General features: G+C 40.6%; 4 protein-coding genes across 6 annotated transcripts; 3 read left to right on the forward strand and 1 right to left on the reverse strand.

Moving 5' to 3' along the window:
• The first annotated feature begins 21,244 nt into the window (after window positions 1–21,244).
• Window positions 21,245–30,301, forward strand: LOC131571167 (ketosamine-3-kinase-like). The gene is made up of 6 exons (XM_058823771.1): window positions 21,245–21,461; window positions 24,631–24,782; window positions 26,148–26,239; window positions 26,664–26,746; window positions 27,150–27,272; window positions 27,966–30,301. The coding sequence occupies exons 1-6, from the start codon at window positions 21,321–21,323 to the stop codon at window positions 28,302–28,304; spliced, it is 930 nt and encodes a 309-aa protein (XP_058679754.1). The 5' UTR covers window positions 21,245–21,320; the 3' UTR covers window positions 28,305–30,301.
• A 26,549-nt stretch (window positions 30,302–56,850) lies between these two features.
• Window positions 56,851–180,060, forward strand: FBN2 (fibrillin 2). 3 transcript variants are annotated; one of them, XM_058823253.1, is made up of 66 exons: window positions 56,851–57,101; window positions 57,880–57,962; window positions 61,267–61,365; window positions 61,846–61,941; window positions 64,249–64,344; window positions 79,646–79,843; window positions 84,957–85,082; window positions 89,925–90,050; window positions 92,525–92,677; window positions 93,909–94,145; window positions 94,969–95,106; window positions 100,766–100,885; window positions 101,443–101,568; window positions 102,206–102,328; window positions 103,442–103,564; window positions 108,941–109,093; window positions 110,014–110,067; window positions 113,617–113,742; window positions 116,490–116,615; window positions 121,735–121,854; window positions 125,252–125,389; window positions 126,716–126,766; window positions 127,924–128,049; window positions 131,028–131,255; window positions 134,307–134,432; window positions 136,242–136,370; window positions 137,504–137,629; window positions 138,326–138,451; window positions 139,254–139,376; window positions 139,499–139,624; window positions 140,201–140,326; window positions 141,276–141,398; window positions 142,603–142,725; window positions 144,281–144,406; window positions 146,995–147,117; window positions 147,342–147,464; window positions 147,746–147,907; window positions 148,849–148,917; window positions 149,578–149,703; window positions 150,395–150,520; window positions 151,034–151,186; window positions 155,253–155,321; window positions 155,855–155,980; window positions 156,748–156,873; window positions 157,212–157,337; window positions 158,645–158,761; window positions 160,228–160,353; window positions 160,655–160,774; window positions 163,928–164,053; window positions 164,613–164,765; window positions 165,075–165,140; window positions 165,391–165,516; window positions 165,606–165,725; window positions 166,293–166,415; window positions 166,812–166,943; window positions 168,439–168,564; window positions 170,966–171,172; window positions 171,856–171,981; window positions 172,600–172,722; window positions 172,868–172,984; window positions 173,627–173,755; window positions 175,860–175,979; window positions 177,452–177,683; window positions 178,286–178,431; window positions 179,253–179,278; window positions 179,698–180,060. In XM_058823253.1, exons 1-66 carry the CDS (start codon window positions 56,851–56,853, stop codon window positions 180,058–180,060), a joined length of 8,724 nt encoding a protein of 2,907 aa, XP_058679236.1. The 3 variants fall into 3 exon arrangements, with proteins under 3 accessions (XP_058679236.1, XP_058679235.1, XP_058679237.1); XM_058823252.1 differs by lacking the exon at window positions 179,253–179,278 and having other exon boundaries at window positions 178,286–178,442; window positions 179,695–180,060; XM_058823254.1 differs by lacking the exons at window positions 56,851–57,101; window positions 57,880–57,962; window positions 179,253–179,278 and having other exon boundaries at window positions 61,299–61,365; window positions 178,286–178,442; window positions 179,680–180,060.
• A 14,951-nt stretch (window positions 180,061–195,011) lies between these two features.
• SLC12A2 (solute carrier family 12 member 2) lies at window positions 195,012–250,135 on the reverse strand. The gene is made up of 27 exons (XM_058823881.1): window positions 249,635–250,135; window positions 233,526–233,645; window positions 232,382–232,457; window positions 231,754–231,849; window positions 229,993–230,132; window positions 229,129–229,239; window positions 224,068–224,176; window positions 223,533–223,660; window positions 223,361–223,445; window positions 219,260–219,414; window positions 214,404–214,511; window positions 213,680–213,803; window positions 212,347–212,448; window positions 211,098–211,253; window positions 210,251–210,350; window positions 209,335–209,446; window positions 206,988–207,128; window positions 206,684–206,790; window positions 204,865–204,944; window positions 203,416–203,553; window positions 202,674–202,721; window positions 201,066–201,188; window positions 200,758–200,869; window positions 200,142–200,228; window positions 198,188–198,323; window positions 197,429–197,496; window positions 195,012–196,681 (listed from the first exon to the last, which is right to left on the reverse strand). The coding sequence occupies exons 1-27, from the start codon at window positions 250,133–250,135 to the stop codon at window positions 196,546–196,548; spliced, it is 3,399 nt and encodes a 1,132-aa protein (XP_058679864.1). The 3' UTR covers window positions 195,012–196,545.
• Window positions 227,064–227,929, forward strand: LOC131570892 (RCC1 and BTB domain-containing protein 1-like). The gene is given in 2 exon segments (XM_058823309.1): window positions 227,064–227,676; window positions 227,679–227,929. Coding segments are annotated over 2 exon segments (864 nt in total).
• Window positions 250,136–288,358: the final 38,223 nt, after the last annotated feature.

Here is a 288,358-nt window from a genome sequence, read left to right on the forward strand (position 1 = left end):
ATGGCTTCTGTTTGCCTAAGCTACATCCTTCATCCATTTGTCTAAGGCTGTGCTATTCTGTTTTGCTGTCCTCATCAAAACTTCCAAGTCTTATCCAAGGATGGACCTCCCCAGGGCACAGACAGAGCTGTACCCAGCTGGCACCAGGCTCTTCTGCCAGGGAACAAGGAAAAGGATGAGAGAAAGTGCTGAGAAGGTTCAGTTGACTGTTTGGAAAGGTTTCTTCACCCAGAAGTGTTGTCAAACATTGGAACAGACGGCCCAAGGCTGTTGGTGAATCACCATTCCTGGGAAGATTTTAAGAGGGAGTAAATTTGGCACTTGAGAGATGGGATTTGTGGTGGGATAGGTAGTTTTGGGTAAACGTTTGGATTTGGTGAGCTGAGAGCTCTCTGCAGACCTCACTCTGTGTTCCCTTCATGTGGTGATTCAGAGCCCCATCACTTCCTCAAGAGAGATTTGTCACTGACAGGGACTCAAGGTCAAGCTCCCACTTAGTGACATTCCCCTCACACCAAACCCCAAAGCTCATTTTTTGCCCTCAGCAGGCTTGGAACAGGAGCAGCACAGGACGTGCAGTTCTGCACAAGCAGAGCCACGTGTGACACCGGGTGCCTGCGCCGCCAGCCCAGCGACAGCTTCGGACGGCTCTGGGAGTCACAGCTCTGCTGAGACACGGGCCCCGCTTGTGAGCGGCGCGTTCGGGGCGGAGCCCTCCGGCGGGCTACACCGGGCACAGCCAGAGAGCCGCACACGCCCGTAAGTTTTGCTGGCCTTTATTGGCATGGGCAGCCCCGCGCCACAGCCGCGCTCCTCGGGCCGGGCGAGGCCGAGCCCCGCGCTCGGCTCAGCGGCGGCGGCGGCGTCTGCGGCTGGAGCGGCGGCTCCGGCGGTAGCGGGAGCGGCGGGAGGCGCGGCGCCTCCTGCGCACGCCCCGGCGGCGGGAGCGGCGGCGCCGGCTGCGGCTGCGGGAGCGGCTGCGGCTGCGGCTCCCGCGGGAGCGCCGGCGGTAGCGGGCCATGCTGCCGCGGGGCGGGGGCGGCGCGCCCGCTTTTATAGCGCACCGGGGCGGCCCCGCCGTGACCTCAGCGGGGACGTCGCCTCTGCGATGCTCTGGCATCACAAAGGGCTCGGCCGCGCCGTCCGTGGGTGACTTCGATTCGCTCCAATTGAAATCAGGAATTACACAGAGCCTGCTTTACCTGACTCTCCTCTAATGGCAGCGACCATTTCAGGAAAAAGAAAAGAAAAAAAAAGCGTAATTTAGTTTTGTCATCTCTCTTATAGAGGGCAGATTACACATAAGTGCTGAGATGGTGCTTGTGCAAATGCAACGCAGCCATTTCTTACACAGGGATCTCCTCGTACTGCTGAAGTTCAGGTGCCTTCGGCTTCCAGGAGCAAACGTGTGTTTGATCACTGGAGAAACAGGAAAGTAAACGAATATTGTCTGTGGATCCAGTGCTGCAGCTGGGAAGGATGCTGGAATGGCACATCCCAGGTGGAACTGGCACTCAGGAACACCCAGCAGTGCCCAGCGCTCACAGACACCGAGATCAGCACAGTTTTGCAGTGCTCACTGCTCTGCTTTGGAGGAACTGGCCCTGCAGGTGAGGTTCCTGTGATAAAGCAGAGCCCTGGGCGTCCTGTGGACCCTCAGGAGCTCCTGGGCTCCAGGCTTCACGTCCCTTCCCTTGGCTGCCACTCTCCTTACCTGTGTGGTTCCATCACTACAGGGTGCTCAGCAGGGAGCTGACACTGCTGGGTGCCAGGTATTCAGTTAGCAGTCATGTCCTTGCTGTGCATGGCAAGAAATGGCCATTCTATTATTTTTTTCCTTATGGACTACTCAAGAAAATACAAGTTGTATTTAAACTTTTAAAAACTGTCTTTTTTGGAGAACTATCAAAATCTATACCATTCATGTTTTAATGTTTTTCTCTGTTGTCTGCACTGTGTCTCCAACTGGTGTTTAGGACACCAGGGATGACCCTTTGATATTTCCCATCATCTTTCATCAAGTGACCACAGGCCATCCGTGCATTTTGGCAAGAACAGGAGTCAAGTCGCCAGAGACTGGCAGAAGGACCTTTTATTTCTGCTTCAGCTACACACAAACCAGACCATGACTGAGCATTTTGAGAGGGGATACTGAAGAAGGGTCTGGTGGCTAAACCTGCCAGGGCTCAGCTGGCCTTGGTGCCATTGGAGTCCCTGGCAAATGCAGCTCTGCAGCCACAGGAATGAAGGACAAGCCCTGCTGGCACTGATCTCTAAAGGTTCTTGTCCAGCACCACACACAAAGCAGGGCTGAACTCAAAGCCAAACGCAGTTTCAGCGTCACCCCTGTGGGTGATGGACACAAATTTGTGTGCAGGGAAGCTCTAAATCAGGGCATGGCCATGGCTGTGGGGCAGAGGCTGCAGCTGTGCTGGACCAAACACGGGAGCTTGGGGAGAGGAGGAACACTTGTCCCTCAGCGCCTGTCCTGCCCTGCCCATCCCTCCTGAGAGCCTGGAGTGTCCACAGGGCTCTGCATTCACAGGACTGATCCCAGCAGCTTTGGCTGTCACTGCTGCCGAGGATGTCAGATCTGTGGGACTGGAACAAAGCCTGGAGCTCCTCTGGCTTCTGCCTCTGGCTGAGCACAGGCATGTAGAAACATTTCAGGCGTGGTACATTGTGGCCAACAGCTCCTGAAGCAGATTGGGGGATCGATTCCATCTTGTTTGTTCCATTGTTGGCACCCCATGCCATGTCCCGTAATTGGCAAGGCAGGTTTGACCCTTTCCCCCTTCCAAAGCTCTGTCAATGAGCCCTGCTGGCCCCTGTGCTGGAACTCTTTTTCCTCAGGGAGAAGGTGCCTCCCATCACGTGTCAGAGGATCAGGTGTTGAGTGGATCATTCTGTGCTGAACAAGCCCCAAACTTTTCCATTGACACCAACCTCAGAGCCAGGCACTGGCCTGAGGGATGTGCCTATTCCCTTGGCCATAATTTGGTGTTTTGGGAAGAACTGAGGGACTCAGCACCTGGGCTGCTGATCCCCCTGCAATGATCACAGGGCCTGACGTGTCTTTTTATTTCCCAGTGACTTTTTGGTGACCCATTTTTGAGTGGCTCATTGTGGAGCAGGGCTCTCCAGGGGCTGTTTGTGTAAATGTGGCACCTGGAACATGGCTCAGTGGGGGGATTGGCAGCTTTGGGTTAACTATTGGATTTGATGAGAGAAAAGTGCTGAGAGATGCACTGGGAAGGGTTTAGTTGGCTGTTTGGAAAGGTTTCTTCACCAAGAATTGTTGTCAAACATTGGAACAGACTGCCCAGGGCTGTGGTGGTGTCACCATGCACCTGAGACATGACAAAGTGGTGGGATTGGTAATTTTGGGTAAAGGTTTGGGTTTGACACTGACAGTGACTTGGGGCAAGCTTTCACTTGGGGACACGAATGGGCACCAAGGGACACACAGGGACAATCAGGGACATGCAGGGACCAGGCTCTTCTAGCAGGGAACAGGAAAAAGGATGAGAGAAAAGTGCTGAGAGTTGCACCTGGGAGGGTTTAGATGGCTGTTTGGAAAGGTTTCTTCACCCAGAAGTGTTGTCAAACATTGAAACAGACTGCCAGGGATCACCATTGCTGGAGGAATTGAAAGAGGGGGTAAATTTGGCACTAGGGACATGACTTAGTGGTGGGATGGGTACTTTTGGGTTAACGTTTGGATTTTGTGAGCTGAAATCTCTATAGACCTCACTCTGTGTTCCCTTCATGTGGTGATTCAGGGCCCCATCACTTCCACAAGAGCAATTTGTCACTGAGAGGGGCTCAGGGCAAGCTCCCACTTAGTGACACTGCACCCACCCTAAAGGCCCTGAAGTGTCTTTTTGTTTCCTGGTGACTTTTCCACGGCCCACTTGTGAGTGGCTCCTTGTGGAGCAGATTTCTTTGGGGACAGGTTGTGGGGCTGCCCGGGTCCCACAAGGCTGCACGGGGGAGCGGTGGAGGATGTGCATGTGCCACCTGGGGCCATGGCTCGGGGGTGGGCTGGGTAGTTTGGGTTAACCTTTGGATTTGATGACGTGAGAGCTTTGTGTTGACCTCACTCCGTGTTCCCTTCACTTGGGAAGTCAGGACCGTGCCACGTGCACGAGAGAGATTTGTCACTGACAGAGGGACTGGGGGCAGGGTCCCGCTTGGGGACGGACACTCACGGACACGCAGGGACAGCCAGGGTGTGACACCCAGGGACTCCGGGCGCATCCAGACACACGCAGGACACAGACGGGCACCCACGGACACGCAGCACAGCCAGAGAGCCGCACAGCCCCGTACACATTGCAGGCCTTTATTGGCATGGGCAGCCCCGCGCCGCAGCCCGGGCGAGGCCGAGCCCCGCGCTCGGCTCAGCGGCGGCGGCGGCGTCTGCGGCTGGAGCGGCGGCTCCGGCGGTAGCGGGAGCGGCGGGAGGCGCGGCGCCTCCTGCGCACGCCCCGGCGGCGGGAGCGGCGGCGCCGGCTGCGGCTGCGGGAGCGGCTGCGGCTGCGGCTCCCGCGGGAGCGCCGGCGGTAGCGGGCCATGCTGCCGCGGGGCGGGGGCGGCGCGCCCGCTTTTATAGCGCACCGGGGCGGCGAGGCGGCGGCGGCGGCGGCCGTGAGGTCACAATGCTCCGGGACAGCCCGTGCCGCGCCCGATCCGGGCACCGCCGGTGCCGCCAGCGAGGGCGCAGCGGGGCACGGGGGGACCCCTCGGGGTGCCGGAGCTTTGCAGGGCCGGCGTCGGCAGGGACAGCACGGCTGGCCTTTGTGGCGCCAGAGCTTCAAGGAACCGACATCCCCGGTGAGGTCACGGTGGGCCGGGATGGAATCCCTGTGCTGGCAGAGATTTGTAGGCTGCTTTCAGCAGTTCCAGCACGACCGGCCCTTTGTTAGGGCCTGCAAGAGTCTGCAAGGACCAAAATCACCGTGAGGTCGCGGTTGGCCGGGGAAGCCCCCTGTAACACCAGAGCTTCCCAGAGCTGATGAGGTCGCAGTGAGGTCCCAGGGCCACATGGACACCGCCAGGCACAGCTCCAGCATCTCCCACCCCTGGGCGGTGCCCAGCAGGGAGCAGGATGCTGTGGTGTGGCACGGGTCTGTGTTCCTCCAGGATGGCTGCCCGGCCTTGTCGCTGTGCCAGTGAAAAAACTGACGCCAAAAGAAATAAGAAAGCGAATCCTTTCCTGGGTTTGGAGCCCCACTTCTGCTGGACAGCACCAAGGGGAACATTTCACTGGGCCAGCAAGGCACGACAGTCACACAGCCCCAAAACCTGGTGCCCAGTGCCCTTGTGCCCTGACTGCAGCGGGGCTGCAGAGAGAACAAACTCGGACTTTAAAGCAAAACACTGACATGATCTTGTGCAGGGAGTGGCCTGCAATGCCTGGAGGCGATGGCCTCTCCCAGCGAGGCAGAGCAGGAGCCCCATGAGCAGAGACCAGGGACTGTCAGCTGGGAGATGTTCCTGGGCAGAGCCAGTGGGGGATGCACGGAGCAGCCTGGGCTCGGAGCAGCCCTCAGGCTGAGAGTGAGAGTGCTCTTCCCAGGGAGAAAGAGGTGCCTGAAGTGCCGATGACTCCAAATGATGGCAACAGCCCGAGGCAAAGAGGGGATTTGGGACACTTGTACTGGGATTGATGCTGGCTGGCAGTGGACAGGGAGCTGCACCCTGTGTACCCTCTGCCTCTACAGCCTGGATGTCTTGGTGCAGACCCTGCAGGGACCACCCGACCACTCTGATGCAGTGCCTGATTATTTTCTCATATTGCACTGCAACTCTGGAACTGCAAGGAGTTCACTCAGATGGAGTAGCAGACAATGAGGGTATTGCACATGTGTGTGGGAATACTTCTCTTGTCCAGCTGACTGAAAAGCAATTGCTGTAATTGAACTGGAAGTCTGCTAGGCAAAATTTATTTCAAAATATAGGTTTTATAAAGTTATATATAAATCTAAACATTGTATTTTTCCCTCAAGTGTATATTCTCATTTTTGAAACAGTGTTGCAGATTGAAGTCAAAATTTCAAGAAATTTTATTTCAATCAGCTGTGTTAAAACATTAATAAGAGGATTATTGGTCTGGCTTACCAAGTCTTTGAATGAATGATCAACAGAAAATTTGCATTCAGATATCGCAAGTATCCCAAAATCATACTTCTTTAAGTCAAATTTTCTGGATAATTCAACAAACAGGGTTTGAGTTGTGTGTTTTTTCTGTCTCTAAAAAAAGCCAAAAGCACTCACAGTTTTGCTTACTCTGTTCAAGTCAAACAGGGGACACTTGGCTGCTGCTGAGGTCACAGATCCTGGTTTCTGAGCGCTGCCTAAGTAATGTCCTTGGCTGTCAGACTTAAGACAGGAAAAATGTCATCAAACTAAAAAAGGAAATCAGCTGAACTGAGACTCTGCTTCACCCTCCATTAAACCACAAAGCTGCTCTGTACCCTTCTCATTAATACAAACACAGAAACACTGACAGCTATGGCTGCAGAGAAATGGAAAGGAAAGCTGTCCATGCCTGTCACAGCTACGACAGCAGTCAGTGCTGGCCGGGTATCTTCTGCATTTGGGTCTCCAGCCATCAGCTTCACTTGCTGAGTTCAGGTGCCACCTCTGCCTCCTGGGCAGGGCAGCCCCACACACCCTCTGAGCTGGGAGTTACTCTGACAGCTGAAGGAGCTGATGGTGCAGCAGGTTTACAGACCAAATGCAACCTTTGGAATGTACTATTTCGCTCCTTGTGAGATTAAAAAACTGTCATGAAAAAACACTTCTTAAAAATGTCCTAAAGGGTGTGAGTTATGTCTGTGTGTGTGTGTGTATGTGCTGGGCTGGGGGCAGGAGTTATGCAAGGAAAAACTCTGTGAATTTTCCATGCAAGAAAATTTGTATAAATGCAGAAGCCTACACCAATACAGTATGGGCAAAATTGGCACAAGATGATCAGCTGGTTTAGTTCTTCAGGTCTGAGTCAGGTTGTTACTGAAGATCAGTAAAATAAAACTCCTTTACACCAGTGCAGCATTAAAGAGCAGGCATCCTTTATTATCCTTTATATCCAGATGTATGGGGGATAACTCTGATGTCTAATTTGTTTGTAATTTTGCAATTCAATCAGAGATTTGTTGTGGCTTGCGGGTTAGTTGGGTTTTTTGTTTGATTGTTTTATTTTGATTTGGTTTGTCATGGACAGTTTGTGTTGTATTTTGATTTATTTCTAAATAATACTGTATTTTTGAGGGACAAAACAAGTAGTATTTTTTCCAGAAACCTCTCAAAATGGAGAAGTAATTAACAGAACTGAGAAGGAGGTGAGGATTGTGTTCCTAAACTGTCAGAAAACAGTGTGTTCACCAGAAAATGCTCTGCTGTAGCCTTGGGTGAGGGATGGCTCAGTCCTGATAACTGTGTTCTAAATAACAACATTCTCCCAGCCATAAGAACCATGTAATTTTCTGGGACATGTTTACTGAATTATTCATACTGTTAAGGAGTAGAGTTCATAGCCTTACCATAAATAAAATGTTATGTTTTGTAGATGTTTGCCACACATAGATAAGATTATCAGTCATATATTTCAATGTAGTTCTGCTGGAATTATATTCTCTTCCAAAACTGTCCCAGCATGAGGAAAATCAATTTAATTTTTTTCTCGTTTGGACAACGGGAAACAAAGACACATATTAGAACAGCTTTTCTAACCTCTGCTAGTGGTGCTCAGAGGGATTCCAGGGATTCAGGAACACAGGGAGGAAGAGCAGGAGCTCCTACTGGTATTTCCCCTCCTAGGGAAGTGCCTTGGGCCAGCATAAATTCTGCAGCTGTGACTTCACAGGTGCTGCTGGCAGTGCTGTGACAGCCTCTGCCACCAAGCAAGAGCATCTGCAAGGGTGGGATGGTGTAGAGATGCCTCTCAGAGAACAGTGAACACCTTCAAACAGCATCTGACAGAGGTAATGAAGGGGCGGTAAATCACTTTTGAAGGGTCAGATGGTAAAAATCTCTGTATGTGAAAATAAGAGACAAAATTAGTGAAGAGAGAAAGGGAGTGGGAAGGGGAAAGGGGAGAGGATGGAATCCTTGGAAATTCTACCTACAGGCCATTTTCTGACAATCTGTGTCACTACCTAAAGGTTCTGGATTTCAGAGCAGTGGAAATCTGGGTTTTTCAGGTCCTGGTCATGATGGCCACACACAATCTCAGCTCTTTTGTTTTGGAAATACATCCTGCAAATGCATCTGCTGGAAGCAGCACATGCCTGGCACATCCACAGCTGGGTGACTCAGAGACATCCATCAGTGCCCTGGAGCTGTTCCTCTTTTGACCTCTCCCACAGGGAACTTGTTCTGGATTTTAGGATTCACACAGTGGGTTGGGCCATCGAAAATCTGTGGTTTCACTGCCCACCTTTACTAGAACTCAGGGATCTGCTGGACATTTTCCCTCAGTTGCCTTCACTCACTTCCAAAATCGTCAGCATCATGTTTACATCTGCTAATTGCTTTGAGTAACACAGATCAACACCCATTTCAATTAAAACTTTAATTTATTGGAAATTGCTACAATTACACTGCTAGTATATGTAAATATCAATTTCAGTTTAAAAATTTCTTCAGGTTATTATAACAGGACTGACAAAAACCAAATATAAGAGAGGGCTGTACATGCAGACAGGTCTGTGGCCTCAGTAAAAAGTCTCTAAATTCTTAGCGTGGTGATCACTTTCTCTGGAAGAGCTGGGGAAGCCTCCTTACCTGGGAGCAATCCAGAAGCAGCTTCACTTGAGTGGTCTGGAGAAAGCCAAAAAAGGGGGAGAGTGAGTCAGTATGAGCTGTGTGCACATTTCCCTTGGCAGCAATTGTACTTCCTCTCAGGGACTATAAAATCCCAGATCCTTCCAAGCAGGCTTAGAAAGAAAACAAGGTCTCGAGCTTTCTAATAAAAAAGAACTTGTCTATTTAGCTCTCACCTCCCCCATTCCCTCCTCCTCAAAACCAGCCTACCTTACAATTCTTTGGCAGGAAAGCACTCACTGCCAGGTGCTTTCCCTTCTGCACACAAGTGACAGAAGTTTCAGCTATCCCTGCACACAACTGACCCCACATCTACACAGATCCCAGGATTTTCAAACCCTGCACCACCCAAACCCCCCATGTCCCCCCTGTGTCACCGCTCAGTTGGCTCTAGGGTGGCAGCAGCAGGGCTGAGTCCAGGTGCTGCTAGCAGTGGCTGGAAGCAGGGCTGGACACCTCCAGGCCGCCTGTCAGGTTCTCCTTGTGGTCCCTCTTCAGTCTCTTGGCGTCTGCAGGGACCTCGGGGCAGCACTCGGGGCTCTGCAGGAGGAGCTGCGGCCCCGCAGCGCTGCCGCCGTCGCCACCCAGCAGGGCCGGCCCAGGCCGGTATCACCGACCAGGGTCTGTGTACGAATCACAAACGGGACGGGGCTGCTGAGGAACTGCCTCGAGCTGTTTGATTTTCCAGCATCACTCTCATTACATGGCTATGACAATGGGAAGATGCCAGCAGCTCACATCCCAGGCAGCAGACACAGAACTCAATGTCACAACTCACTTTATAAGATTTTTGACCAATCACACAAAGCAAAAGCACATTGACAGTAGTTCTATCCAACCACTGTAAGCACACGTACCTTTGGTTAAACAATGCTTGCTTATTTCAAACACAATACCTGCTTGTGAGCCTTAAAACATAATGCACAGAGCTCCATTATTAAGCTTCAAACTTCCTAATATCTTGCTAGATAAAATTTTCTGCAGTTTAGGGAGTAATTCTATACAAGTGTTAATACACACACCACTGTTCTATTTGTCCTTGCTATTGTACTTTTAAAATAACTTTTCTGCTGACCTATTTCATGGCTGCTGCTTATCTCCAATCACAGTCCCGCTGTCTCTGATGCCTGCCTTTTGCAGCTTTCCCAAAACCCTCTGGTTTTGTGGATTCCCACAGCCGGGAGCCTGGGCAGTTCCTCCTGGCAAGGCACGCCAGGTGGAGCTCTGGGAGGCACTGCGAACGCGGAGTCAGCAGCAGCCCTCGGGCGCGTTTCCCTGGCGCAGCAACTGTGCTTCTTCCGGGGACTGCGAAAAATGGCTGGAAAAGCAGACTCTCGCTTGGGAATTTGAGGCTGCTCGCTAGAGAACAGCAATCCTTCCAGAGCTTTCCAGACTGTAAAGTTTTGAAGTATCCTCATAAAGTCACAGCACTCACAGTGCAAGTGGCACCCACGAGAGCTTCAGTCAGTCCCAGCTCACACAAAGAAGCCCAGCCCTGCTCTTTCCCCGTGCTGACAGAGCCCTCAGTCCTCACTGAAAGGGCTGATGCTGAAGGGTGCTGTGAGCTGAGTCGTGAACCAGCTCCATTCCCTGGCGCTGAGGAACTCTCTCTGCAGTGAGCCACAGCTCCCACAGCCCTGCCACCAGCTCTGGGAGGGAAAGAGCTCTCTGCTCTCTCTGCAAGGCTGCTGCAGCAGCTTTGATCTGGAGTGCAGACCCAAAGGGCTCCCTCTCTCCTCTGAGGCCTTGCTAAGCTGGGGACCTTTAGGCTTTTCCTTTAGTTATTGGATTGGAGAATTGTTTGGCCTCAGATGTTCTGCTGCTTGCTTTTCTCCTGTGTCTCAGGGAGAGGGATCAGCAGACTGGCACCAAATTTAGGTAGTGATTTGAGGCAACAAGTTTGGACTTTTGCACTGGCTTCATCATTTTGATGGGGTTTTTCCTGTTGCTGCAAGAGTCAGCCTGCTCAGTGCTGCCTCCATAGCACTGTCACCCTGCCGCACATTGATGCATGGACCTCGGGTGGCAGTGGGGACATTGGGGTTGGTGACACAGCTCCCACAGGCCAGGCTGGTGACACAGCTCCCACAGGCCAGGTTCATTCATGGCTCTGTTGCCACACGGTGTCGGTGGTGCCAGTGCAGGATTTGAGCCAAAGGCACAGGAGGCAGCAACACTGCAGACAGGGACTGAACTCTCCTGATCTCCCTTCCCGTGTGCCCAGCTCAGAGCAGCCCTTTCAGAGCTCTCTGCAGGAATGTGGGCTCTCCTCTTACCAGGCTCCTCAGAATCCAGGGGGCTGTGCCCATTGCTTGTGTTGCCAGGCATGGCTGTCTCAGCTACAGCCCTGTTCACAGGCTGCTCTCCTGAACACTCAGAGGCAATGCTGACATCCTCCTTAGAAGAGAAACAAAAACAAGTTAACCAAAGATCACTCGGTATTTTCATGGAGTCACTTCGGGCACGCAGTGACTGTTCTCCACTCCCAAGGGATGTGGGAGAGCACTGCCCTGGTGGTTCACATGACAAGTGTTTTGAACTGAAAATTAAAGTTGCCAATGAGAAGCCCATGCTGTCAAAAAATAACCTTCTAGGCAAAACATGAATTCAGAAAACCAGAATACACCAAATGAGGGTTCATGCCCTCACGCTCTGACCCTGACCTATTGCATGAGCTGTAAGTAAACAGCCACCAGAAATCCAGGTACTGTCCTTGTTCCTACCACGGCTGAGCAAGGGCAGATCCAGGGCAGAGCCAGGACGGTGTGCTGCAAACCCAAATGCAAAACACACATTCTGGCTGTGAACCTCACCCCAGCCCACCCAACTGCATGATATTTTAGCATGCTGCTTTTTGAAGCCCTCTGCTGCTGCTCCAGATGTAGTTTGCAGGCAAAAGTACCTTGAAATTGGCAATTTCCAGGAGCATATGGCAAAAATCTGTAGGCTAAAAGCACCACTGTCCATTAAAAGATGAATGTAAGAAACCTTTACTTCTCTAGCCTACAAGAAAGTCCTGATCCTAGCACTGCCATTGAACAGACTTACCTCGAGAAAGGAGGCCATTTCAACATGGAGCACTGAAAGCTTCTCCTCAAAGAATCTGCCAACCCTTCAAGAGCTGCTGAGTTCAGGCTGAGGACTGCAGGTCAGGCTGATTCCCTCAGTGCAGCAGCTGCAAAGAGCCCCCAGTGCCCTCCCAAGCCGCCATTGGCCTCAGTGCCACCACTGCCCTCAGATGCACAGTGGCATCGTTGTTCGTGTCCCCAGAGCCGTCACTGCCCTCAGACAGGCGGGGCTGCCATCGGCCTCAAGAGCCCTCACCTCTCCATTCTGCCCTCAGTGCTACCATCACACTCACGTCTCCATGCTGCCCTCAGAGCCACCACTGCCCTCACTTCTCCATGCTGCCCTCACCACCACCATCATCCTGACTTCTCCATGCTGCCCTCAGAGCCACCGTCGCCCTCACGTCTCCAGGGTGCCCTCAAACCCTCATTGCCACCATTGCTCTCCCCTCTCCATGCTGCCCTCAGTGCTACCATTGCCCTCACGTCTCCATGCTGCCCTCAGCCCCTCAGAGCCACCATCACCCTCACCTAAAGCCCCTCAGTGCCACCATTGCCTTCACCTCTCCATCCTGCCCTCAGAGCCATCATTGCCCTCACCTCCATCCCCTCAGAGCTACCACTGCCCTCACCTCTGCATCCTGCCCTCAGAGCGACCATCACTCTCATCTCTCCATGCTGCCCTCAGTCCCTCAGTGCCACCATCACCCTCACCTCTCCATGTTGCCCTCAGAGCCACCATCGCCCTCACCTCTCCAGGCTGCCCTCAGAGCTGCCATCACCCTCACCTCTCCATGCTGCTGTCAGTGCCACCATCGCCCTCACCTTCCGTGCTGCCCTCAGAGCCACCATCGCCCTCACCTCTCCAGGCTGCCCTCAGCGCTCTCATTGCTCTCTCCCCCATCCCCCTCAGTCCCACCGCCGCCCTCAGCGCCCCCAGCGCCGCCACCGCCCTCAGCCCCCAGGCCCTCGCAGCCCCCGCCATGGCTCAGTCCCCTCAGTCCCGCCGTGCCCCTCAGCTCCCCGCCAGACCCCTCAGTGCCGCCGCTCCCTCCCGGCCGCCGCAGCCCCCGCAGGTGCTCCGCAGCCTCACGGGCTCTGCACGATCTCCCCCCGCTGCCTCCGGCCCCGACGTCCCGCTCAGCCTCGGAGCCCCCGGCAGCGCCGGCCCTGCTACAGCAGCGGCCCGGCCCGGCCCGGCCCGGGAGCGGCCACAGCGGCACCTCCGGGGCACCCGGCACGGGGAGATCCCTGGGGTGTATCTGGGGGGAGAAGGGAGGAAATGAGGAGCGGGAAGGGCTGGCTGTCACTGAGGGAATGCCATAGCATCCCACAGGGAACACGGTGAGAGGAGGATGCTGAGGGAGACTGTGATTCCTGCTGATCACGCTGGCTTCAGGCGAGTCTGCTGGGACAAAGCGCAGTACGAGAGAAAAATGTCTGGAGTTGCACCTGTGAAGGTTTAAGTCGGCCATTACGAACCGTTTTGTTATGTTTGCTCAATTATCCCATCATAAAAATAACCAAACAATATTAAAAGTATTTTAATTGAACAGTTAAAATAAAAAATATAAAATTGTATACAATTTAATTTGATTAAAATAAGGGAAAATTTGGTTCTAATATTAGCGCATAAGCAAAAGATAACCCCGGGGTACAGAGTGCGGGGTTCTGGGACCCTTGCCACATCACGTACGAGCTTGCCAAGTACAGATTCCCCCCTTAGATGCCATGTGCAAATGCCATCTCCTCCATTTTCGGTTCGTCATATTTCTATCTCCGCTCTCATCACCAACTTTACCGCGCATGTGCCATCACTCATTTCGGTGGTCACACAAGTCTTTGGGAGTCTTCTGATGAAGATTTCGTAATCTTCCTCTGTGTCCTTTAATTCACCTTTGGGCTACACATGCGCACCGAGCCAGTACAGTCTAGGCCAAGACTAACGTATCACTACATCTACATATCAAGGCAATAAATCCCTTATAATTAGCATTTTTTGGGACCCAACCAGGTTTTGCTTCCTTTCTGCTCATTTTTAGCAACTGTATCTTCAGCTTCTTTCCTCCTGTCCTTGCGAACATCTGCCGGGAGGGAGGGTGGTGGAGCCCCTCCTCTCCCTCTCTTCTTTGGCATTACAACTTTTAACTATTTTATTATTCCCAAATATTAATTACTGTATCAGTATTGATTACTGTTTCAATTTTTATCAGCACAAATCATACCTATTTATCACAGTTTCTAAACCAAAAAGTGTTGTCACACATTGGAACAAGCTGCCCAGGGCAGTGTCACCATTCCTGGAGGGACTTAAAAAAGGAGTAAAGCTGTCCTGTTTGCATTCAGCATGGCTTCTGTTTGCCTAAGCTACATCCTTCATCTATTTGTCTAAGGCTGTGCTATTCTGTTTTGCTGTCCTCATCAAAACTTCCAAGTCTTATCCAAGGATGGACCTCCCCAGGGCACAGACAGAGCTGTACCCAGCTGGCACCAGGCTCTTCTGCCAGGGAGCAAGGAAAAGGATGAGAGAAAGTGCTGAGAGTTGCACCTCAGAAGGTTCAGTTGGCTGTTTGGAAAGGTTTCTTCACCCAGAAGTGTTGTCAAACATTGGAACAGACAGCCCAAGGCTGTGGGTAGTCACCATTCCTGGGAAGATTTTAACAGGGAGTAAATTTGGCACTTGAGAGGTGGGATTTTTGGTGAGATTGGCAGTTTTGGGTAAACGTTTGGATTTGGTGACCTGAGAGCTCTCTGCAGACCTCACTCTGTGTTCCCTTCACTTGGGAATTCAGTTCCCCAGTGGCACTTGGAGATATGGTTTAGTGGTAGGATTAGTAGTTTTGGGGTTAACGTTTCTATTTGATGACTTGAGAGCTCTCTGCAGACCTTGACCAGGACCCCGCCACCTGCACAAGAGAGATTTGCCACTAACAGTGACTCGGGCCAAGCTCCCATTGGGGACGCGCAAAGGTACCCAGGGACACACAGGACACACACGGGCACCCACGGCACGCAGGCATAGCCAGGGTGTGACACGCAGAGACACCGGGCACAGCCAGAGAGCCGCACACGCCCGTAAGTTTTGCTGGCCTTTATTGGCATGGGCAGCCCCGCGCCACAGCCGCGCTCCTCGGGCCGGGCGAGGCCGAGCCCCGCGCTCGGCTCAGCGGCGGCGGCGGCGTCTGCGGCTGGAGCGGCGGCTCCGGCGGTAGCGGGAGCGGCGGGAGGCGCGGCGCCTCCTGCGCACGCCCCGGCGGCGGGAGCGGCGGCGCCGGCTGCGGCTGCGGGAGCGGCTGCGGCTGCGGCTCCCGCGGGAGCGCCGGCGGTAGCGGGCCATGCTGCCGCGGGGCGGGGGCGGCGCGCCCGCTTTTATAGCGCACCGGGGCGGCCCCGCCGTGACCTCAGCGGGGACGTCGCCTCTGCGATGCTCTGGCATCACAAAGGGCTCGGCCGCGCCGTCCGTGGGTGACTTCGATTCGCTCCAATTGAAATCAGGAATTACACAGAGCCTGCTTTACCTGACTCTCCTCTAATGGCAGCGACCATTTCAGGAAAAAGAAAAGAAAAAAAAAGCGTAATTTAGTTTTGTCATCTCTCTTATAGAGGGCAGATTACACATAAGTGCTGAGATGGTGCTTGTGCAAATGCAACGCAGCCATTTCTTACACAGGGATCTCCTCGTACTGCTGAAGTTCAGGTGCCTTCGGCTTCCAGGAGCAAACGTGTGTTTGATCACTGGAGAAACAGGAAAGTAAACGAATATTGTCTGTGGATCCAGTGCTGCAGCTGGGAAGGATGCTGGAATGGCACATCCCAGGTGGAACTGGCACTCAGGAACACCCAGCAGTGCCCAGCGCTCACAGACACCGAGATCAGCACAGTTTTGCAGTGCTCACTGCTCTGCTTTGGAGGAACTGGCCCTGCAGGTGAGGTTCCTGTGATAAAGCAGAGCCCTGGGCGTCCTGTGGACCCTCAGGAGCTCCTGGGCTCCAGGCTCCACATCCCTTCCCTTGGCTGCCACTCTCCTTACCTGTGTGGTTCCATCACTACAGGGTGCTCAGCAGGGAGCTGACACTGCTGGGTGCCAGGTATTCAGTTAGTAGTGATGTCCTTGCTGTGCATGGCAAGAAATGGCCATTCTATTATATTTTCTTTATGGACTGCTCTAAAAGGAGAGAAAATACAAGTTGTATTTAAAATTTAAAACTGTCTTTTTTGGAGAACTATCAAAATCTATACCATTCATGTTTTAATGTTTTTCTCTGTTGTCTGCACTGTGTCTCCAACTGGTGTTTAGGACACCAGGGATGACCCTTTGATGTTTCCCATCATCTTTCATCAAGTGACCACAGGCCATCCGTGCATTTTGGCAAGAACAGGAGTCAAGTCGCCAGAGACTGGCAGAAGGACCTTTTATTTCTGCTTCAGCTACACACAAACCAGACCATGACTGAGCATTTTGAGAGGGGATACTGAAGAAGGGTCTGGTGGCTAAACCTGCCAGGGCTCAGCTGGCCTTGGTGCCACTGGAGTCCCTGGCAAATGCAGCTCTGCAGCCACAGGAATGGAGGACAAGCCCTGCTGGCACTGATCTCTAAAGGTTCTTGTCCAGCACCACACACAAAGCAGGGCTGAACTCAAAGCCAAACGCAGTTTCAGCGTCAACCCTGTGGGTGATGGACACAAATTTGTGTGCAGGGAAGCTCTAAATCAGGGCATGGCCATGGCTGTGGGGCAGAGGCTGCAGCTGTGCTGGACCAAACACGGGAGCTTGGGGAGAGGAGGAACACTTGTCCCTCAGCGCCTGTCCTGCCCTGCCCATCCCTCCTGAGAGCCTGGAGTGTCCACAGGGCTCTGCATTCACAGGACTGATCCCAGCAGCTTTGGCTGTCACTGCTGCCGAGGATGTCAGATCTGTGGGACTGGAACAAAGCCTGGAGCTCCTCTGGCTTCTGCCTCTGGCTGAGCACAGGCATGTAGAAACATTTCAGGCGTGGTACATTGTGGCCAACAGCTCCTGAAGCAGATTGGGGGATCGATTCCATCTTGTTTGTTCCATTGTTGGCACCCCATGCCATGTCCCGTAATTGGCAAGGCAGGTTTGACCCTTTCCCCCTTCCAAAGCTCTGTCAATGAGCCCTGCTGGCTCCTGTGCTGGAACTCTTTTTCCTCAGGGAGAAGGTGCCTCCCATCACGTGTCAGAGGATCAGGTGTTGAGTGGATCATTCTGTGCTGAACAAGCCCCAAACTTTTCCATTGACACCAACCTCAGAGCCAGGCACTGGCCTGAGGGATGTGCCTATTCCCTTGGCCATAATTTGGTGTTTTGGGAAGAACTGCGGGACTCAGCACCTGGGCTGCTGATCCCCCTGCAATGATCACAGGGCCTGACGTGTCTTTTTATTTCCCAGTGACTTTTTGGAGACCCATTTGTGAGTCACACAGGCAGAGGCACGGACACGCAGGGACACGGAGGGACACCAGGCACATCCACGGACACACACGGGCACAGCAGGACACAGACGGGCACCCACGGACACGCAGCACAGCCAGAGAGCCGCACAGCCCCGTACACATTGCAGGCCTTTATTGGCATGGGCAGCCCCGCGCCGCAGCCCGGGCGAGGCCGAGCCCCGCGCTCGGCTCAGCGGCGGCGGCGGCGTCTGCGGCTGGAGCGGCGGCTCCGGCGGTAGCGGGAGCGGCGGGAGGCGCGGCGCCTCCTGCGCACGCCCCGGCGGCGGGAGCGGCGGCGCCGGCTGCGGCTGCGGGAGCGGCTGCGGCTGCGGCTCCCGCGGGAGCGCCGGCGGTAGCGGGCCATGCTGCCGCGGGGCGGGGGCGGCGCGCCCGCTTTTATAGCGCACTGGGGCGGCGAGGCGGCGGCGGCGGCGGCCGTGAGGTCACAATGCTCCGGGACAGCCCTTGCGGTACAGGCGTGCCGTCACCGATGAGGTCACAGTGGCCGCCTGGACACGCCGTGACACTCCGCAAACCTCCGTGATTTCGGCTCGCACGTTCCACAACTTGAGTATGAGAACTCCTTAGGTCCTCATGAACGTTGAGGCATGTCGGCTGGCGTTTAATTTTTGGCTATATTGCTGTTTGTGAGAAGTGCATATTATATGGCTCTCCGCAGATATTTACAATATGTATTTTGATGTATTGATTAGTAGTGCTGTATTAACATTTTAATAATACGATAAATGTCGTCTTGTAGTTAAAAGGGAACTTTTGTAATTAAAATAAGAACTATGTTAGTGGGATTTCTTTTTCAGAATGTAATGAGGCCCTCGGAAAAGATAGCAGCCCCAGGACACCTAAATCTTTCAGAGAAAAATAATTTATTGCTCCTTATCAGGAGAAACGAACTTCTTCCCTCCTCGACGGCCCTGTTAGGATTCAGAGGAAGAAATTGACACAGACCAAGCAGAATCCTATGTTTGAATGGAATTTATGCATCATGTATGAAGTGTATGAATATGCAACAGGGTATAGTTTTTAAGGGTTAATCCTCTGTTAACGTGGGTCCTTTTTTGAGCTCGTGCTGCCCAGAAAATGGTACCTGGACATCTGTAACTCTTTGTCTTTATTGTCTCATATTGTCCTAATTCAATTTGTCCAAATTATTATTACTCTGATTGTGTTACTATTTTTATAGCCATTTTATTACTATTACACTTTGTAAATTTTAAGAACAAGTGATTGGCGTTTTTCACACTATTGTATTTGTTATTCCTTGTCGCTATGCCAGGAGACAAAAGGAAATCATGAGGAATTCCCACTGATGCTCAGACTCAAGGTGTGGTGACACTGATTTTGCAAAATGTGAAAAACGCCAATCACTTGTTTTTAAAATTTTAAAGGTTTGATAGTAATAAAATGGTTACAAAAATAGCAATATAATTAGATTAATAAAAATTTTGGAGAATTTGAGTTAGGACAGCAGGAGACAATAGAAACAAAGTGTTACGGATGTCCGGGTACCATTTTCTGGGCAGCATAAATCTGAAAACAGACACCTGTTAACAGAGGATTAACCCTTTAAAACTGTGCTTAAAAACAATATGCAACTGTTAATAACCTGTTGCACATTTGTACACTTCATACATGATGCTTATATAAATTCTACTCAAACACAGGATTCTGTCTGGTCATTGTCAACTTCTTCCTCTGAATCCTAATGGCTTTGTCCTGGCTGAGCGGGATGGAAAGAAGTTAATTTCTTCTGCTAAGAGAGCAATAAACTCCCTTTCTCTGAAAGATTCAGGTGTCCTGTGGCTGCTATCTCGGTGCGAGTCCTTTCTTTAGAAAAAAAGCATCCTACATTAGCAGAGTTTCGATTGTAACATTTTGTTATAACCTAAAACTCTATTTAACACACTACGTGAAATAATTAATACAGCATAACTTTCTAACACAACACATATAATATTCATTTTAATGCTTGCGGAAAGCCAATCATAAAATCCGCATTTTTCACAAAAACGAAGCCAAAGACTCTGTTCAGCCCTCAGACTCCACCCACTTGAGCTGTCTTTGGTGCTGCTTCAAACGGAAGAACATGAGATTCCAAACTCCCCAGAAATGTTTACATGCCTTAATCTTCTTTTTATCTTTCATTCTTAGTGTACCCCTGGCTATTGTGAAGTGAAGAATGGATGCCAGTCTGCACAACAGTGTGTTTTAAATTAAGAGACTAATACAGAAATTCTGCAACAACGAACAGAGTCCTGGCACACATCATCTGCTTCAGCCAGGGCACGTCTATCAAGTGCACTTTATTTATTTAAAACTTTAGGTTAATGCATGTAAGATTACATATGTCATTACTTAATCTTGTAGTTTATTTATTTAAGATTATGTAAACTAGCATCAAACTTTTGCATTACAGTTTGTAACTTTGTAAATTGTAACTACTTCTGTTGTCACCTATTACCATATTTGAAGCTGATTTTTTTTTCCTGTTCTTTTCCTTTCTTCAAGGCTTTATCTAATAAATTTATCGGTAGATCCTGAAGATCCAATAGCTTTACTATGCAGCTGTGCAGATTTTAAGAAAAATATTGTAGGAGAATGCACTCAGGCACATGGGATAGTGGGGATGTCATGTGCAGGGCCTCTAGCTGGACTTGATGGTCCTCGTGGGTCCCTTCCAACTATTTTGTAATTGGTGGAACAATTTTGGAATTGTTCAGCAATTAAGAGAAGAATAAAACTGAACATAAGGGGAATTGGTGTGAAAAACGCCAATCATTTGTTTTTAAAATTTTAAAAGTTTAATAGTAATAAAATGGCTATAAAAATAGTGATATAATTAGAGTAATAATAATTTGGACAAATTGAATTAGGACAATATGAGACAATAAAGACAAAGAGTTACAGATGTCCAGGTACCATTTTCTGGGCAGCACGAGCCTCAAAAAGGACCCATGTTAACAGAGGATTAACCCTTAAAAACCATAACCTGTTGCATATTCATACACTTCATACATGATGCATAAATTCTATTTAAATATAGGATTCTGTCTGGTCAGTGTCAACTTCTTCCTCTGAATCCTGATGGCGTCTTCATGGTTGAGTGAGGCGGAAATAAATTAATTTCTTCTGATAATGGGGCAATAAATTCCCTTTCTCTGAAAGAACCAGGTGTCCTGTGGCTGCTATCTTGGTGCGAGTCCTTCCTTTAGGAAAAAAGCATCCTACATAGCATAGTTTCTATTTTAACATTTTGTTATAACCTAGAACTGTATTTAACATGCTACTTAAAAGAATTAATACAGCATAACTTTCTAACACAACACATATAATATTCATTTTAATATTTATCTGGTCATTGTCAACTTCTTCCTCTTATCCTAACAGCGCCTTCAAGGCGGGAAGAAGTTCGTTTTTTTTGATAAGAAGGCAAAAAATTCTCTTTTTCTGAAAGATTTAGGTGTCCTGTGGCTGCTACCTGGTGCGAGTGCCTCATTCCTTCCTTAAAAAAAAAAATCCCACTAACATAATTCTTATTTTAACTACAAAAGTTACCTTTTAACTACAAGACGACATCATTAAAATGTTAATTTTAATGTACAGCACTACTAATCAATACATCAAAACACATAGAGCGAACATCTGCGTAGAGCCACATAATATGCACTTTTCACAATCGGCATACGAAGAACGAGGGAATCTTTTGACGGTAGTGCTCGAGTGCCTCGGGCGCCTCAGCCGGGCGCGTTAACGGCCACAACCGCCTCAGCCGCCCTTCGCCCGCCTCGTCCCTCCCCTTCTCGGCCCGTCCCTTCCCTTCCTTGCCCGCCCCTTCTCGACCCGTCCCTTCCCTCCCCTTCTCGGCCCGTCCCTCCCCTCCGTTGCCCGCCCGGTTCCGCCCCGTCCCTTCCCTCCGTTGCCCGCCCGGTCCCTTCCCCGGCAGCCGCCGCCATGGAGGACGCGCTGAAAGGAGCGCTCGGCACGACGCTGCTGCGCCCGACCGGGCACACGGGGAGCGGCTGCATCAGCCAGGGCCGCAGCTACGACACGGACCAGGGCCGGCTGTTCGTGAAGACCAACTTCCAGTCGGAGGTGAGGCGGGGTAGGGATGGGGGGGCTGCCGGGGGTGGGCAGGCAGCGTTCCAGGTCTGGGGCGGCAGCGGGAGCGGGGCAGGGCCCGTCCCTGGGCCGGCCCTGCTGAGGCCGCGCCTCGAGGGCTGCGGCACCTCCGGGCCCTCACACGGGCAATGGAGGGGCTGCGGCGTGGCCGGGGCGGGGAACGGAGCTGGGAAGGGAATGGAGCCCCAGGAGAGGCTGAGGGAGCCGGGAAGGGGCTCAGCCTGGAGCAAAGGAGGCTCAGGGGGCCCTTGTGGCTCTGCACAGCTCCTGCCAGGAGGGCACAGCCGGGGGGTGTCACCGTGATATTCTCTGAAAAATCCCCTCACCAGGATCTTTTCTCCTGAGAAGCTGGGAAGCTTCAGCCTCTATATGTTGTGCTTCTCTGGAATGTGATTTAGAGAATTGTTTATCCAGCATGTGAACTTTTTTTAATTAATGGCCAATCACAGTCAACTGTGTCAGACTCTTGAATCTGTCACAGGTTTTTATTATTCATTCTTTTCTAGCTTTCTGATGTCTCCTTTCTCTTTCTTCAGTATAGTTTTAGTATATAATTTTCTTTTAAGATAATATAACATCATTATATAATTAATCAGCCTTCTGAGACCGTGGAGTCAATTCTCATCCCTCACCTCGTCCTGGGGCCCTCACAACAGCACAAAGGGGGGGTCGGGCTGTGCTCCAGGGAACAGGGACAGCAGCAGAGTTTGGAACGGCCTCAGGCTGGGACAGGGCAGGCTCAGGGTGGACATCAGCCTTTGGACACTGCCAGGGATGCAGGGGCAGCCACAGCTGCTCTGGGCACCCTGTGCCAGGGCCTCACCACTCTTACAGTCAGGAATTTCTTCCTGATGTCTAACCTAAACCTATTCTCAGCAGGGATTTCTTCCTGGAAAAGGTTGTTAAGCATTGGAAGGGGCTGCCCAGGTAGGTAGTGTAGTCCCAGATCCTGCAGGTGCCCAAGGAACACCTGGACGAGGCACTTGGTGCTGTGCTGTGGGTGAGAAGGTGCAGGTGGGTCACAGGTTGGACTGGATGGTCTGGGAGGTGTTTTCCAGCCTGACTGATTCTGAGGCAGGACAGGGTTGTGATATCGGTCTTGCTTGTCCAGGACAAGCAATTTGTTTGCTTGTAGATTTTGTTAGAGGCGTACCCTGGCACGCTGTTGTCACCTCCAAGGGTCACAGTGTGTAACAGAGTCTGCAAGTGCTGTGACAGGGGCTAAGGCAACCCAGAATTGTCTGCTGATGGGGTGTGTGCCTTCTGTGGTTTTAACTAAAACTTTTAATTCCCTGTGCACAAGAAAGAGTAAGTGATGCTTTTCCATAATTGTTCAAGCTTTTCTGCTTTGTCCTTTCAATATCTGGAATGTGCTGTCAAAGGTGGATACATGCATTTGGTAGAGGTAAATACAATACAACTTATTTCTTTAGGATCCTTTGCAGAAACAGAGTGGAATTACTTTAAAGATACTCCATACTTGTGTTTATCACACAAATAGCTTCAGTGGCAGAACAGGAGTCAAAACTTGTATTTGCCCTTCATAGCAAGCAAATGTGTTTGAAAGTATGCATGCAACTTTATCTATTCCAAATTTCTCAACAATTTCTGATCAAGCTGGGGAGCTGAATGGGGGTGGCAACATGGGATAACACAGGAAGGTTATCCTGCTTCACAGAAGAGAGTTTGAATTGATGTAGCCCTTCCTTAGAGCTATACACCATTCTGTATTTAGCTGCACAATCCAACGAGCTACAAAATGAGGCTTTGGGGGGGGGGGGGGGAAGAGATCTGGATGGATTTTCTATTCAGCAGTTTCATTTTGTGTGCTGCTGCCTGTGTGTGGATCCTGAGCGCTGATTGAAGCAAACTTTGTGGAAAAGTTTGTAAACGCTGTGCTGTGCGAGCAGCAGCTGCTGTGCATCAGCAATTCATGGCCCGGGGTGGTGCTTTGGACAGAGACAGAGCAGTCCCTGATTTCCTGTGGATGCTCCTGGGGCTAAAGGATGGCCAGAGATGTCTCCCAGAGATGGTCAGAGGCATGGAGCACCACGAGGAAAGGCTGGGAGCGCTGGGATTGCTGAGCCTGCAGAAGAGAGGGCTCTGTGGAGACACAGTGGCACCTTCCAGTGCCAGAGGGGAGAGACTTTTTACAGAGAAACAGGAATGGCTTCAAACTGACAGAGAGTAGGGTTAGGTCAGATATGAGGAAGGAATTCCTGACTCTGAGAGGGGTGAGGTCCTGGCACAGGGTGTCCCTGGATCCCCGGCAGTGTCCAAAGGCCAGGCTGGACAGGGGTTGAAGATAGTGGGAGGTGTGTCCCTGCCCAGGGCAGGGGATGGGACAGGGTAGTGGTTTTGGATGTCTTAAGGTCCTTTGCAGCACAGATCATTCTGTGATTGCCTCTTAATTGATGTCTACTGCAAATTGTCCTGTGACTGTGTTGCATGGAACATTACTAAAGGGCTAGCATTCTCTTTGTATTTCATTCATTCTACTTCCCTGCTTTTGCTTTTGCCAGATATGTTAAATTTCCCACCTGCTCTTTCTACAGCCCCTGCCTGACTCTTGTAGACAAACATTTCTCATGTGATGAGTGTCCCTGGTCTCAGAGGAGGAACTGGGGAGAGTAGATGTTCCTTGCTGTGGGTAGCAGGTGCAGAAACTGGTCCCAAATTCAGAATATCTTCCAAGCAAATGCAGTCGGTGGTGGCTTGGGTTGTGCAAGTGTGATAAGGGGCATTTGGCTGCTACAGCTGATTGCCACCCACGCCCTTCCCCTGTGAGGTGAAAGGAAACACCATGGAAAAGCATTCTGGTGAAAGCTCTGATGGTGCACAGCTGAAGGAGCTCAAACTTTATGTCTAAGCAGTTTGCACTCCTTCAGTTCAAACAGACTTTCTGAATTATAGAGAATTCTAGAACCTAGGCCATTTTCACTCACTTGTTTTATGAAGTGAAATCCCTGTATTTGTAAAACTACCATCAAGTCTGATGGTGTGGTCCTGTCTGTATTTTGTGTGTGAATAAACATTTCCTCCAACCTTTCTATGCAAGTTTTACAAAATCAGTTGATTTTGTGGAAGTGCTTTGTGCGGCTGATGCTTGTAGACCCTAATGCTTTTCCTTAATATCTGGCAGGCCAGAAGAATGTTTGAGGGAGAAATGGCAAGCCTGGAAGCCATCCTGAAAACAAAGACAATAAAAGTGCCTCAACCCATGAAAATCTTTGACCTCACTGGGGGCATTACTGCGTTTGTGATGGAGCATTTGGACATGCGAAGCCTGAACAGGTAAAACAGTGTTGTCCTTGCCTCCTTTAACCAGAAATTTTGGCTCTTATGAGAGTTAATCACTTGTTTTCATTGGGGAACCTGGTTCAGTTTTTTTTCCAAAGTGAGTCAAGAACAGTATGGGAAATCACACAGCAGAGAGTTGTATAAAATACTTCATAATGCCTCACCTAGCAAATAGATCATACATCCCAAGCTGAGTCTGGGTTTTAGTTAGTTTTGGGTTTGTTTGCTTAGGTAATTAGTGATTTTTACAGTAAGGTTTGTTTTCACAGAGAGGAAAATGACCCCCCTCGTGACCTGTTTTGTGTACTTGCCCTCTATATAAAAACCACTACTTTATTGCTTGGCATGGTTGTGCAGAGGCACTTCCCCAGATCAATTAATCTTGATTTCAGTATTTTCAGCTCTTACCTTCATTTTGATAGTTACAAACTTTTGACCCTTCCCTTTTGACCCTGACGAACACGATGAATTGATCTGTCTGATTCCATTAGGGAGGTGATCATGACCAATTTCTCACCTCTCTCAGAACTTCTGCTGCCAGTTTAAATCTTGTCCCTCATCCTGCTTGTTGGCAGAGTTTCTAATTCATGAAGATCCCTCACTGAGTCCCAAGAGAAAGGGCAGAGATGTTGCTGGTTTGGGGTCAAAAATGGTACCTTTGGCATGCAGATTCCCTATGTTAACAGGAACAAATTGAAGAAATAACTGTGCCTTAAATGACAGTGCCTGGACAACAGGGGAAGTTGAGGAAGGTCAAAGACATAAAAGGAACATAATTTTGTTAATATGGGAGGCAACTGGTTGTAATATCTGTTTGTAATTACTACAAGACTCTTCTGAACCATGTAGAGGATAAAGTTTTATTAAAAATAGGTAATAAACTAGGCTCCTGTGACTCTGAGCATTTAGGCATGTTAGAGAAAAGCAGCTGGAAGCAGCAGTAGAAGGAAAAGGATCAGCATTTTGGTTCTGTTTCCCAAACACAGTTTACCAGAGTTAAAAAAAAAAAAAAGGCACAACATGTTGTGCATTCTTTCTTACATATATCTTACTGAGAGTCCTTACAGAAGTGATGTCACACAGAAACTAGAATTGGTAGTTTCTCATTGTTAGTAAATTTATGCTTTTCACTTTCAGTAGTGATGTCAGAAACAGCCAGGTAAGTACATTTCTTGCTAATATGCAGTGTTGATAGGCAGACAAGGTGTTTATAACTGGAATACACTGAAAAAATATTTTGTTAAGAGGTGTAGAACTGCTTTTATTTACTTGATAGATCTGTTCAAGTAACTCCTAGAATATCAAGCCCTGATTGTGTTCATGTGCTAGTGGGACTCACGTTACTTTTTTGTTTCTTAGACACTCAGCACTGCTTGGAAGTCAGCTGGCTGATCTTCACCTTACTAACCAGAAACTTGGAGAGAAGCTGAAGAAAGAAGGGAGCATAGTTGGTACAGTACACAGCTGTTTGCAAATTTAAACCAGTTGATAATATTCTACAAAGCAGTTAAAATGGCTTTTGCTACTTCAGGACAAGTTCATCTTCCCCTGAAGATAGCATGAGACTGGTTTGGATGAAACAGACCAAGGCAGGGATTCTTTTTGCTTTTGTTTGCACTCTTTGGATCTGTGTAAGCAAAACACATACTCAGTTTTGGCATAAAGAACCTCAAAATACAATTTTGAAGAGCAGAATATAGCTGCTTAACATCGAACTTTAAAAAACGACGACATTGTAACCTTAAAAAAAAATTAAAATGCAATTTTTTTTATTCTCAGTAGAAGCAGCATTTTACTCTTGTGTGGTTTTAAAGGTTCATTTGTGTTGCTCAGTATTATGTCACTGTTGCTGAATTTTTGTCTTTGGTTTGAAAGGTAAAGGTCAAGGGCAATCAGAACTCCAGTTTGTGGACCAGTTTGGCTTTCATACAGTTACCTGCTGTGGGTATCTTCCACAGGTAGGTTGTACTTTCTCAGACTGATAGAATTTTAAATTCATTTTGTTTTCCCTTCAGTGATACAGAAGGTCAAAGTTAGCATAATGGAAATAAATGAATTTTTGTGGAGCTATGAAAATAAAAAAATGTGGTTCTGCCTGCTAAGGAAGGTTGTGTTTTGGACAGCACTTAAAAGTGCTTTGGACACTGATAGCTCTTCAATTTCCTGCACTTTAATCACTGAGAGAAAATTATTCCTCTAATTAGTGTTTTAAGATAACATTTGATTAAATGATGATAGCATTTACTGTACTGGATGGTGCCACCACAAAAACTGTGTGATCCTCAAAAGTGTTATTTGAAAAAGAAGCAAATGTGCCTTTTGTGTGGTGTGGAACTGACATCTGCAGTGCTGCTCCTTCAGGTGAACGACTGGCAGAGCGACTGGGTGACCTTCTTTGCTAGACAGAGGATCCAGCCCCAGATGGACATGATTGAAAAGAAATCAGGTGACAAAGAAGCAAGAGAACTTTGGTCACAGCTTCAGGTAGGAGCAATTCCCTCAGTTCTCATTGTTGGGAGAGCTGGGTATACTCAAGTTTTATTTTCGTAAGCCAAAGTTGCTGTTTGTTGGTTTGCACCAGGTTCTGTGGGTAAGAGACTCCAGATTTTAGGGATCAAAATGCCCTACTTCTAAGGTATATTGGCATTTGCCACATCTCCCTATGCTAACATTCCAGAGTGAACTCCATAGTGCCAGATAGCGCTTTGCCTGATTGTTTGGGAAATAGTGGATGGAGTGCATATTCTCATTCCCTCTAACACGCTCTTGATGAGAAATGTACATAAACAGCTCCGTCCTGCATGCTCTCTGTTCATTCAGTGTGTGCACCTGATTGAGGGACTGCACTATTGGCTCTTTGGCTCCTACATTTTGGAAATTTGGTGAGATATCCTTGAGCTTTTTAATGATGAAGTGTTGGTGGCTGTTGTTACTAACCTTGGTCGATATCTGAGTTTTAAGACTTGTATTTTCTTGCTGAAAGAGATTTAGGTGACCATTCTGCTGCTGCCTTTCATGTGCCATAAAAGTCCTCTGGATGTACTCAGCATTTCTGCTGACCAGGTCCTGTGTATTTTAAATTATGGGTTTTAGGACACTTCAAGTATGCAGATAAACCCCTACATTTTGAAGTGAATGACTGTGTAATTTACATGTCTTTCTTTTCTCCCCGTGCAGCTGAAGATACCCAGTTTTTTCACTGGTGTGGAAATCGTTCCTGCCCTCCTGCATGGGGATCTCTGGGGAGGAAACGTAGCTGAGGATGAATCTGGTCCAATTATCTTTGATCCAGCTTCTTTCTACGGCCATTCAGAGTACGAGCTTGCAATAGCTGGCATGTTTGGTGGCTTCAGCAGTTCTTTCTATTCTGCTTATCACAGTAAAATCCCCAGAGCTGCAGGGTTTGAGAAGCGCCTGAAGCTTTACCAGCTGTTCCACTACATGAACCACTGGAACCATTTTGGGACAGGCTACAGAGGCTCTTCATTAAACATTATGAGAAACCTTGTAAAGTAAATTACTGCTCAAGCCGAATATTTCTTGTGTTGTTTGGAGAGCCCCATACTTGGTGGTGCAGCTGCAGGAGTAGTGATGTTAAAAACAACCTGTGAGACCCTTGACCTTGTTAAAGACCTAGAGCCAGTGTCTCCTGCTGAATACCAAGTGTAAAATAGTCATCCCTTTTTAGGATAGCTGGGGATAACTCCACGAGGGAAAAAGCTAAGGAGGGAGTGAATTTGCACAGTGAATTAAGGTTTCAGTGTCTAGAATGCATGTGAGACTTCTACAATTTTAGATGCCTAAAAGTTGCTCACTGCATTTTGCTGTGTCTTCCTCCGTCTTTGAGCTCTTCATGTCCAGTTGTGTGCATGAGAGCAACATTAACAACAGAGCGTGAAAGTCCAGGAGATTTTTGTAACAGGAACTGTGAGAGGGGATTTGGACTTGCTATTAATTTTCACAGAATCAGAGTGAGTGAGGCTGGGGGGGGGAATCACAGAATGCCATCTGGTCCAACCTCCCTGCCTAAGCAGATTATTTAGGATTGGGTCCAGAGGCTTTTAAAGAGCCCTCCAGAGTTCTGCTGATTGATTCCATTGGATGCAGACTGTGGATGCCTCCTGGACTTGTTGTAGGCTGTTCTGAGCTTCAATATCCACAGCAATTCTGCTTCCACCAGAACTAGTTCTCTTCCTTTTTGGGTCGTGCTTTTGTCCAATAGTGGGCATTCTGAGAGAACTTTCCAGGTAAGACACTTTGCACGTACACACCTTGTGGAGGTGTGTTCTCTAATGAAATAAAGTCAGTCAAAATGTACCTAATAATGAAACTATGTCAGTTGGCACTTTGTGTTTTCCACACCCACAAAGAAGACTATAAAAATATAACTTAAAAGGGGAAGGAGGTCAGGGGAGACTCCTGGGATGGCTCACAAGCTGTAACCCTCTGCTTCTCCACAGGAATGCCTATCAGTTAATTTTATTCTAAGGGGATACTACTGCTTGTGCTTTCTGATAATCCACAATAGTTTATGAACCTTATTCTGGCACAAGGATCAGTAAAGCACAGCATTTGTGTCACGGGGACCACAAATGTGCCCAGTGCAAGGCTGCACTGTTTGTACACCTGTGCTGGTGGGAGTTCCAATGCAGACTTGGAGTGCTGCACTGTTCACAATATTCTGTGTAAAGGCCTCAGACACGCCAGGAAGGGGAAGGTGTAGACGCCTCTGGGCTCAGTGCTTGTCTGGATAGCCTGGAAAGCAAGGGAATCTTCCTTTCCTAAACTCTGACCTGGCAGTTCCCACCAAGTGCAGGCTGTGGCTGTTGTGGTAAGAGACAAGAAACCAAAGGAAGGTGACAAGTAACTCCCAGAGCAGCTCTTGACCCTGTCAGACGCCCTTGGAGAGAGTTCCAGACTGTGGCTGTAACACTGAATTTGTGCCCTTGTGATGTAGGCTGGTAGTGTGCTGCTGTGCAAGCCTGCCAGGTAGGTGAGAGAGATGCATGGCTCTAACATGCACCTTGAGTGCTGGGGAATGGCTTGTGTTAACTAAAACTGCTTTGCACTGGGTGTTGGCAGGTTAGTGAGGGTTTTCTAGTTGCAGTTACTTACACAAAATCTCCAAGCAAGTTTGGAGAACACTGGTATTTGGAGTTACTTTCCTTAATTCTGCTACTTTTGTCACTGGCTGTTTGACTTCTGCTGAAAAAAATCTGCTTGGTAGAATAGGTTTTATTTTTACCTTGTTGCCTGAATAAAAGGTTTCTCAGTTGATTATTGTTGTCACTGTTTTCTGAATTAGAACCTTACATCTTGGTTTATTCTTGGGGAGTTACTTGCTCTGACCTGTTTAAGATCCTTGGATAAATTATGATCATCGGAGGTGTTTCTGGGAATGTGCATGGTCATGGATTGGTTTGGAGCAGTGTGTCACTGAGGAAAATTTACATGTTCATTACAGGGCAAGTCAAGATGTTAATTTTCTTAAAATACATTTAACTCTTCATTTTAGCAGGGGAAAATGAATATGAGAGTGGATTTTCTGTCGGTTGTAGTTCTGAGGTAAACTTACTGATAAACAGCAACCCTTCAGGGATGACCTTTCAGACCTAATAGAACTGAATCCAGACATTTTTGTGGTTGAAGAAAAGTTGTGTTTATGCAAGTTATGCAGGTAGAAACAATTGTGTTTAGAGTTTTAATGTAAGGATATTATGCTGAATTTTTCAAAGCTGTTTTTTGCTGTCAGCAAGATCCAAAGAGGTGTAGAGAGGCAGAGAAGTGGAATGTGACAGGAGTCTCTCCTGGATCCCTCCTGGATCCCTTGGCTCTGAGCCCCTCTCGGGCTGCAGAAACTGCCTGCAGATACAAATGTTGCACTCCAGCGCTGGTTTTCCTCCTGCTTCCCATCTTCAGTGCTCTTCCAAAATAGATCTGGTGATTAAAACTGCTGCTGGGATCTTCCAACAGAAGCCAGAGCAGGTGGGAAGTGTCACATTTGAATGTGACAAAAAGCTTTAGAGGGAAAACGTTTTTCTGGTAACTAAGCCACACCACAATCACAACAGCTTTATTATTTTTTCTTGGTAGATATTCAGTTACTTTTGGTTTTATTTGAGGTTTGGTTTATTTGGGGGTTGGTTTTGTTTAACAACTAAACAGAAAAATGATCGAGGGTTTCTTTCATTATGCAGATGTAGATTTTGCTCTATTTCCTGTCATTATTTTGTTGCCAAACCACTTTATTCCTTTCCCCACATGCTCCACTGCAACCCAGCGTATGATTCTTTCCTTTCAGCAGCTGGAGCGCCATCTAACCAAGAATCTTATCTTTACAGAGAAATTAGAAGAACAAATGTTACAGGATCTGGGTTACAATAATGTTTTAAAGGCTCAAAACTTTATACCTGAGAGTGCCAGTGCACTTTGCAAATACATCATATAGGTTGATCCTGTTTTTAAATTCAGCATCATCGCAAAAATGAATTTAAATTTTTCCTTCTTTTTAAGACCAATCCTCTGCACAACACAGTAGGACTCATTTACAGTGAAATACTGTTAAAAATTACTGTCCTGATCTTCATCAGTACCACTGATACAATGTAAATTACAGTCAACACTTGCTAGAAACACAAAACAATCTCCCAGCCAAAATCACAGGAAGGAGAATGAGGTTTATTGGTTTCCAGAAAAACACCTGGTCTGCACTGAGGAGATTTCTCCTTTATTTAAAAGATGAATTAGCATAATCCTTTCTCTAAATTTCTATACAGTTCTTTGCATTCCTTGTGTTCCACGGGAGCTTTAATAAATTGTTCCCAGAAACTGGCTGCATCCAAGCATGGCTTAATGTTCTGCATGTTCTCTTCTTGTTGTTTAGTGTAAATATTTTCTTCCCCTTTTGCACTCCCTGCCTCAAACTTTTGCTGCTTGGTCCGTTGTCACTTTATCTTCCGTTTCACCAGCTCCTACAAACAATAAATGAGAACCTTCTGAGGTGAGTTAGCACTAAGGACAGCAGGCAGTGCTTTTTCAGGACCAACATGAACATTCCTGACATTCCCCTTGACTGCAGAAATGATGGAAAACATTGTTTCCTTGTAAGAAAATAATAAAAAAGGGGAGATTCTCTGCTCTGGATGAGGTCTGCATGGAGTGCTCTGTTTGTCAGTGCTACACCCTCAGGATTCAGAGCACCTAGAGAAGTGTGGGGTTATCTGTGACACTGTCTTTTGATACTCTAAATTCTAATAAACAGCATTTTAAACCCCACTTTCTAGTTCAAGTGTGTTTCCTACAGGGATGACAAAGGACCAGCAGCTCTGGGTACAAAACACACGCCTTCCACAGAAATGTAAAAGCTCATAGTATGGTAGAACATTTCGGGTCCAGCAGCAATTTGGTTTCTGCCTATTTTTTTTTTTTTTAGCTCCTTGCTTTTTCTACAGTTAAGATTACAAAAAATATGAGTGATTTTAAACAACAACTTGAGTGTGGCTAATACAGATGGGAAGTAATCTATTTCATCAGGGTGGAGTCATACCTTGTTGGAAACATGCTGGAAGAAATTTTGCAAGTGTTTGACATGTAATCTAATATAAATTCATCAAAATCTATTGCTCAACCAGCATACTTGGTGGAAAGACTCATTGCTCTTCCCACCATCTCAAATGTGAGCAAATAGTAAGAAATGCTTCAGAGTAAGCAGATGTGCAATTTGGTATTTAGTTTTCGACCATTCCACTCTGAATTACATGAATGCATGTAAAGATCTGTACGAGTGCAGAAAGATCCTTTACTTCATTTGAAATAGCTGATTTTACAAAGTTCATGATGCTTTCTTTTCCTGGCATAGTCCGCAAGTTATGACTGCACCTATTTCCAGTACTGCCAGTGGTCACATTTGTGATTAATTTAATAATCTTTTATGTTTTAACATGTTTCCTCCACTGAGAGAAAGAAAACTGCCTAAGATAAATGCTTGCAGCAGTATCAGCTGTAAGCAGCCCCCTGTGCCATAATTGTGCATTTTTAGGTCTGTAATTATTTTCCCCTGTTACAAATAGCCTGTTGTACATATTTTTACTTTAGCTCTAACACTCAAAGGTTCAGCAGTGGGCAGAAAGATAATTTTGCTCAGCCTAAAAGCATGTAAGTGGAAGCATTGTGCAAGGTAAATTAGGGAAGAACAAAGATGTATATTTTACCTGAAAGCTCTTCTGCTGAGTGCCTTTTTATTTATTTTTGAACAGAAAATTAGGTACATACATGCCATTGACATGTTGCTGTGTATTTAAAATACCTTTAAAAAAAAAAGGAATCCAGGTGATAAAAGGCCAAATGAAACCTTGACTGAAGCATCCACACTCAATGGATTTTCAGAGGATGTGGTAATTTACAGCTGGAGTTTGGCGTGAGAAAATCTACAAGGAAGTTACCACCAAAATAGTCAAACTGGTCAGAGAAGTGGCTCAACATGTACGTATTTCTCTATAATCTTATTTTTTAATCTTTTTATGCTTGTAGGTCTGCAAAATGCTTTAACCTAAGACCAGTGTCCCACTCATATTTTGCAGTTAGAAAAATAATTAATAGTATTGAAAATGCCAGAAATTAGTCAGTGATAGTTACCATTGGAAAAAAAATATTTAGGAGACATCATCAAACACAGGAATGTGCTATTTGCAGCACGCTCACACTTTGAGCAGTTTGCAGCTCAAATGGGTATTTGTGTTTGACGGGTCTGCACTTGCTTTTCTGGGGCTTGGATTGCTTTTTGAACATTTAGAAAGCTTCATGTGCACAAAACTGGACAAGCAAGAAGTTCCATGCCTAAACTAAGGGAAAACCATGCCAGGTGTGCTTTAATTAATCCATCTGCCACAAAATTACCCCAAAATACACAAGTACAGTGGAAACAGCTTTTATTCAGGCTCCACATATCTCCTGCTTTGATGTGGGACATTATTTGCCACACAGAAATTGTGGAGGTTCTCTCCACTGCATTCCCTGCAGAGGGGGTAGCCTGCCAAGCCCTATTTTTAACTCATTTTAATCTTCAAACCTCTTCTTCCATTAAAAGTGCAGCTTCCTCTATGTCCAAATTAAATCAGAAGAGGGCAGCATTTCATTTATTTTGACAAATTTTTTCTGGGGACACTCAGAACATTCTCTCTTTAGCTTCCAGACCATGATATAATCAGTTTTACAAGTATTGGACACATTTTCCCTGTAGCTTACTGAAAATAATAACTTCACCACATCACCTCGAATTGAAAGAAAAGATAATATCCTGGAGGATTTTTACTAGGTTCTGGGGGAATTTTACAAGACCACTTTCTATCTGCACTTAAAATTGCCTGAAGTGGCATCATTTTATGCAATTGCATGGAAATATATCTCATTTACAAGACTTCCATCTTTAGGGCTGTAAAATAGGTAGGGATAAGAGAGATCAGAGTTTAATTTGTAAAAGCTGTAGTGCTGTGCTTATTTTTTTCCTCGCTGTTGTTTCATCTTTATATCCCTTTATATATATATATATATATATTTATGTATATAACTAAAAAGTTGCCTTTCAAGTCTCTCATTACTGATAATTTATCACATTTTCTGAAGGAATGTGCCTCTGGCAAAGAAAAATAAGGTAGGTACAAGAGCCTTGGAGTAACTATATCACACAGCAGGTTTAAATGGAAGGTGTAGGAGAGGTTTACCCCAAACCTGTTTTATGTCAGATTGGTTTATAAAGGGTTTTGTGAAACTGACATTTCATAGGGGAACACGTTAGTCTTGCTCCAAAAGGAGGGATTTTGACTTGCTGAGATGAAAGTATTGTTAATTAACTAAATAAGAGCCCAAAGGAACGCTTGGGTTATAAAGAGATGCTAATTTTTTAATATAATGAAACTCTTTCAGTTGGGAGAAATAGTTGAATTGCTTCGTGAATGGGACAAAGTGGCCAAGCTTTGGGAAGAGGTATCACAAATGCTGAGAGATTAATCAGCATCTTACACCAAGATTACCAGGAAATCTTTCTGTCACTTAACAAATCATTTGGGAGCATTCATCTCTACAAGGATTTTCATTAAAGTACTGATTAACGAGATCTAGGGAAATTTCATGTTGAGTATTCTGGCTTCTGATGCTGTTTTAAAGGGAAATTTAAATACTGAATTTAAATTGAAATACACAATCCTGCCCCAGGGAGGCAGGGAGGAGGTGATGCAGAGAGGAGGAGAGGCTGTGCTTTGGTAAGGTCTGAGGGCTGTTGTTTTTCTGCCCTGGTGGGTGGGGGTGAGGAGTTGAATTTTGTCATCAGATTTTCCTTTATCAAAAGAGCAGTTCTCCCCACTTGTTTGGGGTTTTTGGTGTGTTTTTTTTTTTTTTTTTTTTTTTTCTTTTCCCCTTTGATTCTGCAGTTTCTGTGTTTGTAAACAGAAATAACTCTAACATCACCCACTTTTAATTTTGCCGCTGTTGATTTCTTTCAGCATCTATTTCAGCCTAATTGTATCTGTGCTCTGAAGAAAGCACACTCAGAGAAATCAGAGGAGACTCTTTCACCTGGAGCATCATGGCAAGAAACAAACAGACAGTGAGGTAGAGCTAAAAAGGGCACAAGGAGGCACAGAGGTAATGAATTACTTCATTTCCACAGGAGAGATTCACCTGATCAGATTGCTGACCCTGTATAGCCTGCAGTAGGTGAGTCCAAAAAAAAAAAAAGTGGGATGCTTAACAACTCCTAAAAGATGCCCAGCTGTAATTTATGACAAGGTATTTTGAAGCAAAAGATCTGCAGAGAGATCTTTGTGGAGGTATAGTCTGTATCTGTACGTTGAAAATATTCTGCTTTGTGATCACTTTCAAAACACTGCAGCTGCTGTTGCATGCACAAGGTACCACACATTCAAATACAAAGGGTGTGCTTAAAGGTTTTGTGTCCAACAGTTATGTAATGGTAGTTTCTGAAAGAAAGAAACCAACACGGAAAAAACCCCCAAGAATTAGGAAGGGAAAAATTTATCTCATTTCCAGGGAGTCCAAAGTGAACAGCAACAAAGACAACACAAAACCCACAATAAAAGAATTGCAGAAATGTGTGACCCTTGCCTAGAGCACATATTCCAGATGAGCTTTTTCTGATTTAAATTTGAATTCTTTATCAATTTCTTTGTCTCAAATCAAGGCCAGTGTCTCTCACACCCCTTGTTGAGTGCTCTACAGCAAGAAAAATAATCTCCTAGATTATTAAAAATAATCTCCTAGATTATTAAAAATAATCTTCACAGCCTTTAGGGCCAATTAGCAGATGGAGTGAATCTCACTGTCTTTGAATCAAGGTGCCTAAATTCTGAAGTGTCTTTTATTGATGATTAGAGTGCTCCTAATAAACTGAGACATGGGTTTATGAAATTCTTTCAAGGTACAGCATTTTAGAAACTGGAAAAAAAAACAGGTGCTGGAGTCCCTAGGGCAAAGATTGTAAGATATAATCCTTACATAGAGAGGCATTACTGTAACTTCCCACTGGCTTGAAGACACACAGGAACTGGAATGCTCATAAACAAAGACATTTTTACAGCCCCTTCTCTGACTGTAACAATAATACAAGATCAACAGTTTAAAAGTGCACTGGGATGTTAATTTTTCACTGATGTGTAGTGTAATAACTAAAATATTCCTCATATAAATACACATGTGTAAAATAAACAGATGGACTAACAGACCCCAGCAGCATATTCCTAATTTTTATACAAGAATGTATACACATGTACATTAAGCACATTAAAACACTGTAAGAAATATCTGGGGATGAAAAAAAACAATTCTGTGGTCAGATGACTGTTTGTACTAAATGAATAAGCCAATTAAACTACTTTGTAAAAAAAAAAAAGATTTTTCACATAGTGCATTTTTTCTTGCTAATAAACTTTATTTCAAAGAGGGATTGCAGCACTGGGTTTATTGTTTGGATTTGACTAATGGTTAGTTTAAAGGGTCTAAGTTTGAACAAAATTCAGTAACTACTTTATACTGTCACCATTACAAGGCTGTTTAGCCTGATTTTCCAACGAAGTTCAGCCATGGAAGAGAAATATTTGGCTCAGTTAAGCTGTAATGAATGTAGAGATGGAGAAAGAGTAAGTACAAATACACTGGTGGCTTAGCTAATTTTGCAGGCAGATAAACCTTGGGGTGAGGCTGAAAATCACTCGAGAAAATTTTGCCTTTTCTAAATTATTTTTTTCTGCTTTCTTACTATTGCTTTCTGGTAGTAATTTTCAGTCATACTACCTACTGTGTAAGCACACACCAGGTGTGTGGGACTCCAGCTGGTAGCTCTTGTAATCACTGAAATGGAATTATCAGCACACAAATTTAGTTGCAGCAGTCCTTTTCTGCTTCATGCTTTCTTGAAAACACAGAATATGAAAAGAGGGGGGGAAAAGTGCTAGATTTGCTTCTTGCAGCAGCAGAAAAGAAATTAATTTTAAATTTTATTCCTTTTAACATTGAAATTAATCATCAGCTGATGAATTGAGTCCTGTATTAGCGTTGCCTGTTTTAAGTGGTGTTTTGAGCCTCACAGGGAGGCAGCATTTGCTCTGTATCATTTCATATTTCACCTGCTCCTGATTCAGCTGCTACTGCTTTACTTTATATTTAAGATTACTCCCATAGTCAGAAAATACTCCATTACTCAGAAAAGCACTTTATGTGTGAGAGGTTCAGTTAGAAATGAGAAAATAATAGCAGGGTTTTTTTGAGGGATAACCCTGTGATGCCAATGAATATAAACACAAATCCAGATGTTTTGGCAGGCCAATATGAAGAAAATATTTTTGGTCTTCATTTACATTTTAAAGCAAATATTTTACTAGGAGAAAGTGAAGAATGTTGACATTCCACCACTTAGACCCTAGTGAAAGCCATGTTCTCAATGCCAAAATGTCAACATTTGTTGCAGTTTTCTTCACATTAACATGCTATAAACACATCTGGCACATTTATTTCTCTTTTTCCCCCTTTTTTCCCTCCACTGTCTGTTGTAGATAGGACAGTGGGAAGGCAAGATAATTGTCATTTCTCTCAGACAGCCATCTGCATTCAGCTGTTTTGAAAGAAGAATAAAACCCAAACAAAACAGCCCAAAAAGCAGAAGGCAGCCATCTCAGGTGCACATCTTGTACACAGAGATCCATATTTATTACCTGTAATCTCTAATGCTTACATCCCTTTTAGAATATATATTTACTTATTATAATTCCCATTCTTTATTAGGGTTTTTAATTCCTAGGGCACCTATGACAGTTGCTATAGATTACAGGCAAATTAATTTTATCTGTTTTCATCTGCCTGGTGCTGTCAGCAGAGTTTATTTCACGGCTGGACTGCATCCTCCAAAGCTCTCAGGCAAACTCCTTGGTTTTGGCCCAATTCCTCTTCAACCATTCCCCTTTTCCAGACACACCCAGTAGCAAATTAAGACTTTTTTCTCCACCCACATCTCTTCTGTTTTGGAGAGCATTTGGCTTTCCTGACTTGCCCTGATTCTGCACCTTTTTTGTGAACAAAATATTTTGTCACTGATTCTTCTCCTCATCAGAAGGGGAAAAAAGAAATTTCCAGCTTCAGGAGCCATGAAGTGCAGACACAAGGCTTGGTGTCTTTGTCCAGCTTTTCATTATGAATTTATAACGAATTTCATCATTTCATTATGAATTTGTCCATATTGTCCCTTACAGTCTGACTGCCTGAAGAACCACTTAATAATATCTGTGTTCCTGATGTTTCATCCTTCCATTTGCCAACGGAAGTAAAAAAAGTCCCACAGAATCCACAGTTGTGTTTATATTAATTATTGTGAATTATTGGCTTTTGTCGTTTTCCAACTGCAGGAAATCTCCAGGAAGAAAAGGAGATCCAGCTGTGACAGTCAGACTTATTTATAACATTCTAGAAACTGAAAGTGCTGCGGGAAATATTTAAATTTTTCTCCTTCAAAATTTCATTAACACTTGTTTTGCTTTGTGTGTCTTTGCTTTTAAAAAAATTACAATATAAGCTACTCTCTCACGTGCAGGAATTTCTGTGTGAACTAACAAAAAAACCCCCAAAAGTGCACCACCAAAAAACCCAACCAAAACCAAACCAAAAACAAACAAACAAAAAAAACCACCAAAAAACAAAGCACAAAATTAAAAAACAACAACAACAAAAAACAACCAAAACCCCCCAAAACACTCAAAAAACCCCATTAAAAATAACCACACCATACCAAAGGCAGCATCCCAATTTGCATTTTCTGATTGGGCCTAGAAGACAATTGTGTCAATGACGAGTGATAAAAGCAGACAGAGGATCTCCAGTGAAAAGAATGAAATTGTTTATTTCCTTTAAATACAAACTGTCTGGATGCTGAAGGATGATGTGTCCCATCCAACAAATTCCCAGTTTACTTGGGCCACACTGCACTGAAATTGTGCAGTGGTTGGGTGTTTTCAATTGCAGGCAAATTTCCATAGAAGTTTCCATTTAATTTATGAATTTTTGTTACTTGAGGACTCCAAAACTACAACCACAGCACCTGAGAAGGTCACAGGCTCATTAAAAAAGGCCGAAATGTGAATTATCAGAAAAAGTCATGAGAGTAACTAAATTCAGTCACAAGTCCTGGAGAAAATTCTCACTGGATTCATTAAGATTTCACAAAAGAAACTGAAATTCAACTGCAATTCCTTCATTTTTTTCCCCCTCACATTCCCTTGTTTGCCATAGCTAGCAGAAGGACAAGAAATTTGGAGAGCTTTTTTAAACTTGTATTTGATATAACTATTGCTGTTTTCTTATTCCATTGGTAATGTTCACAAAGTATTTTTTATTTGCAGGATTTTATTAATGTCTTAGCAAACTGGACATTTAAAAGCTCAAGGACCTACTTCAAACCTTCAGCTCTGCTTACTTTGTCTTCTAGAAGAAAACAAAGTCAGGCTTCCCCCACTTCCCTATAATATATTTATATTTTTCAAAATTTCAAGTGTGGTTGTTTTCCAAATACAGATTGTGCCTTTAATTCCCATCTTGTAGATAAATAAAACAAAGCAAAATCACATAAAATTTCTAAGGTGTAGAATAAAACCTCTCCCACTTCTGTAACAGCAGACATCTGCATTCAAAATTTTGAAATTCATGCGCCTGCTTTTTAGTTTCAAACCAAATGCAGCATCCTGTATCTTGCACCACCAAAGAACAGGACCAATTTTGTGGTCACATTATTATTTTAAGTATTGAAACTGTAAATCTTGAAAGATACTGTTTCTGAATTCATAACTTGCTAAATGCAAGCGTAGCCCTAAAAAGAATGTAGTACGTTTTATTTTGTACTTTCTTTTTTTTTTTTTCTTGCGGAGCCTAGGCCAGATCAGGGAGACAAAAGCCTTGATCTCTGCGCGAAGATTTTTGACAGTTTTGAAAAGAATTCACAGCTTGGATGGCATTTTATTGACATCTGTCCTACAGAAGTTTCGTCGCAATTTTCTGTAATTCTTGGAGAGATATGTTAAATATATCTGTTTGGCAGAATGGCTACAGTGGCCTTTTGTTTGCAATTTTTTCCTCTCTCATGTTCCTATTTTTAGGGATGGAAGTGAAATGCAGGAAGAGCTATCCCTGCCAGCCAGGCTGGTTTGGAACCACGCACTAGAACCTCTCAGAAGTTTATTGATGAGTTTATGTGAGGAGTTTACTGATGTTTACCCAATGAAACACACACACTTTCCATGGCCCCAGACCCAGATATGGCAATGAATTCTCATCACAACTCCTTAAGGTGTCTTGGATTCTTTTAATCCATTATTCCATCCCAAAGACACCACCACTCCCACCCAGTTTTTTTTAATGTCACTTTAAGTCTTTTTGATCAATAAAGGGTTCAGTTATTTCAGTTATTTTTCCTATCCTCTCCAGACAAGAAAAAGGAAGTAGAAGAATAAGAAGGTATCTCTGGAATGGCTATCCCACTTGATCCTTTCTTTTTCCTTGGAAAAAGATGCCCAATCCTGAAGGAATGCAGAGAGCAGTAGGGTTCTCCCATTTAGCTATGAGCAAATCTGGGAAGGAACTGGATAAATCTGCAGCCTGCTCAAAAAAAAAAAAAAAAAAAAAAAAAAAAGGCAGAATTTGTACATTTGTAGTTTTCTGTATGTGTTCTATCAATTGAAATTAATGTGTCATTTTCTCTTCTGCCACCACAAAAGTCACTTGAAAAGGAGCTCTAAAAAAAAAAAGGGCAAAACAAATAACACCAGAAACACAAACCACACTTCTAGAATTTTGTTCCAAAACACAAAAAAGGGGTGTTTTTCCCCTTCTGTGAATAGAAAATTGAGAGGTCACATCATCCCGAAGGCCAACGCAGCAAACCAGACTAATTCTGACACCAGCCCTGTTGGCAACTGCTTCAGCAGCTTTGGCAGCCAAAGGTGGGGCCAGCCTGGAGCACCAGGAGATGCAGGCAGGCAGAGAGCCACAGCCCCACACATCAGTCCTGGAAAAAGCATCCCAGGGCTTGGCATCTGTGCTCTGGTGCTTGGGGAGCACAGCCCAGCACTGGCCACACGTGTGCTGGCGTCTGCAGCACAGAAACTAAAGGCAAGCAGGGAACACGCCAGAGCCCATTCCCTTCTTCTAGGAAAAAGAAGATTCTCTGAGAAGCCAAAGGTGAGGCTGCACATATTTTGTCTAAGCTACAGAAGGACTTTTACTTCTTATTTAGCTCCGGAAGTTTTGTTCTCTGTTTCTGCTCAAACTGTTTTCACCCTCTGTTATTTACAGGGCGTTATCTCACAATGCTTCTCGGTCATCCCAAGTCATTCACAAGGAGATTAGGATGAAAATCCATGCATGACAATCCACAGCATGCAGACAGCATTCCAAATCTCCCCATTCTGTGCCATTAACAGGATTCTGACTTTTTCCAATTTTTTTTGTTGTTGCTTTTTTGTTTTGTTTGTTTTGTTTTTTGGGGGGGTTTTGTTTGTTTTTTTGGGGTTTTGGTTTTTGTTTGTTTGTTTTGTTTTTTGGTGTTGTTTTGTTTTGTTTGGGGTTTTTTGCCTGTATATGGGCCAAAGATTCTTCCATTACATGATGAGCTCTTGGGAAGACAGGAATTGTTGTACTGACTCAAACTCAGGAGGGTTCCAGTGTTTGGGCTGAGGCTGGCTCTGAGCTTTCCCCTCCCAAAGGGAAGTCCACCAGATGTCCTGGGAAGACATCCTGGGCACAAATGGACAGAAATACATCCTAACACCAACTGCAATCTGATTTCCAGGTTGGCTGGGATCAGAAGCTGCACAATTGTATGGTGCAGTAGGAATTCCAAGTGTTTCAGATATCCTTAGGGAGGCTGCTCCAGCCTTGATGATCCCTTCACCCAGGGATAAACTGCAGCACTCACCCAGGGATGCAAAGGCATAATGCTGACTTAGAGAAAAACTGTCCTCACCTTTTTTGGGTTACAGCTGCTGGCTGGAGCTGTGAGAAACACCAATGTCACAGGGCTTGCAAGGGTTTTTCAGGATGAAGAGAGAGACGAGAATGTTGACCTCGTGTTCAGAAGGCTTGATTTATTATTTTATGACATATATTACATTATAACTACACTAAAAAGGAATAGAAGAGAAAGTTCTCAGAAGGCTAGCTAGCTAAGAATAGAAAAGGAATGAATAACAAAGGTCTGTGTCCAGGCAGAAAGCAAGAACAGCTCTGCCGTGAGTGGTCAGTAAATCCAAACATCCACAGGACACCAATCACAGGTGCACCTGTTGCATTCCACAGCAGCAGATAAACATTGTTCACATTTTATTGCTGAGGCCACAGCTTCTCACAAGGGGGAAAAATCCTAAAGAAAGGATTTTTATGAAAAGATGTCTGTGACACACCAACAGCAGGTGATCTTGGCAAAAGCAGCGTGATCCCAGAGAAACAGAGACGCCACACGCCTCTGGCAGCCAGCCTGTGAAATCTGCAGATGAGTTTGGTGATTTTGTGAGACCAGCCCGTGAAATCTGACCATTTCCTGGAGATGAATGTGCTGGTTTCATGAAGATTATTTCTAGCTGTTTTATTGTTTCAATAACATTCAACCATTACTTCGTTTTCATGGTGCCCTCTGTGGAACCAGTACTGGAAATTTCCAGTAAAGTACTGGAAAACCTGTAATTGCTAATTTTAGACCAGTTTCCTCATTTTCATAGACTTAGCTAATTAAAGCATGTCACTTCCATGAATGGTCAGCTGCATGCCTTGGTCAATTATTCCACTGGGGGCTACACACCAGATTGTCAGAATAGTTATTAATAATGCATTATTAATATGGAATTCCATCATTATCAAGGCTGTTTCACAGAATTTATGGACTCTGAAATCTTATTCTGTGTATTTCTCATTGCCTGAGATCCCCAAACACTGAAGATATGACATGAAATTCCCACCACAAAACCAGGACATAATTCATCCCTAATTTTATGTGTTCTACTGAACCCTTTATGCCACAAAAATTGGAGTTCTAGTCTTGAAAAGGAGCTTTCAGAAATGACAAAAAAACAAAAACAGAAGATAGATCTTTACACATTTCCAAGAAAAATTCTCAACCTGCTCAATTTCCAGAGCCTTTTTACTCACAGTGGCACTTCAAGTGGCTCTGAATTTGTTTCCTGCAAATGCAGGAATAGTGATTTTTTAAAAAAAATGTCCTTCCTGAAGCTGAATTTATAGTCTTTTAACATTGGATGTATCCTGGGATATAAAGTGGATCTCCCACCTGAAAAAACAATGCATTTTTAATTATGTAGAAGCAGCTGAAGATTTTGAAACCTTTGCTTTAGTCTGCTAAATTTTGAAACATTTAATTTTTAGAATTCATTAGTACAGAGTGCTAAGTAGAGGCTCTCAGGACCTATTATACTAAAGAAAGTTGACTCTTCTGCTAGCAGACAGGTATGAGTTATTCTGCCATTTATACTTCAAGCAAATGCTGATAAACTTTAATCAGAAATAGGTGAAGAGGAGGTCTATCCTTTCAATTGTAGTGCACTGAATTTTATACCTGGTTTACTCTGAAGCAGAAATGGCTGCATGTGAAGAACAATGCCAACAGTCCTAAATTTATGACCATTGATGACAACATTGGTGACAATTTTGTGGTTTTGTAAGTGATAAATATTTGGTGGGAGATGGTCACACGAATCCTGAAAATTGCCCCCACCTCAGCCTTGCACCACTAACACTGTCAACCTGTAAAATTTAAATTTCTCTTGACTAATAAGAGATGCCTTTTAACAAGATAACACTCACTGGCATGAGTGATCACCCTCCCAAATTATTATGCCTATTTTAATTGAAATATTTTTAATATTTGGACTGCTACATGCAATAACAAGTGTAAAATACTGTCTGTCCTCAAGAAATCATCACTTCAGGATCTCCTGTCAAATGAACTGTGAGCCAACAATTCTGGCAGATGTCTGGCACCTTTTCCCTGACTTCCCAAAAGTCAGCAGGTAGGGAAAGCCTCTGCACATATTTGAGAGCTATAAATTAATTTTACATGTGTCTATAAAAGCAAAATGTGTAAACAGAGCATGCCAGCACAAGAACCCAGTGTAAGTTGAGTGAGTGACAATTGTGGGGTACAAAATCACATTCTGATAATTTTCACAGAAGTTTTTATGGTAACAGCTGGATTTGGCAGCCAGGTTGAAGAATTGGCACCTGGAGTTTACATTAATCAAGTTTCTAGAGTGTCAATTGTGGTGAAGGTGATACCCATACAAGCTTTCTTTCCAGCCTTATAGTCACTAACAACATGCAGGAAAATCCTCATATCTAAAGCTCCCTATAGGGTAAGTTAGTATTTCATAGCTTTAACAAATGCAATGTTAAAAGACTATAAATTCAGCTTGAGGAAGGACAGTAAAAAAAAAAAAAAAAAAAAAAAAAAAATCACCATTCCTACCTTTGCAGGAAACAAATTCAGGGCCACCTAAAGAATGTACAGAACTTCCTGCAGTTTATTTCAATTCACATTTCTCTGCTTCAGCCTACTACAGCATTAGTGCACATAACTTCCACATTCAACATCCAATTATGTGCAGAGGGGATAAAGTCATGTACACAAACATCACCACTGCCCACCTGTTTGGGTCGTTTATTTTCTTCATGTTGGTCATAAACAAGGGGCTGTTTCTCCAGATTTCTGCAGCAAGATCAGTTCCCATGAAGAAAGTGAGACTCAGCCTGTGGTTTATTGGAGAATTCAGCTTAGGCTTCACTTTTTGTTGCTTTCAAATTTTGAATAATTATTCCAGCATTTTCTTGTTAGAAAGAAAGAAAGAAAATTACAGTGAATTATTATTTTTTTTTTAACAGACGAAACAGAATATTTTCAGTAGTATTAATTTAAACAACATGTTTCAGTTCTGGGCTTGCTTAGCTTACAAATTCCAGGTTCCAATCCTGGAATATTTTATCAAAAGGAATATGGATTTACAGAACTGTTGGTGATGGAATTTGTAGCTTGTGGGATAACAGAAGGAATGGGGAATGGGTAGGGCTGTGTTATGCAGTTTGATATGTTTGCTATGGTATGTCTCAACGAGGCAGATTAACTTTAAATTACGTTTTTATCAGGGGACTGATTTTTATCACAGGGGTTTAAATTCTTAAAGACACAGTATTGCATTGTAGTTTTCAAATTCTATTTTAACTTCAGAAGAATACAGGAAAGGAAACAGATAAATAAATAAATAGTGAAATAAATTGTAGGTTTATGGTAAACTCTTTTCGCTGCAAATTGAGAGCTGTGCCAGTCCTTGTCACTGTGCTGTATAAGTAATCTGAATGCCAGAAGTAATTTGCTCACAAAGACAGGCTAAATGCCATGAATAATTTGTTTATTTGCTTCTGACAAAATTATTTCCCTGCTTCCACATCCTACATGATATCAAATTCAGGTTATGTCACCCTGCTTTGTAAAAATCTTGCAGTTGTTGCTCTTGGGATGAAGAGAGTCACTGTTGCTGGCCTGTGGAACCCTCACAGATGAGGATGTGTAAAATCTTTATATATCTCTGCCTCCTTCTTTTTTCTCTTCTGGAGAGTATCTGCAAAACATCTTTTTTCCCCCCTCATCCATACAGCTCTAGAATTTCAAGTAGCTGTGCATAAAATGCACAATGAATCCACCTGCCAAGCTTACCAGCATCTCTTCTGAGCAGTCCCTGATAGACAATTCCCTCCTCTTTTATACTGATCATAATATTTTGTGATCAAGAAATTCAGTGTTCATCCCATGAAACAAGAAAACAGCCCCAATGCATGAACAAAACCCCTAGATGTCAGTACAATAACACACACAAAAAAAGAGTAGCAGCTGCAAATAGCAGCAGAATTGTTTTAAAGTTAAAATGGTCTTGAATGACATTCAAGGAACTTGATAAAGAGATTTCAATCTAGGATTTAGGGAGAAAAAGAAAATATTTTTTCTTCACATTCACATGTGTTTTCCTCTAGGTTCTGTGCCAGTGGAAGTCAGTGGAGAACATGCCTTGGTTTTAGCTGCTGCTCTGGAAAGCTCTAGCATGGAAGCCTTATTTTGTGCAGAGAACCTTCTGGACTATGTAAGAATAGCCACATTTTATGTCAGGTTTGGGTGTTTTAGTTCTCCTGGGCCAAGTCCTTTGGAAAAATATTAATGTTACATACATAAAACCATATTTGTTCACTTGCACACCTATAAAAATACAAATATATGCTCTTTTCCTAAACAAAGGAAGATGTCTAAGAGAACAAAAACATTCCTTTTCTTTGCGTTTGCATGTTGGGAAAAAACCCATCTTAATCCTAAAAGCTATTTTTTTTAAATTGTGGGGGAAATGAATATATAAAATAGATAAATAAATATACAGGTATGAAATGTACCTGAATATCTATGTATGAAATAAATATGATGCTTGAATTAGCAGAGATCTGTTTTTCTCTGCGTGCAAGACACACATGCAATCTGTGAAATGTTCTACTGTAGGCTGAAGGGGAAAGGGGTGTAACCAGCATTTCCTTTTCCGTCTGAAAATTTACAGGACTGCAGCAGGACATCTGTATGGAATTAGCATGGCTTCTGCCCCTCAAAAATTGAGATTCATGTGTCTGCAAACTGAGACTTTGCAATCTCGAGTCCCGATTTGTTTTACCTAATAAAAACATCAGGACTGACTGCACCTTAGGGTGTAATATTTAGAAAGGCTGAAATTAAGTTTTTAAGGAAGTAAAAATAAAAGCAGACAGTTTCATGTTGCTTTAAAGTCTTTGAATCTTTAGATATCTTTAGATGTGTGTAAGGGGTTGTGTGCAGCAGCCTATATATACACCAAACCCTATCCCTATATTTGCAGGCAATATTTGGGAGCTTAATTTGGGAGCTTCAAATGTACTCAAAAAATCCTTCTTTCTGGAAAGCCACGTGACAAACATTTCTGCCAGTTTTCTTATGGAATTTGCACTGGTGCATGACCTCTTATTTTTCCTTCCTATAGTCTATAGGAAGGGCATGCTGTACATAACATTTCATAATTACAACATGCTGGCCTAGAGCTGCTGAAATACATTAATGCAAACTCCGAATTGTTCTTAGTGTATGTAGTTCCATCACAGATGTTTTAAACATTCCATAATGATATTATAACATATTATACGCGAGAATTTTATACAAGACACGGAATAGATTTTATTTCTCTGCTTGAACAGTGAGATGGGACCAGCTGTGTGGTCCCTTGCCTGAACCATTCTGGGATTCCATGAACTCAGCGTTTGCACAGCCCTTACTGCCCTGGTTTAGGGCAAATTTGGGAGAGAATCTCCAAAGGGGGCCCTCCAGAAAGCAAACCCACACGGGCCCCTCCCCACAACTGGATCGGGAAGGATTCCTTGGAGAGAAGTGGAAAGAACCTGTTTATTGAACAGGCACAGCACCCCCAGCACACAAAATTAACAATACCAGGTGACACCACTCTGCCACCACTCTGAGAAAGATGACAAAATCAGAAAGTCTCTGTGGGGGTGGTTGCTCTGTTCTCTGTCCCTCCTGTGCTGGGGCAGCTGCTGCAGCCACAAGGTGCAAACTCTCTCTGTTCCCAGGCCCCAGTCCGGAGCAGGTTCAGCTTGGTCCAAAAAAGGGGAAGGAGAAACAGTCCAGGGGAAAATTTGGACTGCTTAGCTAAACTAACTAAAGGGCCGAAGCAAAAGCAAAAAGCCGAGCAAAAAGCAAAAGCAGCACCATGCACTGCCCCATCTCTGAGTCCCGCCAGCCGTGGGGGAGCAGCTGATAACAAAACCAAAACAAAACTTTCACTCTTCAGAGCCAGTCGTGAAGGCACAGAACGTCATGTCCTGCACAAGCAGAACACACAAATGGGGATACAAGCATCAGAATGTCACCCCAGGACAAGCATGAAATGAATCAAAGTCTACCTTTACTTATATTCCATGAACCTATTTTAATTTGGCAGAAAAATGAAGTTTTGTTCCAGTTTTGCAAAACCAATCATGTAATCACGGATTTGTGAAGGTTGGAAAAGGCTCTAAGATCAATGGGTTCACTGGACAGGAAAACCACAAGATGATCACCACAGAAAACTGTTACTACTTCTTTTGTTCTAGATTATTCATATAAAACATAAATAACCACATATATAGATATATCAGGATGTTACATATATAGATGTATCAGGATATTTATATTGCTTAATTCAGGGGTGATCAGAGAACATGTCATCTCAGTGAGTTTTAGGACAGCTGAATCCTATCTTTCTAAATATGTTATTTAAGAGAAGCTGAATCAGAAAATGATGCTTGGAGAAACGTATAAAATTACTGCTACATCCAGCTATAAAATTATTAATGTGTTTAAACAACTTAAAACATGTTGACTGAGTTTAATGCCTGATGAATTTTCTCCTGAGTAATTGAGCCCTTTTATCTGCTCCACCTACAGACTCCCAAGGGAAGAGCTTCCTAATAAGATACATTAAATTAATTATTAATTATAGGCATATTCTTAACCTGGGAATTACTCTTGCAGCTATGTTGGGGTTTTCTTTCCAAAAATAAAACCAGAATATCCAATAATTTCTACCGGGGTTTTTATCTTGTTTAACTTGAATAATTTTAAGATAGACACTGAAGTGTTGGAGGTCTACGTACAACCTGCTGTTTAATTTTATTTCTTATTTCTATTAATAATTTTGCAAATACAATTTGGTTACCTTTTTCTAGAAGAAAAGAGAATGCCTTCTTTTTTTAACTCTTTCAACTCCTTCATTTTGATGACAGATTTCAGACCTCAAAGTAGGATTTGTTTGGTGGTAGTTAAAATGTCTAAATTAGGAACATTTCACTTCTGTTTGCTAGCACTTAAAAAAAAAGAAAAATCAGTAGAGTGGTCCACCCTACTTCTACTATGCTAAAAAAAAAAAATCCCAAATTATAATGAGGTCTTACAGGCAGAACACACAAATCAGTTCTGGAATGATGTGCTAAAATATCTTGCCTTGTTTACATTTTTATTTGTGCCGCAAAGGTAAAGAATCAGACATTCCAAGCTGGGTAATCCTTTTGTAGATGATGCTTTGCATTGTTGAGAGATCTTTTGTTTAATTGCATGGAACAGTTCCCTCATGACGTCTTTCACCACATTTTTTTGCTTTTTTCAAATTGTCTTGTGTCTTAAGTACCTTTCTCTTCTGTTTTTTAAGCCTCACGTAATGTTTTGCTCTTTTTCAATATGCCTCAGGCAACATATACATTTTTTTCCTTCTACAGTGAAAGCATGGCTTTGAAACCACTACTAAAATATTTTTGAATTTTATAAGTTATAAAACCGAAACTGTGGAATAATTGATCTATTTGTTGCATATGCAAGGAACTTTATGTTGAATAATATATTCACTTATATAGGTATGAAAATTAATTAATACAAAAATGCGAATCAAAATTGTTTCTTAAATGGCTGTAATACCCTTCATATGCATTGAAGTTTTACAAACAAGCACACAGAGAGGGGAGATCATAACTCTTTACTTATTTCTTTTTTATTGAAAATAAACTTAGAGTGGGAGAAAATTAGTTTTAGCTCTTTTTCCTTACTAGTTTTTATTTTTTGTTTGCTGAATTATGTCATATACCAAATCAATGCCTATATTTAAAGGGTGGGAGAAAGGAAGTTAGACCAACCTCATTTCCTGGCCTGAAATAATGCTGAAAATTGAAATAATTCAAGTTTCTATGTGAAAACAAGAAAATCAAAGCTAATCAAAAGATATTCCTCTAAAGCAAGGAAGGAACAGGCAGAGAATGAAGCAGACAGGCTGAATAATAAACAAATAAAAAAGTATATTGATTACCTAATCTCAGCAATGCTTTTGAAACAGTCTCAAATTACATCTTCTAAGTAAGAAAAGCATCACAGTCTAGAGTAAAGTATTTCATTTTATATTATTTATTCTATTTCCAGATTAATGATGATCTGGAGATAGCACAATTACTTTGGAGGACAGGATTGGAAATCAAAATGATTGGTCAGATATATGGTCAGAAATACTACACAAATGGTAAAAAGAAAAGAAAGCACAGGTAAAAATCAACCAAGCAAGCAAAAAGAGGATGCAGCTCAATCCTTCTTTGTGGTGAAACCACTGTAATCTATAGCAGATCACCTACAGCTGCGCAGAATTCCTGTGCTTCAGGTACAGGCTAAATGGTCTATTTTATTTTTGCTTTAGAGCACAGAGGTTTAATCAAATGAGTTTCCAAGGTCTTTGCCAAAAATACTTTTAAAAAAGATCTATGGTAAAGATACCAGAGATATCAAACAATATTAACAAATTTGTTTGATAATATTTAAAAAAATTAATATTTGTTAATATTAATAAATATTTAACAAATGTTTAACAAATGAAGTTCAGGCCCTCACTGAACATGCAGATGTGTGAATTCAGTCCACTGGGGAAAAGGGAAAAGCTGAAAAGAAATTTTTAGTCCTGACATTGTCTTGTCACTTCTACTTTCAATATCTGTACTGGGTCTAGACATCCACCACTGGGTGTTCTTGGTGATTCAAGTAATGAAGGGCTGAGAATGCTTTTACTTGTTAAATCAATGTGGCCGTTGAGAAACATCATTTTCAGAACTGTAAGAAATTATTTACAACCACTGAGTCTAGTTTAGTTAGATCCTACATTAGCAAAATGATGGCCTATGTTTTTACTCTGTTTCAAAGTGTCAAAATAATATGATTGGCTTTACTTAAATTTATCTCTCACCCTTGTCTGGGAAGAAATTTAATCACTTGGGAAAAGTTCAGATCAAAAAATAATCCCATAAAGCATTATGAGATTTTCTCTGGAAAAAAATCATTTATGCACACTATGTACACTTGCATGCTTCCCGAATATTCACAATATGTAACATTTTGAACAATTGTTATTGGAATTGGCCAGACTTGAGGTGGAAGTTCAAGTAGAGCAAGAGAGGCATCACTCATCCTTCTGCATCAGCTACATGATGCCAATATATCATGGCATCCTCTGTGAAAGAAGCCTTTTTATTTTATAACACTCAGGGAATATAGAATTTGGATCAGCAGATCCAAATGTGTCCTAGGCTGATAAGAAGTGAGTCTTTTGGGATGCCGTGGTCAGACCACTCAGTGCCCAGATCTGAATATTGGCACCTGGTGTGGCCGCTGAAGACAGGGATACAGCTCTGAGAACGCAGGGAGTTAAAAAGCAGAGCACTCCCAGGGCAATTCTCTCTTGGTTCCATCTGTGAAAGATGTCAGCCTTCCCCTGCCCAGCTGCAGGATGGAAGGGTGGAGGAGCACTGAGAGGCACTGGGCAGCCTCTCGGGGTCTCTGCTGCTCACAGTGACCCTGAGGTATTTTCCAAAGTCTCTTCTCCCAGCCCGGCGCTTGAAGAAGGAGTCAGGGCTCGTCATTTCTCGGTCTCAATGTTGCTTATTGTTCCTTATCTATAAAATTCTCTCTCCTGTCCTGAGCAGGTCTGCTCAACAGGACAGTTCCAGGCACTCTGCCTGCCCCCAGGGTGGTGTTATGTCTTTAAACTAAAAACTTTGTATACAATATTTACAGTAACTTCCCAGTGCCTATCACCTATGTTAGACAGCGAGCTTCTACTCTAAACCAATCCAAATGTGCCAACACCACAGCAGGAGATGGAGGCCAAGAAGAAGAAGAAGGAGAAAGGCTGGACACGCCCAGATTCCTCCATCTTGCCTCCTGAACCCCCATATCAAAAACCCCAAAATCTACTTTTCCACCCCGTGATAACTTCACTATCATTCTACCTGAACTGTTGTGACTTGCAGATCTTCATCTGAGGTTGGTAATTTGCTCCATGGGTCATAACCAAACCCACAGGGGCATCTTGGGCTCGGTGCCAGGCTCTCTGAGCCCCCTGGCAGGGGTCCTGGCCGTCCTGGACAGCCAGAGGGATGTTCTGGGTTCCTACAGCACCCACCCAACTTCCCCCCGGGAGAGAGAGAGGGAGAGAGCCTGTGCTTGTGCTATCTTGAACTCTGATGTCATGTGCTGGCAGCACAGGGGGGCTGTGGTGAGAAAGTGCTCGACATTTTAAGTGTTTTCTTGGACAGTGGAAACTTCACAAAACACGAGTCCGCCTTGGTTTGAACGAGGAGAGAGACAGACACGAAACAGGAGGAAACGGGCAAGCGTGGTGAAAGCCAGAGCAGGTGAAGGATGTCAGAAGAAGGTGAGGAAGAATCCTAGGTGGAAGGAGATGACGGAGTGGCCTTTGGCTGCACTTTTTTCTTGCATAGCCATGGATTGAACCAATTTTTCCTGTAACACAGAGACTGCATTTAAGGGGGATGCAATGAGCCAAGAGAGTGACCTGCCTCAGTGACTGCCAGTGCAGGAGTGAAGTGAACAGAAAAGGCTGAGGATGGTGTGGTGGTGCCCTCTCTCTTCAGGGAAGAAGAACATCTCTGTTCTCAAGACCCTCGGCCCTAGGGAAGGTGAGAATGGGGGAACTGTTGTCCCAAAAATGAGAAACTGTTGGTTTTTGGTACTTGGCAAAGCATCCTTAAAAGGAGCCCTATAAGCAGTTTTGGTCCATAGATGGTGGTGAGAGCACTGTATATGGAAGGAGGATGTCAGGATGGCAGTGCCATGTGTGACATGGAAACACAAGAGGCTTCAGCTGTGTTTCCTGGGGAACTATGGTACAAGAGAGACTGCTGCCTCCCTTGATTAACTGAGAGTTGCTTATCTGAGGCGTGGTAACTCGACTGAGAATCTAAGATGATATTTCGTGTGGTGGTGGAAATTGGGGGGAGGAAGAGGAATGCTTTTGGAAAGCTTTCATTCTGAGTTCTGTGTGCTCCTTTTTTCATACTTTAGTAAGTTAATAAAGTGCTTCTCCTTATTCCGAAGCTGGAGCCTGTTCTGCTCTATTTTTGGTCACATCTCACAGCAGCCACTGGGGAGAACATATTTTCATGGGGCACGCTGGCATTCCGGACACATCGAACCATAACAAAATGCTTTCCAAAAGCTGTGGGAGACAGGATCAGGGCTGGGATGCCTTGGAAGAACACCTTGGTTTAATTCAGGGTGAAGAAGTGAAACATTTTCCTACAGCTCCCTGCGCCTCCACGAAATGCCGCCAACTGTTGCTCACCCTCCAGTTCTGGAAGGTTCTATGCTCCGAGTTTCCCCATTGGCTCTCCACAGAAGGCCCCTCCCTCCCTTCTCTCTGACTGGTCCAGCCTGTGTCACTCCACTCTGGCTCCTCCCCCAGACCCTTTCCCTGTTGGATTGTGGGAATCCACAGAACCAGAGGGTTTTGGGAAAGCTGCAAAGGCAGGCCCCAGAGACAGCGGGACTGTGATTGGAGATAAGCAGCAGCCATGAGATAGGTCAGCAGAAAAATGATTGAAAAAGTACAATAGCAAGGACAAATAGAACAGTGGTGTGTGTATTAACACTTGTTTAGAATAGCTCTCTAAGCTACAGAAAAGTTTATCTAGCAAGATATTAGGAAGTTTGAAGCTTAATAATGGAGCTCTGTGCGTTCTGTTTTAAGGCTCACAAGCAGGTATTGTGTTTGAAATAAGCAAGCATTGTTTAACCAAAGGTACGTGTGCTTACAGTGGTTGGATAGAACTACTGTCAATGTGCTTTTGCTTTGTGTGATTGGTCAAAAATCTTATAAAGTGAGTTGTGACATTGAGTTCTGTGTCTGCTGCCTGGGATGTGAGCTGCTGGCATCTTCCCATTGTCATAGCCATGTAATGAGAGCGATGCTGGAAAATCAAACAGCTCGAGGCAGTTCCTCAGCAGCCCCGTCCCATTTGTGATTTGTACACAGACCCCCAGCCGATGATAAAGGGGAGCCACCTGCAGCAGAGGTATAATATTTTTCCTAAAAAAATCTAGTTTCGTCCCACAAGTAGTTGTAGTCTTGGGTTCTGTTCTTTAAAACGCAGAGCTGTGTTCCTGTCTTGTCCAAGCAGCTCTTAATTGTAGTACTGATTTGATTTATCATGTTGCGCTTTTTATTCTATGCATTTTCTTCCATATTTTTAAGAGAGCTGCTGCTAGCTAAAGAACCCAAGCCTTCTGGCAGTGATTTTTCTCTCCTTTACCACAGCAGTGGCTTTTCTGGGCAGCTACTGGAAATTTACCATGCGTAGTTCTAAGATGAATGATCAGAACATAATCATTATTTTAAATCATGTCTGGTCTTTTACCCATAGAGTATTTGTGATGCCCATTCTAACAAAGACAGCTTTCTTGGGAAGCATTAATTTCTATTCATATGTACAAGACCAGACTTACCAAAAGTAAGACATCTTGCCCAGTGAATGTTTTATAATTTTGTGTGCTAGCGCCTTCTTGAGTGCAAGAAGGTCTCTTGAGTCTTACAACCACTTTACAAATCGCTGGTAGCTGCTGACTTTGCTTTTGATACTCTACACATTATTTCCAGTTTGAAATTACGTCTCTCTTGGCTTTAAATTGTAACTTTCCTATGCTCTAATTTCTAGCCCACCCTTGCTGTGTAATTGCCAAACTTTCTTGGGGTGCTGTTTCACTGTTTGGGGTTTTTTCCCCTTCAGGATTTTCTAGTGTTGTCTTTTTACAGATGTGCTGTGTTTACCTTCTGAATTCCTTTTTTATCACTGTGTTTCCTCATACCCAAGACCCTGAGCTTATCTCAAATCAGTTTTTTCCTTTTGATTTCTTGTGTCCTATCTATCTATTTATTCCATGTGTTTTCTGGAGATAGTTATTCACACGAAGTGGTATGGAATCTTCCTCTTTTCCTCAGCTGCACTTCATTCACGACAGGTTTAACAGCTTCTGCTTGAAAGAAATTCCAAATCTCACCCACAATCAGGAGGTTGCTGAGCTCTCCAAACCCAGCTGCCTTCATAAATACTTTTAGTTTCTTAAGGTCCTTTAAAGACTGAGGTTCTCTCATGCAAAATTGGTTCTGCTAAATTTAGAAATTTAAACAAAATCAGCTTCTGCTCTGTCAGTAAATGGATCAGTAAATGGAGCTTCTGTCAGAGCCACTGGTGGTCTGTCAGGACCATCAATGCAGGGCAGTAAATGGAAAAAGAGAGTTGGCTGCTTGGGTTTTATTTCAGAGATAACAAAATCTGGCTCCTGCTTCTCACCCCTAGAAGTGACAGATAAAGTGCACGTGGAGGTAAATGAAGCTGTGACATGTCCCAGTTTTGTTGCAAAAGACAAAAACTCTAAAGTTTCCAGGTTGCCACACTATAACCATGGGTTGTAGAGCATGAGGTGTTCATCCCTAGAGGCACAGCTCAAAGGGATAAAAATCTCAGACGACAAAACCAGATTGTGCCGTGTTATCGCAATGACAAGCACCCAGCACTTGGGCACTGTCAGCAGGGCCACGTTTTTGTTCTCACTTCTTTTATTTGTTCCTCACCGGCGGCTAACTATTCGGCACATCTAGCTAAATGCATGCTCTCGGCCTTAAAAAGCAAGCAGGAAAATCCTTAAGCCAGAGGCTTTCTTGGGGATGGTTATGTAGGGAGAAACAGCAAGCAGAGAACAAGCAAAAATTTTGCTCGTTCCTGAAGGGAACTGCTCCTGAAGGAAAGCGCCAGCTCTTCCAGCACCACACATCCCTGCTCTTGATGGCAGAAACGCCGTAAGACGCTCGATGCTGAGGCGATAGGAACGGGGAAGGAGCTCTCGGAGGAGCCCAGCGCTCCTGTGCCAGACCCAGCTGGCGGGGCAGGTGTGCTGGCTCATCCTTGCCACCAGAACCTTTTGGGGAGAACGGAAGGAATGCGCAGAACCCGCTTTGGGACCAGCTCTACCCTCACCGCTGGCTCTCCGAGAGCCCCGTTCCCTCCAGCAGCCGCCAGCCCTCACTCCCTCCTCCTCTCCCCTTCCCTCCTGCCATCCCCTCTTCCCGGCCCCCTCCCTCCCTTCCTCTCCCCCTCCCCAGCCCCTCACCGGCACCGGCTCCTCCTCCGGCTCTTTTCGCTGTAAATCCGCCCCTGGCGCTGGGCAGGGGCTTTTCGCTCCCCTCTCGCTCTGCCCCAGCACGTTTATTTAGCCGCGGTTAATTAGCGTCTGGTTCTTTTTTTTTCTTTCTTTTTTTTTTTTTTTTTTTTAAGGGAAAATTCAGCGCGGTTCCCTTAGATTTCCTCTTGCGGCGGAGTGGGCGGGGAGGGGGAGAGAAAATCCAACTATTCACCTCTTTTTTCCCCCTTCTCCGCAGAGGGCTGTCTGCGAGCACAGTGGAGCCCGGGCTTTGATGGCACCGGCCGGGCAGGCTGGGAAGGACGCACGGCGCATTTCCCGCGGCTGAAGTTTCTCCTCGCCCGGGGGCCGCCCCGTGCCCGCTGAGGGCGGTACGGGACCCGCGCTCCCGCCCGCGGCTGCCGGCCCGCTTCCCGCCGGAATAGCCGCAGCATGGGCCGGCGGCGGCGGCTCTGGGCACAGCGCTGGTGCTTCTTATCGCTGTGCCTGGGCTGCCTCGTGCTGTGTGCGCAGGGAGCGGCCGGGAGGCAGCAGCGACAGCCGCAGCAGCAGCATCGGCCGGCGCTCCGCGCTCCCTCAGGAGCGGGCGGCCCCTTGGCCGCTACCGCCGCGCACCGGGAGGACGGGGCCGGGGGCGCCTCCGGTCGGGTCCGCAGGCGAGGACAGCACGACGGGCTCCGAGGGTAGGGACAAGGCTGAAACCCCCTTCCCCGCCGCCTGCGTGCTCCCCGGGGCATGTCCCCAGCCAGAGCCCCTTGCCGGTGGTCCCGGTGTGTGTGCCCCCGGTGCCGCTCTCCCTCCCGCCTCTCTGAGGCTGGGGACTCGCGGTTCCATAAGCGGGAGTTTGGTGCTTGCCTGTGGAATCTGGCTTCCTAATTAGTGCGATTTAATTAAACGCTGACCTTGTGGGGAGCCTAGATTACAGCTAATGAATTGACCCCATTGGGCTCCTTGGTACAGGGTCTTCCGATATTGAGACGCTTAGACGCTCACTGTTTTGGAGGGTTTCTACAAAGAAATTATGCAGAGTCGGTTTGGTTTTCTTCTGATATTTCAGGGATTTCTTGGTATTAGTTTATCCTTATGAGAGGGCATCCCTTCTGTCTAGTGTCAGATGACAGCAAGAAGCTCGTTTTTATGGCAGTGCTTCTCAGACTTTGAATGAAAGCAGAATCAAACTCATCTCTTCCATATCCTCAGTTATTGCAAGAAGGATGAATGTTACCCACCCTTGCCTCATCTACCTCTCCTCTTTTGTATTAATCAGTTGAACTAACCCAAAAATAAAATCTCTTGGAGGAAGATTGTTTTTTCCCTTTGGGGAGTAAACAACTTCACTATGCAGTTTTTTGTGTGTTTTATGCAGCTAGATTTTTCCCGTGTCTGTATGTAAAACATTAAATTCTCTTTGGAGTGCTTCCTGTTTTCCTGTACACATTTATTGATTTGTCTGTGTTGCAGGCCAAATGTGTGTGGTTCTAGATTTCGCTCCTACTGTTGCCCTGGGTGGAGGACCCTTGCTGGAGGGAATCAGTGCATTGTTCGTAAGTGTCTGGCTGCTTCTACTGCTCAGGGCTTAATAAGGAGAGTAAATATTCTCCTACGAGTCACACTTATCCTTCAGCACAAGAAAAGCTACTTCCAGTTCTGTGCTTCACGTTATTTTTAGGCACTAATTTATTTTTTTAGGAAAAATAAACCAAGATGGAATTGCAGTTTGACGTTCCTTGTAGCTGAAACGGGCTGTATGTTGATAAGAGACATGTCTCCACCTAGTTTGTAAAGAAAAGCCGTGACAGCTCAGGAAAAAAGTCCGAAACTTTGTCAAATCAAATGCTGAACTGTAGTAACGGGGAAAAAAAAGCCAAAAGGTTTTGATATAGGCAAATCAGATCTTAAAGTTCTCTGAAGCTTAGAATTACAATCAAATAGAAAGCTCCTTTACATCTGGGATGCTTACTGTCTTGGCTGTTATTTTTAGTTGTGTTTTGATGGCTGTCAGGCATGTAGACTGGCTACTGGCTGGTACTGTGCTGACAGATGTGACTTTTGACATACATGGTATGGCAAAAAAATAAAAAAAGGAAAAAAGTTGTGTGTGAGGGGAATGTGCTCAGAACTCTGGTGGGATGATGTCTTTGGGGGTGTCTACCATGAAATAGAAAATGAAGTTGAGATTTCTCTGTGTTAGGTAACAGCTGATAGTAGACAATGCCTCCTTCAGACCTTAATTTTTTAATCTGTTGCCATTTAATTTAGCCTGTCACTGTCTGTTTTGTTAATAAGTATGCTCAACTTCAGAGTGAAGGTCTTTGTCATTCTCCACCTGATTAACTGCAGGTATGCAGGACAAAACTGGGCAAGGGAAGGGTGATAAGCCAAGGTTATTTTTTATGATTCCAGGCCTCCCTCACCTGCTCACATCTGTTGGTTTTACATGGTTAGACTTGACTGGCTAATATTGGGGATAACTGTGCCGTGTAACACTTATTTTCACCTCAAGCTGACCCAGAATTTTCCAGTGAAGGATTATGGTGCCATTCAGAGGAAGATCCTTTTATTGATGTTGCTGTGGAATAAAAGGAGTTCCTCACAATGTTCTTTTCACGTTTATCAAATCTTTCAATACTGGTTGATTTGCTTTAATGTAAAGTAGAGATTTTAAGAAGGCTTTGGGCTGCCTATTATGCTCTTGATAGGCTTTTCAGATTCAGCTGTGTGTCGGGCTCAAATGTGTTTAGGGGCTTTCAACAATCCTTACAAGATATCCTTTAAATTGTCTCTCAATGCCTCTTAAAGGCCTTGCTCTCAGGCCTGCCCACATCCAGAACAATCTGTTTTATTTTTAATTTATGTGCACAAGGGACATCTTTTAGCTCCTGCCTGCTTACTGCACTCTAATTGCAGTAAGCAATTGGAAAGAAAATTGCACTTTCTAACATGTTTATAGGGTGAATGATTTTGGCAGAGCAGTATTGTCTGTGACACTTTTCTGCTTTTGGTCGAGGTTTAAGTGTACACATTTCTATGCTGACATTTAATGTCTGTGGAGATGACATTCCCTTTAGCTAGAGTTTTTCACCTAGAAGAAAACCTCCTGCACAGGATGCTGGACAAGGTATCAAACTTCTTATTGGAGATGTGCTGGTTATAATTGATGCATACTTTAACTGGTGATTTTAAAGTGGTATTTCAGTGAGGAGAAATCTATGAGCCAGTGGTAGGTGAAAAAGAAACCATCCTGACCTGACAGCGTTTCAAGCTGGTGATGTGGTGGTGGTTGTTGGTGGTCTGTGGCACATTTATGATTAAAAGTGATCTTTTGTCTAAAAACCAAGATTTTAGACCTTGGTCTAAAAGGTCTACTTACTTTTACTCTTTTGTTATACAGAGTAAACTGTTCTGATGAAGGCATATTTAGGATATGGCCTTAAAGTCTAGGGCTTTCAGTTTGGTAAAAAAATTACTCCTTTGCGGATAATAAATTAAGAAATGGACTAAATGTAAACCTTACTCTATCAAGAGGTTGACATTGTAGTATATAAAGATGGACTGAACAGGAATATTAAAAAACAACCCCATTTCCTGTGCTCGTCAAGTGCTCTAAATCCACATCCTGGCTCATGGAATCGTATTTTAAGTCAGCCTATGGCACGTCTCTAATTCCAGTTGAACAGAAAAATCCCATAAACTCTTTGACTTCTCGTGCTTTCACATTTGGGACATTATTGTAGCATGTAGATGATGCATTTTGCGTCTTTTGGATGCCCAAAGAGTGGCGTGTGATCTTCTCAAGGTATTTGTTTGGTTGTAGCCCTTCGGTGGAGATGTGCTGCCAGATTATTTGGTTCTCACAGAACTCTAGGCCAATTTACAAAGAATTGTGATTCTTAGGGGTTTTTTGGTGGTGGTGTTTGCTTGTTTTTGAGGATTTTTTACTATACAAGCTATCTGTTGCACAATGTATGTCTTTCTGAAGTCCTCTGTTGTGCTATAGTGACTCTGACTGCTTCAGGCTCTTTTGATTCATTTGCTACTTGAGCAGATGGATTTGATGTATTAATTTGTATCTGCTTTAGAATAATTTATACTTCTAGCTCTTTTTTTTGTGGTTCTGTCACTCCTTGCTGTGCTGCATGGTGAGTGAGAAGGAAAAGCAGGAACTTGGGGTCATCATGGGGATGGCACAAGGTCAGACATGCAACATGCCAGGTGTGGGCTCAGCAGGCTTTCCTGGGCTTTTTATGCTTTTTAAATAAAAGTGTGGGAGCTGCCTGAGTGCAGGAAACCATATTTAGGGAAACACTACAAAGTTGCAAAGTCCAGCATTTGCACATTGACTTCCCGCCAAGCTTCTTTGGGCAAAGGATGGATAATCGTGGTGATAGAAAAAAAAAAAAAAAAAAGACCCTAAAATGCTTTTAAAATGGTGATTGTAAGAGTGAAGCCCATAGTGCAAATTGGCATTGGTTATATTCCTTCAAATCTTGGGTTCTTGGTAATGTTTTCTCACAGGTCTTGTGGTCTAAAAGACGTGTTTTAAATGATTTTACATTACTTGCATAATTGGCTGATACTTCTAACTGGGCAAAGAATTGATTGCCTCATTTCAGTGGTCAGGTCAGTGTTTGAATATGCCTGATTTAATTCTGATTGTCTTCAAATTTGTCAAGAGATACTAATTATGTCAAAATTCAGTTCACTTTATGTAACTTAAAATTACTTTTGCATGCGTAATTGCTGTCCCAGTGAAGTGAGTTTTCAAGAGTTGGTTTGTTGTTTGGTTTTTTTTTTTTTTAAGCCTCAGGTTTCTGTTAATCCCTGTCACCTTTCTGTGTTCTTCCTCAGCAATTTGCAGAAATAGCTGTGGTGATGGATTTTGTTCCCGTCCCAACATGTGCACTTGTGCCAGTGGGCAGATATCACCCACCTGTGGATCAAGACCTGGTAAGGACTTAAGTGTGTTTTCATCAGAGATTTCATTGAAAGTCATTCTCTTCAAGTTTCAGTGACAAAAATGCCAACTTCCTTAAAAATAAGTTCTCATTACTGCATGTGCAAGTGTAAATTATGCTTAGGTAAGACACCTGGAGTTTGTTATTCCGCACGTGCCTGTTTATTCTGTGTGACAAATCTAAACAAAATATGCTTAAAGAGAGAAGTAAGTTTAAAAATGAATGTGTGTGGTATTCACATTTCCATTGAGTCCATTCTGGTAAGAAATCAAGATTGTACAGTTCTCAATGCAGTTAAAAGTTCTGAGTTGCAACGTAATCGTAGAAAACTGTAGGAAACCCCTCCATGAGTGTGCACCTAAAACATGCAGCATAAGGTGGTGCAAAGCCCACCATTCGGGTCCCATCTCCAGGGCTGTGAAAGGCCATTCCTTGGTGGTGTTTTTGGCTGATTTTGGGTCTCTCCCAGCAGCACAGCAGTGCAGCATCAGCTGCAGGAACGGCGGGACGTGCGTGGATGAGCGGTGCCAGTGCCAGAAGGGCTTCTCTGGTGCCCACTGTGAGCAGCGTAAGTCGCAGCCGGGTTTGCTTGAGGCGCAGTGAAACCCCCGAGAGAGATGCTTGTTTTGGGGTGTGGTGTTCAGCTGGCAGTCATTTCCTGCATGAGGTGCTTTTGTGCTCTCTAAAATTCAAGTTACAGTTTGGAATCACTGAGCAATTTTGGGGAGCAGCATCACCGTGCATCCCCCTCTTCATTCCAGATGTTCGCCGGTTTTTCATTCTCCCTTAACAAAGTTTTCTCTGCCTCAGAACAATAGTCTCACTGCTGAGTTGGAGAATGTTCTCCTGTTTTCTACTTAGTCTAAGGAAAAAAAGGATTGAATATGGTTCAAGCTATTGGATACCTTTTTGGGTTGGCAGACAAACTAGAAAGTGAATTATTTGCCCAGCTTTACCTATAACAGCACAGTGTTTACAAGCTGCAGCAATTTAGCAAACAATAAAAGTCCCTAAAGGCTGCAGAGATGAAGAAAGACTCAAAAGTGTATTCTGAGGCCAGCTGACTACTAATTAGGAGATAAATTAATTCCATAAAGCAGGGCTGAAAGAACTAGAGGCAGACAGAGGGCAGCTCTGCAAAAACCAGATGGGCTGAATAGTGTGGAAGATTGTTTTTTCCAGCATTAATAAAAATGACTAGGGCAAAAAAAATTGTCTTGTTCCTGCTTTAAGTGGATAAAACTCTCTAAAATTTTAGCAAATAGTTGTAATCCTCACCTGTGACCCCAGTGAAGTTTTGTATTCAGGGTTGCTGGTCCCTTCCTGCTTTTGTTAAAATATATTAAAACATATTGTTAATATATCCAACACCTGAATGTTCTCAGACAAGGCAAGTTTCCAGTGAATAAATAAAAAGATGATTGAATTTTCAAGTGGTGACCCTGAATCAGTCCAGAAAATCTGAACAAACGCTGGAGATTGGTTTCACTGTATCATGTAGTTAAAATTTCAAGCAGGATTATGAATAGGTGTCTTCTAGACAGTCTTAAAAATGTAAATATGTTTTAATTTCTATTTAGAAAAATTTAATTGTATATAATCGAGTTAATTGTCTTGCTGAAGTGCCGTCCATTAATTCAGTAATGTAACACATGCAGCAAAATACCTTCTTTTTATGTGTGCATTTTCAGGAAAAGGTAATTCTGTTTGGTGGTTCTTGGTAAGAAGTAAGGCTTTATCACATTTCCACCCAACAGTTATGCTCTCCACTATGATACAGGAGCCATGTGTACCTTTTTTTCAGTTTGAAATTATTACCTTCTCTAGGTTTCTGAGGTTCTTTTGCCCTGGATACTCAAATGTGTTACAAATACCACATCCAAACTGAGGAGACACATTTAGGAAGGCAGCCTACTGACTTTGAGACCAAAAATGGAAAAGTTGAAAAATATTATGATTGTCCTGTAAGCTGAAATATTTTGATTTGGAAACGTTTCATGTGCTAATTTTGGACAATTTTGAAGCCAAGACCTGAAGCGATGAGTCAGAAAGTAGCTAAAGTGATGGTTAGTTAAGGCACTCTTTTAATGGCATTTTTCAGCCTCTCTGAAGGACTCTTCCTCTTCTTCTCCTCCTTTTGAACTGAGAAAATTCAGTGGTCTGGCAGGAAGCTTTGTTCTTGATTTAGACCATTGGTAAAGAGTATGAGTGGGTGCTCTGAAGTTCCATGACAGTAAAATATCTTTTTCATCTAAATGTTCTGTGGATTTATAACCCTTTCACCCCACCCTGCTTCCTCCTTCACCACAAAAAAATTATTTTTTTCGGGATCTTTTAAGAAACACAGGGGCTTTTTAGGTAAAAAGTGATGAGTTAAACAGGTAATTCTTTACCTTTGCTTTTAAACATCACTCCTCCTTCCAGCAGCATTGACTCTGAGAGATGCTTATCTCTCTCTTGGACTCCTTTCTCTTCTCAAAAGGTTCGTTGCTGTTGTGACTGAACAACACAATCTGCCCAAAAAATGCTTGAGGTTTGATAGGTAGGTAACTTCGGTGAGGGATAATAAGTTCTTACATAGTTCTTACGAGTGACTAGAGCTGCGCAGCTGATTGAAACACACTGAAGTTGGACATGTGCTGCTAGTCTGTGCTGGGCAGCTGTTTGCAGTTGATACCAGCAGGTGCTGATGGAATTTGGTGTGCACAGTCATTGCTGGTGGAGGTGGCAGGAGGGAGATCAGCTCCATCCTCAGGCCTAGAGAGGCTTAGAGCAGCGGGAGAGAAATGAGAATTTTTTAAATGACGCATGTGTTGCTCTGTCAATGCCATTGCCGTGGCATAATTAACCTTTCTGTCTGTTTTGTTAATTGAAGCTGTCTGTGAGAGTGGCTGTCAGAACGGAGGGAGGTGTGTCGGGCCCAACCGCTGCGCCTGCATCTACGGCTTCACTGGCCCTCAGTGCCAAAGAGGTAAAGGGAATTTAAGGAAGGAAACTGTGAGTAGTTTTATACAAAAAAAATTGCTGTGTGTGCATGTCTATTTGTAATTTTAGAAAGTGTCTTCTTTTTTTTTTTTTTTTTAATTTTTTTAGTTTGGCAGACACATTGAGCATTGACACGTACAAAGCCTAATTGGTAGGAATTTCAGCTCATTTAGGCTGCGTATTTTGTCACACAATAGTTAAAAGATTAGATGCCTTTTGCTCTCTGCTACATAAAATAACAATCCAGCAGAATTGGTGGTGGTGTTGGGATTGTGTAAGTCTAGATAATTGAACATTTTTTTTCCCTGTGTAACATCTCTTTCATAAGAGGAACTTTGGAAGTAATTTGCTCTGGTTAGTTGAGAAGAAGTCAGAGAAGGACTGAAAAAAATAACCAATTACCATAGTACAGGGTTCAGTTCCTAAACCCATTCTTATTCTAGAATGCATCTCAGAGGTGTCTTCAGAAGGGAGTCCTGTGGAAATCCCTTTTTCAAATTCAGCTGTGAAATGCTCAGTGCTGTGTATAAATTTGGAGAAATACCTTGAAAATATGTCTTGCACCTTTTTATGTTTTTAATTTTTTTTTTAGCATTTGTTTACTGTGAAATGGGAATAAATTCCATGGAGGTAAAGGAACTAGAAAGCCACACACTGAAAAAGCAGGAGTTTCTATTTGCTATTCCAGGCTGGTTTATAGACCCACTAGGTATCACAGGAGAAAGAGGAATCAGTTTGTTTGTCTCTAGCTTGTTGTTGTTTGCATTCTTAAACCTGATTTGCAGTTTTCTATTTATCCCATTTCCTGTAGTTATTTCTTCTGAAGCAGGCACAAGGACCCAAATCTTGCATAGTTTGGTTAGTGGAGAAATAGGAAATAGTATTTTGTTAAAAATGTATTAATACTTACAGCTGTTTTGTAGCCATTCAGAGGTATGTCTGTGCACAGTGTATACTTGTGTAAAATAAGAAGTTACCAAGTCTTTCTGTTTGGAATGGATTTTCAAGGGGTTGGACAAGGTTAGGGTAATTTGTAGTTTGGGCCTTGCTTCTAATGGATCTTAACACTGCAAATTCTGCAGTCTGGGCTAAGTGTCTAAGGTGGATTATACTTCTGGCTGAACTATGGCATGATAGAATTGCAATATTCAAAATAGTTCCTTTTTAATGTAGTTGATTGCACTCAGAAATGCTTTTTATATATTGCCAGACAACTTGGTAAGCTTGCTTTTTATCCTAGAAAAAAGAAACCATTCCTAGTTAAGATTTGCTTCTGTTCCCCGACTACATTCAGGGCTGTGGAATCATATTGATGCATATGACAGACTCCAGCTGTGATGATGGCTCAGAGTTTTTAGTAATGATTTTTATACTTTAAATTGTTTGACCTTCAAAGCTTAAAAGATTCTGCTTCACTTGGGTGTTGCAGCCTAACGTTTGTGATGTTGAAAGGGTTCAGGTTTGCCTTCTTGCCATTCATTGTGAAATCTTTAGCTGCAGAATTCAAGCCCTGTACAGGAATTTAAACATCAGTGTTTTGGCATCCATATTTCCCAGCTCTCCTTGAAAGTCCTAGGTTTTCAATTTTGTGTGGAGTGCTCTTGTTCTGCGAGAGTTCATCTGCCTTATGTGGGTATTTGAAAATTGAGTTATTTCAATTCAAGGTTTGCATTTTATTGCTTGAAATTGGAGGTAGTAACCCAAATTTCCTTCTGTTACTGTCAATAAAATATAGCATATATAATTGCATATATAATAACTGTCTAATCTAATATCTAATATAGCATGCTTTTACAGCTTTGATAGGGCTAAGTACAATTTGCCTAACCTTGGTATTGCATAGACCTTCTCATACTCAAGTAAAGAAGTTACTAATTTATTTTACTGTTATTCAGTTAAAGAAAGATGACTCCTATAGTATATCCTGATAATAACTATAAAATTATCTAAGTGGTCATTTTGTTTATGCATTACATGAGATGGAGTATGTGAAAGTATTGTAAAAGATGCCTTAGATGCCTATTTATTTCAACAGAAATTTGTAATTTATGCTTTTAATGTAATAGTTTATGCTTTCCAATAAATAGCAGAATGCAGTGGTTTCTTCATCTGTGGGTTGCCATAGTTGCCTGAAATATTTTACAGCAAGAAGTATCTCAGTGGTTTATTTTTAAACTGAATTTAGCAGCAGTTCATAACTCTGAGTAAAATTTTATAGTTTAAGGATATGTGAACTTCCCTTGCAAATCACCTCAAAGTTATAAGAGACGTTGTTTTGTAGGTTTTATTTACATCAGTGTGTTTTAAACGCACGCTTTTTATGGTTCTGTAAATTAAGTTCTTTAAAATTAGGTATTTTCTTCCTAACACAGAACATGTGTGTGTTTCCTTCAGCTTGGCCTCCCAGCCTAAGCTGTAGATAGAATGTGGTTGGTTTTTCAGCTATCTGGGCTCTGAGCAGACTAATTTCCGGGCTGGAGACAGGAGGCTGAGCAGTCACTGATGACTGGCATGATCAGAGTATTCAACTTGAGGCTTTCTGCTGGGTTAGAAAGAGAGAAGAACCTGTTTGGGAGGTCCTGCTTTTGCTGATGTGTGTGCTGACCTCTTATGTTTCCTGTCAAATCTGGTCTCTGGTCAGCAAGCGCCCAAGATCCAAGTTTTTTGTGTGGTGTCTTTAAAGAGGGGAAAAAAAAAAAAAAGAAAGTGTTGAAATTTCTGCAGTTGAGTTTTCCCAGAGAAAAGAATAGAAAAGAAGAAAGAGCAACAGAAAAGGAGGCCTCATTCTCAGTTGTTCATGTAAGGACAATTTTTTTCCTAGCATCACCAATTCTCTGGTTTCTCAACACTGTAAATGAGAGTAGTGTCACTGCTCATGGTTTGTGTGCATTTTTTAAAATTGATAATATTCAGAGATAGGAAGCTGTGGAAAAGCAAGCATGTTTTCTTCCTTCTTTATCATGGGATAAAGGAAAGAAGTAGGGAGAAAAGCAAATCTTGTCACTGATGTAACTTTGCCTCCATCCCATACAGGGGGAGGAAGAGCAGTTCTTGTTTACCCCATATTAAGTGGCTCATAATGGGAAGCAAAAGGGTTTGGAATGAGTAGAAATGCACAGCTTAGGAAGAGCATCCTTTTGAAGAGGGAGGAGAATTTCACATAAAGCTATCCAACTTTGACAGGTAAGAAATGGGGAAAAATAAGGAAGTGTACAGTATTTGAATAGCAACTTTCCAGTAGCTAAAGGGAGCCTAAAACAGATCTGGAGAGGAATTTTTTACAGGGACAGGTAGGGTTGGGACAAGGGTGATGGCTTTCAACTGCCAGAGGGCAGGGCTGGCCGGGATCTTGGCAATGAGGAATTGTGCCCTGGCAGGGTGGGCAGGCCCCGGCACAGGGTGCCCAGAGCAGCTGGGGCTGCCCCTGCACCCCTGGCACTGCCCGAGGCCAGGCTGGACACTGGGACAGTGGGAGGTGTCCCTGCCATGGCAGGGTGACACTGGATGGGGTTTAGGGTCCCTTCCCACCCAAACCATTCCAGGAGACTAAAATTCTGTTAATACAACATGAGATAAAGAGTTTTTCTTTAAGCTGGGCAGTGGATAAAAAAGCTGTCAACAGCACAGAGAAGCAAGTAGGACAAAGCAAAAAGCATCCTCAGCTAAAGTGTTGTTAGTAATTGAGGCAGAAGGGTAAAGAATAATACAGAACTGAACTGGACACACACTGAGGCAGCTGATGGGCACAGGGCTTATAGAGATGTTTGGGCATAATGCATGTGTTCAAAATTAAGCTAGTGTAGCAAACTGACACACATTTGTATAGTAGTCAACACTTCTCAAATACAATTTTATTATAAAGAAGAAATAAAATGTATATTTAATCTGTAGTGGTGCTGAAGATCTATGTGCTTTAGTGACAGTCTAAATGAAGCAACAGAAAATGTAGTTCCTTAAGTAATGTCTTCTTCTGACAAGTATTTAGAAGACCTCTTAACTTGACACAGCTTTTCCTGGTTGATGCTAGCAGTACCATGAGGTGCTCAACAGCAAAAATGTTTTTTGATCAGCAAGCTCTTCTCTTTTTGTGGGAGTCTTGGGAAGATAGTTTTTTAATTTTGCTGTGAGGTTGTTGGGGTTTTTTTTTTTTTCCCCTTTATTAATGGCTGCTATCATCCTGAGCCAGAGTAGAGGTTTTTTTTATGGTCTTCCTGCTTCTTTTCTTTCAGTGTACAATAAATGAAAGAGTGACCTGCTAAACATCAGTTTAATTCATCTTCAGTCTAATTTTAGCTTTTGGGAAGTGCAGCATGTGGTCCTGGGTTATTTTGTACAGGTTCATAAAGAAGTTGTGCAAGGCCTGTTGAGTGAAGAAAAAAGTAATTAGTTTACTGTAGCATGCTTAAAACTACATGGCCCAGTTCACAGGGGGTGTTCCTGCTCACTGAGGGAAATACAAGTGTTAAATCATCAACTTGAAGCCTAATTTAACTAAAATAAATTAAGTTCTGTTTAATAAAATTAGCTAAAAATAAGTCAGCAGAATGTGAAAATCTTCACTACAGAGTGTGAAAATCTTCCTACAATTTGCAACTTTCACTATTCTTCCCTTTTATCTTAAATTTTTTTAAGAAAGCATTTCTGTCAGCTTTTTCAATGCTTAGCTGAAGGCTGATTGCAAGCAAAATGCTGCAATGGCCATGTTTTGTTACAGCAAAAGAAGCTTCAGTTTAGACTAAAAAAAACCCAATGCTTCTATTTCTGTTGGAAATAGTAGAGATAAGAATTGCAAATACCTGCGGCAGTAAGAGGCAAAGCTTCATCTGTCAGGTGAGTACCTGAGGCAAGACCTATAGTGAGATATGGGGGAATAAATAAGTACAAGTATTTGAATAGGTTCTTCTATGTTGGAAGGACTTGTTAGATATTTTGGAGGGCTTTTTTGAGGCTAGAGGTGCTGCCAGGTGTTAGTAACACACACGTTTAAGTGCAGTCCCTGCTCACCAAGCTCCTTTTTGTGCCGCACATTCTGGCGTGTAGATATTCGGCCCACATCATCCCCTGATGGACCACAGCAGGGCAGGTGCAAAAAGCTGCTTTCCTGCCCTCAGATGTCAGTGCCTAGTGATGTTACAGGCCTCTGGCAATGCATTCCCTGCTTTTGTTGTCCATCATTATCCCCAGAAACAAGGTTTTCAAAGGGAAACGTCCAGAAAAAGCTGCACAGAGTGTGTGTTTGCTTGTTGTTAGCTGGCACTGGAAAATGTCTCCCTTCTAGGTCTGCAGAAGATACAACATTTAGCAGTTTTAAAAATGACACAGGTAATGCTGACATGCTGATTGCAGTAGTGATGAAGGAAGGACTGTGATTCCAGTCAGTGTCTCTCCCTTACTCCCTTCTTTTAGTTTTTAATTAAATCCCAGTATTTGAATGACTCTTTGTTTGGCACCAACAAAAGAAAAAGGTAAAAACCCTTAAATGCAGCAGTTTTTCTGCTTTTGAAGCGCTTGAAATCTTCAAAACTTCTCAGTTTGTTCAAGCATCGGACAGGAAAGTGTGATAGATGTGGGGTTGTTGCACTTTGTATTAGGATTAAAAGCTGAGGTTTTATGCCTTTAAAGTAGGTCTACAACAGTAAAATAAAAATATGGATTAAAATCACTTCTTCCAAAGGCTTGAGAGTTTTCACCAGAGTGCAGCAGCTCAGGCACAGGGAATGTTTCACTGGTTTAAAGAATTTAAAAGGGAAGCTCTGTAGCTGTGCTGCCCTAAACTGTGAAAAGAGAGAAAGAAAGAACTGCCAGAACTGTTACACCTTATACTTAGAGCCAATATTTGTATTTTTTTCATATATCTACTTTTTAAAAAAAATCTGCACTTGAAAAGTAATTTTTTTCCTCTTACCTATAAGAGGAACAAGTCTAGGACAGCATAAAAAATTGTGTTTTTTATGTGTTAGGTAGGACTTATACCAGCTTATGCTCTACATCTAAGGATTGTTCACTGAAAAGTGAAACGAGGGTCTGATAATAGGGAGCAGTGAAGCAAAGTCATGAGTGAGAAACGTTGCAGAGGAGAGGGAAGATGATGCCTTTGAAAAATTCTGTCTGGTCTTATCTTTTCCCTTCCACAGTGAAAATTTTGCTGTTGGTCAGTAGCACTAAAATGTCATCTTCTTTTTTTGTTTTACTTGGGGAGAGAGAAAATACAAGAGCTGAGCAAGGCCATGATGGCTTTGTTAGAGTTTCAGAAGAAAAGATTATTTCTTCTGAAAACTAAAAAAAAAAAAAATTAATCTTATTGAGCTAATTAATTGGTAAGATATCCAGGAAAAAAAAAAATCTTGATCTATTTTCAGGATATCTAGGAAAGTTAGAGATCAGAAGAAATTGAGACACTTTTGCCCACAGGGAGTGTCTTTAACAAAGAAAATGCAAAAACGTCTGAAATACTCATGTAAATAGTAAAACTTTCTGTCAAATTCAGCAAGTACTAGTGTAATGTATTGCTTATATGGGTGTTCTAGGCAAAATTGGAAAAAGCAGAAATAAGCTGAAGGACCCAGTTTTGAAGTTCTGGAAAGAGGAAGAAATAATCAAATTTTTCACTTTTTTTGACTGTAAAATATATTAGAATAAGTTAGACAAGTTTCCTCTTAAGTTTACAGGTATTGTGTAGAGGAGGCTTGAGAGATTATCTGGGAAACTTAGGAACCTTGGAAGCTTATTTCTGTAATGATTATGAATGCCTGAAATTGTTTTTTTTTTCCTTGATTACATGTTCTGTGTACACAAAGGCTCCATATTAGATCTGAGAGAGAGAGTGAAAGAAGGGTTTTGGATATTTCTTTGAATATTGCAGTGTTGGAGCAAGAAATAGGAGAGGGAAAGTGCATATTATTCAATAGCACCTCCACAGTTGTTTGTGAAACACTGAGTTTGAAAAATAAGAAGTGGGAAGATTTTGTTGTTGTTGTTGTTGTTGTTTTGCTTGCTTTTCTCTCAAAGGGCATTTTCATTCACCTTAGGCTTGTTTTGATTAATAAGAAAGGAGTTTGATAAAACTGTCTCAATGTTGAGCCAGGAGGATGAGTGTGGAGACCCCAAAACTCTGTGTGGCTTTGGTTGAGGGTTAGAAAGATGACAGATATTTGGAAGGAATTTTCTTTTCTGTATTTTCTCCCCTGATATTTTTCATTATGTCTGTTATGCTTTGAGCTCCCTTACAGTGAATTAAATGGTAAGGCCTAAAGTTATGTAAAGTGGATCTTCTTTAAATTTTCAATCATATCTGTCTTCATAAGCATTAATCATTTATTATGCAGTATCTTAAAAGCTGTAGTTGCTATAGTAAAATATGTATGGAAAAGAGTAATCCAGGTATTATCAGGAGTAGTTTACTGAAGCCAGTCAAGAGCACATTGCATCCAGGGTTGCAAAATCATGGAGTGCCAAAAGTAAACTGGTTTACTTCACCTCAGACTAATAGCTTGCTATATGAGAAACATGATTAAATTACTTCTGTATTGAGAGGATGTATAAATGATCTTCCTTCCTATATTTTGGTTGTGAAAAGATACTCAGCTTTATAATGTCTCCCTGAAAATCCTGTATGAGCTCAAGAGGTAAATTTCTAAAGCCCTTTGGTTTTGCTGGACACACCCAAAAGATCTGAAGAACAGAGGCTGTGTTTCTGCCTCTACACAGACAGATCTCTAGTAAATAGTAGCAGGCTGGGGTTTTAGCTTATTCTGAACTTAAATTATCACATCAGTCTAGACAGTCATCTGAGGAAATGTTTATTGCAGTTTAAATAGACATATATATGTTTAATTTTTTCTCTAAGGGTAATGTGTGAAACAGTTATTTTTCCTACTTAGGTTAATAATTAAGAAGATTGTTTTCAGCTCCAGTGTCTGTGGTTTTATTAGGGTTTCTGGTCCGCTGAGAATGCCTTGTGCCTTTTTCCATGCCTTTGTAATTTACACAGAAGATGGTTATGAAATATTTTCCCTCCTCACTCTGCATTCTGCAAGCCTTGGCTTTTGCTGTGGGGAATGACACTGAGCTCCAGAATGGGAGGGGAGGGTGGAATGTGCTCTTTTTCAGGAATACTCTTGAAAAGGGTATCCTGTCTTAAAGTGTAAGTCCTCCTCTTTGCTGATTCTGTTCCTTTGAGGTTGAGCTGGGTAGCACTGGCTTCATGGAGCAAGGAGCCAAAAGCCTGTGGACAGTGGAATTCAAGTTTGCATCTTAAAAAGTCAAAGAAATTAGCATATTTTTGCATGCACAGATTGAACTATTGGCATCTTAATTCCTGGGATGCGAAAGGATTAATTAAGAGTTTAATGTGCATCTACCTGGCTTTCCAGCATCCAAGCTTTGATGAGTAAGGTATTTTTGGAGGAGAAGCATGACAGGAAGGAGCAGCAGGCAGCATGAAGGAGTTCCTTCACTTTAGATACTGTAAAACAAACATGTACAAACATCATATTAGGGTAGTTGGCATAAACTGCTGAATCTTAGAAAAACCCAAAAGAGATTATTTTTCTCTTTTTTGTCTGTTATTTGCCCAGGGGTGATTCAGCCTGTAACTTCCTGCAATGACTGATGATTATTATTCCATTGTGTGTCAGGCTGTGTGCTAGGTGCTGGGATTTCATTAATCCCACCTCAGGACATCTTTATATAGTAGCAGGCCCTGTGGAAGCATAAGGAAATATGTAAATTTACAAGGAGCTCCAACCAGACCAAACTTGGACATCTTGCTGAAACCAAAATTCAGGAGTACTTCTCTCTCCCAGCTTTTATTCTGTGCTTGAAATTTTCTGTCAGTCAGTGTATGATACTTCAGTTACACGTGGAAACGTTTTGTTCCAAGAAGTTTTTAAGTGTTTTAAGTTTTTAACTGTTTCTGTGCTTTTTTTTTGTGTGTGTGTGTGTGTGTGTGTGTGTGTGTGTGTACTTTTCAAAATGTTTTGTGTCGTGAAGTAATAGGAGCATTTTCTTCACTGTTCAGATCATTTAGACAAAATTGCATTTTATTTCAGAAATACTGTTGTTTATCTGCTACTTTGCCATTCCCCCCCCCCCCACCCCCATGTGCTTAGGTGTGCAAGAACGAATTACTTTTTAATTAATAAGAGTATTAAGATACGAAGTTATTACTACACTAAGACTTTATCTGCTTAAAACTGTCATAATGCCAATTATATCAAACTGTCTTGTGTGAACCATGGAGTTGTTGCTTTTGGAAAAGAGCTGCTGCTGCTTCTGTTCCAGCCAGAGGAAAATGAGAATATGCTTAGAATGCACATGACAGAAATATTGGTGGAACCTGGAATTTTGCTAAAAGCTGCTAAGGTCGCACAGATTCCTGCATTGAACCTGTGGCTTTTCCTTCTTTCATTTACAGGTGCCCTCCACTTCCTTTTCAGCTGTCAAGTGTGTGTTTTTACAGGAGTTTGTGTGATGGGAAGTTTAGCATCGCAGGAGCTGGTCAGAAAAGGCCATGTGGGACCACTAGAACAGTAATAAAATTTCAGGCTGAAAATGAAAGCTGTCAGCTGTATTAAAATGTCCAAACCTTCATGATGTGTTTAACATCAGTTTTCCACTAAGCTGCTCTTCTTCTCTGTTACATGTGAGAATAAACTTTATAGACCCCTTCAGGTAATGACTAAAGAACCAGCTGGGGATGTGTCCCAGCTTCGTGTTAGCGGCAATTTTAAATGTTTGAAAGGCTATTGTGATCATTATTTATGTTAACAATAAATGTGATGCTATTAGATACTTAATTGAGACATTTACATACAAGTTTCTTAGGAAAAGTCCAGAAATGGAGGCTTTGATTTTTACTATTCAGGTTTGCAAGAAAACCTCAGTCTAAATAGCAGTGCTGCCCGCAGATTATTTTTTCCAAGAAAATTAATAGCATTGCCAACTCCCTTTCATATTCTAGGAGACTCATTGTTCATTTCCAGCCAGCAGTCTCTTTTACCATAACTTTTTGGATGTCACCTTTGAAAAAATTCTTTTCGTTTATATCAAGTACAATTCACCTACCTTCTTGTTACCTTTGAAATGTCCCTTACTGTGTACTCTGTGCTGGAAGCTAAGCATTTGCTGTGAAAATGCCCCCCAAATTTCCATATAAAGTTGATCAAAACATTAAAGGAGGATAAATTTTAGATAACATTTAATAAACATACGCGCTTTAAAATGTTTAAATAGCTTTTTGCATTACTGTGACTTATGATCTGCAGATGTTGGAGTTGAGTAAGAAGAATAATATTTACATATGCATAAATTTCAGATTTCTGCTCTGAACCCAGGGACGGTAGTGAGTATTGCCAGCCCTTTCATACTCACATGAAAAGTTTGTCAAGGAAAGCCCTGATTTCCTTTTCTTTGGAAGGTTTGGGCAATGCTGTAATTTATCCAGAATCAGTGGGATAACTGGGCATGCCTTTTGCTCTTCCAGTCCTGATGGTCCCTTTGTAGGAATCTGTGGAATACCATGGAATTTCCCCTTGCAGGAAGATGAAACTTGACTAGACTTGCATTTATCAAAACATGAAGATTGCACATTGCAAAGGGGAAAACTGTGAGAGTTCCATTGAAAAAAATCTCTTCAGTACTCAACTAGCAGGTACTGCAGCGAGCAGCCAAAAAGAATTTCAGATGTCTGGAGACCTCTGAGTGTTAGCAGAAGCTGTGGGGAAATTTGCCACCTATCAGAGTTGTAATAAAGACAGTTGTTTCTCCATCTTGCCTCCTGTTGGAACAACTTTTAGCAAGGTGAATTCAGCCTCAGGTCTTTGCCAGGACAGACTTAATGTGTCCACCCTGAAGGTTCCCTGACATAGAGTGCAGTCTCTTGGGCTTTCACTCACTGTGCTGGTTTTTCTTTCAGGAGAAAGTGAAGTTCCTGGTAATGCTGGCAGCATTTATTTCCTTCCAGCATTCAGGTCCCATGATTTAGATTATTAATTTAATAATGCTGCTGTATGAAATGGATTTTTCAGATAACAACAACAACAGTAATAATAATAATAATATGTTTGCTGACCTTGAGTCTGCAAATGAGGTGATGGAAGTTGAACTTACTTATTTTCTCAACTATTCCGTAATATTTCCTAAACCTTGCTTAGGAGAGTGAGGTTCTGTAAAAAGTCCAGTGAAAGGCAAATTTGCTTTGTAAGGGTATGAAACACATTAATTATTAGGTCTTGTTCTTTAGTTGACAGGGGCTGTGAAGGCCTATCTCAGACACCTTCCTTTACTCACTCCTGATGTGATTTTGATGAACATGCTTAATGTTTTCAGAATTTGTTTTTAGTAATAGAAAGATCAATCTTCTAAGTAGCTTCTAGTTTAAAAATGCTTGTTTCCAGATGCACTTCCTTACGAGGATATGGTTGTGTGGTTTTTTTTTAAGTAAAAAAGATGGAAGATACTTCACTGTTCCTTCCTGCTAAATCTTCCTAGTGCTCACAAACATGAAATACAGTATTTGAGGTAATGTACTTTTCCCTTCTGCAGGCTGGGTGCAGGAGACTGGCCCTGCACCCCTGCTGGATTTCTCGTAGGAACTGTATTTTGGCATTGGGAGCTTTCATTTAAAATTTCAGTCTCTGCTTTCCCATGAAAGAAAACTCAACTTTTAATATCCTTCTGGATAGCTTGCAGTGGACATTCCAACATTCTTTACGCCTTGCTTTTTCTCTTTCATATTGCCTGGGAAGAGGTGAAAATTTTAAGGGCAGGAGTTGTGACAAAATTCAGTTAGAAATTGGATCCTTACATGTGTACCACAATATTTCAATGTTTTGTCCTGAGTGACAGTAGGTGGTATTTGGGATGTTGAACACTGTGTTTCAGGTTTTTAGCTAGTGGGTGTTAGACACAGAGGACACGTGGCAGACAGGCTATCTATTCCATATCTGCTTACAGTGGTTTTTTACACCTTCATCTGAATCGTTTGTTTGGCCGGAGGAACAGGAAGAAAACAAAAATAGATGGATACTGAACCAAGATTAGAAATCTCAATGTTGCAGCTCCTTGTCTCAGGCTCCTGTGAACTAGACTTCTTAAATTACAGGTAGAATTAGAATTTTGGGAAAGAACTAGTGGAAAAAAAAATCCAAGAACTGAAATTTGAGTAGTTGAATGGTTCCATTTGAGAATACAAAATATACATAGAAATGTTGCAGCATAGTTAAATACTCAAATCCATGGTGTGTTTTTTTTTTTTTCTTGATGCCAGGAAAAAAATATTCCTCATTAAATTTAATTATATTAACAACGTGAATTCTTGATAAAGGTTGTCGTTCTTCAGGTCACTGTGCATATTGAATATAATTTTTGAAGTTAAAAAATAAAACTGTATAACACATGTGCTGAAGATCGCCTCATTTCACCAAAGCAATTACCCTTTCTGGAGTAACAAATTATTTATAACTTATGTTCAACATATGTTCTTTCTGGCAAAATTATTCTGTCAGCAGTGCTGGCAAAGGAACAAATGAAGAACCACCTAAGAATTAAGACAAGCAAACCCATATGGAAAAGATGACTGATTCATAAGTGAGGGTTTTTAAGGTCTGATCAGCCATTATAATAATATAATCTGACTGGCTGCGTGAAACAGCTCCACAGCTTCATTGGAAGCTACAAAGTATCTTCAGAATGGCATCTACTTTTATTGCATTTGTTTCCCACATGTAAAATTTACTGTGTGACTACAGATCTTTGTGTAAACAGCTGAACTTTGCCGTTAACCTGAACGTGCTTGCCTTCACTTTGTATTTTAAAATCTTATATTTTCCTCGTGGTATAGGGGAGCAGCCACTAATCAGTCTCTTTACCTTTGGGCTTCATGCTGGATAAACCAGATAAGTAAAGATTTTTTGAAATGAGTGCACTTTTAAAGAATAATATGTTAAATTACAGTAATATTTTAAAATACTAATATTATTATCAAGCATATATCTGAATAGACATGCAGCAGGCTTATCCTGATAAAAATTGCTTGGTTGCAGAATCTGAGTATTAGATTAATGCATATTCTGTTCGTTAGGCCATGGGTAGGCACCTATGCATAGGTGGTTTCCAGAGCATGTATTTCTGTTTGATAGGATACAGTAAGCAGTAGGTGTATGGGCATCACTCCTTCTTGTACCTGACTCGATCATATTCTCTTGAACAAATGTGCTTTGGTGTCTGGTTTTATTCTCTAATCTCTCTACTGAGCACACTCCATAAGCTGAACTTTTCATTGCTAGTTTTGACAGAGTTTACCCAATCATTTTGTGTCTTACTGGATGGTAGTGGAACTCAGAAACAATTCACAACTCTAATCTGAGTTTCAATGTTAATTTCCTCTGATTGAATTCCAAGCTTCTTAATGCAGAATGTCTTTGGCCAGTATATTCCTGTGGGTCACCAGCTGCTAAAGAGAGAAATACATGGTTTGAATTTCTCCTCCTGCTGTGATTTCTTCCTGATATCCAGAGGTTGCTCCTGCAAAAAATTGTGTCTCAAGGAATTGCTGCTGTAAAAATACAGCACTGCCAGCAGCACTACTTATTTCCTGAATAGGAATTGGTAGGTGAGCTGGGATTGCTAAGGAATTCAGACCTGCTGAATGCAAGTTTTGGGAATTTGAAGATGTGTAGTAAGTCATTATTTGATTTCACTGTAGAGGGCATTCACCCATGGAGGGCTGAACTCTCAGTGTGTGGAGCAAGGACAGGATTTTCTTTTTATCATGTATTTATTTTACTAGAAGTGCCATTTTTGTGGCTTGGTGGTCACAGGGGAAGCTGGGAGTGTAACTTTGAAGAATGTTTTGTATTGATAATCAAGAAATAGTAAAGTTCACAGGCCTTACTGAGTATGTAAGATCTTTTAATCTTCTTTTATCATCCATCATTTCTGTACTTGGTTGACTTTATTTAAAGTGAAAAGCCCAGCTGAAATTGACTATCAGTGTGCATCAATAACTGCATTAGTCTTTCCTAGACTGGTACCTGAGTGACCCTTTCCAAAGAGAGGGAGCAGAACATTTATTTCTGTTTGAGCTTTCACTTTAAGAGCCCAGGAAGCTTAGTATAGAATCTCACTGGGAAGACCATTTTTTTGCTTTCTAAAGATGTCAAAGCTCTTATTTTTTTTTTAGGTGAAAGAATCAAGTTATAGAAAACATGGGTTATCCCTTTTGCATGTTGGTTGTGGGACCAGCTGCACCCTAATGAAAGTGTGGAAGACAGTGTGTTATCCACATACTGGTGTTGGAGCCCTGCTTCTGATAGGAAAAAAAAGGAGGATGGAACAGCAGCTTCAGCAGCCATAACTTTGCATTTTCATCTTTTTTTCACCCCTCACTCTTTTTAAGAGTTTCCATAAGGATGTGAAATCTGGCTTAGAGCAACAAGCTGTTTCTTATTTATTCCTAGAGAATTTCAGTTAATTGTTGATTAACTATTGACTGTTGATCCCAGTTGATGTTGACTCATAACTTAAAAAAACCTCTCTTTATACAGATGCAGTGTTAATGAACTGAATTTTCCCAGGAATTCTACTAGAAGTATATTTTCTATGCTTTATTCAGTGTACTGCATACAGCTTGGATTGGTTGTGTTGCCTCCTGGCTTCCTTCTGAAAATAAGTGGTGGCTTGCCAATCAGTCCTCTGTCAGTAGCACTACTTTGCAACAGGAATTGCAGCTGGAATGATGATTCTGTGACACTCTCTGGCATGTATCTTGATCAGTGTGGAGTGAAAAAAATGTGTGGCTCCTGTGGCCTGTAGCTCCTTCCTATAAATCACCATGAGGTAGCTTAGAAGCAAGAAAACCAGTTTCTAGTCATTGCTTAATCTCGTCTTCTCTTTTATTTGCTTGCTTGTTTGTTGTTAAAATTCTTTTGCTTACTGCGGATTTTGCTGGATACGTTGTCAATGCTCAAGAGCAACTTTGTGTCCAGCTGCCTTTCATTTAGCTGTGTCTTTTTGAAAGAAATAAATTGAATGATAACCTCGTGAAAGTCACTACCTTCAATGGAAGGTGTTGTGTGACTTCTGTAAGCAGCAATATAGCTTAAATTTCCATGGAATATTCTTAAGATATTAATTTTCTCTAGTATATTAATTTTCTTAATATTTCCATGCAATTTTCTTAATATATTCTTACATTTCTTTTCTTGATTCAAAAACAGTTCCTTCTGCAGCTACAGGTACGGCGCCACGCATAACACAGCGAAGCTTTCCTTTCTTTCCCCCTGCAGATTACAGGACAGGCCCGTGTTTCACCCAGGTGAGCAAGCAGATGTGCCAGGGCCAGCTGACAGGGATCGTGTGCACCAAGTCCCTGTGCTGTGCCACCGTGGGACGGGCCTGGGGCCACCCGTGCGAGATGTGCCCTGCGCAGCCCCAGCCCTGCCGCCGTGGCTTCATCCCGAATATCCGCACCGGGGCCTGCCAAGGTGAGCTCTGCCTGCAGCTCTCCGCGTGGCAGCCCTCACCTCTGACAATCACCCTGGAAACCTTGGCAAGGGAGTGAGGTCGCTGTTTTCCCCGTGAGTGGTCTGTGTTTAAAACCCAGGTGTGCTTTGCTTGCCTGTGGCCGTGTTCACAGGGGTCCCAGGATGAGGGGAGAGATGAGGATATGACTCCATGCTTCAGAAGGTTTGATTTATTGTTTTATGATACATATTACATTAAAACTATACTAAAATAATGGAAGAATATATATATATTTTATACACTATACTAAAAGAATAGCCTTCATCAGAAGGCTAGCCAAGAATAGAAAAAGAAAGAATGATAACAAAGGTTTGTGGCTCAGCTCTCTGTCCGAGCCAGCAGAGTGTGATTGGCCATTAATTAGAAACAACCACATGAGCCCAATCACAGATGCACCTGTTGCATTCCACAGCAGCAGATAACCATTGTTTACATTTTGTTCCTGAGGCCTCCCAGCTTCTCAGGAGGAAAAAATCCTAAGGAAGGGGTTTTTCATGAAAAGATGTCTGCGACAACTGCCTCCAGATTTTTGCTGCTGGACCTAGAGAACAAAGCTTAAGTGCCTGGAAAAAGTGATTATCAATCAATACTAAGGAAAAAAAATACTTGATGTTGTTTTTCCTTCTGTGTCAGAGCTAGGCCTCTGCCTGCGTGCAGCAGTTTATGTTTTGCCATTTGTCTTGAAGTGATTAATTTGTTTTAGGCACTCTTTTCGTAACAGTGTCAGGAGCAGAAACAGTGCACCACAGAAGGGGTGCATGTTGCAATCTCCAAGTCAAGCTCCATTGTATGATTTGGCCACATACAAAGGATCCTTGAAGCTGCTCTGCCAGGCTGGCCCTGGCATAGCTTCTGGGGCTTCATTTGAATTATGTGAGAGATCAGTGGTGCTCTTTATCACCCATGCCCACAATGATTGCGTTTTCTTTTTCTGGCAGTATATTCCCTGGGGCAAATAGTTTTGAGTTACCCGTGGTCAGATTCCGCTGGGGAGCATAGAAACAATGTGGTAGTCTACTTTGTGTGATGGGTAAACAAAGGAGGATTGAACAGCTGTAATTTTTGCTACATTTTTGACATAAAATTGCTAAATAGGAAGCTTGGATTGTATTTCTGTCAGCTGGGTTAGCACACAATGTTACAAGGTGCTGGGAAGGCGTAGATGAGAAATGCTTGGCCTTTCTTTGGGGAAAAGGGAGAGACAGAATTTATTTATTTCACAGAATCTTTGCCTTCCAGCAGTTGGGACATTTCCTTCTGAGCTCTGAGTACTGGTTACTCCTCCCGACCTGAGCTCTGTGCTGTGAGCAGGTTGGTAGCACCATGTCTGCTCTGTTATGAATCACCAGCCCACTTTGATGCAGGAAGGGGCTGGATGTGACACTTTGTGCCTTTCCCGGCTCCACGTTGCAGTGCAGAGTCTGCTGAAATAGGATCACAGGATCTCAGAATGGCTGGGGCTGGAAAGGACCTCTGGACATCATCCAGTCCAAGCCCCTGCCAGGGCAGAGTCACCCAGAGCACGCAGAGACACAGGAGTGTGTCCATGTGGGGCTGAAATGCCCCCAGACCTGCCTGGGCAGCCTGCTCTGGTGCTCTGCCATCCTCACTAGGAAGCTCAGGAGAAGCCAGATGTCTTCTCTGAGGGTTTCAGAAGCAAACAGAGGGATCTGTCCTGCCTTTCAGTGCTTTTCTTTCTGTTGAGGACATCAGGTTTGCACAGACTTTGATATAAGGAACACAAACCCCTTCGGTATTCAGTAAAACTACTTTTGTCATGTGTCAGGGAGACCAGGCTCACTCAGTCCACACTTGAGATGTTTGGTGGTTTTGAAGTGAGTGCTTGCATCAGTAGATAGCTGGGTTTGGGAGTTGATATGAACAACTCAAAACAGTGGAAGTTGCAAGCTTTGCTGCTGGAAAACGAGTTATGATTTCAGTATCTGCTAGAGATCTGAATTTGACAAGATGTCACTACCAAGTAGAAAGTTGCTCTGCAAAGGATTTGCATGATTCAATCTTAAATGGGTCTTCAGGACCTTTTGAGGCTTAATTATGTTTTCTATGTTTTTTATGTTTATGTATTAGTAGATTACTAGAACTACTACATTGTAGTAGTACTGTTAGCTTCATTATTACCATGAACAGGTTTAAAAAAAATCTAAGAGAAGCAAAACCAATCCAAAATTGTTTGGTTGTTTATTTTTTTTTTTTTTTTCCCTGGAAGTTTATATTCAGTCATGCCTTAAAAAGGGATTTAACTGTTCAGACATCCCTCATTCCAAGAATTCAGGCAGGAGGAACTTCAGTGTTCTGCTTGAATGAGCTTTATTGCCACTGCTGCATGGCCCTGGGAGAAGCATAGTGGCAGAAATGCTGTGCTGGATGTTCTCTCAGTTCCTCCCTGCATTCCTCAAAAGTCCCATTTCCCACCTACACCCTTTCCCTGCAGACAGTTAACTTTTTGCTCTAAGGAGAGAAGACTGGTCACGGCTGAGCAGATTTTGAAAATAGGAAGGTTCTTCTCCCTGCCTCTGCTGCTGACATGGTTGTGTGCATGTATCCCCATGACAGGAGATAAGATCCAAGAGAATCTGTTCTGTAGTAGGATGTTAAAATGTTAAAGGCACTGAGTTGAACTGAACCAAGAGAGAGAAGACAGGGGAAGGTTCAAAATCATAATGAGAAGTGTTGATTTCTTTTTGTAACTGGGTGCTTGGTACTAATGGGTCTGAGTTACTGAAAATTTTGACAGTGTTTTCTAGGGTCACGTTCCTGCTGCTGTGAAAATAATTACTAAAACAGGGAAAAAATAGCATCACGTTATTTCTGTGGTGTGCAGTATTTCTGCTTTCATTTCCACATGCCAGATCAATTACAAAGAAACTCCCCATGCATATTCCAGGCAGAACTAAAGAGAGGTTTTTTAAATTTGGTTAAATTTTGTCACTACTATAATAAATAAAAAACTCTGCAGACTTTGTGTCTAACATCTGAGTGGATTTATTTTTCCTGAGTTTTTTTGGTTTATCAGAGTTTTTTTGAGAAGCAGCCCACAGATCAGAAAGGGAAGGTGCATGTTTAAAGTTAGCTGTGCAAATCCCACAGGCATTTTGCAGAGGAAAGTCTGCAAAAGCACAAAATCTTTTTTCCCTCATCAAATATTAAGACTATGAACACATAGAAGCATTCTGCTTAATCTGCAACATATTGAACTTTTCTATGTAGAACTGTATCTGCAGAGTTATTAATCAAATTTGCTGTTTATGGTAAAAAGTTTCTTGTGTTAATGTGGTTGAGATTTAAAAGTGTAAGTGGATAATTAATAATGCTGGAACTTCTGTGTGGTTTAGCCTAACTGTAAACGATTCTAAAAAAAAATATAAAAGCTTCATTTCAATTTGCTTGTATTTTGAGGAAAAAATATATCCTAAAACAGCTTTTAGGAAGCAATTGATAAAATACACCCTTTGAATAAAATACTTTTGTTCTTCTTGACTTTTCTCAGTCCCAAAACACCAATAATATGTTTAAACAAACTTAGGTTTTCAGCAAGAGGTAATACTGACAAAAAAACCCCATCAGTCTTCTAGCATTAAGTTAGGATGACAGTTGAATCTGCTTGCTTTCTTATCAATTAAATATGATGTAAATACACTTAAATATGATGCATTGCATCATTGGGATTGGCTCTTCAGGCTTCAGCAAGGCTCAACATCTATTTTCCATCTTAAAAGGACTGAAAGAAATTAATGGAATTGATAGAGATTAAAGTTTAGTTCCCCTCAGGCCTCCAGTGATATTTTCCTGTTTCTGGGAGGTGTTTATTGCCTGCTGCTGCTGCCATTAATTCACTATTCCTTGACACCTTCAGCTTCTAAAACTGCATCACACACACAGTGGATTTTAACAACTGATCTACTGACACAGGGAACTTAATTTAAGTGTTGATAAGTGACAAAAGGCACAGGCACACTGTGTGTGATAAATGCATTTTGGGGCCCCAGGGTCAGAAGACAAACACCACATGTTTTACTCAGTAGGGAGCTCCAGGGTGGGCTGTGCATTAGTAAATGCTGGAACCATCTTCTCTCTAGATGCTGCTAAACCATGTCAAGAATAATTGGAGTTGGAAGGAATCTCTGGAGAGCAACCAGTCCAGCCTCCCAACTCTTTAAAATACTTGTGACATGAAATGTTTGATTTCCAAGTAAACAGGCAGCAAACACTGGTTGTTACTATTATTATTTAGGGAGAAAAAAATCAAATTAAACAAATAAATAATGAAGACATTCTATGCCTTTGATCAAGTCCTTAATCCATGTGCAGTCTGACTGTTTCATTTTGGACATGACAGTATGCTGTGTAAATCAGCATGGACTCAGGAGCCGAATGCAGAATTCTCAGCAAATGTACTTAAACCCAAGTCCAACGGTTACCAAAAAAACCCCCAAATCTGCAAAAAGTGCTTCTTCCTGAGCTGCAAGAAATTATACTTGCTTAAATTAAAAAACAAGGCAAATACCATAGGTTTATCTATAGCACAAGTACCAGGAGGAATTAAAAACTGGAGAAGCACTGTAATCCACAAACACAGGTGGAATTTCAGTGCCTTGCAGGGGCTTTGATCATCCGTCTGAAAAAGAGTTCATATTCTTGCCAGATGTTACCTGGGGGCACCAGACAGCTGGAACAAACAGGTCCAAAAGATTCTTGAAACACCTGGATGGTAACTCCATGGTACAGGTACTAAGGGAGCCAACCAGGAAAAACCTCCTGTTGGACAGTTTTGTGTAAAAAGGTGGAGAAACACGGAGGGGGGGGGGGGTAACCAAATTACAGCTGGGAATAAAAAACCTGAACAAACAGAAAAACAACAAAACAAGAACCAAAAAAACCCAAAACGAACAAAAAAGAAAAAAAAAAAAAAACCAACAAAACCCAAAAAAACCAAATCAACCCAAAAATTTGAAGTGAAATTAGAACTTACTGAAATGGGACAGGAAGCTACTGAAAGTAACTTCTGTATCTTGTGTAGGTGATCAGATCTGGGTCTTTTTTCTGTGTTTGCAGATGTTGATGAGTGCCAGGCAATCCCTGGAGTCTGCCACGGAGGGAACTGCATTAATTCAGTAGGTTCATACGAGTGCAAGTGTCCTGTGGGCCACAAACAGAACGAGGCAACTCAAAAATGTGATGGTAAGTGATTCTGTGGGAGAACATACCTAAAAAGGCGTTTTGCAGAGCATTAGAGCACTTTGGTAATTAACATGTTTAAGTAGTTGGATAGTTGTGGTGTCTGATCTGGGCATAGCATCACTGAACTGTGCTTTTATATTTATTTGCAGCATCCCATCTTTTCTACTTGGCTGTTCCTATTTTACATTAGATATTTTTTTCTGTCTGACTTTTGTGGGTAAAGACAGTGTTTATTTTCTTTGAAAATTTAGCACTTGATAAAAACTCTTGTGTGTGAGTATAACTGCTGCTGAGTTACTAGGATTTTCTTTGTTTTCTAAAAGGTATATTCTAGTTCAGGTAGATATTTTTGGCCTAGTGACTACAGAGTAAAGAAAAATGGATGAGTCTGGGTAAGTGAAAAATACCAAGGAAATTCCCTTCTCTTTTGGAAGAAAAATACACAGCCCATCTTTGTTATGTGTAGTTTAATAAACATAGACCATATTTACTCAGTAAATGCGTTGATGGAATTAAGGGTAGGAATTCCATATAATTTAAAACAATGTGGAAGAAAACTGCTAAGTTTTTGTGAGTTTGCTGAAGACTTCACTGATTTTAGTGACTTTCTCATCCCTTTGAAAGGAATCAGGACTGTCAGAGTTCATCCTAACCAGTGGGTGCTTTCACATTTAAGTTATGTTGATAAGAGGATTTTGTCCTTAAAGGCTTTGACTTGTTATTTGCTGGCAGTTTAATTATAGTACCAAATTACATTATGCTCAGTATTCAGTTACAAACAAATACATTGTTTGTTGCCAATTTTAGACATCCCCTCAGAGTTTCCTTGACTTGCATACAGTACAACAGTCACAGAAAAATTAAGTAATATAATCCGTTTAAAAATCGTGTCTTTTCAGTGAAAATCTTGCTTCTGGTGTTGTTGCAAGTAATACCTAAGTAAAAAAATTTAAAAACTCCAAATATATTCTTTTCTGGTCCTGCCCTGCACATTCTTCTGTTTTTATGTGGTTTTGTTTATTTTGTGTTGACTAGCTTTAATTTTTACTCAGCACCTGAAAGGGGAGGGAGCAGGCAGGTATGTGGATGCTTGTGGTTGGAAAGGAACAACAAAAGTCAAAAGGTCCCTGAACACTTTAAAAATTGTATTAGGAAATTACACATTTGCTGTGGGAATTGGAATGTTTGTCCCTGATCTCCAGGTGTCAGAGATGGGGGTTGGATTTGAAATAAAGGGTAGGGTGAAAGAGAAGAGAGGGAGGGAAGGAAGGGAGGGAGAAAAAGAAGGCAAAAAGGAAAGAAAGAGGGGCAAAAAGGTTCCTTGCATTGGCTTTTTACACAGATTAGTGCAAGAGGTCCTTTATTGGTCTAGTCCTTGATTTTTACCCACAGAATCTTTACCTGTTTGTGACTGTTTCTTACAGGCAGCTCTTGTCTATCTGTCCATGCCTATGATCCATTCTCTTTTGTTAGAGGTGCACTTGGATTTTTTTGATTCTCTTAACTGTGGTTCTTTTGAAGCCAAAGGATGTATTCAGAGACATGTTTCCTTTCTTCTGAAAACAGTACTTAGAGCATTCTTTGCATTCTGTTTTACCAATCTAAATCTTTAAAAATGTTATTTTCCTTGATAGTTACCACTTGAAAAGGTGAATGTATTTTTAACATGGATCATCTTAAAAAGCTGTGGTGCTTATGGGACTATGCATAATCATCTGCTGTCTGATTTTGCTGTTACTTCATGGTTCTAATCAGCAGCTCTTCATTTCCTGTTGGAAATGAACAGGTCATATGTTCTGGCTTTTTTGTCTTTTAAGCCCTGCCACATGTGTTGGTGGCAAAAGTTAAATACTGATCAGTCCCTGGTCACAGCTTCCCCAGTCGGATAATTCCCCACAGGGAATGAGGCAAATAACAGCCCTCTCCTCACAGTTTGTACCATCTTTTTTGGGGAGGAAAGACATTGTGAAGCTTCACAGCCAAGGAGGTAATGCCAGAATTGTAGCAGGATAATGTGAAAGATAAGCCGTGGTTCCATTCTGGCTTTTTTACTTGTGTGCTTAATTAAATGTTTGTAACCTCTCAGGGTTAAATTTATAGGAGAATACCATAGCCAGTCCTTCAAACAATTGCACTTTCAGTTAGTAGGGCGGGTAATTTGAATGAAGTAACATATTTTTATATATATATCTAGGAATCTGTGGATGTGGGTTGGACCATTGGGAAGGATGTAAGGAGCTGGTGTCCTGTGAGTTAACAGAACCTGTGTACAGAGAAATCATTTAGTAGAAACTGCATTATTTTAAGGAGTTTTGTTTTTTTTTGTCACAAACATTGTGTAGAAATGAGGTGGTATGGAGTATTCTGCTCACTCCTTTCCCTCTTTTAGGTATGGAAAAGCAGATCAAATGTTACTTACTGGCTGCAAGGGACAAAATCCAAGTTGGAGTCAGCAACAGTCAAGGCTGTTCACAGGCTGGAGCCTTGCCATAATTATTCAGACCTTCTTTACTATAACAGCAATTCTCCTACCTAGGAAGGAGAGGTTTGAGGTCCCCTTGTACCCTCTGCCCCTAAGCATCCAGAGGTATTTTGTAGGTTAGGGGTTTTTTTTCTCCTGTTGCTCTTCCTGGAAATAACAGCGCTTGTTAGAAAAAGTAGAAATGTCCATGTTGTGCTTTTTGTACCCATAATGGTTGGAAAAATACGCGAAAGACCAATATAGGGATTGTACCAAATTCCAGATATCCTGTCCACCAATGTGCTGTCTTAGCTAAACAAAAGAAAACCACAAACCCTTCACTTTTTTTTTTCCCCCCCCTAAAAATTTTGGTCTACAACACACTGAGTTTTCACTATCTTTTTAAGAATTAAATGCTGTTCATTTGTAGGATGTTGTTATCTCCCAGAGTTAATGGAACTTGGGTTATTGAGAAAATGAATTAAATTAGAGGAACTTTCAGTTATGATTGCTGCTTTACAAAAGGTGTGGAGTATTACTTACTGTGTTCCAGGGTTCCAATAAATGTGTTCTACTTACTCTTCTCAAATAGCATCATTATACTTGTTAAAAGATGTAGTTAGTTATGACACCCTTTGCGATTTAAGGTGTTCTAAAGAGGTAGGATGCCTCTGCTGCTTTTCCAAAAAGATATCTTACTACCTACTGTTGATATCAAAAGGTTAAGACTATATGAAACAGATTAAGGCCTTAAAAAAAAAAAAGTCCCACCAAAATAGAAAGAGTCCCTTAAAATAAATAGTTCTATTTCACATTTTCCTGCTTCAATGTATAATTTCATTAGACTGTATGCTATTCAGACTTACCAGGTATTACTACTTTCTAATATTATTTTCTAGACTAAAACTGCTTTTAGGTGGCCGTTTCCTAAAGTTTTGCAGTTGAGAGCCCCATTTCTCTTGTAATTCAGTAATTTAAAAAACCCTGCTTTCCCTGGCAGTAAAAGTCAGACATTCTGAACTGCAGGCAGCTGGGCTGGGTCTTTTAGGCAGAAACTCACTTGGTACTAAATCTGCAGCATTTTTGTCATACATATACATTCTTTCTCACGTTGAGACTGGATGTCCCATCCTGCATGCAGCACTGGAACCATTCATGCCTCCAGACTTCCTCTCCCTTAATACAGCATTTCCTGTTGCTTGTATTTGGAGCATTTTCCCTGAGACCATTAATTTTATGTACTTTGGAGGGGAAAAGGGAAGAAAACTAGTAAAATATTCAATCAGCCTTACTGCAAGTAGCCCTCCCTGAGATGAAGTCTCAGAATTTCCTGTCAGAGGAAATAGCAATATTTTGAAATAATTACATGTGCAAGAACCAGGGGGGGTGGAAGGAGAGACAGAGATTTGGCTCAAAAACCAGTGAACCAAAAAACCAATTACTCATTACAGCTCCAGTAAGTTAAATTTATTTTTCTTCCACCAGGGTTCTCCATGTTAATTGGTTTTTCTGTCCACATGGAGAAGACTGTGGAGTCTTCCTGCTGCTCTGATCACTGCCTGGGTTTCAGGAAGGTGCTTTTCTACCTTCCCACCTTCCTGTCATTCTCGGACAAGCCCCCTGGACAGTTCCAAACTGCCTTGGGTGTAGCCAGTTGGGAAGGATGGTCTGCATCCTGCAGCTTTGCAGAGGGTGCTGAAAAACTACCTTCATCTGCCCTGAACTTGCCAGCCACAAATGGGCTTTGCAGTGCTGCACCACTGGTTGGGAATCTGGCAGCCCCTGGTTAGACACAGCAGCTCATTTATTAGCGTGGTGATGCCTCACTTTATACATATTTACACACAAAATTGCCTTGCTGCTCCAGTAGGACCTCTGCTGTCAGTCAGCAGAAACATTTGAGTGCATCAGAAGGTTCGTTTGCATTTGCAAGGGTTGGACACAATTCTTTCTTACAGCTGGGATGTCAGGGGGCCTGAGAGCAGTCAGAATCTCATGAGCCGCGAGTTTGTACGGTCTCGGGAAGCGCAGAGGTGTCCTGGCTGGCTGCTGTGCCATCCTGCATCCTGGAAGCAGGAGGTGTATTCTGGCATTCCATTCCGCGCTGCTCCGTGCTCCTCAGAGGTGGCACTGAGTCATTCAGGAGGGAGGAAATCTCGGCATTTTCTGTGGCATCTCTGTGCCTGGAAGTGCTAAACACCCTGTGCATGGACAAGGAAAACCTCCTACAGGTGGCAAACAAAACCATTTCCAGCGAGCAAGCAAGCACCAGCAATATTTTATTCAGAGTTGAATAACGACTTCATTTCAGAAAAGCTCTCTTTTTCCCCTCCTTTTAATGCAGTGTGCTAATTATCCCATGTCCTTTCCTTTTTGGGTAGACATTGATGAATGCAGCGTCGTCCCAGGGATTTGTGAGGGCGGTGTTTGCTCCAACACTGTGGGGAGTTATTTCTGCGTCTGCCCACGGGGTTTTGTCACAGCTGTGGATGGATCCTGCACTCCTGGTAGGTGCTCCAGAGCCACCTGGTACTTCCCCCTGCCCCAGGGCCTCACTCTGTTGTCCAGGCAAACATAGGAATTGTTAATTTCGTTTGTTTCTCGAATCTGCATCTGATGAGCCCAAAAGTTAAGCTCGCTTTGGTTTTAAAGGAGCAAACATTTATCCCTGCTTGGTGCTTCAAATCCCATTTCACACGGGTTAATTTAGTCTTTAGTGGTCAACATAGGGCACAAAAATAAACTCAAAAGACATTAAGATGTGCCACTAATTTGTCAGAATCAGATGAAGCAAACCAAGTGCTGGATTTAATTAGATTTCACCTTTTACAGGACAGTTTATTTAATAGATATCCCTACATTAAAAAAACCCATTTTGTTTATTTCCACGTGTTGATTTCTTATATATAGGTGCATGTGATTTAAACATTTTGACCAATTAACTATTAATACTGCATACCACATGTAAAAAAACCTTAACAATTGCTAACAGTACTGTATTTTCTAGATCTCATGTCATTCTTCTTACTTCAGATATCCCAAAGCTGCTTGTTCTCATACTGGGGAAGGGGTAGGAATTCTGAAAGGGTTTCTGACTTGCAGATAAATGATGTAAGCAAGCAGCAGCACATGACCTGCTAGTGATTTAAAATTAATAATTTCTTAAACAGTGTAGCCACCTTCTGTTACGCAGGTTCATCTGAGGAGTGCCAGCTTCAAATACATTGTGGCTAGCCTCAGGAATACTGAAAACCTATGATTTCCAATATGACCAAAATTTCTGTGGATTTTGGCGTGTTTTACAATTTGATTTTTAAAGTCAGCTCCCAAAACCTGAGTCCTGCAGAAAAATCACATGCTCTAATCTGACAATAAAAGATCATCTGCCTTTGGAAGAGAGTAATTTTCACATGGCATTACTAAATACTCTGTTGTACTTTCTGTCAACTGAATAGCATTTTTCCAGTTAGATACATCTAAGCTAAGGGAAAAAAAAAATCATTAAATTAATGTATTTATGCTGCTATTGCTACATGAAGTATCTCAGGTTTTGCCATAGTAGGGTTTATATATATAAATATATATGGTGTTTTGTTTGTATTGCTTTGTGTTTTTCACATCATCCATATTTCTTTGTTGGACTGAGCAGACCTTAGGATTGCATGGTGGATTAATGCAAAGCTGATGCCACTGCACCTGTGTGATCCTGCAGTAAATCCAGTGTGGAATACATGGGTCAGATAATTATTGGGTGCAGTTTGGGTATTGTGGGGGTTTTTGTTTGTTTGTTTGGTTTTCTTTTGTTCTTTTTAATACAACTTGTAAAGCATTTTCATCCTTACCTCAGCTGAACAAGGGAAGGTAGCTTTGGGAGCTCATGTTGATGCCTTTTTCTCTGACCCTAAAAATATGTGTCAGTCACAATTAGGGTGATCAAAAGGGTACCTTTTATATGAGGGTCCTCAAGTACACAAATTCATCGGGTAGAAAAGGCCAAAGATGCTCCCACTGTGTAATGCAGGTACCATTTTTATAGATCCTGCAGATTATCGTATCTGACAAACCCCCTCACTCAGGAACCTGCCTGGTGAAGTAATTCCCTCAGTTCTAGTACCTTCTGGATTCTCCTCCCTTGGGATGAGATCCAAGCCCCGTTTACAAAAGCCAGTCTTGGAAAGCTGGTTTCAGCCTTGGTTTCTAAGGAGGACCAAGGCAGCACAGGGATCCAGAATTTTTTTTTTGTCTTTCTGCTGAGGAAAATGTTGAAACTTAGCTACAAGTATATGTGTAAAGGATACAGAGAATGTGGAAACTCAGGGCACTGGGAATATTTCTCTGTCTGCTCTGGGCTGCCCTGACCCCCAGGGCAGCGCTGACTCTGACCCTCATTCATGGAGAAAGTTTCCCAGACTTCAACATAGACTGGAACCCACAAAAGTGTGTGATAGATTACGGAGAGCAGTGTGGGTGTATCACTTGGTGAGAAATTGAGGTGTTGGGATTTTAGTGTGTTGTGGATGGAAGCAAGATGGAGGGCACAGGGTGTCATCCTGGGTTTCTTCTTCATGCTGACTTCTTCCTCCTTCTTCTCCATGGGTTTGGGTGGCATTTTTTAATTGGGCAGAAAAGTCTGCATTGCAGCTCTTTGGGATCAGTTATTGGGTTAAAGGGAAAATATTCCAGGTGTCAGTTCTTAATTGGATGGTTTAGTCTTAAAAGACCTTGGAACAAGAGATTGCTGGCCATTTTGTGCCTTCTAATGAAAAGCTGCAGAACTCATAGTGATGAGACTGTTTTACTGATCAGAAATAATAAACACCTGAGTCCGAACTTGAACTGCCATCTCAAGTGCCTTCAATCCAGACCCAGAGAAACCGACAGCTGGAACCCCCCACAAGAGACTGTATAAAAGAAAGAAAGGTAAAAGCAAACCAGCATCAAGGTCACGGTTTTTGGTGTTTGTCTTTTCCCTGGCTGCCAGATCAGCGAGCAGGCAGCTGTTTCTCCAGCTCTGCGAGCGGCCGCTGCGCCCAGGAGCTGCCCGGGAGGTTCACCAGAAGGCAGTGCTGCTGTGAGTCTGGCCACTGCTGGGCCACTGCCTCTGGCCCAGAGGTGTGTCCTGCCAGAGGATCTGGTGAGTGCCCTCCTGGTTTGGCTATTTAGCTATTGTTTTGGCTGTTACTTTCGCCTTGCTGTTCATTCTGCTCTGGGTGGAGGTCACCGGGGTGCTTTAAACTGCTTTAAAATGTAGGCTAAACAGAAGAAAATAAGGTCATGGATTGCATTATTATTAATTTCCGTGGTTTTAGTACTGATATTGCCATCTGTTAACCATTTTTCATTTTGGTCTGTGGTTGTTTGGCACTTGGTTTTTTAATGTCCTTTTGTTGGCTTTGGAAATAGGTTTTGGGAAATGGGAAAGACTTTGTGGTCAGGCTTGAAGAGGAAACAACTCTTAGGGTCCATAGTTAATTTTGATTTAAAGGAACAGTTCCTTTCTTGTTCCATTGCATTTTGGGTAACTTTGAGCTAGAATGCATCAGTTTTAAGTTGTTCTTTCAGTTCTGCTCAGAGAAGAATAGTGCGCATCCCTAATGAAAGATATTTTCTGTTACTGGGCTTGCAAGGGTCTTCAGGGTGAAGAGAGAGACGAGAATGTTGACCTCGTGTTCAGAAGGCTTGATTTATTATTTTATGATATATATTACATTATGACTATACTAAAAGGAATAGAGAGAAAGTTCTCAGAAGGCTAGCTAGCTAAGAATAGAAAAGGAATGAATAACAAAGGTCTGTGTCCAGGCAGAAAGCAAGAACAGCTCTGCCGTGAGTGGTCAGTAAATCCAAACATCCACAGGAGACCAATCACAGGTGCACCTGTTGCATTCCACAGCAGCAGATAAACATTGTTCACATTTTATTGCTGAGGCCACAGCTTCTCAGAAGGGGGAAAAATCCTAAAGAAAGGATTTTTATGAAAAGATGTCTGTGACAATTTTCTTTATCAAATGAGAAGGTATTTTCTTCTCCTCCGAGAAACCAGGGAGTTACAGCGCTGCTGTCAACACACCAAGAAGACAGTTTCAACAAACACTTGAACAAATATTCCTAAATTACAGCATTCCTTTTCATTATTATTTCCTCGAGCAACACCTGCCACGACCAAGGGAGGCTCAGAGCGGCCGGGGCAGGACGCGACATCGCGGAGAGCCCTCCTGGATTTTGCGGCACACTGTGGCGAGGGCTGTGCCTTCCCTTGGAGCTGCCCTCCTGGATTTTGCGGCACACTGCGGGGAGGGCTGTGCCTGTCCTTGGGGCTGGCTGTGCGAGGCTGACCCTGTGTGCTGTGCGTCCCTGTGTGACAGATGAGCACCGCAGGCTGTGCGTGGACGGGGCCCCTGCCCGAGGCGGCGCGCGGCGCGGCGGCGGAGCAGCAGGGAACGGCTTCCATCCCCATCCTGGCGGCAACGGATTCGGACCCAGAGGAGCTGGCTTCATCCCCATCCCGGGAAGCAACGGATTCTCCCCAGCTCTGGGCGGGGCAGGGGCAGGAGCAGGTGGTCACAGCCCCGCTGGAAGCGGCCCGATCATTACAGGGCTGAGTAAGTGCTCATGTCCTGGTTTGTTTGGTTTTTTTTTTTTACGCTATTCCTTCTGTTTTTCCTTTATTTTTACTGATCAGCCTGGATATGGTATGGCGTTCTTCTTAACACTTAAAAATGATTTTGCCGTTCAAGCGTGTTTTAAACGCCTCAGGAAGGTCAGGAGCCTTTCCTGATGCAGGAAGAGGTTTTTGCATGACTTCAGTTACAGAGTCCCTGAGCCCATGTTGTCCTTGTCGAGGTGTCTTTGTCAGCACTAATAAAACTCCAGATTTCTAGTATTTTCCAAAAACTACCGAGGTAGTAGTTTAGAAATAAACATCTTCTGTATTTTCTCTTCCAACTGTAAAAGCTACTTACTCTGCAGAAACACTGCCTTGGCTGAAAGCCCAAACTGAATAATTTTCTGGCAGAAGTCTCATGGATGTAAACATTGCTCATGACATGTGTAAACACACCCCTGGCATCAGAACCAGAGAGATCATAAAATGTAAGAGGCATTATTAAGACAGGTACACCAAAAATTGCTTTGACTTTCACACAAATTGTGGTTTATCCCCAAGTTCACTGACAGGCTCATCAGGCTATAGACAGAAATGGTAAATCATATTTAAGAATGTTTGCCTAATGAAGTTTTTTTATTTCCAAGAGCTGTTTGTTGTTGTTAGTTTACTGTCAGGTCAGCAGATAGTGCCTTGAAAAAGGTTTTTTTAATGTGTTTGTGCACCTCACAACATCCTTCATGAAGGCAAGTACAATGTTCACATTTACTTCCATATAAAAACCTGAATATTTGTCTCTCATTCTGATTTTTTTATATTAGCAATACTCAATCAGACAATAGACAACTGCAAGCACCGTCCCAACCTTTGTTTGAATGGACGTTGTATACCAACCCCCTCTAGCTACAGATGTGAATGCAACATGGGATATAAGCAGGATGAAAATGGGGATTGCATTGGTGAGTGCACATTTCAAAATCCATTATTCTAATATTCTTCAGCTTAAAATCTTTTTTACAAAAACAAATCATATTAATTTTAATGATGCTGCTCTTCAGAGAGACTGCAAAGACCATGGTATTAGTTACACTAGAATAATTTCAGTTTTCTATGAGAGCTGTCTGTTTTCTTACCAAGAAAAAAAAATCTTGAGTTGCAAATATTGGTATTGAGTATTCCTACTCCTGTAGTTAAAGGCTATTGAGCATTTTTGTCACACTCAGTAAAGTTCTGCTTCATTTTCTCTTCTGTTAGGCTGACAAAGCTTGACTTTTGGGATGTAGTATTGTTATGATCAAGATGATGAAGGGTAGAATTTATGTTTTGCCTCCTCATAAGGATTAATGGCAATTTGAAAGATATAAAATAATTCAAAAATTGCATTAATTAACTTCTGGTTAAATTTGCATTTCAGATGAAAATTTGGATCCTATACTTTGATTCCATTCCTGTGGACTTCACTCTTGCAGTGTCCAAAACTCATCAGTTATTTCAGGGAAAATATGAGATTTGGGGGTTCTTGTGGGGTGGTTGTGTGGAGAGGAACCCCCTATGCAGGATACAGTGATTAATGTATAGGATCCTAAATAAAAACTTCTGGTTATGTTTTGGATTGAACCCTTTTTACTGAGTCTTTATGAAGAGATTGAGATCTGTGAATGAAAAATACCACACAAGAGCTTGTTAGCAGTAGGTTTGCATCACAGCAAGTGTGGGTTGAGAATCAATTTCTAATGTGTCTGAGGATTGCAGGTCCCCTCTTAGTTCAGCTGTGCTCTTGCATCAGAGAGCTTGGTACCTGCACCATTCCTGGCCACTGCACACCCTCATTTCAGGAAAACTCAGATAAAAGGGACGTCACCGCTTCCCCAAGCACTTGCACTGCTCCCATTGTCAGATATCCAGAAAGTTTTCAGAACATCTAATTTAAACACTGCATTTGCAAAAGATTCAGCTTCTCTCATTTCTCTTCTTATCCTCACTGTACAAAGAAAGTAGTCCAGTACCTTCTTCATTTCACTTTTTTGTACTTGAAGGTTGATATAGTTCTTCATCCAAGCTGTCCTTTATGATATAGGGAGCCTGAATCTTTTTTACCTTTTTTATTTGGGGGAGAGTTTCCTGTACCTCTGACCTCTGACTGGGAAGTTCAAAGGGCTTTATCTCTTGCTGCATCCTTGGGTCTCAGGAGCCATAATCACATTGTGAGAGGGGAGTAGGAGTCTTGTGATGTTTGTTTGCTGTTCTTTGTAGAAGATGGCTTGATGGTTCTTGATGGCTGTTCTTTAGAAAAGGAGTATGGAGAACCCTGGCTCATTTGTTAACGCACTAGATTTTGCATCACTGAAATCAGTAATATTTTTAACTCTGATGGACCTTGACACTCAAGGACTCTCTGGTGTTTTGGAGTATTTGATCTTTTTGAAATATAGTTTATATCTTGTATCCATATTTTTGTTACTCAGGGGTCAAGTTGAAAATAACATCTGAAGCACATAGGTTGTAGCAAGTAGAGCTGTGTGAACTTCAGTTTTTTAGTTTTTCAGGTGTCATTGGAGCATGGCAATAATCTGTGGTTTGAAAGGCTCATCAGCTTTACTTAGCTGGGAGCTGGGACAGAAAAAGACAATGTGTTCTTGATAATGTGGCTGTCATTCTGTCTCTGACTCCTCTGTGGGGTCACCCTGCAGGACACTTGCTTGGCAGTTCCCCTTCTACTCCAGGCTTGTGATAATCAGTGAAGTTGTATCTAATTTTCACTTTGGGGTCCCAGTAGGTTGATGGGTGCATTGAGGGAAAGAAAAAATTGACCTGGTTAATTATGTGGCTTACAGGTATGTGCCCAGTGAAAATGTGTCTTCACTTAAAGAACTTAATGTTGACTTTGCAATGCTTACCTCAGCATAAAAGAGTAAACTGAAAGCAGAGGAAATTTTGGGTGCACTGGGATCAAAACAGAAATTTCAATTGGTTTAATGAAAGCTGAAGGTGCAGTGCCAGCTACAGTGCTGTCCCACATGGAAAGCATGGGAAGGGACACCCAAAATGGCTTCAGAAAAGTTTAAGTGTCATTTTGCCCATTTTTTTGTGGCATGAAATAAATCAGCCATTACTAATTGCAGCTCTGCAGTGGTTTGCCTTCTCAGTAGCTGCTTGAATTCAGATGTTTCATAAGAGAGTGAACTCTATGAATTATAAATAACTCTGCGAGCTCTATAAATAACACAGCTTTGTCTCACAGTTATTTTCTAATTGTGTTATAAAGAAATAGCCAAAGTTCCCCCCTGAATCTGGGATTTGTGAACAGTAGTTGCTGCAAATTACACAGAAAGTTTCTTGGAAATATAGGCAGGATATATATTCTAATTTATATATATATATATGTATGAATTATAGTAGATGTCTGTATTATAGTTTGAATATTTTATCGTTTTTCTGACAGAACAATCTTGGGGCATTGGTAATGGGGTTAATGGCACATAAATGAACACTATTTCTGTACTTCTCTGCCTGCTCCCAAAGCAATAAATTAAATCCAGAAATGGTTACATATTTTTCTGTAGAGTTAAAGAAAAGCCCTGTTTCAAGATTTATCCTGCCAAACCAAAAAACTGTGGTGTTACTTATTTGTCTCTTACCTGAAGTTGCATTATGCTGTTCTCACAACAGAACATGGCCAAGGACCATGAGTGCCCTCAGTGGTCTGACTCCAAACGGTCAGTCCTTTTCTCCAAAATAGACAGCTTTAATTTTATTACCTTTCCTTGTTCACTTCTGTTTCAAAAAAATCTGGATAAAACTGTAGAGACTTTTTAAAAGGTGGGAGCAAACCTGTAGGTGTGCTGTGTTGAATTGTAGTTGTCTTGTCAATACAAATAGGCGTATTTAAAATTTTAAAATTTGTCTCCAGACTCATTGCAGTAAGTCTTTTAAGGGTATTTTGGAAGTTTCCTACTGTGCCTGAGAGAATTCTGCCAGTTGTTAGAGATGAAAAACTGAAAAGTGGAGATGTGTGTGAGGCAAGTGCTGAAAAGCAAACATTTGACCTTGAAGGGGGCATGCTGGGAGACAGAATAAATGGGTTAAATATCTCTGTCTTAAATGTTTCCTGTTTATACTGCTGGAATATGCATGCTTTCAATGCAAAATCAAAGCCAACAACTCCTTTATATTAACATACCTTTGCCATTTCCCTCAGTTATCAAGAGCTTATAAAAATAAGACCATCTTAAGAAGCATATTTCATGTGGAAGTCATGTGCATGAAGGATGCACATGGCTTTGGAAGGATTTTCGAAGCTTAAGTCAGCTGCTTGATAGAGAACCTCTGCATTCCTGCTGTAGAATTTATAAACTTACAGACAGATCCTTTGGAGCATGAACATGGGCTTTTATTGAAGCAAGTTGGAGCCTGTAATGGCGAAGATCCTAAATGTCATTCTCTTCAGGAAAACTCAACAAAGTAGATGAGCACTGTTTCAACTATTTATAAGTTCCCTCTGTGCTCCCTTATAATAAGGCAAAATATAAATACAGTAAATTCATTTGAGTTAGGGCACTTGACAAAAAATTGTCATCAAGATGTGATTCAGAGCTTGATGTCCTGTTGGTAGCTGAGGACTTGGTTCTGAAGGGGTGGTGTTCAATCCTCCTTCACCCCTTTCTGTATCAGCTGAGCACTGAGGAAAAATCACCTCTGGTGAAAAATCACCCCACTCATGACAAAGAGCATCCCAACGTCCAGGCATGGCAGAGAAGCTTGAGGACAGGGAACTACTACAGTGACACAGACTGGCATGTAAAAATTCATGGTTAAATACCTCTGTATTCAGGTTAAATACCTCTGTATTTAACACCCTGAATTCCTCTTTTCTTTATCTCCTCTCAGTTCCTGTGGTTTTACTGCAGTGATCAGTTGGTATGCAAATGTGAATGAGCTAGTTACTTGTGAGGGGAGCTGTTTGAGTCTTCCATTTGCTTTTCCTTTATTCATTTAGCTGTTTACACAGATTGTATCTGGGCACCAAGAGTGCTGTTACCAGGCAATTATATCAGTGACTTGTGTAGACACAGATTCTTTTTGTATGGTGATGCTCTGGGTTTAAACTTTGTGTTCATTAACTCAGAAATTCCTGTTAAAAATGGGGTCTTATTTATGATGAAATTAGAACAAAAGGAACCTTTTGCCATCTTTTATAGTGATTTTAGAAGTTGTTTGTGGAACAGTACTTTCTAGAAAATACACATAAATATCCTTATGATTTCAATTTCTTGTTGCATCCCAGTATTCTCAAGATGTTATGAGCTAACCTCTAGGACCAGATTTGATAAGGTGTGAGTGGAAATGATCATGAAAATTGCCCTGGGGTTTTCCTGGTATTTCTGGAAGCATGCACTGCAAGATGCATGGGAAAATCATCATTGTTAGGAACTGATCAGCTTCAGAGTTTCTTACGGCAGCTTTCAGCCAGATGCCAGAAACTCCTGCAAATCACTGCTGGCTTTCTGCTGTTAAAAGTCTGCCTGAATGAAGAGATGAGTAATTACAAGAGCGTTGTAAGTAAGTGAAGGGCCTAGCTGGAGGAAAAAGTCAAAGTAGCAAAAATTGCTGATAAAGAAATGGGGGATTTCATCAAGGGATCTATTTGTCCCCTGTAAATTGAGCTCTAACAGAGAGCACCTGCTTAGGTCATCCTTTAGGAGCTGCTATGGGGACTGATCCAGCATTCCTGCCCTACCAGTGGGATACACCCACTCTGCTCCGGTGGATTGCAGGGTTCTGGAGGGTTTACAGAAGAACAATTGTTATCTTAGATCTGGGAATAGCTGTCGTGACCAGAGACACCTCTGACTCACTGGTAACTACTGGATATCAAATTTGGGAAAGGGTTCTTAAAAAGAACCGTGGAAGTTTTCAGAGCCCCATGTCAAATGAGAGTTATTTCTGACATTTCAGTTGGTTAAAATGTGTTTGGTTGCACCCAAATACCCAAAACTTTTGGAAGGGAGAATAAGGTACATTACAGAAGAGGGTTAGGTTAAATCTGGCATTACTCAGTGCAAAGACTGGGGTTGAGGGTGCAGTGGGGCATAAATGTTTGAGTTGTGGTGCACAGACTGTGGTCTCATTAAGAATCCCTCCTGCTGGTGTGCAGCCCCTCCTCAGTTTTTTACAGCAAACCTGTAAAATAATAGGGGTGGGTTTTGGATGCCGTGGTTTGCTCTCATTTAAAGTGCCTGTTTTGATTAGTATTGTTTTTTTCTCGTGAAGGAGCATAAATGGACATTGAGTTAAACAAAACTGGGTTGTATTAAATCAACCATAAAGGCAACCATCAGGTCTCAAAATCCTCAAGAAGATTCTTCTTCTGTTGTCCCCCAGGATGCTTACAAATGATGCAGTGCCACTTCACTTCTTACAAATGCCTGCCCAGCTGAACCAGGAACAGCCCCGTGTTCCTGGCAAAGCAGTGATTTTGCACCAAGAGCAGGCTTTAGTAATTAGCATTTGGCTGCTAGTTACCATCTTTTGCACTCAGAAGCTTCCAGATTGGGGGGGGGGGGGGGGGGAAGTTGTAGATTTTGTGAAGTCACTAATGCCTCTCTGTGCTGCCAGCAGATGTTGATGAGTGCACATCAAACCCCTGCTCCAATGGGGACTGTGTCAACACACCTGGTTCCTATTACTGCAAGTGCCACGCAGGTTTCCAGAGAACTCCCACCAAGCAAGCCTGCATCGGTAAGAAACTGCTCCGTGGCTGCTGGCATTGCAGGTGTTCTGAGCCCTTGCACCAGACTCCGTCTCAATTTGGATTTGAAAGATAGGAGTGCAATTTCAGTACATCCCAGTGTTAAATCAGTTCTAGATTTGGGCTGCCACCTCATTTGTTTTGTTGTCGTTTTTTAATATTTATCCATTATTCTGGAATATCCATTCGGGGAATTTCCCAGGCAAGAGTTCTAAAAAAAAAAAAATTTAAAAATTGAATGACAGGTGCTTTTTTGTGTATGCATGCAGATGAAAGTATTAATCATATTTTAAAAGTATTCATGAAGAAGTTGCAAAGCTTCACAAAAGGTAGCATTTGCTGTACGTGTCTGTAAAAATATTATTTTTCCCTGATGCAAGGAGACTAAAATTTTAACTTACTTTTGAACTTTTTTCTAAGTAATGTTTGAGTGACATGCCAGTATTTTTCAAAGCACTAATTGCCTCTGAATGCATTTTTATCTTAACTGTAGTTCTCTGTGTAGGATTTCGTTTGTTTGGCTTGGTTTGTTTTTTCTTCCCCTTAGATATCGATGAGTGTGTTCAGAATGGTGTTCTTTGTAAAAATGGGAGGTGTGTGAACACTGAGGGAAGCTTCCAGTGCATTTGCAATGCTGGGTTTGAGCTGACTGCAAACAGAAGAAACTGTGTGGGTAAGGACCTTTCTAAAGAATGGGGCAGGCATTAGCTTGGTGGTTCTAGAAATTGTGCTTCATACTAGAGCTGAGGATCACTAAAGATTACCTTTTTTGAAATACTGTGAACTTACAGGCCTTTGATTCAAATAGTTATTGTACAGAACCATATGATCTCAAAGAAAATTTGAGATAATTTTTGTTTTTGAAGCTGCACCTCTCCTCAAGAGTCCTAAGAATAATGTTTTTCCATAAACCTTCACAGCAAATGATCCATAAATCAGCATTGCTGAAGAAAACACCTGTTTTTAAATTTGGCTGCACGGTGTCAAGAAAAACCCTAGCTAGATGAACAACAAGCTCAATTCTCTCAGGCAATGGAAACTATTTATCCTCTCATGTATGAAAGAAAGACGCACCCTGTCCTTTCATATACAGCCTGCTGAAATATGCAAAGCAACTGATCAGAACATGAAAAAAAAATTGCTGCTTTTTATGTGGAGTGAAAACTCTTGAGATACTTTACCACAGTTATGATCAGAAATTAATCTTCAAGTGAAGGAATATGCCACACCTGTCCTGACTGATTATTTTCACTGTGTTGTCTTCTGGAGGGTGAGAAACTAAAATCAGTTTTCTTTGCAATGTTTTGTAGACCACGATGAGTGTGCCACCACAAACATGTGCCTGAATGGGATGTGCATAAATGAGGATGGGAGTTTTAAATGCATCTGTAAACCAGGATTTGTCCTGGCTCCAGATGGACGTTACTGTACTGGTATGTGAAATTTGGGGGGGATACTGATGGAAAATGGCTTTTCCTGTCTGTTCATCCCTGCAAGAATGGCAGTCTGGTAACATGGATTGATTCAAAGCCATATAGCACCTTGCTGCTCACTAAAGTAGATTTCTTTAGCTGCCTGCAAACAGATCTGTAATTTACTGAAAGAAGTACTTAATAGTGTTAGGAAAGCCACAGTGATCAATAAATTAGCTTCTGAAAAATATTGAAGCATTGTAAATACATAAAAATATTCAAGCCTTTTGTGAAATGGTAAAGTGAGCAGCAGTATGGTTTAACTTCTGAAAAATATTGAAGCATTGTAAATACATAAAAATATTCAAGCCTTTTGTGAAATGGTAAAGTGAGCAGCAGTATGGTAAATTTAAGAGGTTTGAAAGATTTTACATTGATGAGCCCCACCCACACACACATATTTTCCACATCATTTTTCTAATAATTCAGAGCGCATAGCACTTGAGCCATTTTACGGGTCACACAGCATTGTAAACTTCTTAAAGTGCAATCACTAAAAACTTCTATTAAACATTTTAAGAATACAGTCTGATTTAGCGCCAGTTTCAGCAAACTAATTGAAAATACCTGTTGCTGCCCACATAGGTGTGTTTGGACTTAAGCCACTTCTAGTAAATAATCTAAGTTGTTAGTCTTCTGATTTGAATTTTAACCATTTCTACAGTTGTGCTTTTCTTAATAACATGGAGTTGTGCTTAGAAATTGATGACCCCTTAAAAGTTCTTTGAAATTAAAATTAACCATCATAAGGATATTTTGTGTCTGGTGCTCTTTAGCCATACTTGAAAGCAAAATTAAAATATGGGATGGACAAAGGGGAAAATTTATCATTGATTTTGCTTAATGTAGAATATGAAGTACCTCTAATCCTAAAGTTCTTCTGCATGTTTTGGGGTTATTTTATTTTTTTGTGCAGCTGGAATTTTGATTATTCCAAGATTAAATTTTTATTAGAAATAGAACAAAGATGCTGTTATCTATTATCATAAAGTAATTTGATAATGTTCTGAAACTATTAAGCTGTAATCTTGCTTAAAAACAGATTGATTGCTGAAGTGTCTTGCCTCCTCTTAGATATTGATGAATGCCAGACATCAGGAATTTGCATGAATGGCCACTGCATAAATACTGAAGGCTCATTTCGGTGTGATTGTCCACCTGGCTTGGTTGTTGGAGTTGACGGTCGTGTGTGTGTAGGTAAATCAGTTTTATTCTTTTCTCTTCATGGAAAAACGAGTGGAATTATCAGGTTAATTAATTATCAAATGCATCAAATTATTTCCTTCTAAATAATGTTGACATCAAACCACAAACAAGATGCAATCCCATAAACCTGTTGTTAAAAGACAAGAAATTAATTTTCTCTCTCCAATGAGGCAGTACTTCTTGTTTACCTGTTACTCATATAAATGTAAGCCTAAAGTGCCTGCTCTGCCTGGCATCTTCTTTTGGTTTTGAGACATACCCTTTCTAGTCTGATGAAAAATAGTATTTTGCCATGTAATCAGCCTCTTGTCCTCTCAAATGGTGCTGGTTGGAATTTCAGAGATTGTTTACTGAGCTCTGCTAGGAGCTCTAGCATATCTCCAGGAAGCTCGTGGGACAAAAAATAGATAATTTTCAAGCTGATGAATTAAATAAGTATAGAAAGCAAGAAGTATTCAATCCCTTCTTCTGTGCTGATTGCTGGTGAGGAGGGAGGAGAGGAATAAATATTTGACAGGGATTTCTGAGGGTTATGATACTGTGTGTACTTTGCAAAGTTCCTTGATTTAATCCACAGGATTTTCCCTGTGTGTCTCAGAACATCAATTCTATATCCCCAAAATGTTTCCTTCCCCAGCTCCTGCATGTGTCTGTCATCAGGCACGTTACTGAACAGAGACTCCACAAGAATCATATTTATTAATGGGTTAATTAACAATTAATGACTGTTCTTGCTGATGGACTTACGGATGTTGTATCTGCCTTTGTCTTACCAGCATATTTCCAGGTAAAGGAAAACCAGCATCACAGTGCTTTGGAGGTTCTCACACCTAAGGGATGGGACATACCAAACCCTCATGTTGGTCATTTCAGATAACATTTCAGATGGTGCTAAAGTTCAAAAGTCTTCAAAACAAAATCTAGGACAAGTGTTTCTACCAAGTGCCAGCACAAGCTAGCCCCTTCTGTTACCACTTCTGCTTTAAAAATGCGTGATAAAAAATGAGGGCTGTCTTAAAAACATAGGCTCAAATAAAGCCACAACACATTCTCAGTCTCTCAGTTGGAACACAAATTTTGTTGTTTTAAGTAAATTAAATGTTCTAGTAAGCAAAGCTGTACTGAAGGTTGAACCAACAAAAGCAAGTTGTGTTCCCTCCTGTGTGGTAGCTGAGTTCTTTTCTTCTGGTTTATTAAAAGTTTGGAGAAAAGCAGTGAGAAGTAAAACAATGAGAAGAGACCTGTAGTACTGTTTTAAATATTGGAATTTCACTGCTCAGTGGCACACCAACAAAAACAGATTTGAGTACAGGCTGTTCAGTACCTTTTTTGTGTTCCAAGTTGGCCTCATCTTTACCCCTGTCAGTGATACAGCTGCAAAGAATCAATACAGTACTCAATTTTCTGTGCTTTCATTTACCTAATGTTGCCACAGTGCTAGCAGCAAAAGGCTTGACAGGTTGGCCATCATCTGTGAACACCATTTATTTAGAAGTTACGTGTTACACAGCTTTAAGGCTTTCCATAAATGCTTACATTTTCAACAGGAAGTTCCCTTCACAGGACAAAAAAAATCTTAAAGCAGAATAATGATCTAGTTGGAAAATTCATTAAAAAAAGATGATGTAATTATTCCAGCCATAAAGTAACATAGCAAATTTCAAATAATGCATCACAAAATATCCTCACACATGACTTGAGAGCAGAATTTCCAAGCCAGTCCACTGTTCAGAATTGTGTATGTGTGTTTATATATAATCCACATGCTGTATTAACTACAGGAATTCTGTGTCTGGCTATTCTATTCCATATATTGCATGACCTAAATAGTACTTTTCAGACATTCTGGCTGCTAGAAGATCATTGGTAGTTTGAAAATTAATAACTTAAATTGGAAATCTTGTAAGAACATTCCCACAAGTCTGCTAGGTAACCAGCGAGGAACATAAAATCTGAGAGCCCACAGTCCAGCTGCCCCCTCTTTCTCTGAGCTCTATTTTACTTCTAAATAATGACCTTGATCCTGGTGGGAGTGCACACAGAAAGGAAATGCTGTTTTACTTAGTATTTATAAGTACAGTTGAGTCAATCACAGAATGTTATACAAGCTTGAAAAAGGTACAGCACAGGGGAACAAATGCTTGGAAAAGGAACAGTTACAGAGTCATGGAACAGCTCGATAAATACTTGGAGCCAAACTTCCAATATTTGAATATTTGCAGGTTTTTTAGGTTTGGCTGTACTTCCAGCTGCAGCCCCATGCTTGGACACCTCAGCTGGCTCTGTGTGTGAGCGTGTATCACCTCAGAACTTGTGCTGAGCTGTGGCTCCAGCTTCACACAGTGTTGTTTGTTCTCTGCTGAGACACTTCTAATTACCTCTGCCCAGAGCCAGAGCCATCCAGGACAGAGTAACCAAGCTTTGTTTTACCCTGGTAATTTTTTTTGAGCCAAATGGGTGTTTGTCATTTGTCCTTCTAAGGCTCCTGGGTGGGTGCAATGACTTTCCCTGAGTGTGGGTCAGGCACTTGTGCACCTGATACTGACCACAGATGTGGTGATCATCATTTTTGTAGGTGTTGAAGTGCTACACTGCCAAATTTAAGAGTGTAGAAGTGCCATGCCGTGGGACGGAGTGGAGAGTCCCATAAACAGGTACAGCAGCAGCGATGCTAGTCTCTGGTCCAGGGCAAAAAATAAATTCTTGGTGCTCTGGAATGAGTGGCCAAAGCCTAATCAAACTAAACATGGGGAGAAGCAGAGGTTCATCAGTAAGTGCAGACTCAGAACTGTTGTGGAATGGAGAACTGAGCTTCGTGAGGTGCCCGCAGCAATTGAACCATCCACAAAGAGGTGCCTGTCCTCATTCTTGCTCGTAGCACAGCCCAAGGGGGACATTCTCCTTGTCCCACAGCTGCTGGGGGAGAGGCAGCTTGGTTCTTCATCCCTCACAGGCTTGGTGAATCACTGACACTGACAGTAGATCAGACTGTTTTCCTGTAACTAGGCATGACATTGTCCCCAGTTTCTCTGTGTCGCTTCTCTAAAAGCACTGGTGTGCCCTGAGAGCACTTGTTCTCTTGTGCAGAGCAGTTGCTCAGGACATCTGTAGCTTCCTTCAGCTACTTCCCATACTCCACATCTTTGAAAACCTTCCTCCAGAGTATTTCTTCCACACTTTCCAGTCTCCTGTCCCTCTGCAGTTTCCCTTGGTGCCATTTCCTTCCCTTGACTTGCTGCTCCATTCCCTCACAGGCACAACATAACTAGGGGGAAGCCTCCCCTTCTGTGACAGGGCAATGATTGAAGTCCCTTTGTTCATGGCAGAACTTGTGGGTGGCAACTGGACTTGTCTGAGATGGAGGGAAAGCATGTGATGCCACTAATTATTTTGCCAAGTAAACGAACAGAGATTTCTTGTGCAAAAGTCCTCGACTATTTTCAAGCATCATAATCTTTTCCCGATGTCAAGTGCAAGCAAGTTGTACTGGCTTCACCTAGATTCTTGGCAGGGGAAAAAAAACCTCTAAAATCTATGGAATATGTAGCTGTGCTCCAGAACTATGTGTTCCATGCGATACCAAAGGCAAGTGAAAACATTTATGTGCAGGCAGCACTGTTATACAGGAGCCAGCTTACAGCACTCAAAGGGCCGACAGAACGCATAAGGAATTGCCAGTTCTTATTTAGATTGGCGCTGGATATTCAATATTCACTGTAAAGCTTCTCATGCAACTTTCCTTTGTTGTTTTGGGGTCATACTTCAAGCAAGGAACTGTCTTGATTCCCTCAAACTCGTTTCAGTTTCTGAGTCCACTCAGGCTCGTGTCCAGGCCACAGTGCATGGTGGTTTTACTGGGGGACTGTCAAGCAGCATGAATTAAAGCTGTGTTCTGTTCTGGCCCATAAAGGTACCTGAAACAAAGAGTATTTCTGAGCTCCTGTAGAATTTTAGGAGTCAAAAGTAAAGGCTGATTATCTATATCCTGCTACAGTTCTCAGCTACACATTTTTAGAAGGACTGTCCAATTACATGCTTGTTCAAAGATCTCTAATACTATCCTGTAAGCAAACATGGGGAAAAGCCTTCAAGTTTAGAAGGACCAAAACCAGAAAAGTACAACAAAACCCCAAAGAAATGTACACAAAGCAGTCTCAGAGACATTCTCATAGTTCTTGGATAAGGAGGGGAGATTAATATTCCTGTAAAGGTAAGTATTGAGGTATGTCTTGTAAGACATTTCTTGCATCTTACTGGCCAAGGCTGTCAAATTGATTTATGTGATTAAATCAGCTGTAAGATTGGCAGTGTGTACATGGTGAATCTTAGACGTGTATGGTTGGCCTGTATAATTTTTCTGCTGTCTTTTTTTGGACTGGTTTTCAGGGTTGAAGAACCTTTCAGGTGTTCTGTGTTTTGTTTGTGTGACAAGTGGTGGTTTATGCAGCCCACCATTTCCAGGCCTCTCCCCAAGGATGGCACTTTAACTTCCAGAGTGTGTTTTTAATCACAAACCCCCTGAAGGTTCTTATAGTCTGGACAGTATCACTGCTTTCCTCACTGCCTAGTGTGTGTAAAATTTGCTAGATTGCTGTTCCCAGCTAGATTTTGGGGCCTCTTTGGTGTGCTAAACCAGCACTGGTGTCTGTTTATGTATAAACCTATTAAGATGGTCATGTCACGTAAATGCTTGTCTGAACAATCTGCTAAAATTGCACTTCTGTTCATGATTTTGTAAATACAGCTGGAGACCATGCTCCTCCTTCCAGAAGCTGGTATAATATCCCATATTATAATATAATATGTATATCTCAATATATATTTATATTATTTTGGGATATTATGGGTAGTATGGGATATATGTTGGGATATATATATATATATATATATATATATATATATATATATATATATATATATCCTAATACACTATCCCATATTACCAGCCCTGTGCTGCTGATGGGTTATCCTACCTGAGGAACCATTCTGGAACTCAGAGATGTCTGTGGTACTTCCCAAAGGGAAGAATCAGCCACCCCATGCTGATCCAGGCTGTTCTGTGTTTCTTACTGGGACATTTGTTGATGGATTTACAGAGCTGCTTTGGGGTGTGGGCCTTTGCTGGGTCCTTTGGAATGCCTTTGAATGTGGTGACAAAACCCTAGTTTAGGTGGTTTGAAAGTGCTTTGGGGAAAGCTCCAGGAGGCAGCCACGCTGAGAATCGGCCTTGGTCTCATCAGGATTTTTAAGGCAGTGCAGATGTAGCCAGTGTGGCCTTTTTATTGACCAAAAATAAGGGATAATATGCATACATTTAATTTTCAGCCTAAGGAAATGATTATTTCTCCCCTTGTCCTTTATCTCTAGATACTCACGTGCGCAGCACATGCTATGGGGGCATCAGGAAAGGGCTGTGTGTCCGTCCCTTCCCTGGGGCTGTGACAAAGTCTGAATGCTGCTGTGCCAACCCTGACTATGGCTTTGGAGAGCCGTGCCATCCCTGCCCTGCTAAAAACTCAGGTACAAGTTTTGTGTTTCCTTGAGTGCTGCAGTGAGCATACAGACTTTAAACAAAATTGTTGAAATCGCATTGTTGGTTTTTATTTCATGCCCGAAAGAAAAGTGAACAGGGTGAATTTGGGTTCCTGAATTAAATGTTTGCTCTAAGTAATAACTGTTGCAAGAGAATAAGCAGAATTCTTCAATGAATCTGTAAATTTCCTGCTCCAGTCAATCCAGCTTAAAAGAGCAGCCCATATTATTTCTAGAAATATGTATTTCATTTTAAAAGAATCAATTCTTTAAGTAAACCTGGGAATTGATTAAAAACAAAATCTCTTGACTACAGAGCTGAGGTGGTGCATCTTGACAGAATTTCCATTTAGTATTAATAGTATAGCAGAAAACTATTAAGAAAAAAACAAGTAAAACTGACAGTGTGGTTAAAAGCAGTAACTTGAGAGGACAGTCGTGTCAAGATTGTAAAGAAATCACCTAAGTTTCTAACTCTGGTCATCTAAATATGGTTTTGTATGTATATATATATATAACCAAACATAAATATATATATATATATATATATATATATATATATATATATATATATATATATATATAAAGCCAAACTCCAAACTTACATTTTATTTATATATAAAATACAAAACCAAGCTTAGATGACCAGAGTTAAATAAATATAGATATTTATTTATTTACATATATATATATATATGAAAGTTCAGGATGAAGCACTTCCTTACATAGATTTAACTAACTTATCTATAAATGGTTATTTCATGTGAACGTTGGCATTTCATTAGTTACATGGTAGAAAAATTACTTTGGGAAAAAAAAAGTCATGTGGGTTTAGTTTAGAATGAAAGAAGGTGAAATACTGGAAATAACATTTTCTTTTCCCCAACATCTCCACCTCAACTGAGCAGCTGAGTTCCATGGCCTGTGTAGCAGTGGAATAGGTATTACTGTTGATGGAAGAGGTATGTTTTATATTTTTTTAACATATACGATTGTCCTGGTTTAGTCCTTAGATTGTCCTTAGTTTAGGGCAAATTTTGGGAGGAAATTTCTGAAGTATTTGTTTCTAGAAGGCAGATTTAAGTGGCCCTTTCCCCAGGAAGTTCAGGAGGTAAATTTCTTTCAAGAAAAGTGGGCAAAATTTTTTATTTAACAACATTTTGTGGTTAACATTAAGATGTTGTTACATTGAAATTTTAACAACTGATTAACGATTTAATAATTCAGCATCATAAAGTCACCCCAGGACAATGATTCAAAGTTTTTAAAAAAAATCCTCAGAATTATTTTTTTGATAACATACTAGAGTGGAGTTTTAACTTCAAGATGATTATGTTAATTTTAGTATTTTAATTCTCGGACTACAATATTTAAATGTTGTCTGGAGAAAAGGGTGGAATTAATTCTCTAGAACAGTGGATTTTGCCTGACCCTCTCAAGAAAAAAAAGTAATCTGTTTCAGAGTTCTGACCTACAATTTTTTTTTTTTGAGATCAGAAATTTTTTCAGATGAGACATCAAACAGTTCTCTCTCATCTGACAGGAGTCACTTGCATTTGCAGTTGATTTTCAGTCAGCTGGGATAGTAATAGAGCAGTTTTTCACTCCAGATTCAGTGTTCACTCATGGACCGTTTCCATGGACAGACTGTATCTCTGTAGAGGTAAAAGTTGGAAGGGAGCTTAACTGAAAAAAACATACCCTTATGAAAAAAAGTCCTGAAACTGACCACTGAACTGTAAAGCTCCACGTCCTTTTCCTAGTACCACAGAGACAGGAATTTTCAGAAACAATGGCTGAGCCAGGTCTGAAGTAGGGGCAAAGCATGCTGCAGCTGCCAGACAAGTAAAATGGGTTGAAGAAGGAATAGGAGGATATAGGAACATAAAATTTATTGCTAGGTATTTGTCTGGTGTGTTAATAATTATCCTTGTCAGCATTAAAGCTCCTATTCTATACAGCAGAAACAGAAAAAGAGCTCCCATCATTACATTTAGCAATAGCCTAAAGAAATTTTAAAAATAGCACTTAAATAAAAGAAATTCTGGTTTTGTTCAGTACTGTAAGTATCTGCGTATTTTTTTCTTAACATGCTGTAAGCATGTATGAGTGATGTGAAATCCATGGAATTTATGAATTCTCTCAGTTCACTTTTCGCTGAATTATATAGGGTCCATTGAAGAATCTCTAAATCTCAGAGCAGTAATGTCAGCATTCATTAATACTTAAAACAAGCAGCATCCTACCATAAGAATTTGCATGCAGCCTGGTGGAGGGGTTCACGCGTCCTTTTGGACACATGGAAAATGCAATTTCTCACTCAAACATTGGAACAACTGCGCTGTCTACCAAGTGCATGACAAAGATCATTCTTGTCTCAGCTGTAGTTCTCTTTTGTTCAGGTTTCCAGAGCAAACACAGGGTTTTCTGTGCCTCTTGTACAGCAGCATTGCAGCCAATTTTCATGCTTCTGCTCCTGTCACTGCCTACACACTCCTTGTGTGGCTCGTCCTCAAGATCCAGACATGTCTAGTGAGCTACAGAATCCATTTTGCTCTAAAGAAAATACAAATTTGAAGTGGCATGCCAAATCGTATTTTCTTACAAAGTTTTTTGGGCGTCTCGTAGCATTGAGTTTTATCCGGGGTAGCATGGTTTTTTCCAAATGCATATGTGATTAAATGTATTAAATCAGTACCTAAACTGCACTGTGATTAAAGAGGAAATGTTCTTTACAAAAAGTTGGGCCCTACAAGTATAAAACAAGCCTTTCTTGAAGTCACAGCTATGCCAGCACCCTTTCTTTCCAGGGTTTGGGAAAGGGGCTATTTAAAGTAATGGGCTTACCATATGAGAAGAAGGAAAATATTGAAAAACTCTCTTTTCCTCAGAGGCAAGAAGCATTAAAATTAGTCTGTTCCTCTTCTTGCAGTTCATATGAATATTTTGGACTTTTCCAACTACAGCAGAAATTTTATATGGAACTGTAAATTCAGGGTATATAACTCATCCATCATCCTGTCCTGTCTGTCTGAGAAAAAAAGTTAAATTTCCAGCAAGTACTTACAGGACTCAATTTGCTGTAGTTTTGACCTATGTTTTACTTATGTATTAGGAAAATTTATGTGTCAACTAGTAATTTATAACTTCTTACCTAGATCCCTAAACTAGAGGCACTGGGTCCACAGACTGGGTATTTTGCATCAAGCTTTTTGTTACAAGCATGTAGTTCCCTGTCAGTTTAGGTTGGAAAGGATATCTGGAGATGATCCAACTTAACCTTCTGCTCAGAGCAAGGGTATATTCAAAGTTAAACCATTTCTCAAAGCCTTGCCTGGGGGAATTTGGAAAATCTCCAAGGACAGAGTTCCTACAGCCTCTTTGGGCAGCTTCCTCCACTGCTTAGCCACACTCAAGGTGAAGAATTGTTTTCCTGGTGTTTAATTTAAATTTCCACTGTTGCATCTTGCAAGTGTGCACCTCAAAGAGGTGGCTCCATCTTGTTTGTAATCATCTGTTAAAATCAGGCTAACACTGTTAGGGGTCCGTCTGATATTCCCTCTTTTCAGCTGACCAAATCCAGTCCCTTCAGCCTCTTCTTGCACCTCAGGCACTGATGCTGCTGAGGGAATTTAGCCACACTGACATGAGCTGAGTGTAGTCCAGGAGACACTTGGAGCACTCTGAGGGGAAATTTTCTTAATCCAGGTGATACTTTAAACAGAGCAGAGGCACTACTGCACCTGTGATTATCAGCACAGATGAAATGATGAGTAATGAATTAATTAGTGATGTCCATACTGGTGGCAGCCTGAACTGCACTGGTCATGCCCTGTTGGAACTCATGCTGAGTTGAGGGGTGTGGGCCAGGTGGAGAGTAAAGAGAGCACCCTGAATTTCATGAGCTTCCAGTTGCTTAAGGCATCCCAAGTGAATGGGATTCCCTGGAAACTGCCCTCAGGTTTGTAGGAGCAGAACAGAGCTTTGAGGATGTTTTCATGAGATCGCAAGAGCTCTCAGTTCATGCATAAGAAATCAGGCAAAGAAGGGAAAGACCAGCGTGGCTGCGTAAGGATCAAACTGGAGTGTGAGAAGGAAATGCAGTGTCAGGGGAGCCAGGGAGGAATGCTGTGAGGAGGAATGCTGTGAGGAGCAGAGGAAAGCTGCCCAGGTGTTTAGGCATGGGACTGGGAAAGCTGGAGCACTCTGGGGCTGAGTTTAGCAAAGAGTACCAAGAGTACGACAGGCGTCTGCAGGTGCATGGGAGGCTTGAGGAGTGGGCCCATGTAAAGTGGCCCAAAACTGGAGGCAGTGTTCCAGGTTTGGCCCTCTAGTATCAAATAAAGGAGAATAATCACCTCTTTCAGCCTTTGGGCTGCACCTGTGCTGTGCCTTGGCTCTGACTGGGAGCCCCAGCAGGCAGGCAGTCAGGTGTTGCCCACACCTCTCACAGGAGCAGGTTTGTGGTACCTGGCAGTGCCTGACTGTCCTGTGTTGCTGTGCTGATGCAGATATTAACGAGTGTGCTTTGGATCCTGATATTTGCTCCAATGGGATTTGTGAAAACCTGCGTGGCAGCTATCGCTGTAACTGCAACAGTGGCTACCAGCCTGATCCTGCTGGAACCAATTGTGTGGGTAAGTTTTGGTTGGTTTTTTTTATTGTGCATTAATTATTTATCATTTCGTTGATGCTGGTTTGACCTGACAGGATGTAGGTTGCAAGGCATCTGCTTCTTCAAGCTACAATAAAAATGCAAAAAACTTGGAATTATGCTTTTCTCAATCTCTGCATAATTTTTATTCTTACTGTATATTTTGTATACTGTATATTTTACTGTGTTGCTGTTTGGGAGGTAACATTGCAGGTTTCACTCTCCATCTAACTAATTTTGCTATTCATGACCATACATGAAATCCAGTGGGTTTTTGTTTTTTTCTTTTGGAAATTCTTACATCCAGAAAAAGTGTGTTACGCCACAAGTGCGCTGTACGATCATGTTGCTTATAGCCTTGTAATTTTAAGCAGAAAGGCAAAATTTGTTTAAACTAAAAGCTAATAGAAATCTCTCAGGAACCATCAGATGTCCAAAGTATTGTCCTTAAGTACTGTGTTTATTTTGGTAAATTATTGCTTTCTGCACTTAAAGATTTACTGACCTGTCTGCTGGCAAAACTCCAGTTTTGCTGGGGAAAACCTGGTCTATAGCTGCAGTATAGTTTTCATATCAAACATTCCTTCCTGGTGATGCAAAGGAAACACAAAGTAAAGAAAGTGTCTCCTTTCATCTGCTTGAATAAAGGAACTTTACATCTAGTCACTTCCTAAAGCCCTAAATATGACCTTCTGGCAGGAAAAGCACTGGTGTTTTTATTTTTAAAATTCTTCATGTATTCATTCTCCAAGTGGATTTTATTGGAAGGGGTTTTATTTAGCTAGTTACTCTTGGGATTAGGTAAGTGCTAGTATAATCTATGTATTTACTTAACTTAAAGATAAAGCTGACTGAATGTGAGGATGTGTTTATTCTTGGATAGAATTTTTCCATAAAAGAATTTAAGTATGAACACTCAGATAAAAAGTTGAAAGGTTATAATTAATGGCACAATTTATGAGATGCCAGGAAATAAAAATGGTCATCAGTCAGAATGCAGACAGAATTTTTGTCAGGTCTGAGTGGGTTTAAAGCATGAGCTGCATTGTTCAGTGTTTTTACAGAGCTTATCCCAACAGATTACAGTCCAAATCTGAAGTTATTATGTGAGATTCTAATGAAATCTGAAGTTATTCTGTGAGATTCTAATGAAATAATGCATTCATCACACTGCACAGTTTGGGCTAAAGCATTGTATGACAACAAGCTCAGAAACGCTCTTGAAAATGTCAGTTTACAAATTTGTCCTCCTTTCCTTGGTTGAAATCAGATGAAGTTAGATTAAGGACAGGTTAGGAAAGAAGAGATTTTTTTTTTAATTTATGGCTGCCAGACTTAAATCTTGGATTCAATATCTGGGGAAATTTAGGCTTTTTTGTCTGAATCCTACAGGAATAAGCACACCTTGGAAAATCTGAAGACGTTGGGGAAACCAAAATTCACCAGATTGTAGTTATATTGCATTCTCACTTTTCTTCTCTATTTTTACACTTAAAAACTCTCTAAAAATCTGTTTGATGGAAGACTTCACTTGCAGTATGAGGTTTGGGAAATCAAGCAGTCAATAAAGAGGAGACAACCTGAAGCAGGATAAAATGTCATGTTTATCCTGACTTATCAATATTCTTTATATAAACATAGGTTATTTTGACATGTGATGGCCATTAAAGCAGTAGGCTTAAAATTATATTTTTTTCTTCTTTCATAGAACAAGTAGTAGGGCAGTGAGGAAGACACATTACATTTTATTAGAATTATTTTCAGTTGGTTTAAAGGGAGTTCAGGGAATTATGTTACTATACCTAGTCAATGTACTTGATATCCTGGTCTTAATCCTGTTTGTTTTTAAATTCAGTGTTCCTCTGGAGGGGAGGTGTATGTGTACTCTTGAGATGGCTGCCATGCATGAACCGTACAGGACAGATTCTAATCCACTTCATTGATAACAAAAACAATTTTAGCCTATAAAAGAGAGTTAGAAGAGAGTGACAGTGTTTGCAGGGGTCTTAGGATGGGGGAAGAGATGAGGATCTCACTCCATGTTTCAGAAGGGTCGATTTATTATTTTATGATATGTATTACATTAAAGCTATACTAAAAGAATAGAAGAAAGGATTTCATCAGAAGGCTGGCTGAGAATAGAATAGCAAATAATGAATAACAAAGGCTCTGTCTTGGACAGAGAGTCCAAGCCAGCTGACTGTGATTGGCCATTAATTAGAAACAACCACATGAGCCCAATCACAGATGCACCTGTTGCATTCCACAGCAGCAGATAACCATTGTTTGCATTTTGTTCCTGAGGTCTCTCAGCTTCTCAGGAGGAAAAATCCTAAGGAAAGGATTTTTCATAAAACATGTCTGTGGCAGAACAGTAATTAACACACTGCTGTTTCTGTGTTTAAATAAAAGAAATAATTAAAATACTGCTTTCAGAGCAAATAAACCTCCATTAGTTTATATGGTGTGGTCATAGAAATGACAAAGATCATTGTCATTTGACCAAGGTCAAGGTCATTGACCAAACTCAAATGAACAGGGTCATTGCAGGAAAACACAGTTATTCCTTTAAACCTAACCGTGAACTAATTTTTGTGTTTGCTAGTGGAAAGAACAAAACAACTTTAAAGGCAGAGCAGAAATCTTTGCAGCAGAAGCCTGAAAGTGAGTGAGAGCTTTGCAGGTCAGAGCTGTCACTCTCGGTGATGGTGTGTGTGTGTGTCCCTGCAGACATTGACGAGTGCTCTGTGAACGGGCTGCTGTGCGACAACGGGCTCTGCCGCAACACCCCGGGCAGCTACAGCTGCTCCTGCCCCCGGGGCTACCTGTTCAGCGCCGAGACAGACACCTGTGAAGGTGAGCAGCCTGCACCTCCTGCCACGCCTGTCGTGCATTCTGCCACGCCGCAGCGAAACCGGCGCCGGAGCGGTGGCAGATACCAGAGGAAAAGAGAGAGCTGTGATGTTGCATAAATTTTCACATTTCCTCTTTTTATTTCCCTGCTTTTTAGTGTGTTTGGTGTTGCTGTTGAATTTCTTTCAAAGTAATAATTTAATTTGATGCGATAATGTTTTCCTTTGCTTAGCTACAACATTTTTAACCTACAATACGTGGTTGCCTGTGATCACATAGCAGGAGCACCACATCTGCCATTTGGGGAAGTGCATCTGTCTTGATCACAGAGTCTTCTTTTTCTTTTCTCCCTTCTTCTCTCCCTTCAGTCTGGGGTGATAGTTAATTCTAGATCAATCCTATTATCTGTGATGCATTCCAGGACCTGGGTATTACTGCCCAGTAGTACTAAAACTGTCCTTCATTTTTTCAGTACAATCAAAATTGCTTTCTTCATAAATAGAAACATTTATAAATACTGATATTTATATATAGTAATATTTAAAAATAATCTTTCTAAATAGTAATATTGCTATTAGTGTTAGTTAGTACTTTAATGTTAGTTAATACATTACTACAGATGTTAAAGCAGCAAAAATGTCGTATAGCAGAAACTAATGAGCAATTTTAGTTACTAAATTTACTGTACCAAAAAAAGTAAAATTGGAAGTGTTAGCTTATGTGCTAACTCTTAATTAGGATTAGAAGTTGAACAATTTTTCTGGTCTTCTCCTTTTTGTTTAGTTCCACAGTAAATCTCAGTATTTGTAATCATTAGGAAGTTTTTATAGTAAATGGTTTTGCATTTCTTTGAGTGATGGGGAAGCTGTAATTCTTTGCTGCAAAACACTTGTTATGTGAACCAGTGTAATCCTCCAGATTTTTCTGAAATGGTGGAAGATTTTACTGTCCTCAGCTCATTATTATTGATGAGGTAGAAGTTACTGCCATACAGCTAAGGAAACACATAGAAAGGAAAGTGGCAAGGTTTTAAATTCTGGCAGTATAAAATCATTCACATGTTCCATACAAAACGTCCTCACCCCTTCTATGCAAAAGAAATTGCATTCCTTTATATTTTAATACATGTGGGTTTCAGAGGACACCTTTAGAAGTCAGTTCTTGCTCCTTTTGCATGTTACAGATTGGTGCCACTTGTTCAGAGTGGGGCTTTTCTTGTGCCAGCCCTTGTGGATTTACAAGACTTTCTGTGCCAAGCTGTCTCAGTGCCTACCTGCCCACAGTGCTCAGGAATTTATTCTGCAGGGTTTCTCTCTGTGATTTGTGTCTGTGCACTGCAAGATTTCTGTCTGAAAACAGTGTACTGTGTGCCCTTAATGCACATGTTTCTTGAGGAATCTTCCAGACAGAGAAACTGGTGTGGTGTGGTGAGGGGAGGTGCTCACTACCAAGAACTTCAGAGCATAATAAAACACTGATCTGAAGCTGGGTGGGTGAGCAGCCAGAATGCAGACAGCCCAGCCAGTCCAGTCCTGTTGAAATAAAACGTATCTGCATTTTCAAACAGTAAACTTGGATTTATTTCTTAATGGTAATGGTACTATTATTGCTAATACATCTTGAGTCTTGTCCTTGGATTGATGTCTAAATTTAGCCAATGAGGTAAAAAAGCTGGTCAGGAAGGGTTTTGTGTAAAAGTGTCTGTGAAAATATTTGGTGTTGCGTTTTTACTCACGTTGGCTAGGCAGTGGTAATGCTGGGTTGGCAGCAGAGAAGGAAATTACTCTCTGCCCAAATCCTCTTTCTCATAATTCGTTTTGGAGTTGTAAGTTCACTGGTTGTAAAAACCTGCTGTAGTCAGGAGCTCTGCGTTGAGCACTGAAAATGCTCTGATGCTTATTAGTCACCAAGAAATTGTTAATATGAATCTCATCAGCAACTCGGAAGAAACAACAAAACTCTTGTTTTCTTTGTAGTTCAATTGAAATGTTATCAGTTTGTTGCACGGAGTAGGAGATTTGTTTGAGGCACCAGAGTCTGTGAAAGTTGAGATTTTTATGACAAGCTCCATGGTTTAGTTTGTGTTTCCAGTGACATAACTAGTTAAATGTAAACCAGATGTGCTTTGAAGTTCATTTCCAGGAATGTACAGTGGACTGTTTCAACTTTTCTTTCTCTGACGTTTACAATGTACACTCACTTCACTTAAGAGAAAAAAAATTTAAAACACACCTCAATAAATATCTTCATACATAGCATGTACATACAAAATAGTGTACATAGCATTTCTTCATACAAAATAGTGTTAAAATCCATTTGGTTTGTTGCTTGCTCAAATTTAAAAAAAATTAAAAATTACCATTTAGTATTGTCATGAGAAGCTGTAGGGAAACAATTTTCGGAGTTTGTTTACATTGTGCATGGTATACTTTTTCACTTGATTCAGCAGTGCACTTAATATCATCTTTTAATTTTATTTTTCTTTCCTGGATAGCAATTTTGAGATGTAGTCAATGCACTATTCTCAGCCTATTGCTATCGAAATTTATTTGGCTTGGGGTTTTGTTTCTTTTTTTTTCTTCTTACTTAGCATAGTGCTAAAGTATATCAAATGCAGAAGGGCCTGGAGCATGGCCCATGAAGCCAAGAGAGCTGACTCTACTCTTCAAAAGGTGATGAAAGGTTTTGTCTCTCTATCTCCACTTACTCCCTTCTTTGGTTGTAGTTTCAGGGACATTGGCTTCCAGGTGTGGCCCTCAATTATTTTTGTCAGATTTTCGTTTAAACTCTGAAAATTTGAAACAAAAAGATGTCTTAGAAGAAAATTGGTTGTAATCCTGCCTTGCTTAATGCCAGGGAAAATCAAAGGTAGGCATGATGACCTCATATTACTCCCATAAATGTGAAGCAGTTCACCTTCCCTGTATCTTCTTGAAGCGATGATTTGGACAGTGACACCTGTCTGCTTTTCACTTTGTCTTGCACATTGGTTGTGTCTGTGCAAACCTCTGTGTGAGGGCAGCTGAAGCTCTTAAAGCAGTGTGACACCTCACATGAAAATCACCCATTTTCAGCTTTAAGTACCTTCACAGATGATGCCTGGTCCCTCGTGGAAATTTCTCTACAGTTACAACTTATTTAAAGAAGGGAGTAACACTTGTGATTGTTTGGATGGAGAATACATCACTTCTGTTTTGTTAGTTTGTCCTGTCTTTTCAATTTTTTCTCACTTTTTTTTAGAGCTAGGCAAACTTCTGAAAGCAAGATGGCAGAGGGAGAGGGAGCAAAAGTGTCCTTGTCCCAGACCATTTATATTCATAGGATTATTTGACATAAAATAGATACTTAGATTGCTTTTTTTTTCCTGAGTCAGAGTGATTTATGATTTTCAGAACCACTTTGGTTTCTCTGCAAAAGCAGGAGAGAACACTCTCCACCAGCAGGTATTGCTGGCTGGGGGAAGCCAAAGAGTGGGAAGCAACAGAGGCAGGCAGTATTCCTGGGTACTAAAAATTGAGGTAATAGAGTATAAAATATATCCACAGGGAGGTAAAAATTGAGGTAATAGAGTATAAAATATATCCACAGGGAGGAGAAGGCCTTGGTGCAGAGCAGATAATTGCTGGTGAGGACTCCAAATTGCCAGCTTGGATGCAGAGGGACTTGGAGCTTTTTCTGTCAGAATTAACAATGAGGCACATTGTCCTGACCTGATAAAGCCTCTTAGATCTTGCATCCCTGTATCTGTGTAGGATTAATCTGGAAAATGGGCAATCCACAGTTTAAAATCAGGCTTCAGAAACATAAAGCTCAGTTGTTGGTCAGAAAGTTGGTGACAGCCAAGTCCTGTTTGCTCTTTGTAGATAAGTCCATTAAGTAAAAGATATGTGAAAGCTGGCTTTTAAATTAAGTGCTTGCTTTTGGCATGAAAAGAGATAACACAGTTTCCAAAGTGTACTGATTCTGGGCATTTTTATCTCTCTCTCTTGCTTTCTGTTGTGTTTTTTTTTTTAATTAATACATTCATATTATTATATATGTTTAAATACCTGTTGCTTCCTTCACCATGCACATCTCTGGTGAAAGGAAGGCTTGATGCATCATAACAAAATAGCAAATTGTATCTCTTAGAAAACTTTAAAAAAAATACAGAGGGCATTTCAGTTTGTCTTGAAAATGATCTCTTCATGCTGCTAATATCTCTAGTGCTTAGTTAGATACTACATTAGGTTGTAATTAATTTAAATTAAGATGGTTTAATTTATAGATATCACAAGATATTGCTGAAGCACTGCTAGCAAATATAAGCAAGCACTAAACATTTTTAACTTCAAGCCTGCCAAAGGGAACTGGTTGGATTAGAATGCATGGCTTGATTCAGGATGCATATAAAAAAAATCAGATTAGTTGAGTTGAGAGGGAAATGGTGGATATGCATCAACAGTCTTCTTGGAGAGAATGTGTATTGTTTCAACCTTAAAACTGATTCCACTTAAAAGAAAAACATCAGCAAATAATGCTGTCTGCAGGGGTCCTATTCTTGCATGTGAACAAACTTAAAAACCTCACAGGGATGATAAACAGGATTTTGGGGCTAAAGAGCAGTACCATTTACAGTATTCCAATTGCAACTGCTGTTTCTCCCGCATTTCCATAACTGGAGAATTGCACCCAGCATTGCGATCTTTTGCTTCTGACAGGGTTTTCTTAATTCTTCTCATGGGGCCATAAATGGCAGAAACAGTGAGGGCTTTGTTCGTTCTCTGCATGGTGTGGCTGGGAATGCATTTGCATTCTGTGAACAAAGAGTTGTGTTTTCTCACGGGACAGTTGTAATTGATGCTGGAGAACTTTATGGCCCATGCTGTTGGAAATTAATTGTCCTTGTAGAAAAGGGCCATTTAATAAACACCTCCAAAGTATGGGTACTTCAAAATACAGCCTACCTGTCTGTCCCTGTATCTCTTGATACAAAACTTCTGCGAGGAGAGGAGGGGCAAACACTTCAGGCAGTCTTGGCCCCTCACAGTCTACAACAGCATTTAGAGAATATAAATTACCGTGGAGTACTTCCCAGAGGCACTCTTTCGTCCTAATAATGCCTTTTGTTTCTGGATTACAGATATAAACGAATGTGAAAGCAGCCCATGTGTCAATGGAGCCTGCAGGAACAACCTTGGGTCGTTCCACTGTGAGTGTTCATCTGGCAGCAAGTTGGACCCTACAGGACTGATTTGTATTGGTGGGTGTTTCCTCCTTTCATTTTCCCTTTTTATTAAAAAAAACTTATATACAAATATAATTTTTTAAAATTTATATATATATACAGATACATGTTCTACATGTATCTAAAAATGTTAGTATCCTTTGAGGATTCTTTTGGAAAAAAAACCAGAATGCTGCAGAGGTTTTATTGGAGTAAGCAGCAACAGTTGTCTGCAGGGTGTCATTGCCATTGTCTTTGAAAGCCATTCATTAGTGTGGGTTTTTTTTTTTTTTTTCCCCTTGGCTTTCTAAGAAAATTCAAAAGGGTTGTGGTCTGCTGTGCTTTGCAGGTGTTTATAAGCTGCCATTATTTCATATCATTTGTGTAGTATAACTGAAATTATTGTAAGATATGTGTGCTGCTCCAACTAGTAAATGGTCATTAATAAGTGGGTGTCGTTATTAAGTGGGTGATGCTAATCCTAAATGTTACTTTTGTTTTCTTATGGATTTGTTTGACATTTTTCATTTCTTGTCAGGATTTTCTTAAGGAGGAAAAATTAATGCAAAGACTCAAGCTCTTATTTAATTATGGTATTCTTCCATGCCTTAGTGTGTTTTTTAAGTGAATGTTACTTTTGTGCCTAAGCTTTCTCTTACATTTCCTTGTAGCGTACTGGCTGGTGAGGTTTATTATTGTTTTTCTGATTTTCATGTTGTGCTAATTTCTTGATATAACCATGCTAACATATGCTTGTTGTACCTCTTATTTTTAATCTTGTGTTCTTGCATCCAAAGGGGCCACATGTTCACAAGGAGCCCAATTATAACAATGTTCCGGATTTACTTTGCAAATGTTTTGTTTTTTTTTTTTTTTGATTGTTTACAGTACGAGGTCCCATTTGGCCTAAAAAGCAGTGACAAATAACATAAAATATAAACAAAAAAATGAGCTGAGTAGTCAGATAAAAACTGAAGAATAGGATCCAGCTACACACTGAGAGCCTAATCATTAGTTTTTCATGTTAACAAAAACAGTCTCAGGAACCATGTTTTTCCACTAAAAGTGTGAATATGTTAAGACAGAAGGGTCAGAAGTAGAGCTGGTGCAAGGCATACAGATTTTTACTGCTAGAGCCCAGTTTTTCCACCTTGGCCAAAATTCCATTGGCATTGGAAGCAATGAGAGGAGGGCAGGCTGGGTTACTGAAAAATAAGTGAGGGGTTGGAGATTACAGATGACTTACTGTGTGGAAAAACTTAAAAGTGTTCTTATCAAATGTATGCCATTTTAAATCTCAAGCTGATTTTCCTCCATTACCCCTGTAGAGAAAAACTTGAATATATTTGTACTGTTTTTTTTTAGCTGATTGCTTCTGTCAGGCACTGCTGTGGCAACAGATACCTTAGTCCTAAATATAAATGAAGGGCTAAAATAATATTGAAGTTTAGGATTTTTTGTGTTCTGCACAGGAATGATCAAAATAAGGTAATGTCCGATTCTGACAAGTTTATTTTTTTTATACTTTCAAATTTGCTCTCGTGTCAGAACCAGAATCAGTACCACATTATTCAGCATAGATGTTAACCATTTGTCTCTTTCTGTGAGCTTTCCTGGGAAGATAGAGAAAAATCCATTGCTCAAATTACAGTGATTTGCACTCAGATTTAAACTCCAGCCTTCAGCAAATGAAGGCTGTAAGTTCAGTAGTTACAAAACTTGCCCATGGGCAGCTTTTGCAATATTAAGACCATGCTCATGGAGGCAAAAAAAGAGTTGTTGTTTTTGAAGCATATTTGAAGTACACAAGTGTTTCACTGCTATTTTGGGAATTGCCCATAATTCAGATACAGCCATTTGTGCTTTTTGAAGTACACACTTTTACATGCTTTTTGCACATATTTTAGTTAAGATTTTTGAAGTTCATACAGTGCACAATAAGTAGGATGCCATCTGCCTCTATTATGCATATATTCTTCTTCAAGTCAGAATCAAAGAGATAAGAGCAGCAGAAGAAATGATTTGATGTTGGATAATAACTCTTTCACAAAAGATTTTTGTCTGGACAAAAGAGATGATGCAAAATAAAGGAATAGCCTGAAAAGGATAAGACAAGCAGACTTTGGCAGAATAGTGTGGTGTGAGCAGAAGCACCTGCTAATTTGTAGAATATAGATAATTTCTGAGATATTGGTATTGATTTTTCGCTCCTATAAAGGCAAGTTGGCAAGTAAAAGGAAATAATGTTGAGCTCTATATTTATGCACTTGTTCAAGTTTGGAACTCAGTCCCACATGTTTGAGACCAATGTTAACCTAAATAATACAACTGTTTTACACTTAGCTATTAATGAAATACCCTGCCCAATTTCTGGGGCTGATTTCACTCACATTATTGGGTGATGTTTTTTTCCTGTTGCTTCAACCTAAGAAAAGTCGTGCTCCTTGTGGTCTGCATCATTTTTAACATGTCAGTTTGGTAGAAAATGTGAAGCTGTTTGGAAGAAAATAAGTGGAATGATTCTGTTTTGAGCAAGTTGTTCCTGAGCATGAGGTATTGGTAAAATGTCTGGCTTTTTGCACATACAATGCATGTAAATCTTAAAGCCAAATCCTATTTTCCTTTCATTATTGATCAAACTAAATTTGTCTGGGTCACTTTGAACTTTTGAGTATGCACCTACTTCTAAACCCTGCCCAGGCTGAGCTTCCATTTTAGGTCTGACCTTACAGGCTGCTTTTGCTGTCTGATCACCAATCCTTAAAACAGGATTGCCTGTCCCAATAAATGTTGTACCATTTGAGGGTAACCTTGGTAAGGTGGGGAAGTGTAAAGGTGTTGAAGGTAAAACTTACAAAGTGCCTGATTTGAGATCTGACTGACTTTCCAAAGTGTAGCTAATGCAGCAGCAGAACCAGACCCCTAAAATAGTACAGAACACTCCTACCCACCGTGGTTTTATTTTATTTTTAAACTTCCTTACAACCTTGAAGGCTTCCCTTTGAGACAGACAAGACACCTGCATTTCAGAAGGGGTTCAGGCAGACACCCAGGAAAGGGAGTTCCAGGTTGGGATCTCTACTTTTGTCTATTTTATATGGATCAGCCACTAGCTGAAAGAAATTAATAAAACCGCTGCAGTCTCTGGAAGACCTCTGCCAGCTGTGGGACCTGGATTGTAAAATGCCTCAGGCAGTGTGGTTTGTTGGTCACTTTCAGTGATAGTGCTATCCCTTTACACTAAAAGAAAATATTTAGTTTAGACAAATAGCACTATTTATCTAAACTAAACTGTGTACAAAATCACTCTAATGGAAGTTTTTTCTTTTTAAAGAGAGCCTGTGCTCCCTTGGTACTCTGCCTGCTGGCGTGGCATGCCAGCTCTTCTGGCTGTGACAATTCTGTCTCGTTTTTGCTTTCTGTTCTGCTGCAGACAGCCTGAAGGGGACTTGTTGGCTTACTATCCGAGACAGCCACTGTGAAGTCAACATCAACGGTGCCACGCTGAAATCTGAGTGCTGTGCCACCTTGGGAGCAGCTTGGGGCAGCCCATGTGAACGCTGTGAACTGGGTATGCTCCACCATCCTGCATCTTTTGGGAGAAGGGAATAAGTATCATTAGTAGATTCCTATTGTCTCTCTGTATAAAAAAACCCCAAACAGAAAAACACCCCCAACAAACAAAACAAAAAAAACCAACCAACTAAAGTAAACTAAACAAAAACCACCAAAACCAGCTCCTGTCCCAAAAACCTAAGAAAAGAAGTTGTCTTCTTTAGAAGTTATCTATTTTAGACTTGTAATCTGCACCATCAGGGATCATTCTAATAACTTTGAAGCATACCAGGAAATAACATGTGAATAGACCTCTTAATGGCTCCAATATGTTTCATCTCCACAAGGACTATGTATTGACTGGGATAGGGAAGTAAAGGACTAAAACAGTAAAGTGGAATACCTGGCAAAATTCATTTTTATGATGTGGGCTGTTAACACTCTTTTCCCAGCTCTTTTCAAACTTGTAGCTCGTGTACTATTATTGACTGCAGAAATAGTGCTGCTATTAGATTTCAGGGCTACTTAGAGAAGCTGGGAGCAGCAATGCTCACTGTACTCTAGTTTATGGCAAAAATACTGATCCCCTTAAGGTTGGAAAAGTGCCACTGGCGGCTGAACTGGTGTCAAGATGTTTTAGCTTCTCATTTTTAATTGGAACAGTAACTGTGGGCACATGTATCCCCCCTAACAAGCAGAGTGCAAGCAGCATCCAGCAGAGCTCTTAACTGTGCAGTGCAGCAAAGATATTCCTTTGGACTTCAGGAAGCATATGGTCAGGTTAGACTGGTAAAACTGATCAAAATCTAATTAATGTAGACAGATAATGTGTTCAGATTGGGTGAGTTTGGGCTCTGAATTTCCTATTCTGCAACTAATTAAATTACAGCAAGCTCTGAAATCATTGTATGATGCTACATTTGACATGTATCTCCGCAAGTAAGCTCATTGCTCAGATCCATTATTCAGCTTTGGTGGGGGAAAAAATAGCTGATAATTGACATGACTACAGTTTTAAATCTTTAGGCCTCTTGAAGGAATTTTACCTTTCAGCTACATGTCAGTGCAGGGACTGAATCTGATTAGGTGCTGATCATTTCAGTAAGGAAAGCACATGAGAAAGTAACAGTCTGAGATTAATTTCCTCAACTATTCACTTAGTTTAAACATGATCAGTAGTTTAAATATGAGTCAATACTTTTCTTTATTGAGGCTAGAGCACTCCCCACCTTACAGAGTGAAATTATTAGCAAATTCTGAAGATACATGTATTTTTAAATTTTCTGCTCCTGCCTTACTGTCACTCTGAAGCAGTAACAATATCTCTCTGGCTTGATTCCAGACACAGCTTGCTCAAGAGGATTTGCCAGAGTGAAGGGTGTTACCTGTGAAGGTGAAGTTTTTGCTTCTTACTCAATGTTATATGTAATAAATGAAAAAGCCGAATTAATAATAATAATGAAAGATTTTATTTTCACGGCTGAAAATGCAGTCCTCAGTAGCCACAGTCAGAGACAGTGGTGCTGGGTGAACCCTGATCCAACCTCTATCACACCAGATATCTCTCTGTTCACAAATGCTGTTTTATACAGTTTTTCCTGCCTGAGGCAGAGGTGATTTCTTTTGTCACCCCACATATGCATGAAGTCTCTTTTCTCCGTGCAGGGCTGGACGATGCTGTTTCTGGGAGGTGGCTGGTGTTTGATCGAGTTATGGGAACCCAGTATTCAGATGTGTGTTCCTGATGATAGTGGAACCCTGGAGAAAGTTAAAGATAGAATCTAAAATGTTAGGCTTTGTGCTTTCCCAGATCAACTGCACCTGTGTAAGCAGTATGATAAATTATATAATTGTTGGATGTGATGATTGTTTAGTAATTAAATGTAATTATTATATAACCATAAGAAGAATAGTGAGAAACTATGCTGGAAATTCAGAGAGGGGCTAAATTTATGTATACAATAGAACAATATAAGTTTAATAATTAACATGAAAGTTATGTAACGATAGAGTATAAAACATGATCATTTCGGATGTATGGTCGGAGTCAGATTTGGGTTGAATATACCCCGATTCCCAGAGCTCTTAATAAAAAGCACCGCATATAATCCCTCCGTGATTATGTGTTTCTGAACGCTAACACTGAGACTCTGGTTTTCTTGGTTGAAGATATTTATCAAGTGTTCATTGCTCTTGCAGCGTTCTCGAAAGGCTCATCACTGCACTGGCCACGTCCTTTTGCTTGCTAATTAGGCTTTCTTTCCTTGCTGCCATCTGGAGTTTGACAATTTCGCTGTGGCAGTCTGAGTGTCAGTGGTCTCAGGCTTTTGGATTTTTGTTTACAACTTTATGTTATACATTTTTCATATAAGCATGAATTACCTCACATCACGTATCACACTCAGCATGTCCCTTTTTCCCCCCCCATTTGAAAATGTGATGAAAGGGCATTCACTGTGTCATTTCTTTCCTGTCACCTAAAATTCTCCATGAAGCCGAAGCTCTGCCCTCGGAGCGTGCCGGTAACCGAACCCTTTGTGTCCCCGGCAGACGTGAACGAGTGCGAGGTGTTCCCGGGGGTTTGTCCCAATGGGCGGTGCATCAACAGCAGAGGCTCCTTCCGCTGCGAGTGCCCCGAGGGGCTCACCCTGGACGGCACAGGCCGGGTGTGCTTAGGTAAGAGCACACCCCACTCTCTCAGCTGTGTCCCACAGCCCTCCAAAACCCTTCTCCAAGGGGCTGGAAAGAAAGCCTGGTTTGTTTCTGAATTATCCCAGATGACGTGCCTGCTTAGATGTCGAATATCTGTGCCAGTTCAGAGAAGAGCTGTTGATTCCTTCGAGGATTGAGTTTGTTTTGAGGCTTGTTTTGCCCTCGGTGCAGTCAGTAGGCTGTGCTAAAGTGCTGTCCCTGCTCTGACTCCTGTTCAGGAGCAGCGGTGTCCTGGGTAATGGATGGTGAGCACAAATATGCTGGTGCAAATTAGTCTTTTTTTTTTTTTTCAGTGCTCAGGCCAGAGTGTGGTTCTTTTCCTGACATTTGGGTACACAAGTACAAGATTTTGCCTGCACACTTTGTTGATTTGTCTTCTGGTTGAACTGCTTTGCTGCTAATGGGATGGACCCTGGAGTATAATAAGCATAATTAACTTTTCTGGAAACCTTATTGTATTTTCCTGGTGTTACAGTAAGCGTAACAACAGTCAGTTTTTTTGGTTTTAGTCTGTATTCACTACACTATTAAATTAATTCAGTAACATAAATATAGAGAGGATTTTTTAAAGAATTTTTTTACCATTTCTTTTTTTTTCTTTTTTAACCACAAGAGGCACAAAAGGGTCATTTCATAAGTCAGAATGCCTGGTACAATAAAGAAACAGATGTGGCTGTCCCATAAAATAAAAGGGTCATTTTATAAGTGAGAATACTTGGTACAGTAAAGAAATACATGTGTCTGTCCTGTCAAATACACACAGAATCCTAAGAAGCAGTGATGTGAGGGTAAGGATTTATCTTGATATGGGGAGACAACAAAATAAATTCTTGTACTTTTATGTGGCCCAAGAAAGATCCAGAAATTTAACTATAGTGCAGCATCAGCAACTTCAAATGGCTGAACATTGTGCAGAAATGCAGAGCCTTGAGCAGGAGCTGAGTGTTAACGTGTGCTTGTTAATGTTCTGCCAATTGACGGGGGTGATTTAAAAAACACAGACACCGATGAAGAGAATGCTGTCATTTTACTAAGAATATGAAGGCAACACAAAGGTAAAATAATGCATTCAATAAAACTACACGCTTACAAGCAAAAGTAAGCAAGGTAGTGCACCCACTCATTACTGTGTGAGAGAAAGGATAGTGATAGAAAAAGATTAATCCCCAGTTGCCTAAATACTTTACCATCATTCAGATCCTCATTCACAGCAAGGACCTGGACAACCCTTCCCAGCAATTGGGAAAATCCTACACAGTGTATCCACCTGTAGCTGGGGTCTCCAAATTCACCCCAAAAGTGAGTCCAGCTTTTATAGGCCCAAATCACCAAGTCAAACCAACTTGAATATATTTTTGGCACAGAAACTCCTGGATCTGGTGGCACACATCCCATCCAGAAAGGGCTGGGGCTTGGCCAGGGCCCAGGCCTCAGCTTGGAGGGTTTCTCCTAAAATACCCCACAAACAGGCCTCTATTCATGGAGAAACTGATGCCTTTTCCAGAGCTACCTAAAAGCAGAGGCCTGACAAAATTAAGGGAATAAAAAGTGGTTATATTTATTGAAGAGCCTTCAGGTACACTTCCTGACGACAGACAAAACCCCGCCAGGGGCTGCACCCAAAATGGATGACAGGTCCTGGGTTTTTATACTTTTCTAAGTTTGGTCCAGTTGTATACTGGGGGTTAATCTTCCAATTACATTTACAATTCCATTACAGCTTCAGGTAATGAAGTAATTTACCCTAAGTTTGCTCCCCCCAACTCACTTCTGTTTACATTTCTTGGGGCCTGAGGCAGGGAGGTGTCCTGGATTCCCAGGCCTAGAGAGGAATTGTTTTGTCTGACCAAAATCTGAAGATAGTACCTAGCACTGTATATAGAGTTTAGAGTTATACACTAAAGAACTTCAGGATGATATAAAAATACATAAATACATAAAAAATGTACAAGGTAAAATCCTAAGGCATCAATGGTGCTTAGGAAAGTTTCTTAAATTGATGCATTCTTTGTAGATAACTACATAAGCTTATAACTACACAGCTAGCATAAGCACTGTTGTAATCTGGTTTTAGCTAAATAACACTGGTGGTGTTAATCACAAAGTGCCCAGGATTCATCTCTTAAGCTCAGCTGAGGCCTCAGGCCTCAGCATGTATGTGAAAAATGCCAATCACTTGTTATTAAAATTTTAAAAGTTTAATAGTAATAAAATGGTTATAAAAATAGCAATATAATTAGAGTAATAAAAATTTTGGACAGTTTGGATTAGGACAATATGAGACAATAATGACAATATGAGACAACAGAAACAAAGAGTTACGGATGTCCAGGTACCATTTTCTGGGCAGCACGAGCCTGAAAAAGGACCCATGTTAACAAAGGATTAACCCTTAAAAACAATAACCTGTTGCATATTCATACATCTCATACATGATGGATAAATTCAGTTCAGACACAGAATTCTGGCTGGGCAGTGTCAGCTTCTTCCTCTTAATACTAACGGGCGTGAGCGAGGTGGGAAGAAGTTCGTTTCTTCTGATAATGGGGCAAAAAATTCTCTTTCTGGGAAAGATTCAGGTGTCCTGTGGCTGCTATCTCAGTGCGAGTCCTTTCTTTAGGAAAAATGTATAGCATAGTTTCTATTTTAACATTTTGCTATAACCTAAAAATGCATTTAACACACTACTTAAGAGAATTAATACAGCATAACTCTCTAACGCATCACACATAATACTCATTTTAATATTTGCGAAAATAACATAAAATACGCATTTTTCACAACGTAACAGCCGAGAAGACGGACAAAAGCCTTGAAAAGCCCGTGGTAAAATACACCTTTTTCACAATGTAACAGCCGGGGGGAGGGATAAAAGCCTGTTTGCTGTTGTTGTGGAACAGGAAGAGGGATAAAAGCCTGTTTGTTGTTGCCGTGTAACGCAGATATCCGCACGGAGCAGTGCTACCTGCGCTGGGAGGAGGAGGAATGCGTGCAGGCCGTGCCCGGCAGGCTCCGCATGGATTCCTGCTGCTGTGCCCTGGGCGCCGCCTGGGGCTCCGGCTGCCAGCGCTGCCCCGCTCCCGGCTCCCCGCAACACCGGGCCCTGTGCCCCCGGGGCCCCGGCTTCTCCAACAGGGGCGATCTCCTCACGGGCAGGCCCTTCTACAAAGGTGAGCCTTCCTCCTTCTGCCTGACGGGTAAGTGTGGGTGCATCCCAGAGGGTATCCCGAGGGAATTCCTGCTTGAGAGGTGGATAAAGGCCTGAAAGAGTTGGTGGTGCTAATGGCTTGGAGTGTGTTGTGGGAATCTCTAATATTAGAGGGTTTTGAAAAAGCTGCAAAAGGCAGGCAGAAAAGCTGCAGAAAAGTTTATCTAGCAAGATATTAGGAAAAAGCTACAGAAAAGTCTAGCCAGATACTAGGAAGTTTTAAGCTTAATAATGGAGCTCTGTGCATTGTGTTTGAAGGCTCACAAGCAGGTATTGTGTTTGAAATAAGCAAGCATTGTTTAACCAAAGGTACGTGTGCTTACAGTGGTTGGATAGAACTACTGTCAATGTGCTTCTGCTTTGTGTGATTGGTCAAAAACTTATAAAGTGAGTTGTGACATTGAGTTCTGTGTCTGCTGCCTGGGATGTGAGCTGCTGGCATCTTCCCATTGTCATAGCCATGTATTGAGAGTGATGATGCTGGAAAATCAAACAGCTCGAGGCAGTTCCTCAGCATTCTCATCCCATTTGTAATTTGTACACCCTGGCCAGCGATATGTGTTCCTAGAACAGAGGCTAGACAAGATTAAGAGGATTAAAGTGGGTTTTTATTGAAGGCCTTCAACAGGTACAGCTTGTCAAAATCGTCAGAAGCCTCTGAGAGAGGTTACACCCAAGATGGAAAACTGTTGCAGCGTTGTGAGGGTCCCCAGGATGAGGTGAGGGATGAGAATTTGACTCCAAGTTCTCAGAAGGCTGATTTATTACATTATGGTATTATATTAAAAGAAAATTATATATTAAAACTTCACTAAAGAAAGAGAAAGGAGACATCAGAAGGCTAGACAAGGATGAATAATAAAAACTCGTGACAGAGTCCTGGCACAGCTGAACGGGGATTGGTCATTAAGTTAAAACAATTCACATCCTGGGTAAACAATTCTCCAACTCACATTCCAGAGGAGCAAAACATGGGGAAGCTGAGGTTTCTCGTCTTCCCAGGAGAAGAAATCCTGGCAAAGGGATTTTTCAGAAAATATCAAGGTGACAGAAAACAATCATGAGTTTTTCACCCAGTTAAAGTTTGTCCATTTACATGTCAGGGGTTAATCCTCCAATTACAGCTTCAGGTAATGAAGTAATTTCCTTTAAGTTTGCCCCCCCCTAATTTTGACATTTGTTTATGTCTCTCAGGGCCTGAGACAGTAAGGTGTCCTTCAGTTTCATGCCTAGAGAAGTATTGTTTTGCCTGAATAAAATGGGAGAACAGTAGATGACAGGCTATGGGGTTTTAGAGTTACACACTAAAGCAGTACAGGATCTGAAAAATATTAAACCTAAATCCTGAGGCATCAATTCTGGTGTCTGAGGATTAATTGTGGGTGCATCTGAGAGGGTATCCTGAGGAAATTCCTGGGTTTGGAGCTGCTTGTTAAGTGTGCTTGAGAGATGGGATAAAGGTATTTGCCTGAAGGAGCTGATGGTACAGGTCGGGGATTCTCTGCTTTCATGGGTGCTTGAGAACAAAAGCTGCAAAGTCTGAATTGGGTAAGGAGGAGAAGGAAATTCCTGAAAGGAGAAGAGCTCTGAATTACAGGAATAGTGCAAAATGTGCATGTTTTTTAGGATAGTGCTTTGCAGGGAATGAGCCAAGTGTCATACAGTATGAGAAATAACTTATTTTAGATGTAAGCACAAAATAATACTAAATTTTGATGAGGGCTTTCTGGGGGACTGAAGAAGGGTAGATTCTTTCTCTGGTTTGGAAAATCAGTAAGTGATTAAAAGGAGAGGGTGTCTGTTGTGTCATGATCGTGGGAGCAGTGACAAAAAGGATCTGCAGTGATAAAGGAGTAAATAAAAGTATTTTGTCCAGTTCTTGCTACCTTCACCTCTCGTAGAGCAACAAGAAAACAGAATAGGCTGGAAAGTGTTAAGAAACCAGATCCAAGTTACTTCAGATGGATAAAATCTGAGAAGAAAAACCAGTTTTCTGTGTCCAGAAGCTCAGGTGATCCAAAAATTTGTTAGGGTTTTTATTTTTCTTTAAGGATATATTCTGAAGCATTTTTCTTGGAATATTTTGAGTTGCTTTAGAAAGCTATAACAGGTGAGACCTCTGCTTCACCATAAATAAGCTCTGCTTTTTAGGAGTCATTACACTCAGGCAAAGCTCTTGATTTTCATTGGTGAGTTACCGAAGAAATAAGGAAAATATAACCACAACAATAGCAACAATAATTTAACCAACATTGCTTTAATTGAAATAGTTAATTATTTCATAAATCTTGTCTAGACTAAGATTTTCTGAGGTTTGGCTTCCTGTTTCTGTTTCTTAATGTGGACCACTGTTGTGTTCCATTCACAGAAATTAGTGGGAGATAGATGCTTGTTTTGTTGAAGATGATACTCAGTTAAGGACATGGCCTCAGCAAATTATTTCACAGAGTGTAGGAGAGGTCATTCAGCCTTGTCCTGTGCAAGATCCTTTAACAGTTTGTGTTACTCAGCATTGAGGAGAGGTGAAACATTTCACTTGATGCTCTACAAAACAAAAAAAAATAAAATTTTCAGAACAGCTCCAGATAAAACTCTGGCAGTCTCAATTTGAAAACCAAACCAAATCAACCAGGTAATGGTTGCATAATTTACAAACTGGCTCAGGAGTGCCAGGAATATTGATTGTGGTACAAAGCAAACTTGAGCACCATACACATATCAGAGTTTTAACTCAGAGAGTATCCCTGAATTTCTTTGACTCCTGATTAGTATAAACTTTTAATTATTGCTTTGGGTATTGTGAAGCAAAGAAACCCAAAAATAGCCAAAAGATTAGGAAATGTTTCACCTCCAGTCAGGTCTCCAAGGATGTCCCCTCTAACCCAAAGCCTGCCTTTTATGCTCAGTGCAGTTGGTAAGAAATTCCTGTTCCTGGAAATTCCTGTTGATTCCATTTATCTTTGTGCTTAAGAATTTCTTAATTCTTAATTACTTCCTTTGTGTTTATTCCTAGATATCAATGAATGTAAAGTGTTCCCTGGCATGTGCATGAATGGTAAATGTAGAAACACAATTGGAAGTTTCAAGTGCAGGTGTAACAGTGGGTTCACTTTAGATATGGATGAAAGAAACTGTACAGGTGAGTAAGCCTTGCATTTTCCACAGTTTTGCCTAGAATAATGGAATAGTCCTGCTTGAAAATGACCTGGAAATACCAACCTGTTCCTTCAAACTATTGTGGAGAAAGCTGAGGTTATCTAGCACCCTGTCCCCCTTGGAAAGATCCAGTGATGGGGACTCCACCACATCCCTGGGGCTTTTTAAATTGGCTTGCTCTTGTGGCATAGCTTGGTGATCTGGAGACCTGATGCCATTCATTTCCTTCAGTTCCTAAGAGCTTAATCTTTGGAGAGAATGGCAAACAGTCTCAAGTTTTCCTTTCAGAAACTAATTAGTTAATAAATGCAACACTTTTATATTTTTATAATTTATGCTTAAGGTGCTCAGGTCACGCTGTATCTGTACAACCTGAAAAATCAATAAGGATCACCAGCAAAGCCAAGTTTAATGCTCTAACACAGAGGTTATCTTACGTTCCTTACTCTCTGGTCATTGTATGAATTTAGAGACTGCAAGTTAATTACATTTAGATTTGATGGCTGAGAGCACACAAGGGCACCTCAGCAATTCTGACTCAAGTGCAATGTTAACTCAGGAAGACACAGACACGTGTGTTTAATTTACAAGTTTAGGATTTTGTTCTTTACTGTCTGGAAAATCTGAAGATAGGCTTGACGGTTGTGTGGCTGTGGGAACTCGGATGCCAGCGTTGTGGGTGGCTGGCTCTGTGCTGAAAATGAAGGAGGTTTTGTTACAATATGCAGGCGTCCATGAGTGTGTCTGAGTAATAACTATGAAGTGTGGGTGGTAAGGCATGCTCACTGAGGTTGGTCTGGATGCCAATGTTGCCCTAACTGATGATTTCCTTGTTTTTATAGTGATTGCATTGACGAAGAATGTATTTTACAAACTTTATTTCTGAACTAACCAGAATAGGTCAGAAAACTTGCAAAAACTTTTTTTCCCCCTTCTGTTCTGTAGTCACGAAATTACTCCACTGAGCAGCTGCAGAGAAACAAGTTTTCTGAAATAGATTACCTTTTTGCTTGTTTTAAATCAGCAAGAAATTGTTTTATAAAGTTTGTAGGAGCCCAGATATTCAGTAATGTGACAGACCTGTCATGTGGGTCTGACACCTCCACAGGTCTGTGAGGACTGGGTGTCATCACTCAGCAGAAGCCCATGATGGGAGGTGGCACAAAGTCCTCTCCTGCAACACTTACCTGTTTCACTGGATCATATCTGCATTAAAATTCCCCTTTAGATTTCTGACTCACTACCAGTGTGATTTAAAAAGAGCTCGTCTGTCTTTTCTGCTATTGTTTTCTGCAGTAGGTTTCATTCAAACGTAACTAACAAGACAACCAGTGAACTGTAAATATAGCTTTGATAGGAGCTAATTCCTAATGGAAAGGGTGTATGTAAACTTATAATGCTATTACTGGATAAGTATCTTTATAATAATCAAATTAAAATCAATAGTATTGTAGTCATGAAGTCAGTTGATACCTCTGTAAGAATGGTATCTTGGAATGTCTTACACTTAGTTATTTCCTTAAGAATCTAACCTTAAATTACACTTACTAGAAGCAAACTTGTTACATAGTTTGCTATAGCCTGAGAGCGCTGAAGACTCAGCCTTACAAATCTTTCATTGTCTGCTTCACATAATCAGATGTTTCTATAAGTAATTATTTTTTCTCTGTTGATTTGCATACTATATATGGTTTCTGTAGGCTTCATTTACAGTGACCTTTTTTTTCTGTGAAAAGCAGGATAACCTTAAACCCAGTTTGATTTTCCTAACCTCTGCACTGCTTTGTAACAGACATTGACGAGTGCAGGATCTCCCCAGACCTGTGTGGAAGTGGCACTTGTGTCAACACTCCTGGCAGCTTTGAGTGTGAGTGCTTTGATGGCTACGAAAGTGGATTTATGATGATGAAGAACTGCATGGGTAAGCATTGCCAGGATCCCCTGGAGTCTCCATTTGCTGTGAACAGCCTGGCTATGGTCTGAGCTGAGCACTTCAGATGTGTCATTATTGTGGCTTCATGAGCAAATGAGTCAGATATGCAGTTTATAGAGACAGATAACTGAATTAAGTATATAGCCTTGCTTGTTCTTTATACTAATTACTGATACCCTTAAGAGACACTTATTCTCTACAGATATATTGTAGGATGGCAGCAGCTCTTCACACAATTCATTTCAAAACTGCTAATGGGATTCCCAAATATTTGGTAAAGCTAGGAATAGAAAGCTGGAGTTTCGAAAGCAGTGTCAGTCCCTTTTCTTTCCTTCTTCTAGGACTGAAGAAATTCTCACATCATTTCCTGAAAAAATTGTCATCTCTTTAATCTGTTTAAAGTTGTAAGAACAGGTCTGGAGGCACCAAAAGGTGTCTAGCCACCCTAAAAAAAATGACAGTTTGGTTTCAGTCACCTTTTCTTGTTTTCCTGCAAATTGTGATGCTTTTAGACTTCCCTGAGAGTCCAGAAGTGTGAGTGAATCCTCCACCTTGAACATCTTCTGTTTGTATTTCTCTCCATCCACACCTGTAGTGTTAGCTGGATTTTTAAGTTTTGTGAGTAAAATATTGTTTGCCTTTTTGATCTGTAGCCAGAATATTTCCCAGCCACACCATGGCATACACAGGAGTTACCAAACTGAGGAGCCATTTAGGTAAAAATTGATACACAAACATCCACCATAAGTGCATCCACAGGCAGGAATTTCAGTGCATATGTGAACAGGTGTTTGATTGCGTTAAGCAATTTGAAAATATATATATATCACATTAATGCATTGTTCTAAAGGGCAATATCCAAAAATTTGCTGCCTTTGCTTGTTTTCTTGAATATCTAATGATAAATGATGAATTTCTGGTTTTCTTGAGAGGAAAAATACCCATCTTTAGAGTTAATAATGATACATAGTTTTTGGTTTGGTCTGTTTTGTGCAGCATGAGTAGAGGAGCAACACCATGAAACAATTATTTTGTCACTTGTAGACCCTGGAATTGCTTTTCTCTTTGTTGCCCCTTATTATGTGCCCATTTTCTATGTGCACGTGGTGGTTTCTTTGCAGATATAGATGAGTGTGAACGCAACCCTCTGCTGTGCCGAGGCGGCACCTGTGTGAACACTGAGGGGAGCTTTCGCTGCGACTGTCCCCTGGGGCATGAGCTGTCACCATCCCAGCAGGAATGCTTGGGTGAGTTTCAACTCAGGAAAATAACGTTTAGTTGGAGGAGTGGTCAGTCCCTGGCAGAGGTGGGGTCTCCGGGATCTCTTAAACAAGTTAATGCTCTCTTAAACAAATTAATGCTCCTCCTTTATATCAAAAATTGTATCTTCAAATAAAAAAACTAGAAGCCTGTAAAGTCCTCAGTGCCAGTAATGCTGTTGATTCCAAAGAGAAGTTTTTTACCAGGCCTCTCAGGGGTTATTTAGCAGCTGAAAGGACTGTACCACTCATGGGAGCAACTTTAATCAATCACGAAAAGTTGTTGTCCTGTGTTACAATGCATCTCTTCTTTTGGCCCATAATCCACCAAAACGAGGAAGGAAAAAAAAAAAAGCAAAGAGAGAAAAAGTCAAAAAATAAGCATATTATCTCTTTAGCTTATTGTCTTGATGGAAAGGAGCAGACTTGGTAATTAATGCCCACCCCAGACTCTGTAATTCATTCTCTCAGACCTGAGTCAGAGAAGATAAATCTTTGGACACTAATTTAAACGTGGTGTGCAGAACTCCATTCCTTGAACTGGAGCATGCCAAGAACAAGAAAGAAACTTAACAAACCTGAAAGCCAGCAGTTTGCAGTTTACCTCTCATTCTGCCTGGAACCTGAGCTGTTTAAGCTGTTAAATATCCTGAATTGCAACTGACCTGACCAATTCTTCCCCAGACGTAAACGAGTGCTCGTTGAGTGACAGCCTCTGCAGAAATGGCAAGTGTGTGAACATGGTTGGGACCTACCAGTGCTTCTGTGACTCTGGGTACCAGCCCACTCCTGACAGACAGGGATGCACAGGCAAGTGTTGGGCACCTGCACCTGGGGTTTTGCGCATTCTTCCATCTGTCCTTGCTTTTATTTAACTTCGCACCTTCCTTTTGAAAACCAGCAGGGCTGTTTTCTCATGTGCTTCGAGGCTTATCATGAGCTATTGTGGGAATACAGAAGTATAAAGGAATATAAAGAAGGTATAAAAATATGGTTGCTGTAGTGAACTCTGCAGAACACTTTTAAATTATACTTCCTATACTGCTCCATTAAAATCAGAGGTTTGAGGCCAACAGCAAGAAAATGCACCTAGGTTTCTCGATCAAGCTAGAAAAGTTCTATGCATTGATGGTCTATCTTTCACTTTTTTTCTCCTTATCATATGCATCTCTTTAATTCTTCACTATAATGATACTGAATGGTGTAGTGCCCAGCACACCAGCTCCTTGCAAAGGAGAGCAGCAGTACTGAGAGGGTTTTCTATTTCTTTTTATGGTTGTTTTTTACAAAATTGCAAATTTGTGCCACATTTCAAGCTCTTAAGTTTCTCAGCATTTCCCTTTTTTCCTTTCCAAACTTTTTTTCTTGAGGTTTTTTACACAGCCCTAGCGATGCACGGGAGCAAAACCAACATTCAACTTAGCAGCTTGCTCCCACAGATGAAAAAGCAGTTAGAAGAGGGAAAAAAGAACCAAGTATAAATCAGAAACAGTAGAATGAGAATGAAAATTCAGAATGAAGCCACTGATGAACTTCTTCATGTAAAATGTAAAGGGAATATGATGTTTTTCTTAAAGAATTAGACTTACTGCTACCAATGTTGCTTCCCCAGATATTGATGAGTGCATGATAATGAATGGAGGCTGTGACACCCACTGCACTAACTCAGAGGGCAGCTATGAGTGCAGCTGCAGTGATGGCTATGCTCTGATGCCAGATGTCAGGACATGTGCAGGTAGGATTTTACACCTGAAAAACCCCAGCATCATTATCTTTCACCCAAAATCAAGGTGGTGTTCCAGCCTATCCGTGCCAGTGACAGAATTATTGCCTGGTTGGTTTTTTTTCCCTCCTCAGATATTGATGAATGTGAAAACAATCCAGATATTTGTGATGGTGGGCAGTGTACCAATATCCCAGGGGAATATCGCTGTCTCTGTTATGATGGATTTATGGTTTCTATAGACATGAAAGCTTGTGTTGGTAAGTAGCTGTGTGCACCAAATTTAGTGTAAGCCTTGAAGATTCTGCAGCTTTTTCTTTCTGCTCTTTCTACTGCATCCTTGAAAGTGAATGTTGAAATTATGCATATTATGAAAAAAAATAATCTGTATGCCTATTGGTAACTCCTTAACAATTAACCAGGTCCCATAGTTAAAAAACATTGGTGTGATTTTACTATAATGGAACGTGTGTACTGAGAAGGGATCAGATGAGGGGCTCAGAAGGGGGCACTTCAAAAGTTGTTCATTGGAAGAAAATTATTATGATCGCAAATATGTTTTACAGAAATGATTTTAAGTGATTCTTGTAAGAAAAAGTTTGCTTCATATTCCTTTAATTAGCATTCCAAAAAAAAGGTGAAAACAAATGGTATTTGTTTTACCACAAAACAGTGGTATTTGGACTACACATTTATCTTTACTTGTTATAGGGAATTTGCAGAGTAGAACAGCTGAAATATATTACGACCTCATATGGCAGGTATTTTCACCTGAAATAAAGTGTTCCAAAATGACAGTAATGTCCAACTAATAATTATTTTATAATCACCTACAGATGTGAATGAATGTGATTTGAATTCCAACATCTGCATGTTTGGGGAGTGTGAAAACACCAAAGGCTCCTTCATTTGTCACTGTCAAGTTGGGTATTCAGTCAAGAAAGGAACCACAGGGTGCACAGGTAAAACAGATTTCCAGTGAATATGTTACATACCTTGGTTGGCTTCCAGGTAAAATAAATGCACAAGTGTTCACACACAAGAGAGAGCTTGGTATCTGTATATATTTGTATATATATGAGTGTTTCACATCTGCTAGCATGTGCCAGAGTTTTAAAGGGAGTGTTCCTTCACCAGTATCAATGCTGGAGGCCCACTGCAAACTGATTTTAAAGATTTTGGCAGCACAGGTTATGTGAACACCCCTGTTACAGAGCTGGGCTTGGGGTGGCAAGGCTGCACTTGTGTTGGAAGTTTTTTATCAGTGCTCATTTTTCACATGCACCTGGAGGATGAACTCATCTCCACTCAAGCTCCAGGAAATGGCCTCGTGATCTAAGGGAAGAACAAGAGGGGAAAAAAAAAGTTACAAAATCCTTCAACCTCTGCCAACAATTTTTAAAGTTCTGTAGGCATAATCACTCCACAAATTCTGTGATATTTGAGCAGTACCTTTTCTTCCACATGCTCTCCATGGCTCATCCAAAAGAAGTTGACAGAATTTCTCCTACAATTTTGTGTTTAGGCATATGTTCTATAACTACTACAGCCATGGGTGTATAATTATTTTTATGACTGAAAGGTGTCTTTGCACCCAAAGACCTCATCCCAGTTTTAGACATAAAGAGATCAGCATATTTCATATTTCTGGAAAAGAGTGTTAATTTCATGCTGAAAAGCAGTTGTAGGAAAGTGGACTGATTGTCATGTTTGCAAACAAAAAGCAAAAATGAAATGCAATTGTCACTCCTTTTTACTAATACAGAGTATGAAATAGCTTGCTTGAATTCTTCTAAGTTCTTAAACATTTGTTTTTTAAAGGGCTGCAAACCCTCACAGTGGAAATATGGAAAAGGAGCAGAATTTTTAATATTCTGATGTAAATACTGATAGTTTGTTTTGTGCTTGTAGATGTGAATGAGTGTGAAATTGCAGCTCACAACTGTGACATGCATGCCTCATGTGTCAATGTGCCAGGAAGTTTTAAATGCAGCTGCAGAGAAGGTTGGGTTGGAAATGGCATTAAATGTATTGGTAAGTACAAGGAAAACAAAGATTTTTTTCTCTCTCTCCCCACTCCTTTTTTTTTCTTTTTCTGAAAGCATATAACGTGACTGTGGGATTAGTCCATTGGAAACAAAGAATTATTCTTCTGTCTGCTGTTGCCTGTGGGTATGAAAGATTCTTAGGTTTCACAGATTGGTTTTCTAAGAAAAAAATTAAGATTTGCTATCTCTGACACTTGATGCTGTAACATCTTTCCAAATTCACTACATATTTTACAAAGTTTATATACAACTGCTACTAGAATGTGCAAAAAAACCACCCAAACCCAGAAATTAAATAGATTTCGTTTTATTGTTTCTAGTCAGTCAGATATTTCCAGACCTTCAAACATTTTTTTGTAAATGTCTTGTAATTTATCTGATTTGTAGACCCTGATGTAAACCAGATTGGGACTGGAGGGGTGGGAAACCTGTATCTGCATTTGCTGGGCTGCTGTAATTGTGTATGTCCCCTTGCCTTCCTCTTTCAGTTTGATGGGTAAAAGATTGTAATACTTGCTTTTTGTTTTCAGAACTTTTTGGATCTATGGAAGATAAGGCTTTATTGGTGTGATCTGCTAAAAAAATTACCTTATTATGAGATTTCTTGATTTTTCTTCTTTTTTTCTTCTTTTTTCTTTTTTTTCTTCTCTTTTTCTTCTTTTTTTTCTTCTTTTTTTCTTCGTTTCTTTTTTCTTCTTTTTTTTCTTTTTTTAATTTGTTTCTTTTTTTTCTTCTTTCTTTTCTTTTTTCTTTTTTTTTTTTTTTTTTCATACATATTAACATCCAAGTGAATAACTTGCCTCAACTCTCATGGGCTTGCATTGTTTTCACTTTCTTCTATTACTTGAGGAGACTTCCTAAATAAGTGGCAGTTTTTTACCTCACCGCATTTCTTTGGATCAGTTTCCTTTTTTTAAAACTAATTTTAACTTTAAGCTCATTAACAGGACATTAACATCCAAGTAATGAGCCAGCCGAATTCCATCTGTTGCTCAGAAATATTTTTCCCAGTCCCACCCGCTGTAATTTAAAGGAAGACGTATTAAAGTGGAGTCACTATAGATTGACCCTGTACCATCGAATACTAAATATGTGTATTTGTGGAGATATAAATCAAGTTTGCAGTGCTGCTGGTTATCTTGGCAGTCAATTAGCAGCCAGTGTACTAATTGCTGTGCTGCTGCCTGCAGATGTTGATGAATGCTCCAAGGGGACGCAGCGGTGCAGCGCCCACGCCCAGTGTGTGAACAGCCCGGGCTCCTACCACTGTGCCTGTGCAGAGGGATTCACTGGAGATGGCTTCACCTGCTCTGGTAAGGGCTTTGGTGACACCTGACTTGTCCCTGGTGCTTCTTCTCTTGTGTGGAACCTTTGTGAGTTAGACCTAAGCCCACAGTGCAAGACGATGAATGTGAAAATGTAATTTAAGATCAAGATGCTCCCTGTCTGTCCTGTGTAAGAAATGGTGTCAGAGGCACCTGATTGTTCTTTGATTTGTGTCCCAGTTGGATTCACCACGTCCATTTTTAGGGGAAATTCCTGCTGCTTCTTCCTCCTCCTCATCTTTGTGCCAATTATTTTGAATACGCATGTCCTGCTTCCAGCAGTGCCTCTAGTCAAGAACACCAAATGCCAGCTCTATTACAGTTCTCTGGCATAATCTATTTTCCCATCACTTTTCTGTTAGAACAGGATGTGATTATTAAATAGGACTTTTTAAAAAGCAAAACAAACTGCGGTTAAAAAACATTGCCCATGCAATTAAATTTGTAGGTGAGAGTGGACATTGTTATTCACACAGCAAGTGACTCAAAATAAACTAATATTTATTATATCAAGTGTAAAGATTTTATATTAAGTATTAATTACTGTGTCTTGGGTTACTCTGGTCTTTATCACTTACAGGGTGGAGATAGAACATTATCTCTGCTGTCAACTTTTAACACAGCCTCTATTTGGTCACCATATTTAAAGGGCTGAAGAATTGCATCCTAATTATATTAAAATACCTAGAAAACTACTGTGAATATATTCATTCTTGGCTAACTGGCTAATTACAAACAAAAATTAATTTAAAGCTTAGAAACAAGGTTTTCTGATTAGTCGTGAGGTGTTTTATTTGAGAATAAAGACCTTCAAATATGACTTGGTTTGGTATTTCAGATTTTTGGTTCATGAGCACAATGTTTTATCCCTATATTGAGCTTCTGGGTTTCTCTAAAAATCAGATGTAATGCTAATTATGGACTAATAAAATGAAGAAAGCTTGTAAAATCCTTTTCGGACAATCATAACAATACCTGACAAAATTATCACTTCTTACGATGACTGCAATGGTGAATGCCCTCCCTTGCCATTCTCTTTCTTTATAGCTCTTTTGGGTCATACTAGGAGAATTTCTGGTGTGCAAGCAGTACTTGTAATGTTCCTCACCCTCAAAGAATATATTCTAAAATGAATATTATTATAATTTTCTATGTATTATTTAGGAAAATTTCCCTTTGAACATTTTTCCTGACAAAATAGCATAGCAATATATACCAAGAGGCAAAATTTTGACATTTTAAGCAAGGTATTTAACTTCTTTGTCAAGATTATTCAAAACTGAATCTTAAAAGCCTACATTATTTAAAAAATTTTCATCTGTTAGTGAAAAACAAGGAGTAAGGAATCGTGGCAAGGTGAAAGGAATAATTTTGTACACTGTGTTTGCTTTTCTGCATTCTTTCAATTTACTTCAGGATACAAGTGTTCTGTTTTATACCTTCGGCGCTCACCAGCGCTGTTATTTTGAGCACCAGGACATATTTCTGTGCATTTCTGCTGGTGAAGCCTGTGGCTCCAGAGATGCTTTCCTGTCTTCCACAGATGTCGATGAGTGTGCAGAGGACGTGGAGCTGTGTGGGAACGGGCAGTGCCTGAACGCGCCCGGCGCGTTCCGCTGCGAGTGCGAGATGGGCTTCACCCCTGCCTCCGACAGCAGGTCCTGCCAAGGTGAGCTCCTGCTCCTGCTGTTCCTGCTGCTGCTGCCTCAGCTCTGCCCTCTGAGCTGCTCTGAAGCAAAGAGCAACCAGCAGAGCCTCAGCCTGGAAGCAGAGAAAGCAGCACTTGTTTCATGTACAAGGGATTTCTCCGGTGTGCGTGTGACCGTGTTCACAGGGGTGTTATGTTGAGGGAAGAGACGAGGATTTGACTTTATGTTTCAGAAGGGTTGATTTATTATTTTATGATATATATATATATTACATTAAACCTATACTAAAAGAATAGAAGAAAAGATTTCATCAGAAGGCTGGCTAAGAATAGAATAGGAAAGAATGAATAACAAAGGCTCTGTCTCAGACAGAGAGTCCGAGCCAGCTGACTGTGATTGGCCATTAATTAGAAACAACCACGTGAGCCCAATCACAGATGCACCTGTTGCATTCCACAGCAGCAGATAACCATTGTTTACATTTTGTTCCTGAGGCCTCCCAGCTTCTCAGGAGGAGAAATCCTAAGGAAAGGATTTTTCATAAAAGATGTCTGTGACAGGTGTGGATTATGTTGGGAGGTTGCTTTCATCTTTATTGTGATGTTTTCCTGGCTTTCACCCATAAATCCCAGAACAGAGGTTTGCTTCAGCAATTTTTGTAATTTTTTTTTTTTAATTCCTTTTGGTCACTATTGGATAGTGTGCAGAAAATCCTCTGTTATCTTTCTAATCCAGTTCAGCTTCTATTCCCTATTGTGTTCTTTTACCTTTTGTTTTTGTTGTTTAATATGGCTGTATAGTAAATGAAAACATTTTAGCCGGTGTCCCAAAGCTTTTAACTTACTTCATATTTAATGGTGAAAACCACATAACATCTTTGGAAGTGAAAATTCTTGGTGAGATACGATAAACAGGTTTCAAAATATAATCTCTAAGATTCAGTCCAGAGCGTGGCATGTTCCAGCATTCAGGTGTACATGTATGAATCAGGTTTCAGAATAATTCAGGTGCTTCTGAGGAATTACCTGTGCCACAGTCAGGTTTGTTAATCATTATCAAGTATTGTCAGTCATCTTTACTGAATTTCTTTGCGCAGCTGATTTGTATTACATGGTGCCAGTGGTCTAATAAAAATCCCCTAATAGATCCAATCTATTCCAGCCAACCAATAAAGTGTTCCAAACTGACAATAATGTCCAAAAGCAATGTAATTCTCTAAATTTTGGGTCAATGTGTTGGAGAATTTGGGTCCAAAAATTGAAGGATTTTGGAGAAATACTTAATATGTTACTGTGATTACAGCAGAGATCTGAAATCATTCCATTGATTAAATTGTGCTGTTGGAGAACTAAAATATCTGGGTGCTGAATTCTTAAAATAAGTTAGCTTTTATTTCTATAATTTTGAGGTTGATATATTAATCTGTACTATGATAAGAAGAGTCCTTTGCTGATTTCTACAATCAAGAGGCAAAATCCAGTCTTGATTTGGTGAAATAATGGTAATAAAAATTATTAATCCACTTTCTTCAGAAGTCTCTTGAGATGTCAGTACATTAGCTTCTCAATGACCTGATTTGGAGGTTCATTCCATGGCTGTACTCCAGGGTATTTAGAAATTTTATTTTCCAGATGAAATTGACTCAGCACTTTTGGATGTTAGCCATTTATTTTCCCCAAAAAAAGTATCTTTCAAATGGTCTTCAGAATTTAACCTTTCTCATATATTACCATGAAAAGGCATTTTATCACTTCTTAGCCTCTGGCTGAGGTAATCCAGCCAGGTTAAAAGTAGATATTTTATTACTGTAATAATTTTAATACCCCTTTTGCACATCTTGTGCAATATTAGTTCATCAACAGAGCACTGTACTCAGGATTTCAAATTAAGATTTGGCTGTGCTTTGTAAAATGATATTAATGCTTTCCACTTCCCTGACTGTGCTAAAAATAATTCACTAATACGTGCCAGGACAGCATTTGCCTTTTCCACAGCTGCTTTATTCTGGCAACTTAAAAAGTCCTGCTGTCTGACAGTACATGGAGGGGTTTTTTTTCCACTCCTATCCTACTTACTTTCAGCTCAGAAGTCTTTTACAGTTTGTGCCTAAAGCCATGGCTCTGCAGTCGGTGGTGTCAGTGTTCATCTCCTTTCCACACTGCAGCTGACAAAATCATCCAATTTTCTGTCAGTGTCTTTCAGCTTGATTTCATCTTCAATTTAGATGAGCGTGCAGTCCTTTAGATGCATTTTAGCTCATCTGTATGTAGTTACTACATAACTATTTCAATGTGGGCTTGAGAAAATCATAGATAATTCTTATACTTCCTGTATTCCTATTTTCCCTGTGTTTGTCCTCCAAGGAGATAGGACTTTTGATGCCTACACACTCTCTTTCTTCTTATTAAACTTTCTGTACAATTACAAATTCACAAATAGAAATTTTATGTAGTATTCTACAAACTCAGAAATGTTAGTTTTTAAAATATTTTGCATGTGTCTCCTTTTGCTTTTATGGTGCTGTGACACGTAACAACAAGAACAGCAATAATAATAACAGTAATGTGGTAAAGCTGTGTAACTTTCTGATTTAAATACATTCCTTCAGACACAGATGAATGCTCCTTCCAGAATATTTGTGTGTTTGGCACCTGCAATAATCTCCCAGGAATGTTTCGTTGTATCTGTGATGATGGCTATGAACTGGATAGAACTGGGGGAAATTGCACAGGTAAGTCATTGCTTTTCAGAAATACATCAGCAAAAAGGGTGGCTTCTTAAATATGAAGATGAACAAGGTTTATTTGTAATCATTTGGCGAATTATTTTTAAGACTCTACTTCAGTTTCAGCTGAAATGCACTCGCATTTGAAACTTTCTAAGTTGTCTTAGAAAGTAAAATTATTATTTTCTGTCCAATGAACAGATTTTTGAATGTGGATTTTCGTGTTTTAGATATTGATGAATGTGCTGATCCCATTAATTGTGTTAATGGTCTTTGTGTAAACACTCCTGGAAGATATGAGTGTAATTGTCCTCCAGACTTCCAGCTGAATCCTACTGGAGTGGGTTGTGTGGGTAAGTGAAAAGCTTCCTCAGCTATCACTTTAAAAATCACTGCTTTTATGCAAATAAGATAGAAAAATAGCAATTCCACCATTCTGCATATCCTGTTACATAGTTTTTTAGCGCTCTCTGTCTCAACATCAATAACTATCAATGTTCTTGAAGTGCCAATGGCTTCAAGAACACACTGTTACCTGAATTCCTCCTTCTTGGTATGAAATTGCAGATGAGTGCCTGCGGTTCTTTGCCTGGATCTTGGTGTGCAGCTGTAACCACGTGTGTTTTTTGCACAGATAACCGTGTGGGCAGCTGCTACCTGAAGTTTGGGCCGAGAGGGGACGGGGGCCTGTCCTGCAGCACAGAGATTGGGGTCGGAGTCACTCGCTCCTCGTGCTGCTGCTCGCTGGGAAAGGCCTGGGGCAACCCCTGTGAGACCTGTCCCCCTGTCAACAGCAGTAAGGAAATGTCCTCACCTTCCCCTGGTGCTGCCTTGTTTCACAAGGGGTGGAAAAGGAATGTGCAGTCCCTGACGTTGGTCATTCAAGTCAAATTTCACGTTGGAGGGACCAGGGGTGTGGGCCTGAGCATCACAGATCTGACCTTTAGTCTTGTGTAACTGACTTGGTGCCTGTTCTCACACTAATAAATCACCTTTAGAAGGCGCTTCCCACCAGGCCAGGTGATACTTTGGGTAGTTTTGGACACTTTATTTTGCTGTTACTCTTCTCCCATTAAAAAAAAAAAAAGAAAAGAAAATTACAGATAAGAGTGAAATAGAATGCATACATCTGCTGGGCATTTTTGCTCAGCAGCTCCAAGCTGGTAAGGAAATAAATTCATTATGCTTTGAAATCAAATCATGGCTTTAATTTGGAGGGCTTCATTATTCTCCAAAACAGAATGTTGATAACTGTTGTTGTGTATGTATAAGTCGCTCTTCAATACTTTAGAAACTCTTACTTAATAATAGTTGTCAGCTTTGAAGGTCTCTAATGAATAATGCAACACAAATGTCGAGTGTGTTGTTCATACATAAGAATAGGAATTACAAGTTTGACGCTTACCTTTATCAGTGGCATACTGACATTTCATATTAAAGAACTAATCAAAACAGAAAATATGTGCTTCTGTAAGGACACAGTATGGAAAAATCAAATTGTGCCTGCCTCAAGAGTATCTGAATTATGGTAATAAAAGAAAGCAGAAGTCCTCATTTTACGTTGGTTTTCTCTTAATCTAATGCACATGTTTTATTTACTGTGAATAGGTCAAAAAAGTAGAAACCAAATGACTGTAGGGAATAACAGCCATTAAAAACACAAGTGATATTTTGTGATTCTGTTGCATAATTTTATTTTTTATGGGACTAACATGTCTCTTTTATATTTTACTTCAGCTGAATACAATACTCTCTGTCCAGGGGGAGAGGGATTCAGACCAAATCCCATCACTATTATTTTAGAAGGTGAGTTTCTTATGAATGACTGCGATGATTGATATTGTCAATAATAGAAAAAAGGGGTCATCTTTGAAGAGGAACTGCATTTTTTCAAAAATCAGTATATTTAGTGCGAAGCTAAAACAACTGTTTATGTGAATTGGGAAACAGCATGAAAAGACACACAGCAAAAGAATATTAAAGAAGTCCAACACCATTTCAGTAGGAGAACAGTCTGGTGCATACCTTTTGTGTGCTTCCTTACTTTAACTGGATTTCAAAATTGGGCCCTGAAGGATAAGTCATTTATGAAAATTACAGCTCGTCAGCAGAAAGTGCAAATGTCAGGAAATATTCATCAGGCAAAGCAGCTCTGGTTCCAATAAGTGGGCAGAAGTGAGGATTTAGATGCCAGAATCCTGTAAACAGCAATAGAACATTGGGCTTAACAAGCTGAAACTGCTCCTTAAGGGCTGTTTGAATGGAAGAGAATGAGCATCTTATCCATGCATTCCTGGAGAGCAATTTAGAAGCAAAAAAGAAAAAAAAAAACCAAAAAAGCCACACATGTCAGTTCAAAGCTACTAGTTCGCAAAATTTCAGGGCAGTACTTAAATTCTCTTCTTTCTTTTCATTGTGGAATGAAAATATGGTGAGTTGTGTTTTTTTTTTCCCTTCTGTTTTCAGACATTGATGAATGTCAGGAGCTGCCAGGCCTCTGCCAAGGTGGAAATTGCATCAACACTTTTGGCAGCTTCCAGTGTGAATGCCCAAAAGGTTACTACCTCAGTGAAGAGACAAGAATCTGTGAAGGTTGGGTCCTTTAAAGCCTCTTTCTCTGTCACAGTGCAGTTATTATGAAAACCACTGCTTTTTAGCCTTAAATCCATAAGTGGGCATGGTACACCCCACCCTTACCTAGAGTATTCCCTAAAATTATTATCTTTGGCACCAGTGATACAATTAGTACAAAGCCTGGAATAGAACACTTGGATATATTAATATTTATTTTAGATATTAGACCTCAGCCACCTGTATTCAGCAAACTAAGGGGTTATTAATGATTTCTGGCTTCTCACCCTGCAAGTTTTATGATGCTCTCTGCATTTTGGATGTGAGAGTACCAGTTTAATTTACTCACTATGAAGTAAAGTTCATACTGGTTTTCCTTTTGTGTTTGAGAGTTTTTGTAACTGTTAAAACCAAAATTGTAAATTGACCCTAAACAGTGACTAACCCCGCTCTGAGAAGAAGGTGTGAATGTCTTTTGTGAAGTTGATTTCAGTGGCAAGTTAGGAACTTATTCACTATGTTGTCTTGCACTTAAGAGAACTAAGGCTAAACTAAGAGGTTAAAATCAGAGCTGTATTTTTCATGCTGTTCTTTAAATGAAGGATTTTTGTTATCTTGGCATGGTTAATTATGGTTGTGTTCCTCAGAAATATTTGCTTGGCCTTGGACCTCCTCTCCCTCATTAACTGGAGTGTTTTTTCTTGTTTTCTAGATATTGATGAGTGTGTTGCACACCCTGGTGTCTGTGGTCCTGGCACCTGCTACAACACCTTGGGGAACTACACCTGCATTTGCCCCCCTGAATATATGCAGGTGAACGGAGGACACAACTGCATGGGTATGCAAAATGTCATCTTTACTAGAACTGCAAGATTATCAGGCTGTTTGAGGCCCAGACCCTGTGCTTTGTGTTTATTTTGACTGTTTTTAGCTCCCAGCTGATGTCATGTTGTCAGGAAAGAGATCCCTGTGATTGGCCTGCAACATTTAGGGGCTCTTGCTCCCTAACAGGACTCACTGTTCACTGGTTTATTTCAGCTGATCATTTCCAAATGGTGGGGTTTACCATACAAATGGATCTGTTGAGTGTCCGCACTGTGTTTATGGTTTCCTAGGAGTTTGTCTTTTTCCCCTTTGTGCCTTTAAATCAAAACAGAAAATATGTCACACAAGCCTAAAGCAAAGACTGTGGATTACATCAATCCTTAAATTGTTTTTTAATGCCTGTGTTTATGTTGCATTCAGAGAACTGAGTTAATGAATCTTGGTTTGGTAGGGGGTTGATATTTACATAATATCACAATTATCATCATGTTGGCTACTTCATAAGTGCTTCTTTTCTCACATCCAGACATGAGGAAAAGCTTTTGCTACAGAAGCTATAATGGAACCTCCTGTGAGAATGAGCTGCCCTTCAATGTGACCAAACGGATGTGCTGCTGCACATACAATATTGGGAAAGCCTGGAACAAACCTTGTGAGCCGTGTCCAACTCCAGGAACAGGTAAAGCCTTCTGTGGTCACCCCATTTTGTTACTTTTTATGCTTATCTGCTGCTTTGACCTATTAACTAAAGTAAACATTTCATCCCAAGGGAACTTTTACTGAGCAGTAATACTGGTCTTGAAGGTACTGGCTGACCAGAGATACCATCAAAAATGGGTTTTTTTCTAAATGTAGGAAGCCTTTCTAGGTTTTTCAGCTGTCTCACATTTGATCTATGATCTGCTTGGTTGCATTTACATCTCCTCTGCTGAAGGTGACTGAACTTGCAAAAATTGCCCAATAAGTATGGCATTGCAACAGGAATTAAAAAATTCTATTCTGTAAATGGAGGTGAAAATAATAAAGGACAGTTCATTTTCAGTCAGTCTTTATGGAATTGTTTTGCTGGAATAAGACATCCCTGAAAGCTCAACTTGGAACAGTCATTGGTGGGAGAATCACCAATTCAGAGGGAAACCTGACATCCACTGAAATATTCTTTACATTTGGAAAAAGGAAAAAAGATGCTTAGATAAAACTAAAAAACTCATGTGCCTGTTTTGTACAAACACAGTTTATTGTTTAATATACTTGCCCCAGGTTTACTGGTTTAGTGTCACTTAATCTATGCCTCTGGTGCTGTGATTTTAATATAATTTATCATTTTAGTGTAAAGAATTTATTACTTCCATTCAAAGTGGGGTATCCTGGTGATTTGAGGTAAAAACCAGATAATTTAAGAAAGATTTTCCCTCACAGTAAAGAGGAGGAAAATGGGACTGAAAAGAAGAGGGAACTGCCTTTTCCTTCTTAAACAGGAGGAGGGAGAATGAAGGAATGCTCCTAGCAGGAATGGGAAATGGAAATAAACTGGAGAGAGGAAATACATGTTTGCTACCACAGAGAGCTCATGAAATTTTTTCCCATAGTTATTTATCTAAATGTTATAAAATCGTCACCATGGTGACAACATGACGAGAAGATTACAGCAAACTGCTAGCAGGGATTCATACAATTAATGCTCTTGGGTGGAAGAAAGAATTCTCCTTTTAGATTTCTGACACTCAAATTTTCAAAAACTCCTGCAGCTTTTAATGATTTGTTAAAACCAGAATTGCTTGGTATTGCAAGCAGTTATGGGGTTGAAATATTTCCTGAAATATTTCAGTGTTGCATTGTTAGCTTTTCTAAATGGCTGTACTGTTTTTGCAGGCATGGTTGAACCTTTTTCACCATGAAAAGGGATTGTGTGGGGGATCAAACACAGCTTCCAAGTGGAAATGGTTGAATAGCTGCACTTGTGTTCTATAATCAGTTGTTTTGCAATCTGGGTGAAGGCTGCACATCACAGACGGGTTGGGGTACACTGGCCTTACCCATGTCACCAGACTGAGCCCAGTGGCTCATTGGGGCCATTATTCTGCCCTGATGAGGATTGCAAGTGAACTTCACATGCCCATGCATTTGTCTTTTTTCCCTTGGTGAAGAGAGCTCTTTCTGCCTTTTTTCTCTGTTTATTCTTAGCAATCAGTCTCTGTTTGATGACTTTAAGTAGTAAAGACTGTTTTGTTTGAGTTTACACATTATGCAGATCATAACTGTTAGCATACAGACTTTAACCAGAAATAATAGTCCTTTTTTGTTTGGTTTTTTACCCAAAGAAGTGTAGAAAGCTGCTTCACTGTTACAAGGTAATGAAGAATGCAGAACTCTTCCAAGGTTTGGTAATTTCAGGAGTGCCTGATCTCAGGTTTTTTTCCTGTTATGTGACAGATCTTTTTGTCCTAAAAAATAGTGTAGTTACAAGTATATGGGGTTTTGGAATATTTTTAAAATATGATGCAAAGCCAGGCTTCCAGAAGGTAAATGTCTGGCATGCTTTTATGTGGATATTTTGGCAATTTGTATAAAGATATTTTCATACAATCCTTACCTAATTATATACCCTTTCTCTACACAGTAAAGACTGGGGAGAAAAATTGTGAAAAACTGAATTCACTGAAATTCATGAAACATGGAGGTAGCATAATAGAACTAAAGAGGTTCTTCAATCCTTGGAGGATCCTTCCTCAAACTCCCAGACCTGATGTGTCTTATCATGGAAGCAGGTGATCACACAGGTGATCCTAGTGTCCCACTAGGACAGGGTAGTGAGCACAGGGCTCTGTTTTTGTCTGGGTTATTTACTCACAGCCTTACTAACAGCAGTAAATGGCATAAATCTCCTTGCAGGAAAGAGCTAAGTTGCTAAGCCTCAAATCTTACACATAGGTAGTGTGTAAAATATATTAGTGTATTGTTATAGTAGCATGTATTAAAGATGTATCTGTGAAAGGGCAGTAAATTGCTGGATGGTAAAGCACTGTGGGAGACAGTTCTGTAGCCCTTTACCCTACACTGCAAAAATAACCTGGGTGAACATTAAGCAGGCATTAAAGAGTAGGACAGAAGAAAGTAGAAAATGCTGATGTTCAGATACACTGGATCTTGCTTGGCCTAGAGAAATGACCAAATATGTCTGAATGTGGGAAAAGATTTCTGCCAAATATCCTTCTGAGCAGCGATTACCTAAATTTGCCAAAAATTGGGATGTTTGGTGTAAAGGAGGCAAGAATTATTCAATTTATAATGGTAGTTAAACTTTTCAGAATCGTGAGCTGCTGAGGAGATGCCATTAAAATGCAGATGGTAAGAAACTCAAACTACAGCCAGTAAAGACTATAACTGCTCCAGATTAAAGAGCATTACTTGCAAGAATATAGAAGGAGCTCTTTGTTTTTCATGTTTTGGTGCTAGAATAATTTGTCAGCATTTCAGGTTTAGAGACAAATCAAAGGCAGGCTCTATACCCTTCCTTCTGTTGGGTAAAGAGTTTTCCTGTAGGTCCTCAGCAGCACCAACAGTGGACCAAGCACTCATGGAGGTCTGCAGATATTAAACTTCCAGAAACCCTTTGAATTTTATGTCCATCAGATGTTTTTGTAAATGTTACTCACTTTTTTGAAGGATATTTCACTTTAACCTAATTCCCTGAATGTAGAAATAACCTGCCACACACCTTGAAATGCTTCCTTGGCAGTAGTTTGGAAACTGAATATTGAAACATGCTTTTTCTGGATAGCATGAATGCTGATAGGATCTAAAAAGGTGCTGAATAGGATCTAAAAACGTGCATGGTTATTGTTTGCAAACTGTTCATTCAAACTGGTTGTGTCTTCACACTGGCATTGCTTCATTTCCCTCAAACAGGTACACATTCTTCTGGTTGTATTACGCAGTTTTGACATGCTTATAGTTGTAGGCCTCTCATTTTTTATATTTCTACCTAGATAAAAATTATTGCTGTAAATGTGTAATAACCTTTTGCCTGGAGAGCGCTTTTCTTCCGCTGAAGCCTCATCTGCAAAAATTAGTAGAATCCATGCCAGAAATTTTTCTCTGTATGTTGCAAACCCACTCAATTTAAAACAGCTTTCCTAGAAAACTGTAGCTTAATTTATTTTACACATCAAGCATTTCCCACTCTCCAAATGCAAAAAGAGGATATAGAAGGAGCATATTAAAAAAATGTGGGGCTTTTGGAGCATCTCTTTTTAAAGCACAATCTCAATTCTGCTGAACAGTTCAGAGGAACTGATCTGAAGTAATTCCAGAGAAAATAAAATAGATAGTATTGTGAAAGAAGCACAGGTACTGGTAAATTACATTTATTTCTCATATTTGAAAATGCTGCTGTAGATTCTGACTACAGATTCTTAGAAAACAGGAATAAACCGTAAGGACTTATGTTTAAAAAAACAACCGAACAAGCCAAACAAAACCAAAACCTGATTGTATGACTGCATTCTCAAATCAAACATTTACTCATGTGCCAAAAACTGCAAAGATTTGAGGAAAGTATGTTGCTATTTCAAGTTGCATTAATATTTTGGCAGTCTGAATTTTCAGTAGAAGCTATAGAAGAACAATTGCTCTCCTGAGTAGATTTGGCTTAAAACAGCTCTGGAGTAGCTGGGAAGACTACAAGTAATTATTGGGAGATGTATGCATTCCCTGAAAATGCATTGCTCTATATTTTGCTCTAGTTGAATTCAAGAGCCTGTGTGGAAATATTCCTGGCTTCACTTTTGACATCCATACTGGAAAAGCTGTTGGTAAGTTTCACCACTCTTACTTTATCCTAAAATTGTTTGGCATAATGTTTTTGTGCCTGCATAATGTTAACTAAAATAAGCATTTCATATATAAAGTTGTCAAATTTCATTTTGGACTTCCAGTGGTGACACAAATTGTGACCAATTTTTATGTAAAATGTTTCCTTCTTGTTTTTAACTTCTACATTTTGTTGTGCTGTTTTGTTCACTTGCCACCATTCGAGTTCATGATTTTGAGTTTTAGTCAATAAGTTAAAAAACTTTGCCTTCAAAAATACTGCGGAGCTTCTCTGCAGGATTGTCAGTTTTGCATCTTGGCCAATATTTAGTGTAACTCTGTTTTGATCAGTTCTTGAACTTCATGTGCCATTTTCTGTCACAATGGGCATATGTGTGGTTTTGTAACCTGTGTGTAATTTCTGTGGATTAAAGGGAACATCTCAACTCAGTTTTAAACGCAGTGAAAATGAGAATCCTTGCAGTGTGTAAAGACATGATGAACTGTACTTAGAAGTATCTCCTCTGCCTTTCAGACATTGATGAATGTAAGGAAATCCCAGGAATCTGTGCCAATGGAGTTTGCATCAATCAGATTGGCAGCTTCCGCTGTGAGTGCCCCACTGGATTCAGTTACAATGACCTGCTCCTGGTCTGTGAAGGTGACTTGAAATTTGGTTATTTTCTCCTTAGTCCCCTTAAACTTATCCTAAAGGGTGGGCGAACATTTAATTAATGTGGTTTTCAAAATTTAAGAGATAGACTCTGAGCTTTTGTAGGGCTTGAGGTTATAAATCAGTTTAGGTGCTTGTCTTTATTAGGGATGCACATGCACTGTATAAGATTTGTAAATGTTTTCTGTAATACCTCTAAATAGGTAGTCATTGCTTTTGTTTTGTTTTATTTTAGGGAGAAAATTTAATTCTTGTTCTTAGAATTTCTCAAAAAAATGTATCTTGGATTCTTTTTTCCAAATTGTGTCTCTTGTGCTACAGTTTTAGAGGCAGAGATATTCATAGAAGCTGATAAAGTTTTTTGTTTTGTAAAGCCAGTAGGAGATTTGTCATTTGTTCAAGAATTTTGTGCTAACATGTGCAACCTAAAAAGTTGCGAACTGTGCCGCTTACATTTTCAGCCTAAAGGCAAGGAGGAAGTTTTTTTTAATACAAAAATTTCTTTAGGCAGATGTTGCAGATTTCCAAAGTGACTTTGATGCGCGGTAAGTTGGATTCATGGGATCCTCTTTCATCCAAAAGGTGACCTGGGTGAATGGTGTTGATTTTGCTTTTTGTGTGCATTCCCAGCACGCAGGGCTGGAGGTCAGGCTGCTTGAGCTTTATGTAGGACTGAGTTTTCCTCTTCCACAGACAGACAGTGAGTAAATCTGAGGCAGGAATGGTTTCTGATGCCTGAACTCTTGGTTTTCCAGATATTGACGAGTGCAGCAATGGGGACAACCTCTGCCAGAGAAATGCTGACTGTATCAACAGCCCTGGGAGCTACCGCTGTGAATGTGCTGCTGGCTTTAAACTGTCACCCAACGGTGCCTGCATTGGTAAGAAATCAGATTACTTCTATTGTCTGTTACCTTTGTGCATGCTGCTGTTTTGATTTATAGCCACATTTCTCAGTGAAAAGAAAGAAAAAGACAGAGTGATGTTTTTAAAGGACATTTTCTAGGTATCAGCCAAATCCTGACAGTAGTTTTATCCTCAAGGTGTGTAGGGAAGCACTTCCTGTAAAATGAAATTCTCTTACGATTCAGATTTGCTTGCAGATAATTTTGCACCTGGTTTTAATCATAACAACGGATTGTAAAAACATTATTTGTGTAAAACGAGGATATAATGGAGGTCAATGGCGTGCACCATCTGTTTTGTGTTTTTGTTATAGATCGCAATGAATGTCTGGAAATTCCTAACATTTGCAGTCATGGCTTGTGTGTGGACATGCAGGGAAGCTACCAGTGCATATGTCACAATGGCTTCAAGGCATCCCAAGATCAGACTATGTGCATGGGTATGGAGAGAAATTATTCTTTCTTGTGTGTGGTTTTTTCTGGTTGTCCCCCCCTTTGCAGCAGGGAAGATGAGTCTGATTTTTTCAGTAAGTTATACTGACATTAAAAAACTGAATCAGGCATTTCTGGGGTATGTTTTTGTGAATAAAGTCTGTGAAGTTGTCCTTGGAAGGGAAAAGTTAATTTGAAAAAAAACCCTCAGAACAAAACAGTGTATTCTGAGATAGCTCCACATAACTGGAGAAACATTTCCACAGAAATACATCATAGTGGCTTATAACACATAGAATTTTATAGGATGTATCAGAGAGTGATAGAGCTTGGAGCTAAAACCACATATTTTCCAATTATTTAAATCTATTGAGTTCATGTGTCATTTTAAAAAACAGAATCCCCCTTTTAATGTAACTTTATACTCAATTCATGTGAAGATGATGACATGATAGAGATGATGCAAGAAATAATATTGAACAGTAAGAATGTTCCTGCTCTTTTAGTTCATAATCTTAGTTCTTAATCTATTTAGTTCTACAGGGTTTTAAAATGAAAAGGTGATGCATTTCAACTTTAAACAGATATTTAAAACCTAATAATGTTGTAATATATATTCATATTTGCCTAGAATCTTCTCATATTCAAACTAAATCACATTTGTCAGATGATTAGAGGAGGATATTTGGAAAAGTGACCTGTTTTGACAATGCAAAATTTTGAAGAACTGTCAGGACAAAATCTCAATAGCTTCCAGATCCCCATGAAACTCCAGGAATTACTGTAAAACACACAGGAGACATTGAACTTTTAGTGCCTTTTAAAAATGGATGTTTGCAAAAGTTTTTAAGCAGTCTTTGTAATTCTGGATGTGATACTGACGTTATCTATGTACTTAACATAAATTGAGTTGCATTTTCAAAAGCTTTTCATGAGCTCTGAGGTACAATATGTACATAACAATTGATCATTTCAGGGCTGTGATGCCTTCATGTTCAATCCTGGTCACTTGTATATGTTAAAGAAATTAAGAAATGTTAGTATGGAAAACAGAAAGATGGGATGCCTTCAGATAATTACACATACACATTTATTTTTAAATATGAAGTACCTTTTATTTTAAAACACATACAAAATTACATCCTGTAGTGTTTTTCTCTGTGTACTGAGAAGCTTTAAAAATCTGTAGCACAAACACAAAATGTGACAGATGAAACGAGGGACCAAAGTTCAGGATACCACAACTGTGCACAGACAACACATCACCCATACCTGGGAAAACCTGTTCCCACCTGCAGTTTGTCTCTCCTTGCAGATGTTGATGAGTGTGAGCAGTATCCATGTGGAAATGGAACGTGCAAGAACACAGTTGGATCATACAACTGCCTGTGCTATCCAGGATTTGAATTAACTCGTAATAATGATTGTGTGGGTAAGAGACCTCAATCCAAGCTCTTATTTTCATTGCCGCTAGCTTGGCATGCCAAGGAGGACTGTGTGCAGTGAAAAAGAAGAGATGCCAGGGTGTGAATGAAGTTAATTGAATGCAGTAGCTTCTGCTGTAACCAGCCCTAGAGATTAATCCTTTCTGCTATGTCTTAAAAGAATTAAAAGTGTTTTTTAATTACAGACAATTGAAATAATATAATATTATCCTAAATACGTGGACTGCTAGGGCAACTTTCAGTTCACTGATGTTTTAATGCATCTCTGAACTCCTTTAGATTACCTTGTTATTTACAGCACATCTCTGGCTACAGGCACAGTCCACAGGCATCTCTTGTTCTATCCCACCACCAGTGCTGCCTGATGAATTTTAAATAATTCCTTTATTTCACTGTTTTGCTTGACTCTTGCCCAGGGTGAGAAAGAAGACCGGCAGTAAGAAAGCCAGGACAGCTGATCTATAACCTAAACAGCCAGATGTGCTCTCCTAAAATGAGCAAAATCATGCAGAGCTGACACAGGCATTGCTATTTCACATTCATAAAGTACAGGCACCAAAATATCTGATGAGTTTGGACTGCTTTAATTCCTGGGTTCTTGTGATAAAGGAACCTGGGCTGATAAACAGGCTCAGACACCTGAAGACCTCCCTTGTGCAGAGCATAAGCAAAGGAAAGAGGGAGGCTTTACACTCCATCCTGCTACAGAAGGAAGACACAGCGAAGTTTTCAGCCTCAGGATAGAACTAGTACATCTTTTAAAAAGCATTTTAAATCTTCTTCTTGTCCAGGAAAGAAAAAAATTGAAGTAAGAAGAATGTGCTGCAAAGTACAAGTTTTTCTCTCAGCTTGATGCTTATCCAAAATCCTTTTCATTTATTCTTCCTCCTCCATATTTCTTCCTTATGCAGTGCTCCTTTAAGTCTGCATTACTAAGTAACCCTACAAAATAACAAGAATTTGAAAACATCATTTCCAGAACTGCTACTAAGGAGAAAATCATCCTGTGGAAAGCAAATTACACAGTGCAAAACTTGAGATTGGCAGGGACAGGTTTTTAGGAGGAAACTCAAGTGCATATGCTTCCAGACAAAATCTAGAACACCGCATGTAACATTTTCTCCTCTGTTGGTAGACTTGGTGTCATGCCGTCCCTTACTAGTAATTGAATATCTCCAGATGCAGTAACTGAGGCAATGCTAGAAGCCTGGAAATTGTAATACTCTATAAAAAATTGTGGTTTAATTAGAATGTGCATCTTAATGCTCAAGTGAGAGTTACTTTCCTCTGGCTGTCAGCCGATTTCTTGTTGCTACAAAATGCATCTTTTCCACAGAAAAACTAAGCATTGAAACTTGAATGTGTTCTTAATGTACTCTATGTAGTATGCTGGGACTCAACTCTCTCTTCTTGGGTTCAATTTTGAAATTTATAATTATTTCTTTTTTATCAGATATTGATGAGTGCAGTTCCTTTGGTCAGGCGTGCAGAAATGGGCGGTGTTTCAATGAAATTGGGTCTTTCAAGTGTTTGTGTAACGAAGGATATGAGCTTACTCTGGATGGCAAGAATTGTGTTGGTAAGTATGAAACCACATGATGTTCAAGTATTGCTGAGCTGAAATAAACTAAAATAGGCTGAAATTAGCTGAAATAGCTACCATGTGGAGGGAAGCAACACAGTCTGAATAGTTAAATATCAAAAGAGAATGATGGTAACTGAAATGCAAACACATTTTTTTTTAATAGTTGTTGATCTTCAAGCAGTTAATTGCCTTAGAAAAAGAAAATTAGTACAGAACCCTTCAGTGTTTTTCATGCTTTGTTATCATAAGAATTACAAGATTCTAAACCTTTCTTGATTTCCTCCATTCCTCAAAGATACCAACGAGTGTGTGGCACTGCCTGGCTCATGCTCTCCTGGTACCTGCCAGAATTTGGAAGGCTCATTCAGGTGCATCTGTCCACCAGGATACGAAGTAAAAAGTGAAAGTTGTATTGGTAAGGCAAGTTGTAACTGTTGCTCCTGAACAATTTAAGAATTTGTATGTGTTTCTAATTGGGTGGAAAGCAGTTGTACGCCCTAATGGTTGTTAATGTTTCCTGACTTAAGCTGACAGGGAATAGGTATGAAAAGTCTTCAGGAAGAGATTTTAAAAAGGAAGGCAGAAGAATATTTTGTACTGTGTAGTACTCTATTTTGAACATTGGTGTCTTCATTAATGCAAAGAAAAATACTTTTAAAAAAATAAGTATTTTATCTTTCAGTGACTTTTGAAAAAATATAATTCATATAGCAGGTGTTCTCATGGTATTTATGTAATTTTTACAGAAGGTAATTATTGGTAATCAATGCATGAACTAAACATTTGGTTTCAGAGGGAAATGATGTTTAAAAATCTTGATAAAAGTTATGGTGCTTATAGGAACAAGCAGTTAAGTCAGTTTCTTCTAGCAACAGTTTCCTGATTTTAATGTTATTATTTATATAATGTCTCTGAATTGCTGAGATTCCTAAGAGGAGAAAGAGGATACAGCAGACCAGTCATCAATTTTTATGTTCTAGCTTGTTCATACAGGTCTCACTTAGAGCCTTGAATGCCGTTCAGGAGCTGAATGTCACACACTGAGCTAAGATTTGCTGTGGCAGAGAGCAAGAAATAAATCCAAATTACAAATCGCTTTTCCAACAGAGCAAAGCAGGGGATCCTGTGAATTTATTGGGCATTTAAGATTTTTCTTACTGCCACCTAATCTGTGTGGCTGCAGAAACAGGAACCGTTTTGAACTTTCTGTCTTGAACAACAGGATTTATTTTTCTAAGCCTCAGAGTTCTCTCAGCCACTTGTGTCATGCCACCAATATTCAGTTTGCCTGCCAACTTCATGATTTCTTTTGGCAGCTGCTGGCTCCATATTAGCAGTTATGTTTGAGATGAATTCAAATCACCTGCAGTTCTAAAGTTATGAACGTAAAATAAAGGAAGCTTTTGGTTTTCAAGGAATGTTACTGTTTATGGCCACTTTAGTACCTTCTCAGAATCTATGTTTTTGAGAGCATCAGTGACTGCCAGACAGATTTTTGCCCAAACTGAATGAAAGGGGCTTGCTTGCATTCTTTTGTCATTCTGCCACGTGTCCAGAAAATCTGAAGCAAGATCTCCTAGGAAATGTCCAGATTATCACATGTGATTGCACTAAAACTTAGATTAATATTTTGACAGCCCTTGCAGCAGATGTTCCCCATTACTCTCCTCTGATGTTGTATGCAAACAGCTTTATGAGAATCCATCACTGTCTGTGATGTGAAGGTTGGTAGTGGCTGATTGCTTTGTGAGCTCAGGGTGATTGTATGCAGAAAAAACAGAACTGGGGCCACAGAAAAATTCTTAGCTTTCACCTACCCATGCGATATATTCCCTTCCATTGTACAGGAATAAAAGGGAAAGGACTTGTTCAGTTCCACAGTCTGGCTAGCCACCTCTCCATCACGGCCACAGAAACAGCCTCAGCACCAAACCATTCATTGCAGTCATAATGAGCACTTCAAAAGAGCAACTTTCCTGTGCAGCTGAGTTGCTGAGCTTTGTATATTAACAGCTATCACTGGAAATTATTTGCCATTGGGAAATAATGGGAAATTGTTTACCATTTTCTCTGAAATAAGCTGACTTAGAATGCTTCACACAGAAAGTAGCCTGGGAAGCTACTGCAGAGTTCAGCCAGATGCCAGATTGTGCTGCAGTGGTTTGTCCATGTGCTGTACCTAAAAGCAATTTCTGAAAGTGGGAGTCGAGGTAGTATTTCTCAGAAATTACATCACAGACTCTACTCCACCTGACTTCTTCCTTCACTCCACTTACATTTTCCAAATAATGAAGATTGTATTTCCATTGTTTTCTTACCTGCTGAAAACAGGGTGGTTTTCTAAAATTCAGCACAGCAGAGAATTCAGTAAATATGGGCAAAAATGGCACTACAAGTCTGAGTATTCAACATCCATGGAGCTAATTTTCATGGAGAGAGCCTTGTTCCTGCCCATGCTTTGGTCAAGCTCAGTGTGGCTTTTGTTGTAGAATGCTCATATAGCCACAGGCTTCTGTGATGGTTCTTCCAATATTCCTTAGTGAAAGACTCAAATAGCATTGTACTTTGAAGATTATTAAAATACATCTCACAATTTATCAGATCATAATTACCTTTAAAAATTACATTAGCAAGGCATTTCATATATTATTTTAGTATTTGCAGAATAGGATAAGTCAAAATATAGTTTTGAATAATAGATATGAAAAATTAAGTGTCTCTTAATATATTATTTTCCTGTTTCGCCTGTACAGTGAGGGATTTACACCTGATGCTGTTGGAGCTGCACAATTTTACAGGCACTTAGAGATTTACTAAATACTAATACTTTGACTTATGCCTTTAATAATTATTTAATATAATATTTCATTATATACTGCTATTAAAAATAAACCTTAACTGTCTTCTTACAGTAATGGTAATAGACGATAGATTATTTAATAGAACAGGAATACATTTTAAATAACACAATGAAAGTGGCAGTTAAAGACTGCCAAATATAAATCCGGGCATGTAAATACAAGTAAGGGTGTCACTCTACTAATAAGTAGCTGTAGTTTCAGACCCCGAATCGGACAGTATATGACAAAAGTATACCTTTAATTAAAAAGAACTCCCAAGGTACAGATTTTAAAAAATAATCTTTGGATGTTCTATGGATACATTTTTGTTCACATGAAAATAGTGTTCCTATGGGAAGTATAATCTGAAAGCATTTGTGTCATGTTTCTGTTTTGAGTATAATGAAGAGCAGAGAGTGGTGTTTGGAAAAAAAGGTGCATGCCAGTGAAAAACTCTTAATTTGAAGGAGTCAGTGAAACCTACAGCCTTTAATATTTTAATTAATTAATTAATTTTGAGTCTAATGAAGAGCAGAGAATGATGTTTGGAAAAGAAGGTGCATGCCAGTGAGAAAATCTGATTTGAAGGAATCAGTGAAACCTACAGCTTTAACTCTTGGTCAGTTTATTGGAAACTTGCTTTAGTTAATCAATCAATCAATAAACAAAACAATCCTCCTTGACCACAGCAAGTGAGATTATGGTGAGGTTTCTCTGTTGCTTTACAGATATTAATGAGTGCAATGAGGATCCCAACATCTGCCTCTTCGGGTCCTGCACCAACACCCCGGGAGGTTTCCAGTGCATCTGTCCCACAGGTTTTGTCCTGTCCGATAATGGGAGGAGGTGCTTTGGTGAGTTCATGGGCAAGGAATGCAATAACTCAGTCTAAAAGACAACAGATACTCTGTGGAAACCCCTCCCAGTTTATATCTTTATGAGGATTGCTAACTGATTTTTTAAAAGTATGAAAAATACAGGTCTTACGTTATTTCTCTCAGGGCAGATGGTCGTCTGCTGTGCTGTTGTGAGGGTCCCCAGGACGAGGTGAGGGATGAGAATTGACTCCAGGTTCTCAGAAGGCTGATTTATTATATAATGATATTATATTAAAAGAAAATTATATACTAAAACTACACTAAAGAAAGAGAAAGGAGACATCAGAAGGCTAAAACAAGAATGATAATAAAACCCCGTGAGAGTCAGAGGTCCAACACAGTTGGCTGGGATTGGCCATTAATTAAAAACAATTTACATGCTGGGTTAAACAGTTCTCCAAATCCCATTCCTCTCAGGGAGAAGCTGAAGCTGAAGCTTCCCAGCTTCCCAGGAGAAGAAATCCTGGTGAAGGAATTTTTCAGAAAATATCACAGTTACAGTCATCATCTGCCTAACTGTATTTTCTTCTCCTAGATACTCGTCAGAGCTTCTGTTTCACCAACTTTGAGAATGGGAAGTGCTCAGTGCCAAAGGCTTTCAACACCACAAAGGCCAAGTGTTGCTGCAGTAAAATGCCAGGAGAAGGATGGGGTGATCCTTGTGAGCTCTGTCCAAAGGAAGAGGAAGGTGCACATTTAAAGTTTAAAATTTGTTGCTGGGGGAAAAGGAGGAGCACATTCGTGCTGTACTTTTCTTTCATTGGAAGGAGAGATCTTTCTGGCATTTGTTCTCAGTGGATTTTTCTAGAATGATTTTTCAATTATTCAGCAAAAGGAGTAAAATTAAATGGAAGAAACGACAGATGAAGAAAAATACTTATTTCTTGGGTTTGCACTGTAAAGACCTGAACTTTGGTCCTTTTTGGATGACTTTAACCATTTGTCATGATTCTGTCTCTCACTTGCTCTGTTTATTAAAGAAAATGTATCTCTGCAGTTGCTTTTCAGGACCTGTGCCCATATGGTCATGGAACTATTCCTGGAATTGATGATACACGTGAAGGTAGCTGTTCTTCTAAATATAAAAAGTAATATTAATACCTAAAGCTACACTTGGATATTGTAGCATGTGACAGTTTACTCTTCACAGCTCCTGGTGACAAGAGGCTGACCTGTAAAATATGTTAAAAGAACGCTTCTGGAAGTGCATGCCTGAAGACAAACATAACAGGGTGCTGAGGTTTTTTTAAATGCTTTTTTTGAGACTTGAAATGCATCAGCTCAGTGGCTGTTAATATCTTCCTGCTTTTTAGATGTCAATGAATGTCTTGAAAGCCCAGGGATTTGCTCCAATGGTCACTGCATCAATACTGATGGATCGTTCCGCTGCGAGTGCCCCATGGGGTACAACTTGGATTTCACAGGAGTGCATTGCATAGGTGGGTGCAGTTACAGGAGTTGGAGCTCTTGAATTTAAAGCACAACTTGTCCCCATTCTCTTCACTCTGCATTTGTTCATTATGAGCAGATACAGATGAATGTTCCATTGGCAACCCCTGTGGAAACGGAACATGCTCCAACGTGGTTGGCAGCTTTGAGTGCAGCTGTCACGAAGGATTTGAGCCAGGCCCAATGATGAATTGTGAAGGTAACCTGTCCTCTTCTTTTTTTTTTTTTTCCTTTGGCTTTTGTCCAGCTTTTGTCAGCATTCAAATTACTTCATTAGCCATGTTTTTCATGCTGTAATAACTCAGAGGGAAAAAAAGTTTCTATGCTTTGAAATATGTCATTGGAAAAGAAATCTGAATTGCTTTAAGCAGAGCTTTGAGTTTATCACAGGACTTCCCACACTCAATGGGAATGCCCCATGTGGGGCATTCTCAAAAATGTTATATTTTATGAATCATAATTAGTTTGCTTTCTGAAGCTGACATTTCTCACCACACAAAAGTACATTAAATATGAGCATATAATAAAAATCTGAAATAGGCCTGCCCTAACTTGCCATACTAAGCTCAAGTAGTTCTATATATATACTATGCCATTATTCTTAAGCAGAGCATTGTTGAGTTTTCTCTAGTTGCTCAAAAGCTAATGGTTTGAAATACCTTTCAGATAATTTTAGCTGACAAGAGAAACATAGGTGTAATAAAACCTTCTTGGTGATTATTTTGAAACATGGTGGAGAATGCCTGTTGTGTTTCTCTCTGCTCAGATATCAATGAGTGTGCTCAGAACCCTCTGCTGTGTGCTTTTCGTTGTATCAACACTTACGGTTTCTATGAGTGCACCTGCCCAGTGGGATATGAGCTGAGGGAAGACCAAAAGATGTGCAAAGGTAATGACTGATGTATAAACTTCTCCCCACCTTCCATCACCAGCACATAATCCAAATATTTCTGTGCATCTTGCATTCATCCCCTACAGTGGAATGTAGCCAGCAGCCCAGCAGGTTGCTCTTTCAGAGCTCACAAAAAAAGCAGTATTTAGTGTTTTTGTCAGCAGGTATAACCCTTGATGGGGAGTGCAAAGCCAAGAGTGTCACAGTGGTGAATTTCATCTTTAACATGACAAGGTGATACAGCTCACGAGGATCAAGATAACTCCATATAATCATACATTTTGGACTTTTCCTTCAGTGCTTTTACTTAGGGAAGCCTGTACGTCCTTTCTCTTGAAGGAGCTGAAGCGACTGGAAGAAAGTTCAAACACAAAATTTGTATTTTTTTCCCAGATCTAGATGAGTGTGCTGAAGGTCTCCATGACTGTGAATCAAGAGGCATGATTTGCAAAAATCTGATTGGTACCTTTGTGTGCATTTGTCCTCCTGGGATGACCCAGAGACCTGATGGAGAAGGATGCACAGGTAAAGCTTAGAAGGGGAAGGAGGCATCTAATGGAATATACAAAAGCAAAACTAAATTAAAAATCTTTTATATAGGTATATATATACATACACACATATATATACACACATTTATATATAAATTTATATATTTTTTCTGATTCTATGCACATAATTTTTTTCTGATTTTATATATATATATTTTTTTTCTAACTTTATGTATATAAAATCAGAAAATAAAATTTCATGAAGGACATTTAAGATATCTAATGATGCCAAGCATCTTAAACTTTTAATTTTGTTTCAGTGTGAGTTCTAACTGACTAATAAGAACAAAAACTTCATTACTGTAAAGCTAAATCCAGACTTTTTTTAGTTAGTTGTTACATCTAAAAAATTAATTTGTCAAAAAAAATGAAACCTTGGTTTATGGGTAGGAGGCAAGATTTTCATAAATAAAAAGCAACATTTCCTTTAGTGTTAGTATAAATAGTGTGTCACTTCTTTAAACAAGACTCCTAGGATTCTGAAACCACCTATAAATGCCATAAAGGATGAAAGATATGGAAACTTTCAAACTTTTGAACTAGTTCAAAACAATTCCGCATCCTGGAAGTAAACAAACACTTCTTCTCTATCATTTACTCAATTAGTTGAGTGGGGGACCTACATTTTAGCAAATTGTACTTTCTTCTGGTATATAGAGGAAAAAACAGGGCCATTGCAAAATTCTCTGGGCAAAAAAAAATTAAATACCCATCTTAGTGAATGTTTTTAATAAAAGTATTTTATAAAAATGTACTTTCAGCAAGAGAATGACTATTCTCTTTTAGACAGCTTTATGATTTTTTTTTTATTTTACAGAAAATAGTCTTTATTAACATTTCTTTTGGCATATAATTCTGCCTTTAAAGAACCTGATATTCTCCTGAGATTTATTGTAAGCATCTAAAAAATTTGTGTAATTGCTTACAGTATGTGTGCCATTAGCTATGGAAGAAAATACATGAAGACTATAAACTTCCAGGAAAATATCATGTGGACTCAATAATGACTTATTGGGGGAGAGATGAAATGTATTCAGAGACTTGATAATGAGAGAGTGAAGATTTGTCACTCAAATCATGCATGTGTTCCAATTTTATTTAAATTTTACTTACCAGCTAAATGTTGCGACTGCAACTTGCTCTGCTGCGTTTTCTGCTTCTTGTTACAAGCTGTGAAGCATTAAAGCTTTTGTCCTCTGATGAAGTACAGAAGGAATGGAATAGGATAATGCTCCTTTGAAAGCCCTTTCCAGGCTTAATCAGTTGATTTTTCCACTTCTGGAAAATATTTTTCAAATGCTACGTGGAATAGTTAATGTATTCTAGAAATTCTGATTTATTTTCTTGTAATGAATTGCTGTGGTAGTTGTCAATGTAATTATATTTTATTTTTGTTCTTACTGTTTTCTGTTACTATTATAATTTTATTGATGTTATTATATTTTTTAATGAAATTTTAAATTATAAAGATGAAAACGAGTGCCGCTCCAAGCCAGGTGTCTGTGAAAATGGGCGTTGTGTGAATATTGTTGGCAGCTACAGATGTGAATGCAACGAAGGATTCCTGTCCAGCCCCTCAGGCATTGAGTGCCTAGGTAAATGTGTCTCTTGCACACATTTCATCTCACATTACAGTGTAAATGTAGGGAGAAAATTACGCTTCTGAAAACCTGTCAGCTCTCATATCTTCAGAAATTAAATAATTACACTTCTTAGTTAAATAATTATACAGTATTAAATAATATTATTAAATATTATTAGATACTTTTAGGAATTAATAGCTTGTAGCAATCAGGCCACACATAGAAGCATCTTAATTCCGTAGGACATAAACGTAGGCAAAATACAGGCATTTTTAAAGAGGAGAATTTAGTCACCTTTAGATAATTCAGAAATGGATGCAGAGTAAAGTTGAGCGTTTGCTTATTCAGAATGTGATTCTAAGCACCATGTGGCAGCTAGGCATCTGAATTTCTACACTTTTAATTCAGACATAAAATACTGTGATTTTACCAGAAAATTGCAAGATTTTTTTTTTGAGGCAGACCTGCAAGATAAATGCTCCTGAAGGGTTTTTGTTCATCAACCTGTATTTTCTTTTTAATACATCCATATTTATCATTTGCACCACAAAATTCATCATTCCCTTTTTTTAGAGTAAAAGAGAACTGCAAAAATTTACTTCTTCTTTACCAGTGTTCAGGGTGTGTTTATTTATTTATGTATTCTTGCATGAAAAAAACATAATTATCTTATGCCATTACTGTAAAACCAGCTCCCTCTAAATTGTCATGAGCAGTGTGCTGACTTCATGGCTAAACAATAACATTGAAGTGCAGAGTATTTCCTGAGGATTAGAACCAGATGGGAAGAGAAAACTGCAGTCTGTTAACCCCAGCCAGTCATTAATGCCAAGGAAATACCCTGTTTGGAGGTCATTATTGCTTTATATATTTAATATGTAATTTTCCTATTATTTTCTGCCTTGGGAAGGTTTGCTTTTTGCTGCTTTTCTTTTTGGGTTTCCTGGGTTAGAAAGTACAATGAAAAATGGATCTGGCAGAAACACAGAATTTCTTCTGAATTATAGCACGAGCATTAAGTCACAGATTACATTTTTCTAAATGCATTGTGGAAACCTTTACATTCCACTCACCTTAAAGTTCATTTCCCATCTCAGACTGGGGACAAAGTGTTTATGTGTTCTTTGGGTCATAATGTCCCTAAAGACCTGCACAGTGTCCTGTCTGGGAGAACAGAAATTTGCAGAGTCTTGCAAATTACTACAGCAAATATTGTCTTTCACAGAACTGACACTTTCAGTGAGAACAGCTTTGTTTGATGTAAAAAGTTAAGTTAGCAGGTGGACAAATCAAGTCTTTCATAAAGCCAGAGTTTGCTTTTTGCCTAATTCTTGTAAGACATGTACAGATTCTTTTAATCTGTAAAAGACAAGGTCATCTGAGTATTGATACATTTACACATTTTGAGGGATCACTATGGGCTTTGAGAGGAAAAAAAAAGAAAATCTTTCATATGAAAAAACATAAGGATTCTCGGATCAGTAACTGACAGTGTCTCCATTTTAATCAAGAAAAGAGACAGATGACATAAAAGAGAGAAGAAATTTTATTTTCTATATAGAAGATAAAATCTCTGCAAGATTTGGAGTTTCTAGTAGCACTGGAAACTGGGATTTCTTTTCTCCTCAGCTGCCTGTTTGAAGGTAACCTGTAGGAGCCCCATGACTTTAAAACTTTGCTCCCCTTTCATTATTGATAGGCATTAACCAAAAAGGTTAAAAATTAAAATAGACTTAGACAGGACCATACCAACAATGAGGCCATACAATTCTATTTTTTTTCCCCAACAAAATTCTAGGAGTACTACTGAAAAAGTAATGAATTGCATATACACTTATAAGTTATAAGGATTTTTTATTTAAACCACAGCAGGATAATTATAGATGATCAAACATGTTATTTTGGCCAGTTAAACAAACAAACAAAACAAACTTCTAACCTCACTCCAAATAAATCATTGAAATGCAAACACAACATAGGCAGCTGAAGTGGAAGCTCAGTTTTACCCTCAGACTTTATCTTATTTTACCAAGAGCACAGCTTTCCTAGAAGCAAAACTTAAAAAATAAGAAGCAAAACTTAAAAAATAGCAAAACCCTTCATCAGCATTTTTCTTGTTTTACTACCAAGCATTTATCTTGTTTTACTACTAAGAGCACAACTTTCCTAGAAGCAAAACTCTTACCCAGCTCATGCAGACACTGAACATTAGGGGTGTCTTGGATATATTTGGAATGGCAGCATATTACCACACAACAATTCTGAAATGCCAAATCAAGATGGACCTGATGGTAGCTAATCACCGTCTGCTGCTTGCCTATAGCAACAGAGAGCTGGAATAATACGGCAGATGCTTAACGGAGCAGATCTTTCTCTCCTTCCCTACTGCAGCCTGTGTCCTTCTCCCTCTCAGATAACCGGCGGGGGTTTTGCTTTGCTGAGGTCCTGCAGACCATGTGCCAGATGGCTTCCAGCAGCCAGAGCCTCGTCACCAGGTCCGAGTGCTGCTGCGACGGCGGCCGCGGCTGGGGGAACCAGTGCCGGCTCTGCCCCCTGCCCGGAACCACCCAGTACAAGAAACTCTGCCCGCACGGGCCAGGCTACACCACAGATGGAAGAGGTATTTGCAGGGATGAAAAGAGGAGGAAAAGGGGAAAAGCATGTGCTCGCATGCCTAAGGAAAATGCAAGAATTCTCTTTGAAGTTCCTTCGGAGGATTTCCTGTTAAACAACAGAGTTTGATTTTTCAAATAGTGCCGAGGGAGCAGAAATTAAAAACATATTTGGCAGTAGCTGCAGGCAGATCAACTGGGTGCAATTTTCAGAATTAGGATCTGGTTGGAAGTACCAATCAGTAACTAAAAGCTAGAAATTATCCCAAAGCTTTTGTATTGCTGAAAACTTAGACACATGGCAAAGGCAGCAACCATCTCATTTAACAATGATCTCATAATGCTTTGCAGGTACTATTTCCACACAGAAAGAGGCAAATGTGTATTTTTTAATGTTGGTGATAATTTTTGACATGGAAGTAGTCAAAAGAAAATTCTCTTGTATGGGCTGTTATTTGGAGTTGGTAAAACTGGAATCTCAGTACACAGTGAAACAGCAGGAAGGTGTTGGGACAAAGAACAGAAATGAGATTTGAAACATGGTTGGCTTTGGAGTAAGATCCATTTTTAAAGAGGGAGAAGGGAGAAAGTTCCTGTCAGAAGCATGATGATGAGGAACTGCAAAAATGGAAAAGAAGAAAAAAGTAGAATTGAAAACTGAGACATGACATATTTAATAATTTCTATACAGATATTGATGAGTGTAAGGTCCTGCCAAACCTGTGCAAGAATGGGCAGTGCATTAACACCATGGGCTCCTTCCGGTGTTTTTGCAAAGCTGGCTATACCACTGACATAACTGGCACATCTTGTAATGGTAAGATTCATTAATTAATCATCAGTTGAAGTAATCATCATTTTTGATTTTTTTTAATTGTTACACAGTGACGTACCAACCTTTGTAAACACTTGTTGCAAACCATTTTTTTGGTCTCTTTTATCTCATGTCCTTTATTTCTTTCCCTAATACACATTTCTGGTTTTGTGTTTCATTTGGGGAAATGGAGGAACAAGCTCTGCTGGCAGAATTCCTGCAGTAGAATGATCACTGAAGTTGCTTAAAGCTCTGCAACCACTTGAAGTGGCAAACCAGCTCATTACTTCATTTCTACATTTGTCCCACTTTTTTGTTGGTTTGCCGGTACAAGTATACCATAGTATACCAAAAAGGAAATATTTGTTGCTTAGATGCAAATACCAATGCCACTCTCCCTCTAGTGTGTTACTCCTTCAAGACAGTTTGTTGTGGCAGTAGCAGCCCCACGTAAATTCCACAGCAACACATTCACAGAGAAGGGAATAGGAACCCTGAACAAATGTAAATGGGGGGCTTTCTTCTTTGAGCATTTTTCTCTAAAAGCTTGTGCTGTGTAGCAAACATCTTTCTGTCAGAGAGATGAGGACAAAAGATAACCTCATATTTTCCTCTCGTTAGATCTTGATGAGTGCTCCCAGTCCCCCAGACCATGCAATTTTATCTGCAAGAATTCAGAAGGGAGCTATCAGTGCTCATGCCCCAGGGGCTATGTCCTTCAGGAAGATGCAAAGACATGTAAAGGTAAGAAGGTTATACACAGTGCCTTTTGATTTGGTTACAGCTTAACTTAGAAGGAATTGGTTTTGAAGTGCAGTATTTTTATCAGATTTGATTAAATGTGCCTCTTTGTTGACTTTTTTAAGACAACAGCATCTCTTACTTTCAGATCTTGATGAATGTCAAACCAAACAACACAATTGTCAGTTTCTCTGTGTCAACACCCTTGGAGGCTTCACATGCAAATGTCCACCTGGTTTTACACAACATCACACAGCTTGTATTGGTAAGAAAAATACCGGTTTTCTGTCATAAGCTTTTTTGTAAGAACAACATTCTCAACTGTCTCTTGTGCTCTTTATGCAGAGCAGTAGTGTCAAGAGGGCAGAAAACAGATTTTGAAAAGGAGCAATTATAGCTAAAGAGAAAATTAGTCTATCCAGTCTGTCCACTATTTCTGTTTTCTTGATTAGTAAAGAGTTGTACATATTTAATACATCTTATTATGTTCTAAGTATAACCACATGGAGACAAAAGGGTGAATTATTAAAATCTCATTTAAAATGTAGTTAACCAAAACCAGACTGCATTTTCTTTTTTTAGTTGATACAGATGTCTTCAGATCTTAAGCATATGTATAAATCTTGCCAACTGAAACTGTTTTAGTTCAGCTAACACAAAAGGGCAGCATTTTTCCAATATCGGCAATCACATTCCACACTCATATCACAACTGAACTACCACTGGCACTTCCAATTTATTAATTACTCATAGCTCTGCATGAGTCTCCAGTTCATCTGGCATTTAAAAATGAAAAGGTACAAAATAAAATGCTGCACCTTTGTGGAGTTTATTTTTATCTTACATGAACATGTCCAACATCATGCCACAAGGTAAACCGATCTTATGTCTCCTCTGTATTTTGAAGATAACAATGAATGTGGTTCTCATCCATCACTGTGTGGATCAAAAGGAATTTGCCAAAACACTCCTGGAAGTTTTACCTGTGAATGTCAAAGGGGATTTTCTCTGGATTCTACTGGATTAAACTGTGAAGGTAACTAGGAACAGTCAGATTTTTTTATGGTGTGGATCCTTACTTCAATTTCTAGTGAACCATTTGATGTTAAAGACAGAGAAAACAGAGCACCAGCCACAGTAACAGTAATTACAAAAAGAAATTGGAAAGTATTAGACTGATGGTAAGTATAACAAAAGCATATGCAAGAATGTACTGCCTCGAGTAATTTTTACAGAAATTAGGATAAAAAGGTGACTGTTTAATTGAACTCTTAAACAGCTGCTTTCAGCTTCACATAGGTTTATGCATCTAAAAGTGTAGTAGTTGTGGGGCTTTTTTACATTTATGTCTTCATATGTCTAAAGAAGATCTCTCTACAATTTTCATTTTGGCTAATTCTAATTAGATTAGATTCTAAATTCTGTACTGAATTCTCCTACCACAGAGTTACATACTGAGAAGGCCAATTCACTGCATTCAGAAAGATAATTATTACAGTTAAAATGCAGGTTATATTGATGAGCTTTATCTCTCTCTGTTGGCCCAAGGGGAAGCCTCAGTCAGGAAATCTCTATTTGAGAGCTCCAGACTTCTCAGTGGGCCTCAGGTATTGAGCAAAGAGGAAAATAAAAGGCAATACAGGGCCACCTGGCTCCTGAGAATTAAAAATGCAAGAGCCTGCATGAAGAAATTTATGGTCTCTCAAAATACCAACAACTCTGATGGAGCATTTAAAACAGGAATTGATATTTAGAGCCTGTTTCTAGAACAGCAGTGCAGAATATATGCAGCTATAAGTTTTACTAAGATTTATCTCCTGTCAGTTTACTTTGTTCTCATAAAGTGCATATGTCCTGGTGTCCTGTAAAACAAAGATTTTTTTTTTTCTACTTGACTTGCATACCTTAAAAATTAGGTTGCTTACAATCTACTTTTTTCCTATGGCAGATACAATGTAAGATGTCTGACTTTTTAGAATTTGGAGGGTGGGATGGTTGTGGCTGACACCTTTTATTTAACACTTGTCTCAGAGACTTTTTATGTGGCTTTTTATTTTCAATTGCAAAGATATCAAAATTTGACATTGAAACACTAAAATATATCTCAGGAAATGGAAAGCTTATCCCTAAGTGATTGGTTTAAAACTGAAATTTAACAACCTCTCAAATTCTAAGCATTATGCTAAAGCAGCAACATGGGATTGTTGGGAGTAGTGTTTATTCTCCAAAATTGAGTACCAAAAAGGCTCAAGAACTGAAATCAGATTATTGATGGAAAGAACTGGACATTAGTCAACTTCCAGGCTTTCCAAAAGAAAAACTTTCATGGTCCGTCTATCTTACCTCAATGCTCCTCGGTCATAAATTATAGAACCACAAAATGGCTGGAATTGGAAGGGACCCCAAAGCCCATCCAGTGTCACCCTGCCATGGCAGGGACACCTCCCACTGTCCCAGTGTCCAGCCTGGCCTCGGGCAGTGCCGGGGATGCAGGGGCAGCCCCAGCTGCTCTGGGCACCCTGTGCCGGGGCCTGCCCACCCTGCCAGGGCACAATTCCTCATCGCCAAGATCCCGGCCGGCCCTGCCCTCCGGCACCGGGAGCCGTTCCCCGGCCGCCGTCCCCGCGGCCCTCGGCAATCGTCCGTGTCCATCTTTGCCGCGGCCCCTTCGGGCCCCGCGAGGCCGCCCCGAGCTCGGGCCAAAGCTTCTGGTGCCCGGGTGAGCGACGGCAGCCGTGGCAGCCTTTGGTGCCGGCGGAGCCGCTCCATCCCCGTGCCCGCGCCGGAGCCTCCTCTGGCCCGGCTGCAGCAGCTGCAGCTCCTTGCTGGGCTGGGCCGGGGCTGGGGCAGCTCTGCAGGTGGGCTCTGCCTGAGGGGCAGAGGGGCAGAATGGCCCCTGCCCTGCTGCCCCCGCTGGGCTGGGCCAGGCACGGGGCTCGGGGCTCGGGGCTCGGGGCTCTGGGCTCTGGGCTCTGGGCTCTGGGCTCTGGGCTCGGGGCTCTGGGCTCTGGGCCCTGGGCCCGGCATGGGGCTTTGGGCTGCCAGACCACATGGCTGGGTCCTAACAAACTTCTGATCCAGGAGTGTTTGGCAGAGGGAGTAATCCTGTGTCATGCTCTGCTTCCCTCCTGAACACACAGATGTGGATGAATGTGATGGAAACCACAGGTGCCAGCATGGCTGTGAGAACATCCTGGGTGGATACAGATGTGGGTGCCCACAAGGATTTATCCAGCACTACCAGTGGAATCAGTGTGTTGGTAAGGAAACAAACAGCACAGAATTTAAACAGCAAATGTGTCATAGTGTTTTGTTTGTTTGTTTGTTTGTTTGTTTGTTTGTTTACTTATTGGGACAACACCAGGCAAGGGCAAGAATGAGCAGAACTAGGAGTGTTCAACAAAAATCTTTTTATCTGTCTCCCACTCTTTCAATACACGTACTATTCCCAATCTAAATCAATGACAGGTAGCAAGAAAATGCACTCAACCTTTTAAACCTCCCTGTGAAAATTAGCTTTCCTAGAAAGGTCTAAATTCTGACCTGTTTCTTCTGTGAAAAATCCCCATTATTAAATGTACATTGAATTCCTAAAAGTATCAATGTAAATACCTCTGCTGAGGCAAAAAAGCATTGAAAAACCATACCTCTCATTAAAAAAAAATTAAAAATCCACAAAAAAGCATAAAAAAACATAAGCAATTTAAGAATGCTGCAGAATAGCATCTAAAGCGAATGGTGAGAAAAATAGACCAACAAAACCATTAAGGATTTCCTTCTTCCAAAACAGAGTCTTAAGGGCAGTATTAGTTCTTTGTGCGGGGAATGGGACAAATTAGGATGCTCAGGAGTTCTGTTTAGATTTAGCTCATTCAATCCATCACTTGCACTGAGCTATATCATGTACAAAACAAAATGTGGGATTTTTCTATTAATAGAAACCAATTTACAGAGAAACAATGTCATCCCATGCTGTTCACAAAGACCAATACAAAATATTTACCTTTTCAGATTTTCTGTCATGGTATCATAATCAGAGCATGACTGTGAGCACTGCCATACATTTCATTTACGTTGATTTTACTGTACTGATTCTATACATAAAAATTATTCTACCCATTTTAACATTAACTAGCACACCAGCCGGTTTCTCTGAAGTCCCAATGACCATGATCACTCTTGACTTAATACTGCTCTTCAGCAAAGAGGGCAAAGGACTGGGGCAGGAGTGACAGACCCCACAATGAACAGCTCCCACAAAACCCCAGCTTAAGTTTCCGTAAATCATAGTCCTCAAAGGAATCTCCCTCCAAGTGACTGCAGGCAAGAATGGCAAAGCATTCACTAGCGGCCTTGGTGAGGAAAACTGAGCTGAGGAAAACTTTGTGAGGAAAACCTACAGGTTTTAGAGAAATACCTCGGTGAGAGAAATAAAATAACTGTGATTCCAGCTCCCAGAACAACTTTCCATACCACAACATTCCTTTTTTTTTTCAAGTCACGCTGACTGGAGATGTCATCTTCGCTATATTTTAACACCCACAAGTGAAGATGATACTCCTTTTGTCTTTCAGAAACCAATTGTCCACGGGATGGTGAGGCCAGGGATGCAGCAGAGCCCTGGGACTTGCAGATGTTCTGGTTTCTTAGTTGCATTCATGCTGACCTCTCAGTTGCATTCATGTTGTCTCTCAGACTAGAAAACACCAACATTTTTGTGTTTGCTTGCCAGATGAAAACGAATGCTCCAATCCTCACATGTGTGGCTCTGCTTCTTGCTACAACACCCTGGGGAGTTACAGGTGTGTGTGCCCATCGGGGTTCTCCTATGACCAGTTCTCCCATGCCTGCCATGATGTGAATGAGTGCTCCTCTGCCAAGAGCCCCTGCAATTATGGCTGCTCCAACACCGAGGGTGGTTATCTCTGTGGATGCCCGCCTGGCTATTACAGAGTTGGACAAGGGTGAGTTTCTCCACACAGCTTTTCACCAAAGACACATTCAGAAGGTGCAGATGTGCAAATTAGGGACAAGCTGCTAAGTCCTTTCTAGTTTCAGGCTAAATATCCAGAAACTAGGAAAAAAAATGGAATAGCTGTACATGCAACACGACATTAATTTTAAATGTAGCATATAAATAACGTTAAACAAGTTCTGCTTTCTCCCCCAGTGTCAGCACATGAACTCCTTCACAGACCTTCTGAGTGGGGATTGATGATGCATAAGGATAGGTACTATGTGTACTGAGATAATTAAGGGGTTTAAGTATCACTGATCAATCCAGAACATTAAACACAAATTAACATTGTTCTGGTACAGGGCAGGCTGGCTTTTTTTGGTTTCTCTGTAAATGAAAATTAGATCAGGCTAAAAGCCTTCAGCCAGCGTTTGCATTTCCCTCTGTAAACCATTCTAGTGTGAGGGAAATTATTGCACAGCCCTCCTGCTGGGGAAAGGGCAAGGAAGGGGATGCAGACACTGTGGCACAGATTACACACACTCCATTAAGCAGGGACAGCTCATAAAACTGCAAGGAGTGACTAAAACACACGTTTTCATTCCACAGACACTGTGTCTCAGGGATGGGATTTAACAAAGGCCAGTACCTGCCACGGGATGGAGATGCTGATGGAGAGAATGCTTTGTCCCCTGAAGTGTGTTATGAGTGCAAAATCAATGGCTACTCCAAAAAAGACAGCAGGAGGAAGAGAAGTGCTAGCACTGTATGTACCAGGATAAAAAAACACTGTAATGTTTCTTGAGGTTTTTCAGAGATATGACACTATAGTAAATAGGGGAAATCTTTTAAACAGGTCACCTTCAAAAATCTCTTTTCTCCCCCTGCCTCACCTAGGTCCTGCTGGCAGTAATAATTTGACAATAAGACACACATCAAGAGCTGTGAAAGGATGAAGTTTTTGAAGATTGCAAAGATTCCTTTGTAGTGTGAGATGTGATATAGTTCCTCAGAGTACATTCAGGGGAATAATTTTCCTTTAATTACAGAGACCTGGGGAATTTGACATGTCTACGACATGTTCTGCTGCCAGGAGGAGGTTGGACACATTTATAGTCTGGGGCAGCTAAACTTATATTGCAAAAGATCATTTTAGTCTTGGTGTCTGTTCACAGTTGCTCATAGAGGTGGGGGATTAGACCTGGCTGATGAAGTCAAATGTTCACAGAATTGATGAAGTTTTTAGAGAATTACACGTTTAATTTTTTTCGTGCTGCATTTTGTGGGCTTATAAAGGTAAGTTACAGGAAATCCTATCTAGTTTGTAATTGTTACATCTTGTAGTTACAATTTTTAAATAACAATAACCTTCTCAGTTTCTAGAACTCTCTAGGCAGTAAAAGTGACAACCATAAATTATGCAAAAAAAGAAACATTTTTTAGTCACTATCATCATCTATGGGGTTCAAGTATTTAAAGCACTGCATTGCTTGCTCCTGTCCTAAAATTTTCGTTATTTTCACTATGCTTTCTTAGTTGCTTTACATAGTGTTACAGTATGGAATTTTCAGCGAAGGTGTCAGGGAATTTCCATGCAGTGTTGTGAAATGCATTTCTCTGTTGTTTCTGTTGGTCATAAGAACATTACATTGTGTGTAAACACAGTAAACACAGGTTTCTCCTTTGGTGGTACATCCTCCCCTCTTCCTTTCCAGGCTGCATTGCAATCTGAGAAATCCTCATCTTGCCTCGGCCTTGCAAATTAAATCTGACTTTTGCTGATACTCTGATAGATTTTGGGTGATCTCAAACACTTGCTCATAACACTCCTTTACATGGCCTCTGTGCAAGCATGATGTTAAACAGGTTCTCAAAATCACCTGAAATCAGAGCCTTCAGAGGCTCTGCAAGGCCTGCTTGAGGCCTTTAGGCTTTACAGGCCATGTCACAAAGAATGGAGGCAGGAGCTGTTTAATTATCCTGACATTTCCTGCTCTAAACAGTCTTCCCTCCTACAGCAGGGGCAGGTGAGCTGGGGCAGCCTGGACACGGAGAGTCCCCTGAAGGTGTGGGTGGCCATGTCCAGGCTGGGCAGCCGGGAGCCCATCCTGGAGCTGCTGCCGGCCCTCAGGCGCCGTGCGCGCTACGCCATCGCACACGGCAATGGGCGCGGAACCTTCCAGATGCTCCTGAGGGACGGCGCCAGCCGCCTGCATGCCGTTAGGAGCAGGGCAGCGCCCGGGCTGCACGCCCTGGACATCACCAGCGTGGCCCTGCCTGAGGAGAAGGAGATGGAGCAGCTGGAGAGCGGCCATGAGGACGGCGGCCTGCGAGGGGAGAAGGGAGAGGCCCTCAGGCTGAGGCTGTGGGTGCGCCTCTATTAGCTGTGGTGCTGTTCTTCAGCCACTTCTTTTTGTGTCTACACACCCCAGAACGTATTTCAAAGCAAATCTGCTTTGGAAAAATGTATTTTGGGGGAGGAAGGCAGAGGGGAAGAGCCCTTCCTTTCCATCCTGCCAAGACTGCAGAACCGCCCTTTCAGGGGGGGGCGACTTAAAACTCTGCCACTGCCAAAACTTCTATTTACAAGGGCAAATCGTGGTTACTGTATCTTTTATATAACCTCCATTTAAAGTATGTTTAAAAAGCTAAAGTTCAATAAGTCATCCCATGGCACTAAATGGCACAAATACGTGAGCTAATTTTTTTTTTTAGCTGTTACCAGTCTGTAACACTTTGGGTATTTTGCTATAATTCCTAATGAAAAAAAAAAATTATAGAAGTTTATTTATTTTTAATGCAGTAATATATGGAGAAAATAGCAAATTATGTAAACAAAAAGGGAAACTTGCTTGTTTTTCTGTAGTTTTATAAATTTGAGGTATAACATTTTAGAGGTACTTTTGTAATCAAGGAAAAAAGAAGTAGATTCAAAAGTGTTTTCTTTTCTACTTGGACCAGCATCAAAACAGTAGATAAGTAATTCTGAAATATATCAGAGCTGAAAGATCAGTGTAGTAGGATATCCTGAAGTGGGAGATTGTAAACTGTTCACGTAGTAGGATGCACTAAAGTTCTCTTGCAAATGAGAACTAGGAAAAAAAAGGGGGAAAAAAGTCATAGAAGACGCGTATCACAATCTCAGTCTGTGCAGAGATCGTATTTCACAGTGGCTCAATGGGTTTGTGTTCTGTATCACCCACAAATGGTGGAGGAGGCACAAGCCCTGTAGCAAAATACCTGGACTGATTTTTAATCCCCTTGAAGCTGCAGAACCAAACTGTGCTGCCCTTCCCTCAGTGACCTCATGAGCCAAGACAGGCAGCCCACTCCTCATGCTTCAGAAAGGGTGCTCCACAAACTGGCATTAATTCCCACAGGCAGCTGAAGAAAATGCCTCTCAGAAGAGAATGCTTCACCCTGTTTGGTGCTGGCTCAAAACCAGGCTGCATTTCCTGAGCCCTGAGTGCTGTGTCAGGACTGCCACACCTGCAAACTCAGTTATTGCAGAGCAGGTGAGGAAAGTTATTTGAAGTTTCATTTGTTAGAGATCTCATTAATGCTGTAGTTATACACGCCTCATTTTATCATAGCTTGTTCTGTAAGAAAGATGATGGTACAATGACTTGAGTTTTAGTTTAGTGGTTTTTTTTTTCTTTTCACATTTTGTACTGTATTGTGTTAATTGTATGTCTCAGTGGTGCTTTCTGTGGCAGCTGGTGCCTGTCACTGGCCATGCAACAGAATCTCACGTGTGAGAATAGCCAAAGCACATCCAGGATTGTTCCAGTTGCATGTAGGTGCTGACCAAAGACTTTATACTAAGTTAAACTCAGTGATTTTTCTTCTCTTTTGTTGAGTTTGGGGATTTTGAAAAGAGATGTTTTAAGAAAAAAAGCTTTCTCTTGAACATTTGTATCAGTAAGACAACACTTTTCTTGCAATAAAGCTTATTTTGGATTTTTTTTTTTTTGGTCCTTTTTTCTATTCAGAGTCAAACTGGTGATTGATTTAAAGCAATAGCCAATACTAGGGTCTGGAATCACATTTATTTGACATTGCTTTCATATATGGTTGCGCAATTTTCAAAGGATTCAGAGCTGTTTCTGGGTGAAGTAACTGACATTACAGAAATAAAGAGACCTCTAGGGGTCTGATAAATACATACAGCACTGGCTGAAAGGCTGAGCAACTGCCATAGGTGGTTTAGAAAAAGGTTTCTCTTGTTCCAAAATGGGAGTTTTCCAGGAAACCCTGTGGGAAAAGCCATCAGAGTTGCACACAGCAGAGCATTTTGTCGTTTTTTGTCAGACACTCAGGAGAGAAAGTAACAGCAACACTCACCCATGACTTCTCTGAGGCTGCAAGTTCTGGAGGATTTTCTTGTAGCTTTTTTTTTTTTCAAAAGAAACCATTATCAGATCATTTCACCTGCATTAACTAATCACACAGTAAGTACAAGGTACAAAAAAAAAGTGTTATCTCTTTTCTAGAAAGGCAGCATTAGCACCAGAATTGACAAATTCCACAAGAATAAGTCACTCCAGCTTCAAATCCAGATGAAAAAATAACTACAACTAAAAGAAAAAAGTAATCCCAAGGAAGAAGTCCAAAACCTCTTTGCCATCCAGCCTGTCACAGTATATATTTCTATACCCTTTTTTCAAAATTCTACCTTTTTGCAGCTTCTAATCTTTTAAAATCTGACTGGACATGCACAGCCATGGTGTCCCAGGAAGCTACAGAGCCCCCTCATCTTTTCTTTAAAAGTAAAATGAAAATCTTGCTATTTAAGAGAGCCTCCAGTATCTCATGGCAACTCCAACCAAGATTTTAGGGACTCTGGGTGAGACCTAAGGCAGACCTAAGACCCATTTGTAAGACCTTGGCCTAGGCAGCAGGGACTTCAATTATAATTGTCCATACTGTGTAGTACAGACACAGGTTTGATTAAAGTCAGTACAGCCAAAATCTCACTGCCCCGCCTCTGCTTCTTGATTCTTATCACGTGTAACAAACTAAGATTACATACCTAAACCAAACTGAAGCTGCAGAACAGGCATGCCTTAAATCCAAGAAGAGGGCTGGGTTTATGAACTCCAGTCTGTGGAGGTGGATATTCACACTTCATAAAACAGGAGGGTGTCACTGTGATACTTTATGAAAAATCCCCTCACCAGGAGTTCTCCTCCTGAGAAGCTGTGAAGCTTCAGCTTCTCCCTGTTTTGCTTCTCTGGAATGTGATTTGGAGAATTGTGTATCCAGCATGTGAATTGTTTTTAATTAATGGCCAATCACAGCCAACTGTGTCAGACTCTGGTCAGTCACAGGTTTTTAATATTAATTCTTGTCCAATCCTTCTGATGTCTCCTTTCTCTTTCTTTAGTATAGTTTTAGTATATGATAGGATAGGATAGGATAGGATAGGATAGAATAGAATAGAATAGAATAGAATAGAATAGAATAGAATAGAATAGAATAGAATAGAATAGAATAATAAATCAGCCTTCTGAGAACATGGATTCAAATCCTCATCTCTCAGCTCATCCTGGGGTGACAACACCCCAAGAGGAGGGAATGAAAACCTGAGAGGGAAGGACTACATTTCATACCTGAGATAAAATCCTGTTGTGGCTGTTGATAGGTTTGACACCAAATGGCTGTGTCAGAGATAGGAAATTATTTCTTTGCTCCCACAGGATTACAGGGCTGGTGGAGGAGGTGGTTTCTCACCCGTTCCAAGAAGCCAGCCCCATCTCAGCATGGGTGGTTGCAGAGATGTCCGACCTGTGTGTTTGGGCATGGGTTTAGCTCATGCTAAACCCTCCCAAGGCCTCCTCCCTGCCTGGGCTTGTCAAAAATGAGGTGGTTACCCAAATCCTATGAAAATAGGAGGGAAAATACGACCCTCTCCAACACTGTCTTGTGTTAGCAAGTCGGGCTTGGCTTTATTCTTGGCCAGGGTTTGTGAAAGTGGTTGTCAGATTTTCAGCCTCCACAGAGTCTGATGCAGAGCTTTTCCTCTCATGTATGCATTTCTTCCAAACACTGAAATTATTGTTGGTTCCAAATGAAATAATTCTCTTCATTAATCAGTGCTCTTTCCTGTGGAGATTGATTTTTCACTCTTCATGCTCATTTGGCCCACACTTTTAGCCCTTTTGTCATCTTTTTCTCAGAGAGGGAGTTACCAACTTTCCAGGCCTTCATCTCCTCTCTATCTTCTGGTTACTCCAGCATCTGTGAAGTGCCATGAATTTAGGATCCTAGATGTCCAATCTTCAACTCCTTTTGGCTTTGTATATTGAAGCTTGTCAGGGTTAGTTTTAGCAAAATTAAGTTTTCGGTGATTTAATGATTGAAGTAACAACAAGAGTCTGTGAAGAAACCTGACTGGTGCTGGCTAAAAGTGTTTTCTCTTTACAATTAATTAAAGCAACTAATTAAAAGTTAGTTAAGAAAGTTACAGCATTTCCATTTCCACTCCAAAACCAGACCTCCAGACACAGAGAATGCCAGCAGGAGCTGCTCTTGGTGTGCCATCCCTTTGCTGCCTCAAAAAGTTACACAAGCAGGGGTGTTTTGGTACATTTTAAAATCCTGTGACTAACAATGTTTTTATTTGAAGTAAATATGCAACGCTTTTCTGCATTTTTGTCCTATTCTGGTATTTCTGTATTGCTCATGTACTTATAAAAATATTTGGCATTTCTCTGCTTCGGCCTCTAGCATTTCCTGAGCAATGTAGGCTCAAAAACCCCTGTCAGCTGCCCCTGAGATTCAACGCTGGGCAGGGTTACTAAGAAAAAAAATTCAAAACCAAACCAACACAAATATGCACGTGGCTAGACAGACACCTCCTCTTCCCTGCAATGATGAGAACTGAGGAATTACTGTCACCACTACACATGAATTATGGGAATACTTGGAATTTTAGGTCAGATCACCAAACTCACAGCTGAAAATGAGCGTGTGGTTTTGAATCCAAAGAATAAATATGCATTGAAGAAAACAGGATCTGATCTCCAGTTTACTTATTTAGCAAAAAGAATTCTTTGTGTACCTAAGTGAGGGAAATACAAAGGCCTCTTGGCATTCTGGAAAATAATTTCCCTATCTCCAGGCCTTGGTGCCCCACACAGGATGGGGAGGGAGAATATCAAATAACCATCTGACCTAGCATTCAGATTAACATGCAGTTTTTTGGAAAAAACATTAGCTTTAAGGTAAAAATCAACATACACAGCAACCATAACACCCAAAGGCAAAAATTTCACTGTTGTTCTGTCTGTTCCAGAAAAATCATCCAGCAGAAGGCTGAAAGGAACTGACTAAGAACTTACCAGTTCAGTAGAAACCCTGGCGAGTAGTTCACTCCCAAGGTTAAAAGGTAATGGAACTGTTTTCCCCAAATCATATCCCATTTCTGAAAACCACAAAATGCGTAAAGATCAGAAATAAAAGCAGTTTTGGAGCATGTGAGGTTGACATTTGAGAAGAGCTGCTCCCACACGACACTGGCAGGCGCAAATGGGTCTGAGTCAGGTGTAAACACTTAACATGGACCAGGAAAAGTTGTGTGGTACAAATACAAAACAATCTGGTGTGCTGCAATTGGGTAGCAACCTGAGATGGAAATTTTGTGCACACATTTTTACCTGCGTGTATGCACAGCCAGAGAAAAGCAATGTCCAAAAGCAGTCAGATCTGGTGATTCTGAGACAAACTGGCAAAATCCAGCGGTTCCCCCTTGTTCCAAATGGGCTTTTTAACTTGTATAGGCTTCACATTTTATTCTGAATTTCTTAAAACTAAGATTGGAATGTCTCCTGCTATTGAATCCAAGTTGTCCTCACTCCCAGGCCCTAGTTTTAGGGATAATCAAAATCTTCAGCTCTAGAATGAAGTCTGCAATCCCACACCATCTGATAACCACAGAATTCTTTTCCCCCCCCTCGTCTAAATTACTCATCAATTATCCAAACACTAGCTTAACAATTTCTGTGTCACAGTTTTACATTTTGTACTGCAAAATGACAGCCAGTGCTTGCCTGGATGCCTTCTTCTCATGGCATTGTTTCAAACACACAGCTGGGAGACTGAAAACCCATAGTTAAGAATGGAGATTGAGCTTGAAATGCCTGTTGTTAAATCTATCAAGTGTCTCGCAGAGCTTACATAAGATACATTGAAACAACAAAAAACCTAATTACAGTATTCTAAGGCCAAACTCACTGCTGAGATACCTCAGCTCTCTGTCCCTCAATCTTGATCAGTAAAATTGATCACCAGCCAGCTCTGCCAGCAGCACCCACACCTCTGAAAAGTGCAGTGTTTCTCCACAGGCCTCAGAAACTGGTAGAAAAACCCTTTCCTGAATCATTCATTGAATCCTTAGGCACAGCATTTCAGGCTTTTTTTTTTTTATTTCAGCATGCCTAAAACTTAGTGAGATCCCCACATTGTGTACTATTTCTGCACAGATGAAGCTCAGGGTGGTGGTCTCAGCTGCCCTTGAACTAGAGCTGCCCTTGAACTAGAGCCCTGGGATGGCTCCTGGTGCAGCTCATCTATTAATATCACTCCATGGAAAATACCAAGTGTGCCAGACGTGCCACTAATTAAAAAGGATGAAATTCCTCTTCTTTCCTATCACATGATGCAAATAAATGCTGTTTCTAAGTGTTCCATCCAGCCCCAAAACAGCTGGGTTTTGGCTAAGCAGCAGCTGTCGGGGAACCCAAGATTCAAAGCCAAAATGGAAGCAGAAGATTTATTCTAAAATGAATTTTATTGTTACAAGCAACTTCTCAGCTGCTGACAACACAGATGTAAATTTTATAAAGACAGACACACACACACACACACTTCAAATTATGAGAGTTTTTGGGGAAGATGGAGCTAATCACAGATATTTTTTCCACAGAACATGGAAAATGTTACAGTCACAGTACCAGGTCTTCTCCATTGTCCAGACAACACTTTCCAAAATTAATAAAATAGAAATTTCTTCTATACATGAGAAGAAATCACTCTTCGTTGCAAGTTCTTTGTCTTCAGACTAAATACTTAAAGTATTTATGTCTCATATAAATACTTTTGGTTTTTGTGAAATAACCACCACCTTCCTAAGAAAACTCCTTAGATTTTCTTTGGTTTAGTGTTGCTACTTAATTTTAAAAAAACACTTGTTTTCCTAATTTTTCCCTTTCAGCCATGCAGTACCATACAAAGAACTGTGCACTCAGGTGTAGAATGCAGTCTGCACCAAACAAACTGGTTATGGTGGCAACCAAGAACAAACATGGTAAAGTGACCCAGAGAAAAACCAAGATCTGCTAAAAATAAGAGGAAGTAGAATCTAGAGTATGGCCCACACAAGCTGTGAAAACCCCAGATTTTCAGTGATCAAATGTCAAGCATTCTGTAACTAAATGGTTTATGTTGAAATAAAGAGAGAGGCAAAAAAACCCCAAAAAACCAAAAAAACAGTGAGAAGAAAAAGAGGAAAACCACTTTAAGACCTTCCACAGTACAAAGTGCTTTAGAAAAAATGAAATTTAGTATGCAGAGAAGGCATTCCAGCACCCTCCCTGTCCTGATGTGTTATTTCCTTACAGCGCTTTTGGTGTTGCTCCAGAGCAGAGCTGAGAACCGCAGGATCTCGTTCTCAGGGGTTCATCTTGGCCAGGTGCCTCCAACAGCTCCTCTCACAGCTGCTCGAGTGGCAGACACACAAATTGCCACAGCTCTCAGCTGGGACCCGAGATGCCTCCAGCACTTCTGCAGGTGCCTGTTGCTGTTCTGTCCCTATTCTGTTCCTATTCTGTTCCTTTCTGTTCTGGCAGGAGGGTTTGAGTGCCCCGGAACACACCTGAAATGTGTGTGCCCCCTCCCGCAAGTGGGAAAGTGGACAAATTTCTCCTACGCCTCTTAAGAAACAGGAACATTTCTGTTTCTTAAAACAAGAAGCCTCCTAGAAAACTGCAGCCTGTGCCCCAAAAACTGCAGGAGGGAGCTCACAAACGGCACCAGTTTCCAAAAGCTGTCAGACAGTGTGGCCTGAGCAGCCTCACTTCTACTGAAACCATCGGGAAAATCTGAGATCTTGGGGGGAGCATTGTTGTTCCTCCGAGCTGCACACACCACAGGCCAGCTCAAAAGGACTGTACGGGTACTGCAGAGAAGCCAGTGAAACCACACACAGCTTCGCCTGCTTTTGTTTGGGTTTGGGAAGTATCTTCACTTGTGCTCAGGGACAGAAGGAACAAGCTGGTTTATGTATTTGATTTGGTTGAAAAAAATTAGGTGTTTCCCACTAAAAGAAAGAGAAATAGTAATAGTAATAGTAATAGTAATAGTAATTATTATTATTACTATAAATATATATAATTATATATAAAATATATAATTATATATAAAATATAAATAAATATTTAAAAATATAAATATATGAAATATATAATGAATATATTTAATAGATATTATTATTATTATTATTATTATTATTATTATTATTATTATTATTATTATTATTATTATTATTATTGCAAAACAACAAACAAACAAACAAAAAAAACCTCCCAAACCCCCACTCAAAGTTAAAATAAAAAAAGGATTTTATCCTTTAGGATGAAAGGAATTCCAAATCTACCACTAAGTTGTTTCCTGGCATAAAAGCTGCCATAGAATATGGTTAATTACTATCAGAACAATGACAAAACTACCAGCTCAGAGCTTACAGCCTTTTATTTAGAGACTGACTACATCCAGCCAAAGCTGCAGTAGGAGAGGATTGGTTTTATTACCACCCTTGTTTAATCCTGGGAGAAGTGAAAACTTCTTGACTGTGATGCACTTGGAGTGATGGCGCACGGGTGCATTTCCAAACCCACAAATCGATGCTGGAATGTTTCGTGTCCCGGGCTGGGTGGGTTTTCTGGAATGCCTGATGGGTCTGAGGGTTGGCCAACAGGATGGAAAAAGTGAGATCTGTGCTCTGGCTGGAGAGGGAATCGTAGCCTTGCACTTCCAAGTCTCACTGAGAATCAAACCTCATTTTTCTAGATCCATGCAAACATGGCAAGAACATGAAAGCTACTCCCGAGCCCTGCAATACAATGAAAATAAAAATATCATGAATCAAGAGCGCTCGGTAAGGTTTGCCATGCATTTGCCAAAGGCAGAACTTTTCCCTCCTAAATCCTGCCGTGCCCGAGTTACTGCTGTTAATGCTGGAAGGATACGGAAAGGCTGTGATGAGAACAAAGACTCTCAGCAGCGCCCCATAAATTGAAATCTGCCAGATTTAGCCAGAGCCCCACGTGGAAGCCCACGCCAGTGCGTGGTTAGCCCTGATTTCACCCGTTAATTCTGCAAAGAGCTGCCCTTGGTTGACTCTGCTCTCCTTGGCAGGCCCTGTGCCGTGGCCTGCCGCACTTTCCAGGTGCTTAAACTGCAAGCCTGACTTTTGTGCTGGCATTTCTGCACCTTACCAAGTGGTTTGGATTCAATTTTTCTTCAGCACTGCAACCCATGAGGGAGGAGCTGCATTAAATCACCCCCAAGGGTTTACAAAATTATTTTTTTTGCACAGGTGTCCCACCCCTTACTTGATGTGCAATTGTATTTAATACTGCTGTAAATGTTGTTTTATGCAATTGGTAACAGCAGTGCAGTGGAATTGTTCAGGAGTCCCCTGTAATTTGCAATGCTGTGGTGAAACCACCTGAATGAAAAAAAATTAGTAACCTCACAGGGAGGATATTTCAAGGCTAATCCCAGCTCTTTGATTTTCAGCCAGAGCCTGTGGAAATACTTTGCTCGTGACTGACTCCATGTTACCATCTGCTTTGCATAGACAAATTTAATTTGCAGAGATGTTCCAAGGTTTAGTAGCTGTAAAACTGTTCAGCCGGGTGACAAAGTTATTTTCAAGCTAAATTGACTTGAAAATGTGTCTCGTGCTTCAGGATTCAGTTTCCTTCAGTACTTTAAACAGCCAGTATAACAGCCAGAATATTTCAGGATGACACAAAGCAATTTCTTTTGTCCAGTTTTTTTTTGGTTTTGGGTTTTTTTTAAGTAGTTGGAAGTGGCAGACAGTTGTCATTTTTTAGTTATGAAGTAAAAAGCCTTATTGGAATGTCATGGATCACTCTGGAACCAGATGGGACATGCCAGTGTGTTCTAACATCTCCTCTCCCTCTGCCTGCAGCATTTCTCCTTCTGCCCTCTCAGGTTAACACAGCTGGAAAGAGCCACTGAGAAAAGCAGAGTTGGTGAAAAGGATGTTGGAGCTCATCAGGCAGCTTCTGCTTGAAGGTTCCTGCATCTCTCAGAACCAAAACCACAGCATTTTTCCCCACAGGGCCTGGCAGAATTAATATTAAACCCTTCCAATCCAGTCAAAATTATAAAAAAAAACAAAATATGGAAAACAATGTTAATATGCCGATATCTGTTGTTAATTCAAAGTACTAAGTTGTTTAAAGAATGAATCCAATGGAACAGGGCGGGAAGAGTGCGTTCGGCAGAGCAACGTCAGGCTTTACACGGAATGCTGAAAGGCAGCGGTGCCACCTGGTGATGGGATTTCAGCTGGAACTCCTAGAGACGGCACGGGAATAGGATTTCCCTCGCCAAGAGCGGTGTTGCATGAGCAGGAGTTTTACCATCACTGTGGATGGATCTGCGGGGCTGCCGGGCACGCACCTGGACACGCTGGAGTTCCCTTGGGCTGCAGCTTTCCCCAGGTCCCAGGGAGAAGGACTGTGACAAAAATCCCTCAGAGCCAGGGGCCACTGCCTTTAATTGCTGTCAACAGGGGTGAGAGGGCTGCGAGGGCCACAGCACAGGCCGCTTTACTTTCATTTTTGCGTCATTGTCAGCAGGGCAGAGCAGGCTGACATTTCCCTGCAGGCCTTCACCGTTTTCTCTCTGTAGATTGGCTCACTACTGAGAAATCTTTAGAGCAAGATGTGTTGAAAAGTTTAATTTAACACGGCCTGACAGTTTAAATCCTCAGGGATTCCCTTTCCCTGCTCCCTGTTGTGTTGTGAGGTGCAGTTAAGGCTGGCTGTGCAGGCAGGGTGCAGAGAGGGGATGGAAAGGCAGTGTTGTCACAGACATCTTTTCATAAAAATCCTTTCTTTAGGATTTTTCCCCCTTCTGAGAAGCTGTGGCCTCAACAATAAAATGTGAACAATGTTTATCTGCTGCTGTGGAATGCAACAGGTGCATCCGTGATTGGTGTCCTGTGGATGTTTGGATTTACTGACCACTCACGGCAGAGCTGGGTCTCGCTCTCTGCTGAGCCACAGACCTTTGTTTATTCATTCCTTTTCTATTCTTAGCTTAGCTAGCCTTCTGAGATCTTTCCTTCTATTTCTTTTAGTGTAGTTATAATGTAATATATATCATAAAATAATAAATCAAGCCTTCTGAACATGAGGTCAACATTCTCGTCTCTCTCTTCACCCTGCAAACCCTTGCAAGCCCTGTGACACAATGTTTTCTGGAAGAGACAGCAGGCAGATCACAGGAGGGACAGAGATTGCTCTCAGGTCTGTAAGGACAGGGGTGCCACAGCCAGCACAGGCTCCTTGGTGACTTCTGTGGGTGCAGCTGTCCAGAGGAGCCCCAGGGATGGAGCACAGCCTGTCAGCACCAGAGGCTCCTCTGGGTGTAGGAAGCCTCCTGTGCTTCAGGAGAAACATCTTCCCTGGCGCTGTTTGCAGAATGAAACATTTCCCTGTTGCTGCTTCACCGTTTCCTCCTTCCATGTTGTTAAGTTTGCCCAATTATCCCATCATAAAAAAACCCCAAACAATATTAAAAGTAGTAGCAATTTTAATTGAATAGTTAAGATTTAAAAATATATAAAATTGTATACAATTTAATTTTATTAAAATAAGGGAAAATTTGGTTCTAATATTAGCGCATAAGCAAAAGATAACCCCGGGGTACAGAGTGCGGGGTTCTGGGACCCTTGCCACATCACGTACGAGCTTGCCAAGTACAGATTCCCCCCTTAGATGCCATGTGCAAATGCCATCTCCTCCATTTTCGGTTCGTCATATTTCTATCTCCGCTCTCATCACCAACTTTACCGCGCATGTGCCATCACTCATTTCGGTGGTCACACAAGTCTTTGGGAGTCTTCTGATGAAGATTTCGTAATCTTCCTCTGTGTCCTTTAATTCACCTTTGGGCTACACATGCGCACCGAGCCAGTACAGTCTAGGCCAAGACTAACGTATCACTACATCTACATATCAAGGCAATAAATCCCTTATAATTAGCATTTTTTGGGACCCAACCAGGTTTTGCTTCCTTTCTGCTCATTTTTAGCAACTGTATCTTCAGCTTCTTTCCTCCTGTCCTTGCGAACATCTGCCGGGAGGGAGGGTGGTGGAGCCCCTCCTCTCCCTCTCTTCTTTGGCATTACAACTTTAAACTGTTTTATTATTCCCAATTATTAATAACTGTATCAATATTGATTATGTTTCAATTTTTATCAGCACGAATCATACCTATTTACCACAATGTTAACCCTCAAGGCTTTGGATCAGCTCTCCTGTCCAGCCTCCGTCACCTGTAAGTCAGAGTTAACTCTGGAGAGCTGCTCAGCAGCACACGAAGGCGGAACAGCAGGAAGGGTTTGAGGTGCTCCACTCGCTGCCTGTGTGGCTCCCAGCCCAGCTGGAACACAAACCAGGGTTTGGGATTTACACTGGGGCTGTGTGAGATTTGTTAGTGAGGCTGGTTAAGAACAAGCACCGGGCTGAGGGCTGTGCTGCTCGCCTGCTTTAAACCAAAATCACAGCATTCGTTCTCTGCACTGTGACCCTTCACTCTTCTGCAAAGTGACGGGGTCAACCTTGATCAAATCCTTATTTTTTACCCTCAAACGCATGCCTGAGGTCACTAAGGTGTGAATTCAGCACAAGGCAAGGTCATCACTCAGACCCACCTCTTCACACTGCTCCCGGCAAACAGGAGGATGCAGGAAAAGCTGCTGCAAACCTTCTCTGCCTCTTCACAGAATAAACCAGGGTGCAGCCAATGCCATGGGAGCTGTCAGGGAATTCTGAACAAGCTTTCCCTTCCCAGTGGCCTCCAAACCTCACTCCTGAGGTTTAAACACGACTGACAACGGACATGCAAAACAGCTCTCACTGTAGCAGGGGTCAAATACCAAAACTGACGAGATTTTGAAGTTTTTCAGAGTTCTGTAGGATTTTAACAACAGAACCCACCCTTCTTTATGCTTTTAAACTTCAAAGTACTTCTTAGTTGAGTGTACTGAATTTGGGGACAAACATGTCTTGCTTAAAAAGCAACTTTGCAACAGTCTGAGAAGCTCTTTTTGCAACACATTCCATGTCTCAGTGGACTTTTATTTTAATGGGAGAAAGAGGAGTTAACAGAGTCTTTGTGTGTATTCAGGGGCAAAACGGACTGGAGCAGATTTTCAGATACCACCACTGCAGCTGAGACACACCAGGGGCTCAGGATGGGTCAGCCATGGCAAACTTGATAAGGTTTTACAATTTTACATGGTTAGTTTCTTATTTTCTTCTAGACCTATGAGAGGCAAACATTCCTCCCCAAAAAACAACATGGTTTTGGTCTTACACCAGACACATGAACTGCTTTAAGCTCCACTGGTCCTGTGCAAATTCCACTACAAAGGTAATTTTTAGATGGAAGCAATAAGCATATTCACATCAGGAACCAAATTCAGCTTTACCCTGTTGAATTATGAACATTATTCCCATCCCATTAAAAAAAAAAAAAAAAAAAAACGAAAAAGGAAAAAAAAAAGCTTTGTTAGACAAGACATTTGTATTGAATTCACTTCTTTTATTGCAGTGACATCCCCCTGGTACAAAGTATTAACTGCAATAATTACGTTAAAACATTAGAAAAGCATTTGTGTGGGACAGTTACAGTACAGTGTCAAATCTTACATCCTCAAACCAAGTGGGCCACAACCCACTAATGCTCAAATCTTTTAAATTATTTTTAGTTATTTTTTTAAATATGTAATGTCAGAAAAAAAAGCATATAAAAAGAATGTATGTAAAAGGAAACCTAAATACAAGTGAGCAAATAAATAATTGATTTTCACCAGCTATTATTGTCTTTCTAAACCCATACGAAGGAACCTAATCTATAAGAAGGTATGAATTGCCATGTGTAAGTGATTTAATTTTCCATTTAATTAATGATGATTGGAACCTAAGTAAAATTTGGCTTCAAAATCAAAGCAAGGAGTTGGAGTGACTGCCACTAACTGACATCTGTTGCAGACAATTACCATTTACTGTTCAAATTTAAGTGAGCAAATAATCTTGGACCTTGCCCTCATCCCTAGTATTAGTGGACTCCTGAGAATGCATGTGAAAAAGCATCCTATGGTATTTCACAGACATGACCTTAACTATCCCCATTATGCATATTTAGATATACTTTATATAATTTTATACACATATATGCATGTATACACACACTTCATTTGGTTTCTGTGTTGTGTTTACAGATCACAAGCAACGGTTTCCTGAATGGGCCAATAAACCTTTTTTAAATAAGTGTACCTGTGCACGTTTTATTTTTGTATTTTTTTTTAAGATAGCAGCACTAAGTCCATGCCGTACTGTCCATCTGCTCAAAAGAATGTTACCCACAAAACAAGGAGAAACGTGGCAAAGATTCCATATGCACAATGTGACCACCTTATCCCCTACAAAACACTGTAAACCCGGTGATATTTATGTTGGTACGTTTGATCCACATCCCCTCAAGCTGGAAGGAAACATCACTCTGCCCCCACACTGTCTGTCTTGTCTTACAATGTTTTATCACAACAAGCTGGGCTCATGCTGGCATCAGTTATCTCACACTTAGCAGCAAGACATGCATGTTTGTTTTTCTCTAGAAGTTTTGAAAAAGTGAAATGATTCCACAGTCTCAAATCCAATTGACAGAAACGGCAAAAATTAAAAATAAAAAATAAAAAGAGAGAGAAAAAAAGAAGGATTTCTAGCAGTTTACCAAGAACTTGACAACAGTGTACACTGCACAGTGTATTTTTAATCTTTAATCACAAGAAGTTGAAGCTCTACCTTGCCACGCAATGATTACACTTTGTCCTTCAAAAGGAACAGTTACATTTCAATTTGATCCTGTATTTAACAAAAAAAAAAACAAAACAAAACAAAACAAAAAAAAAAAAAAAAACCAAAAAAGAAAAAAACCTCAAACCAAACAAATGAACAACAAAAAAAAAAAAAAAAAAAAAAAAAGGAAAAAAAAAAAAAAAACCAACAAAAAACCAAACCAACCAAAAAACCTTTTCTGTGCATCCTTAAATGAAAGTCACTCACCCACTGGTAAACTGATCCAGTAGCATGTCCAATGTTAACATCAAAAGCTTGTGAAATGTTTTTAGGCAATCCTTTCCAAAAAAATATTAGGAATTTAAAAAACAGTTCACACTACTAACCTTTATACAAAGGCTCAATTTCTTTTGCAGGTGTTTGCAGTAGACTAAATTATGAACTTTCCCAAATATACAATGAAAGGGCACATAAGACTGGCAGTTTCTTTATTGAACATAGAAAATGTATAAAGTAGGATGTATGGAACAGATCAAAACTGCTAGACGATAAAACCTGAGTATTATTTAATAAGACTAATTCATTTGCTGACAACTGAATGAATTGACCTAAAAACATCTCCCCTAAGAACTTAGTGGTCCGTTTAACCATTTGTTGAAAAATGCGAGAGAACTGCAGCTTTTACATTTCATACTGGATAGCACAATTCCACATAGTGTTTACTGGTTTCTGTTAGATAGCATCACATTGCTTATATTATCCCCATTCAAGCCTTAAGTCGAGTTTTGTTTCAAAAATAAGTTTGAAAGTGACACTAAAACATAAGAGGCCAAGAACTAGGACAGGTCTTTTATTTTCTTCCAATTTGTATTAAGGTAGGAAGCCTCAGCCAGCAAGATGAGCCTGATTTCACAGCAGAGCTAAGACCAAGAGTGTACGACCCTCTGCCAAGGTAGATAAAATCAGCTCTCTGTCTCAGACTACTGCCAAAGGAGTGCACACTGTCAAATCTGAGAAAAAAGGACCCTCTCTTCAAGCAGAATTAGTTTTAACTGTTACAAAACTTAGCGGCAGTAACATCAAGGATTTGCTTTAGTTCAATTGACCTGCCCCAATTCTCACCTTTAAATCTAACAGATATAATAATGGAAAAAAAAAAAAAAAACAAAACCAAAAAAATCAAAAAACCAAAACACTTTCTGACAATAGAAAACATACAGTACTAAGAACTAATAGCTCAATGGAAGACTGAAAAGCAGCATTCATTTTTATTGTAATGTGGAATAGACTAAAAACTAAAGGAAGTCTGATCGAAACTCTTAGTTGAAGGCAGATTTTGACATTCTATATAAATTTACAAAATAGGATGTATGGGTGAGATTTGGTTAATTTCAGAAGGCACCTCAAGGCTAAAAGGCTTTTATAAATCTATAATCCTTTCATTGATCAAAAATACAACATTTTATTGCTGCTATTCAAATAGCAAACAAAAAGCTCGTCTTGTTCTTCAGTCTAACAAGGAATCCTCCCCCATTAAGCAAGATTAAATTACAGAAAATATAGAATAAAACTGAAGATGTCACAACTTTTAGAAATACAGTGACTTTCCTTGTGTGCTTTCAAGTCAGTGAACGGTGAAAGAAGAGTCACTTTTTGCCTTAGTGATGTCGATGAGCTGTAGAGCACGCAGCCACTCTCCCTGGGCGCTGCAGTACCGTTCCGCCAGAGCTGAGCCGCGGCAGCGCCCTACGAGTAGAAGGTGAGGACGCTCTGGTGGTTGCCACGCACCAGCAGGATTGGAGGCAGGTCCTTGGAGAGCACTTCCAGCCAGGCCATGTACAGGGCGCTGGAGACTGCCCCTTTCCGTGCCACGGGCAAGCTCCTGCAGGCCACAAGGGAAACACAACTGCACTCAGCACAGACACCGGGCCAGCCACAGCGTCATCATGAATACGACAGACGATTCTAGAAAGATCTAATTGTTAAGTCAAATTTCCTAATATTTTTAATTTTATTTTTTACCCTCCTTACAATTAATGAGTTGAAAGTTTGTGCCTGAAACATCACAGGCATTTCCATCTATTTCCCCGCTCAGTTTTGGCCTGTTAACACCATTTAATATTCAGGCAGCTTCATGCAGAATCCTCCTAAGCTGAGGACATTTACTCATCCTCAGCATTTTAAAATACAGCAGTAAGAAATCTACAACCCACCAAAAAATCTGCCTCTTGCTTGTTCACACCGAAAGTAATCCCCAAAAAATCTGTGAGCAAGATAATGACTCAATTTTATACAGAGAGATCCCCTAGAAAAGGAAATCAAAGGAAGGACTTGAGAACGAGGGGAGTAACTGCACACAGGAGTAGAAAGAATTTGAGAGTCCTGAGCTGCACCACAAATGTGGATGTGATCAACTAAAGCAGCAAAATCAAAAGCACAACACTAAAAAGAACATTTTTTTCTTCAGCAGAATGGTGGCTCCATACTTCTAAAAAATAAATATAGTCAGAACTGAAATCTTGAATACGCCAAGGCAAAGACCTGTTCCTGATCTGTATTTCCATTTATATTGTGAATTACTGCTCCATATCTATTCAGGTAGCACCACAAGTTAAAATAATTTACTTACATGACAATTATGTTAGCTGTACTTGAATGTTCTTTCAGCAACTCGTTTAACCTAATCTGTCGGTAAGTCTGTAAATAAAATCAAGCTTGTTAGGAACAGCTTTTGTTTAAAAACTACAAAAAATTCTTTAAAAAAATAAAGACAGGGAAAACACTATCACCACCTGGAATGAAATAAAAAGCAGGTATTTCCATCTCAATGTGGAAACTCCTCATTATTGAAAACCAATGGTTGTAAGGTTGGGAAAAAAGCAAGCAGCAGCTCAGAATGTGTAAGTGAGCCAAGTGCTTCCCTGCTACAGGATGTAATTTATTTTCTCATGCAAAGAAACACCTGAGAAGAAATACTTTTGTACTTTTGTCTCTGTGCCGCACAATAGCCAATAGTCAAACCTTCAACTGCTCCTCTGCACCACAAAGTGTTGCTTGGTTTTAGTGCTGTTTTTCAAAAATAATAATTATTTGCTTGATAAAAAAAAAAAAAAAGACAAACAACTCAAACACCTGTCTGGAGATGAATGATTCTAAACTAAATGTGGAAATACTGTAGGAAAGCAGCCTGGGCCCTGCTCATACTTAAATACAGAACCTTTTTGCCTTTGTGAACCATCTAAATGGTTTTAGATGCTACTTTTTATCTGCTATTCATTAAAAAACTGCTATGGAAAAGAGAGCATAACAGGAATTAACTCATCACGACCACAAATGAAACAGGAGAAGGAAGATTTAGCTGAGGTAACATTCTAAAAAAAGCCAGAACCTTTGTTTTGTAAAGCTCAAGCTCATTATCTGTTATCCTCCATGGTTCATCTTCCTTCATTTTATCTGCAACTTCTTGTTCTTTATCATCCTCGTGGAGTCGGAAGGGCTCTATCATTTCCTCAAAAGCTGCAATACTGGAAAGATCAAATGAACAAAAATTAGAGCAGACAGGAGATTTTACATCAATAATTATTTTCATGGTACCAGCAATTAAGTTTTACTGGTATGTAAAAATGAACAAAAGGTTTTTTTTTGCCTGCTTGTTGCAGTTAGAACATCAAATCAGCTTTTTGCACACACAGATGTTGTGATTCAGCAAACAATTCGCCACACAATTAAAACTTTACTCAGGTCAGAAATTTACCTCTAATTTTAAAAGCTCAACAGTACCATCCTTAAAAAAGGTACAATAACTGGGAGCACATTCTTCAGAACTAACTTGGAAGGAGGAGGAATTTGCATGTTCCAGTAAAAATCAGCTATCAGGTCTCAGGTATTTCTGTTTGGATTCTGGCTTTGTTCTTTTTGTTTCTTTTATCTCTTTCCAGTACAGTCCAAGAGCCACATTCAAATGAAAAAAACACAGATATCCAAGTTAGTCTTCCTGCTGCACTTGTAAGAATAGGAACACTGTGATTTATCAGGACTTTAGAGCAAGAATTTCAGAATAAAACCTTCTGAAGGTCAAGGAGGAGTTAATTTCTGCTGGAAAGAAGAAGCCACATTGCCTTACTTTTTTTACCTACATTTCCTCCAGGAAACACCCACATCACAAACAAAATATCTTTATATCTACCCTTGGTGGTCTTTACTGTACAGTGACTTCACCTTAATCCAAAGAAAGGAAACAAATGTGATTTGCTATTCTTTGGCTGAGCAAAAAGCAGATCTAATAATAACATTATTATACAGCACAGCACCTGTTGAAAATAAATCTTCCTCCACTTGGTTCCCAGCTGTTGTTAATACCTAAATGGTATTTAGGAATATTTTGGATATCTTGTGGAGATGTATCCACAGAGACAGAAAAATGCTCTCAGAAGTAATCCACGGATTACTTCTAATAAACAAAAATAATTCCACATGGTTCCAGGATCTCAGCTGTGATGCATAAATGAGTTTACACCTTTGACAGCAGCAGGCTCCTGGAAACTGCATATCCAAAAGCATCAGAGTGCCAGAAATATTTTGTTTTCCTTTATTTTACTTGCTCAAGGTATTCTATACACTTAAGAAAAAACTACTAAAAAGGGTACAAAAGAACTCACATTAACTTTAGCATTTAGCCAAGTTCTAAAATAACACTTTCCAAATTCCACGGTGTATCAAGACTTTCAGATAAAAGCATGCCCAAATAAAAGATATTTTTACAACTTCAGCATACTCAAGAAGACCTGAAGGGAAAGGATGATAATGGCAAAGCAAAGTATTTTTAGATCATACACATTCTGTTCTAAATTTGTGCTGAAAGCCATCTACAATTAATGCTTTTTTGAACTTGAAAGTATGAAATATCACATGTATGATCATTCCTGTGTACACTGAAAGTCCAACCAAGTTAAAAAATGAGAAGGAAAAAAAAAGAAAAATCCTAATCAGGATATTTCAAGACCAAGCTTTGTTACCTAAACTAAGACATTAAGAGATTCAGATCATTTAAGTTTTGGTGAACATCTCTTAAAGAAGACTGCTCAGACAATTCAGAGTTGTGTTTTTTTAAAAACTTAATTTTTCTGAATTTATTATTACAATCTAAGGGCCAGAGATTAAAAAAATAAAGATTTCTATATTCTTGGACATGAGAGTTACTGTTAATTAATTTCCCACATTTTTGTGAAACACTGAGTAACACAGGATCTTCTCTACCATAACATATGTAGGAAAGAATTAAGTGTTCTAAATTAAAGAAATCACAAATTCAATGAACAGACAAGATGTGTTTTGCGACTTACTTTTCTTTCTTTGGCTTAGTATTAATATCCCCAAGGACCATAATATCTGAGAAGTCTATCCGAAATTTGCTGAGCAAAGTGGCCATCCTGCATCAGAAAAAACAAGCTTTTATACATGATCATAATTTTAACTTTTTCAAAGGTTAAACAGATAGTTGCTTGGTAATAAAAACCACTGGTTTAAGAAACAAACAAACAAAAAAAAAAAAAAAACCACCAACAAAACACCCCCCACCCCAAAAAAAAAAGGCACCTTAAATGTAACAAGGATAAAAATCAAATTGACTTGGCATATGACTATAAATCAACAACATGCTTTGGAAAAAAAAAACCACAAACAGTTTTATGACTTTTAAATAAGAGAAGAGCTCTCTCTTGAAGATAATCTCAGAAGATATTTGGAAATAGTGTCAGATAGTACTGCAGAAAAAATAGTTTGAGGTAACTCATCCAAAGACAATCTGGGGGAAACAAAACCTTTTTCTTTAGAAAGGCAACAGAATATGATCACACCTCCAGCAAAGAACAACTGAAATAAGGCAGGCAGGAAAAGAAGTAATCCAATGTGTAACATGCTGTATTAGCATTTGAAATGTAATTTTTGAGGCAAACTTACGCTCTTCTGTCATGATCAATCCTGTTTATTTTTCCACCAATGAACACCCTGATCTTGCAGTCCTTCCACTTCTTCTTGGTTGTGATAAGGTAAGGAATCAACAGTGTCAAACCTGTGTTTTGAACAGAATTTCAGACAAATTTAGAAAATTGTAGAGTTTTTTTCTTTTTACACAGTTTTACAGTGTAAAATTACACAGTACAGATTTTATATGAACTGACTTACAGATATATATTAACAACTAATCCAGAATACTCCAGTATTTTTTTTATCAGCAATTAAAGGTTTTAAATGATGAAACACATTACCTCCATCATCAAAGAGCCACCAGACGTCAATATTGCTCTTGCCTTGTTTCTTCTGGAACTGAGAGCTGGCATCAAGAAGTCTTTGGTCAGTCACATTTAAAGGAGAGGAGGAGCTCTTTGAATCTGGAAAAAAACATATAGTGAAATTTTGGTTTTGAGGTGTTTCGCTTAATCACATTGAAAATCATCAAATGCAACTCTTAACATTTTGTGATATACCTACTTTTAAATGAAAATTTTCCTTTACACCCCCCAACCCAACTCCAAATTTTGATGGATTGGATATAAACTGAACTGGCTGTATTTAGGGGGTCTAGAAGCTCATAATTTCAGCAGCTGAAGTCTTTTAGCAGGCATCTGAGAAATAAAGGATGTGTGAGGCCTCCGTGCAGACTTTTGCCTGCACAATTTAATTAGCTTTGCCCCAGAGCTTTAGGCCACACACTCTACCTCTTGCAAATGACAGAACTTCCCTAAAGATATGCAGGTAAGTGATTTTATAAGTAAATGTCTTGTCCTAAGTAATTCTCTCCTTAAATCCAGATTTCTTTAAGCATGTGGTAAAATTAAAAGCTATTTATGCATATTGGGCCCTTTTGCAAATAGTACTGCTTTGCATAACAAAGTTATTTGATTTACTGAGGACAAGACAATAATAGCATTTTCAGTTAGAATAATACAGATCCCATTTTTGAATTGCAGGAAAAAATCCCTGACCTCTTTCTCTTAATTAAAACCTCAGTCTGAGCAAGAGCCAGGAGTTGGACATTTGTCTCTGTCCTTATTTTATTAGGAATTTTTTAAATTTAGAGCACATCTGTGGCTGATTTACATTAATGTACTACTTTATTGCATACTGGGACTTCTTCCAAACTGCCATCCTGTGCTTCAAGATATAATCTCACTCTCCATTATTAAAACACAGAAGCTCCCAGCTGCTGAAATTACAAAGACAATGTCAAAACACTTCAGATTAATTGCAGTTAAGGCAAAAATACCTGATTAACTCAGAACAAGTTAGTGAAAACTGCTCAGTTAATTCCTCAAAATGCTGATTTGAAAGAACACTTTGCATTATTTCAACATGTTCACCTCAGTGGGTAGCTGTACCAAGCCTTAGTTTTGAGGCTATTTAACTATTTGCAAATAACAGAGCAACAACCATGGCTCTGGAAGGTACACTGAATAAACTGAGAGCACTTCCACTGCACCATCAGATGCTCCTGAACCAAGCAAGGAGCCAGACCTGACACACACAGCTGAGAAAGCAGAAAGGCCATTAATACATTTCAAATGTTACTTTACCAAAAGAGCTTTTTAATTTTTCTTGTTTTTTTTTTTTTTTTTTTTTTTTAATTCCTACACTTATGCACAATCCTGTCTCAGTAGCAACCTCTTCTGGGAATTTCCACAATGTTGCCTTTTTTTTCCCCAGAGCCTAGGCCCTAAGGATGACGCACATTCTAAAGCAGATATGAAGAAGCAAATAAACATTGCATGGTTGGTATTTTCCTCTCTGGTACTTAGGTGTAGAAAGAATTACAAAAGGAAAACTAAAATCAACAATGTGAAAGAATGATTTAACACAAAAAGATGGAAAATGCCTGCCTTTATTCAACAGTGGTTGTGTTGGAGTCTTTCCATCCTCATCCTCCTCTGGAAGGTTTTTAAAGATACAAAATAAAAAGGTTAATTTCCTTTGTGATATTAATGAACACAATACAAATGTAAATTAAAAAAAAAATAGAAAGTAAAGACGTGAAATGAAGCAGGTTTTTTTGCACAGAGAAAAGCACACAAATGCAGTCTACCAAATCCTAAGATTCATTTCTACTTCAAAAAAAAAATTATATCTACCTCCACTACCCATCTAACTATTAAGGCTTTTGCTTTGTAAGAAAATAATAAAGCTGTTTATTGTCATATCAAAGTATCTTGAATGATTTGTATCTGTTAATATGCACATAATATTCTAGTCTGAGATTTAAAAACCTCCATAAATTTAGCAGCCTTCCCATCCCTTGTAAGATGTAGGGCACAATCCTCAAACACTTTTGACTGTCTCTCAAACTCAGTTACAAAAAAAAAAAAATCTATTTTAGGTCATTGGCTACCTCCTGGTTTATTTAGGGGTCTTAAAACAAATATTTATTCTACATACTGGTAAGATCTGAGACAAAGTACTTAAGAGATTAGACATCAACATCTATAAAAGCATAACTACTCTTCTATTCCACACACACACAAAAATCCCCTAAATAATCTGTGGGCAGAGAGAGAGAGTGGAACAGAGGAGGAATGAGAGAGAGAAAGAATGAGAATTCCAGGCTCATTGCTCACTAGCAGTTACCTTTGCGTGAGGTGGGAGCTCTGTCACTGGCTGATGGAGCAAAAGCTATGGAAGTGTCTGTCTCAGACTTCTTGCTGTAATCCACTTTCACTATGACATCCTTGGCACAGGGAGACTTCTCTTGCGATGACAGCAAATCTTTGTGAAAGCAAAAAGCCTATTAGAAACCACTGAATTGCTACAAATTGTATCAACAGAGGTATGTGCCTGTTCTGAGTCGGTTTGAAATTAATTACATGCTGCTGCAACTGCTAGACCACAGCGAAGAGGGCAGGAGGGGGGAAAACCAACACAAAAATATCCTGTGAACTTCTTCAGAGCATAAAGAGGCTCCCCCTGAGCAGAGCTGTCATTTCTGCTCCTTTCCCAGGTTGTGGTAGCTGATTGCAACCACACCACCTACAACCAGGGCTAGGTAACACTCTGGAACTACAACCAGAAAATGAAAAAGAAAGAAATCACTTGGTGAAATGTTTTTTTTGTTTCTGCTTTTAACTCCGAGAGGAAGATGAGCCTCAGGCACAGCGCACACCAATGTGTCTGTCTCACTGTCAAGCCTTTTTTCCCAGGTTTGGCTTCTGTGAGCAGCTGCCAGAGCTGAAGCAAACTCACCAAGTCCCCAGTGGGCACCAAGATCCTGCTGACAGCCTGGGGTTACATTCCCAGCTTTCTCAGCAGTGTTGTTTCCACACTGCAGGTTCACTCCTTGCCATTTCTCACACTCCTCTGCCCTCCTGCACATGCTGACAGGCTCCTTGACTCTCTCCAATACCAAAACATTACTCTTTGGGACTAAAAATACTAAAACATTAACCTTTGCCAGCAAAGGATCCTCCTCTTTCAGGGGGATGTTGTTGCTTTTGTTTTCTACTCATGGTAGCAGCAGCAGCGCATGGTGCAAGCCACAAATAAATTACTCACGATCAAATCAGGGCACCAAAGCTCACAGGCTTGGAATGTAACTAAAATTTCACCACTCCACTTAAGAACTCTACTCAGAAAGCACAACCAAGTCTTCTACATAAAAAACATTTCCAAATTTGAATCAGAGTCCCTAAACTTGTCTGTAGGGGTTGGAAACCCACACCAAACTCAATGGCATCCCTGCATAGTGCAGTATTTGTTGTGATTTTACAACTTCTGGGCTTGAGCCCCAAATATTTGATGCCAACTTGCCAGCATCACTAATTAGTTTCAGGAAAGCAGCAGTTCTTCTGGAAGCAGTTGTATAAAATGTGCAAACACAAAAATGTGAAACACAGAAAATCCAAGTTCTGCTGCTGATCATGGGTTACTATCTTACAGTTCAGACTTAACTAATTTCACTGAATTTTATTGTACCACCGTAGAGATGTTTTGTTGATTTTTTAACTGAGCTTCAATATTTTCAGAATGCAGTTTTAGAAGGGAATTAGAACAGCAAATTTGCCACATGGAACAAAGTCATACCTTGGGCCTGAAGGTGAGAAATGTCCAGGCCCTCCTTGAGGCGAATGACGACTACACCATACTGAACATCAAAGGCATCACTAAACAAAAGCAATAAAAATAAAATATTTTAAACCTTTTTCTTTTCCAAATGAAAAATGCACCCTCCCTGAACAAATTCCAGTGAATGAGCACTGCCTTTGGAAGTCTCAAATTATAAACTTGCTTTAGCTTCAAATCCAAAACATTACCTGAACATCATTTTAGGAAAAACAGTATTTAGAAAGGATACCTATTCCTTCTACTCCATCTCTACACTACGTAAACAGTGACTAAATAAAATCATAATGAATAGGTCACTCAAGTTCTGCAGAGGTAGTAAGATCCACCAAGAAATTTAGATTCTTATTTCCATCCATCAAGAAAGGGGTTTGAGTAGATGTTTTTGATCTGAGGACTAAACATTTCTGACATCTTTCCAAAACGTCTGGGTATTGAAAACACCTAAGATGATGCAATTTAATATCAAACTAGCTGTAAGTTAGCATTACATCTGAAAAAACTGAAACTCACTCCACTCAAATATAAAGCGGCAGACCTTCATTACTGTAGAAAAGAGCAAAAACCCTGAAAAAACTGCTGAGTAAAGGTGGAGTAAAATTAGTAACAACCCAAAATATAAGACAAGAAAAAGATGAACTTAACCATATCATACAGTTTGCATTAGTCATTAACCACCATCCTTTACATATAAATAACTTGTTCAGTGCAAACAACCATAAATCAGAGAACTCCCTCCCACATCATTTCCACAGACAGAAATTTCTCAGGATTTCACTAATTAAACACTGTGCTTTAGAGATGGTAAGACTTGATTAGAAATGTTTGATGTATCAATATATTCTATAATAAGTGCAAGAAAAATTGAGGTTGATTTGAGATTTGTTTTGTCTATTAGTGAACATTTTAATTTCATTATTTAATGTGTTAGATTTGTAGAGATTAGATGTGTTTCTATTTTGTGTGCTTCAGAAACTTTTAGTTTTCCAGAAAGACATTTGACCTGCAGTTATTACCTCCTGAGGTTTCTTTAGGGATGTGGGGAACCACATGACTTGCTGACCTTGACAGATCTTCCTGCAAAAGCCATCCCAAAACAAAATAGGAAAAAAAAGAAAAACTAACCAATGTGTTTCCTTATTTTTCCACTGTATTTGGTGCCCCTGCTTTTCTCATAGAGACCTAGGTGAGATGACTTTTTTTGGTCCTTTCCTAATATCTGCCTGTAAAGCTTAAAGCCCCATCCCTTCTCTCTTTTAAAAGCACAGAAAATGAGAAATACAAAGCACAAAGGAAGTGGGTTAACCAGCACTTCAGCTGAACACAAAAACCTCTAAGTAAAATAAGCATTGTTTTTTTCCTTAAATGTTTGAGTAGCAGCACAAGTTACTCTTTAAGTCTTCAACCACAACTGGTCTGCCTTTCAACACTGTCAAGTTACTCTGGGATTTCCTTTCTCCTTTCTGTATTAGCCTGTGTGTCAGTGCTGTGCATCTTGTGAGCAAAGTGATTCTCCTCCTTTTCAGACAGTAGCTCTCAAACCTCAGACCTCTGCCACAACTCTTTTTTGATGCAGAAAGTTATTATGGAGATTTCTAATCTGCTTAAACTATATAGATTTGCTTGTTAATTTTCATATCAGAAAGGTCCCAAGGTGTTCAAGGTTGCTGAATGGAAAACCCAGGTCCACTTGAAAGAGACTTCATGTAACTAGGAACTTTCTTACTACCAAACATACTGAAATGGAATGTAGCAGCTAAACTTTGTATTTTCTACTTACTGGAATAAATTTATGTAGGTCTCAACATCTCTCATATCACCCTGTCTCCAGTTTTTCTTAAATCCAACAACAAGGGTGTTAGGTCTCATTCTACCCAAACCAGCAGCCTAAGAAGAACAAGAAGAAGAAGTATTTTATAAAATAACAGGTTACTGACACAACTAAAGGTTCTGTTTTCTGCTTAAGAGAATAATATTTTCATCAAAGCTTGAAGGTAATTTTGCAAAAGGAATGTATTTCTAAGTATAAAGCCCCTTCTGATTTTGATGGGCATCTTCAGCAATGCAGCCTTTTTTTTAAATACCTGCATTAAGTATTGTCCTCCATCCCTCAAGTCCTCTGCATGCACTGGTGCATAGAAAGCTTTCATCTTGTTTTTAATTAGCCATCGCTGATATTTGGCCAAATCAGTTGACAGCTCCTTCATGGCTTGCCTCCGAGGACCCTTTCAAAAGAAGAAAATAATAACAGGGATGGGGAACAAGAATTAGGAATAGGAGTAATGGGAGTAAAAAAGCCCCTCCCAATTTTTAGTAATTGCTAGAAACAAATTCAGATTCACAGAACCTCAAAACATGCTTGAACACTTTCAACAACACCCCAAACCACAAAATAGCAGGCACTATCAGCAGCAAAAAGTGAAGAACTTTTACCATCTTCAGGAAGAGGATTGCTCAAACTTTATCAACCTTGTTCCTGCCGAGCACAATCCTCTTCCCCAGGGGGTGGGAATCAGCTTGTCCTCCAAAGCATGAACGTGGTTTTAAAAGAAAAGGGCTTTGTAAAAAAATACACACAAATGCAGGATGACTTAATACTACACTTTATGGGAGTCTTTGTATCCTGCAGTCAAAGTCACCTCCTCTTTAAATAGTTCCTTTATGTTATTTCTGTTGGGGTGAATCTTTTGTGTTCCTCCTAGGTATCAAAATGCAGAATACAGGACAAGGAATAATCAAGAACAAAGCAGCCCAGTTTTTGCAGGAGGACACAGACTCAACCAAATGGTCAAAGCTACTGAAGAATGAGGTGGTGCCACCCTTCCTTTAAGAAAGTCATTTTAAATAGGGAAAGAACATGCTCCCAAAGAATCTTCAGAGCTGCTTTCCTGCAAGAAGGATGACACCAGCTTATTCTTTCCTGTACAGCCCTACTTTTAAATGGCAGTGATTACATCTGTGATATCCTATCTCCCTAGCAGTCCTCTGTTTCTCCTTTCGTATTCACTGAAATATGAAGTTTATATAGACAGAAATTAAAAGCTTTTCAAGACAGAGTATCTGTACGTGGACTGCATTAACTTGATTTGCTTTAATCTGTTCATTAGATTAGTCACACTTGGTAAGTGTAATAAATTTAAAAACATTTAAGAGTAATACATGTTTTTTCAATGTCTTCCAGGTGTGTCCTGAGCCTGGTGTGAGCTGCAAACCTTTCGAGGGTGGCCCTGCTCTCCCTGTCCATGCCACCTATGAAGGATGTCCCAGTCCCAGACAAAGCCTGAGGGACACCACTCATCACCAGGCTCCAGCTGGACATGGAATCACTGATCACAACTCCCTGCCTGTGTCCTTCCAGCCAGCTCCTCATCCACTCAATCCCACACCCTTCAAACCCAGGTCTCCTCAGTTTGGACATGTCAATTGTCACACAGGACTGGGCTGAAGGCCTTGCACAAGTCTGGGTAGGTGACATGTGCCAGTCCTGCATTACATCTCTTAGTCACGCACTTGCTAAAATGCTCCTAGTGATGTGACAGAAGTTTGGCCTTAAGATATGAAGCAAAACCACACAATTCCAGTGTGGTAAAATGCATTTATCTAAATTTATCAGAGATGCCAGAGCCTCTCCGTAGCTAAATGGAAGTTTTGGTACAGATCACTGTATGAAAGCAACCCTGTATCTCAATCAACACAACTCATGACAAGCTGATTCTGAAGAAAAATAACTTGAAAATTGCTTCCTTCCCACCATCAAAAAACCACTCCAGTCTGCCACGTAAGACACTAAGTAGTAAGAACTGTCAGAATTATATCCTTGCAGAACCTCTGCAAACACATCCTCACTTGGTATTCTGACCAAAACATCCAAGGATACTTAGTCAATTATCAAGGGCTGGTCAGAAAGGGAAGAGGAAACACTTGACAATAAATTAATCTGATAACTGAAGGAATAAAAAGCTACTTGGAAGGTTAAAAGCAATTTTTAGCTATTGATAACTAGTAACTAAACTGATATTGAGTTCCTGCTCAAGAAGGTTTCTTTTCTGTCAGGCTTTTTGTCAGAACTCTACAAAAGAATCAATCTCCCAATGTTCACTTCAATTAAAAGTAAAAGGTCCTTCAGAGTTTAGGTATCAAATTATCAAAGGTACTGATTTTTTACAAATTTTCCCTGTAGTACGCCTAACTGGCATAGTGATGACCCATTAGCAAAACTTACCAGTAAATCTCTTCATGCATTTTTTAATGCCTAATGATGCTTTCATTAAAAAAAAACCCCAAAACCAAAAACCCAAACAAATAAACAAACCAAAACTTAAACATGAGCCACAAATGAAGTCAAACACGTTAAAAAACCCAAACCAAACAACAAATCTGAGAGAAGAAAAACACCACCAAAGTAACTTTATAAAGACAGAATAAACTTACCATATGTACATGGCCACAGATCATCAAGCCCACATTCTTGGTGAAAGCATGGACAAGGTGAAGCAAAGCGGGACGTGCATTTGGAGCACCTGTCATAATTAAGCACTGAGGTCTAGAATTATGAAGGGGGGGAAAAGAAGATTGGAATTAGAATTAATCTGGAGTTCTGGGGGTTTTCAGTAACAGAAAAGGTTCTTCCAAATATTAGCTGTAATAACATATTCATCACTGCAAATGTAATAAACTCATCCACTTTTACAAGACTATGTTAAATTAAGAAAAGTTCAGTTGTTACCCAGCTGTCAGCAGATATATGACTAATTGCATAAAAATTCAGTAATCCCATTAAATCTGAAAATCTACACATTTAAAAAGTTCAAGAACAGATTTTAGACAAGACTAGGTAATAGGGATGAAGTTTTTCTTCCCCACTAGTAAGTCACATCCCTTGCATTCTGCAGCTTATATTTTTTTGTGTCCAGCAGAAATCCTGGAATCATCTGCTCATTTCTTACATTACCTTCCTTCAGAAGGCAGAGCCAACCCAGTGCAAGTAAGTCAAAGGCAACTTTTAAATCAATTATAAAAGAGGAAGTGTCCAAACTTCCGAAGTCATTACAGGAGATCACTTTCCAACATCATCATAAGTAATTGGTGATACCATATGAATCCCCAAAGTAATCTCTCTCAACCTCCTTAGCTGCTCCATTTCATTTTCATGGGTGCTTTGTTGAAAACTGTGCTGCTGCCATGATCTTCATAACCTCAGAGGATGGCACCTGTACTCACAACCCCACTCAATCTGCAATTCCATTTACTTGGATGAATCACAGGAGATGAACAATGGATGGAAACCCTGACAGCAAACCTTGTGACAGCAGCCTAGAGAACAGAATTTCCCATCTTTCAGTGTTACCTGAAGTTTTTCACGTGATCTTCCACTCCTGAGAGCCGAATGGAATGCTGCAGAGCATTCAGGTAAGTCAAGGCTTGAGTCGAGGATCCCCAGTTCACATCTGTTCAAAGATTTGAGGTTCCGACGTGTTATTTACAGTTGTCCATTGTAAAGCTTCATGATCACAAAATAAATGCTGGACATTGACTAAACCCACAGATTTAAGCTACACCTTGCTAGTCAACAAACCCTACAGCTTAACAGGCAATTATATCTAAAGATAACATTTCTGTAGAAGTTTAAGCAAAATAGTTAAGGAAGGGAGTAGCTTTTTTTTGTCTCCACATTTCCAAGACCACAACAACTTCACAGAAGTTACAACTTCACAAAAGAACACCACTTGAGGAAAAAATGCTGTGCTGAGTGATTTTATACCACAGCAAAGAAAAAACCTGAATCTCAAAACACTGCCTAAACAAAGTCAGATACTTTCAGTGGAAAACTGCTAGATTAAGCAGATCCTTTCAGATTACTATTTTTATGAGGAAAAGTAAGACTCCACTATCATCTTTTTCCTCCCATACACATCTCTTGATAGGCACAATGAATTTACCATTTTCCATATGCACCTTTTCATCCAATTACCATTCAGACAGTTATGCCTACGTGGCATCTTCATAATTTGGGAGGAGGGGGACCAGCAGTGACTATGCGGGAAAAATTCCATTTAATTACAACTAAAAAGGCTGAAACAGAAATTTAATCTAGTGGTCCAAACAGAAAGAAGTTGCTGGGGTTTTTCCCTGCCAAGGCCATATATTTTCCTTTCTTTCCCCCCTCCACAACCAAAAGAAGCCCCTGTACATACCTGGCTTCTTGTAAGTGACATAGATGTAAAGCCCAAGGACTATAACATACGTTAAAAGTGCTGCCCACCAATTAATGACAAACATTACAATGCAGCACAGAATAGCTCCAATGAGAGAAATCCACATATTGTAGTATTTAAAAGCAGGCCGCCAACCTAGTCAAAATAAAATTTAGGAGGGTAGGAAAAAGAGGGGGAAAATTAATTTGAATTTAAAATGTAAAAGAAGGAAGGCACTGCACTTTTTTCCCTTCCCCTCCCTGGTACTCTGCATCCATTGCATGTGAACATCTGAGTTTCAGTGATGTAAATGCAGACTGGCACATTTATGCTTTCCATTTTCCAACACCTTTCAAATGAATTTCCAGCTTTCTCACACAGATATGTAAATGCTCCTAATTTTTCCCCCTAAGAGCACAGCTCAGATGGAAGTTTGAGGATGCTTGTGCTAGTATGTCTATTGAACCAGGTTGTGTGACATTAGATTTTTCCTTTCAAAGGTAGAAGAGCATAAATCATCCTCTCATACCTCAGTTTCTTACTACGGTTTATAGTTGTGCATTTTACTGTTTTCACATAGGAGTTCTCACTACATGAAAAGGACAGGTATATCCAAACAGAAATTGGGTACATCCAAGTACTAAACTGCCAGTTTCACATTATTTGCCACAAGTTTATCCTAAAATCCTCCATGAACACATCCAAGATTAACAAGTGTATTAGAGTTATTAAAGTTAGAACTGTTGTGCAAACAGTTATACCCACCTTCTGAGAAGAAAAAAAGCAAATCTACCCATTCAGTAACTTAAGCTCTTAGGGGAGTTATTACAGTACAACTGCATGTGGACTGGGATTTATAATGTACATCTGTTCTGCAGGTACCAGGTTTTGGCTTATTTTATTTATATATAAAATAAGCTTATTTTGGCTTATTTCTGTAATTTAACCCACACTAAGGACTATAAAAATGGGGCAATACCACCAGCAATTCCTGTTTCTTCTTGTCTGAAATATGAAACATCAACAAAAACTGAAGACAACAAAAGGTGGTTTGCCAGCACCAGCTACTGAATTAGCAAAAATGTTTTCTTCCTGAGTTTACGAATCAATTCTGAATTATCTTGTGTTCCCTCAGCAAAGATGACAAAATCAGTAGCCCCCAAGCCCTACTGGATCACCCAGCTCTCAGAACTTCAGAAGACCCATGAATACAACATATTAAGCTTTTAATGCCATGAGTAGTTCCTACCTGGAGATTTTGCAAGAGAAGCATGGAATACAGAGAAGTTAATCAAGGCATATGAGGCCAAGAAGAAATTAGAAATAATTGGAGCAATGACATTCAGTTCAGCTGCAAAATGAAAAACAAAAAAAAGAAAGCAAGGAGTTATCAAAGGTATCACTCAATGGTTTTGAAGATTACAGTGAAAAAAATCTGCTGTAAAGAATTTCATTTTTTGATATATTCTAAGGAAATGCAGTTTACCCTTTTGCTGACAGAATTTATATCAATGACCTCCTATTTACTAAGTTTTCTTTTAACAGTTAAGAAGTGTAGCTTTCAGCCTCAAAAATATAAGCACTACCAAGTGTTCTAGAAGCCATCTGGAAGCACTGCATACTTTCTCAAGATCATTAATTGAGAAAATTTCATTCCCAGCAGGGCTTGGATCAAACAGCGCACTAACACACTGGGTTCTGAAGAATTCCAGAAGGTCTAAATATTACAGACCAACACCATCACAACAGTGGTGCTTACACCCCCTTCAGTGAGAGGGAAAAACCCGATGCTCTCTCCTTTCCTTGAGGCAGCATGGTACAAAATATTTTTATGCGTACTCTCACCATCATTAAAAAAAAAAAAACAAACCCAAAAGTGATCAAAATGCAGAATGTGCCATCCTAGTCTGCAAGTTTCTAGCCGCAATCAAGCTTCCAGTCAGCATGGCTCAGCAGGGACCCCAAGGGGGTATCTCTGCCTCAAGCAGATGTGAGGGAAGGAGGACAGAGCAAACTGGGAAAAGAAGTTAAACACACTGGCACAGGACTCATAGATGGACACAGCACAATTAGTTTGCCACCTACAGAGAACATGTGCAATTAATTACAACCTAGAGAACCTCTAGCAACAGCAGTGTCGGCACTCAGCTCTACCATTTGTAACTTAACAGAAAAGTACATTTTAAATAACATTGCTCATGCAAGTTTGCATTTTACTGAAGCTGCCATTATTAAAAATCTGAAATAAACTTTCATATTTACAGGACGTTAACACTCTCTCAAGCAAAGGATGTATTTCTATTGACTGGCAGCACCTTAAGACAGATACCTATGATTAAAAAGAGAAGTGCAGTTAAAATTTACTGCAGCTCTTGACAGAGTTGTATCTAGAAGATAGGAGAAAGTAAGCCTCAAAATAACCAGATTTAGAATGCTGACTTAGAATTAAGCTGTGCATTAGATCTCTAGGACCCTGTCATCAAGTTCACAACACGCTTTATAAAGGACAAGTTCAAGGTCACAACTGGAATGCTTTCTAAAGGACAAAAGGGGATTGAGAATTACTAAAATTTCAAACTAACCGATTAGTATGAATCCAAGAGCAATTAAAAATGTTAGAATATATCCTCTCAGTGGCTCATTGTTCTTCCCATAGCCTTTAGCAAACATCTGAAATCCTGGATAAATGCTGTCCTTGCACAAAGCCTAAGGGAAAAATTTAAAAAAAAATAATCAAGAGTCAACATGCATTTTGCTCATGCCATGTTCCATTACATAGTATCTTTCTGAACACTTCTGGATCGTTTATAACCACCATAGACTAATTGTATTCTCAACTGTCATTGCATCTCGACATTTTGCACTTCCACTTTTCTATCCTTAAGTAATGTCCACCTGCAAGAAGCAAATTTGCTGTTCTGTAACTGTCTATTTTACTTGACTACTGTCTTAAAATCACAAAGTCTTTTTTTACATAATTTATTTTCTCAGGAAGTGGAAACTTTGCCCAATATACACACTAGTTCTCTGCATCAATACAACTGACACCCCACTTAACTTCTTTTAATCCAAAGTAAGACAGAGGAGACTCAATAGTTAAAAAGAAGATAGAGCAAAATACACTCAGGAACCCCAACAATCAGTAACAAACTGTTCTCCCATTCTAAACAACAGGTAAATATTAGAACAATCCACTGATGTCATCTGATATGGATAATGACGGCAGCATGTCACAGCCCCCTTCCAAAAATCATGACTCAAAATTAATTATTCTTCAAAATATTACTGTTTTCTTCCCTTACTTACCTGGAAGATCTTAGGGGCACTCACAAGAGATGCTAATGCAGATGACAGCGTGGCTGAGAAAATACCTGCAGTAATCAGTGGTGCAAACCCTGATACCATGCTCATGACCTGAAAACCAAAATTTTTTTTTTTAAATATGTAAAAAAGTACACTAAACAAACAGATGGCACCATAACTACACAAACAGAAAAAAAAATACTACACACTCTTCACTTAAAAGCTGTCTGAATATTATGCATTCATATAAATGAGCTAGAGATAGCTCAGGGAATATAAATGCATCCTGATTTCAGGACAAGAGCCGGTGGCTTTTCATACAATATAATTTGAAGCTCAAATTATCAAGAGCCAAAGTCTTCATGGGCACATAGGAAGATTAGAAGGAAGCAATGGAAGAAGAAATACTTTGGAATGCATAACATATTCCAACTAATCTACTGCTGACTAACATGGTCTCAGAAACCTCAAGTGATAAAACATGTGAAAACCACATTCCTCACAATCTCTGTCATTTTAAGTTAGGCTTTTTTCCCTCCAGTCAAAACCTGTAGGTCAAGACAAACTTGCTTCCTATCTCCCCAAGATCAAATCCCAGCACATGTCTAATCTCAGTGACAGAAGTCAAATGTAAGCTGGATGAGTAATGAGCTGGTACCTTCCAGTACCTCAAGGGGCCTTAAGAAAAGAGGGAGATTATAAAAAGTGAGTGCCACCCCTGTCCATGCCATGTGGATTGGAAGATCATCTTCAAGTTCCCTTCCAACCTAAACCACTCTGTGACTCCACTTTTCTACAGAATATATCTGTACCATAGCTAGATGCAGTTTTGCATCTATCATGTGATTTACGATACACAACTGTGTAATTAAAAAATGTTCATGGTTTCATAGAATACTTTCCTTTAAAGAAAAAAAGCTGAAGTTGCTCTAAGACAGCCAGTGCTGAAGAATTTTAGTCAACAGACCAAACTCATCAGGGTGCTTTTCAAGCACAATGTGGTTCTGCATCATTTGCACTGCTTCGCTGCCTTTTTCACCCAAGCAATCTCATTTAAATTATCAATAGAGCAACCAAAGGAAGGCAAGAAAAAAAGCACGCAGAAGTCTCCTGTTTTAAAGTTATTGTCACCTGAAATGGTAAAATCTTGCTGTCTAAATAATCTTACTAGGTCAGATGTTCTCAGACATAATGTATTATCTTGTGTTCCCTTCATAGATGACTGATGAAGTTTTGTTCACTAAATTAATGGTAAAATTTAGTGGATTTCTCCAGACCAGACTGACAATGACAGCTGGGCCTCTCAGTCAGCTCAGTCTGTGCACTACAACAGGTTTCACAGGTCAGTCCAAGGCATGCCTCGCTCGAAAAAACAAATTTAATAAAAAATGAGACTAAAGTGTCTGTCAGAATAGTGTAACAAATGAAGGAGAGAACTTCCTGAAGCCTACTTGCAAGTTTATAACAAAAAAAAAAAAAAAAAAGGCATGCCAGGCCTATAATCATAGAGGACTAAGACTAACAACACATCTATTAAGCTATCTCTTTATAAGCAACAGAAATTTAATTTTATAAGCAACAGAAAAATTTACAGTTTTAAATGGTAGTTTAAATGGTAGTTTAAATTTTATAAGCAATAGAAAAATTTACAGTTTTAAATGGTAGTTTCTAATAACCCTATATTATGTAACAGAATAAAATTTAAGAGGTGTAAATGCTGTACTAATATTGTAGAAAGAAACTTTTGCTATAGCAACATAATTAACAAATGCACATTAATTTTTATAGAAGCAGAATGTAATTTTTTTTTCCCTGCAAGGATGGTGTAATCAATCTTCCCTCATTATAGAGGGAATCTGTATACGAGTTTCCCTCACTTTTCTTCTCACATGTAAAATATTTTGATGCCTTTACTTCACTACACTTGCCTCAACTTGCTATTTGCTTCTGACAACCGACTCATATTTTACATTCTCTTTCTTGGTTCTGTCCAATGCCTCCAATTATTGACACTATTTCTGACTATTACCCTGTTTTATAAATTTGAGAGATATCCCAGCAAAGCCTACGCCATTAATGTTTGGCATTTTAAAAGCTAGCAAGTTATGCCTTAGGATAGTTAAGCGCCTTTAGGAAGCTTCTCTAAGCCAGGAGAACACAGGGGGAACCAGATCCAGCAGAATCAGTGTGCCATGGCATTGAACTCCCCTCCCTCCATCCCCTACACAATCCAGATCTCCTGACCATGAACCAAGGAGCCCACAAAGGCAGCTGAAATAGCACTGAGATTTTCATCCCTGCGGAGTAAAAGGGAACAGTGGCCCTGCAACCACTGGTGTGCTGACACAGACATACAGCTCCTGCTGATAAGGGCCTCATTATGTTTGCCTGGCATTTACAGTTAAGGCAGTTTCCTAAATTTCAAACATTTGGGATCATGAAATACCATATTTTGATAAAATTCAGTTCCTTGGTCCACCACTCTGGAGCAAAACAAAAATGCTGTATTAAAACAACCGAGTTTCATTCTACTTTCAACTTTCATCCAAAGTTGAAAAAAATATCTGCACATTAATTACCCAAAGCTGTAACTTTTTGTTGGGAAGCTGTAGGCTGAGGCTATAAAGCCCAGAACAAATTTTTGCAAATACTCTTCTACCAGGTGACAGCCTGGGCACAGAATAACTACTGAACAGAAATATCAGAAGCCTGTGAGGAGCTACAATTCACTGTAACAGAAACTAAAGATGGCCTTTCTAGGCAGGTCTGACAGCCTGTCTCACCTCCTGTGCTCATTTAGAGTTCCTAATCTAAGATTTCCACAGGTAAATCATACTACAGGTCATCCATGTGCTGCCTGAACAGACCCACACCCTGAGCTGACCCAGCAGAACTTCAGATCAATTCTTTGGAAAAGAACTGACTGCAGCACAGAGTGTCCTGAAGCAATGAAGTCATTACACTGTGAACACAAACTGGCACTTTCTGCCCCAGAACCTGCCTGCTTTCAAGCTGGAAGAGAAACACAACAATCTTCGCTCACCTCAGGGATTAATTTTAGTTTGTGCAGTATTTTTCTCAGTTATTTACCATACAGAAAAGAACCTGAGAAGTGCACAAGTGTGGACACCTCCCTTCCCACACACACCCTGCACTGCATATCAAAAAACAGTATCTCTCCATAGAGCTAACAGTCAGAGATACAAAACTGTGAGCAGCTCAGTTATGAAATGGACAAGAGTCTCATTAGACAAACAGCCTCTCTCACAAATATTTTCCTTCTGACACCTTTTGAGAAGACAGAATAAGACTCTTCTCAGAGATGCACAGCAAAAGCTGGGAGGGTGAGAGAAAAAACAGCAAGGGGAAGTCCCACTGGGTACTACAAAAATGAAATTTCAGAGAAGGTTCTCAAAACTGCAACAAAGCAGGGGTTGTGAGGGGCACCACATTCTCTGTGCTGCCTCTGACCTTCAAAGTGACTTTTCCTAATTGACAGAAACTCTTTTTTCCACAGAGAGAGGCAAGAATAATCTGGGAGACAGAAATACCCTGAAGTACAAGTAACATTTATGATAAGAACCCTGCAATAGTCATGACTTAAAGACACAGAGGCAACCAGTTACAGGCTATTCACAGCTGCATATTTGACAATATGTTGGTTCTTTTGAGCTTAAAACAAACAATGAAAGTCATCAGATTTTGCAAATTTGTCAATCCCACAACAGCGATTCTGACTTCCCTGAACAAGAACAAAGTTAACCCCATGGATGATACTCACATTATTACACTATAACAATTTCATTAGTGGATTTCACCTCAATCTCTGGCCAACTTTTTGTACACATGTTAGAAAAACTTTGGGCAAAGATGGGACTACCATAAAGTGAAATGGAATCAGTGAGCAGTAAATTCATTTTCCCTTGGATTCTTTCAAACCCTTACCAGTAGCTCATGAACAACCCAGCTGGCTGTGGTGAAAGACTGTAAATTACCCCGTAACTTGCAGAGGATTTTTAAATACTGTAACATCATGTTTAATGAAAATTCATGACCTTGTTACCATTAAAGGGGAAGCTGTGACAAACAAGTAAAAACAGTCTTTAAAAAAAAAATCACTGTATTTTCTAAAAAACCTTTAAAATTTAGCAAGCAAATTACTGACAGAGGCTACCTATGATTAATCAGCACCATTACTGAAAAATCAGTACATTTACCCTCACTGGTGAATGATGACATTCAGGTACCTAAAGCAAGCTGCAGCACCACCACCTAAATCCAAACAATTTCCTCAGAAAAAGAGTAAATATTTATGCCACCTGTGTATAAACACCTAAGAGTTTTCAAAAGGTATTCATTATTTTGCATACCAGCTAAAGTGTACCACACACCTATTCCAGATTAAATTTGCATTTATGGAGGTCATTATGTATGTATAGCTTATGACTTTACCTAACAAGCAACTAAAAAAGCACAAGCCAACAAATCCAAGGAAAAAACAAACAAGACCTGCCAAAACAGCAGGCAATCAGAAACCCCAACCAACCCAAAAAACCAACCAAGAAACCCAAAACCAGCAAAAAAAGCCTCTGCACAGCTCCCCCAAAACAACAAACAAACAAAAAATGAACAAAATCACGCAAAAAAATTCAGCCAAAAACAACAAAAAAAACCCCCCCAAAAACAAAAAAACCACCAAGACACCAAATCAACAAAAAAAGCCAAAAAAACCCCACCAAACAAACAAAAACACCAAAAAACCAAACCAAAATAAAGAAAAAAAAATCTCCCCCCCCGAAAAAATAAAAAAAAATCTGAACACAAAACCCGATATACAGACTAAGGAGGCAGTTTTATACCTGGAAATTGTTCATCAGCCCATAGTGACACCCTGCCTGAGACTGACAGGATGAGAAGTCATAATTGAGTTTGCAGGCTGCACTAGTGCAGTTTGCCAGCTCGTTAACAATGGTGTCGTTGACATTCCCTGTGGCATCTCGAACTACACAGGAACCTGCAATGGACACAACAGTAACAAAAAAGCATTAACAAACTGAACCTGAAGTTAAGCGCAGGTGTTAATTCCTTTTTATGTAAGCATTATCTAACAGAGCAACATTAAAATACCACATTTCAAGATGCTACAGTACTAAGCTCATCCTCACTACGAAAAACAAACACAAACAGAGCACCTGCTCCCTTGCCTGAAAACAATCTTTAGTTTTTTAACATATCTGATTGTAGGAAGAAACAAAGTTTTAGCACGGAGGAAAAGCATGCCAATAGACTTGCAGGAATTTAAGAGCACAATCCCTGGCATGCCCGAGGCCAGGCTGGACACTGGGTGATCTTCAAAGTCCCTTCCCACCCAAGCCATTTTATAGTTTTATGATTTTATACTTTCTCTTGCAGTCAATTTTCCTAGAGGAGTGCAGATTTGTTTTGTGTGTATAGATGTTTGCAGAGAGGTATAAATTCTGTTGCAGCTGTTTTTTTTCCAGTCACTATGACTCAGCCATTAAAAAAAAAGTTTCATGAAAGGCTGTTGCAAGCCATTTCCCAATGTTTAAGTAAGCCACCTCCTATGTGACCATGGTATTTTTCAGGTGGTTTCTTGGTGAAAAACAGACACAGAGTATCATTTCTCCCACGTTCTTTTATAATCATCACCTTAACCACTGTCTTTTGTTCATCCATTATTACATTTTAATTTTGCTGGTCAAGAAAATGCTGGAGAAACAGTATTTCTGCCTGTAAGTATTAAGAAAATGGTATTTTAGTACCCATTAGTTTAAGTCTTCTATTTCAAGGGGGTTTTGTCTCATATATGACAACAAGTAGATAAGACTAAGTATTATTTAACATTCTGTAGTCTAATAGTAGAGGTAATCAAACTGTTTGAACACCAGGAAATACTTTGGGGACTGGAATTAAATAAGGAGTGGGGAAAAGTCCACAGAGTCAATAAAACTCAATAAAACTCCTTTACTTTAATCTTTCAGGAATCTGAATGACAAGAACTGCCTTGCAACAAAACCCCATGACAGCTAAGGACCTAAATTAACTATTTGTAAAAATTAAGAAGGCAAAGATCTGCTGCAAGTTTAAGTTTATTCAGTAATATTCCTAGGCATCTACGTATGTTGTCTCTCTTCCACGGGGAAAATTAATTCCTGATTAGTTATACCATATTTAAATTCTTGTGAGACGGCAGAACTTGATTAACAGCCCACCACAACACCTGGTCCCAGTAGGTGGACATTAATTAATCCTTCCACTCCTCATTTCTTTTTTAGTTACTTATTATGCCTAATTGTAATTGGTGAAATTACAATAAGTTTCCTACACCACACACCAGTCTTATGCTTTTCTTGTGAGTATGTGGAGGAGCTGAGGTTTTTTTTAATTGTTTTCTTGTTTAACTGGGAGTAAGAGCTTTGTAAGAGGAAAATGTTTCCCTTTCTTCACTATTCAGGTATCTGCCCCAGCCACTCAAGCAGCATAAAATGGATTTGACAACACACTTCTCAGCTGAACTATTTGTAAACAGCATTTTGTTGGTGACAAGATTGTAGTGGCAGGCCAATTATACTGAACAACTCATTAAATACCTACAGTGCACTATCACAGCCCTCCTCTTCCTCATTCTGTCAAAGTCCAAACTCAGCTTTGGCAGGACTTTCACACATGCAATCAAAATGTGGCAGAAAGAGACATGGCAGTAGGAACAAACCAAATGTGGGCCTTACTGAGAGAGAATGTAGAACAGGCAGGCAGGCTCTGTTCTCAGCAGAAGACACTTATATAAAGTAACAATAATAAATGTTATTTTCTGTAAGACTCATTCAGAAAAGTTGTATTTATTTATATGATTCTGGCAGTTTTTTCCCTAAGGTCTTTAGGTCTTCCCTCCTGTGAAAATAAGATTTCACCTTTTCACAGGCATTTACAAGCATATTCCTGCCAAATTGAAATAGAGCTTTGCCAGGCTTTAAGCATGAGAAAGTTTACAGCAATCTCTACCAAATTATCTCCTTGATATATGAATTCCAGAATTACTACAGCCCTTCAGAGTGCAGTTCAGAGTGTTTAATTTTACTAGTGCTGCAAACAATTACAGTTTGGCTTTTGTGAATTAGTTTTACTTTCATAACTACAGGAAGCAGGTCACAATGCGACTCAGACCTTTGGCTTTTTTTTTTTTTGTTAGAGCTTCCCTTGTTCTTAAAGTCATAAATGTAGTTCTTTGAAATGTATCTTCCACGATTTTTAAAGCAAATTTGTCTGTGAAATCTGCCTTCTCATGCCACCTGCTTGTCTGCCTCAGTCCTTTGCTGAATTATGAAACTGAATTATGCATACCAATGTCTCAGTTATCCTTCTGAAATAGCTGCCCAGCTCTAGCAGCAGGATCAGTAGTTTTCCTTCTTTCTTTTCTACTCAGTTTAGCCTTCTTACTTACTACAGAGCATACAAATAGTGAGTTAAGTTCAGAACATCTTCCTCCTCTTCAGGTATGACTACTCTGCAACACTTACTACCCCTTCACATCTTTAGTGACTTGCTTAGACCACTCTCTGGGAAAGGAATAAAAGCGTTTTTGTTTGTCCTATACTCCTGATCCAACGCCTCAAAAGGAGCTGAATTTCACCCATGATCTCTGACTCCTGCTGCCTTTTTCTAATGAGCAGAATTCAAAGTGTAAGTCAGTACATGGCAGAACATTTCAGATGAATCAATTTCACGTCCAGTTGGTTTTGCAAACTGCTTCTTTTGTCAGTTTTTATACTGCACTTTTCACGTTTGGAAGCTGACCAAAGTATTCCATTAATAAGCAAGTATTAACAATAATTTGAGTCTTGTGTGGATTGAGGTTCCAAAGGATTCAAATTTGGTAGCAAGAGGTCTTAGCAGTCAATCTAATTAGGAAATGAGGGTAGCTCATTCTGCTGCATAAAGCACAATCACTACAGAGCAACTATTTGGCAGAGCTACACTCCCACGTTAGCCAACAAAGGCAGACCAGCAAGACTGGTATCTTTGAAAGGAAGTATCATTAGTGGTAAGATCAATGGTCCTCTCAGAAATGAGAATTTCATTCAAAAGGCACCACAGCTATTATAAAACAAGGTCTTTCACGTAAGAAAAATTATTATTGCTGTCAGAAACTAGTTTATGTGACATGACTAAAAAAATGTTTCCAATCACAGGCAAGAAATGTGAATGATTCAATTACAATCCTGTAATCTTAAGGTTACTAGAATTATTTTATACGTGGGGAAAACATAGTAAACCACTGGTACTCTACAGCAAGACTGGTACCAACCCCAGGGCGACTTCTACAGAGGACTTCAATCAACTGTGGGCTGGGAAAGACTGGGAAGAGAAGACTCAGATCAGTCTCTGATTATTTCTCCTCTTTACAGCAGAACACGACACTTCCAAAAGTGGGCTGATGAGAACTGAAGGCTTTTCTTGGTCTCCTCCCTCAGCTGGGGAATTACTGCTCAAACATGCTCACCACAGTGCTGTCTGATCATCCCACAGCTCCCTGCAGGTATGTGGCTGATTACCATAATCCTCAAAACAACACAGGTGTTTTTTCAGTGGGTATTTCCTGAAAACACGCTTTTCTAATCCAGGGATTATCCCACTGCTAAACTGTAAATCCTTTAATGTAAATAACTGCAACAATGAGGCAACACCGATAGAAGTCTACTGTGATCTTCTGCCTGAAGCAGTCACTTTTCTTAGAAAAGCATCAGTTATTTCACAAAATTATAAAACCAGCTGAAAACTGAATCTCCCAACAGCAAAAACAAGAAATCTTTGGCTATTACTTTCCCGTGCAGGAAAGTCAATTACATAACAACTCTGCATAACAAATTACATAAAACCAAATCAAAACACATCCTCAGAACAAACGTGAAAGGATAAAGTTAAAAACATTCTCTATTTACCTACAGACACTGCAATTCCTGCGTAAACCAACGTAGTGATTAAGATGGCCAACAGTGTTCCTTTAGGTATGGCTGACTGAGGATCCTGAAAGAAAAACGTCAGTGGACAGTGATGACAGAGGTCAATGCACACTCGAGTGGTCACGGAAAATGTCTTTAATTCACTACTCACCGCCAGGTCCCCCGAGATATTTGCACCAGCAAGTATGCCAGTTGCAGCAGGGAAGAAAATAGCAAACACAGAAAAGAAGGTTTCCTCTTGTCGGAAATCCGGCCCAAAATTCTCCATGAATATGTCGGCTGCAGGGGAAGATTGAAGTCTGTCAATATTCACATGGAAGCTGAAGTATGAAGCCATTCCAGCCACTATCAGACCAGTAAAAAAGCTGACAGTTACAGGACCTTCTTAAAACTAAATGTAGAACATTTAAGCCCTAATTCATCACTTCAACTCAAAGTCAACACAGTGAACTTAAGCAGATTTAAATGTAGAAAAAATACTTACAGTATAATCCAGCTCTTAAAAATTTAATATATATTCAATATTAAGTAATACTCAAGTTTTGACCCAACTGCAGAAGTGACAAGCAATCAGGAAAAGTCTCCATAGTTAAACAAAACTGCAAGATATACTAGATGTTTAATAATAGCAGCTTATTTTGGAAAGGAAGGAATTGTTTACCATACTGTAAACTGTTCCAACATACCATTGTAACCAAAGAAACCTTTGGGCTTCTTGCTCTCCAGAGGAATAAATGTTCCTATGACAAAGTCTCCAATAGCAAGAATGAGGATCACCAGCAGGACTATCTGTGCCTGAAACACAATGACTGCTGTCAGACAGGAGAACTTGTTCTTTTCATAGTATCAAGTGCTGTGCTATAAAATGTAAATGTTTACTTGATTCCAAATTCAGTTTCACCTTCTCAGCATGTTCTCTGCAAAAAAATCAGGAAAGCTGGAGAGAACTTGTACAACGATTTTTAATTATGAAATAGGAATAATTTCCAAGTTCTATGCCTAATCAAAAAGGTTTATTATTACTAAATACCTCAAAAATATATTTGCAGAGACAAAATGCTTAAAAGGACTAATTTCTTTACATTTAAGCCTTCCAGAAGGAAAGTATTTGAGGAGATTCAAGAAATTTACATGAAAATAGCCAAATGCCAAACAAATGCTACTACTGCATTACTAGCCATGGTCATCCTTGGTCTTATACTTTAGTATGTAGTATTTTCTAAAAAATTTATTACATCCAGAATGAAACAGGTCTTGTTTCCTATTTTATGCGAGGAAATACTTTATTTTGCTACATTCTCATGTTTTCAATCCTTAATAAGGAAATTAAATTGCAAACTGCAACAATTACTTGTTAATTCCTAGTTTTGACACTTCTTTTATTACAACCTAGATTTTTAGTCACTTTTCTGCAGAACTATTATAAACCCTGTAAGTTGAACAAGAAGTATTTTAAACCATCCCACCTCTAAAGTGTGTGCAAAGATAAATCTAGGCACTGTAGGGATGGTTCAGGTCTTCCATTAAAATAAGCAATCACACTGCTGTTATCTTTTGGGTGATTTGATTCCTTAGAAAGGAATGCCAGTAGCTTGGGGAAAGCTATTCACAGACCTTTTCCAGGCCTGGGATCAGGAACTAATATGCAATATCAGTGCGGCACTGTTCATGCCTTCAAAATAAAGTTTTCAGTTCACTCAGCCTCTCAGGAAAAAAGGGTGGAACTGTAATAAACAGAGCAAAATGGCCTGCAGCAGACTGAAAAGTCCACCTGAAGAAAAACAGTTTGTGTCCTGTATTTAAATCTTTGTAAAGCCTCAAGAATAGGTGAGGGGTGTGAGGATACAGCTGGGTGCTTACAGAAGTCTTCAGTAAGACAGAAACATAAACATGAAGTAATCACAGAGCAATTGCCACAAGTGGATTTTTCCAGTAACTAAGGAAGCTTCTCCCTGAAGCTAGGGATGTTTGCTGAATATCATACTCAAATTCCCAAGTCTGAAAGAATGGGCTTCTAAGACTTCAACACAAGGAGCTGAGAAGTGAATACCACAAACTCTAAAAACCCATTTTTAAAAGCAAATTTCCCTGGAATCAATCCCAGTCTCTCCTCACTTTTAGATCTGGTTCAAAGGCATTATTACAGATTTCCCTGCTCCATTTTCTCTAAGACCTGGCTAAGGCATAAGAGAACACCACAGATCAAGATGGAGACACTGATGCTTTGCTATGCTGAGTTCTGTTAGCCCACATGAAATGCCTGTTTGACAGGTTCCATTGCCAATCATTGCTCCCACTTGCCTCCTTCCATGACAGAGAAACCAAATCTTGACTTTTACATAGAAGACAGGACTTTTAAAAGCTACCCCTAAAATAAGGATGGCACTGCAGTAATACCACATTTCAGGTTTGATGTAGAAACATTAAACAGGGGTATTTTCATGCAAACTATTTTTATATAAATGCTCATGCTACACAGCAAAATGAAGATACTACTTGGTGACTTCAAGTGGCAGCAGCCAGAAGATCATTAACAAAAAATTCTTTCAAAACAGTTCAGAATAAGGAGGTGTCCTGGTTTAGGGCAAATTTGTTAAAGAATCTGCAAAGGAGGGCCCCTCCAGAAAACAAAACCCACACGGCCCCTCCCCCCAACCGGTTCAGGAAAAATTCCTTGGAGAGAGGTGGAAAGAACCTGTTTATTTGACTGGCCCAGCACCCCCCAGCACACAAAATGAGCAATACTCGATGACACCGCTCTGAGAAAGATGACAACATCAGAAAGTCTCTTTCGGGGGTGGTTGCTCTGTTCTCAGTCCCTCCGGCGCTGGGGCAGCTGCTGCAGCAGAACAGTGCAAACCCTCGGTGTTCCCAGTCCCAGTTCGGAGCAGGTTCGAGATGGTCACAGGAACAGGAGAAGAGAAACAGTCCAGGAAGGAATTTGGACTGTTTACCTAGAACTAGCTAATGAGCAGAGGCCAAAGCAGTGCAGAAGCGAGAGCAGAAAAGGGAGCAAGCAAAGCAGCAAGCTGAAAGCAAGCCAAAACATCCCTATGTACTGCTCGTCTCTGTGTCCCTGATAAGAGAAACCCAAACAAAACTTCCACTCTTCAGAGCCGGTCTTAAAGGCACAGAACAGATGAATGGGGATACAAGCATCATAACGTCACCCCAGGACATTCCACCTCTTATCCCCTATCATTCTTACCCCACAATCAGATCTCCCTGAGGTACACATCGTGTTGTTCCATCTCTTTGCCTGATCCACCACATGCAACCTGGTCCCTGAGCAAAGACAACCCCACGAATGGGTTTGTCTGTACTCGAGGCAGAATTGATCCACACAGTCTTCCCTAACAAACCTCTGATATGTACCACTGGGACTTTGTCTCCTTCTATTACATTCAGGGACTCAGACTGGGCAGGACCTGCTCGGTTGGTGGAACCTCGGGTGTTAACTAACCAGGTGGCTTTTGCCAGATGCTGCTCCCAATTCTTGAAAGATCCCCAAAGCTTTCAACTGGGTTTTTAACAGTCCATTGTACCTCTCCACTTTTCCTGCAGCTGGTGCATGGTAGGGGATATGGTACACCCACTCAATGCCATGTTCTCTAGCCCAGGTGTTGATAAGGCTGTTCTTGAAATGAGTCCCGTTGTCTGACTCGATCCTCTCAGGGGTGCCATGTCTCCGCTAGATGCTTTCCCCCAAGAAATCACTTCCATTCACAAAGCGTGCGTGTTCGGCACGTCGGCCAACGAAGCCATTTACATCACGCACAACAACGAGGTATTTGTTTTTGGACTGAATTGCAGTAATTGTTTGGGAACTGGAGATAATCAGAGCACCATAGTACCAAAGAAATTGGAAGCCTTATGTGGAAAGAAGATCTCCAGTCTCAGTTATGGAAGTGGTCCCCATGTTGTTCTTTGTACTGAAGATGGTGAAGTGTATGCTTGGGGACATAATGGTTACAGCCAACTTGGAAATGGCACAACCAATCAGGGCATTACTCCTGTTCAAGTTTGCACAAATCTCTTAATAAAGAAAGTGGTGGAAGTAGCTTGTGGCTCTCATCATTCCATGGCGCTCTCATTGGATGGAGATCTGTATGCTTCAATAACTGTTGGTCAAGTTGGATCTGGATCTACAACTCCTCGCAGAGTTTCCAACTGCTTGCAGGGCAAAATTGTGGTTGGCATCGCTTGTGGCCAGACCTCCTCCATGGCTGTAGTAAACAATGGTGAGGTTTATGGCTGGGGCTACAATGGCAATGGGCAGCTTGGGCTGGGGAACAATGGAACCAGCTGACCTCGTGCAGAGTGGCAGCGCTGCACAGCGTCTGCGTGCTCCAGATTGCCTGCGGTTATGTGCACACTCTAGCACTAACAGATGAGGGCTTGCTCTGTGCCTGGGGAGCTAACACTTACGGGCAGCTGGGGACTGGCAATAAATGTAACCAGCTCAGCCCTGTGCAGATCATGATGGAAAAAGAAAGGGTGGTCTGCCTCATCATCAGTCAGGTGCCCTACGCCAGGGTCACCATGTAGATACCGACTTTAGGGATGGGACGCCCACTCCAGCGCCCCACACAGCACACGTCAGCCCCGAACCCTAGGCTCAAGCAATCCATCAGGGTTCAGCCTCCCCCACGGAGGCCAGCACTGTTTGCAGTTGGGTGTATAAAGAGAGCATCACAAATTCAAGTTATAGAGAGTGAAGGGCTACTTGAGAAAGGTAAAGAGTTTCTAAAGAAGTTCATGACCAGGTCAATTTCTGTAAGTTTCTTTTCTCCCCAGCAGATCAAAGCAATGCACTCGATCGTCACTCACTTCTTCTAGGAGCCCTATTTCCTGGAAGCAACAATGATAAAAACAATCCTCTCATTGTTATTATAAACAGCATCATCATCTTGATGAAGAAGCACAAGAAACTTACAATACTTCATGAGGAGGCTCCTTCAGCTGCCTCTCAGACAAGAAAATAGGAGCTATTGTGATATCAATATACATTGGGAAGGAAGCCCAAGTGAGAGGCTCTTCTCAATTTTGTTTTTTTTTTGAGCAAATTAAGGACAGATATTTATAAAAAGCCTACAAAGTGCAGGAAACAGAGAGCAAGCTACAGTGCCTCATAATGCTAAGCAGAAAACTGGTAAGGCAGAAGAGCTTCTCTGTTAAGACCTCTTCAGTCAGAGCTGACCTAAGAGTGAGGTTTTCCCTCCCACAGATTCATCACCACAAATGTTCAAAACCCTTCTCTGCGCTGGGTCTAGGGAGTGCATCCCACTGTCTGGCTGTTTCCAGGTGAAAATCAAACCAGAAGAGAGTGAAAGAGAAGGGAAGCCAGCCCATTGTTTTTCATCCTCAGAATTTGCCTGAACTTCATAGCAAGGAAAAATCCCCATGCTGAAATTCTTACCTTCTCTTGTGCTGTAACTGCCCAGAAGAGGAAAATGCCATTAATCTATTTGACAATGTCATTACGAGTGGATTAGGCTGGAGTTTAGGTTCTCATAGATGCTTAAGCTTCCAGTGAAGTGGTTTAAGATTTGAAATGCTGCTCAGAGCTGCACATGCTAGTGCCAGACCAAGAGCTACTGCATAAAAGTCAACTTGGTTCTAATGTACCATCATGCAATACTGAATACACTGAATACACTAAAAATAAATCAGACAGCTAAGGTACAAAAATGGAAGCAAAATTGTGAGGCAGATAATTAAAAAAAAATAAAAAGGGAATTCCTTACTTTTGCTTCCCACTCCATTCCTGCAATGGAAATACCCAGCAGTATAACCACTGTGATAGCCCCTATGATTCTGATATCATTCATTTCATCGATCATCAACGTTCCATTTTCCTAACAAAACAAACAAAAAATACACACAGTCATATATTTCATCAGGTAAATACCTTCCCTAAAGAACAGCATTCTATTCACTATAATTTATTAGTAGTTTACCTGCTCACCACAAATTTACTGATTGTAAATTCCCTTTAAGGACACAGGTAATTTGGGTTTTGCCTTGTTTTTAAATCAATGAATCTTCCAAATGGAAACGATAGGGGCTGTTCAGCCTGGAGAAAAGGGAGCTCAGGGAGACCTTACTGCCATCACTTAATATTTAAAGGGGGCTTACAAGAAATATGGGAACAGACTTTTGGATAGGACTTGTGGTGACAGAACAAGGAATAATGGTTTTAAACTCAAAGATGGCTGATTTAGGTTAGATGTAAGAAAGAAATATTTTACAGTGAGGGTGGGCAGGCCCTGGCACAGAGCAGCTGTGGCTACCCCTGGATCCCTGGAAATGTCCAAGGCCAGGCTGATGGGGCTTGGAGCACCCTGGGATAGTGAAAGGTGTCCCTGCCCATGGCAGGGGATGGCACTGGGTGGTCTTTAGGGTCCCTTTCAACCCAAACCATTCTGTGATTCTACTTGGACAGGGGATGAACTAGGTGACCTTGAAATGTCTCTTCCAAACCACACCATTTTGTGATCAGATGAATCAAAAAAACAGTAAGTATATACTTTATATACTCAAACATTCTATATGAGGTGTAAAACTTTATCTATAAAGTATAATCAATATAAGCAGCGTCATCCACATACCTTGAGTAACTCGACAACAGTCTCTGCAAAACCAACAACATACATTGCCACTGCCACAGCATTGGCAAATGCAAAAATCAGACCTATGGCACCACCAAACTCTGGCCCCAGACTTCTGGAAATTAAGTAATATGCTCCTCCTGAAAGAAAAAAAATACAAATGACAAAGAAGTCCTCTACATGATACAGCTTGTAACAGACAGTCATCAGCCCTTTAACATTTACACAAGTCAGAATCTACTCACTCTTTATTCCCTGATGTATTAGAAAATAACCCTTAACTCACGTATTTTAGGGACAGATGTGCTGAAGTTTCAGGAATGTATTTCAAGTTCTTAGGAAAAGAGACCAGGCGGAAACAACTACAAATGATGCACCACATCATATTATTACATATTAGGTATGCAACTGGTTTTATGGTTAAAAACTGTAGAACACAAGCTGCAGTATAACTGGGCTTTTTACTTCAAACTGCCCAAAGCACTTGTGCAGTCAAGATCAAGCAAAGCAGACTGCAATAAATCCACTAAAGTTCTAAACTTCCAAGACCTGTTCCTAAAAGCTCTGCTGTTAAATGAATTTTCTGCCCTCCAATGGGACTCTCAAGAGCCTGCTCTTTGTACTTTTGAGCGGAATGAAAACAACAAATCCCACATGACAAATGAAAATCTGAGTATCTGGAGTATTACAGGAAGGTGAAGTTTAGAAAATATAGCAAAGGCTTATTCCTCAAAATTAAGGTTAAACTTTCTAGAAGCAACAAAACCCTCCAGCTCCAGTCTGAAATAACTGAGAGCATGTAAAAAATCTGCAACAGAAAATATTTAACTTCACTGCACTGGACTTTTTGCAGAAATTCTGTATATGTACCCAGCTTTGCCATCTTCTGTATTTCTTATGTAACATTAAAAAAATTTACTGTAATATATTATTTTCATAGGAAAAAATGTTCCTATGAAATCTTACAGTTCTTCCAATTCAGGACTTCAAATTTCCTAATGAAGTACTGTTTTTCAAGAACGACTTAAAAGAAAAAGCTCCGATATGAATGGAAAAACCTGATATACATAATATAATTAAAGACCAGAAAGGCATTCAGAAACTTAAGCTTGACATAATGCTAACAGTCATAGCTGATTTTTCACACTGGGTCCGTTTACTTTGTGATAGTGAGGCTTTTCTCTTCATTCTTAGTATTAATGAAGATAGTTTTATAACCTCCTACTTTAATCCCACCACCTTTTTTTCCTGGCAGCAGTCTTGTAATGTCATGAAGCAGTCTGATCATGTCAGAGGCACCAAACATTTCCAAAAATAGCTGACAACACCACATAAACCATGGGAGAGAATGAAAACCATCACCCTCAGGAAAGCTGGAGCTAACAGAGTTTGCAGAGTTACTTGTGTGAAGGTTTATTTCAGAACATGAACACACACGAACACACTCTTAACCAACCCGTGCAGCTCAGGAGAATATTAAGACCCTACTCCATAGCTGGATACGTAGCCTTAAAAACATCTGTATTACAAAAATTTACACCAATAATAAAGCTCCTTTTACAGCATAACAGAAGGGTTAAATCTAAACTAGTTTAGATTTAAACTAGTTTAAATCTAAATACTGGGCTACCTATTGACTTTGTTAATTACGTGACTGTTTAATCACACACAGAACCCAAGGAAGGCTTTGCTCCTCGGCAACAATGAAGTGTGCACTCCAGAGTGAGGAAAGCTTTAAAAACCTCATGAAAATAGCATTACCTCCTCTTACAAACCCATTTGTGGCTATCGCTGACGTAGACAGTCCTGTAATAGTTGTCACAACAGTGGCCATTCCAATAACCAAGACAGAGAGACCTTTTGGGAAAAGAGATGAAAACACTGTAAGCCCTGCAGTATTAAAGAGTACAAACCTTCAACTTAATTTCATCTAAATACTCAAGTCTTGCAAGTAGAACACAAATTTACTTTCAAGCAAAAGGCTTCCTCTTTGCCCATAAGGATAAAAATGTAATTGGGCAAAGATTCTCTTTAATCAGCAAGGTAAGAACTCTATTCTACAGATCAATCCACCATTTAAGTTAAGCCTTTGGAAAGATTTGCTTATATACTACACAGTCCATATGCAGAGTTTAATAATAAGAGATCAAAAGTTTATCTCTACAGTTCACTGAAGACTTACAAATGTAAATTTTCAAGTACTTGCCTTGTATCTAAATAAAAAGGTCTAAGTAACTGGTTGAAGTTTTTGATAAGATAAATTACCATAAAAATTGGCAATATTAAGGTAATTTCCTATTCCTGTTTGAAGTAAAAGCTCAGGATCAATATCTCTTGTGGATCACATCTGAAAGTCACTGAAATAAAATTACAGCACTAGTATCCATACCTATCCCAGCTTGTCCTACAATCCATGATAGTCTGATGAATAGCATCACACCCCAAATATTTAACATACATCGTACCTAGGATAAAGCAGAAATGTAACATAGATTAGAAATATAACACAGATTGCATCTGCAGTAATTTCCATTAATTCTTCCTTTCAGTTTTTAATGTTCTTGAAATTATCTTGCTGTATTTCCTCACTTTTAAAATTGCACTATTTCCTCACTTTTCAAATTATTTCACAAGAATATGATGTTATCATAAAAGTTTAGGACTGGTTTTAAAAAAAGGACTTTAAATATTATTTAAAAGTTACTACCTTAAACACAGAGTTAAGAGTAGCTCAATATCTACACTTGCAGTATGCTGCAAGCAAACAATAATAGTAATTTAGATTCTAACCTTTAGGATCCAAAATTCACACAACAGAATAGATGAATTAAAATATACAGGAGTGTCTATAATATCATGAGGTCTAAAACCCCAGTCTGCATCTCCCACAAACCTCTCTCTCTCTCAAAAAAAAACCAAACCATGCACTAAAGCAACACCCTACTAAATAACTTACTCTTCTTAAAAGAACAAAAACCCTGCTGCAAGTCAGCATTTCTCTACCTTTTGTGTCTTAAAACACATATGCACAATAAAAGGATGGAGAGGTATGCATTTTTTATTTAAATTCTTGTATTTACAACTCTTAGGTCTCAATAAAAATAAGAGTTTGCTTTGTTCAGAATTTAGACAGGAGACTAAAAACAGATCTTGGGTCTCTCTCTTCCCTAAAGAGTAATATATCAGTCCTACAGAAAAGGAGATAACCTCTCCAAACCACTGAAGTACAGCATGCATTTTTCTACTACAGTATCTTTTTCCTTCTTGGAAATCATGCAATGTAAAATATGTTAACAGCTGTGTTAAGAAACCATAAACCCTTCAGAACTTAAAGCCCTGAAGTACTTATTGCCTTAAAACTCAGTTGAAATAGGAGAAACCCTTCATAAAATTACGGCATTTATCACATCTCTCACGCACGTAATCTTTATACTGCACTATCACAATGCCTGTCAACAAAGAAGGCAGTTGGAAAGATTTGTAAGAATAGATCAGCACCTGTAAAAAACTGAAGAACCATATATCAAACTTACCAGCACACCTTTTATCCAGCCAAATTTGACCACCCCTTTGCTGTCAGGTGTGTAAGCAGCAGCTGCATCCCCAGCTGGTGTGCCCTCCTCACCATTTGCGTAGCCATCCTCAAAGGGCTCCTTTGAAAACACAAAAACAAGTTTTTGTGTCACTGACAGAGTAGAGTGGCCATGTGAAACTTATCTTGTAAAAAAAAAAAAAAAATCTTTTACAGAAAAACAAAAAGAAAGATATGTCAGAAGTTTTGAGCTGCTCCCTTATACCCCTTGCATGATGCGTATCTCAGATTTAAAGGAACATACAACAAACTTACAAGAGCAAACTGTTAACAGCCAATGTGATAAGTATATTCAAGAAACAGCTCCAGATCCCCAAAAAAGTCAAACATCTGGTCTGTAGAAAAAGAGCTGGAAGATTTCAAATGCACAAGAAATTTTACTTCTTATGTGAAAGCACAGACTGCTCTACCACAAGTTACTGGTCTCTGCTGTAGCATTTCCTGTGGTTCTGACATAGCTGTCATTTGATCAATTTTTCAGGAAATAAATAATTCATTTCCCTGCAAACTATTCTACTACTCCTTGTAAGGTGATGCTGCCAGAAAGAAGGATGGGAGATTGGCATGTCAGGGAAAAGGAGGGAAGAGAAGTCTCTTCCCAAATACTGCTCACCATTTAAATGGGAAGGATCACAGATGGAGACAAAACCAGCCCCATGGACAAAGGCCAACTTATGTCTTTTATTTACAATTCAACTCTCAACTTCAAAGATGCAGAAAACCTCAACTTTAAACATAAATTGAAAATATACGTGTATACACACACATATATGCTTGCTTTAAAGGCAATTTTGCTTTGCCAAGCCAGGCAAGCACCAGAACATTTAAACTCAAATATTTCCTACACTTGCTGTAAGAAAGCAAGAAGCACTCTAAGTAGTTTATCCAAGGAAACAAGTATTAAGAATGGATACAGTAGAAAGACCCTGAACAACATCCAACAAACCAGCTCAAGCAGGATACTGCAAAGTAGCCTGCATCCCAGGGCTTAGAAAACGTTTTAACAATTAGAGATTCAATCCCAACAACGTAAAGAGCAAAACCCACATTTGCTAAGTAAGACACAAAACAGAATGGACACAAATAAGGCTTTCAAGTGTATGCAGGGAAAGACTAATAAAGGTTAGGGTGAGGTATTTTACCGAATTCTTTCTACTCTTGATATATTAGTACCAGATACATCCTCAGCACAGGGTTCGGAGGAAATATTTCTACACCTGTCAGTTATGGTGCCTCATATGCTCTCACTATCAGCAGTAAATATACTTTACAACCATACAGTCTGGTTTTTAAAAACCAGATTTTTAAAAACAGATTATGTCAACCTTATCCAAAGGTCAGTAGCACAGGCTCATGCCAGTGCCTCTCTCACTGATGTGGAATTATGAAATTCCCATAGAAACAGATACACCTGCAACACATCTGGTCATCCTGTAAGGCACAAGCCTTCCACTGTTAGGCAGAATCAAGACCAGTTTCCAGATCATTACCTTTAACAGTTTTCTCTCTTAAAGAGCACATTATATTGCATCCTGAAGGGATTACAATTTAAAAAAAAAAGACACCTCATGTGTTTATATATATATAAAAAATATTTTTGTGTGTGTGTGTGTATGTATTATATACACTAAACAGAGGACAAATAGAAACCTGACCAGGAGTTACCCAGTTTGCTGAACTGCAGCTTTCCTGCTGTAATGGCTGTAATTGTTGAGAGATTTGCACAGCCTTTGAACAGATGAATCTACTGATTGCTGATTATTGGTATTCAGGCACTCAAGCCAAATCAAGTAGTGGCACATAATCATTTAGAGTGATAAGAAGAACAGTGAGGACCAAAAGGAGAATTACAATGCTGCTGCATTTCAGAAATGCTGACCTGCCTGAACCAGAACTAAGAAAACGTCTCCTACTCAAGCCTGAGGTTCATGCCAGAAGAGGATGAGCCGACCACCTACCCTGCTCCAATAGCTTAGAAGTGCAAAACAAAATGTAAAAATCCCTCTAAGCATTAATATATCCCTTTATGACTCCTTTCAGGAGTGGGGAGGGAACAGAGAGAAAAAAGATGCATTAAAACAAGGGGCAGATTATAAACATGTTCATCACTATGCCAGAACCTCCAATCAAGCATGAGACAGTACAACCACTAATTACTTGCTCATATAAAACCCATTCTTATTCCTCACAGAAAACCACCACATTATACTTGGAACAAACTCTATTTTAAACCATTACATAAAAGGAGTCACATTCAAATTATCTAAACAATTTTTAAGCTTTGGCCAAAAAAACTTGCCAACGTTAGATAACATCTGCTATTACAACAACACGCATCATGTCAGTAATAAGAAATAACAAAATTATTCTCTGAGAAGACTGGTCAGGGAGGATCAAGGAATGGTAGGCGGAATCTTTATCTTCATGTCTTAAAATAGTGAAATGTGAATAAAGTGGTTTGGTTAATACCTTGGGTTTTTGTTTGGGTTTTTTTTTTTTTTTTTTAACAAGCTTGGAGTTTGTTTGCTGCAAGGACAGGTTCGGTAAGAAGGTAGAGAAATATTTGTATCTAGTCTAAGAAAGGATCATATACTTCATCATGTGAGCATGGTGGGCCAAGTATTGGTAAAACCTGCACACATTTCCCCAAATGTCACCCCAAAACCTCAACCACCATGTGGCAGCTACACATTTCCCTGCAGTGCTCAAACAAGCCCACAGCTCAGCCTGTTGTGTGCTGGGGAGGAGATAATGGGTCACAACTGGTATTCTGAGTTATCAGTTACCAGATCAGCTCCAAGATACTGCACACTGTGAACACAGGCAAGTTTTGTTCTGTATGTCTCGTCTCTCCACACCGTGCAATATTTCTTAGGAAAATATTTTGAGGCACAAGCAAAATGTAATAACTGAAAGGTTATTCCTGGTTATCAGTGCTGGTGGGTGCCCAATAAAGCAGCACTGAGAACAGATATTACAGAGTGTGGGCACAAAGGAATTTCACTCCAGAAGGCTCCAAGTTCAGCCCTCTAAGGCGACCTTAAGAAAGAACCACTGTGGTCTCAGCTGTAAATCAAGCAGGCGTAGTATTTTTCATGCTCGTGTTCATGAGGAAACAATGCTTCTACTCAAGTCAGACACTGAATGGAAAAAACTGCCCCAGCACTATTTTAGAACAGCCAATACATGCACGATAAGATCTTCATAAACAGTAAAAAACACTAACACACTGTGGGTTTGGAGGGGGTGTAACAGAAGGGGAAAGAAAAGGGGGTTTAGCATTTCAGATCATAAACAATCTTATTAACACAATTCTTAAAACAAAATAATCAGTCCAAAAAGAGTAATGGTGTTCATGTACGTTGTTATGGGAAAAATAAGGTATGTTTACAAGCTGACAATTCTGTCACACACTGACAGGACTTCAGACAAGCAACAGTTAATTTCTGCTCCTACACAGATAATCTTCTATTTCATCTCCAGTGTTGGATGATAACAATATGTTATTTGTGACAACTGTGAATAGCCTCCACATATATTAGACATAAATTAGTAATGAGAAAATACTTGATATTTTGGTAGAGGAGATCTGAGATTTTTCACAAACAGCCTGTAATACACTGGTCCATCAAAAAGTTCAGTAAAAACTGCTTCATTTATGAGTTCTTGATAGTAGTCTATGTCATGCAGCATAAATTTTTTTTTTTTTTTTTTTTTTTTTTTTTTTTTTTTTTTTTTTTTTTTTTTTTTGTGGTGAACTTATCTAAATCCCATCTTAATGGCAACATACTTGGGCTATGTTGCACCGTATGAGGTAATACCAGAATAAACACACATGAAGTCTTGTTTCTTTTCAAGAATCACAACTTGGAAGCCACAAGTAAAGGGCAGGACCACCAGCAAGTTTGTATGTAAGACTATTTTCTGGATCTCCAGGCAGATTGCTGTCACTGTGAACTGCCTGATTTGGCATGTTCCAAGTAGTCACTGACTTCTTTAGCTAATCCCTCCCACTGTTATTAGTCCTGTGCAAAAACAGGAGGCCAGAGAAGCACCTCAGACTACAGCATTTAACTGCTTTTCCCATTCCTCACATTTGGCCAGCTACAGTTTTAGCACAAGCCATGTAATATGGCATGGTTCTTCTCACAGAATCTCCCTGGAAAGGCTTCACAAAAGCAGTTTCTTCTCGTCTTGGCAGGATACAGCACTGAAGCTGGTTTCAATAGTTTATATTATCATAATGCTAAAAATCAAGAGCCTAATCTTTTCAAGCTGCACCTTCTGCAAAGAAACATAAAAATGGCCTTCCACTACATCTAGTCAAGCTGCTTACACTTGAAACTGCTTTGTACCTGCATTCTAAATTCCGATACTATATGCTGATACATACTTCATTCTGATTACATACCTATACTCTGTTAATGAGCATAGCTCTCTCATGCTTACTGAGAACAGAAAAAAGAATAAAGGAAGCTACCCTGAGAACCATCTTTGCCCAGAGAGTACTGACAGAACAGTTCCATGCTCTCACAGATCTCCTGCAGTCCCTCACTGTGGCTCAGCTCCACTGCAACCTGCTCACGAGCCCTTACAACCACAATTTCTTGTTTTCGTCTCCCAAAGGTTAATTTTGTAGGCATTGCCATTTTAAGATGTTCCTTGTTCTGTGGAAAGGAAAAAAGCAGTAAAATGTATTGATCCAGATGCAGCTGACCATGTGTCTCAGAGGAAGAATAATTATTTGAAGAGATTATACTCCCATATATCCCAATTCCAGTCCTGCACACTATTAAGACTATGGCTACAAAACCTGTTTTTTTTTCAGAATTAACACAGTTCAAAACACACATGAAAAAAGTTTATAAACATTTGCTTTGATTTTTTTGGTTCCTAGCTAAAGGACACTTTAGCCAGAGCACAGATACAGTAAAAATGACAGAAGAGAGAAAGCTATCCAGCTACATAAGAATTAGTAGACATTTTGCCTCAAATGATGGTAACACTTCAAAGGTTTTTTAAACACTACCAAAGATCATTTCCTTCAAAGAGCAAATGAGCTTTCGCACTCTAGTTCCAACCACCTGTGACACCTCCAAGGAGCTGAATAAAAGACTTTAGAAGCGCTAAATGTATTTCATGCATAGAATAACTATGAATAATAGAATAATCCTGTTGCTATGGTGTTTACCTCTTATATAACAGAACTTTTGAAAACAGTCTGTACTGGTACAAGTGTGATGCTGTCTGATAAAGAATAAATAATAAGCTAGGTATTAAATGCAGTCTGGAGGACATCAAGCCGTACCAAATGTATCTGTTCTTTAAACATTTCTTTTGCAGCGTGTTATTGTTTGTAATCATAAAATTCCCAGTTTTTGTCTACAAGTCAGTTTGATAAGCTGTTTTTATCTTTTACTGCTTTATCTGCACAGTCGTGAAAGAGATCAAGAGGACTGAGCTTCCTTTCCTAAACACCTAAATCTCCACTGAATGGTTTTAATCACATTGTTGCCCAGGGACACCAGTCAGTCTTATGATAAGTCCTTTATCAATAAAAGCCTTGAGTTTGGTTGCCTGAGATTCCAGAGTACTTCAGTACTTAAATATACAGGAGGGAATAGAAGTTTTCACCAGTCTTTGACTCAAGCTGGTGACACCAACTACTGTTTGCAACCATTTTTTCAGGAAATCACTTCTCAAGAGAGGCTGGGATACTATTTCTAACTTTGCTCGTAAACTACAAATCACAGAGAGTTTTTAACACTAAACTTGGACAACAGCTCTGCCAAGTCTGACAGTTTTCAAGTGGTTTTTATTCCTGTAAGGGAAACAAACAACTCCAAAGGGAGGAAGTATCACAGGTAATGACTTTTTAAAAATCTTACTCTAAGAAACATTCTCTTGAAGAACAACCTGACTGGTCAGTATTTTCTGGTCTGCTGGAATAAAGATGGTGACAAGTATGGAAACTAAGAACAAGCATGCACAACTCTCAACTGATGAAAGAGCAATGAAAATGTAAATTCTCAAAGATATAACAATCTGAATCTCTGGCACTTAAGACAGGGTTATCCCTCACTTAGAAACTGCTACTCAGAAAGCCAGTATCTTCCAGAGAACACGTGGAGCAACTGACAGATTTCTGATTATTTATTAGTTAAAAACAGTAAACCAAGCTAACGAGAAAGATTCAGATGCTCAGGTTTTTCAGGAGTTAATGGAAAGCTTGACTGATCATCATTGCTCCCGGGGGGAGGAAAACCCAGTCAGGTAGCACACAGAAAGAAAACATGGCACAAAGACATGTTCAAGACACCTCAGTCTGCCTAACACATTCTTAGCATTTTCTTTAAAGAACTAACTAAAAAAAAATAATACTATCAGGGAACAATGACTAGTCATTGCTGTTGACAGCAGTTGAGAAATTTCAGCAGTCATATTAGATATTTTACTACTCGGTTATAAAACAGGAATGAATTATGAATTCTATTAGCAAATGTGCCCTAATTCCCACCCTGGTGTCTTTACAGTCATAACTTCAAAAAAGCCTACTAAGCCATTAAATGGCATCCAGAAGTTACCTAGAACAGCAGGAGATAAACTGCCCAGAAAAAACACAGTCAGTTCTTAAAACTTGGGATTCCGTGGATTCAAACATGAACAGTTTACAATCATTGGTTACTCACCTCAATCAAAGAAAATCCTTTGTAGGTTTGCAGCCAAGAGACCAAAACTTAAATGCTTTCACTATATTACCTTCTCTACAATTATACATTAAAATGTAGTAGCAAATGCCTTTGGCATCCACTTCCAGAGATTTTAAAAGAGATTGCATCAAACTGAACATTAATGTTATCTTAAGCTGAAATTAAAGAGTGTTGTACTGTGATTGCAGCAGAGCAATTTTAAACAGAAGAAATTTATAGTTGCAATTAACATGTCAACTGAAGGATTAGCTATGTGCCTCTGCCATCAGCCTATATTTCTGTCTTGCACACTGCTTTTAATAGAGAAACATTTAAACAGTGTGGTTTTTTATGTGTGTGCATATATATATTGTATATATAATGATTTTAAAAGCCATTTTTACTTTAATTCTTCTAAAGGGATAATCATCAACTCATCCCCCAGCTCTTCCATGTAGTATGATGCATTAACTAATTTAGCAAGACTTAATCAGGAAACTTACTCAGGCAATTGATTTCAGCTTAGTTGTAAATCCTTTCTTTCAAGGTGGTATACTTACAAATAAAGAGATTTGTTGATGAAGATTAGCACTACTTTAATGTCTTACTTGAACACAGTTTTCTTGACAAATCTCTAAGCTTATTACGTGAAGGCTGCATCTCTCTGAAGCAGTTTTGACATGTGATAAAGCAGCAAAGTTTTGTTGACACCTACAGGTATGCAAGACCAGTATCCTATCAGAAATATAAATAATATTCGCTTTTCCCCCCTAGCATAAACATTAATTAAAGAATGAGAGCACTCTGCAAAATAAAGAAAACTTCCCCACATCTTTACATCTTGATTCATACATCCCTCCTAAGCACAGGAGGGTATGAAAATTCTGGACTGATCATGAAAATTAGAAAGAAATGAGAAAATACCTTTGTTCGGTAGCTTTGCAGGCTGGAAAACCCAAATGCTTATGGTCTGCACTCCCAGAAATTTTGTAGCTAAAATAAGGCCTTCCTGCCAAAAAACCAAACTTCCCCTGCAAAAAAAAAGCCCAAATTTCCCTTTCCAGTCTCTGCAGTTCTGGTTAGCAGAAAGTTGCAGGAGGCACGACTTCCTCTCAAGTGTAGGGGCAACCAACCCCTTCAGTGTAAGGGAAAGAAAGGGATGCAGTCTACTGCACACCTCAAGAATGCACCTTCATTTCTCCACTGACGTGTGCCACCCTTCCCAGAACCACCACTCTGCACTCTGAATGATCTACAGAAGCAATTATTCCTTACTGTGCACTGACTGCAATATTCCTTTGGATATCCATTGTCCTGGAAGGACACACTTCACAGGAAAAGTGGATCCAGGCTCTGAACACGGGTGGCTTTCACATGAGTATCTGAAACACAGAAGCCTGAAACACTCCAGAATGAAGCAGATGCAGCACTTGATTGCATAAGAGCTGAAGTAAATCCAATTAGGAAGCCTCCTGCAGAGAAGTTTAGCATACTCAAGTGTAGTCCAAGAAATACAATGTTCTGCTATTAGGTATAAAAGAGAATCCATTTCAGTCTTGTCGCTTTGGACACATTAGATTTCCAAGTCACCACAGTTTTAACTCCAGCAGCCCAGCCCCAAGCAGCCACTCACTCATTCCTCCACCAGCAGGACTGGGGAGAGAACTGAAGGGTAAAAATTCACAGGTTGAGATGAACACGGTTCAACAGGGAAGGCAACAGCCACACACACAAGCAAAGCAGAACAAGGAATGAATGCCCTGCTTCCCATGGCTGGGCAGCCCCCTCCAGAGCAGGGTGTTGGGAAGATAAACACACCATCACTCCCCATGTCCCCTTCCTCCTTCTCCCGCCAGTTTTTACACTGAGAACGTTGTCACCTGGTCTGGAAGACCCCTTGGGTCAGCCTGGGTCACTGTCCTGGCTGTGTCCCCTCCCATGCACCCCCAGCCTCCTCACCAGCGTGGGCACAGGAGGAGCAGCAAAGGCCTTGGCTCTCTGCACATCATGCCCGGCAAAAAGAAAGACACTTCTGAATTGTCAACCCTGTGTCCAGCACAGACCCAAAACAGAACCCCACACCAGCTACTGGGAAGGAAATAAACTCAACCTCAGCCAAAACCACACACAAGTCATCTATTCCCCACCCCAAAAACAAAGGTTAGTTTGAGGCATTCTTGCTCTTAACAGCTTTTGGTTTTCATCTACTTCTGCAAAACATGGTGCACTTTCTATTCAAGAAGTAGGAAACAGGAGCAGCAATATGCAGCAATAGTAAAACCCCAAGAAAATATCCCATTTCTATAAAAAGTCTAGCTCCAATGTAGTAAGTTCCTGAAAAATTACATTTTACCTGTTGGCTTGCAACAGACTAAAAGCCCATTGAAGTAATCCTAAAAAAATAACTTAAAGTACCACCTGAATTTTTAATGTCATCTTCTGAAATGCTGAGTGCAGCTACAGCACAGCCCTGAGCCAGGAGTGAGCAGGGCTGGTACGTTCACACAGAAAAGCACTCGCTGGCACTGGCACAGCACCACATTTCAGCCAAAGTTGCCAAACTGCTTCCAGTTCAAAAGCAGTATTACTCAGAACAGTCTTAGGAGTCCCTGCCATGCAGACTGACAGACCAAGTTGAGTAGCATCACAGCTCCTTCACAGCTGAAACAGACAGAGCTATTTTCTTTGAATTTAAAAAAACCCAAACAACTGAATCATCTGAAGTAGGAGCAGTGGATTCAATGAAGGGAAGTTAGCTAACAAAATGCAGATGCAAGAGAAAACCCCTCTTATTAAAATGGAACTTTAATTTTTTTAGAATTTCTTTACTCTTTTTGTCACCTTATCCTTAAATCAGTCACGTTTACAAGGCACAGACCATACATCCAAGGTTATTTTTTATGCATAAATGAAATGTCAGTAAGTCTGTGAGGTATAATCAACAGAGTGAAGTACAGAAATAAATCAAAGATCATTCTGGATTTAAACTGCAAAAACTGGATAGCTCCCAAAACTCTGAAAAGCAAATAATTTGAAGTCAACTAATTTAAAAAAATTTAATAGAGATCAATGACCATAGTGTAATTGCTATTACCTATACCAAGAAGTGGGGAAAATGGGTTTGGGGTTGCTCATGAATGAATATTATATGAGGCTTTAGGAAAAAATCTCAAGAATTCAATAGAAGATGTAGTACAGTGGTTTAAAATTACTCCAAGATACTGATCTTGCCAAGCTCCTCCTCTGCAAGAATGTTCTTCAAGAATAAAAATCATTTGACATCTAATTCAAGTACAGTACCAAAAGAGAAAAAAAGTTAATCTGAAGGTGAATTCTGCAGCCTTCCTCTTTAACCAGCTCCGAAACAGTCCAGTGGGAGCGTGACACCTTTTTTTTGTAATGGTAATAAAGAGAAAAAAAAGAAAGTGTGAATTTCATCATTATATCACTACTGAAGTTTTACTCTGTGCTATACACATTATTTGTACAGCATATATAATTTATATTTGTAAAGCACATGTATTACCGCGGCTGGTGATAGAGAGACGGTGAATCTTGTTTCTTGAATCAGAAGGCTTGATTTATTAAGATATTATATAATACATTATGACTATACTAAATAGAATATAGAGAGAGGTTTTGCAGAGCTGCTAGCTAAGCTAAGAAGAGGTAGAAAAGAATCTACAACAAAGTTGTGTTCAAGGACTCAAGTCCCCTAGCTTGCACTGGTGATTGGCTCTTAATTATAAACATAGAAAATGAGCCAATCAAGGTGTCCCTGTTGCATTCCCCAGCAGCTGATAATAATTGTTTACCTTCTCTTCGGGGGCCTCTGGCCTCCCGAAGACGCAGAAATCTGAAAGAAAGGATTTCTGTGGAGAAATGTCTGCAACACACATGTATATAAAATTTTAAAGCAAATGAATATATTTATATTAGGAGTGCACACTCAAACGTTTTTATTGATGCCTGTGTGCAGTGAGAAGACTGATGAGAACCCTTAAGTGTTGGATCAGGGAACTGAATCACCACATGCAGTACAAGATTTTGCAGCACAGGGGGTGTAGGCTTTCTGTAAACCAGATCAGATCTGTATCAGATCCAACTAAGATCTGTGACAGCAAAAAGTTCACTCCTTTCAGCAGCAGTCCACACTTGTGCTGTGAGCTATATAGGCTGCTAAAGGTTCAGTTATTTCCAGCTTCCCTGGGACATGGGGGGGGGAAAAAAGCAGTAAGAACAATATTAGCAGTTTGCTGAACACAGGTCATGTTTTTTAGCATTCCATGGGTGTTCTGGACTAAAGACTTAACAAATATTCAAGAGAAACAAGCATCAAGCAACAAAAAAAATAAAATTATACAAGGTTTTTATAAAATACAACCCCTGGAACAGTAATATTATTTACTGCTGCAAACAGAGCAGTACACTCATTTTTTCCCTGATAAAGACGGTTGGGCATAAGTGGGGTATCAGTGTAAGCAAAATGAGGATTCCTGACACAGGCTGAAAAAGCATAAAAACATTCTTCTGCACGGTGCAAGTAAAGCCTCACTGAGTACAGGTGCATTAAGGTCACTGCTGTTTAAAAGTGATGAAAGAACAGATACCAATTATAGGCTTCTGGGACACACAACAGCACTGGGACCAAGACTAAGAGAGCTTCCCTTGTTTAATTTTAGTACACTGAACTTCAGAAAGAAGATTCAAATTCTGCTCACATATATGAAGGACAGAAAGAAGGAAATGTAATTTAAATTAAAAATAACCAGAAGTGAAAAAAAAAAAGAAACCTCCAGACTGCAGACAAGACTCAGCAAGGTGGTTCAATAAAAACCATCTGCAAGAGGGTCTCAGTCTTCTGTGAGAGGGAAGAAAGGAGCAGGGTCAGCTACCTTGATATCCTACAATCATCTTTTAGCCTTTTATGCATCTTTAGCTCAGTTCTGCTTTTATTACAGGCTAAGCAAACATAAACCACGAATTGAAAGAAAATACAACTAAACGATTATTAGAGATGCAGCAGTTGTTCAACATTCTCAAGACAGAATTCAAATTTGTTAGAAAGCAGTGCCAAACATAGACCTTTTTACTGTGCTTATGTTAAATATTTGAAGTCATCGGGTCAGAGAAAAAACTGCAGCATTTGAGAAAATACTTAACAAAGCCCAAAAGACAACTGAAGACAATTACAGCCACCCAACTTGACTAAAAACAAACAAAAACCAAAAACCCCTCAATTTGTATCAGGACTACCAGTAATCGCCCTTTTTCTCACACCTGTCTCCAAATTCAAATGACAGGTGCACAGACTTTTTGTGCGGGAGAAAGCAAAGCACACTTGTGTTTTTAAATACCTTGGGATTTCTTTTTGTTTTTTATTAATAATTTGATGCTGATGGGGATGGGGTGGAGGTGGTGCAAGGATCCTGCTCTGAGATCAGCTCCTTGCCCTGCCAGAGCTCCCGGTGGGTGTTTTAACAAGCAGCAGAGCAGAGCTGCCAGCAGAGGGCTTGGTTCACACCACATCCACTCACCACGGCTGCGAGGGGCTGCGCAGAGATCAAATCAGAACCACTCATACACAGCGAGATCTAGTCTTAAAGGAAAAAAAAAAAAAAAACAGAATCTCCCCAAACCACTCAATGCTATACAGAAAAATCCTAAATTATTTCAGTGGGCTACAGTGCGCAGGTCTGAATACCCTAACAGTACAGACTTGTCAGAACAATAATGTCTGTGATATTGTGACATGGTATTGATAAACTGAGGGGCACAAAGGCAGGCGGGCAGTATTTCTACAGGCTGTATCTTGATCTACAGATGTAGCTGACCCAAGACAAGCTGTAGGACAGGCAAAAAATTAACAAAAGAATGTTTTTAATCTTCCCATGGTCTGAAGACAGATCCCCCTCAAGAGGGCAGGGGACACCACTGCAAGAAAAACCTGCATGTCATGGTAGGCTGACTTCCCTCCCACTTTTTTGCTAATAAACACCCTCTCACCCCAACATCTCTGGAGACCAGAGCTCCTGCAACACATTCGCTTTACAAGACAGCAACTGCAACAGCATCACCAAATTCTCTCTCTCATCTCTCTAAAGCAGAGAGAAATCAACACATACCAACTGGGTAAGGAGCAGGCTGATCACCTTAGTTATCTGCAGTCAATGACATACTAATGCAAGACCCCTCACCTGGAGTTTAATATGATCAACCAAGGGCAGTGTTATGCAATTCATCCACCTCAGAGTACTGCAGCATCACCTAGCTATGTTTCCACAGCCAGTTTCAACAAGAATCCCTTTCCTATGAGAAGAGCCACTGTTGGAATGACCACACAAACACTTAGCCCACCAGGACTGCAGGACAAACCCTTTGGAAATGGGACCCCTCCGGTACAAGTGTGTGTCTTCCCCAAACAGTCACTCTTCTTCCAACACTGCTTTTCTGCGAGAACAGAATCAACAGAAGTGTTAGACAGATGAAGCTTCTAAACAAAGCTAAAGGAAAAGAAAAAAATCTGTTCTATATTGGGCACTGGCATCAACAATGCTCAACGCTGCCTCACATTTATCTACTTATTAAAAGCAAACAGAATAGCAGGAACTCTAACTGCTGGATAAAATAGCTGCATTCAAAGCAGCGAACCATACCGCTGGTAAACAGCCCTGGATCGCTCTTTACACAAAGTATCTGCCACTCCTGATGCACTGGGTCAAGCACAGAGGCACAACAATGGGCTGTGCAAACTTTATTGTGAAGGTGCTGGGATGTACCAGCTGCCTTGCACAGACATGCTGTACCCGATAAATTGGTACAGAACCCACAGCTAAAGGGCAAGGTTAATTCTTCAAGCCACTTTCCCAAATGCACAGCACTACTCAACAGCAGGGACCTGCTAGTCAGCAGGAACTGAAGTCACAAAAAGCCCCCTGGCAACAGTAAAAAAAAAAAAAAAAAAAAAAAAAAAGGCACAACAGCTTTGAGAACATCTTCCACATAAAAGTACAGCATCATCTTGATTTATAAGTTATCAGGGCTCTGTGTTCGCAAACCAAGCACACAATCAGAGATGGGATGTGCTTGATAGTCCTGTGAGATTGACATGAGATTGCCAGGAATGCAGGTATCCAATGCTATTAGCATGCACAACACACCCTTATTAAAAGCTTTTGTGTTCACAGCTTTATCTGGAAAGTGTTTTGCGAAGCTGGAAGCAAAAATAATGGCTTCCCTTCTTCTTATAAGCCTAAGTAGCTGCTAACACCTTAACTGCTTTGGACATTAAACATCCTGTGACAGAAAACTTGGGTTACTCCACTGAACTTCAACTTAAAATTCTGAAGTTTATATTGTGACCTTTTAAAAAAATTAATACTTAATATCAAGTGCAACCAAAATTCCATATTCCACCCCAACATTTATTTAATGAGAGGAGGGGCCCAAGTAGACAGGGCATGGCTTTAAAAAAGGAAGTATCTTCACATGCACATCTATCCACACTGGAGAACAAATTAATGACATTTAAGAAATTAATAATTTGACTTAATTAATGCTCACTATGGAACTGTTTTGGTAATGATCCTGTAATTAGGTTGTCTACCACTCCTCTGTGCCACAGACTACAAAGAAAATTCCTTGCCATTAACTTCTTCTTAATAAAGAAATTACAATTTTAGAAATTGTAATTCCACAATATGTTCTATCCTGCACTGAAATATCTTAATGGTATCAAAGAGCTTTCCACAGTGCTGGAATATGAACACATTGAAAATGCCATCTGCCAGCCTTAGAAATCTGAGAAATGTTCTGCTTACAATGCTGAGTATCCAACACCTGGTCATCCCATCATGGACCAGGCGTCAGAAATTTGGGGGAGCAGGAGGACAGAAAACCAGCGTGGTTTCACATGCACTATGAGCACACATACATGTGTTTCATTTATGGCACACATGGCAAAAACCGACAATTTCGATTTCATACTAACTTAGAATGAGACCACAGATCATCATTTAGCTCCATCAAAAGCGGACCTGGAAGGCAGGAGTAATTTGCAGCAATAGTTAGTAATTAGAATCTGACATCTTATCTCAGATAGATAAGTCACAAACAAGTATCTTTGCAATACACCAACCAGTTACTTCTAGTGGAACACTTCCACAGTCAGTGTCAAAAACACACTTAAACGATCACCAACACTCCCTAAAAAAACCCCAAACCCCACATATCAGTGCTGATGCACTGAGCAGCCCAATAATGGTGAGAAACGAGTAAATCTGGAAAGAACACACCTTTCCTCAAGGAACTCCACCTATAAGGGGTGAAAAGTGGGATGCAAAAAAAAGTTCTGGAAACAAAATATTCGTTTCCTTGGAATGTGGGCCATGCATTTCTTTATTTCCCTAAACCCAGCAGAAAGACCTCACTCAAAGCACAGGCTCCTGAGCACAGCCATACACCCATTTATAAACTGTGAGGAAAACAGCACTGCCAGAGGTTAATCTTTATCTGGAGTTAGCTTAGTGATGATAGTTTAAAAACAAGAAAAAAGTCTAGGAAATTAATTCTACGTTCAGCTAAAGCTGGTCTTCTAGCCAAGGCAGCCTGCAATGCAAAGAAGGCTCTCACTGTCAACCCGTCTCAAATAACACACGGACTCGTAGTCCAAAATAGAAAAAAAGCTTCAGACGCACAGCTCCGAAATGTTTCAAGCCTTGACGGCGGCCGGGAGGCACGGAGCAGCGCTGGGAGGGCTCGCTCAGGCTCCGTGCCCGTGCAGATCCAGCAGCATCCGACCCGGATCCCATCGGATCCAGCGGGCTCTGCCTCGGCGCCGCACACACAAACCTCCGGCCGATACCAAAGCGAGCGCATCCTTATTTATTTACCTTTTTTTTTTTCTTTTTTTTTTAGCGTCTCTATCAAATGTTTTCACTTCTCTTCCCAGACTGATTCCCACGGCCAGCCCCCGAGTTAATACCCTATCCGAATCAATACCCTAGCTGCTGGAGGCGATTTGGAAGTGGAAAACCTGTAAGAGATCCCCGCTCAGTGACGGGGAGAACAGACCTACAGCTCTAAATGCCTCTTGCACTGGGGGACCATCTCCCAAAAGCACGTGTGGTGGGGGGGGATGGATACCGCTGCGTCACGAAAAGACAAAAAAAAAAATATATATATATATATATATATATATAACAGAACTGAGACGCAAGCTATGCACCCGCGCTACTTGCGCCTGCTCGAGGCTCGGCGAGCTTTCGGCTTTTTTCTTTTTTTTTTTTTAAGCTTTTCTGCCGACACACTCTGAAAAGCCGCCGCACCCCCGGCGCCGGGGAAGCCCGAGGGCCGCTCTCACCTTGTCCAGCTCATCGTGCAGCTCGGCCAGGCTGGGCCGGAGCAGCTTCTCGCCCAGGTCGGCGGCCGTGTGCCGGTAGTGGTCGATGCGGGGCACGGCGTCCATGGTGTTGTGGCCGAAGGTGCGCAGGTAGTAGGTGTTGGTATGGGTATCATAGTAGTAGTGGTGGTGCCCGCCCGAGTGCAGGCTGCCCTCGCTCATCACCGTGTCGCCGCCGTTCTGGACGCCGCTCACGTTGCCGCCCTCCGAGCTGCCTCCCCCGGGCTCGCCGGGGCTCTCGCCGCCGGCGGACGGGTCCACGAAGTTCACCCGAAACCTGCCCTTGGCTTCCTCGCCTCCCTTACTCGCCGCGCCGATGTCCCCGCACGACTTGCGGGGCCCCTCGGCCACCAAGTCCACCTGGAAGCGGCTCTGGCTCGGCGTGGGACCCAGCGGCTTGCCCAGCGCATCCTTGGAGCCCTCATCCCCCGCGGACCCCGCTGCCAGATCCTTGTCCTCCATGCCTTCCCCTCGCTCTGCGGCGGCCACTGCTCCGAACGCCCCTCCCGGCCGGCGGCTCCGCTGCTTTAAGCGGCCGAGCAGCGCCCCGGGGCTGCCGCAGACACAGCGCCGCGCCCCGCCCCCGCCGCAGCGCCAGGTGACGGTGCCTCCGGTCCCTCCGCCCGATCCCGCTCTGCCCAGGCAGGAGCGCGGTCGCTTTCTCGGCTGGCGCGGCGGGAGGGATGCGGGGGGGAAAAAACCGGCGGCGCCGCGCAGGCTCCGCCCGCTCCCGGCTGCGGCGGAGGGGGCGGCGGGAGCGCGTCCCCGGCCGGGCGGCGGCGGCTCCTCCCGCCCGCACTATGGCGGCCCCGCCGCATCCGCCCCGCGGCGCCGGTGGGAGGAGCGGGGGGGGGGCCGCACCGCGATCCCGCCCGGCACAGCCCCGCCGGCCGCCGCCACGTCTCGCGAGAGGAGCGGGGGGGCGCTCGGAGCCGCGCGGTGCCTCACAGAGCCCGGACCCATCGGGAGCCCCCGAGACCCCTCAGGGACCCGCCCGGCCCCTCATGCAGCCCCGGACTTCCCATGCACACCCCCAGATCCCCTCAGACACTCCCGGAGCCCTCACGCACCCCTGACCTCCCATGCACACCCCCAGATCCCTTCAGACACCCCCGGAGAGCTCATGCACCCCTGACCTCCCATGCACACCCCCAGATCCCCTCAGTTCTCCATCCAGTCCCACACACGCACTGTCGGACTCATATACACCCCCAGATCTCCTCAGAAACCCCTTGCTCCATTACACATACCCACACCCAGACGTCTCACCCACTCCCTGGGCCCCTCATAGACACCCCAGTTCCCCTCACACACACCCCCAGAGCTCTCACATGCTTTGGTGCCTCATACAGCTCCTTGTACCCCTCATATACCCCTAGATCGCCTCACATCCCTCCTGTTGCTCACACACCCCCCCCCCCCCCCCCCCCCCGGTCCCTCACATACACCCAGATCCCCTAACAAACCCCCAGTTCTTCACACACCCCACAGTTCCTCAGCCACCCCACAGAACCACAGGACTGGGTTAGGCTGGAAGGGACCACATGAGGTCATCTGGTCCGGTCTCCCTGCTCCTCGGCAGGGCCATCCCAAAGCACATGGCACCGGATTGTGACCATACGGCTCTGGAATGTCTCCAGAGACAGAGACTCCACACCCTCCCTGGACAATCTGTTCCCGTGCTCGGTCACTGCACAGGGGAGAAGTTCTTCATGCTCAGGTGGAATGTTCCTGTGCATCAGTTCCTGCTCTTTCTTTCGCCCTGCTGCTTGACCATCACCAAACCGAGCCTCTCTCCATCTCCCTGGCACCCCCTTCTCATATTTATAAACAAGGATGAGGTTTTTTCTCAGCTGCCTCTTCTCCAGGCTGAACAGGCCCAGCTCACTCACCTGTCCTCATCAGAGAAGCTCCAGTGCCCCCATGATCCTCATTGCCCCTGGACCTGCTCACACATTCCTTGGTTCTTCACACACCCCCTGCACTGCACACACCCTGGGCCCCTTCACACACCCCCTGGTTCCTCAGACACCCCCTGAACCCCTCACCTCACCCTGGACTCCTTCACACCCCGTCCTGGATCCCCCTTTCTTACCTTCCAGCCTCTGGATCTCTGCCAATTGCACCGTAAAAACCACTTGCATAATAGATCTAATGTCAGTAATGCCTTTTTCTGTCTCCTCTGCTGCAGCTTTTTGTCCCTGTTTTCTTAAAGTTATTCTTTCTCCAAAAGCATATATGGTTCTTTAATTTGAAAACTGAAGTCGTTCTGCCTCCTCGCTCTCACTGGAACATAAGTGCCTGGATAATCCATTAAAGCATATGAAGTTGGCTCTTTGTGAAAAGGAACCTCAGGTGGGAGTAAAATACTTCAGCTTCCATAGTCAGAATTTAAACAGGGGCTCACCAGTGATTTTTCATTGTTTATTTCTGTTGTCTGAGGTAGCATCTCACCAGAATATCACCAGAGGAGGTGGGCTATGTCTCCAAAACAGTTTCACCTTATTTAGGTTGCTACAAATCATCAAGCAAACATTCACTTCAGCCAGGCCTCTTGAGCAATGTCACCTCTTTATGTCAGTGACATTTTAGCTGGTACTTCTGGGTTCCAAATCTTTTATTTTTTCCCCTGACGTGAAGTTCTGTATATTTTCCCTCTCTGCCTAGCAAACTCTGAGTGCCAACAGCCATTTTTTAGCTCACCACATCTCTACTGTTTTATTTCAATGAACAACAAACCTAGTGACGTCATCCAACAGAAAATGACTGGAACTATAAAACAAAGCTCGCTTTTCCATAACAATTAGAGGAAGAAGTATTTCAATTCTAGGGATGTGTACATGCCTAAAAAAGCTAAGGATGCCTCAGTAGGTTAAAAAGATGGGTACACTGATCCTTCTTTGTTTAAACACTGTTGTGGAAAAACAGAAAAAATCATACTTCAAAATAGCTTGAGACATCATTTGATAGACTCACAAATTTAAAAAGAAAAAAAGAGAAAATATTTGAAACATTTGGCAAATTTTCAGAGTGTAAAGAAAAAAATCTCTGTACAAGCGAGAAAATAAAAGAATAGGCCATGGTGAAGTTTTTTTACTTTTGTCAGGGTGCAAAGACTTGTAAAACAGCAGATGATGAAGAAAACTATTCAAGTTAAAAGATTTCTGTCCAGAACTGAAAGTAAGCAGCACCTAAACAACAGATGATGTGCAAAGAAAATCCACCGTACATTTTTCATAGGCAGACATAAACAGTTCTTGATCAACGTCTGCATAGAATGTCATGTGATAAGGTGTTTGGAAACAGTTTAGACTTGGAAATGGCAATTTCTGTCAGTTCCCTGTATAAATAAGCGAAAGCGGCAGAGAGAAGCAGCTCGTGAAATCCCATGGATGTTATACAGTTGATGCTGGTGGGATGGTACGGCAATATTTAGATATTTTAAAGGACACTCTTAATGGATGAGTGGAGGTGTGTTGGCTATGTTGGGCAAGGCCCATGGCCTGCCTGGTGTCAGTTCTTAACATTTCTGTGATTCCATGGTTTTGTGAATGTGAGATAACGCTAAATACTGGCTTTGAAGAAAACAAAAAGTTGAGGATGCTACCTCAGCCACCAAGAAAGACAAGGGAATGGAGGACTTGAGGAAAAGATGGATGAGGAAAATTGAAGCCTCTCAGACTTAAAAGAGTCAAAAAGATGAGGAATTACCACAGTATGAGAAGTGGCAACAACAGCAAGAGGAAAATGAACCGAGATTTCATCAGGGTTCTGGGACTTCCTGTAACCCATGAGAAGGGTGAGAGACTCTGTAGCTGGAGAGAAGAATAAAGGACACACAAATTCCCATTAACTGCCAATCAAAATGTCATCAATAGTAAGAAATACGCTTTGAGGGGAAAAAATAAAAGAGTATTCACTTTAAGCTCATAATGAAATGGTTTCTGACATAGCACTGCTTAAAAAAGCACTGCAGTAGAGTTTGGGTGTTATTGGTAAAGGAAATAGCATAACACATTAAATAAAAGCTAGCACTAAATTACTTCTATTCTGGCCAAGATTGTTTACCACAGAACATTAGTAATTGTTTTTTTTTTTTTTCTTTAGAAAGGAGGAGGGAGGAGCTGTGGAGGTTTTCGGTATCTTTTGACAAACTTTTTCTGCTTTGAGCTTGCCATTTCCAGATACTTCATAGGGCTTATTTGATAATTAATGTGAAACACTGGAAAATGCAAACAGTTTATGCCATTATGATTGTTCTGGTCATTTAGACTAGATCTCACTCCTGTGTGCCTCTTTACCAGGCAGAAGAACTGTAATTTTAAGTCTTTCTCTTCCAAAGTGCAAGCATACGACAGCAACTCATTTTGCCAACTGGATAGGACCTTTTCTTCTCCAAGGGCCCTTTATATCATCATCATCAATCATCATCATCATCATCATCATCATCCACTGGCCTTAAGCTCTTGATGGGCTTGCTGTTCCATATCTATGTACTAATTTAATTTTTTTCTGTATATTTTTCTGTATTGCAGCACTCATCTCATGCTCATGATCTGTTTTGACTTGGTTTTAATACATTTCAGCTTTTGCACAGAAAAGGTTTTCTCTAGTAACTTGCCTTATTCCTGCTGTTTGTTTGTGCCAACTTCCTCTCAACCTTTCTCAAGACATTATTTTTTGAGGATAGAAATTTGTCATCTCTCCGTAATTTTTTTTCCCAGCAATTGGCACCCGTAAGAATTCAACTCCTTTTAGTCTCTACATGAGCTTTGTCGTAGATCAGTTTCCTCATTTTGTTTTTTTGGGAGGTTTTTTTGTTGTTTTTTTTTAGTGAGCATAGTTGTATTTGGGGATTTTTTTTTTTTGTGCTTTTTGGTCCTGTAGAGTAAGCTCAAGCCACTGCTTCTATGCAGTTCTTCAGTGCTACAATTGTAGAGCAGGATCTGTGCATGTGCTACTTGAACCATAACGAGGGTATTTGCCCTCTTGGATTGTCATCTACCTAGATGTTCCTTAATGCAGAACCTTATTACAGAACCTTAGGATCTAAAAGGGTTGTTTTCTTCATTTCTTCAGCTCATACACAACCTGATTCTTTGTTCTGCTTTTTTCTTCATTTCCTTTATATTATTTCTTTCCTTCTATTTTTCCTTAGTGCTCATTAGAAAATAGAGGTAGAGTTAACATTTGTGTTCTCCTACTGCACTGTTTATTGTGTCCTTTATAATTATTACAGGTGTTCCTCCAAATCAGGTTTAAGTAATAATTTATTTTCCAAGAAATCTGGATGAAGTCCTAACAAATACAGTATTGTCATGTGGTAACTTACCTGTATTTGTATTACACTAATCCTAGCTTACAAGAAAAAAAAGGTAATTGCAGCAACACTTTTGAAAGGCTGCCAGATAAATCCTATGATTAAGACACTTAGAAATGAAATCCGTTTGCTGGCAGCCGGATGTGGTGCTGGAAAATCTCTTCCAGGGGCCTTTTTTGTTCTGTTCATGCCTTAGATGTGTCCTTGTGTGTCTTCAGTATTTCACTGTCCTTGCTTTTATGGAGCTGGTGGGAGTGAGACTACCACCACAATTATGCTAGTCCTAAAATTTTAGTGTTTTTAGCATTCTCTGAAGACTGACGTGCAAGATAACACTTTTGGATAGCTTCTTCAATACTCTGCCACCAATGCATTTGCTTACGAGAGAAGTGCAGGGTACATCTCCTGTCCATCCAGAAATGTAAGTTTCTGCAAGATGCTGTGTGATTTTGGTAGCTGGGGGAAGGATATTCAGCACCTGCTCTCTGCCCTGAGCGCGAGCTCCCATGTCTAGTTTTAGGGTACTGGTTTATCTTTAAAGTTCTGGTTGTCTTGGTACCCAAGAAACTGCCTTTTATCCCGTGCCCGTAACAGTCTGGTTGAGACCAGCAGAGCCCACAGGCTCTAGAAACCACTGCCAAGGTGTGCATGTGACACAGGGAGATTAAATGCAAAGACAGACCTTATAATTACGAACTTCAATTACCACATATCATTCAGAGCACTTACTGTCTGACTCACTCCTCTTTTTGCCCAGCATTTTAAAATTGCATTGTGTACGTACATGTGTTAGGAAAAAGAAATTATTCAAAGGGAGATGGAATTAATTATTTTAAAGTGCTGTCACCATAGGCAGATGCATCAGGAATGATTTGAGAATATAGATGAACTTACTTCAACAATTCTGGAAATAAGACAACACACAGGCCTTTTGTGCAGTATAATGTATTTTCAAAATAAGATTATGTTCTTTGTGATTTTGGTTTTTTTGTTATGTTTCTTTCATTGTAAAGTTTTAGTATTTTCTATGTCTCAGTCTCTAAGGAATTTTATCACAGATGAAGCTGCAGGCAATCACTGAGGTGCTGCTGAAATGTAAAGTGGGCAGCCTGAATACTCAGTAACTTCAGTCCAGACTACAGAGCACTAATTTTGATTCCAAACCAAGAAGCTGAGCTGCTCAGGACTGAACTCATACAGTCCATCTCACCAGAGAGCCTCCTATTTTATTTCTCTGTGAGCTAGGAACCTGTTCTGATAGTTTCTTTCTGACACCTCTGTGTGAGCAAAGTCCATTTTGCATATTTCAGTTCCTTCCTCAGTTCATCTCTTTGCTCTCTAAAACTACAAACAAGAAGTTGTCTCTCACATAAAACTTCTGGAGACTGTAGCCTGTAGTCATGAGATGGCCAGAGCACAGGGATAAGGAAATGTGTTACCCTTCAGGGATATAGCCAAAAGATTTCTGTTTCTCATTTTTCCTATTCAAAGTTTTTAGTTGTTGTTGCTGGTTTGTTTTTTTGGGTTTTTTTTGGTTTTTTTTTTTTTTTTTTTTTTTTGGTTGGTTGGGCCTTTTTTTTTTTTTCTTTAGTTACTTCATTATGTTTCCAGAAGATAAAATAGCTTCTATGTCTTTGTGTCCCATTCATTATCTGCTGAAACGCGTGTCCTGTGGAGCAAACACCCGTTTTATAAAGAAGCCAAAGGAGATAGGTTGGCCAGCAGCCCACCAGTGTCCACAGATATCTATATTTCCAGAAGCTCAAGCCAGCCAACCACATTCTACTAATACAATTAATTTTCAGTCCTTTTCATTCTTCTTGTACTATGACAGTCGGTCCATTAATTTTTTTTTTCATATTCTATAAACACTCATTATCAAAATTGAGTGGAAGTTACCAATAATTTATGCTACAGTCATCCTTTTGGTTTTGTTTTTTTTCACTTTGACTACTTAATTGTTTAGAAAATTCCTTGGTTTTGTCCTGCCTTGTAACACCTTAAAAGTGAGTGGTCTGGGTGGAGGGAAAAGTCCAATTGTTTGAATGGAAATCTTGATACCCTCCTCTGATATGATGAACAGAATGTGTTCCATATACCATCAGCAGCAAGTGTAGTTAATCCAGTTTTATAGATTTTTTTTCATGTTAATGTACAGGTTTGTAGAGTTTACATGTTCAGGAAGTTAAGATTATGGGAAACGAGGATTGCACTACTTCTATCGTGTGTCACCAAAGTAATCTCTTACTCCATAACTTCATTTCATATTCAGTTCTTCAGGAAGTATGATGATTGTGATGTGCATGCTACATATTTGGCATCAGAGGATGAGATCCTTGGGGACCAGGCAGGGAAGGTGAACCTTTACCACATCCCTGAGGATGTCTGCACAGGGAGCATGTGTCCAGCCTTTGGAGTGCAGCCACTGGGAGCAAATCAAGGAAGCTTGTTCATAATCATTTTTAATAACTCTTCTCTCCTCTCATCTCCAGAACAGGAAATTAGTGTGGGAGCACAAAGGAACCAAGGTGTGAGAAGATACAGTGGTAAAAGAACATATTCTGACTTGAACCATTTCACAGATGGGAAAACTGAGGCATAGAGAGATGACAGCCCAAATCGACTCTACTGTGTGAGAGTGGAGGTGGATTATTTTGAACACACAATACCCTCTCAGTTTTCATTTCCACATTTTTGTTCCACCCACGGATTCATTGGGGAAATTGCTAATACAGAAGGCAGTCAAATCCATTCTAATCTTATAAGCAGTGGAAGCTGAAAACACAGTTTTGTAGCAATGAGCTTGTTTTTCCCTTGCTTTCAGGGTAAGAAATACAGATTGCATTACAGATACTAGTTGTAAAGTCCTTTGTGTAACTTTTAAAGATATGTTGGCAGGATAAGTTGCTGTATATTGTATTCCTGAACAATACTAAGTATTTTGGTCAAGTGTTCTTTTTTCTTGGGGTATTTTTGTATTTGCTATTGAAGCCTTTGAATGCTCCGATAGTGACTCACCTGCATCCTTTCAAAGAGTTTATCACTAATCTCTGAAAATCATTACACCAAGGTTTTATTAAAAAAAAAAAAAAAAAAAAAAAAAAAAAAGTAGCCCCATATCTTTTTTTAGGGCTAGAATCCAAATGCTTCTCTTCTTATCATTAAAAATGCCTTTGAACTCTTTCCCTAGGATAAGTTCAGGGTGACCTGAATGAATGGTCCCTGGGAATGCTAAGGAAATTTAGTGTTTATGAAAATTAATTGAAAAAGATAGCATGTCGCTAACATGTATATGACACTTCCAAGTAAACATGATTGTTTCAAAGGAAAAAAAAAAAAAAAAAGAAAACCCCATCATAGTGCAAAAAGGTGAAAAAGGGATGAAACCTATGAGGGTGGTGAGGCCATGGAACAGGGTGCCCAGAGGAGCTGTGGCTGCTCCAAGCCTGGAAGCCAGGTTGGACAGAGCTTGGAGCAACCTAGGATAGTGGAAGGTGTCCCTGTCCATGCCAGGGCGCTGAGTGAGATGATCCTTAAGATCCCTTTCAACTCAAGCCATTCTATGATTCTGTTACTTTATTATTCTATGAAATTGTTATAATAATATCCAGTCAGCCACTCATCTCCATTTGAAATCATACAGTTTGATTAGTCTGCATTTAAAAAAAAACCCACAATAGACAAAAATTTCCAGTTTTCGAGAAAATAGAAATAAAAGTGCTTGGAAGTGGAAAAATGAGAGACTGAAAAAGGCTGTGGTTCCTATGATGGGTCAAATAGGAAAGAACTTAATACATGTGTGCAAAATGCTGTAAGGCACTGGAAGAGGGGAAAATAGGGAGCTACAGTCAATCTCTCAACTGTAATAGAACTATCAATTAAGTTAAAAAATGATGACATGCAGGATAATAAGCTTGCAGATGCCATAGACTTAGGTGGGTGTGAAGAAGGGACTAGCCATTCAAATGACCAATAAAACATCAGCAGTTTTCAGGCAGAGGAAAATATTAGAGCTCTTAATCTTTTTCTGTCAAAATAAATGTGAACGCTTAGCAAGGATTAGACAGAATTCCTCCTCAAAATCAGTGCATAAATTGCTATCTGAATTTCCTCATGCTTGCAACTGGCACTGGTCCCTTCAGAGACTGGATTTCCAGATGATGTTTGCATTAATTTACCTCATGTGGTGCTCCTGCTCCTAGGAAAACACCCCTATTCAGAGGCATCTGGTGGAGAAAGTGGACGTCAGGCACCTTTATACATGCTGGGAAACTGAACTGGCAGCACAAAATATGATACAAATGCTGGTAGAAATGTTCAAAAGAGAATCTTCTTTTATAATTTGCTTTTCCCTTGATGAAAGCTACCTAAAGCACCATTGAAACAGACACTGACTTGCTGCTGCTTTGATCGATTTACTGGTTCATATTTTCAAAACATCCTTTAGGCAGATCATTCAGACCAAGAGGGAGAACTTCTGCTGTAACTATAGCTCATTCCCATCCCACATGTCATATTGTAAAATCCGTTTTATCCAGTTTCAGAAATAACTCCTTCAACAGTGTCAAAAAACATATGGCAAACATCACCCCCACACATCACATTCTATTGTCATCACCCATTTATGTCAAAGGGAATTAATATCCTAGGCACTCTCTAATCTTCAGGATGGACTGGAAGAAAATGCAGTAGAAATACTGTCCTGCAGTATTTCTCTCTGCACACCCTCTACTTTTGAAAATCCTCTGCTTTTGAAATCTGATTATCCTTCTCAACTAGAACATCAAAATGCAAAAATAACTAATTTTGTCTTTTGGCAGTGCTTTTTCTTATCTCTTTACTCTGTCAGCAAGCAGCAGTTTTTCTTCCTGTCCCTTTATGGTATGATCTCTTCCAAGAATATTTTTGTTCTGTTTTGTAATGGAAATGATAACTCATTCTTCGTTCCATTTGTGCTTCTATTTGCCCCGTAAAGACAAACCTTGCTCCTTGTGCGACCAGCTACCTGCCACAGCAAAGACTCATCTTGGACAAGGATATGCCTCCATTCTGCCACTGCCTTGTCTCATTTATGTGAGAAATTCTGAATCCCTATCTGCTTGTTTCTCCTAAAGATATTGCTACTATCCTGTTTCATATTCCTTGTCCTGTTCTCTGCTGTCTTTCCTGTCAGCCTTCTTCAGCAGTAGATCTTGAGCTTTAGCAGGTTGAAAGATATCTGATCCCAGATTAAAGTTTTCAGTACTCTAGATCACTAAATTTTAAAGCAATCTTAATGATCTGTACTGTATTGAAACAAATATTCAGTTGAATAGCTGTTTTATATATATAGCTAGACATCCAACTTGGCAAATTATGTAAGCATGAGTTTGTCTCCTGTGCTATTCAGCAAGGCACTGAAGAATGAATTTAGCATTAAAGTTGCTGAGGTACACTAAGGTCAAGCAGTTTGTTTGAGAGACGTGCCAAACAGAGGTGGGTTGCTGAAAGAAATCCTTCATTTTGCAGTTTGGAGCATAGGGAAAAAAAAAAGAAAAGAGGTAAAAAATACAGACACTAACAAGGAGGTTGGAGTTCTAGATTGAACACCTCCCCTGTCATCAGATATATTTAAATATTGTCACTGAAGTTATTAATGTGGTTGTTTTTTTTCTCTTTTTTTAAAGGAAGTGTATTTAATAAAAAACAGATATAGAACTGAGTAATGATATTTACATTGAATTTACCTGGATTTAGTTTTCTAGCAACTGAGCCTAGTTGAGAGGCACGGGCAGTGACCCCCAGAAAACATTCTCTTATGGTTGATATTGTGTTTTTCCATTTGACCCCACTAATCCTGCTCCTTGGGTGAGCACACACTGTCATCCATCCATAGCATTGTAACACGCTCTTGCATTAAATATAAGGGAGAATTCTGCATGCTCTTTGGGGGAAACTTTTGCAGGAAGTAACACACAGCATATTTAATGGGAAGCGAAGTATACATTTCAGAAATGTAATTGTAGATAGGAAAATGTGGGCATTTTTTCAAAGTTCCTACGTTTATTACAATATTGAGGGCACCTTTCCTCTGCTAAGCTAACAGTTGTGTTTGTTTAGATACAATAGTGACATATATATTTTCATGTTCCAACAGGAGAGCAGGTCTTCTCTTTTTTAAATGAGCAAAATAGGTAAATGCTGAAACTGGCATTTTGGAAGGCTTGTTGCTCCACTCATTCCTTAATTCTCTGTCAACAGGTTGAAGTGTTGACATTTCAAGCATTTGGCAACTAGATACAAATAAATTGTCTTGTCAATTTGCAAAATATTACTATTTTATCTTCATACTAAAGTGCAGACATTATTAAATATCATTTAAGACACCAGAAAGGCCTTCCCTAATAAGATTACCCGAAACCTTACACTTAGCAGTGCTCTGTGAAAACTGCAACTTTGACTTCATAATCTAATAATTTTGCTTGTGTTTTCATCTTCAGTCAGATTTCTGATATTTCAGCTTTTTTACCAAAATTGAAAAACTGCAATAAATCAATTTTTTCCCAAAGAGAAGGAATTACCTTTCTCAAAGAAACCAGGATGACTTCAAAACATGATGTGATATAATAATTTTACCACCTTGAACAATGAAATGAAAAAATAAAATTACATTAAAAGTGCTATGTTAGCTATGACTACTTCACATAATGTAGTTTTTATAGTTCTGGAAAAGAATTATTTGTTTGATAAATAATACTTTAGTGGATTAATGACTTTAAGATAACTGAATCATAAATACAAATATGATTCCCTGAAAGTCCACAGTAAAAATTTTGTTTTCTGTTTATCCAGTACACACAGGAAGGAAAGGTCAGGGCTAAAGGCAGAAAGTTTAAAAATCCGGGACAAAAGGTTATGATACATAGTATGTTTTAAATTTGTGCAGCTGTTGCTATCCCTCTTTCTGTACTATCCAGATGTACCAAAATTCTTGTTTTTAATCTGGCTAATGTCAGATTGAACACTAAACATTTCACACACACAATTGAAGTCACTCTTGATTTCTTCACCTTCATTCTGACTTGGACATGGGTCAAATTCAAGACCTATTTTTTCCCAGTTGACTTATTCTGCAGATATCAGGGCCAAACAAAATACTAAGAAAAAACTTAGGTTCTTCTGGATATTTTTCCCATTGTTCTGCAATGAGATTGTCTTTAACTTACATTTATGTTGTGCTGCTTTTTTAAAATCTAATTGAAAAAAAATGAGTAAATTAAATTAAATGCTTTGCTAATTTACTCTTATTATTAAAAAAAAAAACCCAAACCGCTCCTCAGCTCAAAATACATTATCAATCTGTTTTAGTCCTGATCTGTCTGTGAAATATTGTAACCTTTATTCAAATTCTTTTCAGGTTTGGTAATAGATACCCCTTTATCCTGTTCTGAGTTTTACTGGGTCTGTAAGTTAATACCTTTCTGCCAGTTGTATTTTCCTAACACTTATTTTCTAAATGTAAAGTGGCATTTCTTCAAAATAATGAATTTTCAGAAAAAGATTTAGAGGGTCATCACAATGCACCAGCTGAGAGGTACCCCAGTAATTCACAGGAACTATGAATTCATAGGGAAGATAAGACATTACCACTCTTACATTAAAACCTTGTTGGAAATGAAAACTCAAAACCCCATTTATTTATTTACTTATTATGCAGGAAAGCAGGGTTCTTTAGTTAAATATAAATTAATGATGACAGTCTGATTTAGGTAGTATAATATTAGAAAATTACACATAGACATTTGCCAGAAACGTTATAAGCCATGTGATTAATTTGGTCTCAATAATTTGTTGCCTTCTTAATCTTGCAAAAGAAATCCTGTACTTTGTTTTTTACTTGGCTGGTAAATATAGGAGTAGCTACTTTGAATGTCAAGTTATTGCCAAAGATTCCAGGATGCAAACAACCTTCAGACAACTAAATCAGATGCTTCCTCAGTGGTATTCCTACTTGGGAAAGTATGCAGGGGAAATTCTTTCCTCTCCTTCTCGCCATTCTTCTCCTGCCAGGGTAAAGCTGTTCTTTTTCCTCCTCTGCTTTCTCCTGCTCCCTCCCCACAGTCACCTAGAGCCAGGTCTTTCTTTTGCTCCCCATATTTCAGAGCCACCACCATAAACATGAGTTTTAGCCAGCAAAAATCCACCCTCTGCGAACAAATTTGCTGCTTTTGTTCCTCATTTCTCTTTTGCAGGACTGGCCTGGGTGGGAATTGCCTGAAGACAGCAATAGAACACCCTCTTCCAGAGCTCCCACAAGAATTGTCTCCCAGTGCCAGCATCCTACAGTCTGTCTGTGCCAAAGCACCTTGTCCTCCCCTTCTGATGGGAACACTAGGAACTTGCCTGCCCTCAGTAGACAGAGCACTGGGTTAGCCATTCCAGTTAAAGGTTAACTCTGAGAGCCCTTCAGTTTTGCAATCCTATTCTCTGAGGGAAATAATTTGTTTTACTGCACGGAAGCCTCAGTTCACATGAAGCGAATTATTCTGTTCAGCTGAGGAACCTCATCTTCCCAGAGCCAGCCTGGAACTGGTGTGGGGGAGAGCTTGTAGGAGGCAGCTGGCTGCTCCAGCCCTCCCTGCAGAGCTCCTGACTCCTTCTGCTGGCTGTGCAGAGCAGATTGCCCAGACAGGTTCTTAAACTGTGCAAAATTAGGCAGCTGGCATGCAACCCAAGAGGTTTGCACCAAAGCTCAGGATTGCTGATGCTGCCAGGCAAGGAGAGGAGAGGGCACAATTTTGTCACCTCTCGCAGACATCTTTTCATTAAAAACCCTTCTTTAGGATTTTTCCTCCTGAGAGGCCTCAGGAACAAAATGTGAACAATGTTTATCTGCTGCTGTGGAATGCAACAGGTGGATCCATGATTGGTCTCATGTGGATGTTTGGAATTACAGCAGAGCTGGCTCTCTCTCTGTCCGAGCCACAGACCTTTGTTTTCATTCTTTTCCATTCTATTCTTAGCTTAGCTAGCCTTCTGAGATGAAACTTTTTCTTCTGGACAGTAGAAGTTCTCCTTCTGGATCCAGTGTGTGCATTTTTCTTCTTGATTTTTCCCCCTCTTGAAAAGAAGCCAGTAGGGTTATTACACCCCAAGGTGATGTAGAGAGGCTGATTTGACCAAGAAAAATGTGCAATGGACTCAGATCATGAGAGAATAATAATGGCCAGGGTGAGGAGGAAGGAAAACAGATGTTTCAGAGGGTGTGTAACTGTAGCTTTGGGGTAAGACAAATCAACGGTCCCAATGCCATTCAGAATATTTGCTTGTCCAATAAAAGCCACGACAGTAGATTTCCCACTGCCTCTCTCTCATCTGGTGTTTAAGCAGCTTTGATTCCCTGCCCTTGGAGAGGTTTTGAGCAGACATTTGTGTCTGCCCTACCCTCACACCACAACGTTCTCCAGCCTCGCACGCAGGCGTCATTGTTGGTGTTTGGTCTGCTTTTTCATATCTAGGCAATCTTTCACCTAGCCAGGGCAGGTGTAATGTCAGGCTCATTCCACGCCAAAAGGAGCAGATACATGTTCCTGGATCAGTCTTTGCATTCTTATCCAACTTGTCAATACCTACGTAATATGTTTTCATGGAATTTTTTTTTTTTATCTGTGCCACGAGCTGCAACACGTAAATGTTTGTGTCTGCAGTCAGTAGGTACTTTTCAGGGACGTTTTTGGAAAAACAGGGTAGTACTTATTAAAATACTGTCTCCTTGTTAAACAAAAAGAGCAATTAATTTAATTGTGTTGCTGCCACTATAGTTATAATATTTTATTAATAAATACTTAAAATTTTTGAAGATCTGGTTTTGTTGCTACAATATTACATCTCCTGAGGAGGTCATTCCATGGCATTTTCAGGATAAAATCATGTTGCCCTCTTTACGACTTCTGACTTTTAAAAAGAAATCTTTTATTTTCTATATGAAACACTCATGTCGAAGCAGGTAATTCACAAACTATCTTTCTGCCTTATGGGTGTAGAAACAGAAGGGGATTTCACAGTGATGGTGGGACTGATTATTTGTTCTCCTGTAATATGGACTAGCAGTTAGATTTTCAGGGTCCCAAAAGTGGGGAGAAAACTTACCTTCTTTAGATTCAGTCAGTTCAATAAAGCTGAAAAGCTAAATTGCAGACATGAGTTTTTGTCAGAACTTTCTGAAACTCAACAGTTGTTATCAAAACATTGTGTAAACTTCATAGCTCCACAGTCCCAGGTTTTGGCTCGGGCTCTGATTGCACTTGAATTGTTTCCGACTGATCAAAAGAGAAATTTTAGAAATTAATAGATGCCTAGTAAGAAAGTTCATTTTATTCTATTTACAGTGGAGCCTAATCTCAATACATTTAGATAACTGCGATAAACATCCCTTTGAACTGAACCTCACCTATTCCTGAAGGATTGCAGAGTGCTGGAGTCCATGACAGCAGTAAATACAACTGCTGGCTCAGATTAATTAAGCTTCTGCATTTAAGGACTCACAAAGGGCTTCACAGAACCTACAGACCTGCACCTTGTGCATCCACGAGGATATTCCCGGTACATTATAGGAGAGCAGCAGATTGTTTTATTTTATGGAGAGTAGGTGGTCTAAAAGATGGGGACTTGCTGTCCTTAGCCCTGGAGAGGTTGAATAGGACAGAGGGAGGTTTGTGCTTTCCAAAGCAGGCATCTATTAATAGAAATCAGAGCCTGGAATATATCCTCTGGTGTAGCCATAAGCAATTCAAAAACACAATTAACAGATATTCAGCGGATGTGTTCTGGGTTGTTAATGCCAGAAAGCTATTATTAGAACTATGAAGTACTTTGACAACTTGCACTTTGAGGAATACAACATTTTCCTTTGTTTGCAGTGTGCTGCTTACTAAGTTTTGGTGGAATTTAGACTTAAACAGTATCCTCTATATTGTTAAAAGCTAGAAATCTGCATTAGAAACTAGCATTACCTGTGGATTGAAATATGTTGTTGGTTGGGATTTTTTCAAAGTTAAAATTTAAATCTAACCCTCATGATAACAAAACTTAATTTCAGTAGAATAACCTCAAAGTGTTGCATGAGCAAGGTTAAAATTAAAAGTGAATGACATCAGCTTCAGTTTAATTTATGGTATTTACATTCATGTGACATAAAATTATTTGTCAGAAGAGCAGCCAGTTTGAGCCACACACTTAAACTTGCAATTTTTATACAAATCTAAACTCTGTCAAAGTTGAGTAGATGCTTTGTTGATCAGGAATATAATTTGTTGGTGCCTAAATGCTGGCATTTGCTGAAGAAGTTTGTTGCACATGAGTCTAAATGGTTCTCTGCAGAAACAGTGATTTTAATAACAGTAAAGCCAAAGATGGTGATATCTTTTCCACACTGTCATGAAATTAAAGGCTTTCACATTTCTTTTCACCTTGTTTTCTATTGAAAATATTAAACATGGAACAAGCTGTCCCACATCCAAACAAACTACTTCTTTACAAATATCTCTCAGGTAGAATTGCTGAGATTTTATGTGCATTCTGCTGTGTTTTGAACCTTGGGTTATATTTGCTGTATTGCTGTGATGCAGATATGAACAGTTTACTTGACATCTCTTCATAAAATCTTGCATACTACAGCAGAGCTTGGAGTTACAATGCAGTGTAGGGATTTTCATGCATTGTTGTATTCCAAAATGCAGGAATATATTTTCTCTAAGTCCGATTTCTATAAATTAGATCTCTGAATTTTAAGAGGGCTTTCTAAAAAGTATTTTTCTCATGCCTATGAATACATTTTCAGTATTATTAAATTAAATTTTAATTACCAAGCATTATTAGTTTATGTATGGATTTTCTCATATCTTTGTGAAAATACCCAGTATGATGCATAGTGATTTTTACATGATACATAATGTTAAAAAAAAAAAGGCACGATACACACAAAATATTGTGTGACTGTAAGGTAATGGAAATGTAGACACCAGGATGTGTGCATGCTTATGTCAACTGGGTATTGTGCTTGTAGCCAGTAATTAAATATTTACAGAGGGAGACAAAAGAATGTCTCTTAGGCTGAGAGCTCACAGAGCTGTGTGTGAGCAATATTGAGGGTACTAAACTATTCTGGAGATGTCCAGTAGTCAGGGAGTTGGAAACAACTCTCACACTTTAACAGCAATAATGACAATGAAATGTTCTCAGAGCCTGTCCCCTTGGTCAGGTGATTCCCTGGGAAACCTTTGCCAGGATCAGTTCTCCTGTGCCTGTGCCACTGCTTTTGCTTTGCAAGCACCATATGTTCCTTCCCACCCCATGGGCAGGGCCACCCCAATGCCTGTGATCCAGATGTGAACAATTTACTCGACATGTCTTCATAATAATGTCTTTATAATACAAAATAATGGGTGAAAGCAGAGATGGAAGCATGTATCCTGAAAATTTTCCTAAGCAGCAGTGAGAAGGTTTTTTAATCCTGTTGGAGGATTAAAATTCAAGTGTTTTAAGTGTTAAAACTCAAGCGCAGGATGATCATTCAAGTGTTGATATGGACAAGGTGGATCTGAAGCATCACGTCATACAAGGTGCTACAGAGCATTTTTAAACCTGAAGTTTACTTGGATTAAGCTGATCTGTGTTAAACAGAATGATTCTGGTCATTTAGAGTTTATCCTAATCATCCTATCACTTTACTCCCACATTAACAAGTAAGATCTTTCTTATTTGATGATATGCAGGTTTGTACTCTGGTAAATTGCTTTCAGGCTAATGTTGAGGAGGTGCAATGTTCTCAGAATGTCAGTTTTGCATAGCACAGAACGCTTGATCTCCATACTGGCTGTCTGGCTGCAAGCAGGACATCATGTACCTCAGAGAGGCTCCAAATATACTTCAGATATAAAGCACTAAAAAAAGCAACAATATATATTTCTACATATTGAATTTTATACAACGATAAGGACCTGTTCCTGCTGACTTTATAGTCATTACTGGAGCAAAAAAAAATTAATAGATGAGGAGAGGCTGACATGCAAGTTATGATAGCAATTTCATGGGTTTTTTCCCATCTTGGCCCAGCACAAAACTTCAGAATTACTTAGATGATTCTCCTCTACCATTCTTCTTTCTACCTTTTAGTATTTAGAAACCACAATGTGCCTCCCCAGCACTAAAACACTATGGAAAACCCAACTGTAAATGTCCCAAGAGCCCCAAAGTGGATTGTTTAGTTAGGCTGAAAGGGCAGAATTCATTAAACCAACCTTCCAGGTGTCACGAACCATCTCTCAAAGGATTCACAAAGGCTGGAGCCCAGAACACAGATGGAGAGGCTAAAAGCAAAGAGCTCAGTGGGGTCAGAAGCAGATGACACAAGTTTCCAGTGGATTTAGCCTGGGTGTTGGCTGGGCTGGATGTTGCTGACATCCAGGAGCTGGCTCTCAGGATAACCTTGTTACCGGGGTGAGGATTAGGAGTTCTCAGTCCAGCCACATGTGAGGTGGACTGTTGTGGGTGCCACAGCTGAAACGGCCACAACAGCAGCCCCAGGCAGCCTTTCCTTATCTAAGCTGACTCTCTTACAACATGCCTGATAACTATTACTTAACAGCCATCAGGGAGGACAGGTCCGTAACAGTGAGAGACAGCTGGGGACTGGTGCAGAAAGCACTTGGAATTTAAGGAATACACAAGAGGAAGCCAGTGCGGTGAATGACAAGGACAGGGGTTTAGCAGGTCCAAACTAAGCTTCTTGAATGATTACTACCACCAGGAAAGGATTGAAGGCTGATTATCTTGAGAAAGAGACATGACTATCAGCTGGGTGAATCAGATTAGTCATAAGCTCCTCTCCTAAGCTTTTCTTTCAAGCTTGTGCTCACTTTATCTTCTGAAAGGCCATTCCTTTGAGAAACAGCTTTCCCAAATACTGTACGCAACTCCAAGAGAAATATCAAAATGACAGTGCCTGAGATGGTGCTTTGGGCTTGGGTTATTCTGAACTACAACCTGGAACATAAAGGGATGGATTTACAAAGTAGTGTCTGAATATCTGGTGCCAGGATCTTGAATAATAAAAGACTAAACCTGTACTTACACGGATTAACTACAAATAAAGACCTACTGAATGTTAGTATTCTAATTTCTGAAAACAGGCACCATGAGATTGCCACATACATATTATCCTTTTTACAGGCTGTTTTGATGTGCAATATATCAACAAAAAACTGCCTAGTGTCCAATCCCCTAACACTTAATGCTTCTCATTGGGATGTGGACATATTTACACAGTTCATGTGCCTAACTTATTGATTTGGGCCTGTTTCCCAATTCTGTAAGTCATGGGAAACATAAGCAAGAAACTATCAAACTTTATACTAATCTACACGTGTTTGAAGTTACACACATCCTCCAATTAACTCTCCTCTCCATAATGTTCCAGACAGAAAAAAGAAAAAATTACAAAAAGTTATTCTGACAAGGATATGGCAGTGTGTAAATTGATGTGGAAACAGAATTGCTTGTGAAATCTCATTAAAGCTGAAAAACAGAAGAGGGAAAGTACAAGATAAGAATAGCTGGGGCTCCTCAGATGAGAGTTCTGCTTTTTCCACAGCATCTGAACCCCTACGTATGTTGGAATAGATATTCTGTTTTAAAACACTAAGTAAATATTAAACTTCCACACTCTCTGCCTTACTGTTTGCATTCTTTGACACTTGGCTGTGAGGGGTTGCAAGTTTCTGGGATGAAATCACTTTGTACCAAGATGGCAGATAGCTCCAAATAACACAAACAAGCAAATTTGGGGAAGACAGGCATTTCCTGGATGCTGCAGCGCTTATCTCTGTGCAGGGATCAAGCCACGGAAGTTTTCTGTTCCTTGAGTCCACAGCCCCAAGATTTCACTTTGCTGCCTGGACAAGGTCATGAGTCAAGGTCCTGATCAAATAAAGTTTGCTTTTTTTTTGTTATTGGTAAGAAAATAATGCTTTCAGTTAATGATTCATGGGGGAAAAAAAATGAAAATAAAGGAGGAAATATGTAAAGTATGGGAGCTAACCAAATATTACGCTGGTGTGTGAATGCCTCTGGGAATTTCATCCGTGCATCCAGGGCTGCCTTTAATACGTGCGTCACAAGGTGTTGGTATTCTGTGATTATAATTCTCCAATTTTGTGGTAGAAAACTAATCCTAGAAAACAGGGAAAAAACCCTCATATTTTAAACAGCAAATTGAGAAAGAATAGGCTTTGTTATTAGGTTTGCTGTTGTCTTTGGGGATCACCTCGAATTATCATTCAAAGGATCATTCAGGGGATTTCAAAAGCATCCCCTGATCCTGAAAAGCCAAGTCAAGATATCTAGAAACTGTTATTCCTGTGATAGTCACGGCTCCTGTACATTTCAGCAGAGTATCAGAATTCAGCATAATTCAACACAGCACCCTAGGATAGAAACATAAGGACATGGGAATGTAGTATCAGAACTCAACATAGGAAAATTAATCTCATGCATCTGAGATGGAGCACTGCCAATAAACAGGGCTTTGATTTAAAAATTATCACATTCCTCTTTCCAACTCTTGCCAACATAGGCAGAATGGTCTTAATATTGACCAGAAAAAGAAAATGGTCTAGTCCATGTACTCTGAATATATTCTGGACACTAGTGGGTTAATGATAAATGCTTTTAATAAAGATTGTTTGTCCACAATGTTTTTTTTTTTAATCTATTGACTAACAGACTGATTTATTTGAATTTTAACCATCTAAATTTAAACATCAATTTTAAATTACCTGCCTATTCTCACAGTGCACTAATGGAGAGAGATAAGCATCTCCAGTGAATGATTCAGCCACCTGAAGATAAAAATGTCAGATAGATGGGAAGTGCCTGTCTTTCCATTGGAGAAGCCACCTAAATCTTATGGAGGACATCTAACTTTCAAACGGGTAAAATTAGCTGAGAGAAGCTAATTACATACTCCAGAACAGGAAAACTTCAGAAGAATTTGTCAGGGATTACAGGGAATTACTGTCACCTGACTATGAGACTACTGCTAAACTTAAGCAAAAAACCAAACCCTGAGGCTTGAGGAAACAAGAAACAATAAGATTTTTTGCCTTGTTTTACAGTGATTTTAGTGTCTAACAGTGAGATGCTGGAAGGAACTCTATTCCTGATAATTTTGCTGTCACTTCACTGCATTTATTCTTGCTTTGAATTTTTTAGGTATTCAGTGAGTGGCTAGAGACAAAACGCAGCGAGCTGCTGTCAGCCATCTGCCTGGGGCTTCTGGGCCACATGGAGGCAGAGCCATGCTGGAAAGGGATTCACACAAGGCTAAAATGTCCTGCATTGCCTGGAAAAGGAACAAGTCGGCTGCTCGAGTGGCAGGACTGACACAGGAGCTCGGCACTGGAGCTAAAAGGAGAAAGAGGGTGCTGAAGTACTGCTTCAGTTAATTTCCTCACAAAAAATGGGTCGTAAGATCTATGAAGTTGTTAGCTCTGGCATGGAAAGGATGGGGATAACAATAGAAGCATTATATAATTTGAAGATATATTAACTTGTCTTTCTCTTTCTGTGCCTTCTCAGTTTCTAACTTCTGTCTCTCCAAAGAGACTTTTGGATCTAGACAGGCTCCCCACAGCTTCTTCGGCTTGTTTCCTGCCTTTGACTTTTTCTGAGATCCTGGCTTGTAATCTGCTCTCCTCCTACAGTTCCTTATGGCACTGTCTTAGTGCTATCCAAAAATACATGTATTCCATAAAGAAACCGCCTTTTTTCTGCTTGGAACTGATACTGGTATCCTGGGTCTTGCTAGATTGTACCTTCAGCTCATTAATTTCCTTCCAGAAGAGCTCTTTTCCAATGTAATGATCCAGGTTCAATGAGTCATTCTGGCAGCCAATTTAACCCAAACTGTGCTGAAGTCCAGGTAGAGCTGCATCTCTAAGTGATCTGCTGGGTTTTTTGTTACATTAATTGTAACTCATGGATGGTCATTTGATTAAAACACCCAATAAAATGGTAAGAAAATTACTTCAGACTGAGGATATACTAAGAGTGTATGTTTTGGAGTCAATCTAATATGCACAGGTATCAAATTCTTGCCCTCCTTACCCAGTTTTGGCAATGTTTGGGGCTCAGAGCCACAGTTGGTTGGTTATGCACAATTTGTACCCCACTGCATTCCCTATATGCCAGTGTTTTATGATGTGAAGAGGTCCAAAAGATGACCAAAAGATGTACAGAAATTTGGAGTTATAAGAAGCTTGAAGCCTTTTAATTTTTCCTCCAGTTTCAGCCACAATTCTCCCTTTCCTCTGGCATTATGCACACAGACAGGCACGCTAATACCTTTATTACATAACTGTTCAGAAATGCTCCCGTTTCACAGGAAAGATGCATCTCATTCACACACCTTATGCAAACAAGATATAAATTGCTGCACAAGTGAGGACACGCAGCATTATGCCTGAAAAGGCTACTCAGCTGCAGTCGTCATGGCCCTTCCCTGTGCCAGAGAGCGAAACCCTCCCTCTGGCTTGTGCTCCTCTCTTTTTCGGGGCTGACAAAACTCTGCTTCTTCATCGCTAACGGGGAAAAAGCTGTGCAGTGAAAAACACCCCTCTCCCCTGTCCCAGCTCCACGTTCAAGGCCGGGCTGACCCCCACTGACCGTGTGCGGCAGGTTTGGTGCCAACGGGGCGGTTTTTAGGAACGCCAGCCCAAATTACGCGAACGGTGTGATTAAGCGTGTGGGTGAGCTTAAGCTCTTGTAAACCTTTATCATCACCTTTGCCACAGTCTGATGCAGCTGTGGAAGCGTGGACTGCTCGGCGGGGTGAGCCACGGTGGAGGGATGGTTCTGATGTTTGCAGAGATGCGTGTTCCTCCAGCTGGAGGCTTCACACAGCTGCGGCTCATAAGCTGTTGGCCTCAGCTGCAGATCTGCAGTCAAATCACAGAATTTTTTTTTTTCCCTCATCTGAGGCTTCTGTCCTCTCGAAAACCCCTTCACGATGACTTTGAGAAATGATTGAAAGACCTCTGCTGACTAGTAGATTTGTGCAAAAAGGCAGATGATATGATTATGTTTTGACAAGAGACTGACCTGTGATAATTCCAGAAGGTTTGCTTTTATTAATACCTCGAGGAGAAGAGCTGAAAGGAAATTATTTTTTTGGGATTTTCAGATACTAAAATACTGTAACCTTTCATTACAGTTTGATAAACACTATTCTCCAGGAGAGTGCTAAAACAATAATAATTGTCTCATCCATCAGTAGTAAACTATTAATATTGGTTTAAGCAATGAATAAGCAAATTGAGAAAAGAGCTATCTTCATTAGTAGCTCACTATTCTTAGCAGTTCATTATTTCTGAGTTCCTTAAATTCATTATTCTAAGGAAGTTTCTATATGCAGCAGAGGATGTATGAATACTCCGTAACTTGATTTAATTAAACTTTGCATTAAATTTCAGTCAATTAAATACATTTCTTGAAAGAAAAGAGGAAGTACAGTGAAGTAAGAACAGGGAATACACACAGCAGGTAAGGTGCTGACAGCTGCATTTCCCTATTCCTTACTTTTTCCCCCTCCCCCTGTCTAGCTGGTACTTTTCCTGTAATGCTCCTCACTGCAGGGCAGCTTAGGAGTGTTTTGGCAGGGAGCAGTCTGCTTATTCTCCCTGGAGACTGCACAGGGATCATAAATCCTGTTGGAGTTCTTAACCCTTATATGTAACTGACAGCTTTAATCTTCTTCATTACTAAATTCAAGCAAGAGGCAGCGCAGGCACGCGGAGAGGGGGACACATGTTGGAACTGCTGGGCAGCCAGTCACACACTTGCCAATATTGTTCTTTAATGGGTGTTTCAGGCAGAGCCCACCGTGCACTGCAAGTGTTCTTGAGACACACCAGTGTCCTAACAGATGCTTGTGACAGAAGCAGACCCTTGACCGTTCTTGGGTTGAGGAATTCTTTGGTTTAATCACGTTGGCGACTTCCACCGCCTTTTCCCTGAGTTATAATTTGCGTTGCACTCCTTCCCCTCATTCTTTCCCTCCTGGCATGACCGGCACCTCCTTGGGGCCTTCTGCTGCCAGAGGAGCCAGGTGCCAGCAGTGATGGTGACGCCAGGGTGATCTGTGAGTGCTGGTGACCTCCTCGCAGGAGGAAAAGAATGATGACCCATTAAGGCAACCGAGTCAACTGTTTAGATGACTCTGTGCAAATAGTTTTTCCAGATGTCTAAATACAGCAAAGAAATCTACCCTGGCATACCTTACTCCTCACTTATCACCATTATGATACTAAACCAATGAGGTTTTTCCATTGGCACAGCACTGTAACGTGTGCATTTCAGAGCATTTTAGTGCATGCAGAAAACATTTCCTGCACGTGAGACAGAAAAGATAAATTACATGTCCCAAGTGGCATATTATTTTATTGTTGCCGATAGGGAGAAGATTGATGTCTTGTGTCTTCTTGTCACAAAGCTGCAAGAATCATTTGTGAAAGACGCTGGAATGCTGACGTACAATGCTTGGGGTTTTTCCACTGTTTTAGCATGGTTGGTGTTATTGTTTGACTGACTGTGTGTTTCTGAAGATGACAGAACATTGTCTCCTCTTCAGTTTACAGGGTTTTTGCACCCCTTTTACATAAGGATTGCTTTCACAGCACTGATTGCTTGAGGCAAGTGCTATCCAAATGTGTTTGAATGTATGCAATCATCAGAGGCATGTTTTGCAACTCTTTGTCAGAATCCAATAAATGCACAGCAATTAAAAGGGAGGTTATGACAAGGTAGTAGGTGAGCAAACAAGTTTCTAAAGAGGACACTTTCCCCCCTTAAATATTTGCCAGCATAATTTTTAGAAGAATCCAGCAGTTCATAAGTTTCTGCGAGGATTATTTGTGTTAGATACTATAAAAGCACGTTTGATTCAGAGTTCGAAGACCCAGAAACAACGTGAGAAAATCGGTACACTGCTGATAAGGTTGGATGTTAGTGTTTTACCAGGGTCCCATATTTCATTTGAGAACGCCCTCTGAATGTCAACAAAACAAACACAAACTTCAGGATGTTTAAACAACCCAAATTCCTTCAGTGGCAAGCTGGGTTGGCAGTGAGTGGTACCTGATGAGGGAGCAAAAAGGGATATAAAGCTCACACTGTTAGGTCCTGTAGAGGTCAGATCTCAGATGATTTCAAGTGACAAATTTATTGTCTGTGGTATGTACCAGGGAAACACAAAAAGCTTCTATTTCTGATTTTAAATAACATCTAGTAAAGCAATGTTCCCAAGAATGGTAGAGAGATAGCAAAACACAGATTCCTCCAGCTTTGATCCAAAAACTAAATTCTGCCTTTTTAATATTGTTCAACACCTGCTACAGCTGTTAAAATGTCAATACTGGGTGCTCTTTAGGGTTCTGAGAGTCTGATTTGCTTCTGGTTCCCACATTTCATGTGGAGTCACTGATGGGAAATTGCCCAGGAGGTCCAGTGCTCAATGGCAGAGCTGGGCTGTTTTAAGTACTTGGAGAATATTTCATTCATATTCACTCAGTGCTTATATAAAAAGTTGAATTCCAGTCTACAGGAATGTCTGAGGCACCATGTACCAGAATAGCAGTGACTTCCTAATAATTTCTTAGTTTTCTCAGTAGTGTGTGTTATTAGGAAGCTGACTCCTACCTGTTTCAAGGATTTTAAGGTCTTACTAGGAAAACAGTAAGAAATTATGTATTATTTGCCATGCATAAGGCTCTTACAACACAAAGACAACAGAATATCAAACAGTCACTCCAGAAAATGGGTAGCATATTTCAGATATATATTTATAAAGAACCATTTTTTACAGGTTGTATGTAGGAGATTTGGATGCCATCCAGGATGACTCAAGTTTCTAAAGCTTTTCTGAGTCTGTGACAACTGAAGTGACACAAATTTGAATTATAATCACAACAAGCCAATGCTGCTTTTCAAAGTCTCTATTGTGCCTTACAACACTTGCTTTACCTTAAGCAACACAAGTGTCCTTAAGATACCATTTTTTATTGGTAAAAAATAACAAAGCTGCCAAGCAGCTTTCCTGGTATGACAGTCTTCTGTTAGAAAGCTTGTTTGCACATTGACAACATCATTGTAAGTGATTAAATCAGAACTATTTCTTCTCCCAGAATCCAAGCACTCCAGTTGGCTGAGCTTTCTGCAGGTGGAAACGTTGCTCTCAGCTCATAAGTATCTTTAAGGAAAAAAAAAAAAAACCAACAAAAAAACCCACAAAAAGCACAAGCAACAAAAGAAACAACTTCTCTGTAAGTGCTCCTCCGTCCATACAATCAGAATGAGAGGGGAAAACCATTCTGAGAAGTATTCCAACCCACATCCAGCACTTACGGCGCTCCAGAGGAAAAAAGTATGAGTAAAGGAGTAGTTGCAGCAGGATGCTCTGCCTGGAGCGGGGGTAAAACAACTATGACAACACCCGGTCAGCGGTGGACGGAGAAGGGGGTGTCTCCGTGCTTTTAGTGTTGAACAATGCTGAGACTAGCCCGACTCATCACTGGCAAAACTCAAACATCCTGAGAGCTAGGTGAGGCTGTGGCAGGCGTGGTGAAGCACCTGATAAGGGAACAGCAAGTGATACTACTGATAACTTATCGGAGGCTGCTGAGCTGGGGACAGCTGGCCCGGGGACATCTGGCTGACAGTCCATCCCCTGATACTGTAAAAGCCCAGTCCATTTTTTAAGTCCATTTTTAAGTCCATTTTTAAAAGGCAGGATATTATCACACACCCCTCCTTGGAGCGTGTGTGGAGACTCCTCCCTGGAGAGGGGACTCCCCTCCAGGTTATCTCTTGAGGCTAAAGGCAGACATTTACCCCCATCTGGGTGTGGATGGGCAACACCAAACTCTAGTTAAAAACTGATTTTTCTAACTTCACTACAATTGCTTCGATATTATTTCAAAAATAGTGCACTATGCTATACAGTAGCCATAGCTACCTGTATTGTGTAGTAAAGAATTCTGATTGAGATGTTGTAGTCCAATCATTATCATAATCTTACAAAAATAGGTAAAAATAAAAACTCCTTAATACCAATGTAGAATTAAGAAGCAGCCATTCTTTATTCAGCAGGATGCACAAAATCTCCTCTGAAATACTGAGCCTGCTGAGTGCAGGAAAATCTCCTGTTTATACACTGTATTTTACATACATATTCATAGGTTTTCCCAGGAAAAACATACAAATGATAATAATTTCCCTGAAATCATTGGCATGGAGGTGTTCCCTCCCCTATGCTCATGCATTCTTCTGTCCTGGGGGTCTCTGTGGTGGTCCCTGGTTGGTGACCCCAAGTCACACCTGACTGCCCAGTGAACTGGTGAAACTTGGCACAGCTGGGCTGGTTGCCTTCCATGCCTTCTTCCTACAGAATGAGCATTGTGTGGTTCCATAGGCCAGTGATTTTTGAAGAATAAGCATTGTATTTACCCACCAGGTGCAAACAATTATTCACCTGGCAACTATAATAAATAACTTACTTTCACATACACATGTCTGGTGTGCCATCCTTAATCCAAAGGTTCAGTTACACCCATACAATCGTTCAGACACAAGTTGTTGGCTGAGTCTGGGGTTAGGATTGGTTCCAGCCTCACTCTGAGAAGGAGTTTAGAAATCCAGGGGGGTCCCTTCCACACCTGCTGACCCAGTGGGAGGTTCTCCCTGAAAAACCCTTTCTGCAGCTCCCAGTCTGCCCTGGGCAGTAATATTGGTTATGTCTTTCAACCTTGACCCATGGGATGCTCTGATTTAAAAATATATCAGTGCACAGTATTATTATTCCCAGGATCCATGACTTGGTGTCAGGAGACAAAATTTCCATAAATGTTTTTAGCCTTCTAGGCTGTGGTATGCTGACATCACAGAGGAGCAATTTCTTTATCATCACCCTACAGCTAATTGCCCCACCTGAACTGGGAAAAATTAAATGCCTTCATCTCATTTTATTAAACACTGAGTCTGATAGCATTATAAAATTCAATTGCTGAAATTACAATGCAAGCATTTTTTAAAAATTTGAATTTAACACTAAATTTCCACCAAGTCTTTCAAAGAATTTTGAAAATCACTGCCAGAAGGGTTTAGATTGAAAGTTGTGTTCCTTCATAGTTGTCCTATGTCTCATAGATTTAAAGGACCTTGGAAATGGTCCATCTCAGAGTGTACCTGTGAAACTGCAAAACTATTTTGTGAAGCAAATGCCGAAACGAGTTGATCTCTTCTGTGCTGCTGCAGAAATAACTATGTTCCAGGCCAGATCCACAACAAATGCTCATGTGGATTTGAGACAGACTGTAAAACACGAAATTCAACCTCACCCTTCCTCCCTCTGCTTTGTTTCAGGCAGGGACATTTCTGGTGTACTCCCCGGGCTGGAAGGAAACTGCAGTTTGTTTTTAGAGCTTTTGCCTCGAAATCTTTCTGTCCTTCCCCAGCTCCCTTTCCTCCTTCTCCCTGCCATGTCTGCAGCAGGACCAGGAGAGTGCAAGGCCGGCAGTGCCTGGAGCAGGTGGTGTCCATGGCAAAGGCCTGGCACTTTGTTTTCTCTCTGCTCTGCCAGGTACCAGCAGTCAGCATCATGCCTGGAGTCACACTTGCAACTGCTCTCAATATTCCAGGTTTAAAAAAACCCAAATCCTGTGATGGTCTTCTGCATGTAAGGGCTTCAAAGGAATGCAAAAGAAACATAAGGCTTTTCAGCATGTGTGAAACATGAGTCTAAGACATCTCATGGGCTTCTCTGTAAGTTCATTACGATGTTAATGGAGCAGCGGTATTTATCTTTTCAACACTCTGGCATATTCTGAACATCAGGATTCCAGCTCCTCCTTTGTTAGAGAAAAAATGATTTGTAACCATGTGTCTACTCAAAATACCAAATAATGCCAAGTAAAAGAACTTTTTCTGGCCCTGGAAGTGGAAATCTGTGTGGAATGTCGTCGAAATGGCAGTTTTCTGGAGAGGAAATAAAAAAAAAAAAAACCTTAAGGAAACATATAATGTTTTCTTTGCTCTTCTAATCTTGCCACAAAAACAGTTAAAAAAAGGTACACTCTGGATTTCCCAGAGAGAATATGCTCACATTTTGAAGGAATTGCTTGGACATGTGCTTGTACCATGGGGTGGAAGAAGATCTGATGAGAAAATCTGTGCTTTGACCAAGGGATGACATTCTGGAGAACAGTTCAGGAGCTTAGAAGCTCCTGCTTGGTCATTTGGAGCCATTTCCAGAATAAAGAAAACAACAGTTCTGTCACCAACCTCATACCAAATGGGGACAGCAGTAGGTGCTACATGTGTACAGCAATCCAGGCATATTTCCTGAATGGTAATTATCAACCAATTTTAGCTTTTTTTCAGAAGTTTTGGGGTTTTCTTCTCCTAACAGAACAAAAATTTAGAAGAAAATCACTGAAAGCAGAAACATAACATAAAATAACATAAATAATTTTTAGATAAAAAAGCAGGGAGAAAAAAGCAAAACCAAGGAACTAATTAAAAACAATGTTGATGGTGTTATCCAACATGTTCTTTAAAAAAGAGTCTATGCAGCAGTGGGGGAAGATGTTGAAAAATTCTTTTAACTTTAGCGCAATAATGTTTTGTACCTACATCAGTGATTAATAGGTGATAAAATGTAGTAGTAGACTTCTTAGTTTTGGGATTGTGTGTCAGAGCAAAGAATGGTAACAGAAGTACATCTTCACCTGCTCACATACTTGAGATATTCTCAAGAAGAAAAGATTCATTAGATGATCTGGAACCATAAAAGGGAAATCTGGGGAATTGGATGTTCCTAAATGATCACCAAAGACCCTCAAAAGACCCCTACTCATATCCAAATAATTCCACTGAATTTGCATATATGCATATATTCAGGAAATGTAATGAATATCCAGCTCAGTGTGGCAGAGTAGGTCACTCACAAACTATAAAAATATGAAAATGGAAGGAAAATATTGCAAGTCTTATATACTGTGTCTTTTATCAATCTGCCCTCACTTTGAAAAGGATTCAAATGGAAACAGGAAAAACAAGTTGTAAATACTATGTTGTCTTCAGTGGGAGGAGGAGAGTTCTGGGGTGAGAGAGGAGAAAGAAAAGAGAGAAGGGAAATGTATCTGACAATTCTTTTCCAGTCAATTTTCAAATATCTCCATTTTGTCAGTGAAAGACATTTTTGTCAGACCATCCAATTCCTCTAAAACTACCGAAACCACACCTCCCTGTTTCCCCCTGTGGGCTGGATCACCTTTTGCCTGTCAATTTGCCACAGCAGCACCCCTTCTAAAGCCAGAGAACACCCAGCCTGTCCTCTCCATTTCGTGCTGCAAGACAGAGAGGTCAGACTGAGTGCCAGCCGTGAGTCAGGGCCTTCAGATGTGCCCTCCTCTTCCCCTCTGCAGCGCTCCTGCCTCTGTTAATTCCAGGAGGCTGGACGCTTCTCACTCCGCCACCTGCAATCACCTCCCTGCAATGGAGCGCGCAGCCATGATAATTAAAAGTTAATACGTCCCAGCAGTGAATCCATTGATGCCCATCCAAGAGTTTAATCGACGGAACACGTTTTCTTCAACTGCGGTGTCTCATTAATTAATTACTGCAATTCAAGGTTCTTACGTGTTGAAAAATGTGCTTGGTTACTGACAGGGTAAAGCAGAACACTTTCAGCTGGGAGAGGTGATTTGCCCTGCTAATCTGGGCCATGGTTAACCCAGGGTTTAGTCACTGAAAATAAATACCATTCTAGTAACTTCCTGAGCAGGAGGTCAGGAAGAATATCTCATTTTCTTTTTTGAGTCTAGTATCCTAATTCCAGAAGCACAATGCCTTGCAGTCCTGAGGGAAAATGCGAGCATAATAAAAGATTAAGTACAACTTCTATGATTCATATATTCCCTTATTTTGCAGTCCTAATTTTGTGGAAAATTTATATTGCTAGACTCACTTTCTCCTTAAGAGGCAGAAGGCCAAAATGAACCTGAGGGTTTTTTTACATCTTCTAATTTTTATAATTTTTGCCAGCTGCACAGGTCTGTCTGGTTTATCTTTCATGAGAAATGAAATTGTCATGCTCCACTGAATATACTGCAGTAATGTGAGACTTCATTGATGATGGATGTTACAGAAATCATATGGTATACTACTCTTAGTAAGACAAAGTTTTAAACCTGCCCTCAACGTTCCCAGGTTTGTGGGGGGGTTGTGTGGGTTTTTTTGTTTGCTTGGTTGGGTTTTGATTTTTTTTGGTTGTTTTTTTTGGGTTTTGGGGTTTGTTTGTGACGAGCATGAATATGGATCTTTAAATTAGTTATCTGTAAAACAGTTTACTTTATTTGATAGCTCTGTGCAGGTTGTTATGCTGGGAAAATCTTCTCAGACATGGCTATTATAGATGGACAATACATATAACCATACATAAAGGGAAATAAATAACAAGAAAGCTAATATGAAGTAGATAAACACATTAAGATCATCAACAGGTGGTTATATAGCAACTAGATATCACTTCTTTTCTGTGACTTTCCATGTTCTCTCCACGGTTTTCCTGTTATCTCAGGTTAGACCAGATGTCAGACTGTTTTTTACTGTGTTTGCAGTAACAGAATAAGAACTCAGTCCTTCTTGAAATTTTGAAATGGTGCTATAATATTGAAAAACCTCCATTTGTACAAGCCAAGATGATTCAAAAAGCTTTATTCATATCATTAAAACTAGCTGTTCTCCCCCCTCACCACCATTATTTAAGCTGTATCAAGATTTTGGGATGGTCAGCAGTTTTAAACAACTTTCTGGCCTTTAAATCAAACTGGTGAAACAGACCATGCTCTTGATTCAAAGTTGAAAAGAGAAGTCTGGCACTTGTAGGAACTTTGGGCTGAAATACCATTATAGATGAAAATTACTCCATTTCACAGCAGCTTCAGAGAAATCTTTCTAATCCTTGTAGACTTTCTCAGCAAAAAAGGCAAAAATGTTGGAACACCAGGAGCCTAGAATCAGATATTTGAACTGAATTTGGTTGACAAGTTTCACCTTGTGAGAAATTGGAGGGTAAAACAAATTCTCTTCTGTGTGGAAGAGAAATTTCAATAGCATCTGACCTTTTGGCTCAGTCCTGTATACTGAAAGGTCACATGGTGATAAGAGCACCTTATTATGACTAAACTGTTGAATGTATTTGTGATAAGCTGGTTCTTTTCTTTCTTATCCTTCTCATTAACTAATTAATGAGAGCTATTGTTGTTTCAGCCTACATGGCTGAAAGAACAGCATAATCTATGACATTAATTTAAGGAGGAAAACTTATGAAATGCTTGCCTTAGACAGATTTTTCAGAGACCAGGACTTTGGCTCCACACACTTGCATTGGCTTCCAGACTTAGATACAAATATATCCTAAATATTTTTCAGGATTTTGAAATAAGGTTATAAGTACCCCAAAATGAAATAGACATTTTAAAAACTTGCAAAAGCAAATAGACAGAGGACCTTGGAGACTAATGCAATAATATTAAAAATCATATTGAAATCATGTGTCCTAAAATCATGAGACTACTAGAAAAAATCTAGGAGGAAATTAATCTTTCTCTGTGTGTAGTGTAGTATCAATGATGGACAGTAAATAATGCAAATGATTGCTTAAGTATACTGGCTGAATATTCATTTTGTCATAATCATCCATTCTGGGAACTACAAAAGAAGGGATTGAGCTATTCTCTATAAAAATATCCTAAACATTTCTTTTCAATTAACACTACTCACAAAAGAGCATGGACTACCTAAAATACAGGTTACATAACCACAATACTTTTCTGCACTTTTAGAAATAAGTAATCTAAGCTGAACTAAGCTAAGAAGCAACCTAACTGGAATAACATATATGTATAAGAAGAGTACAGAGAATAAATTACGTGATTTTCGGCCTGTTTTGCCAAATCATAACCTGAGACCATCACACAAGAGAAGATGTGTCTCTCACAATCAAAACTGGAGGTATTTTTATGCTGGAGCAGTCCTGAATTTAAACATGCACTTTGGGGAACAGCAGCAAATATAATCATAAGAATTTAACCTAAGCATGTCTGTGTTAAACAAAAACAACCAACCAAAAAAACCAACCCAAATCCAACCCAAACCAATCAAACAAAGAAACAAACAAACGGCCAACAAAACACCAACTAAACTTCATTAATCATCTGCATATGCTTTTTCTCAGCTTATATGGAAATTTATTTCTCTTTAAAGCCTCTTGGCCTGCGTTTTTCCTGCTGAATTATGTGTACCTGAGGATTGTAATAAACTAAGTTATGGGCACTATAAAAAAAGGCCTCAGTCAGTGAGACTTGATTGGCATGTACTTATTTTTCCAGGGAATCACTACCTTATTTTCAAAGAGCTTGAGAACAATGATTTAGAGTTGTGGAAGTTGGGGCTCTCCTGGGACTGAGAGAAGATGTTCTCCAGTTGATTTAAGTGAGTGGTTTTGTGGGCTGTGGGGCTATAATCTGACCTTCTAAAACGGAAATAAAAATGACAGAATGGATCTGGTTAATCTCAAAAAGTGAATTTTTAAAGCAAATGACAACAGTTTACTTGAAAAACACCCAGATTTTCCAAATCTGGGAAAAGGCCTTGGAAGCAGCTGCTCTGTGCAGCATGGAAGCTCCTCTACACAGAGATCCTGACTCACTTTCCTTTGCGCAGTGACAACTTTTACTGCCACCATGTCAGTAAAACCGTTTGAACAGTGTGCTGTTCCTTAAACTTAATTAGACTACCTGGAAAAGCGAACTCTTTCTCCCTGGGTTCATGTTTTTGGAAACATAGAATCAGTTAGGCTGGGAAATACCCTTAAAAACACTGAGTCCAATCACCGACCCAGCACTGTCAAGGCCAGCAGTAATTCATGTCCCCAGGCGCCACATCCGCAGGTTTTTTTTTTCAAATCCCTCCAGGGATGGTGACTCAACCACTTCTCTGGGCAGCCTGTGCCAAGGCCTGACAACCCTTTGGGTGAAGAGAAGTTTCCTAAATTCCAATCTAAACCTGCCCTGTCCCAGCCTGAGGCCGTTCCAAACTCTGCTGCTGTCCCTGTTCCCTGGAGCACAGCCCGACCCCCCCTTTGTGCTGTTGTGAGGGCCCCAGGACGAGGTGAGGGATGAGAATTGACTCCATGGTCTCAGAAAACTGATTTATTATACTATGACATTATATTATGCTAAAAGAAAATTATATAGTAAAACTATACTAAAGAAGAGAAAGGAGACATCAGAAAGCTAGAAAAGAATGAATAATAAAAACCTGTGACAGATTCAGAGTCTGACACAGTTGACTGTGATTGGCCATTAATTAAAAAAAGTTCACATGCTGGGTAAACAATTCTCCAAATCACATTCCAGAGAAGGATAACATGGAGAAGCTGAAGCTTCCCAGCTTCTCAGGAGAAAAGATCCCGGTGAGGGGATTTTTCAGAGAATATCACGGTGACACCCCCCGGCTGTGCCCTCCTGGCAGGAGCTGTGCAGAGCCACAAGGGCCCCCTGAGCCTCCTTTGCTCCAGGCTGAGCCCCTTCCCGGCTCCCTCAGCCTCTCCTGGGGCTCCATTCCCTTCCCAGCTCCGTTCCCCGCCCCGGCCACGCCGCAGCCCCTCCATTGCCCGTGTGAGGGCCCGGAGGTGCCGCAGCCCTCGAGGCGCGGCCTCAGCAGGGCCGGCCCAGGGACGGGCCCTGCCCCGCTCCCGCTGCCGCCCCAGGCCGGCACAGCCCCGGGGCCATCGGCCTCTGGGCCCCCGGGCACCCCTGGGCTGTGTCCGGCTGCTGGCACAGCACCCCCGGGGCCTTTTCCTGTGGGAGCCCACAAAACCAGAAGGTTTGGGAAAGCTGCAAAAGGCAGGCCTCAGAGACAGCGGGACTGTGATTGGAGCTAAGCAGCAGCCATGAGATAGGTCAGCAGAAAAATTATGTAAGAAGAAAGGTAAGGCAAAGAAATCAAAGGACAAATAGAACAATGGTGTGTGTATTAACACTTGTCTAGAAAAGCTCCCTAAGCTGCAGATAAGTATATCTAGCAAGATATTAGGAAGTTTTAAGCTTAATAATAGAGGTCTGTGCATTGTGTTTTAAGGCTCACAAGCAGGTATTGTATTTGAAATAAGCAAACATTGTTTAACCAAACGTACGTGTGCTTATAGTGGTTGGATAGAACTATTGTCAATGCACCTTTGGTTTGTGTGATTGGTCAAAAAACTTACAAAGTGAGTTGTAACATTGAGTTCTGTGTCTGCTGCCTGGGATGTGAGCTGCTGGCATCTTCCCATTGTCATAGCCATGTAATGAGAGTGATGATGCTGGAAAATCAAACAGCTCGAGGCAGTTCCTCAGCATTCTCATCCCATTTGTGATTTGTACAGAGACCCTTGTCGGTGATATTTTCCGTCCCATTTTCCCCAGCCTGGAGCTCCATGGGGTTGTTGTGAGCCGAGGGCAGGATTCAGCACTGCCCCTGGTTGTCCCTCATCCCATGGATCCGACCTGTCCAGACCCCTCTGCAGCAGATCCACGCTCAGTGACACCTTCAAACTCCTGTTTTACGAAAGGGGATTCTTCTCAATTGCTCAGCAAAATAAAAAGTATCCACAGTATCCCCCCGCCCTTCTTCCACCTCAAATTTCTGACTGGAATGTGCTCATTTGGTCCTAGAGAGTTACAGACTCTTCAGTATTTTTGGGCAGCAAGGCAAGGAAGAGAGTGGAGCATGCAGAAAGACATCCACCTCATGTGCTGCTGCATGGAAATGGCAAGTCATCCACAAAGAATGTAATGCATGACACTATTGAAATCTTATTTTCCTTAACCAGAAAGCCTTTTTTTTTTTAAATACCAAAGTTTAAATAATGTCACTTAGCGATTGTTTGCTCTGATACGTTCCTTATTCTCTCCATGAACATTTTGGATTCTTCTGAGCATGCTAAACTATAGACACCACATACTAATTATTCTGTTATTCTGCTTAGCATATGAAAATGCATTCTGCATTGCATATCAAAAGCTCCTGAAGCAGCTTTCAGAAACCTTTTCTGTGCAGTGCTATTGATATTTCCAAAGAATTTCAGAAGCAGACCAAATTACTTATTCAAGTTCTGTTTGTTGCTTGCATCAAGGAGTCCTTAATATACAGAATAAAGCCAACAATCTTTCTCTTTTGCCCATTGGTGCCTAGCACTAGAAGTTTAAGACAAAACTTAAGACAAAGTCGGTATGCAGCTAAGAAGGAAGCTAGGAATTTGTGATTTGTAACTCCTATTGATACATTTCCCTTTCCTTTCTCCATCTAAAAAAACCCTTTGGACATTTTTTCAGATGCCTGTAAGATAGCTATTTTTTCCTGAGAATCCTGACTCATTTCCTATCTTCCTGTAAATAATTTCACCCAAGAATTTGTCATCCAGTATTCTCCCTATTAACAAACCTTCAGTCTGTTTACATTCGGAAATATTGCAATATGTTAAGTCCTGAAAGCAAAGAGATAATTAGCTCCGACATCCTTTCTGAAGTGTTTCATTCCATATGCTTTTCTGAAACTGGATGATTTGTCCCCGGCAAAGTAATGCCCTTAATTATTTCTTTATACATCAAGATAGGGATTCTCTCTTGCTCCCTTGGCTTGGTGTCAGCTCTGTCAGAAAGGAAATGATGGAAAATAAGAGCGTGCCCTGTAAGGTTTAACTGAGGTCATGGATGCATTTAAGAACACGTATTACATGACTGTCCACATGAAATGGGAGATAAGCACAGTTTCAATTATATGTGTGTATATACATAATTTTTTTTTTTTTTTTTAAAGGAAGTAGATGTTTGGAGACCACTCAAATTTCATCTAGAGATGTGAAGCGCTGTGTTTTACACCATTTTTGAAAGGAAAATACAGAAGCAAGGAAAGTTTCCTGCAGGGAAATACAAGTCTTCGCAATATTTCACTTTTGTGATGAGTACCTGAATAACCATTGTTATCCATTGTACAGGGCTACACTTGAAAAGGGGCTTTAAAAAAGAGAAAGTAAATAAAAAGCAAAATATTACCTGTTGAGCCTTTTGTATTTTAGCTCTCTGCGTTTTGTTAAGTTAAAGCTACCCAGAAGAATTAGTCTGGGATCCAGAATCACACCATATCACATTTACTGCTTTGGCTTCTGCTCTGCATCAAAGTCCTGCTACATTGCTGCTGCAATTTTGATCTGCATTTAGTCACTTAAGGAAGTTATTCCAGTTCATACACAATAAAGCAATTCGGGATCTGTTTTAAATTACTTTAGCAGTTGGGTTTATCTCTGGTTTTGCCTGAAAAGAACCTCAAGAAAAAGGCTCTGGACCAGCTTCTTGCATCCTGTGGTGTGGTTTCACCATGCTTGGAAGTGACCCTACATATAGAAGTCTCATTTAAAGATTTTTTTATAATCCAGGTACTTAGAAATAACTTATTTAAATAGGAATATCCACAAAAATAACCAAATCGAACCTAGCAGTTATAAAGAGAGGGGACCTTATTTTTTACATCATGTCTCCTTGTTGATCTTGTTTTTGAAGTTGCTTTTGAGTGACTGATACTAAATCCACAGAGAATAAATCTGATAAATCTGATTAATTCAGAGGATAATACGACTTAAATAAAGCACAAGTGCGGATTGCCAGCAATGTCATTAGTTTCAGAAAACGCATCTGTAAAATGTCAAAGTTTGCAAGCATGCAGACTTAACTCACTTCTGTAACTACCAGTTTATTTCAAGCTCTTCGTGTGAAGTTACTCTGGTACCCCTTTTTGTGGTGCAGCACAATTAGGTGTGTTATTCTGGGTTTAAAGCGTGGAGATAATGGAGATCAGACATTACACCACAGAGAAGACAGAAATGCCAGCATGACTCACCTGAATTAGAAAAATCCTACATTTCATATCTGCCTCAAACATGATTTAATTTCCCTGATATGCAACAGCTGTCGATTAAAAAAAGAAAAAAAAACCTAAAAAAAAAAAAAAAAAAAAAAAAACCAAAAAAACAAAACCAAAAAACCCAGGCTCAGCTACAAAGCTACAATCATAACAAACAATGAACTTGGCTTATATCTTGTAGCCATGGCAGCAACTGAAAGGACTCTTCCCACAGTGTGTTAGGAGGAGGATTTTAATCGCCCCTTTCCCATGACTGGATGTCTCAAGGAGGCAGCAGGGCTGAAACAAAGAGTTCTGCAGCAAAAGGGGTT

The sequence above is a fragment of the Ammospiza caudacuta genome, chromosome Z (genome assembly GCF_027887145.1).
Source record: "Ammospiza caudacuta isolate bAmmCau1 chromosome Z, bAmmCau1.pri, whole genome shotgun sequence".
NCBI lineage: Eukaryota > Metazoa > Chordata > Aves > Passeriformes > Passerellidae > Ammospiza > Ammospiza caudacuta.

Coding starts and splice junctions, on each gene's coding strand:
- LOC131571167 (XM_058823771.1), top strand. CDS start 21,321: ATGGAGGACGCGCTGAAAGGAGCGCTCGGCACGACGCTGCTGCGCCCG. Junction 26,240..26,663: donor GAAAGAAGGGAGCATAGTTG/GTACAGTACACA, acceptor TTGGTTTGAAAG/GTAAAGGTCAAGGGCAATCA. Junction 27,273..27,965: donor AACTTTGGTCACAGCTTCAG/GTAGGAGCAATT, acceptor CTCCCCGTGCAG/CTGAAGATACCCAGTTTTTT.
- FBN2 (XM_058823253.1), top strand. CDS start 56,851: ATGGGCCGGCGGCGGCGGCTCTGGGCACAGCGCTGGTGCTTCTTATCG. Junction 64,345..79,645: donor TGGCCCTCAGTGCCAAAGAG/GTAAAGGGAATT, acceptor TTCCCCCTGCAG/ATTACAGGACAGGCCCGTGT. Junction 178,432..179,252: donor AGACAGCAGGAGGAAGAGAA/GTGCTAGCACTG, acceptor TTTTCAGCGAAG/GTGTCAGGGAATTTCCATGC.
- SLC12A2 (XM_058823881.1), bottom strand. CDS start 250,135: ATGGAGGACAAGGATCTGGCAGCGGGGTCCGCGGGGGATGAGGGCTCC. Junction 213,804..214,403: donor GTGCCCCTAAGATCTTCCAG/GTAAGTAAGGGA, acceptor TTTTTCCCTTAG/GCTTTGTGCAAGGACAGCAT. Junction 210,351..211,097: donor TGTCACTTACAAGAAGCCAG/GTATGTACAGGG, acceptor ATCTTTGAACAG/ATGTGAACTGGGGATCCTCG.